At 39.6% G+C, this 279,561-nt stretch overlaps 1 protein-coding gene across 1 annotated transcript; it reads left to right on the forward strand.

Annotated features, from left to right (window-relative positions):
* The first annotated feature begins 40,026 nt into the window (after positions 1-40,026).
* On the forward strand, positions 40,027-171,315 carry SUCLG2 (succinate-CoA ligase GDP-forming subunit beta). Its single transcript, XM_086619001.1, has 11 exons — positions 40,027-40,125; positions 65,685-65,826; positions 99,088-99,187; positions 99,317-99,407; positions 105,808-105,960; positions 106,926-107,015; positions 109,364-109,460; positions 115,130-115,291; positions 116,747-116,889; positions 162,718-162,838; positions 171,034-171,315. The coding sequence occupies exons 1-11, from the start codon at positions 40,042-40,044 to the stop codon at positions 171,147-171,149; spliced, it is 1,299 nt and encodes a 432-aa protein (XP_086475127.1). The 5' UTR covers positions 40,027-40,041; the 3' UTR covers positions 171,150-171,315.
* Positions 171,316-279,561: the final 108,246 nt, after the last annotated feature.

Consider the following 279,561-nt stretch of genomic DNA (forward strand, 5'->3'; position numbering starts at 1 on the left):
AAACTGGATAATGGGAAAGGCAAAGTAGTCATTTGCTAATGCAAAAGGATAAACACAACAGAAATGGAAGGAGACCTCACAATTGTGTTCTTAAATATGAAGAAATATTTAGTGCATGAATATACCATAGGGATTTCTATATCTAATTTCTTTAGCTGCCATGCATAGCTGTGTGAGTATGGGGACCAATTACTCGTTTTATTTATAGAATCATAGAATGGTAGAATCGTTTAGATTGGAAGAGACCTTGAAGATCATTGAGTCCAACTGTTAACCTAACACTGTCAAGACCACCACTAAACCACATCCCTAACCACCACATCTACACATCTTTTAAATACCTGCAGGGATGGTGACTCAACCACTTCCCTGGGCAGCCTGTTCCAATGCTTGACAACCCTTTTGGTGAATAAATTTTTCCTAGTATCCAATCTAAACCTCCCTTGGTGCAACTTGAGGCCATTTCCTCTTGTTCCATCGCTTGTTACTTGGGAAGAGAGACTAACACCCACCTCACTACAATCTCCTTTCAGGTAGTTGTAGAGAGAGATAAGATCTCCACTCAGCCTCCTTTTCTCCAGGCTAAACAACCCAGTTCCCTCAGCCGCTCCTCATAAGACTTGTTCTATAAACCCTACACCAGCTTCGCTGCCCTTCTTTGGACATGCTCCAGCATCTCAATGTCTTTCTTGTAGTGAGGGTCTCAAATCTGAACACAGTATTCGAGGTGTGGCCTCACCAGTGCTGAGTACAGTACTAATCCTGTTGGCCACACTGTTTCTGATGCAAGCCAGGATGCTTTGGTTTAGTTCAATTTCTGTCTTTAGTTCACTAACAAGAGTGCCTGCTGCTGCCCACAGTCTATGGTCACTCATCTGCTGTTTAGCCCTCACTCCAGCCCCCTGTATGCTATCATGCTGTAGTACAAATCCAGCTACGGAGCTCAGTCCAGAATGCCCCTTCGGTGTGTTTGTTAGGAGCATGGAGCAAACTAAACGACTGATGCACCCACCTGCCTGTGTAACAAGGATTTGTGCTGTCAAACTCATCATGTGTTCTAACTGGTTGAATGAGCAGAACTCATTTTCTAAGGAGAAATGGGATTTCAACTAAATATTTTTCAGCTTTCTGGGAGCAATTTTCCATAGTAAAAATAGTTTTGCCCCAACCTGACAGATGCAGGCTGAAACTAGAATGTTTTTTGTCCCACCTTCACCATTCTTCTCCATGGGCGAAAGGACTGAGGAGGGCATGTTTCCCAGGAGACACACACGCATCACCGACTGCTGTGGTGCAGAGAAAAGGACCAGGTTCAGCCTCCAGCAACCCATTAGGTCTCCAGGATCAGCTATCTATAATACTCCTTTACCATCAATGAGTAAGCAGACGTGCACCACGCCACGTAGTCAGAATGATCTGCTGGAGGTCTGTTTGCCCACATTGCCCATTTCCCCTCCTAATTTCAGGGAAAACTGCTGCAGAGGGAAAAAAAAAAAATCAGATGAACTATTTTCATGATGCTACACCCTTTAATTAAAGATTCCTGGACTATAAATGGCACCTACACTCCTGTGCAATGCACATGGTGGTCTAGGTGCACGCTCTCACGTCAGCTACATATGTAGGTAGCATGCCATGTGACATCGGATGGATCATTGTCCTTCCCCTAAAACTGGAAGCGATAATAGCTTCTGACAAGTTATTTACATTACACTCCATGTTTTCTCTTTTGTAAAAACATATCCTCTGTGTCTGCATTTGCAACAGTCCATCAGCTCCTATCAGTTCCCTCTAAGGGTGCAGGACTACCAAAGAGGCTGCTCTGCCACTAGGAACTAACAGCACTGGGAGTCTTAAATTGTAAAAAAGGCATGTTTTCTGCAGGAAGACTTTGAACTTGTGGAAATGAAGTCTGAAAATTACAGTGGCATTAGTAATAATCAAAAAGCTAAAGTCTTTGCTAGGATAAATAAACATTGTTCTAATAACTTTATTTTAATTAGCCTACTCTAGCAAGGAATTTGGCTTATAATTTGTATTTGAATCCTCAACATCTTCTGATATTTATAATTGATTTTGGTACAAAATTCCTTTGGATCAAAGGCATGCAGAACAAAAATTGAACAGTTTCCTTAAAAAACATCAGCAGGTCTAAATTATATCATGAATATGAAAAAAAGCATAGCACATAGACAGCAGAAAATGAAAGGCAGACGGGTACAGTAAGAAGAGAGATCGAGGTGCAAAAATATCAATTCAAATATTCTAAACATGACTTAAATATTCACCAACTTGTTCTTCTGTAGTTTACAGTTCATTCATCTGTGACTTAAGGGTCACATGATAGCAGGCATGGATTGAATTAGGAAACCCATCTTTGCCAGCTTTAGACTCAGGTTTGCATGAGAAGAGGTAAATGGTATTTCCTTTTTCCCTGGGTTTCCCAAGCTATGCAATAGAAATAATGATAATTATCTTCCTTTTTAAGATGCTTTGAGATCTGTGATGAAAAACTGCTGTCAGAGATTAAGGTGATGTCGCAGGTAACTTTCTCCTTATTTCAATCTGTTTTTCTTTTTGCAGGCACAGCGTCAATCTATGTTAGATGCCCTTTTGAAAATTGTAAAAATTTCTACTTTAAACTCATGCTTCCTTTAAATGACCCCAGGTGTCTTTAAGGTCTGTGTCTTCATTCAGCCCCTCTGTGAGCACAGGTAGCCACTGGGCATGTTCCTGTGCACTCACGCTATCCCTGGCTGCCACTGAACTGATCAGGCTCTTGATGACCACCCTCTTCACACACTTGCTGGAGGGCGAGTCTTACATTTTGACCTGTGATAACGACCTGAGTTGTGCCATCAGACAGGGAAATGTGTTTGGTTTGTGATTCAGATTTAGTTCTGGAGCAGCTGAAAGACAGAAACTGCCAGGGCTGGAACCAGATTGTTTTTAGAGAAACCCAGTTCTGACAATACACTCTTTTTAAGCCAGGTAGACATCCTTCAGATTTGCTGGAGTCTGTGTACAGCCTTCCCACATTTGCACGGGTCTGAAACATAGTAAAACTCATTCCCATTGGCATGCTCCAGTCTAGACCACCTTCTGTACTTGGCACACATAATAACTATTTTCACTGCATCCTTGTCAGCTTGTTCTTTCAGGAAACGCATTCTATTTTCCATTAAGTCCTTCTTGCATAAAGTAATTCTTACATGAAGTAGTCTGCCAGGCTTTCTTTATCCTTGACTGACCTTTGCTAGGTTAGCCTGGCTAATGCCTTGCCTATCAGTTCCGTTACTCACAGTCTTTGTGCCATTCTTACTGAGAGCAGCGCTTTCCAGCAAGTACAGATATAGCACTACAAGCAGCTGCTTCGCTCAACTAATATCGTGATGAGATCTATACAGTGCCAAATCTTCAGGTTTGATCTTAATAAGAAGCTGCTTGCATATTTCCGTCCAAGTGCAACACTTCAGTTTTTAAGTCAGATTCTTGGTCCTCCCTGTGGATGGGAACAGCAGAATCCAGAGGCTGGGCACAGTTTTGCAGCAGAGTGAGGACCTGCACACCTCGCCATGCCAAAATGCCTTCATTCACACAGGGCAGAGAAGGCTCTATGGCACTATTCAGCACAAGAAAAGTCATCTGAATCCAGCCCTTAGGAATTGCATGCCAAATTTAAAAGCTCTGTTGCTTTGATGAATTAACTGAAATCCTGATTGCGCCAAATGAAGATCACACAGATTTTTGCTTTCTGCCAAGAAACAGCAGTCAGTTCATAGCTCTGTAGGATCTAAAAGACCTTTTTGTCTAGCACCTTGTGTCACATAGCTTTGTGAATTTTACCCAGCTATTCATGTACTGAGCCCGTTGCTATAATTGTGATGAAGGGTTAATATCTCAGGCTAGCAACGGCACTTGCAGGGTGTGTATATTGTTTTGAAATAAAAATCGTACAAAGACATCTAAAAGAATGTAAATTATATCACTGCTGAGAATCCAAAAAGCAAAGTAATGATTCCTCATCTTTGATCTGCCTTATTGTGTATTATTATATTTCTGAACTGACACAAAAGATGTTCATTTCAAGGCACCAAAATGTCTGAAATATTTAGGAATTGTCGCCTTGAATCAATTCTGGTTTCATATACTGTATCTTCACAGGCTTTATTTCTTCCAAATCAATTCCATCTCTAAAGTAATTGTTAAAAGCCATGACTTCATTCCCATGTTAGGGGAATATCTGTGGCACTCTCAATTAAAATAAAAATATTTACAGTAGGGTACACAATTTACACAGCAGTATTGACAACAGTAAAAGTTTCCAATGTAGATCTTTTGCCTTTGCACATACACAAAGCAGCTTTTTAAAGGCTGAAAGGCCTAGGTTAGAAAAACATACAGTACCTACTTCAGCACAAGAATCAGACATCATTTATAATTCATGTAAGTATATTGAAGTTTTCCACTGTCATCCAAGAAAGATGGTTTCAAATCTATGGAGTGCAATAAGCCAATATTCTGTGTAGCAACTTCTATATAGCTCACATAGATTTTACTCAGGAGATCATTTCTATACTGAGGTCTTTACATCTACAATGTGATACATTCAAAACCATCACTTTCTCTGCATATCTATCAGCATTAATTTGTCATTTGTACCCCACGTTATTTTCATAAATGCTTTAGGGACATGGATTTGTTGAACAGATAGAAGACAGAGTTAAATGTAATCCAAGAGCAATCAGAAGCAAAGGAATAGTTATCTCAATACTGCAACTATTTTTTTTTTCATATCCAATATAAAAACCAAAGAGAAATGAATGATAGCTCTGGTCAGTTCCTCCCACATTGATGGGCTGATGCAAAACTGCTACATATAATTCAGCTATTTCCTACAGCCACACGATTTAAAAACCCAAAAGGGAGCTGCTGAGCTAAGGGAAGTTCGTTACAGTTCAATCACAAACAGTTCAGCTCTGCTCAAAGACAGACTTAGATTATATTTGCCAGTATGAGAAATTTGGACTATGACTGCCTGCAAGGCATCTAACGTATCCAAGACATCTTTGGATCACAAGAGCAATTCCATTTTCAGCTCCTTCTCTTAATTCTCCAAAGCACGTAGTCTCTTAAATAATCCTCTGAAATTTTAGGACTTATATTAAATGATTGTGTCTAATGTATAAAATCCAGTTTTACACTTTGGTAAAAACTCTCAGAGAACTTGATTTCTAACAAAATTTTCCTCCCTCTCTGCAGCTGGTGATAGTATTTAGCACAGAGCAGAAAAGGCAAGAGACTATAATGCATCACAAACTACTTTATTGCTTGTGATACACGTAAAAAGGCTTTGTTCTGCACTTGATTAATTTGTGAAGTAGTTTATTTCAGATATCGAAGCTGCTTGTTCCGCATGATTATTGAAACTAAACAGAAGAAAGTATCCATTATTATCTAAAAATAATGAATGCAGAAGAGGCAGACACTTGGGACCCAAGGAGGTGACATTAATGTTCAACATCTCGAAAACAGCAGCATATCAAATTATTGATGCAAAGCATCTGACGACTGTCTTTAAGAGGCAGGGACATAGGCTGTCTAGACATAATCAGATATCAAAGTCTACGAGTTTTGCAATCTGATCATTTTGTTTCCCTTTTACTAAGGTAAAGAGGCGCCTGTCAGTATCTGACAGGCTGCAGACACAATGATTACAACAACAATAAAAATAACTGCTCTCTGTTGTACTATTATCCTCTGAATAACTTTGGAGGAACTCCGTTGGAGTTGGTTTGTTTGTTTGTTTGGTGATTTGTTTGGTTTTTATCTCTGATGGAGGGTAATGTCTGTATATTCTGTGACCCTTTGTTACAGCTCCCATTAGACGGGGATTTAGATACAGATCCCAAACTGATCTCCAGCCACAGTGGAGAGACTAAGTGGCAACATCTGTAGAAGCTGAATTGGAATATATTCCAAATTAGGCAAGTTGTTCTTTTTTGAACTGGACTTAGAGGATAAAATCTGACTTAACCCTTCACACGGACTAGAAAATTTCTGCAAGCTTCTTATCTCATTATTGTTTAACAGGCTGCACACACAACGATTATAACAATAACTGCTCTTTTCAGTAGCAGCCTATGATAATAGATTTCCAAGTGGTACGCCACATATTTAACATATGCCAACAGCAATTTTAGGAATTGCTGTGTATTTCTTTTATCATTGTAATTCAAAATATCTGCCAATGCTGCTTTTTTTCCCCCCAGACTTCATGGTTGTGCTTTTGTCAACAGAAAATGGCAATATTTTCCTCTAAGGGAAAATTCAAGGTCAAATGAAAGTTGAGATAGATAGAAAGCCTGTGGTAGCAGAAACTATGATTAGGGCATTTGGTTTAGTCTTTTCTTTGTATCAGAGTTTGTGGGCAGCCCCCGCTAACATATACGTAAGAACGAATTCCCAACTCAGTATTAGTATTTGATTTGATTTAGACAATGATGCTGATGTCACTTGGGTGAATACCTATAAGAAAAATAGGATAAGACAGCTACTTAATGGGAGATTAGCTGATTCAATGTGAAACGTCACAACTGTGCTTTAAAGAATTCGAATGTGTTCTGATTCCTTAAACTGAAACTGTCAAAAACGTACTCTATAATTTTATTTTATATTGTCATGTCCAAGCTTTCAAATGTCTCTTAAGTAATAATATCATACGGTGCTGCATTATGACATTTAAGCCTCTGGGTTAGAACACCAAGTCTGCATCAAGTCATGCTGTCTCATACCCTGATGTTAAGTCACATGCAGAGATTTTCAAAGGCTTTAAAACCAGGCTGTGCCCAACTGCTATTTATCATCACTAGGAACTGGGTTTCTAACTCCCACCTCTATGAAGGTTATTCACATCACACTAGTGAATCAATTTCCATATTGCAAAAATAATACTGTTGCCTGTTAGCAAGAGGACTTTAGACAGCTGGTCAGTAACCATTGTTCATAGCAGCCAGTGCAAACTTCTAGAACAACATCAGAAAACTAATAGGAATAGGCTTGTCATAGCTCACCTAGGAAAAATGTTTCCCATTTCTTGGCTTCAGAAGACTTTGGAGGTTAACAAGAGAGTTTGTGCTTTGCTTTGCAAAATCAGTACCCTGTTGTGTTAAGCATTAGATGCACACACAGTAGGAAAATGTTCTTGTCCTTACAAAGTTAACTACATAGATAGATCAGAAAACATCTTATTGTCCCATTTCAGAGCAAGGAAATCAAGGCCATTGTCTGAAAACTGCAGTAGAAGCAGGAAGTAAATCCACTTTTAAATGTGCACAAATCATCTTCATTTAGCATGAAGTCAGTGAGGGAAGGACAGGGAAAAGCGGTGAAGACTGCAATTACTTAGGCAACTGGGGTAGCATTGAGAATAAGGAGTAGGTGCCCTGTCAGAGATGTTAGCATTCAGGCCAGAGGCTGGCTGCTCCAAGGGCTGCATCCCCTAAACCCCATGACGGTTCCTTGGATCAGAGCTGAAGCCTGTGGCTTACAGTCTGAAATACAGTGTGGCCAGCAGTCCTGCTCTGCCAATGAACTGAATTCTTAAACCCCTGTGGTTGTCATTTCTCCTACACAGAGAATCCATACAGACATTCAGGTGCTCTAAGGTGCAATGGACTGTGTTTGATCCAGAGCAGTGGTGCATCCCCAACTCATCCACAGTTACTGCATCGTGGCCTGGTTCACACAGAAGCATGAGTGTCAATTGTGCTCCAGCTCCTGCTGGGACTTCAGAGTTTGAAGCAACAAAGCACACGAGTGCTGGGAAGGTTCAGGGAACTGAACTGAACCTTGTCCCAAGTAATGCCCCACCGCACACTGTGCAGGCAGAGGGGCTGCAGCACCAACTGCCTCAACCTGCCTCAACTGCTCAACTCTCATGATGCCAAATAACCCCTCCGATGCAGACACGACTACAGACATCCACACAGTCTGTAAAAACGCGGAAACCAGGGAGGGATGAAAGACAAAGTCTTGTGAATCTTGGTGTGTTTGTAGATTTTATTAAGCTTTTGTTTGCACATCTGAACTCTCAAATGCTTCCAAATTCTGCCCCTCGAAGTACAGTGCTGTTTCACAAGCCTTCAGGTAGCTGGGATTCCTACTTAACCAAAGGTCAGCCATGTCAGTGCCCAATCTACTTCTCCCCTTCTTACTCCACAGCCTCAATTCACTAAGGTTTTCTGATATCTCCTGAACTCTTGATCTGTATTGTGAATAATGACAAATGAGCAGATAACATTACCAGGCAGCCCTACATCCATCTCCAGAATCTGGTGAACTTTTGCTTATGTCAGTAGAAGCACTTAATGGAAAAAGAGCCTTTTGTCCCTGCAGAAGTCTTCGTCTATTAACCCCTTTTTACTAAAAAATGCATCTCTAACCTCAAAAGGGAAAGTCTATCGTACAAAGTTTACAAGACAAATGAGTTATTATTTTAAAAGTTAGTTAATAGCATTGCACACAACTGACCAGAAATGTCAATTACTAGAGAGAAGGGGCACAGGATACTACATGAAATCACAACTGTTGCTCCGGGGCACTTACATTTGAGTCTTTCTGACAACATCTACAACACTCTAATTGAACTGCCTGGGCATAGAGGAATTGCTTCTTGCTACTGTAAAATAGCAAGCAGAATTACAAAAATGGCGTATCAGAAAAATGTAGTGTATTTTCAAGCTTTTGAAATGTCACACTCCTGGGCACCAATTTATCTGAGTTACATTGCAACGTTACAAATAGCCAGCAAGTCTTACAGGGCCATTTTTCACAATAAAAATACTTTCCTAACTGCTATTTTAGTTCAGTAATGATTGTATAGACCTGTTTATTATGCATTTATATTTTTCCATAAATAATACCTTACTGCTGGCAACGTACTGAAAAAGAAAAAAGTGTGTAATATTAATGGGGCCAACCACTTGCTTCAGCATAAAAATATTTTTGACTTCAGGGGAAAAAGAGAGAGAGAAAAAAGAAAAACCTCATAAGAAATCCATAAAGAAAACAAAGAAATCCTTCAGCTATTTTTCTAATTTAATATCACTTCCACTTCTATCTGTTGTCTTGAGGATAATGGCCATTATGATCATAGTGAAAAGATTACATTGATTGCAGAGTGCCAGGGAAGTTATATTAAAGGTCAATAAGGAAAAGTGGTATATGTCTCTGCTGGAGCTATGATTCAGCCTCTTGAAACCACTTCTTAAGATATTTCCATTGTTTTCTGTTGCAGAAGTAGAAGCCACTTTTAGAAAAGCACAGCCAAAACCACAGGGAATCCAGCTTCTAAATGCTTTAATGCACCTGTGCTGTACAAGTTATACAGCATCAAAGAAACTATTAGGCATGGAAATCCCAGTTTTTGGAGACTTCCTTCATTAGCCCTAAGACAGCTGTTCTCACTGATATACGTCCTGCACCTGGCTAGTTTAGCTGGCTGTAAGGGTTGAACTTGGCATTCCTAGCTCAAATGCATAAGCTGTAGTGCTAGAGCAAAAATATGTTGCTATGTATCTGGCTAATTCTCAACTCTCTGTGGCTTATGCATCTCTTAGAGGCATGCAGCAGCATGTCTCATGAAATGTACACATCTGAATTTGATTTGAATATGTTCCCTGTGATTCCAGAGACTGCAGTAGTGAGTGAATTCCAGCCAAGAATGATACTGAACCATTTACACCCATGCATCTAGAGAACTATTTCTTCTTGCAGTTGTCCTGAAGTTATTGAATAACAATTATTAATAGTAAATTAACATGCAATTGGCAACAGCTAACTAATTAATTGTCTTAATAAACTGTCTGCATGCCCCTCTTACCACTCAGAAAACTGCAACTCTGGAAGGTCAGGACTTTATTTCAATGGAACCTCTACTATTCCAACTTCATCCTTTAATACATACACACACCTCACACAGGTAGTTTCCTGATGTCGGGACTTATAGACAGAGTTGACTGATTCTAATTCACTGGAAACAGCATATCTATCTACAAACACGTTTAAAGGTATACTTTCCTTAGTACTCACTGAAACGAGAAGCCAATTCCTAATTCTTGCTTAGAGTAGTTCCAACCTAATCAAGGAATAGGATAAATTTAGCCTATTATTTTCCTCAGACACACAGTGGAGCCTGCTTTTATCCCAGCTCAGCTCAGCATAAGCATCCACTCGAGGTGCCTGTGGTATAAGTAGAGTAATCCTACACAGCTTTTACAGTCCCTAGAAAAAAATCTGTATCTCCAGATGGTGGCTTAGTCTATTTCTGATCTGAATCATATCTGAAGAATTCAGCACCTCTCCATCACCTACAGGAGGAAACTAAATGAAAGCAACAAGTTAAACACTTAAAATTAGAGTGTATGAATACACACCCACTATGTCTACAAGCCCAATTTCTCTTACAATGGGAGGTTTGGGAAATCTCTCCATTGTGATTCTAAGTGCCGGTAACTTTCTAACAGAAGGAGTTGTTAAAGGAACAGCTCTGGCACTTGAAAAAATGGTTGTTTTTCAAAGAATTAATTGTCACCAGCTTGCTTGGCAGTGAGAGCAATGGAAAATAGTTGGTGTGTTTCATGTAACAGCAAATGGAAACGTTTTAGGACTCCTTAGCCTCCCCCCTGATGTCATGCAGAGGTGAGCAGAGACTAAAGATAAGTATTTTTTACACTGTAATAAAAAAAGTTTAAGTACTAATAACTATTGTTCATTCTGCTGGCAAGATTTTAGTACAGCACCCTTTGCCTTCGATTTTTAGAAGCATGATACTACAACCTGGGGAAAACAACATTTACACTTTATATGGACATAAAGCAATTCCATGCATATATTTTAAACATATGCCTCAGCACAGATTACTCCGCTGGGTGTGCATGTCTATAAACTGGACTCTTTAAAATAAACTCTGGGAAGCATCCAGATTAATTAGCAAATAAACCACATGGAAAGTAGTTCAGCCCACAGTTTCGTACATGAATAACATTCTCATAATAGTTTAATTTTACTTGTGCTTTTAAACTATATTTTAGGAACGGTTTGGCGAATTACAGTTGTTGCTACAGGGAACAGTGGGCTCAAGAGGAATCTTGGGATGAGCAAAGGCAGTCCAGAATCCACAAAAACAGAATCCTGGCTATTTTGAAGAGAAATATCCATGTGACTTCTACATCGTACAGAGGGGCTACCAGAGGTTACTAGTTTTCTAACATATCTTCCTAAACTAACTTCTCTGTATTTGTAACTTCTCCTTCCTGTTTTGCAAAGGAGGAATATCCCTGTGTAGCACAAGAGAAGGAGCTAAAGTGAGGATTAGGTGAGGAACATGCTGAGAAGCACTGACCTGCAAGATCATCTCATGGCTTTGAGGTTCAGAGCAGAAAGCTTAGATTATTCAGAGGGATGCTGAGATTGGTACTCAGCAGACACCAGCCTATTCACACTTGGGAATCTGACACTTGGGACAGTCAATAGGTATTGTTTGCAGTGTCTGCTCATCTCTAGGAACAAAGGCTCTTCCTTGAGTGGCAGAACCATGACTCTGCTTAAGGATCATCTAACCCACAGGAAAAGCTGTTTGAACAACTAAGTGCTACTGAAGAAGCCCAAAAGGAATTGCTTACAGTTCCTTGTCCTTTTACCTACTAGCATTGAGTATTAGTATATGTTTGTGAACACCAGCATGCTAATCCTTCCAGGAGAACTGATAGTTAACACCCAGTGATTTTTATCTCTTTGATCATAGAAGGCAGGTAAAAATTTCCTATCCTAATCCAAAACCTCAGCCTACAAAGGTAGATTCCTGAAGAAGGATAATGTATAATGGCACCTTGAAAAAATCTTTCTTTGTGATAAACAGACCAAGTTTGAACAGTGCAATTACCTGTGCCAGTTAAATCAGTGCCAACCAAACATCTAACACACCTTCTACAAAGCATTCTTCCAAGAATGTTACAGAACATTTGGTTCTATTTTCTTTTCAACACAAATTTGAACTTCTGCATTCTCATGTAACTCACAAAATCTAGAGGATAATCTAAGAAAATCAGTCAGGATAGAGACTGCAGACTTTACCTATCGTTTGATGAGAAAGACATTGTTTTATTAAACAGTGCATAATTAAAAGGTCAATATGCAAGGATGTAATAAAATCTCTGTAACGAGTCAATTTGTCTTCGATGCCAATGTCTAATTTATAGGAAATCAGTAATAAAATGTTTGTTTTCAATATTATCTGCAAAATGATTTGCATAAGATGAAAATAAATCCATATGGCTTTGGGTCAGCAGATAAACATTCATAGGTAAAGTTCTTGGGAAGGTGATCCAGCTTAGGCACTGAACTGAGAAGTGCTATTCAGGGAAGACAAATTATAGTTTACTTCTTCAGGTCTCTAGCATATTGTGCAGAAATGAGTTTAGTTCCTTTGAGAATATCTGTCATATCCAAGCAGGGAAGAATACCTTAATAGGCTGTGCCCATTTCATAATGCATACAAGATAGATGTCTCCAGAGGAGGGAGGGGAGGAGTCTTATGTTTAAAAGTTTCTGAGCACAAGCTTGTTAAAAAAGTTGGCAATCAATTATAGAAACTAATCTACTCAATTAATTACTAGTGTTTGTTAGTAAAGCGCCACTGGTGTAAAATAATCCTATTAACTATAACAATACACTTGCTACACCACGCCCTGGTCTTCATTTGCTCTAGCAAGCATAGCAGCCAGTTTTTTAAAGTCTGACATGAGTCAATGAGTGGCAACTATCTAAATCAAAGGAAACAAACCCAGTATTCCTAAGGATTTTACTGCCAAAGGAATTTAAAAAGAAATGGTACCTATTAGGGTAGGGCTTGACAGGGGCATGTATGAGAATAACAAAGGGAATCTACAGATTGAAACAGGAAACTTCCAAACAGTTCTTCGAAGTGCCTGGAAACATTTCCAAAAGGATTTGTTTATGCCAAGAAAAGCAGTCTTTTTTCCATTGTTGCTCAAGGTGCCAGGCATGGCACAAACTCACAGAAACAGGGCATGAAGCCAGACCCAACCAGCTCCTGTGTGGACTGGAAACAAGCTAAAAAGCCAAGCCCAATGTACAGAGCTCAAGCTGAGATCTTGATCTGAACTCTCCCACTGCATGGGTCAGTCTGAAATCAGACTCCTTGCTCTAGACCTCTCCTGAGCTTGTCTTGGTCGAATGAATTTTTTTTGTTGTTCTTCTGAGCAGAAATGAGGGAGTGATTTGACATGCAAACAGCACAGCTCTGCAGAAGCAAGCACATGAAAGATAAGAGACTTCTGCTGTAGAGCACCAGAGTTTGTTTGCATTTTGAGCAAGGACATAGCTACTGAGCTTGCAGTGCTACAGCACTGGGCTAATGGACCAGATCACCTGAGAAGGGGCTACAGAGATGGGAGAAACCATAGGGACTTGGTAGACAGATGGACTCCCTTTGATTCCATGATTCCTTCCATGTTCCTGTTTACTAGGCTACGGGACTGATGTGCTGATACTACAGCCTGCTGCAATAACGGCCATACCAATACTTAGAGCCTGAAGCACTTTCCAGACCTGCCCCAGTTTTCCCTAAGTGACACAACGAAATGCAAGTGTGCCAGTGCATTCAGGACAGGCAGTGTTTAAATTCTGTATCACAAATACCCTAACCCTACTCCAGACGAACACTTTCCCTCTGTGACTGTAGGTGGGCAGAATTAATTTCAGAGCCATGTTGAATCTACACATACTTGAGCTTTGAAAACCTGCTGCCTGGGGCTGAGGCATAAGGGGGGGTGGGGGTGGAGAGAGATAGGGTCAAAAGAGATGCCTGATGGCCTGCGCTTAGAGCAGTGGCAAAGCATCATCCTCAACATCTGTCCCCCCTTTTTAGCCTTCTGTATACCCTACAGAAGTTTACACTGAGTTGCAGTAAATTTCTCAGATCCTTCCCCTTCCCACCTCCCCACACACACTGGTTGCAGTTACACCATCTCTTGCAAAGACTTTGAAAATCTTCCAGTCATAAAAAAAGAGGAAGTAAGTTATTATTTCCCCAGCACATGAGCAGAAGCAGCACGCTGGTTTGCTCTGCGGGCAGTGCATATCTGTGCTCTCATTAAAGTTACAGTAGAAATTTCACCCTGCTGAAGTCATCAGGAGTTTGGCACTGGATTTCATCCTCTGCAAATGACTGTGCTACACCCCTTGAAAGCACTCGCTAATATCTCCGTGTCACCAGACTAGCAGAACCAGGAATTTCTAGTTTGGAGGAGATTATCTCACAGATGGATTAAGAGGTTTAATAAAACCCCCCGGTTACTTCAGCTAGGACACCTTAGCAAAGTATGTTCCATATTCCATAAACGAGAGCACACCTCCACATAGACGGTGACCACCCGTAGCCTATCACCCATAAAGAGTCTTCACAAGACTTGGAAAAGCTCAGAGGCAAAACGCTCACCACCTCTGCATCAGCAGGGAGTCCACTGCTGTGTCTGGCATGTCCCCTGCTCACCCAGCACGTCTGCCCAGTTGCACGCTGACTTTGGGCACACGTCCCCGGAAAGGCTGCACAGCCTTGCACCAGCCCCTGTCTGCACCGCAGGCTGCGCAGCCCCACAACGTGTGCGATAGAGAAGATCTGTCTCATCATGATATGTACTGACTGTTATTATTTTCCCATTGTATAGAGCCATCCGTTCAGCAACATTTGCAGAAAAATTCTTTGAAATAATTTTTAACTCTCTGAGCTTCTTTCAAAGTTTAATCTCTGTCTTAAAGGTCCCCACTCCTGGAAGCTCACCATTTTCTTATCCCATGTGTTTTGGAGACACCACATGTTTTAAAACACTGGGAAACATGGTGAATTTTTATTTTTCTTCTTATCTGCAAGCACTCAACTACTTAAAAGAAAATATATTTTTCAAATGTGTGCAGCAATGATTTGGCATCTTTATGTTAAAATTGACTAATTTTACGGTGTTACCTTCTGGCTGCTGCTCATGACAATTTAGAGTTTGCAGTTACAGCCCATTATAAAAGGGAAGGGCTGCAAGAGGGTGTTAACAGCCTATTTAGGATATAAAGCACCGTGCAGTACACAGATTTAAATTCAGGTGCAGTATAAGGTCAGCCTTGAATTGTATGTATAATATGTTTGTCAGGCACCCCATGTGTAAAACTGACAGCTCTAACCTAGTTGCCACAGGCTGTTTTATACAGTTGGGAATATTATGTCTCTTTGACTTCGGTGATGTACACTTGAAAAGAAAATTGTTTCATTTGGGGGAAACTTGGAAAGCCAGAGCCTACTGCAGTAATGAAATACAACATAAACTTTCTAGTTAAAAAGGCTATTTGGAATTAATTAACATCAGCTCATACCACAATTACATGCAATACATACACGTTAATAATAACAATAAAAGAATAATGAAGCTTACATAATTCAGTTTTCTTTTTGTATGAATTTGACACATGTAAAGTCTGGCTTTGCTCTGCTACATCGGGGATGTGAGCGGAATGCTTTGAGCACTCCGGGTCCCAGTGAGCGCTTGGTGCATGGCTCCAAGAGCAGTGCACAGAGCCAGCAGTGCCCACAGCTCTGTGCCTCCTGCAGTACTTGAAGCTCGTGTTTTCCCCACGATCCCGAAGTGCACACTGCACCAGGGTAAGGGGGCCAAGTTCCCACTGCAAACTTTGAGACACAAATTGTTTGCCCCCCACATACCACCATGCTGTGGAGCTGCGAAGCTGTGGCCCTACCTATCGCCAGCTGATTTGGTAATAAGTAAGTTTTGGTTTCCCTGTTTTACATTTAGTCTGTTCTGATATGGACAGAATAATCCAGTCGAGTGAAACATGAGCAATCCACGGCAGAGGTAATGCTCTAGCGTAAATTATCTGAATTTAAACACCAGACCACTTCTCACCTGCAGCAATCCTGCCTTTCAGAAAGAAAAGAACAGCGGAAAGAAAAAGGGTAGCTTAGAAGAAGCATGTTGATGAAGAAATTGAGGCACACAGTAGCACTGTAGCTTGCCTAAGTCATATAATGGATCTGGGACAGAACTGTTTCTCAATCTACCACCTCAGCAGAAAGTCCACTCTCTTACACCACATGCAATCACCAGACGAAATGGAGGAGGGAACATTTTACAACAATTGCAGAAATGACAAAGGTGTAGGCTCTGAAGAGATGAGGACTGACCAGTATTAGGATACCATCTCTTCATTATGCTCTATAGCTTTCTCCCAGAGAATGACAGTGCTGTTTCCAATCATTTCTCCCTCACTTTCTCAGAAGAAATGAGCAATGATTTATCAGGCCATTGCATGCTGATATAAAAAGTTCAGCTCTTCACAGAGTGGTTTGAAGATACCAAAGTTTTTTATGAGTGCTCTCGGGAGTTAGATTCTCAACTGGTGTAAAACAACACTCAGTAATGTCAAATGGAAACATGCCAATTTACATCGCCGATGGATTTTGAAGCTCTATTTCTTATATAAGTGTTCTCAATAACTTTCAGTCACCTCCCTAAAAGGTACAATTCTGATTGAATATTTATCATCCTTCCATATTTCTTATCTTCACTTTAAACTGGAAAAGAAAATAAGCTGTCTGCAGAGTAATCAATTGCTACAGTAAACATTACTTTAGCATACAATGCAGTACTTATCTCTGTTCTCTTTAATTAAATCTGTGGTGTATGCTGTCATTTGTCTACGTAGAATAAGTGTACTTTTCACCAACCAGAAACTTAACTCCACTAATTAACTCTTGGGTTTTATAACAAATTAGGAAAGAGGTTAAATTAAACTGATTTTCCTCAGGTGGTTTTCTCGTTTTCCATGTTACTGCAGAACAGTCATTTCCATCCCTCAGCACTTCTGATGTGTGCAGTCTGCGTGACTGCTCTGAACCAGCAAACTTCAGCACCCAGTTGTAATGATGGAAAAAATATTTATACTGTGCAAGAAAAGCCACTTTTACAGGCCTTATCTTCTAATGATAACGAATATCCCAAACCTAACACATGAATTTTTAAGTTGGGAGAATCACATGCAGGCGCTAAGTACCACTCATCAAGGGCAAAAGTATGAAGAAGATATTCATGAAATAGACGTAAGGCTGATGATTTCAAACACTTAGATAAACAAATATTTAGATCTGCATTGCTAATACATAAAACAAGTATCGGTGTTAAAGTTATAGGTCATTTGTTCAGCTGGTCCAAATGACCGAAAGGTCTTCCTACATCAGAGAAAATGGTCAGGCTTATGTGAGCAAAGTGTTTTGTCCCATGGTCTGAAGAGGAAAGCAGTATGCTGTCCTGGGAATGTATCAAAAAAAAAAAGTAACCAAAGGCAGGTTTTCCTTACATTGAGAAAGGACCTGGAAAGAAATTTTAACTGGAGGCTCTGGCTATTAAACCTAGGCATTGCTTAGAAGTGAGATGCCCAGGCAGCAGTGAGTAACAACTCTCTTCAGTAAAGTCGTTCTGCATCAGTTCAGAGAAGGAGCCCAAACAGCACAACGCTGTGTGCACAGCCCAGCAGCTGCACTGAAACCAGTGCAAACGAACGATGCCTTTAGCTATTATTCATATAGGTTTAGGACCCCCACTCTACCCCCAGATATGTGCCTTGGCTCAATATTTTACTTGAAACACAGTTTGTTTCTGAGCTCTTGGCTTCCAAATGCTGTGCTAGACCCCGAATAATCAAAAGTGGGACTATTAAAAGCAGTAACAACGCAGCGCTGGCTGTAAAATATTGCCTGAATTTTTTGTCAATGCACTTTGCAGATACGATGTTTTCCTCTTGTTTAACACTTAAAACAGCTCGGTCATTCCACAGAGTCAGTGCATATTCTTGGTACAGAGACATGGCAAACATTGTGTTGTTTCACATTTCTGTGGTAGGGCCCATGGGCACTGATCTAATTTCACTGCACCACAACAAGCCATCTGTAATAAATATTACAGCACAACCTACAACCAAGCCGAAGTTAGAGCAGCCACCGCGCTACTGGTGCAACCCTGTCATTTCAATTCTTTACGCTTCTTTCACCAGCCAAGTCTCATCTCCCCAGACTAATAATGCCAGCTAATAACCAATAACAGTCTCAGCAATGGAAAATCTACGGAAAGTGAAAGGAACAAACTGGAATGATGAAGCAGAAGTTCACGTTCTTGATTCTCAACCCTAAGTTGGGACAAGAAGAGTATAAAAGAGTCTTCTGATTTGTAATCTAAAGGAAAATCAGGAATCCATATTGTTCAGTCTTCATACTGGCATTGCTTAAAAATTACATCAGTGGGACTCAAAGTTTTAGGATGATAAAATCAAAACGAACCAGAGTGAAAATCTCTTTGGTTCAAAAGGTCACAGCTCAACTGAATTGACATTTGGATGTGCATTTTTTGGTTTCCATGAAAATAATGTTCCCTACAGAAAGCAGAAAATTTCAATAAACAAATAAATAACAATGAACCATCAGAAATACACGTTTTGACAGGACATTTTTCAATTTACTTAAACATAAATGGATTACGGTGTGCTTAAGTATTAGCTCAAATGGGTTTGCTAAGATATTACAAAAATGAACAGCAAAGCCACACAGTACACCAGGAATCTCTGCACATCTATTTTCCACATAAAATTGCACTGGTACTTTTATTTGTGCAAACCTATCATCTGTTCCTGGAGTAGTGTTCATGAGAAAAAAAGGTACCATAATTGATCAGTACAACGGACAATACAGTGGAATCTCCTTGGAAAAGTTTCATGTATTGAAGATCTCTTTCATTAAGCATCTCTCTCTGACCTGCCCTCTCCTTTTCTCCCCTTAGTAAGAAATTTTAAAGGAGAAAGAAAAAGATCAGCCCTGTGGAAACCACACAAATGAAGCAGTTTGCAGAAGGCTGTGCTGCTTGTGTGCACCAAATTGCATTTCCAAGCAATCTGCTTGGCCAGCAATGGAATGAAGCAGGGAATACAACCCTATATCATCTTTTCTTCAAGGACCTCAGTGTGCTACAGAAGCATAAATTAATTAAACCTCATAACACCTGGAAGAGGCAGGCAAAAGATCTGGGACTACTTTACCCATCCTAGAGCAGGAGCCGCTGCAGCTGTTTAACAGTAGATTGCAACAGCATACATCTGTGAAGGGAAGAGAGAAGAAAGATTTAAATGCCCCAAAAAATACTGAAGGAAATTTAATTCAGATTCATCCTTTACTCTTACAAAAATGGCCCCCAAACCTCTATTATTCATAGGTACTCAGGGCCTCTATTTTATCTCCCATCGGCTCCTCCAGAAGGCAATGCTGACTGCTCTACCGAGGCATAGCTTCTCCACCAGCTCATGGACAGGAACTGACAACTCTAAAATCAATTTGGCCTTCAGTTGGAAAAGCGTACTGCACCTGATGATTTTTTTAGTTATCTTACTCTGTAAGCTGCAAAACAGATTGTCATCTCAGCTACAGCACCTCTTTTTCAGTGCAACTACACTAGCTTTGCTCAATGGAAACGGCGATTAGTATCTGCCTGTTCAGATTATCACTTATTATATTATTACTATAATAATATTATTATATAATAATAATAATATTATATATAATAATATAATATATATAAAAATATATAATCACAGATTATTGTCCAAATAACTCTTACAGAGATTTACTTCAGTAGGTAAGATTTTACAATAATCTGGAAAAAAAGTAAACAAAATTAGGCTTCTTTATGAATATTTAGACTATCTTCACTATTCATTCCATGCTATGTAAGGTGAAAAACTATATGATTTCTTTCATAAAAACATTTAATTGTGAATTGTATTACATACATAAAAACCTGCTCTCCAGCTGCCAAAATTATTCTCCAATGATGCTAAATAATATTCCTTGTCATTTTTACTTAGACAGTATATTAAACTAATAAATTTGTTGATGAAATATTGCATAATGAAAAAGGAAGTATGTTTATTTTTCTAATAACTTTCATGTTTTTTAATCAGTTCAATGTGAATTCAATACAGCCAATCTTCTCTTGGTACTGCTTCCCTTATTGAAATCAATTCTTCAAAAGGAAAGGCAATAAAAAAAAAATATGTAAATGTCTGAATTACAATCAATGGAAATAATTCCATAGACCACTTCAGTTTTGGGAAACAAACTGACTGAGGGCTCTGCCTTCACATTTCTGCAACGGTAAAAGTTCTCTCCCAAACAAAGCATTCGGAAGTGATGCATCTTTGGCACCCATGTGTGCAATTCAGAATCTGGCCAGTTATCAAATCTGTGTCTTCTGCTTTTAGCATAATGAGCTACACAACTTTCCTCTGGGTGTGAAAACGAGTATACAGTGGCTGCCTAAAGCACTTCTGATGATTTCTTTGTCCCCCATGGCAGCCTCATAAGTAAACGCAAAATTCTTACCAAAGTCCATAATCAAAGTACTTCTGTTTATGATTTAATAGAAAACTATATAAAACAGTGTCATAAAATGTACAGAATAATTAAACAGCTTTCACAGTTCCCTATTGTTGGAAAAAACAGTCAGTTGTTGGTAATTTGGTACGATGATGATGCACTACAATTTTCAATGACCAAGTAGCAACAGATCCACTCAGCTAACTGCAGGACTTGGTGTAACGACTGTTCGATCACGAGTGATGAGAGAAGGTGTACCGCCAAACTTCGTGTCTGTCCACTTACATCCCCTTTATTTTTACAGAATGATTTACACATAGCCACAGCCGTTATTATAAAGATAATCCCACTCCACAGCAAAGAAATTAAAATGAAAAATTCTGTGTGGGGCGGTACCAAACACTGTGACTGATGCTTTAAACATGCAATTGTAACAAATATTCTGGGACAACATGACTGTTTAGCTTGCCATAAGATTAATTCTGGGGACTTTTGACATTGTCCATGCAGACAGCCGGTTTCATGCTCTACTATTTACTTCAAGACCTGAGAATGGTAGAGAGAAACTTTATTCAAGCTATGGGCCAAATATTATTTTACACAATTTCAAGTTCAGGATCTTGTTCTTTTGGTTCAGGATTTTGTCATTTTGGAAACATCTTGTTTGAAGGTTTATTTTTAAACATTCTCAAAAGGAAAATAATTGCATGCGTAGGAATTTAAAAAGTAAGGGTTATCTAAAGAAAGCAGTTTACCTTGTGATAAACTATCCTGTCAACACTTTAGCTGAACTTCATAATTTTTCATTCCTGTGATGAATATGATATTCTGGATCTCTCTCTGACAGGATTTTTTTTTTTTTTTATAAGAGTGGAGGCATTAGTATTTGCCTTTCTACAGAAGAAATCTGCCTTCTCATCTTCTTCTCAGTGCCTGGATCTCAAACAGAACTTGGTAGTTTACATCATCAGTTTGAGTTATGTCATTTCCACCTGGGAAAGCACATTAGCTCTTCCTTGCACTGAAGAAAATGTGGCTGTTCTTTGCAATAATTAAGAAAAACTGAAGTATCAAATGGACGAGATGTATCACAACATTCATGGTTCAGATGTGATCAGCAGAGGAGTAATATGAGGAGGATCTGCATGGCTCTGGAGCTGTAGTATACTAAGTGTAAGTCCGTGTGCTCTTGTCTGCTTCTTTTGCTAATCAAGGATGAGGCATAGCAGAAGAGTATTGATTCTCTTTCAACTCTTCCTTCCTCCCCTATTGTTTCAGCCTGTTCCAAATCATCCAGAAAATGTAACTCCAGCAGCAGAAACTTCACGTGTCAGATCCAAAGCAAGAGAGAATAGAATTAGCTGCATCAACTTTACACAGACAAAGATGCCCTCTAGCACAAGGTCTATTCTCCAGGTGTCAATCTGGCCAGTTAAGGCCATTTTGTACTGACTGAACTTAATGGACTGTAAAATATATTTCATTATAAGCAATTCTTATTCAAACCTAGAAGGTAAAAATAATTTCTTCTACCTTTTTGAAGCCAACACCAAAAGCCCCATGAGTTTCCTTGCAAACTGGCCACACTCTTTTCTTTCCCAGTGTGACGCCACCTTCTCCACTTGAGAGAATGATATATAAACAATTTCTGAAACATAGTATAAAAATATTATTATAAACAAACACACTCCTGCTTCCTCTCCAGGATTATCTCTGCAGTCAGGAAAGGGCATTTATAGACTTTCTTCTCCTTCCTTCATGGAGACCTGAACTTGATTTCTTCTTGTTCTCTTCAAATCCATTAGCAAACCAATAGTCAACCATGCTGCTACGTTAATCTATGATTTGCTGCTTGAAAGCATCTGAAGCCCAGAATAAAAGCCCTGGATCAAAGATATTTGGCTGAAGTAATTTGGCTGCAGAACAAGCCATCTTCCTTGGGAAAGATTTCCCATCATAATGGGAAGGATAAAGTGAACAAAAACTTGATCCTTAGCAGTGGTCACTATTAGGAAAGAGTGAAAACCACCATGAAGAGACAGGAAGAAACATCCATGCACTGGCCTAGAAACATTCAGCTGCTGCAAGGTTTAGCCACTGTTTTCAATACCCTTTGGCAGGCAGGCTGCAGTAAGCACTCCAAAACAGTTGCCAGGGACAGGTATACAAAAAAAACCATGCAGAAACACAGATGCCTGTGCTATATTGGCTTCATGCGATTAGCACTGATACTGGCCTGAAATATCACCTTTCATAAAGGTAATATGCATAAAAGAATTTGTTTTCAGAATCCCTGCTTGCTGATCAGCATTTGATTTTTTTAACGCATCGCAGGCATTTCCGACATTTCTCACAATCTTCTCTTGAAGGCATCTTCACCACTGAGAGTTTTTCTGAGAAATGGCAACCTCTCCCCTCATCCAGAGGTGTGATTTTTGAATGGAGTGCAGTTAGACGATTTCAGTGAATGGGTGTCTTCCAGAGGTAGACTCTCACATCTCTTATCCTGAGTCCTTACTTTCATTCTGTGATAGCGAAGGCCTGAGTCTATTTATTCAATTACCGTGTGTTTGAGCCTACAGGCTTTGTAAGCTTCTGCCTGGCTAAAATAACTTGCTGCACTGCTGAAATCTAATTGAAAGAATTCTGTGCAGTCCCATTATGAATTATTCTGTGTTATGCTAGGAAGGCTAGAGGTTGTGAAACTAGTTATATCAGCAAAGCTGGCATCTGATTTCATTAGCTTACACTGTAATTGCCTTACATTTGATGGGCCTGATACTACCACTCCTGCTCAAAGAAAATTTCCACTGTCTTTGTTTCAGAGCTGTCAGTTCCACTTTGGGAGCTTATGGCTCTGTGATCCCGCTCTTCGTACTACATAGAGCATCTGGCTGCCAAAAATATCCTAAGCTGTCAGGGTAGGAAAAGGAACATGGAAATGCCATATGTATGTTTTATAGGAAAATGCTTCTATTCGTCTAGCCAACTGTAGAATTAGCCCAGTCCATTTTAGTCCACTCCTAATCATTACAGTCCTTTCATTTCTTCCATGACAGGAAGCTAGGTATTCAACGCAGGCACGGTTAGAAAGAGTTTGCCCAGCAGAAACAATTCATTACAAGACCTGTCTGCATTGTGCAACAGTGCTCCAGGTAAAGCCAGACTGGTATGTCTCCACAACAACGCATAGTGCCAGATAACAATGACAGTTCTGAAAGCAGAACACATGGGTCAGTGATGGTATACAAGGAGTGACAAGGTACAAGTGTTTCCAATGCCATCTTCTTCTAGAAACCTTGACCAATGTGGAGTTTTCCAGTAGGATTTTGGGAAGTGATAAGGCCAGTATTAATGTCTCTTTCCCCTAGTGTTTTTTTGAGTATTGATATCAATCACTGTAGTATCCAAATAGTTGATCAAGTTTTGTCTCTCCTCCAGTGGGAAAAGCAAGTAGAATTGGGATCCTCTGTCTCTGCCATATAGAGAAGGATGCCATATACCAGTTATTAAGCTTAACCTAGATTTATGGGATGTGTTTGCCATGCAAGATGAAGACATTATCTACAAAGATTCTATGATTTATTACCTGGAGAGGTGATGCATCACTGAAGAAAAGGAAACTGTGAAGGAATAATAAAAGAGAGAGATAAGCACAGGCAGCAGTAAGGTGGCCAAGGTTTTCTTCCTTTGCCTACAGGAATTATGCTTCCTAATCCATGCACTTGTTTTAGCTCAAGTAAAGGAATTGGAATTCACAAGGATTTCTGCAGGCAACTTCAAATTGCAGCTAGAAGGCACACTCTTCTATCAGTTTCTTATCACTGTTCTCCAGTTCAGTGTAATATTTTCAACTGCCTTTTCCTCCTTTTAAATTCCCTAAGCCTCTTCAGCAACTATACAATGAAAAATAATAAATCCACCATTTCTGGAAAAGTTGTGAACTTTAGTCTGCCATTTTCTGCCACAGTTAAGGAGATCATGGCATTCCTTCTTCTGGAGCTTTGAAAGATCTGCACTTCGGCTCTTCATGTGCCCCTGACTGAAGCAGGCAGAGCTCCTGGGGATCTAGACTGCTACACCATAGCACCACTACTAAGAATCACAGTGAGAATCACTATCAAACATCTCCCAGCAAGCCAAATTCAATCCTCTCAAACTCCTGGAATAAGAACACTACCACTGTCCAAAATACATCACATTCTGTATGAGCTCTCCAGCTCCTTTTAAGTCTTTTCTTTGAAACTATACATGAAAGTATAAAGTTACTGGAACCTTTAGTAGAATGTCACTCAGTTTCCTCTGCCTGCTATTGAATGCTTATGAGCTATTTTGATGTAGTAAAAATATAATGGTTTCAGTAAAAAAAAAAAAAAAAAAGTAAATCATGAATGGTTTTTAGAGAAAAGCTATGAAACCGTTTGTCATAAACCAGCTACCTTGCTGCAGAACATAGGGTGTTTACAATACAAACTCTACAAAAAGGTCAAATGACTGAAGCGCTGGAATAGTTTAATACAGTTTTTGCCATTGTTTCTGTTGCAGGGGTAGAAGATACCAATACAGCAAGGGTACATTTTACTTGATGCTACGTACTGTTGGAACACTAGTTTAATTTATATGAAGTTTCCAGCTAGTCTTGGATTATTCAGCTTTTTTAATGCTTTGCCATGCAATTTTATGATAGCAAATTCTTCTGGAACGCATAGAATAATTAAGCTGGTCAAGCAACCATGATTTTCTATAGAAACATGTTCTAATGGGGTATAAATTATTGAGTGATCTTGAGGAAGAAAGTGTAATTACATACACAATGCAGTATTTTCAATGAAATCTCAGACTAGGCTTGAGAAAATGAATTTTCGAAGCATTTGATCATGAAGTCTAGAATGTGGAAGAATGAACCTGAAAAAAACAATCCAAACAGAGCTCCACAGAAAAAAAAAAAAATAAATCCAGCATTCATACCTGTGCAGATGGAACATAACTAAAGAAACGAGTGCATGTGCTCAGATCACATGGAAAGTAGCTGAAAATAATCAGGCTGGGGTACATCTGAGAAGAACAGCCACCCAGAAGGACTTCTTGCTGTAGAGCAGATATTGATGGCAATACTATCAACTACACTAAAATCAGAATCTAGCAGAATATTGATCTGCAGGATCTGAAAGCACTCTTAAGAAAGCCAGCATCTAAATATCAAGCAGTAGTAAACTACAAAATAGGTTCATTGCTTCTAAGTTCACCTGGCTATCAAAAGTTTCCACATCCCAGAAAATTTTTCCTAAGCTTATATAGTTTATTGTGGGAGTAATAGAACAAGTGAGTAAAATAAAAGTAATCTATCTTCTGTGTCATTCAAACACAATTAGATTCACTCAAAGAAAGAGTACCATAACAGTTTCCATCCCCAGTGTTAACATTCAGGACTTCCTCCCAGGTTTGCTTATCCGATAAAAGCCTCTCCATCTGGAATACGATATTAATTCATAAATCCCAGAAATGTATATAGAAAAGTTCACACTATTCAACTTAAAAAATAATAAACAGAACGTGAAGGAAGGATAAAACCATTTGGGGATAAAATATGATTTCTATATTTCCTTTGGAAAGAGTAACAATAGACCACAATCTCAAGGGAAATAGTAAATTCTCCAAGGAACAAACAAAATAGCTGAAAACTTTAGAGATTAATGATATTTGAATTAAAAAAAAATTAACAAATTAAATATTCACAACAACTCCACTGTTTATTTAGGCCTCAATATTGTAACGATGTTAGGCTGCAGCACGGAGATAAACAAGCAATGAACTGGAGACCTTTGGACCTAAATATATCAGCTATTTCTGCTTGAGTTTAATGACCAGCCCTGGAGCTAAAAGTGGTAACAGCATATCATATGTGGATTGAGACCTGAGAGGATAAGGAAAAGGTACTGACTGCTGGCCAATAAACACTTAATCATGTCTATCCATCTCTCTTAGGGTTTTATACTGCCGTCCCTCACTGTACCATCTGAGTGCCTTCATGTAAAATCAATAACAATAGTGAAATCGCTGGAGGATGTCACAGGAACTCTAGCACATCTCCTCTTCTGGGTCAAACTCTTGTGTTTGCATAGCCATATAGTCATGCTCTTTGATTTTAATGAGACTATTAATGAATGCTATGTTAAGGAAAATTCCCATAATGATACAAACATTACATTATTCCTCCAAATATTGTTGTTAACAAGAAGGACCAGGTTCAGATACTATGATTTTTTTCCTTAAAACTTGCAAAAATTATCTCAAAATACAACCCATAAACACATAAAAAACCTAAAACATTTTCTCCAAGCTCACCAAGAAGTATTAATTCTTTCTAGAGAGCTTTGTCTGATTCTGAAACTAGCAAATGAAGATGAAATGGATTTCAGCACTGGTTCACATCAGCTACTTAGCAATGTTTCTACAAAATCTTGATATTTAAAGTATTTCTGTTGCAGTTCCGAAGACAAGTGTAGCATCTTCGGATACACTGTATAACTGAACATTTGACAAACAAATTATTTCAGTGATTACTCATTAGCTGCATCCTTTTAATTATTTACTGTCAAAAAAGGGAATAGACAAATCCACAAATACTCTCAAGAAGGGCTGCCTCATTTCATAGAGAAAGCAATTTACTATCTCCCCCGTTTACTTCCTTTGTCAATGCTCATGCTGTATCATTGTACCTGAATGATGCTACTGTCATCTTCTGTCCTGCTCATGTCTCCACACCATTTTTCAGCACACTCAACACATCAGATCTGTTAGGAATAGATGTACCTACATATTCATATGGACTCAGTTTCATATACCACCCCATGAAAGACTGAGGTTCAGTTATAAGTCCTAAATACAGTTCTGGTTTTCTTCACCATACAAGTATAATGTTATTTCATTTCTCTGGTTCTCCAAATGTTAACGATTCCTTAGTGAACCAGTAAAAACGTCCCTCAGGAAGAAAGTGGGCAAATAAATACGCCCAAACATTTGCATACACATCTTTCTCTCTTCTCAGTTCAGTGAGAGATGGCAGCAAAGAGCTCCTTTCCCAAGTTTCAGAGCTGCCACAGCTTCATACACGTATTTTGTGAACACATGAGCTGGGTTTCTTTACAGATGGAGAACTGAAAGCTTCACAAACAACTGTGAGTTTTCTTCAAGAGATGGAGTTTGTCTCTTACTGTTGCCACATTCAAGGAGCAGATTAATATGACCATTGATATATCAAAAAAACCCCCATGAGCTGTGCAATCATATGTGGCCTGTTGGAGTGGCATACTGAGGGCAGGCCAATGTTGGTGTTATGGTTCCCCAAGGAGAATTATAGCATCATATGGAGCTGCCTTTGACATCCTGACCTGTAGAACAAGTTATAATGTAGAGGTGGGCTGGCCAGTGAATCACTCCAGATCTTAGAAGAACAGCCACAAACCCAACCTCACTCTGAATATTCTCTATACACGCTACCATACACTGGATATTTATACAGGGGAACTGCACTTTCAGAGATAACAAACAAAAAAGGCTTGAGACAAGAAATAGGCCAGAGTATAGGGAATCCAAGCTTCCTACTGCCCACTTTGAAAACATATGCCAGCCCAGAAGGTTGAACAAAATTAATTTCTCCAATTCTGCCTGATTGTACAGTTCAGAATTGAAGTAACAGTTGCTTGAGTACACAAATATTTTGTTAACATGTTCCTTTTTTTTTTTTATATAGACTATTTGACTGTTGTTTTCTTGCCATTGAATGTCCAGACTCAAAATAAACTAGATTTAATTGCCAATTACACCAGGAAGAAAAAAAATAATGGAATGTCAGTGTATTGCCATGAATCTTAGATTTTCATTAACAATAAAAAAGTGGAATATGTATGTCACTAAGGCAGTACAAAGCTCATAGCTGAAAGAAGCATACTGTGAATAGCTACAGTTACACACACTATTTCAAGAACAATCTAATAAAGCCTAATTGGTTGAATAAGACTAGAAGACGGAACAGTAACTACTTTAAACTCACTGTCCCCAAGCAAAAAGTCCACGTTCTCGATAAAGCTTAGAACAAAAGCTCCCAGATACAGCTTTGGAGCTATCAAGCTATTTCATCAAACCTGCCCAATATCCAAGATCTCCCTCTTTCATAGATCCTCCTCAGCTATTTGCAGAGACCTAGTCCTTCTGTTATCCTCTCTGTTATCCTGTTGAAATCATAGGATACTGGGAAAAAAAAAAAAGGCTTGAGGTTTCTCCCACTGCAGCGTCTGCAAAGGCAGATGGGATTTACACGCAGGCTGAGTTCAGACGGCCTACAAAGACTAAGTATGGGCACAAAGATACTCAGCATCTGTCATTCCCAAGGCTGGTCAGTGAAGTTACCCAGCAGACATGAACAATATTCTTGCATTGCTGCGCTGAAGCAGAGAGAAGCTTTTTCTTAGTGCTCGTTTCATTCATTAAAATAAATGCTGCTAGTCAGTTACTGGATGGGAATTGAGTTCTTAAACCACACAGACTTAGTGTTGCTAGTTTTATGGTATGTACAATAGTATGGGTATTGTTTCTCTAATCAAATATTTTATAGGTTTGTATTACAGATATTTTCTGGATGCTTGCAAGGGAAACTGGCATCTTACATTTTAATTTGCTAGGCATACAGGAATGCTGGATATGGACGGATGAATCTTTACTAGGTTTGTCTCTTAAAATTGCCACTAATATATAGCAATATTGTCCCGCCCTGTTCTTCCCTTCCTTTGGGAAAAATGGTACCTCAAAAGTTCCTCCTTTTCTGCAATGGTCTCTAAGCCTCCTCTCCCACAACTCCACACTCCCAAAATAGTCTGCCCCGTTTTTGTCTCTGCTAACCACCAAACTTCTTCCTAGAAAGGTTTTAGCAAATTTTTCTTTACAGAATGTTTCAAAACGGCAGAAGGAATGATAGAAAACAGTAAAAACATTACAGCATATCATTTTCTTCCCCACCCTATAATCTCTGTAATTAGAAAGCAATCTCATTGCTTTTTGTTTTTCTCAGGCTTTCCAGAATAATTCAACTTTCAGCAAAGGAAATGCATTTCTGTTCTAAGCATAGAAATAAAAATGTTCTAATGAAAGTTAAGTTGCACTCTTACCTACAGCATTCCCTACTGTGAAGGTTACTGTTTAAAAAGTCTGGTTATAATGCACCATCTGCTTGGCTTCTTTACACTCGCTTTATTCTTTATGGTGTGCTGTAATTCATGAGACTTTCTGTATTATTACCATAATAGCCGATGTTTTTCTTTACAAATGAGAAGCAATAGCTCCCTGATGAAAATTTCAGTTTACTCCAAGAAATGAGGGAAATTGCCTTAAGGTAGGTCCGTCGTTTAGGTGTCATTGCAGTATCTGAGCAGAAGTCTCAGCAATACTGCAGACCACTTGCCTTGAGACACCATGAGAATTCAGTTATAGATGAGCTGGTTGAAGTTAGGGTGGCAACCTTGTCTGCAGAGGGGAGCTGTTGGATGTCTCTACCTCACTCTTCAGCATGTTACAAAGGGAACAGGACAAAACAAGTTAACACCACACCTCTCTATGAGCTTTTGCATCTACTTTGTTTGGTTGCTTCAAAACACATCACAACGATAATGCCACTAATGTCTTTTTGACTAGGAGGACAGTTTCTGCATGTTCTTGCTGCTTTTTTTTTTCTTTTTATTAAATTGCAGATCATCTTATCTTCCTGGGGAATGACTGAGTATTTTAGAGATACAAAACCAGCTTTCTTTGTAAAAAGAGCAGAAATTGCATAACATGCACCCTGGTTTGGTTTCACGTAGACAAGGGAGCAAAAGTGTCACACAACATGAAACGGTCCCTGGCTTTCAGTTCACCGATAAGCACACTGTCCTAAAAGGAAGGACTCTCTTTTTCATGGACTTTGACTTTATCTCTTTTCTTCAACTTTTGCCTATGACAAACACCCTTCATTCTGCAGACCACACCTGTACACATGAGACTTTTGAACTTGCCATTTAGTCTTAGCTGAAGTCTAAGAGATAATCAACAGAGGCTAAAATGGCCTTTGATAGTTGCTTTTCAGAAACTTAACAGCCTACCTTCAAAAACACATTTCTCCATCTGCCCATCAAGAAAAATGATTTCTGATGGTCTGTACTCACCGTTCATCAAGGACTGATTTTCTCATTTGGGTGGAGTTTTATGGAGCTGATTCTCACTCTCTCAGCCTTTCGGGTTATTAAAACAGACCTGTTCAATCTGACAGCACAGGTGCAACAGGGCAGGACCGGGCTACATTAACAATTCTATGCAATTTGATCTGTGTTATATGCAATTACATGCTTGCTAGCATCTCTGGAATATTAGGTGTACTGAAATTTCCTCAAAATTTTGAATAAGCAGGAAGAAACTAGAGGAATTAGGAAGGAAAATACTGCAGAATTCCTAACATCACAAAAAACAGCAGAAGAAAGATCCTATATAATATTTTAGTGTATATTTTAATATCAATATTTTGCGAGTAAATGTCTCCATTATATATGAACCTACACATACACACACAGAGAGAGACACACACATCTCTTCCCTGCTTTCTGTGATGCCAGAAATCTTTGACTTATTACTCCCACTGGTCTGAAAAAAATGAGTGACTTCTGCAGGATATACTGGTAACAAGTTTGTATAAAGTGCAGTGCTACTGCTTAAGTGTGTGCTTCTCATATAAGACAGCATGAACCTAACTGCTCCTTGCATTGAGAGCTGAGGGTTAAAATAAAGACTCATTGCTATTCTCCAGGAACTCTCAACAAGAGACAAATCCCTTCTCAAGCCTGTTCATTGTCTGTTTATTGACTGGAGCTCATATTTATACGCTGTATCACAAGATCATACTTAGCATTAAAGCTAAGTGATTAATTCATAACAATTATTGCCTAACAAATTCTTCTTCACAGAACATTGATGCAAATTCCTCGGTTATTTGTTGCTCTGAAGTAACAAATTAATTGTAATAATTTTCAGTTTTAGAAGGTGGTAATAGCTGTGTTTTCATTTGAAATGTGGCAGGCAGTTGCACACGTCGTACAAGTCATACAGTATCGTTTTTCTGTCATGGATGGCAATATTATATGCAATTAGTGAAGGAAACACTCATAAACTCTTACATACATATAATTCCAGCAGAATTTGGGGGAGTATGCAGGGGAAATATTAAAATTCTTTCAATAAAAATAACACTTCATGACTTGGGTATTCCTACTGTCAAAACCACTTTATACACTTGCATTAATATCTGCAGGTTGATTAGTTTTAGTAAGTTCAGTATTTTGTATAGAACTGAACCATGAGCCACAAACACTGTAATAACTATGTTCCCAGAAACCAGCAGAGATAAGAAAGTTTACTTTTGGCATTTATCTCTTCCAACTCTGTTGTTTGTCAGGAATCCTACTCTGAATTCCATCAAGCAAGCCACATGTAGCCTTGAGTAACAAACTGATTCATTTCACTATATAGCTCAATGCTCATTAAAAATACGTTAAAAGTCTAAAGAAGCTAAATCTAAAGTGAATAAAAGAGTGATTTTCTCACAGTGCTACACTTTAGATGCATATTACCTTAATTTTAAACTTAAAATCATCACAGCCTTTCAATGAGCTGTCCGTGTAGATTTTCTATTGTTTGTTTCCCTGAATTTTTATTACAGTACGCATTTTGAGCCTAAATGACTCTCAAAACAAACCACATACCTCCTACGGCAGTTGTTTTTAATGAATTGGTCTTCACTGGTTTTCTACTTAAGACAAAATTCAGCATTTTCTGAAGCACAGACTGATAGCACAAAAATACCCATTGGGGTAGAATTTTGATTGTAGACTTGCTTGTATGCAACAAAACATTCCCAACTTTCCTAGAGAAACAAAACCATCAAGATACACTTATTAAGGACAAACAATATACACAGCAGAAGCTATACCTGATAGTGTTAAATTTAACAGCTAAGCTTGCAAATGTTACTTTACTAAATCAGATGGATACTAAAACTATCAGTTGCTTGGAGAAATTTTATTCCAACTTCCTTTTTGACACAGAATGTAAAAGAGGACTTTTTAGGCTCTGCTACAGCCAAGCTGATGGCTAAAGCATTCCCATTTTGATCTGTTTAACAAATGCACATTAATTAAAATATGGTAATTCCTACATACTTTTGAAGAAGCTATTAAAAAGACAAGCCATGGGGAAGATCTTTTTGATTTCTCCTAGCTCTACTAGTAGAAAAAAAACTTTTTATTAGTATTTCCTGAAGCATGAAAAACCCGTAGTGTATATGTGTATATGCACATAAGATTTGAAGGTGTCATTATTTGTGTTTGTCTATATCTAGGAGTTCATAAAATTAGTGGAATGTATATTTTTTATTATAGATTATAACAATCTTCATAAGCAAAACATTTTGGGGTTCTTCTGCTTACAGGCTAAAAAATGTTTTACCCAAATGAAGTTGTTCCTTAGTCTGTAAATGACATGGCTTCTTTTACTGAATAAAATGCAGCCATGTAGAAAGCAACCATGAGTCTGTACCCTCCCTGCTAACCTGTTCATAAAGGTATTGTCCCATGAGGATGCAGCCTTTGCTTTTTGCCAGGCTTCCCGTTTTCTCTTTGACTTTCCATAGAATTTGCAAACACCATTCAAACAGTAAATACTCGTGCAGCTTACTTACAATCCTCTTTGTGCAGGGGAGGTGACGCAAATGTAGTAGGAATTCTGATCAACTATTTAGGCTATATGGTCAGGAAAATATTTACAGTCTACCGTGGGCATGGTCATTTCTTATTCGATTCTATTTTATGCTCTCATCAGGCTCCTAAAGGCTTCCTGCATGTAATTTGAAGGGACCTCCAGAAACATTCATAGCCTGTTTTTCCTACTCCAGAAACTAATATTTTCACTGCCCTTTCGCTTTCAAACAATTGATACTTAGCTGGTAATTGATACATTAACTAGCAAAAGAGACACCTGAAAGCACTCCTTACCAGCACTACGTGTAGGAAGATTGCTGTTCATCGATAGTTTCTACTCCAATTAAAAAAATAAATCACTACAATCTCATCTGTGTGGTTCCATTTGTAGATATTCTCCTTCTCATCACAGCTGGTCTCAGAGCTGAGCCCAGACAACACACCAAAAATGGAAAGAAATTTGCAAACTTTGGCCTTTTTATACAGAAGCACTTTGGGGGAATTAATGTTTAACATTTACATTCTCTCACTGCAAGCCCTTCAAGGCTTGACGATGACACTGTCCACTAACGAATGACACAAAGTCAGTACAGGAAAAAGTAAAAATGAAATGATCTAATGTCTAGAATACAAAGAGTAAGAAATACTGAAACGCTGTCTGAAGAAATGGAAGGAGGTGTAAACTGGAAGGGAGTAAGTGCAGTGAGGCAGTGAGACAATAAATTGTTCAATCGCAAATTGATGCAGGACACCCAGTAGGCCAGAACAGTCTGTACTGGTCTGATATCAGCACATGTAACATTCCGTGTACAGTATCACCCAGTGGATAGTCCATACCAGATCCCTGAAGTGTATGTGGTACAAGCCAGAGAGTTAAAGTTTTAAAAACAAGTTTTAAACCAGTTTTAAACTTTCTTTTTTTAATTTTTTTTTTAAACCAGTTTTAAAAACAAGTGCTATTCCAAGATCTCATCAAGGCATTAGGATCTTTTCAAATTACTGGTGATCCAGTTCACCTACAGTTGTGACTCCAGATAACACAGTTCCTTTAGGCCTAACTACTCTTGTCACCAGCTAAGGTGAAAAATCCTCCTTTATTTTACATACTTGCAAACGTCCAAATGCGCAGTCCATACAACAAAAGCACCAGCATGTGCACCAAACACAACAGTAACTGTTGTTATCCTGCTTTATGTCCAGGGAGTTTAGTTTTCTCCAGTGGTGCATTCAGGTTTTGCTATAAGATTTTTTACACAGCGCTGCACTTCTTCGTTAGGCTGTTCAGAAAGGTTGTGGTTTTCATGAACTTCCATGATCACTGAACCACTTGCTGCTGTCCAACCAATCGTAAGGAAAGTGAAACCTGCATCCATGCCAAAAGATTTGATTGAAATAGGAAAACACAGCAAGCAATCTACAAAATCCACTGAAATAGTATCCCATGACCCCAAACTAGGTAGCATAGAAAGCTACTTTTAAATCAATACTTAATTCGGCAGAAAAATCAATTTCTCTCCCTCTGCAATCCATAAAATTCATCAGGAAAAAATTACCCATCACATATTAGCAGCCCTTTCACCCTACAGGTTTAGAAATTAATTACAATAGACAATTTCAAGCCCTGTAACAGGTTGGGATGACATGCTATAAGGTATTTTGCAACCTGTGAACTAAAACATGGATTAGACGTGATGTGAACACCTACAGCTTTCTTAATTTCCCTAGTCTCCCTTTGGGAAAGGCAAACACTGCTTTTTTAGCTACAGCTGTCCACAGTCTCAAGCAGTGTCCAGGCGTCATTCCGGGAAAACACTCACCTTTCTGCAGATCCTGTGCACGACACAAACAATCCTCTGTAACAAAGCCTGTTCTGTCCGCATCCAAATAATTTCTCTTAAGGCAGCAATACCTCGTCTTTGTTCTTCTACACGGGTGTTCCCGCCCTGCTGTGAAATAGTTAAAGAGCTTTACTGCACGGCACACACAGAGTCGCAGATTCCTATCGGTAGGCATGTGCCCTTGGGTATGGATGTTCCACATTTGACTGTCTGGGCAATCTCTTCATCTGTGAACTTTCCTTCACACTCTAGATAGCTTGCTGTTAAATATGTTTTTAAACATAATGGCATGCTGTTAAGTATGTTTTTAAATACAATGTGCAGAATAGTATTGATCTAGCCAAGATTCTGCTTCATATTTCATAAACCTTGAAGTGTTTCTTTTTGGAATGTTTGCCCGCGTAACAGACTGAAGGGCTTAGCACACACATGACAGAGCCTGCCTTTTCATTACATCACTGTTTCGCTGCTTTTCCAACCTCCATTCCCTTCCCCCATGTAACTCTACCTTTTTTTTTTTCAGGCTGTTAGACATTTCTTTTCTGAATTTAGATTGTCTATACTTTTTAAAGGCTTCAAAGTCTTTGTGAGGATACAGTCACATCTCATCAAAGAGGTCCAGCCTCTGAGAAGTTGTTTTCTTCCGCCGTATCCTGCAGCTCAGATCTTTACACTTTTTGTATTCACAGTCCCATATTGTCTCTGACAGAAGTTCAATAAAATTGTCTTTCTACCTACAATATCAGGGTTCTCAGTGTTGTTGGAACTGAACGTTATAGACCTACAGTCTATCTGCTGAGAAACCCGCACTCCCAGGTCTGCCTTATTCTACAGTAGGCCGCTGGCAAAAGGTAGCAGCACATTTCTTGTAAATTGATGCTTCACTTCTACTGTTTTCAGCCAATTAATTTATGTCATAATTCCTGAATGTTTCCCTTTTACACAGAGTCAAATAGTGAGATATCAAAAAGGTGGAGCATTACTGCTACTATTGCTCCCCTCAGTATTGCCTCTCTTGCTATAAATCTTTTTAAAGTGGGTTGTTTCACTACTTTTTCTCTTTATTCTTGTGTTATTATTTTAAGTCCTCCCTGGTTTAGACACTTCTTTTCAGTTTCTAGCTTTAACTACACGTCAAAGTTGTCAGTTAGTGTTAAAATGCAGCACCCTGGCTTCCCACAGTATCAAACAGAAGATGCAAAGACTGGTTTAAGGCTTCACTTTATTCTTTTGCTCCCAGCCACATGCAAGTTCCACTACGTACAGCAGAGGTGCACACAATTTGAAAACGAAAAAGGTAAACATATTTACATAGATCGATGATGCAGGAATAGACAGAGCTCATAAATCTGCTGAAAACAAACAAAATTTGATCCCACCTAGTCAAAAACCACCCACCCCGCTTGCTTCCAGGATCCCTCCCATTATATTAATTTTTTTAACGAATGGAAATCTCGTGGCTGTACAGAATGACTGAACTCGGTGACCTAGGAGGTCATTTACAATTCTAATATGCTATTTTTCATTATTTTCATCCTTTGTTTTCTAGACTTGAATATTGTTTAATTTTATTTTAATCTTTCATTACCCTTCTGGTATTCATTGGTATATTTACCACTTATCATAAATTTTTCTTTCAGGTTTTACATTTGGAGACAAGCAGACACGACCAGAGAAAAGGAATGAGTTACAGTGAAGGACTAAGACAGCATCATAGACTGAGAGGGACTTGTGCATCAGGATTCACACTCTGTCGTGACACTGTAAGACTCAGTCTATGAGCTTCTTTCCAATTCTTCAGTCACCTACAGTGGGACTATTTTAGAGAGATTGTTGCAGTTTTACCACCCTCTTGCATTATTGCTGGGGATGGGGGGGGGTGTGGTGTATCTTTCATGTACAGATGAAGTAATTCTCTAGGAAATGTATGTGGATATCACATTCACGTTCTACAGTTGCCACAGGAATACTTACAAGGTAATATGCACATGATGAAATGTCTTTCAGTCCACTGTTCACGGTTTTCTGAGAAAGAGGCTACAACCCATCAAAAATACACTACAGCAACCATATTATCAGTGAGCAAAAGTGAAAGTGAGGGCTCACCTGACTCACAGGTACTCTACTGAAGTTGTAATACTAACTGTGTGATTAAGAAAACAGGTATTTGTCCCCATTCTATTTCAGTATAAATTAGAAGAGTGTCCTATTCATGAAAATGTAAATGCTCTCTGTTTCATTGCTGTAATAGTGGTTTTATTCCTGGCATGTATCAGCATGAGCTCTGATATGTTACTCAGGAAAAATATTAAGAAAAAACCCTCCATTCGGCTCTGCTAGCTATAACGAGTTTGTATTTGTCAAAAGGTTTTATGTTAAATGAAAGTTAATGATAAACAACCTTTCTGAACGGCTGGATACACCATCCATGTGCTGGGTGTGACATCAGTGAGTAACGGTTTGGGAGGTAATCTGTGTGGACGAGAAAACAAATAGATTATTTCACTGTTAACAAGTACTGTTGCACTGAAGAAGAAATGCAAAACCACTTAAAATTATGCTTTACCTGTCATAAAGTAACTTTTCTGTTTTTTAAATGTTTTCTCGTGAACGCTATCAACTATTTAGGCTTAAGGATAAGTTCTTAAGAGTTATTCTTTATGTGATTTTTTTTAAACTTAATTGGAAAAACATTACTGGTTGTTTTGCCTTAAGTAGACCACTGCTAAAAAGCTTAGCTACCATCTAGCTTTTTGCTAATCCTCTGGAAGATATGAGAAAGGCAGCACCCTCAAATGCTGCATACCCATGACAGCTACAGGGAGGAACGTTTGGAAGCCTAGAAGGAATGTACTTTGAAATCAGCCTCTCTCTCTCCTCTTTTTTATTTTGCAGTTCACTTCCCTTCCCTCCTTATTTGTCAGGATAGTGTGTTGGGACTACTCCTTAGCTGTTCCCAAATTCCTGCATCCCAGGTCAGTTTCCTAACAATAATTCATAACATGTACCTCTTCTCTCACACATCCACACACATGTCCTTGTACCCCAATCTCTAACAACACTGGCTCTTGATTGCTCTGCTAATTGCTTCAGAGACCTGTTTGATCTAAATTTTCTTTGGTTTGCACATACATAAAAGGAAACCGAATACGAAGACAATGAATCTCTATACCTTTTCTCCTCATACTTTAAAGATCAGGTATCTTCTACCCTAGAGACAATAACAAAAAAATCATGTCTTGGTGACTAACTTAGAATGTGCATTTGCACAGTTTTTTTCAATTTACTAAATCTAAGCAATAAAAATATAGTAAAGAAGGTTGTCCATTCTTTATATTATGCAGTGAAAGTGCTCCTCATAGCATTAAATGACAGTGTTTTATGCAAACCACACAATCCAAAAGCTTATATACCTGTTATATACCTAACGCAGACAGCCATAATAGTTTGTATGACTAGGAAACACTGTGCCTACTGAATCACAGTCATGAAACTAAAAATGAAATTATATTTCCTCCATCATAATACCAAAGTCAGTATATAATATTCTGAAAGAATAAAGACACAGTAATACCTAGGTTAATATTGGGTACTATATATTATTGCTCAATGCTATCAAAAAGCTGCATCTTCAGACTCTTTATTGAAACATATTACATTACTTAAATTGTCATGACAAAGACAAAAGTGTTCAATTTCAGATTTTCCTAGCACCTCAATTTTATGAAATTGCAGATTTCTGCTAATAGAAGTATAAATTATTTGCTGATTAAATTCCAATAAAGGAGTTGTTCAATCCCGATTTTTTTAAAAACACGTTTAGAAGAAGTGTAAGTCCTAACACGTTTAGAAGTGTAAGTCCTAAGCACTGACAGGAGCATTACCCTTTGTTCTCATTCACATCTTGGACTAGAAGATGGGGATTTGACTTTTGTTTATCCAACTATTTCATCACAAACCACTGAATAAATAATGTTCAGCACAACTAATGCCTGCATATAATGCTAAACTCTGCATGCTTCAATATAGGTGTATTTAAGATGAACTGTTGTGAAATTGCAAGTGTATCTCATTTGCTGCTCAATTTTCACAAATTTTGGTTTTCAAACCATCATTGTTAACCGGTAATTTGTGTGAACTATTTAAAGTCAACTCTCCATTACTCATAGGTGGATTATCCAGAGACAGATGCAGAAATGCTCAGCAGGCTCACATAAAGACGGTAGCAGCAAAGGTCATTGGACTCTTGAGCTTGCTTCAGATTGTAGACACCCTACACCTGTGTGCACACCCGCCCCTAATCACTACTGATGGATGGATGGATGGAACGAGGTATTTTCACAAATCTAGCTTCTAGAACTCACTTTCATGAAGTCACAGCTGAGACTGGGAACTCTTATGTTAGATTTTCTATCCACACGATGAGCCATGAGCTACCAGGGCTCTGGTCTGAAGCACCGTCCCCCAGGTGGCCCTGAATTCAGTGTCAGTTTTGGCGTTAAGCAACAGGTGTCACCTGTGGATGGAGAACAAACAGAGGAGTTTTGTGGAATTCAGACTAAAAGCTGAGTCCTAGCAGGACTCACTAGGGTTTATTAGCTTAGGTTATTTTACTATTTCCAATTTATATTCATTGCTGAGATCCACTGCATCTGAAGCTGTTTCGAAAACACGGCATTCTCCCACGCGCCTTCCCCGCACCCCGGCCTCACCCACGCACCCAGCCCCAAGATGTCGCCCCACACAGCCTCCCACCGCCGCCAGCCCCTCGCACCCTGCCCTGCGCCCGCCGGGGGCCGCTCCGGAGGCTGCTCCCGTCCCCTCTCCGCCCCTCCGCAGCGGTGGGCGCCGCAGGGCCGCGCCGAGCTTCCGCCCGCGGAGCGGGGCAGGGCGGAGACAGCGGCCGGCGGGAGGGCGCGCTAAGATGGCGGCTGCCCTGGCTGCGCAGGCGGGGGCTGTGCTGCGGGACCTGGCGCTGAGATCCGCCCGCCTGCGGGGCGGCTTCCCGGTGAGTGAGCCCGGCCCCGGCCGCCGTGTCCTGCCGGCTCTGCCCGCGGCCCAGGCGCTCAGGGGAGCCGCTCCTCAGGAGCTGCTCCCCGTCCTCTCGCCCGCCGCCTCCCGCCCGCTGGAGCCGCCTCTCCCCCGCGGCCGGCGGGGCGCCCCGCTCGCAGCCTCCCGCTGTACGCGCCCGGCGCTCGCAGCGTGAGGGAGACCGTTCGCTTTCGGGCTGCTGCGCGGGTTGTGGCGCCTGGAGCCGCGCGGTGCCTTTGGCGGTAGGAACGAGCGGAGCAAGCGGCCTCGCTCCATCGCGCCCGGCGTTTTGCGGCGCCGGGGCGAAGGGCGGGTAGCGGCGCCGCGGTCCGGGTCAGGGCTGAACCGACCGGAACGTGACCTGAAGCACAAGCTCTGAAAACCTCCCAGCCCCTAAAACTGACAGTTCTTCTAATGATTTTAATAGCAGAAACAGGCAACACCTTGCATGCAGTGGTATCGATCACCTAAACACGTGTCGAGTGGCAGCACCGAGTTGGCTTTGCGCTGGTGGCCGAGGTCAGGCTGGAGCGAGGATGCTCAGTTGCGCTCACCTGGAAAGGCCGGTGGTTGCTCCGGCTTCCCAGTGGTCTTGAACTTCGGAAGCGTGATGGGAGAGTAAATGGGCCTCCTTGGAGGGCTCATGTTCAGGAGCTCTCTTGAGGAGCAGCGGGAGTTCTTTATTCACCTCCACAGCAGAAATGCTGAAGGTAAAATGAGATGCATACATTTGGACAGCTCTGGTGCCTTTGGCAACCAGCCTCTTTATTTTGTCTTTTTATCACATCAGCAGCTGCATGGGAATCTACTTTGGTCCGCGCTTCTGAGCATAAGTATTTTCTCAGAAGCAAAAGCCTCCAGAGCAAACAAAGCTCGTTTCTGGCTGCTTCTGCTTGGCAGGTGCCGCTGCTGGGGTACGGCTGCGTGGGACGGCTGTGGGATAGAGCGTGGTGTTGGTGCTGAACGGAACCTGCATTGTGCATCTGCTTTTGTGTGGTTCATCACGAGGGATGTGAGCTAGCTCAGTTTTAAATCTGAGATCTTTTGTGCCCAACTTTCCTTTTTTAATGGTGGGAATAGTATTTGGCAATTCAGTGCATTTGATGGGTTGGTTTAGTGTATGTCCATTTTGTATATACACACAGGGAGAGTGTTTATGTCTGTGAATATATACATAAATGTGTGTGTACGTATATTTATCCTTGTACATACATACGTATTTAAATATTTTTGTGTCGATGAGCAATCCTGTCAGTCCCAGCAGCGTTTGGTGTGCACGCCTTGTGTGGTTGAACATGTGTTCCTGCCATCATGACTTACTTGACGCTACAATAAGAAACTCAGAGGTAACCTCCCCGTTTTTGTGCGCATCCCTGCTGTTTCTGTAGGGCTCTGAGATGGAGGGCTTTTGTAGGGCTTCAGTATGGAGTGCTGCCTGGACAGTCATCTCGGAGTGAAGTGTAGACGGTGCTTTGGTTGAGCTCGGTTTCAAGCCCTGTCTTTATCTGGCGCGGCAGCGGAGATTTGAGGTAGAGGTGGAAAGTAGGAGTGTGTGCTCTGTTCTGTCATCTCGCAAGGCATGAGGTGATCCTGTAACTTGGGATTCTTAAGAGTGTTCTTGGGATATTAAGGTGGCCAACTTTTTAAAAAACATTTAAAATTATTTTCTGTGTGTTACTTATGAAACAGAGACATTAAACTCGTATTATAAATCATATTTTATTACTCGGTTTCTGAACTCTGACAGATATGGAGAGCATCAGGCAAGATCTGTGCTTTCCAAGTAGCCTATTTTCAAGAACCACATCAATACTGGATAACAACAAATCAAGTTCGTAATTTCATAGTAAAACACTTTCCTGTGGAAAGGTTGTCATTTTTGCAATGTTACGTTATAGAATTCCTGTCAAAACAATCTCCTAACCTTTCACTGTCTCAGGCTTCAAACTACAAATAAATTCATCAGCCAGCCTGGATTCTGTGCTACAAGGATACAGCATCTGAGAATGAGAGTCCTTCCATTGAAAGAGTTTTTCTTATTTGTATCATTCCCTACTTAGCTCAGGCCAGAAGTTACACCCTTTTCTTTGTTTACCATAAACTGGCAAAACCTGACCTCTTCTCAAAGCCTGTCCCATTTTTCTTCTCACAGATAAGGGTCTTCCACGTGGTAAGGATCTAATCAAGAAATAGCAGACTTAAACTTTGTTGTTCTGTTAAGCCTGTGTGAATAGATACTTGGTGAGATTTAAAGTCTTTCTTCATAACCTTCATGGCTTACTGTTGGAGTGGTGTTTGTAAGCTTTGTATTCGTTGCAAAATTTCCTCTTATTTTGAAACTATCAGTGTTGTTCATAGCTGTGTCGAAAGAAGCTTTTTGAGAAGTTTGGTTGTATACTGGTGTTACAGTCTACACACAAACATTTTTCTGTGTAGGATCATTTTAAGGGTGGAATAAATGATACTTGATCCTATCACATGAAAATGTTTTATCATTCTTCTGCTTTTCCTTTGGCTCTTTACCTTTTTATAACTGTTGAACATTTTTTACTCTTTTTACTTTTTATATTCTTGATAGTTTCAGATAGATTCAGTTCCTTGTGCTTTTAGAGTTTAAATCTGACAGAGTGTTTCAAGAAGATAAAAGATAGATTTCAGTTGTCTGCAGTGCATGTGGACAAGGGTATTTAGACCTGCTCTTACAGGAGCAATATTTGTAAAGAGCTGTGACAAACGCTCCAGGGACCACTCTGCAGCAGAATTCAATCTTGTTGGCTAGCAACAAATAGGCTCCATTGAAGGCTGTTTATTTGAATGGGAGTTGGATTGGGCCCTTTGGGAGAATGCTGTGTTTTCGGAATAGCTTCAGATGCAGTGGATTTCGGCAATGAATATAAATAAGGAACAATTAAATCAGAATAATAATAAAAAAAAATGCTTAAGGTAACTCTCCAGTTTCCCAGTACAGGGAGCAGATTGGCTGGTGCGATACAACCCTGTCCTGGGGCTTCCAAACGGTCCTCGGTCCTGCCGTGATGTTTCCAAATTTCACGCGTGTTGAAAATATTTTTTTAAAAAATAGGGAAGGAAAAAAGATGGAATTAAACAGTATACCTGTTAGAAAATCTGCTGAGTGCTCTATATGTTAAAAGTAGGGAACTGCACAAGGTTGCTCGCTACGGATGCCTTCAGTTCCTAGAATTAAATACCTGTAAAGCCTCATTAATGCTGAACAGAGAAAGTGCATTGTTAAGAAGCTATCAGCTGTGAGCTTAATGATCTTCCATGCAACAGAAAACGTTACTGAAAATAACTTTCAATTCATGACTTCAGAAGCTACTTCAATGCCAAATTCTGACTTTTTTTTAATTTTTTTTGGTTTTATGTTAAGTTCTTGAAAGTTTCTTGAAGGTTCGCACTGTTTCCCTATTTGGCTTTTCCTGCTTACTAGTTTTGCTATAATTTTTAAGGTTTTAAAAACTGTAACCGGGAGGCAGGAAGTACATGAGCCTACAGACTTTCACAAACATTTTTTTTCTGTAGATACCTAAACCAAATGACTGCAAAGCCCCCTTCAAACTCCAGACAAAACTGAAATGCCAAAGTGGAGCAGATGTTTGCCCCACTCTTCCCTGGTAGTTCCATTGAACACATGGTTATCAAAATCTTTTTAGAAAGGAAATGAACACATAAATATAACATTAGGCTGTGGGGTTTTTTTAGTTGTTTTTTTTTTTTTTAATTATTTTTCATGTTGTTTTATACTGGTGGGACTTCTGTCTTAGGAGCAATCTGTCTCTGGCATAGACATTTGCAGCTTTTTCTTGAAGTGAAAAGCTTCACTTTGCTACTGTTATTTATCTTTCTCTGTACCTCGTTTAGGTGTAATCAGGGGATAGGGCTAATTAGATAAGAAGAGGCAGCCTTCATGAATATGACATTAGGTTGAGAATTAGCTGAGACACCTGTGGTCTTAAACCTGTCTGTGGGTAAGTAAACCCTTCCTCTTGGCTCTCCAACTGAACTCCCAACCAGTTTACCGAGAGACTCCTTGCCTTGCTTGGGTATGTTTAGGATTCATTGAAATTTTTGCTATAAAAGCAAGTGTTTTTTCATTGATCTGCCTCCTGAGGTACCAGGTGAAGTGTCAGTAGACAAACTCTGTGTTTTCTTTACAGGTATCTGAGAGAGTGTTTGTTTCCTTCTGTTTTTCTCTGGAATATTGTCAGTGTGTGGCATTTTTCCAGTTATTTTATTTTTTTCTAAAACTTTCATTTGGTCTTTCTGGGTAATGTCTGCCAACAAAGATACTATGAAGAATGTGTGAAGCTGAGATTCTTTTAGGAATACAGAAAAGTGAGATGAACGTTTAGTAAGACTTGGAGTTTGTTTCTTAGAAGTAGATAATTTCTCTGCTGTATTTTCCCCTCTCTTTTTTGGAAGGTTAATTTTCAGCGAAAATTGAAAATGTGTTCATTTAGTGCTTAGAGATATGATTTTCCCCATTTTGGGGACTCACAGGTACAGTTCCAGAATTACTTAGTGCTGACTGATAAATTATTTTTCTGTCATTGCTCTTGACCACACCTGTAGCAAGTAGTTCGGCTTATTCTTGCCTCAGCCAGTCCAATCGTTCTGTGCATGTCTGAGACTATAATCTGCAGCTTTGAGCATGTACTCTAAGGATTTTCTCCAGAAAATTTCCTCCTTTAACACGCTCTGCTGAGAAAGCCCATTTCCAGCCTTCTGCGAATCAGCTGTGTACTCCATAGCGTTTTCATAAAACACGGGGCACAGAATGTGTTATCTGTGCCACTGATGATGACAGTAACTTTGGAACTGGTAATTAAACATAGATCCATTATTAATAGCTGGTTATGGATCTTATTTTAACTAGGTAACACAGCAGGAGTAGGCATGAAACTAAGAGAAATTAAGATTGACTGTTGTGAAAAATTCCTTAATAGTGGAGGTGTGCTGTGCTGTTGAAGTCTCTGTTGTGTGAATGGTAGTTAAAGCAGATTCTAAACTGTAAGCTGAAGCCCTCCTTTCATATGGCAATTGAAATAAGAAAATAAGAACCCAAGAGTGGTGAGTTTTTTGTGGTGTGTGTTTTTTTTTTTTGTGATGTTATGCTGATGGCGATGATCTTGTATAATTGGTGGCTAAATATTGACTGTGAAGGAATTGAAAAACAGCAAGTATTTACACTTATTTATTGGAACACTTTCTACAATCATCAGTTAAAATTTTATACTGATAGCACAAAATATATTCAGTAAATAAAAGTTTTTGAGTTTCACTTGTTTTGTTTGTTTAAAAGGTGCTGGTTTGTGTAGCAGATTTACCCGTGAGCTTTTTTTCTTCCTGGTCTCTGGTCTCTTTCTGCTTGCTCATAAGTTTCCTAAACTATGAGAATGTATCCCAAACCTGAATTACCTTTTGTTTTATTTCTGTGATGAGCCCATGGTGTATAAGCTTAGAATCCAAACTCATAAAGCTCTGGGCGCTGTGCCTGTTGGGCATGAAATACAGGTTGGGCTGTTTCACTCAAAGACTCTTTCGTTGAAGAAAATCACCTTTCAAATATTTTGTGAGTGACACATTATTATTCATATGAATTTATTTACCTTGCACATTGGTAGTACTTGGTGGCAGATCAATTTCGGTCCACCATGTTTGTCTTTAATTTGTGCAGTAGTGCTTTATTGATTGGCCCTAGAGAGCAAAGTAGATTAAATTGGCCTCTATCATTTGTATCTTTGTATAATTAATGATTTGGATTTTAATTTTCTGCTTTTCCTAATAAAAAGGTATAGATTCTTCATGTTTACAAGTGAAGGACCAAAGGTTCTATGCACGTCCTTATCAGCTAAATTAGTTTGTACAAAAGGTGTTATAAATGTTGAAACTTTGCAGTGTGCTTTCTGCATCTGTAGAGTGAAGATGCGACTCTTTATACAGAGCATCTAGGTGTTTTAAGTTAATAAATTTGATGGCTTGTCTTAAGGAAGGTGGAGCAGGCAAAATACTGACCTTCAGGATTCAGTGAGCAGTAATTCAGTTTGTAACAAAAAGGTTATTTTATTTTTTTTTTTTAATAATTAAACTGTAAATGGAAGAGTTTTATTTGTCTGAAAATTGATAGATATTTTGAGAGTTTAGGTAGCAGCAACTTTAAACACCCATTTGTACAGTGTGCTTTTAGAATAATTCTGGAGCAATAAGCAAGCTCAGGGGAACAATAACTGGGAAAGATGAAAATTGTCAAGGTATTACAGGAGTAGATAGACTCTGAGGAGTATCAGCAATGAGCAATAGTCTAAATTTTTAGTCTCTACTTTTACTGTAGTTACTTCAGCTTTGGCGTCTAACTCTTGTCCACCCAAATCCTTCGTGAGATGCAAAAGTTTTGTAGGAATTGTCAGGAATGGAGAACTAAGGCAGATTTTTGATTGTTTGGTAGGTTTGTCTGCCTATCCAAGACTTTTGACTAAAGTATGAACCTGCAAATTAAACAGTCACAAATTACTAGTGGAACACTTCATCATTCTTTTGAGATCTTCCTCTGAGGAATCCGTGGACAAAACAACAGTTAAATTTGAAATCTGCTGATTTAGTGGCAGCCAAGAAAGTTTCTCCCTTGGGAGTGCAGGGGGGAAAGGTGGTCATACACAATATTGGTATAAAAGTGTCTGAGAAATTCTAGTTATGGGAAAAATTTTGTGTGCAAATTATAGGTAACAATGATAGGTGAAGGTAAAAGATACAGATAGATATTTATAAAAATCGTAGATGAAAGGGCTATTGAAAACAACAGAAAACTTTTTATTGTCGACAGATCAGTTGCTTAACTTTTTAAGGTCTGAAGATGGCATGAGAAATTTATTTTCCCTTACATTTGCTAGCTTCTTCAACTCTGCCACTCCAAACACATTGGAGACAGTGACTTTATTTAATTGAATTCTTTCATGCAGAGTTTCAGTCTGGATTTGTTTTTCAGTTAAATGACTGAAATTAAAATAGTCTTAAGTAATGCCATAAATTTTGGGAATTGAGGAACTGATTTTTAGAGCTTGCTTTAAACATGATGTGAAATATGATGTGAGAGAGCAGCTGGAATGGGTGGAGCTCCATCTAGGGAGAGTTGATGACCCAGCTGTCGGCCTGTGGGTCAGGATTAGGGGACAGACCAACATTGCTGACGATGCTGTTGTACGTGTCTGCTATAGACAGCTCAATCAGCAAGAATCAGGTGAAGCTTCAGACAACTGGAGGAAGCCTTGTGTTAGCAGGCCCTGGGCCTCGTGGGAGACTTCATTCACTCCAGTAGCTGCTGGAGTGACAGTGCAGCAGGACGCAATTAATCAGGTAATCCAGGAGGTTTCTGGAGAGCGTTGATAGCAGCTTCCTGATGGAGATGACTGAAGAGCCAACGACGGGAGACACTACTGGACCTCATGCATACAAACAAGGAGGAACTGGTTGGGGATGTGAAGATCAGGGCAGCCTGGATTTATGAAGGAGGATTGCTTGGCCAACTTGATAGCCTTCTCTGGTGAGATGGCTGGTTTTGTCAGTCTTTGAGGGAAGAGCAATGGATGTTATTTCTTTTGGTGGATACAGCATGGGCTGTAATAAGGTGCTGGGAATATTCCCAATTTCCTTAATCAGTGAAGTAATGCCATCATCCTGTGGGCTTGGAAGATCTGTTCCATTGGATTAAAACCCTTTTCCTTCCTCTCCCTCCGTGTAGTCAGACCATGTGTTTTAGTAAGTTTATCAGTGCCAGTCAGAGCTATGCATACTCTGGCTGGAGTTCGTTTAAGGCTACAGTTAGTTTACCTGTGAGCTTTGTCGTGACTATTATACATTTGGGTTTTAGGAGCTGCATAGATCTTTTTATGTCAAGCATCCACCAAGGGTAGAAAAACTCTAGTGCATAACCTGTCTATCTGGGATTTTTCCCATGTCCTCTCAGTTATTACTTCTCTGTGTAGTGCTAATGGAGAGCTTATTTTGGTCAGTCCATTTTCAAAATCTTCTAGCTGCTCGATAGTCTATCCAAGGTGAGAAAAATGTGGCAGATAAAGGTGTCAGTCTGTCAGACGGGGAAGCGAGGAGTTTCGAGTTCTCTGCAGACTTGCAGCCTGCGGATTTTGGATTGTAATGCCTGGTCACTTTTCAGTATTTTCTTCCACTGATGCAGAGATGTCTCATCCCATGCCACATTGGTGGCACCTGTTAAGAGTGAAATAAAAAGAGGTTTTGAGTGAGAAACAAAATACGTGTTTTTAAGTCCCTGACCACAGTAATACGTCTTATTCCTTTGAAGCTCTAGTAATGGATATTCTGAAAAAAACATTCATCATAGGCAGTTTGTCTAAGGGCTCTTTTAGACCATCCCTATAGCAGTGGGAGATTTGAGGTGGAGATGGGAAGTCCCACTTGGTGTTTGTCACAGAGGAGCCCAGGGCTGGGAGGAGCACTTGGGAGTTTCTGACTCTGCAGAGTTGGCACTTCCTTCCTCATCCCCCTCGTGTGGGAGGTTGGCTGGGGGGTTTCTGGCTGGTTACAGATTGGATTTCTGCCGGTGACCGAACGCTTTGTTCATGACTTTGCGTTTCGGGTCAGCATTGGCTTTGCTGGTGAGCTCAGTGGTGTAGCGCCCGATTGGTGTTATCAGGGGGTGGGTAGGCAGTGGTTTTAAAGAGCTGCTCAGCCAACGTGCTGCTGCTGAGGGATTGCTCTCCCCTACTCTCTTTGCTCACCCATTAGCTTTTACTGTCCACCCAGCTTCCAGTGTCTGCCAGTCTCAGTCATTTGGAATGGCTGAGCACAGGTGGGAACACGCCTTTGTTTCCAGGAAGCAAGAAATCAGATTGCTTTGTTTTAGGGATGACTTGAAACAGACTTTCATTTGCCTGGAGTGGAGCCAGAAATACAGAAGTTCACTCCGAGGTCACAGTCTTTGATGATGAAGAAACGATGTTGCTCTAGTGTCCTAGGCTTGCTTTGGGATTTGAGAATGGCAGCAGGGTGAATTTCTGGCGTGAATAATGGAGAAATATTAATAAAGAAATGACCTGCAAAGGAAGGAAAAGCGTTCGTAACTTCTGGCTTCCCATCAAAAGCATACTTTCATCGTTGTTCTGTGGCAGCTTCTGGTTTCACCCCAACTCTGCCCAAGCAGCCGGAAGGCTGCCTTCCTCTTGTGTGTTTGTTTGTTTGAGTTTGCTTCATGTCAGTCTAAGCCAAATGGTCTAATTAAAACCAAGATTTATTAACAGTAAAAGTTATGAAGCGTTCAGATTTAAACAAAAATTGTGTCATTTTTTTTGGTGCTTCCAGGCTAGAAGCTGTTCCAGTCCATTCTGGACTAGTTTGGTAAACCAGCCATGACTTAGGTATGCAGTAGGACTGTTTCTGTAGATACTTTTCTATATTTCTTTATGCTACTGCTGTGGGCATTTGCATCTTTATTGCTTGGGAGTGCTGTGCTGCTTAGTGCCTAAAGTCATAATCTTCTGTGATGACATAATTAGGTAGCATGGAAATTATCATGATTTGACTTAAAGTATTAAAGAGCTGGAACAAAAAACTGATTATGTTTCATATTTGCTTCTCTGTGATCAAAAATGGAACTCAAACTGTCTAAATAGGCATTTTATTGTTGCTTTTCTTAAAACGTCAGTGACTCTTAACACTTGAAAAAGTATTCTTCCAGGGTATGATAGGCGTGGAACACTTCTTTGATAGATGTGATTACTTGAGTCAGGAATTCAGAGATGTTTCTGATCAAGCCATTGACATGCTTTGAATTTCCTAATGATTCAGGAAGCTTAATTAGGATGAAGTGTACAAAAAATTAATAGTGGGGATACTCTGAAAAGCATACTCTTTATATCTCGTGGTTTGTGGTAAAATAGTTTTAGAATTATTTTTCCTGGTTATTTAATATTTAAATCATTTCTTCATAGTTGCATAAAAGTATAATTTTAATCTTGTAAAAAATAATAAACACTTAATATTTTTGTTCTTATCTTATAAAGTTTCCCCTCAAGATATTTAAAATAAAAGAATATTTCAGATTTATGTGGAGGAGATAGCTCATTTCACTTTTTGAATGCGAGGCATATCACCAACAATCTTCTTTCATTTGCAAAGGCAGGGAAAGTATTATGGTATTTTCTGCAACTGATTACGCAGTTGTGTATGGTAGCAAGTTTATTTTCATTAGATACTTCAAAGCCCTTACTTTTTAGGTCAGGAAAGTATTTTTTTCCTAAAGCTTTGAAGTTTTAAATAAGCAAAATGAACATAATTTGACTAAAATTAATTACTAATGCAAAGCAGTGCTACTGGTGGCTAGCACATTGACAAAAGCAGAAATTTCATCTATGAATTCATATTCTTGTTTCCTTTAGCCAAGCAAAGGCTCTGAAAATCGATTCCAGAAGCATAAAGCTTCTGTAGGCGTGCTTGTTTCTTGGGCACCTGTGGCTGTACAATAAGTATTTTTGGTACTGTTTTATTCTGCTGAAGTTTGGATAAAGAATGCAAGAAAAAAAATGTTTTGCAAATGTTTTCTGAAGTAAGCAAGGAGGGCCTGTTCCCTACCAGCACAAAATTGTTCGCCCCTTTCAGTGGGCTAGCAGCTTTGTGTTTGGGCAGGCTGCTTTGGTTTGCTGAAATCCTGTTTGGTACGTCACCTTAGGCGTGGTGTTCAAACCAGAAGGTTTTCACAGAATCTCCCAGAATAAGGAGACTGCTGTTTCAGCTGGATTTTCCAGAGTTGCTAATGATTCACTACTGAGGTGAACTTTGGTGGGATTTGAGCGCTCAGCTCTGCTCAGTCAGCCTTTAAATGCTAAGCAGAATGCATCAGAGAGCTTGCCAGTGTCAAACATGTGCTGTCACTTAATTTGCAGCAATTTCTATTTTGGTGTTTGCATGTAAATAGAGGGCTCAATATTCCCCTGGGTGGAGGTGCAGGATGCAGGTTGTTAGGGATTTGGCTATGTGCTGCTTAATTTGGACGTCAGTCTGTAGCAGCCTGACTGAAACAACTGCTGAACAATAGGCTGGCAAGGTATGGGAAATGGAGTAGAGAGGTCAGGGTCTTACTGTCCAGGAGGACATTCTTCCCACCATCTCCTCTTCTACTTTTGAGGACTGCAGTCCTACCACAAAACTGTAACCACAGACACCCAGAAAGATATCCACGTGGTAGCTGCTAGGATATGCCTTGTGGTGCACAAGCATGTGGACTCAGGTTCTGGTTTTCCAAGATAAGGAGAATAAGGGTGACAGAAGGAGCTCAAGTCTGACCCTGTGCTTGTTCCTGGTAGTTTACAATGGAGCTTAGTGGGTGGGAGAGTGTATTTACAGAATAGCTGTCAAAATCCCTGTGTGTAAGCAAGCTGTAAATAAGTCTATAAAGTATAATCATTACTGGAGTCTTTAAATCTACAATGAGTGAAGGACTTGCTTCAAGTTCATTCTTGTCTCTGCTTCCTTGCGTGAGAAGTAAACAGAAGGGTAAATCAGAAAGGTGAGTTTATAAATGTGATTTAAAGGCACACTGGAATGGAATTGTGTAGTTTCCTTTTTTTTTTCTCTCTTGAGCTAATGACCCAAATGAGTTCTGCAGTGCAAGAACATGACGCCACGCTGCATCATTTCCAGAAGAGTGCAGAGGTTAAGCTTGGGATCAATCAGTTTGCAATCAGACTGATTATAAAAGGTCAAGGAGGAGTACAAGATAAAATCAAAAGAACATAATAGGTCAGAAAGGTATAGAGGGAGACGTTCAGGAACCCTTGAAGTAAAAAGGTTTCTTGCAGTAGACAGCTAGCAGGAACATTCAGGAGAACTGCTAATGGAAGCGTTATGGTTTTGTTAAAATAACAGTTCAAGATTTTCAGCCCCACTTCCACTCTGAGTACATTTACTAAGAGACTGGCAAAGCTTAAATAATCCTTACCGTTTTATCTGCAAAACTGTGAAATGTCCGAGACATAACGGAGATGCTTCTAAAAGTTTATATTTTTCATGTGCATATTGCTATGACATAGGTGAAAGGGAAGGGTTCCAAAATACTGTTCCATTTTTTTTAATTCAATCTATATGGCTTTGTAAATCTAAGTTTCAGAATTGTGAATAATATGTGAATGAGTTTGGTGCTGTCTCGAGGAGTTCTCTTCTGTTTCTGTGGCATTCATTCGTTAGAGTGCAGCGAAATTATACTGTCTCATGTTGGAGCTGCTGTGGAAAGATTTAGAAGGTGAGTTTTAATGAAAGAGATAAATAAAGCAAAAAAAGCCACAACAGCATCCAGCCACTCCAGAACTGATGGACATACTCCATTCCCAGCCGAGGCATTCCACCATTGAGAGAGGAAAGAAAATGCTGAAACAAAAATAAAGAGGGATGTTGAAGTATCATTATGTATTTCCAAACAGAATATTGATTAGTATGTCATTACAGTTAAATATATATTTTTAGTGGCAGGTAGTGTTGGTTTAGAAGTGGAAGAGGTAAATACTCATGAGTATTTTATGTATTTATTAATGAATTAATTTTGAGGTAGTGAGTAATGAATGAAATGTTCAGTCCCTCCCAGTCCTGATGACATTTGAGTTTTAATCTTAAAAAGCTCAAATAGAGCCACATATTTTCAGATTCAATTACTTTGCAAAGTTGGCATTTCAGCTGGTGAGTATGTTTTGGGAAAGTTTACCCACTTCATTGAGGAAGTCAGGGGAGAGTGATGGAGTTCGATCCATTACTTTGCTTTGGGGTCAAATCCAGTAGGCTTATTCCTTTAGTTGAATTGTTCCCTCTCCCAGGTTAATTTTGACATTCAGGGATGGCTGTTCTGGTTGAGGCTGAAACTGTTCTTTTTCTAAATGGTTGCTGCAGGATCTTGCTGCTTTGAACTGTCCTGTATGGCACATAAATGTCAGACCTCCTCCCTCTGGCTGAAAGTGCACCCTGCTGCAGTCTCTTGTGTCTGTCTCTTGTATTTTCTCTTTAAAAAGCAGAAGTATGACTTATGTGGCCATATCATTTAGAGAGTATTTTACAGATGTTTATTTGATATCAATTGGTGTTTATTTCTAAGATATTATTGAAATGAAACTCCTTTGTCAAGACCTGAATTTTGAACGAGAAAGTAATATTCTCATTTAAATTGTGTATAAATAAATGGTTACAAATCGACAGATATTGCTTATAGTGATTCTTTTCTTGAATGAAAAAACAATTTCTATTTCCTTCTTAATTTAGGAAGTTAAAATTTTTAAGTGATAAAAAGAGAAACTAGACGCAGCCTCAACACAAGCAAAGAGAAATTAGGAGTTGAAGGATTAATAGCTGCTTTTTGTTTCCAAGGCCATGTTGCACAGCACTAAATCTGCAGATGGATAGTCTTTTACAACTCTATTGCTGTAGATAGGTTAGAATTTATTAGTGACAACAAGATGCAATAGGTGGCTGGGTGGAAAATGCTATGTGCCACGTTCTTCAGCATCTCTTATCTTAGTCCTTCAGCCTCTGCCCTGGTGAGCTCCAGATGGTGTATCATCTCCTGGTGATACAGCTGGTGTATCGTCTCATACCCAGTTTCTCAGACCCTCTCTACCTGTTAGAGCAGGTGTGTGTTAGCACATGCCTGATTCAGCATGTGCCTCTGCAAGGATTTATAAAGCACTGGCACTTGTATGCCAGCTGGGCACATCTTCTCATCTGTGTTCAGGAGGGTCAGGATTCTGGGCTGTAAGTTCCCGTGCACGTAGGTGTGAAGTTTTCTGCTGCAGCAGTAGGTTTTTAGTTCTATACAGTTCTGAAAACTTGTGCCTTTTTCAGAGAGCTCATCCTGAGGAGTCACTGACTACCAGGCTTTTATTATTCCTTTAAATAGTGTACAATATGTTTTGGTTTAATTTGTTTTGAAATAATTTAGCCATACTTTATAATGCCTTATGGAACCCATCAATACTGCCTGTATATCTGTCTAATAAGAGTTCAGTAAATTAGCATAATCATTAAACAAACAAACTCTCATTCTGTTAGTAATTGGTGACTGCCTGTTTCTCGACACACAAGTGGTGTCAACTGGCATTTATTAGTTTTTAGCACTCTTTGTTGTCCACAGGTAGGTAATGTGTAGTTTATAGCCTTACTTTATTATGATGCATTAGATTAATCACTGCTGCCTGCCGATGGAAGAGAAGGTAGTGTCTCTAAACTGAAGAGGATGGGATGACTAAATATACTGTCTTTAGCTTTTCAGTTGAAATAGCTTCCTTTTCTAAAATTGGCATATTACTGGTTCGAGAAGGCTCTTTCCTTTATTTCTTTGATGTTTGTCACCATCTTGATGTTTCCTGCTGTGATGCACTCTGATTCCTGCCTTCCTATCTCTGTTTTGCAGTGGCTCCTATTAAAAGAACCTTGCAACATGACAAGAGAAATTGGCTTTTCCTTGAACTGTGGGAAAGTCTTCAGGGGAGGATTTAACTAAGCGCTTGTTTTGATTGCATGAGCTAGAATTAAAATGGTGACACAAACATCTAATGTAGTAAGAAAAAAAGTAAAATCCTTTGACTATTTTAAACTGTAGACTTCTGAACTATATCTTTTCTGGAGTGTTATTGTCTCTACAGTGAACTCCAGTGGATTTGAATAATTGCTTCAGGAGGAGATGTGCAGTTGAGTCGTTCGCATGTAGTTCCCTGTTGTCTTCCTCAGGCTGGGTTTGCATCAGGCAGTGCTGTCTCGTGTCTGTGCTACTCTGGGGTAAGGGCAGGTTGTTGTTGGAAGGGGTGGTCCTGCCCTCACTGCTCTCTTGCACTGGCTCTCATCTTCACCTGGTCCTCTGGTGGGTTGGGTCGCAGCAGCAAAAGAAGCTTTCTGCTGGGATAGCTCCACTTCTGGCTCTGGGGACACGAGGGAGGGTGTAGGAATGAGCAGCCGAGGAGCCGTGGTGGCAACTTGCTGCCAGGGCATCTGAGCAGAAATGGGAAACCAGCCCTAAAGTAATGACTTCGTGCGGAACCTGGGCTTCTTGGCTTCAAGTAATACAAAGCACTTGGCTGTTAGAGGGGCTGTAGAGCTGTGTGAGGGTGCATCAGCGGTATGTGGGAGAGTGGTGGTGAAGTCTAAACTGGTGCCAGCTTTGGTTGGAAAACTGCGTAAGGCAGATAGGCGTAAAACAGCACTAGTTTTCCTGGATTGCAAAGCACAAGGGGAGGGATTGGTTGGTTGCTCCAGTGTGCTGCTGTTTAAACGTCACTGTGCCTATGGATTGAGCTGAAATGCTTTTCCATCAGTCTAAGCATGACTTAAGGGTGGATTAGTGTTTTCAGAGGCTGCAAAGTGCTCAGTTTTGAATGCGCTCATTTGGGTAATTGAAAACAATATTAAGGCAATGCCAGGCAAAGATTTTTCCAAAATAGGATTCAACTTTGGGCTTTGCTGTCAAGATTTGCTCACTCAACATGATGGCTAGGTTTTCAGTAATGGACTTCTGAGCAGAAACGGTTGCCTGTTTCACTCTTGAAATTGTTAAAGTTTGCAGACTTAAACCAACTTGCGCTTTCCAAGCTCTTGGTCATCCTCTCAACCGTTTGTCTGAGTTTAATATTTGTAAACAATTTAACAGTAGAATGTAAACAATTTAACAGTAGAATTTGTATTCCTTTTATAACCAAGCTCCAATTTTTCTATTTTTTTGGGCACATGAAAAGAATCATTTAGTTATTTAACTTAGACATCTTATTTCAAAGTCTTATATAGCTGTTAGGAGTAGTAATAGTTATCCACCAGAACAGGCTGTCAAGCTTTAGTAAACAGCAATGTAGCGGCATATTTCATGTTTGTTTTTGTTTATGTATTTATTTATTTATTTTATATGAAGTTGAGAGTTATATAAGCCTTAACAATTGCAGTGACAGATCTCACTCATTCTGAAAAGTGAGTATACGGTTCAGTACTATAAAACAGTAAATTGCCCCTACAGTTTATTGATCAAAACGTCGTAGCCTTTAAAGAACTGGGAAGTATGATCTTTCCGCCCCCCCTCCCCCCCTTCGAGACATACTGCTTTTTACTGCTCAAGATATTTTGTGTGGTGTATTTCAAGTAATAAATTTAGAACTAAAAGACCTGTAACTATTAACTGGAGTTTGTGGGTTGCCTTTGTTTTTACTCAGTTAAAATGAATTGCCATTTATAGGAATAAATAATGGAACTTAGCTCTTAAAAAGTCTTCAGCCCTACCTGTGGAGGATTTTAAAAATCAAATGCTGATGTTTAAGGTCAAGATTGCTTACAGTGTTTTGATACACATTATAACAGAAAATAAGCAATTCCTAACTGCTGTGGACAAAAGTATGGAAACTCTGGTTTTGTTAGAAAAATATTCAAGACTTCTTCCTAAAGTAGTTCACAGAATCAGTTTTATCCTTTATAAATGTGTTACAGAAGTCTAGATTGAGACTTTGATCGAAATGCTCGGTGTTGGATGAAGCTGATGGTCTCTGCTGGTACCAAAGGGACTCACTGCCATATTGTGTCCAATCTAAAGTGAGCCATTTGAGATGCTGATGGGAGATGGTTTCCTCTGTGGCATTTAATCATCTCTGGAGAGAACGGGGTGTGTGGTTTGACTCAGCATGACAGATCTTCTAGCCAATCGCTCTTACCATGAGTCTGTCCATTCTCTTTTGTGCTCAAAATACTTGGTTTCATACAGAACAAAGTGTAGTAATCACAATATATTTGCTTTTTATGACTTACATTTGTGAGAAACTTTTTCTGTTTAGTGTAGTGCCTTTTTTCTCAATTTTTGTTTCTTGTCAGACTGACTCTACGGATGCTTATTCCTTGCGTCAGCACTGCCGGCAAACTGAAATAAGTGGTTTAGTTTTTCGGTGGCTTGTGTGGTATATTTCAAGTATATGACCTAATAAAATGTGCCTGTACCCGAGGTGGTTTATGTGAAGGTATGCCGTTTAGTTGTATTTCTGATGGTTCCTTTTTTTATAGGAACTTCTGCAACTTTGTCAATTACAGTAGCTGTATGTCAATAAATATAATAAAGGTTTGTTTCTCATATTGATGAATGGTATGCTGTTTCATTACTGTCATCTTTGTGTATCTGTTTTCTTTCATATGCGCTTGGAATTGTATTACAGGTCAGAGTGCACAAATCGAATAAACTGTAGAATGTCGAGTAAGCAAATAGATTTTATTTTTTTTTTGTTAGATGCTTTTATTTAAGATAAAATACGCTAAATGCACTTCCTTTTTTAATTTGGATACAGGATGCATTTGGAAGACTTCCTCATAGACACCACAGTTGTCTCCCCAAATGACTTATTTCCAGTATAACTGTTACAATATAGTCCATATTTATAAAACTTGATACTCTATACATTTGACATGTAATTTACATTCATGCAGAGATAATTTGCATCGATAGAGCTGTTTTATAGTGGCACAGGATCTATTAGCATAGTTATAGCTACATTACTTCAGCGGAGCAGCAGAGGTGGAAGAAAGTAGCATGCATTTATTTGACCAGCTCTACTATCAGGTGATTTTAGGAGATCCACCTTTGTTTCATTATGTTGATACTGGCTTCCATTCATATTATGAATGAAGAGGGAATGTTGGATGTCACGAAAGCGTGTCTTCCTTTTAACAGTCATGCAATAAAATGCATTAAGCTTGGTTAATGTAAACAGTAGAGCTGCTCAAATTATATAGCTGTGTTGAGGGATGTTCAATTATCCCAGAAATTTGCTTAGTGATGGTTTTGTTTTTGGTTGTGGTTTTGTTTTCCTTAATAGTGCTGATTATCACTGGATTCTCTTCCCCTAGATAGGATTATTTGACGTTTTCCAAAAGTACAGATTTAACCTGAAGAGACTTGGTAAGAGAAAATAAATGTTTAAAGTGAGGGGGTTTTAGTGAAATTGTCTAAACTCCATCACTGAACTTGATATGGCGAAATATTTTGTCAATGTGGATGCTTAGTAAAAGTAGTTCTAGGTGGAATTAGGCATGAAATTGAACACATTTTTTTAAAATTCATTTTCTTAAGACGGAAAGGTCTTGGTTGTAATAGAGATCATAATTTGAATCTTTGGTTGGTTGTCAGACTTGACCTTTCAGTTCTTCTTTTCAACAGCTTCTTGTTACAGAACAGAGTTAAGTGACACATGCATGTTTAAAGAAAATATGTTGTGCTTAAATTAAAATTCTACAGGTTAGGTAGTGAGGTCTGCCTGAAAGCTGCTCTCCAGCCCTTGTTGCTATTTTCAAAAATGGTTTTGTTTTATTTTGCTTTTTGGAAGAATGCTGTCTTGTAGTAGTAGCTTATCATTGAGTTGAAGGGCAAGTGCAAAGTTTCAGCAGTTGATAATACTGCTGGCCAAAAACGTTCCCAGCACAGCTTCAGTTGTTCTACTGACACAGCTACTTGCAAGGTTCTGCTCTGAGCTCATTCGGCTTCAAAAAGCCACTGACTTTTTTGCATGGCGTGCGTGTCATCGTAGTGTTTTCTGCTTGTTTGTTTATTGAAGCTTGTTTGCTTATCTTGTTTGCTTATCCAGTGCGACACTCTTTGGTACCTGCTGCAAACGTGCTATAGGTCAGTGTTTATGTGAAATCGTCATTCTTGGAGTCATCTTTAGTGGTTTTACCCAGGAGGTCGCAGAGTGAGAAAACATTATACTGAGCTAATACTGAGCATATAGGTTCAGATAAGAAATGATCAGTAGTCTAGTTTGAAGCTTGCGTTTAACGATGCTGCTTTTGTTTCGTGGTTATACGGAGTATTTATTCCTGAGCAGAGTTTTGCCGAGGTAGTTAACATGCGATTTGCAAACTTCTTGGCGAATACGTTAAGAGAGTTTCTCCTGGTTTTATGTGTGTGTGTTTTCTTTTTTTCAAAAGCAAGCACTCAAAAGATACCTCCTGGGTCATCTGAAAGATGTTGCACATCAAAGTAGTTAATGCTGCATATATATAAAAGGACAAAAAAGTCTTTGTTGCAATGTTTCCTAAATCTTTTTTTTATATATATTGAAGTTGATTCCTGCTATAAAATGTATTTGTAGTTCCACTCATGTTAAACTATATTGTTGTTATTTAGACTCTAATATTCAAATAATGCATATTATTTTTTGTTGCCATAGGACAGCTCAAGATTTGGCAAACTGAGTAGTGAAAGAATTTAATGCAACTGCTCTCCAAATACATTATCTGTGCAAAGTCCTTAGCGTTTTATATAAAAAAACAAATGAACAAAAAAAAGATGGGAAATAAGAGATTATGCAGGCTATGTGATCATTTTTTTTCTCTAACAGTAGTAAATAAACCACTGATACAGTTATGCAACTCCTGGCCTTGTTAAGATGGCTCAAGGCCAAGTTGGATGAGGCTTTGAGCAACCTGGTGTAGTGGAAGGTGTTGCAGCCCATGGCAAGGCGGTTGGAACTAGATGATCTTTGAGGTCCCTTCCAACCCAAACCATTCTATGATTCTAAGATGGTCGAGAAGACATGTTTGATTTCTTGATGCATATTCCACTCATTTTAATGCTGCTGTACATACGTTGGACCAAACATGGTATCTAGGTATATAAAGAAGTAACTTTGAATAGAAGGCTTGTTCAGAACAAGGTGTGCAATTACTAGTGGCAGTACTTTTCTGAAAAGTTCCACTTGCTTGAGTTTGGGGATTTTTTGATGCTATTGTCAGGCTCTAAGGAAATGTTATCAGTTGTAATAGTTGTATTTAAGTATAGTAATCTCTTTGATAAACACTTATGCTGTAAATTTTATCTTGAGAAATGTCTTATTAGGAAGAATTTAATTCCTCTTTAAAACTTTATTATTTTAAATAATAAATTATATAAAAACATGGATGTGTGCTATTAGCGATGTTTTTCTTAGTTTTATGAACCGATTTATTCTTAAAGCTTTTTTTGTGATTTAAAATAGAGGAAAAAAAACACCCTTTCATCTTATCTGGCATATCTGAATCTCACATAAGAGCTACTCTTCATCTGCAATGTGTGTATCAATACATAACACTCATAAAGAGCTCATATGAAAGCTATTTTTTTCTTGTAGTAATATCAAGTCTGTTGGAAGTCTTCAGCAGAGCCATGAATGATATTTATTTTAGCCTTTTAATAAGAACTTGCTTTCAAAAAACTAAATCCTTTGGTTTGGGTTTCTCTTTATTCTATTCCATGAAAACATGTTGTCTAGATTTTTGTTTAGGCTCACTGGAGTGATTTTAAGTTTTTCTTTGTTATAGAAACTGTAGGTAACATGCCAAGAAGTAAAATGCCACTTAAAAAAAAGGGTTTAGAAAGATGTATTTAAACCTACAGCCCTTCTTTGGGCTGTTCAGAGCTCGACAGAAGTTAATATTCAAGGTTAATGTGTTATTTACAGTAATTAAAATGTGTGTAAGTTTAGCAAGATGTTTTAAAACTTTTTTTGTTGTTAGAAAAAAATCTTAAGGATAGCAGAAAAATGCCACCAATGGAAAATTTTCTAGTTCTTGCCTGTCATCTCATGAAGATGAAACATAAGATGGCACATAGGGAGTCAGGTTTTAGTAAAGCCCACGTACTATTTCCAGTCTCTTCTTCACAGGCCGACGTGACGGAATGTGCGCCTTGTGCTCCAGTGCAACCTTGCAATAACGAAGCAGATGAAACACAGATGTATCTTAAACTGTTGGGACATATTGTGATTCAGTCTATAGGCAAAGCTGCACGGAAAGATCTGAGGGATACACGGTGTTTTCCAGTATGGTTTTCCGACTAGTACATGAGGAGAGATGATACAAGTATTCAAGCAGTGAATAAGGTGGGAACAGAAGGTGGCAAGAATGGCTAATCAAAATTCTTAAATGGTAGCCTCTGCTTTCCTGCACTTTAGTTTCCCTTTTACTTGCTTGCCCCCTGCCCCCTTTCAGATTGAAATTATTTTTCTGCTGGTAATTTACAACCTGGTTCCTCAGTCTGTCTTTTGTGAGAGACGGGGCTGCGCCGGTGAGTCTGGCAGTGCTGTTTAATGCTGCTGAGAGCAATTAAATTGCTGACGAGTAGAGGTGCAGCACGGGAAAATAAATAATACAAAGGTGTGTGACACTGGAGTTGTGCTCTGTGCCGTGTTAGAGTGTCTTCCTAATAAGCCTCAAGGGGAAGGGATGGGTTATGGCTGCCTGTAGAAGACTAGGTGTGGGAGATAGCTTACTTTCCAAACTTTATAGACTCTTGTCTAGGCTGTCCTAAGGCTGTAGCTTTGTGCAGTAGCACTGTTACGGTCAGTCTCAGGGGTATATTTATCTGTAGGATGCATGGAAATTTGTGATGCCCAAGAAACTTACCTATTTGAGGTCCATCTCGAATTCTTGTGAATCCTTTGTATAAATGTGTTTGGGAGAGTTGGGAACCTAATCTGGCAAGGATTTTGGAGATTCTTGTACTAATTGATTCTTCTTATTGCTGTCCCTTTAAAATCGTTCGGATACATATTTATTGCAAACAAAACGTCTTTGAGTTGGGAATTAGTTCATGGAATCATCTGTTTACTCACATTTCTAACAATTCATGATCACTTTTTTTTGGTGCCTTGAGCCTAAAATGTGTATGTTTGCAACTGTTTTGATTTTTCAAGATGGTCTTGAAAGAGAAGTTGTCTTCACAATTCAAAGCTTTTGCTTTATTTCATCTCTTGTAACTGCTTTATTTTGCCATATAGACATATGGTGTATATACTGCAAGTGCTTTAAAGCAAGTTTTTTGTATTCCTTGCTCTTCAGAGCTTCTAATACAGACATTGTCACAGTTAATTCCTTAAATTTATTGTACTCCCGTATACAGTGGTGGGCTCTACTAATTCTTTTTATTGAGTAGTTCATTCACAACCAGGAGTTTGTCTTTTGTGGAGAGTCTTGACTGAAAGTCTTCAGCTGGCACTCAGTAAGATGGTCTCTCTTAGAGTCGTATAATATAGGAGAGGGAAAAAAAGCGCATGCTTTTACTGACCTTAAGTTTGTAGGCTTTGCCTTTCTGTGCCAGCAGCGTGTGGCCAAATCTTTTTTTCATCACCCTTAGGACTGCTTTGACAGTTCTTTCAAATGAATTATTCTCTTATTTCATATGTGTTCCTCAGACATGTCTGGTTCATAATTTATGAAGAACATGTTAGCATAATATCTTAATATATTTTTTTATTTTTAGAAGAGAACAGACCTATGTCCATATGCTTATGTATATATGCACTATATGTATATGTAATATGATTTTTAACATCTCAGCAATGATTTGGAGTATCCCCATGGAACGTTTTGAGTTGTATTTTCAAGTTGTAAAACTGATGTATACCAAAAGCCTTTGTAACATGACAAGAGGGTGGTTGGAAACTGAGCTTTTTGCAGGTTCCCGTTGGAGCTGTTAGACTTGCTGTATTCATTAACTAGCTGGAGCTGAGTTGCACTGGAGTGAGGCACACCAGATGGGTGGCACTGGAGGTGGCCTTCATAAAGCAAACAGGGCTTTGGTTGCTTTTCTTATTGTCATCTCTTCCATATCTGTCACGTGTTGTGAGTTGTCCCTGGTGGCCTTTATTTAGGTGGTGGCCCTTTGCAGTCCATAGTATTTAAGAGAGTCCTTAAAAGATTTTACTACTTAAGCCTCCGTGGTTTGAACCAACAGTGGAGATGTCAGTTGACATTCCACGTTTTTTGCACTGAATTGCAAATTCCTTAACTACTTAATTCCTACCCAGACAGAAAATTTGAAAACAAGTTGTGTTGAAAGAGACTTTTGTCAAGCAACAGCAACAAAAGTCTGCCCCAGAATGAGGTTGTTTTCCTTTTTTTAATTTGGTTTAGATCAGCTTAGTAACACATGCATGTGAAACTGATTTATTGTTCTAAATGATGAATAAAAGCTGTTTTGAAGCCTTGTTCTTAAATTATAAACCCAGTGACCAAAATTTTATCAGCTGTATTACTGAGCTGTAGAAATCTTTACATAAACCATTTAATTGTAATTAAACGCACTTAAGCATAAGAGGAAAATAAATTGTAAATAAAGATACTTTTATGTTCTAAAAGAGAAATTCTTAGTAAAAAATAAACTTTTTTTTATTTAATACAGCAACTTTACTGTTTTTTTCTGTATTTATTTAATTCTATCCAAGATCACCTTGACTTTTCTCAAAGATCTTTTGACTCTTAGTAAAAACAAGATTTTTGTTTTTACAGATTACATAATTACATAATATAAAGAACTGTTTCTGTAAGATTTATAAATATAGAACAGATGAGCAAGAAGTGCTGTCAGACTTAGTGTAGACTTATTCTTTGTTTCAAATCACCTTCCAGCTAAGGAGAATTATCCTTTCTCCTGGAAAATACAGATCCAGAATTTGAGTATAATTGATTGTTTAAATCAAGATTTCTTCCTTTCGTATTTAAATTAAAATTTATGGTTTTGTTTGGTTTGATGTAAGTCAATCCGCTGTAACTAAAGGTGTGAGCTTGTTTTTCTGAAGCTTGGAAGTCAGATTGGTAAATTCCTTGTTGCTCCAGAGACATGGATTGAGAAATGTCTCTGTAGATGTTCTCTGGGCCTTGAGGAGGCAGCAGTTAGTCAGATGGATTTGTGTCTTGGTTTTTCCTCCTTCCTCCCCTCCCTCCCTCTGCAGATGTGGTTGGCTTCTCGTCACTGTTGGGGTGTTCTTTCTTTCACTGCTGCTTTCAGCTCAAAGAAGGGGCCTTTGGAAATGGAATTTAGTTTTATGGTGCTGGTCAAATAACACATTAGCAGGCTCCCGGCTGCCTGTGGAGATTCAGGTGATGCTTCTCTTCTGTGTGTATGTATGAATTATATGCATGTATCAATAATAAAGTATTCTGAAGTCCTTATAATAATAATTTTCTTATTATGAGGTAGTCTTTAGAGAAATAATGAGAAAGAGAAGGTTAATGATTGGTGGTGATAAAACTTGTGTTTTCTTCAGTCGCACTGAAAGTTCTTCTGTAGCTTGACAGAAACTATGGGCTTGTGACATCAGCATTTGGTTGAAGCTCCCTGGCCTTTTTTTATATGAGGCTAGAATTAACCTTCAGGGTCCCTCTTGGATCCTAGTGTTAATCTCCTTGTGGAAATGATTATGAATTAATAGCCGTTAGTGCCTAACAGAAAACTTACAGTAGGAAAACAAACTAAATGTTCACAATTATGAAAGCAACTTTAAACTTTGACCCTACATTTGAAGGCCTTGCATAAATGTAATGCCATATTGTCTGTGAATAACATGGAGGAATGTAAAACATACTGAGATGCCTGTATGATGCCTGGAATTAGAGATAGCCATAGAGCATGCTGACAATATGTCATTTTATTCTCCCAGAATATGTTAACCAGGTTGTGGTTAAAAGAATTTAAAATGTGTCGTTCTGAGCTATTTATAACTGTTTAAGTTCTGTGAGAGTCACTTTTACAGAAAATGTGGTTATATACTGTAAAGGATGGGTTTTGTATTTTCTTTATGCATCAGTCTTTTGTGCTATGTTTCAAAGAAAATAGGAACAGATGGAGGTTTGCTATTGATACAACACAGCGTTCAAAATTCTGGTTTGTGAAAAGGGTATGTATTATTGAAAGACTTCAGCATGGAGGTTTTTTGTTTTCAGTATGAAGTTGCATTAGAATAATATTTTTTTATCATGCTGGTAGAGATCAAAGTATTAGTATAGTAAATAATCCTCTTTGTCTAAAACATATCTAAATATATGCTGCCAGCTTGCATACTGTGCTCCTTATTCAGGAGAAACCAAGAATTGATTCTGGGCTGTTTGCCAGTAGAACAACAGTTCGTCTCTCCGTGTGGGAAGAACATCTTTTGCTGGCTCAAAATGGGATTACACCATTGCTAGGAGTCAGTGCCACCTTTGCCATTGTACCATTGCCGTTAGTCAGTGACAGCTCCTTAATTATTGCTTTTGTTTGTAACAATTTATCCTGTGTGGAGAATGTGTCCTTTCTTAAAATCATCCAGTAGTGATCTTGTGGCTTTTATAGTTTCTATAATCAGTGTTTACCACCAAGACAACCAAATGTGATGTGTGTGTGTGTGAGGTTGCCATATCTTTGTATCCATTTTAGATGTGTGTGTGTGTGTGTGTGTGTATATATATATATATATACACACACACATACAGACACAAGCATCTAAACTGCTTTTGTCTAGCCAAGATCACCCAATGAGCCTTCTGTAGCTTTTAAAAAATATCTGTAGCTTTCAGAGTAGTTTGGATGCCCAAATGTTAAGAAAAGGCACTTAGGTAAATCAATACGTATTTTACCTTTTGTCTGGAACAGTTTTGTGTAACTGCTGGTTTGAGGTACCCATAAGGTGGAGGAGCTCAGTTGGCTGTCTCATGAACTGTTCTTAATGACCATTATGTTGTTTCCCCCTCTCGTTTTTCTAGGCTGTTCAATTAACCCCTAGACGATGGCTGAACCTGCAGGAGTACCAAAGCAAAAAACTAATGGCAGACCATGGGGTTACGGTTCAGAGATTCTTTGTAGCTGATTCTGCAAATGATGCCCTGGAGGCTGCTCAGAGACTGAGTAAGTTGACTGATAATGGGAGGAATCTACTTCACCAGATAGCAATCTGGAAAATAAATTGCTTTCTAATAAGTTGTACACAATCTTCAAATTGATGCTTATTGAAAAGGTTTGATATATTATCCAGACCATAAAATACGTGAACAAGTTTATAGCAGTGATGTTTTTTCAGAACTTTATTTCTAAAATGTTTTGTATGCACCATGTAACATGAAGTCTTTAATTAACATTATTTATGTTATTTTGAAGAACTCAGAATAACTTCATGTATAGTTTCTGAGGAAGATAATTTGTTGTTGTATATTTGATAGAACGTAAGGAACTGAAGTAAATGAACTTGCACGAAAAGTTGTTTTCAAATGAAAATTTGCTGTATTAAAGAGCAAAGGAAGAAAAAGGTTATGGACTCTCCTTTTTTGAAGATATTCAGAACCCAGTTGGATACAGCCCAGTTTAGCTGACCCGTCTTTGAGCAGATAGGTTGGACTAGATGATTTCCAGAGGTCCTCTGCAACCTCAACTGTTCTATGATGCTATGAAGATATAAAATATGTAGCAGAGAATTATGTAAATATGTGTTTCTTCATGTGTATGTTTGCCCATATGGAGAGAAAAAAGGTCAGCTGAGTTACCTACCATCGCAAAAAGACTTGACAGTGGGTGGGAGAGGAAACCGTGTTTTTTGGAACTTCCTTTTGGTTCTCTGTAACATCCTCATTTTAGTGTGGTGAACATAAGATGATGGTGTGGGTCGGAAATGGATTTATGTAATACCTTTTCTCTCAAAAGAAAATACATTCAAATATGTTCATCACTGAATTCTAACTTTGAAAGAAGTTTTCTACTTTAAGTGAATAGTAGTTTGTGTAGTTTTCCTCTTTTCATTTAGCTTTTGTTAATATATCATACATCAAAATGCCAGAGGACAGACATTATTGTAGCCTAATTGTGTAGTAAGAAGTAGTTTTTTTTTTAATTTTATGTTTTATGTGATACACAAGCCACTTAGTTAAATACATTTCAGGTTTGCCCACTGGAAAGTAAATTAACACAACTTACTCATCTCAAAGATCTCATCAGACCTCAAGTAGCTGAATAGGATTAGCATAATGGCTTGCTAAATCTCTATAACTTTATTAAGGTAATAAATTTTTCAGTAATCAAAACCTTATGTCAAGCAGTACCTTTGAAAATGTATTTGAAACAAAAACATTGAATGCAACTGTTATGGTCGTTTGGCAGTGCGAACTGAAAAATACTGACAGAGCAAAGCTCATAGAATTGGAGGCTTTCCTCATGTCTGGATGTCTGAGAAAAACAGGAAAAGCTAACTGAAGCTGTGGCAGGTTTTTCACAAATGTTACAGCACTTAAACTCTCCTCTTCATGATTGAACCCACAAATGAATTGGTCTATCCAATAACTATTACTATTCTTGATCCCTGTAACTGTTTGGAGAAATAAATTACTCCATGAAAGGCAGTGAACCTTTTCTGGTTTATGATGCCAAATTTATTTTAAATAACTTCTGTAGCTTGCTTGCTTTGCAAAGCACAGAAATATTGGTCTATAAAAAGACCTGTTGAATTTTAAATAATCAAAAGTAAATTATAAAAACAAATTAATTACTTGCTAATTAAACTTTATCAGGTAAATTGTTTGTTTTTTTTAACTGGTTTGGCTTCTTAACACCTCAAAACACTATGAGTCAGTGGTACCATTCTTCATTTTATATAATTGCATTGCTGCATTACTGGACGTTAAAGAATTGTGGTTTATAGTGTGAGAGCTGTTTCATGTCGAAATGATTGACACTCTCCATTGATCCACTAAATAATTAACAACATCCTCGTTATCATTCTGAAAGTGTGCTGTCCTTGTGCTTCTAACATGCATTTTGAAAACTAAGCGTTAGGAACACACGTTTTGCTACCGTGGTCATTGTTGTTCCAAGATTTCATCAGATTTATCTTCTTTATGATCCTTCAGAGTAGCAGTATCTCTGTCACTCGGGTTTATCTGCACAATTTGATATGGGCTGCCATCTTCTGAATATGCAGCCACACAAAGTAAAAAGTTAAAGGAGAAACAAAAAACTTCAGCCAACTTCAGGAGGCACAAAATATTCCAAAATAAAATAACTAATGAAGGCAGCTTTGGGATCTTCTTGATAGACAGGCATTCTGCAGCAAAAGATGGTGAAAGGAGAGGCCAGTCACCCCTGCCAAGTCCTGCTGAAAAATCTGGTGGTTTAGATACTGTATGCCACATTGCAGCTGTCCTTAATTTTAGCTTCTGCAAACAAGAAAGGATGCTTGCCAATGTATTTATAAGATAAAGATAGAATGGAGTTATCAAAACGGGAAAGTCAGCGGTTCAGTATTTTTCTTGTAAAAGGAGGTTCTTTCTATAGACCTGTTGTCATCAGTACAAGAGAAACAATTATTTTCCTTTATAATCTTACAACATTACATCGCTCACATGGGTCCATGTGTGAGATAAAGGAGTACAGATAAAGGGATAGGAATTCCTGATGCGGAAGTCTTTACGAAGTGTGGTTTCACAAACTAATTTCACAATTTCACGAAATACTACAGGCTTGACAGAGCTCTCTGTACTGCTGCAGTGCCTGTGGTCACTAATTTTGCTATTGTTGGATTTCCTGTTGATGCAATGGAAAGAGGTGGGATGAGATCGCTTTTGCTGCTGTCTTCACTCGTCAGGAAGGTGTTAATGCATGTGTTCATGAAAGGGTTTGCCTTTATCCAGTATCAGCAGTTTGGTTACAGTTTGCTCATTTTCTCTGTTGCTCTCTCTATTTTTATTAATATGTACACTGAATATAGTGCATATTAATTTTCTCAGATAGATTTTCAAAACTTACCAACAGCACAAAAGGCAGTCTACAAGGAATTTTTAATGGAATTAAAGGATTGGATTTTTTTCTTCTAAGAAGAGAATGGCAGATGTGAAGAAAATTAGAATGACATCATTAATATTGACTTCAAAAGAAGTCGTGCACAATAAGGAATACGGAATTAGGCCCCAAGGAATTCATTGCCTTTTACGTGCTAAGCAATTTTCAGGTGTAACTCTTGTAGAGAAGGCAATATTTACAGAACACCAAGAAATGCAGTCACAAACGGTTTTGCCTTTCGTGTTAAAATTCCTAGGTTTTCCAGAGAGGAGAGAAAAAGGCATTGTACTGTTTTGCTACAACAGTATGGCGTTGCTTGATCTGCCATCTGAAGAAACACAACCTGTAAACGAGTTCTTACAGTTCTAGTGCAGCTATTTAACAGAACAAAGTGAAATATTTGGGAACTGAGTTTTTGTCTGAATCATAAGATCGTCTGGCTGTTCCTTCATTAACTCACAAGTCTTCTGATCTGATTCTCACTTAATGCAGTGGTACATTAAAGGCTTGTTTAGCCAAAGGCGGCATTTCCTTTCTTGCTATTTCTTTTCCTCATACTGTAGTACCGACATAAGGAAAAAAAATCCTTACGTATGCATACATATACCCAGACTGTTAGGGTGTGCATTTTCATGGCCTGTTTTGGGCATCATTTCAGGGTCCATCATTTTCTCTAGCCTTCCCCACCAGAGGCCCTTAAGTCTGATTCAGCTTGTGCACTTTCTTTACGTTCTGCCTGATGGAGAAGTTATTACAGGAACCATACTTTTAAACTAGTAGGTGGACAAAGCTGAGAGGGATTATAATTATGCTGGAGGGTGTTACTATGTGCTGTCAGTTGGCTCTTTGAATCAAGAGAGGACTCAGAGAGGTGGTTGGAAATGCCGACAATCTTAAATGGATGCTGGAAGCTTGGCACGTGTTTCTTTTTCTGATTTTTAACAAAAGCAATAGAGTGCTGCCCATTGCCACTTAGAGTGTTTCATTACGTTTAGGAATCAGTCAGGTGCAGTGTTCACACTCTATCACAGATAAATGCAATTGAATTGAGTGCAAGGCTTTTATTCACTCTTTAAAAAAAAAATGTATAACAAAATATAGTCTCTGCATATCCTATTTCTATTGCCTTATGCATGAGGGAACTCATAAAATCCAGCTTTGGACTAAAGGCATGCTTTTTATATCAGGCTGGAGAAGTAAACATGTATTTTATAAAGAACAGAAGAGGTTTATTGAAGCCTCTTTCCATGAGGTCATTTACCTGTCACCTATTATTCACCATTTTTTAGAATATTGAAAGAGTTCTCAGTCATGTGATTACCACTTTCCTATCTCAGCCTGCTGGGTTTTTTCCCTTGGCTATGTTTAATTTAGATGGAAGGCTGCATTTTTTAGATGCTGTTTTAGATCCAGTATCTGCAAGTTCATCTCTCCTGTAGAAGCTGGGAAAACGACTTGAAAGCAATGTATGTTTAGAAGGGATCAAAATTGATCTTTAGCTTGGTAATGTCCTTTTTTGCATAGATTATGAAGAAATTGTTGATAATAATGCTATCTTCATTTAATCTAAGCTTTTATGTTAGGAAAAATGGAAAAGATCCTTGAACCTGACGTTTCTGAGGATATTAGAAATGTGAATTTAGGTTCTTTTTTTGTTATACCAGGAAGAACTTTTCTATGAGTATCTTGAACAGACCAGCCCTCTGTTGTTAAAGTTATCTTTAAGTAACTTAATTTACTCCTCAGTCTGTGAGTTGGCTACTTAGCTGACCTTTCTTTACTGTCATCATGTGCTTTCCTTACATGATTTAATTCCTTGTCTTCTTCTCCCTGCTAGGATAAGTAGGAGAAGAATTGCCTTCTTCAGCATTTCTATGATTTCCATACTTTTTCCTGTTGCATGATTCACTGTGTAGTAATATTTTTTTCACCTGTGCATAATGAGCTATTTCTTAAAAAAACCTGTGTACTTAGTGGTTATAACTAGTTATTTTTTAGAACCCCTTGCATTATGCTTCTCTGCATACGTTGAAAAATCACGTGTTACTGAAATAGTGTTCCGTGGAGCTGCATGCAACGGACTTGCTAACTGGTAGGGAACAGCTCTCCCATAACTCCTCTTATTTTCTCTGACAGCTTTTATTAAAGTTCTTTCTACTTAAATTATGGCTTTCTGAAACTATCCTTTCAGGCAAAATAATGCTGTAAGTTATTGACTAATATGATTCTATTCTCAAATGGGTAAGTATTTAGAAAACCTTTTAAATTTAATAGAAAACTAGTGGTGGATGAGCTGCCTTTGGACCACTTTCAGCACTATTGAGCATGAGTATTTCTCTTTTCCCTTTAGTAGATTTTCAGTTAATGGATTTTGCCTTTTCTGAGTGGTCAAATCTAAGACTAGAGGGAATCTGCATTTTCCTGCAACTTCTCAGTGACAGGGAATACCTGTTAATACTCTTACTCCCAGTCTTCATAGGCACCTCTTGAATGCATCCATTTCAAAGCTCCACAGAATTTGCCATCATCCGTGGTTTTAGTCTCTTTCTGTCCCTTGTCCAATTTGCTATTTTCTCTTAGAGCCCTTTGCTCATTGTATCTGTTTCTCTTGTTTCTTCCTATTGTCATCTTCCACCTTATGAGTTCTGATTGAGAAAAGCCTCTTCCTTTTTTTGTGCTAAACAGTCAGTTATCTTGCCTTACTTAAAACAAATATTTAGTGGTTGTGTACCTCTAAAAGCCACTGTATGCTTGCGTGCATACTTTTTAATTTTGTTTGCTGAAGTGCTTTGCTTAGACCACCGATTTCTGTGACATGGCAGTCATAGAAATTAACGTTTCTGTGTATGATCAGAAAACAAACAATAATTGCTCGCAGTTTGAATAATATTTTTCTCTGTATTTGTCCACTTTGAAATGGTTTGATTTTTGGAAAAAATTGCTAAATTTAATTGTGCTAGCAATTTTAAAAATCTCACTAATTTCTGAAAATGATGAAAATAAACTAGAGTAAAAGTTATGAAGGCAATGCCTTGCATGTTACTGTTCTTTAAAGTAATTTTGTGTAGGAGGCTTAATAATCAATATGTCAGTGATCCAGTTTATTTACCCCATCTACTGGATGAAAAATCAGTCATGGAAAATCAGAGGAGTTAGGAAAGGTATTAAATGATTTTATTCACTGAAACCTGCTTTACTCTAAGGATTTTGTTAGAAAGTCGTGGTGAATTTGCTGTGATACAGCTATAGGGCAAAGCTGGAGTATAGTACTTATTTGATACTATTTTTTATGGCTATTCATTTGCTCTCAGATTGCTTTTAGGTGCTTTAACTTAATCTGTCTTGGAAGCTAAACTGCAAAAAAGGCATAATTAAGGTGGAATTAGGGTTTCCATTTGAGGATTTTGTACACAATGGCTGTTTGCACTGCTGTGTAGCAGGACCTTTCTCCCTGGACGTGAGCCCTAAAATTCTCCTGCTTTCTTCTCGTTGTGGACGTGATTTGTTTGGTTAGTTTTGAATCTCTCAATTCCTGCTTGTTCTCCCTCCCCCTTGCCTCCCCTCCTTCCTCTGGGTTTCGTGCTAAGAAACTATTTCACAGAGGCTGTTGAGAAGAGGTAAAATTTTAAGCACAACAGTATTTAAGCGGCGCATTATCCTTGGTAAACCCTGCAAGGGGTCTCTTGCTTGGCATTACTGCATGTCTCATTCCTCCTCTTCAGCTTAGCAATGTTTTTCCGCATAAGCCCTTGGCACCTGTGTGAAAAATGGGCAGCTGTCTAACCACACACGCGTTTGTTGGTAATGGCCACGTGTTGCGTCCTGCGTGCCAGAAAAACAGGCAGAAAAACTTCCAGCTTCCCTAACTGTGATTTTGAGTTTTACTCTTTTTGAAACAAAATGAATAAAAGATTTTGTCAAAGCTTACCACTGGGTATTGTGCTGTTTCAAGTTGAGCCTTTCTGTTTCAAGTTAAATTACAAATTGTTGCTTTTAAAATATTTTAGATATGCAAATTCTTCGAAGGACCCTTTGTCTGGTGAGGAATTACAGAAATAGTTAATTTCATATGCAATGTTATGAAAAACAAATCTGTTTTTTTCTTATCTGTTCCCTTTGTTAGAAAATTACATGCTGAGAGTGAGTCAGTAAATGCAAGCTTGAGACTGCTTACAATAGTTGGGTATTTTATAACCATTCTTCGTCACCAAATGTCTTCATATTCAATAGATTTATAGTAATATGAGTAATGGCTAGGGGGCTAACAAATCAAAATCTCATTTCAGATGTTTGACACTAATGTTGTGCTGACTTATTGTTCTCTGTGTTGGATTTCTGATCAAATTACCGAAATAACTACTTGGAAGTAACAACACAAAGTAAAAAATACTCTCGAAAGGAGGGACTGAATTTTATATTTAATGCGTGCCATAGAAAGCAGTCATTTACAAATTTCAGCTGTGTTAAATATATTAGTGGATTTTTGTTTATAAAAGAAGGAGGTGACAGAAGCCGTAGCTCTTGATTCAGGAATTTTAACAGGTGGTAAAAAATGCAACATTTCACAAAGAAGGTACAAGAGAACTGCTGGTATATATTCCAGGCTTGTCACACTGTATTTTAGAGTTCTTCAAGGTAGTTTTGCAGCTGCGAAACAATAACCAGATGCGTAATTGAGAAGCAGCTGCATGAAATTTTCATTTTTTATGGGTAAAATCAGAACCATTAGACACACTTTATGTGTAAGGTATGAAACACTAAACAACATTGTTTTCTGTGCATTGCTAGCAGCTGTGTGAAGGAGAGAAATCACACCTCTACGCTCTCTAGATGCCCATCTGCTTCTAAATATTTGGGGGCCGATTACTAAAACCAAACTTTTCTGGGTTTTTTTTGTTTGTTTGTTTTTCCTTGTTTGTTGCTCTGACTTGCTTTAGAAGCATTTATTTTGTTTTTAATTTGTAAAACCCTGTTGTAAAAAGGCACCTGTGACACTAAATAGTCTTTTTTGTTGTTGTTTTCTAATCACTGGTGTTTGTAGCTGCTGGTTTTATCTGAATACCATGGTGTATCTCCTTTTGGGAATGTCTGTTCCTGATGGAAGATAAATGAGTTGTGCTGATTTTTTAGGATTCTGCCATCACTGACTGCATGTGTTTCAAGGCAGAACTGAATCTGAAATTTGCATTTGATATACACCACAGCACTGTTGAAAGACATGGCAGCTTCTTTTAACAATCATTTAGTTGTCACTTGTATTTTAACAAGCTATATAAGACAAGGTGTAAAATAATGGTGATTGTCCAGAAGCCGTGTGCCACTTTGACTTTCTTGAGAATTCTTCTTTCAATTCCTGGGAAGCCTGATATATTTATTTGTTTAAAATAAATCTATCTGTTGATAGTTAGTACAGCTTAGCACATTTTTGGTAACAAATACTGCAAATATTATGGGTTTAACTTGTGATGGAAAAGATCAGGTTCTCAGTTGACAGTCTGTAGTTTTTCCTCCCTGGGCCTCGTTACTATGGCTGTATTGGTGACCTGATCTTTGGGCTGACTGTGATCAGAAGAATTGCACTTCTTTTCCTTACATGGTATAAACCCTCAGCAGACACATGGTTTAGGTATTAATTTTGAAATAGGGTTTATTAGTTAGAAACTTGAAATGAGACGACAAAGTTTCTTGAGACTGATGGATCTGCACTGTACAGTGCTGCATCTTCTCTGTGATCAGTCTGTCAGTATATAATCCCTCGTACAAGGGTGTCATAAAACATAATTGACACTTATGTCTGTAAAATGTGGGGTGTATAGGTTTTATTTTAAAATTTCTAATGGAAGTACTAGTAAAATCATGTTCAATTGGATTAACAGAAAATCTAAGAGCAGAGTAATGACAGTCTAGAGTCAAGGATAGTTTGTAATTAGCCCTTTTTGTAGGATTTCTTAGATCCTACTAGCAGAACTCTTTTGTATGGTCAGTAGTTTGGTAGTAATTTATTTGAAGAAATGTATAATCTGTTCCCTCCTCCATACTGTGGACACTTTTGTGCTTGAACCTGATTTTATTTGAGGCTGCGGTTTCATCAGGAAAGGGGACAAATATGACATTAGCTCTGATTACTGCCTCATTGCTCCTAGGTTTCTGGAGAGACTTTCGTTTTGTAGTCAGGCCCCAGATGAGTAGCCCGATGGAAAACAAGAGGAACTGGGCTAGTTTTAGAGCGAGAAAAACTGAGAAACTTTATAAACAGTCAAGTTTTGAGTAGTAATATGTTCCTTCAAATTAATAGTTAAACTTATGCCGAAAAAACAGCTCTTACTCAGATGCTTTTCTTCAACTGGATTCTGAATTATTGCTCCATCTTTTACCATTTCTTTTTTAGAGTGTTTAAGACAACAGTTCTGGTTATTGCTCTACTTTGATACTGTCGTAATTTCCCTGATCTCCACTAGTGTCCCCCAGGTGACACAAAGTATAGCAGGAATGTACTATTGTTAGATAACCACTTTCTGTATATAATTCAACTGAGGAAGTTGCATTTTTTTTTTAATCTGTCAATTGTTTCTGTTAAATTTGTTTTACCTTTGTCTTTATGGAATAGATGGTGGTTTAGGATGGACTGTGATTGATGTGTAAGGATATTAGCTTGTACATTTGCTGTAAAAGCACATGGTTTTGAACCAAGCCGGGAATCTTCTCTCACAGCTGGCCTTTCAACTTGTATGAAGCTCAGAGGACACGCAGCATACAGCCTCCAAACCGTGGTTCTCTTCCCCTCTTTTCCTCCCTCAGCCTCCTCCAGTCTATGAAGTAGTCTTACCCGGTATTTTGCAAAGGTTAGTACTACTTGCAAGAGCTTGTTTTATCTTTAAAGACGGGAGCTATTTACAAGCTGATATTCTGAGAACATCAGCAGTTGAGAAGTATGATCATAAGAGGTTGTGATATTTTTTTTTTTTTTGGTAGATAATCTCTACCTAAAATGGTAGAGCAGTTGTTGAAGCTGAGGATATTCTGACATTTTGTTAATCTGCTACTTCATATTTGAGAAAGTGCTGTGAATTTAAAATATGTTTATCTACATTTCTTCAAATATTTGCAGTTTAAGAAAAGAAAAATATTTCAACACACTTAGGAATATGAAATGTGTCATTGTAACCCTGCTGGATTCAATTGGGAGATACTATGTGCCTTCCTGCATCACAGTATATTTTAAATGAGGCTTTAAGCCTTGAGAATATCATAATGAAAAACATTTAGTGAGAATCATGTTCAGGTTAGTTCCAGGATTTAGCTATGCTCTTATTTTAAGTGATTTTTGTTTTGTTAAGAAGAATCTGAAGTTGACAGTTTTACGTATACGTGGTATACTCTACCCTGTCCCACAGCTAGTCAGCTATTGTTTCTTGCGTCATTGTGAAGGAGAACATTTTTCTTGTACTTCCCCTGGGCGTAGGTGGACTGCTCACCTGAGTAAGATAAATAGGGCCAAACTTCAGGCTATAAATCTTAAATATATTTATTGTTCTAGGTGCTTAAGAAGAGCCTCAGGATTTTTGCAGAAAGAGGAAAGAAAGGCAGCCTTGAAAAGTGTGCTGTATAAATAGTTAACAATATAAAGTCACTGGGAAGATTCACCATTACTGCACTGCACTTCCTTCTACTCCCTGCCAAGTCTTACCCCTCTCTTCCTCCAGTTATTCATCCGTGTATTTCAGTAGTAGTTTTCCTAATCTTATTGTGTGTGAGTATTGTGGTCCAGTGAAGATTATTGTCATAATAATCCTGATACTGTGTCTGCGTGTCCAACACCCCTCCTTGTTCTCGTTACCTCAGATAAATCTTTTACACAGGTTTTTGTTTTAGCTTGTTAAATGTTCAGTGTGGTTGATTTTCTTATTGGCCTTTCCGTGTCTTACTTTCAGTATAATACAGCTTTTGTTTTGGATGTGTTGGGATAAAAGTGGAACAAGAGAGGCTTGAGGTCAATTATTGCAAATTTAACTATCTTACAAAAAACTTCATATAAAATTTTTCCTCCAATAAATACAGGGTCATGTTTCATAAGACAAAGTAATCAGCCATTTAACTATGGTGATTAACATATGCTATAAATAAATTGCTTATTTTTATCTTTTGAATGACGTTCCTGTTTGAAGTGCACATGCAGTTAGCATTTCCTTAGTTTTTTCTTTGGTCCATAAGCTAAGTTAGATGCTTAAGAATGCTTTTGTACTCAAAAGTTATTTTACAATTCTGAAATGAAAAAAATTCCATGTATTTTCATATTTCATGTTTTGGTTTCCAAAATGAGACTCCTATCTCCTTTGAGTTTATTCAACTTTGTGTCTATTTTCACAATTTCAATGTTACAGTTTTCGATTTATGGCTATTTTTTTACGTTGAGTTTTTGACATTTAGTGTCTTGTAAATAGTGATATGTACACACTTCCATAGATTTTAGTAAGCATTCTTTCAGAAAACTCTAGGCTGATGAAGAAACTAAATAATCCAGTCAAATACTGGAAAGATTTGTAAGGACTAAGGTTCAGAGGTAATTTAACAGGAGTCGCATATCACTGAAGTTATCTATATGATGTGATACTTCTCAGTTGTGCAGAAAGGAATGCAATTAGTGCAGTTAACAGCAGGTAGGGCAACGTTAATTGTATGTTCTCATCTCTCTGTGAGTTGTTTTAGCTATGTAGATCCCTCTTCTTTTGCATTTTATTAGGTAAATTATACCACAGGAGACTTTCTGGGAGTTAACTGTGGCTGTTATTTGCACAGGTGTACTTTTTACTGCCTCAAATAAATTCTGAGCTTGACCTCAAAGTGAGAAGGTTGGAGTGGAAGAGACGATACAAGCGTGGACAAAACATCATGTGAAAATTTTGCCTTTTAAAGAAACATTGCCTTATTCTATACCTGACACTTCAGTAAAATCTGGAACTGTTTTCTGCAGAGTGGAAAAAAGTAATAATCTGCTGTAGCATTCTTTTCAGCGATTACCTGTTCTATTTGTAAACCAGGCAGACACAATTAAGTGACTCTGCACAGGACCTGAGAAGTGGGTTTTCTGATGTGGTTAAACAACTTGCTGACCTGAAGTTAATGAAATATTAACCAGTTCTTAACAGTTGTCAGGATGTCAGAGAGAGCATCTGTTTCTGAGGATTCATAAGAGGGGCCATTGGCACGGTGCTTAAGTCACATTTGTCATTTAAATAGCAGAGTAGCCTCACCTACAAACTCTCAGCTGGACCATGGTTATAAAGCTGGTGTTACAGATATGATCATCTGCTGCTGACAAGTTCAACACAGGTTTGATTCACAGTCCTGCTCATCTGAAGCAGAGAAGTTGTTGGACAGCACTGGGCATAAAGAATGTGAACATTTTGGATGTACTTGCTCACGTGTTATGTGAGTCCCTTTGTAGGTTCAACAAGGGTTCAAAACAAATCAGCTGCACATTCTCTTTCTTTGCAAACACGGTTGCTGCTTATTCCAATTTTACATTTTTGCTCAGAAAAATTCCCTTTATGTGTGAGTAATTGAGAAAGCTGCAGATTCCACAGTTTAATATGACTGCTCATTCATCGTGATGTTTAAACTGTGCAATTTCATTAAAATATGTAGAACTCAAGTTCCAAGCATAATACCTACCTGCAAAGTCCCCACAGAGCTCATCTTGCAGTAAGCCTAAATGAAACAGCTTTGCTGATTTCAACATCATATTGAGATGCATCTTTTCGTGTAAACGCTGACTGCCAAACCAAAGGCTAATGCCTCTCTATTGCTTTTTCATTCATTTTTCTAGGCTAATTTAGTGTTACGAAACCTGAAAAACATGAGGTCGAACCGTAATGTGTATAGTTATATTTTTGCTGCTGAGGTAGTGATTGGAACTTGAGACATAAATGCTAAGCTGTTAGAATTGGTGAATAGGGTGTTTGTATTCCCTCAAAGGACTAGGAAAGGTCTACATGGGACAGGCTATTGCGTGAGGAAGGCATGTAGGCTTCTAAATAACCAGGTCAGTGCTATTAATGATTGAGACTTGTGCCATGTGCCTACTGTAAGCATATGTAGTGCTCTCTGTCTTTTAACCAACTAAAAAGTGCCTTATTGGATACTAGAATTTGGTTGTCTTATGTACCCTCCCTCCTCTTTGCAAGTTCTAAAAAGGTAATTGTATATCTTAAGGAGAATCACAGTTTGTATTCCTTGGATTTAAACTTATCAGTGATTGGCCTCACTACAGACTGGTCATAATTATACAGAATTTGGTATGCTATCCAGCAAACTGCTCTGAATAAAATCCATGTGACAAGTCAAATGCTGAATTGATTCAAATGAAATGCTTGGGCAAAGATGTGTAAGCCTTTCCAAGTTCACAGAAAAAGAGATTGGAAAGACTGGAGCAGTCGAGGGAAGCTCTGCAAAGCCTGCAATGGGCAGGAGGTTCTTGTGTTTCTAAGTGGACATTTGTGAGGGTGCATGTCCTCAGCTTAACTGTGAGGTCTAAGAGCTCAGCAGTTTGTAAGCTAAGCTTTCTTCAAGGACTTAGTAAGAATTTATGCAGATACCAAAGGAAATCTGCAGTCCACATGTACCAATAATACCTGTAGGTGTTAGGGAACTTTTTTGTTTTCTGCCCATATCAACGCTTTGTTCTGAAATGCAAGTTGTAACCACAATCGAAGAAATGAATTATTAAATTCAATAATTTTGGTCACACAATGGGCTAAAGTATGTATTTAATAATCATAATTAGCCTATTATAGCACACAATATTTCTCATTTGATGATTAACCATTGTATTCAAATAAGATGACGGCATTATCACCTGATGAAAGATGTCTAAGAGACTCACTGACTGCATGGCGAGTATGGGAAAACTTCAAAACGTTTAAGTTACAAGGTATACCTTTGAGAATTATGTGAAAGCGTGAAATGGAATATAGTTTATTGTGCTCTAGAAGTCATGGCTTTCTCTAGTGACTCAAGATACTTCTTAAAATGTACCATACATAGTCTTCAGTGAGACAGGGGCAAGTCTCGTAGCATCTGAGATTTGCACAGCTGTTCTGTTGATTTTTACTTATGTCTTATTAGTACCGTATAACAGTGAGTAAAATCAGGAGCTTTTCTACCATCTAGTGCTTCTCACTGTAACCAGGTAGCCATGTAATATGGTGTTGCTATTGCTAGCATCAGACCCTAAGCTTTGTGCAGTTTGCAGCGCCTCAGGATTAAGGGTTGTCAGACTTCCTCTATCTGAACTTTTCTTGACCTTGCAACTTTGATTTACTTGGTTTTGCTGTAACAGCATTTTTTTTCCTGTTTGACCAGGTATCTGTGGCTAATTTGGCTTTCTTTTGTTTATCTTTGTATGATGCCACTGTGATTTTTGCGACTAATGTAGTGATGCAGTATGGAGAAATACAGACATGGTTCAATAAGAGGCTTTGAGGAGTGGAGACATAGGGTGTGGTGTAGCAGAGTATGGGTATGGAGTGATGAGAGACAGAGCACAGGCTTGATGCTGGAGATCCCACAGCTATGAATAACTCACTGATGGTCAGTTAAAGCAAAGCAGACCACGAGCAGGATAAAAGAGCTCTAGCATTAAACAAGGAGAACAAAGAACTGGTATGGAATATCTGTAAAAGGCACTGTATGTAGTAAATTCAGGTGACCATGGACCAGTGAAAAAAAGATTGAATTTTAAAAGTGTGTGGATCCTAGAGTGAGGAAGAAGAAATCATCAACATGAACGTCATATTCCTCCCAACAAAGGACTCCAGAAGGTGATGACTTGCTCTAACAGCCCTAGACCAGAATGAAACTGTCAGCCTTAGGACCCAGAAGAGCACTGGAAGGATGAGCGTAACACGAGGACAAGGAGTAGAAATTAAGAAAAAGTTGTATGACAATTTTAACTCCATTATTATTGAAACTTTTCAAATATAGGTATTGTTTCTTGTTTTATAACAAGTAAATCTGGAATAAAAATATTTCTTATTAGACTGTTAAGATTATGGTTATAGTTACGATATGTTCTTGGTTCTATATGTATCTAAATACGTAAACTGTGCTTTCTTTTTACCCATAACCAAGGTTTTGAGTGTAACGTTGCTAGTAGCATACGTTTATGCAAACACCTAACAGGTATGACTGCTGCTTCCCTGAAGCTTGGTTTCTGTAACTCTAGAAGGTTCATGAGTTGTGTGTGCTCCTCTGTAGGAAGCCAATTTTTTTGATTTTTAAACACATCCACCTCTTTTTTTGTTATGAAACCACAGTCAGGACACTGAGAGTGTTCCCCGCCTGAAAATATTTTTTTACAAGAACAAAAAGACAGTTTCTTTTGTGTATAAAGAAAGAAATAGGCTTATGTGCAGGAGTGAAGGATCTTAAATAAAACATTGTCCTTTTTCTGCTTTAGTTCAACTGGGAAAATCAATTTTCGGTTCTTCAGTTGCAAAGAAAGATCAAAAGGAAAAACTGACAATCTAAACAAAGGGCAAGGTGATATGGGCTGCTTGCACTCCTGCTCCCTGGTGTGCTTCATACAGGAACTTTTCCAAGCAGAATACGTTTACAGAAGAATCAAGGGTATTTTTTTTTTCCTCTGAATCAACGATGTTGGGAGTAAAAGTGACCTGAATATGAAAGTAAAAAAAATACTACTTTATATTAATTTTGTGGAGTTCTTTGGTGCTAATATAGGCAACAGTTCTCAGATGTGTCAGGTTCCTTATTGCAGAATACTTGTGTTTTAAAGAATTGTCATTGATTTTACTCTTCTAGAGCTGGCCAAAGCTATCTTTTTTTTTTAAGCACATTATGTGATGCAAGAGAAAAAATATTCAGTCCTGTGTGCAGTTAGACTAGTTTTATTCTTACTTGAATGTCTTGCCAGATACATATTTGAATCTTCATATAAAAACTAATTTCAGTCACTGTGGAGAGAAACTTTATGGAGATTGGCTTTTCTGCTTTGTATTGAATCATGTTTTAACCTTTAATAAGTAAAATGTGATTTATTCATATGGGCTTATTTACAAGAGGAGGAGATTAAAGTGTCAGCAGGAAAAACAGAACAGAGGAGTGCGAAAGTTTTCTTCAAAACACATAAACAAAACCAGCTTGGAAGACCTTTTACAAAGTGTATTCATTATATCCTGCATAAATGTAAAAAGTTGAAAATAATTACGAAGTATTTCACTTCAATGTATTTCCAGTTTTTGGAGAGAATTGGTGTGTAGGCATCACTGTTGTAACCATACTAAATGTTAACGGATACTAAAGCATAAAAAATAAACAGGCTGCATCTGACTTGAGGTGCATCTCTGCAGGAAAATATTTTTGTATGTGTGTTTTGTATCAGTATGTTTGGGTCTTTACCCATGCAGGCAGAATGCGTTTACGTTTGGGACTCTCTACTTTGGCATGTCTTGGCATGGTGGAGATGCAAATAACTATCTGCAGAATGCTCATTTCAAATACAGATGGTCTGAAGTTTCAAAAACAGCAATTGTAGCTGACAGCTCTGGGATATTTTGGAGAGTCTGGTATTTTCAGGGAAGGGTACTCTGCACTGCAGCGTTTGAAAAACAGAACCTTTAGAAAATGCTTCCAAATGATTGCCACAAATGACTAGTGATTTATGAAGTTTAGGCCTGTGATTTTTGATCAAGACTTCCTCAAGCACTGAGAAGCTCCAAGGCCTCCTCCTTCGAATCAGGTGTGTCCAATGAAAGCTTTGAAAGCAAATCCACTGGGCTTAGACCTTAAATTTGAGTGCCTGTGTAATAGTTTTGCAAGGCTGGTGTCAATATTACATGAGCAATAAAAATCTATCTGTGTGGATTTTGAGCCTCTTCAGACTACTTGCAGCTTGTTTATTGTGGAGTTACATCTTAACTTCTGATGACAAATAATGTTCTGAATTAGGTGAATGATAAGAAACCATGTAGAAAAATGGTGATAGTACTAATGAAATGTCCTTGATTTTCTGACTGTGCTCATTTGCAAGTTTTGTCTTTCTTTATCTGTTCACTTAATTGATTGTGTAACAGGATGGTTCCTGGGAGATGTTGATAGAAGCTGCCAACTCTACTTGCTCAGTCTGCGATGTCATGGAAGTGGCGTTGTGGTATTTTGTCACTCCACTTCTTAGACAGTAGAGCAGAAGTTTGCTGTAGCTCTCTACTGAAAGTAATCCATTCTTAATTTTAAATTTTATTTGTTGTCCTGTTTCTACTTTCATTAGCTAGGACAGTTGAGAGCTTTATGAAAAGTTGATTGCATGGAGCACGCATGACTATATGAGTCGCCAAGGTTAGAGCCTCAGATGTCTTGTTCTCTCTATCAACACCTTTTCTACACTGCTGGCTGAAACTTTTCTCTAGAGCTGTACTGTACAGAGCTATGAAACAACCCATTCCTAGGGGAAATTACTTTATTTCGCAAGATGGTTCTGGTTCATCACCGATATTCTTCTCTTGCTGCCAGGTCCCTTGTCCCTCTGAGTTTTTCCTAGGTTACAAGCACATTGACAGTGCTTTGCCCTGGGGATGGTGGGCCTTTATGCTTTGTTCTGCCTTCTGGTTTGGCCTTTTGAGATACCATACAGGCTGCCTTGAAGGATGGAACATTTCATTTTACACAGGCCATTGTTCTGTGACATACTAGGGTTTGATTTAAATCTGTTTACCTTCTAATAATGTTCTGTATGCTGACAACCCAGGAAATTTTTGATACTTCAGCTTTGCTGCAGGCTGCAAGTGAGAAGGACCTAACCTCAATTTAGTTGCTGCTGCTTAAAAATTTGTTTAGCAAATCAGATTTGGTTCTGCAAAAGTTGGCTGAGATAGTGTTGGAAAAGCAGTTTGGTGTTAGTCAATTGAAAGAAAAGACATGATTGTAGATGTTCACTTTCAGATCAGCGGTAATAAAGTAAAAGAAAATTATTGTGTATGTTATCTGATTTCATTTCTCATGTATCCACTATGTTTGGCTTTAAAACTCTAGTCCAGAGGCTATGCATCTGATTTACTTTGAAGAAAAATTTATTGATATCAGAACAGCTGCATTTGTGACAAATTAAAAGGCAGTCTTCCCTTGTGACACAATAGGAATCTGTACATACAAAAAAGAAAAAAACATTATATTAAAAAAGAAACTGATGAAAAAGAAAATAAAGAACTCTTCAGATTGCTGTGGGTTTGTTTAGGACACGTACTAGAAATAACATTTCATGGGGGAAAAAATCGGAAAATTATGAGTCTGATAATTTTTTTAGCCTTAATTTAAATGAAATCAATGATTGCTCTTAGAAATGTCACTTTGGGATAAATGACTCTACACCAAGACATACAGTTTTAGCAGCAGTGTTTTGTCAGTAATTTAGCAGGTAAAATGTGGTTTTTCAGTATTTGTTGGAAGTGAAAACATTCATGAGGTTTATAATGTTATTAATATACAAAGAATAACCTTTATCTTCTTTTTAGTTACATTTAGATTTTTTTAAGGTATAACAGTTTTTTTTTATTTTTACTGTGGAATTGTTAAAAGTCAAACACTGGGATTGTATTACTCTTTTACGTTTGGGACTGTATTAACAGCCAAAAAGAGTTACTTATTCTGGCTTTGCACTGTAAACAGACAACACAGGATTTGAATTCTCCCTCTATCCCCAGTCAGATATCTCATTAAAGTACAACTCGTATGAGAAGAGAAAAGTGTGAAGGTGTTTCATAGATTTCATAGATTTCTAGGTTGGAAAAGACCTTAGAGATCATCCAGTCCAACTGTCCCTAATCCCCCATTAAACCATATCCCTAAGTAGATCATCCACCCTATTCTTAAACACATTCAGGGATGGGGACTCAACCACCTCCCTGGGCAGCCTATTCCAGTGGCTGACAACCCTTTCAGAGAAGAAATACTTCCTAACATCCAACCTGAATCTCCCCTGACTAAGCTTATACCCATTTCCTCTTGTTCTATCACCCATCACTAATGTAAAGAGCCCTTTCCCTACCTCCCCACCATCCCTTCTCAAGTATTTGTAGGCTGTAATCAGATCTCCCCTCAGCCTCCTCTTCTCCAGGCTAAACAGCCCCAACTCCCTCAGCCGCTCCTCATAAGTTTTATTTTCCAGCCCCTTGACCAGTTTAGTCGCCCTTCTTTGGACTCGCTCCAGGAGCTCAATATCTCTTTTAAAGCGAGGGGCCCAAAACTGGACACAATATTCCAGGTGCGGCCTCACCAGTGCCGAGTACAGGGGCAGGATCACTTCCCTATTCCTGCTGGTTACACTATTCTTGATACGCGCCAGGCTCTGTTTATCCAGAGTGAATCAGATCATAAATTGAAGTCTTAAAATTACCTTGTTTTATTGGATAGGTAAAACTTGAAATATGAAACGCATTTGTTTCTTTGTATAGCCTTAATCAGCCAATTAGTTACAGGCCTCTTAAGAAAAGGTCTTCAGGAAATACTTAAATCTATCTCCTGTTAATTGCTTAAAACGTGTGCTTATGTGGGGTTACTTAGAAAAGTGTTGTCTTCTTTCAGACTTCATCTATTTTCCCTAGCAAAACATGATATTTTAGTTTAAATACTCGGAGAACTTTAAAAAGCAATTCTGAAAGGGAAAATGGACAAATGGTTATGACTATCTTTGAGATTGTGTATCCTGCTAAAATGTTGGAGCTCTTTTCTTATGAGGAATCACCTGTGGAGAGCTGTTTTGCACCCAGATTGCTGCCAGATATTTTCGACTGTTGTGTGTGTGTGTCATGTCCTGGTTTGGTTTGAGTCGTGTAGTCCAGATTGCAGATTCTTGAAAATCTAAAGCAAATACCAGCATGAAATGCCCAATGGAATTCCAAGGAAATAAAATGTAAGCAGTGGACCACATGAGTTGACTCACCCTCTAATGCAGATGTGTCCTTTGATTGCACCAACTGTATCTGTATCTATATACGTGTGTATCCGTATCTATATCTGTAACTCTTTCAAGGAAGAAAGATCCCAGTGCCAGGGCTCACTTTCCTGTCTCTCCAACAATGTACCTACAAGATTAGCACTTTAAACCAGGCCGATTTTAATACAGAATTTCAGATATTCATAGTAATAGAAAGATCTACACATTGCTTAATAACAGGGAAGCTTTTTACCACAGGAACACTCCATTTCTTGCACTGTGACATACTGTCTAGATGTCCATATGGATTTGACGTTACCCCTTCATGACGGAGCCGTAAGGTACAGCAGGAACTCTGTCTGTTTGGCTTGAGGCAGGTTGGCGAGATATGTTAGATCTACTTACTTCTCATATGTTGTGGAACTGTAGATTTTTGGGAAAAGATCATTACACTCGGAAGCAATGTTGTTGAGCATTCTGTTCTCTTTTAATAGCTAAATTTATAAGGTGTGATATATGTGTGTACATATATATATTATTTTATAATATATATCTGAATTATTTTCTAATGTATATCTTAATAGTTCTTGGGTAGATATCCTTCTTGCTAAGTGCTTTTTGGTTATGTTAGCACTGACTGAAGTTACGGGCTTGGCACTAATGAGTATTTCTATATTTATTTATACAATCAGCAGTAAAATAGAGCTCTTTTTTAATAATAATAAAAAAAAACCAAAAGAGAGCAATTTTACTCCTCTTTTGTCCCTTCAATCACTGTAATTTTTATATTCTATAATTTAAAGAATGCATATTCCATTTGAAGTTTTTAGATTAATGAAATCTTTCTGTTAGTAGATCTGCATGTAGGTGTGTATAAATAGAAGTAGTACATAGATGTTAGCAGGAAGAAAATAGTCCCATGAATATGAATTTGAAAGGATGCTAGATTTTATTCTCTTTGGCTTATCTTCAGTATAGGCTAAAAATATCTTCCCATGAAAGATGAATTTGGCAAAATCACACTCTTGAGAATTGACAGAGATCATAGTATATGGTGTTTCTGAATGCAAAAAATTATGCAGATTTAAAGATGGGTATGTTTTGAAACGGATACAATCCTTATGACTTTAAAATAGTCCATTGATGCCTAAGTTAATAATATATTTTCTTTTTGTTTAGAAAAATCTCGTTAATGTTATTCCCAGGTGATGTGCAGATGATAAAAATAATTTTTATTGTGAGCGAATGTGTTGACATCTGACTGCGCTAGAGGTGAATATCTCTTTTCAGGTGCCCACGGCCGGTGCGTGTTCTGCACGTCTGGATTCTCATGCCAGATGATAAAATACCTCTGCCTATTAGTTTGACTGCCAGCAGCGGCCAGTAGTAAAAGCAGTTATCCAACGTGCTCCTGAGGAAACGTCTCCTCTTACGTATGTCTGATAATAGTCCAATGAGGCAGGTAACCTTGTTATTTCTGTTTCACAGTAAGAGACATGAAGAGTTTATCTGACTTCGAGTACTCCCAGATCTAGTTGCTCTACAGTCAACACATACACAAGGCATAATAAAGGGCAGGAGGGAAGAGGTGGCTGTTAGGGGATCGTATAGACCAGCAGCTTAAGTTTCATTTACTTAGATAGTTTCTCAATTGCAGTTGCATTTACATTGCCTGCGTTGGATAGTGTGAATCCTGACTTGCTGAAAAATGACAAGGTCCTATAGTAAGTTGTCAGGCTCCCAAATCCCAGTCTAGTCTCTTGACACACGGACATAGTTTCTTTGACTGGTGGAGCTCCGCAGGTACTTACGACTGGGTAGGAACAAACCTGTTAACAAATCCATGCAGTAGGTAAAGGTGAAGAGTATCACGACGCAAATTATGCGACACAGATCTTCATACAAGCTGTGATAACAAAGTTCCAGTTTTAGAAGAAAGATCTTAATTATGATCTTTGGGGCACACACTGTGATTAATTGTAACATCCAGAGGCTAGCGTGGACCAGAAATGTGTGAATGGGGAAAAGGCTGAGGAAGTGTTTGAAGCTTCCTGGACATCTGCAGAGATTCCAAAGCTTAATTTTCTTCACGTCATTGCAACCATATGTATTTTTATTGTTTTTTTTAGTGCCTAAAGATTAGAAAATAACTTCTAATTGTTATTTATGAAGTGCCATATGGCTCTCTGTAATTTTGGCTTCTCATGGAATGAGGAAAATGAAATTAATTGGAAATCACACTCAGAAATCTATTATTAAGTTAACGGAGCTAACAGCTTGTCCAGTGTCCTCATACAGAGCATGTTGTAGCTGTGTATAATAACGAGCGACTCTTTATAAATCCATAAAAATCCTAAGGGACAAAGAGAGACTGAGACAAGAAGAGAAGCTGTGTACGTTGGAACAGTGCATGGCCATGAACAGTGGTTCAGCTAACAAGCTACTGGTTAAAATCAAGGATACAACATGTGTTTTCACAACAGCTTTACAGCGTGATCTAAATCGTTAATATTTTCTTTTAGGTTCATGAATTAAAGGCGCGTCTCAGGGGATAAAAAGCTTTTGTCCCGTTTTTTACTTTCATGTTCCTTCATAATGCTAAGCGAGTAGAAACTTGTTTGGTTCACCCAAGTAAATTGTTGCAAGCTCGTGTCTCTTTTGTGGCTTATGTTCAATAAGTAGCGGTAACAAGTTAAACCTCGAGTTTTTTTCTCTTAACCTCTCCTCATGTACAGTGAGTCTTCAGAGCAGAATCTGTAAAGCTTGCCTTATCTTGCCTCCACCAAACAATCAAGATTGAAGACTTTTAATACAATGGTGTTAAAAAGAAATCACCAAGATGAAAAACCATAGAAATTATCAAGCTATGAAAAGCACAGTGGGACTTGTTTTTTTTAAATCTTATCTGAAACATTCCTTAAATTGCCTTTTCCAGTGTTTTTAAAAGTGTCTGCAGATGGTGTGGTATTAAGAAAAATATCACAGAACAAAAAAGAAGTATAGAAAAAATATCTGAAGGAAGTTATTTTTCTTAAAAGACTAATTAATATTGGCAGGGGTGTGTTGTTAGGGCTGCATTCTGAGTGGTTTTATGGTGAATGTTGTGGCTCACTGCATGCATGTGACGGAGCTGTACAGGTTGGTTAACTTCATGGACTGTAAAAAGAACATCAGTCAGATAATAAAGATTTGACACTTGATCTTCTAGCCAAAATTTTTTTGGCTTTGAACCTAAATTCACCAGTGTATCGTTGATCAGTGACATGCCCTTTTTATGGAATAATTAAGTCTGAAATATTGAATTAAATATTAAGAGATTATTATAATGGGTCTTGTCTTAACCTTTTTCCAATATTAGATTGTTTTGGCAATTGCTTCTGTTTTACATACATGATGAGTAAAGAAAACTAAGAGGAGGATGATAGTACATCCTCTCCCTTGTTAGTTGTGCTTGGTGTATTACTAGTATTATGTGACATGCAGTTATAAACGGTTGTGCTTACCGCAGACGAAACTACTTCTGCCTGTAGTAGTTAATATTTACAGTTGCCAGAGGGCTAAAATATTTCTTTTTGTGCTGCTTAATGCAATAGGGCTTTTTATGAATTGAAAAGCTAGATACCATGAAAACTAACATCAGTAATCCTTAGAAGGATTTTAAGCAAACTGAGCAGGAAAATATATCCAGGAATAAATATGCTTGTTGTTCTGGTTGTGGTGTTTCTATGTTTTCAATAGATATTTCTCCATTTATTTTTGTATTCTGTTGTCTCTTTTCATTTTTAAATGTTGATGTGGTGAGCTTTCTCTGTCTGTTTAAAATTTGGATAACTTTTTTCTAGATCTGGAGCTCTAGAAATGACCAACCTTTTGCCCAGAAGTCTCCATTTGATGGGAATGAAACATCAGAACCAATTCAGATAGTTTTCTTCTTCATGGTTTTTCTTGTCACTCTAGGTGAAATTCATTGCTCCTCCAGGTGGCCAGAGCCATACCTATTCATCACTTAAGTCTCACTTATATCTGCAAAAGAACTGAAATATCACACAGCCTTGTGCAAGCCCTCTGCCCAGCAGCTCTGTTACTTGATTTGACTGTATGGATTTTACACCTGCTATTGGATGTCTGTTAGAAGCCATGCTGGTAAAAAAGTACTTCTTTAAAATGAGATAGTATTTTCATTGTGAGATCTGATATTCTTTTCTTCTTCAAATAGAAAATACCTCAGTAAACGTGAGTACATTGAGTGGTAAATACAGTGGTCTTCAAAATGTCCTCTTTTAAGTATGTAATTCCTATCCATAAGCAGTTCTTTTTAATGTGCAGAGGATAAGGTGATGGTGGGATTTTTTGTTGCTGGTCGTTGGTTTTTTGGTTGGTGGGGTTTGTTTTTTGGTTTTTCTTTTTAAGGGGGGGTAAGTTGGGACTTTTGTTTTTGACAGTGGGTAGCAAATCAGTGCTGTCAAGTTTTGCTCTTGCTTCAAAATCAGGGCCAGGAATCAAGGGTAAATGTAGACTAGCAGCTCCAAAGTAACTCTTTCCAACTTTCTGTCTTTAGCACTACTGAGGCAGACATAAATTCTTGTATGTGATCATTTTCCCATCCAGATGTTTCCCAGATAATGACCAGTCTAGCATGAATTTCTTCAGAGACTCAATAAATTATTTCGGCAATACAGTGAGAACTCTGTACTTAACTCCGCCACATAAGTTGGATAATGAATTGGATGACTGAAGGAGTTTTTGATATTACTGGGCTTGATTCAGATCAAAATACTGTCAGATTTGCAGTTCTTTTGTATATTTCTAGTTTTGTTGTGGATTGATTTATTTATGGTCTGAACAGCAAAATATGTGGTACCTAATGCAGCCCTACACAATGAAACAAAAATTAAAGGATACAAGACTAAAAAGTAGAGCAGAATTGTTTAATGGTAACTGTCTCTGGAAGGGAAATGTTAATTTTGCTAAAAATGTAAATTTTCAGCTAAGAGCTGTTCCATATTTTCATTACTTTGGGTAAAAATGGAAACTGTAGAAGAGCCTTTAGATTTGGAGTTTCATTAAGAAATTCTTCATGAAACTTATCAAAGTCCTGCTCAGGGAAATACTTTATGCATGCACTCATATGCCAAGCTGGCATTAGTGTGTGCTTAAAATTAAGCAGATAACTACCTGTTTGATGCAGGCAGCAGTATTGTGTCGCTGTAAATTATCGTAAAGAGGAGCCTCACAGACCACTGGTGATGTGATGTCAAGTACCGTGGAAGCAGGAGGTCCCCTGAGGCTGGGCAGTGCCTGAACATGTTAAGCTTTCAGGTCAGTTTGTCCTGGTAATTACAAGGCAGTAAGGAATGATGAAACTCTTTGAAAGGGACCTGGTCTTGCCCTAGTATTGGCAAATTTGCAGAAATTTGATCTAAAGCTACTCCACCTCCAGATGCCTGCCTTTTAGTATGTGGCCTGTTTCTCGTGCTTTTGTAGGCTGTTGATTGTGCGCCCAGCCACCACTGTGTGATGTGCTCCAAACTTCTTTTAGCTTTACCTTCCATTTTAATGCTTATTTTTTTAAGGATCTTGCCAGGCATAGCAGGCCTGTATGTAAAGACTGTGCTTGGCAAAGGACTAACTATCAAGTCTGTACTTGAACAGGGTTCACCTGCCACGTATATTACATTACGAATTTGTTAACACTCTTTAAGTAATGGTGGTAACCTTACAGTTGGCTTTACTCTCTGCATATTTACTTGCTTCTTTACCATGGGAACGCCCTGGTTTCTTGCTTAGATTTCTTGTTTTATGCTCCATGTTTGAAAACTCTAGTCTTCGATTGCAACAAGTCTTTTATGCTTAAAAGTGAGTTATGAAAAACTAATATATGTTCCTCAGTTTTTATATTTTCTACACTATGTACAAATTTTTCAAAATCATCTCTACAGTTCAATAACGGATAAAAGAATTAGAATCAGTTGGAGAAGACTTTTTGTCTTTTATGCCTTACACATAATCACAAAGAATGAAATTTTGAAAGTGTTCCAGGGAAACAGGTGCGTGTATTGTTGCAGCTAGGGGCGAGAACAGTGTTTGTTCGTAATGACTGCTTGACTTCAACACTACAGATTGCATAAAGCCTGTTCTCTGAACTGCATTAAAACAAATGGTGTTATGGTATTCGATCAAGAATTTAGGACACAGTTGAACTGCTTGAGTCTGCTAACTTTAAAATATGTTTTACTTTTAAAAAAGGAAAACTTGAAATCCCTGTAAGCTTTAAAAGGCAAAGATGCAAAGAAAGCTGTCAGTAAATTCATTTCACTAACTTTCTTAACAGTTAGTGAAACAGTGAACAGTTTAGGGAAACAGTGAACAGTTTAGGGAAAAGGGAAAGAGCGCAGAGAAATTACTTACTAAAAATCTAGTAAAATATCAAATTTTTGAATGACAGTGGTTTTAGAAAGCAGGTCTTGTGATGTATCTATATAGTCTATAAAGAAAAGAGGTCTACTAAACCATGTTTTTGCATATCCAGATTTCTCAGGGCATAATACATTATCCCGAGAAGCTTCCATGATGGTGTCAGGTAATAGGGGTCACAACTAATACACAAAGAGGAATATTTTTTGCTTGCCTTTACAGCCTCTTAAAGTGAAATCATCAGAAGAGGAGAAAAATGATATCGACTTGGGCATAATATAAAGAATATTATGAAGTCTAAAAGTTGCAAGAATGAAACTGGTGGGTATAATGACAGAAGAACAGTTTATCGGTTTCCAGGAATTTTTCCGTTTTGTTCAGTATTTACTATGCAACATGATGCAGGATGCCAGGTTGGCATTGCAGGTTACAGAAAGGCGCCTTCTCTGTTTTACCCACAGGGTGGATGTCGCCTGAGAGCTGGCAGAAAAAGCTTTTGCTCGCTTGTCAGTAGACTTAAGTGTTCTTCCACCAAATGAAGAACTTGTTCCCCTCCTGATTGAGTTTTCAAATGAGGAGTTTTTAAACTCCTCTTGGATTTGTAAGCAAATGTGACAAATAGTAGTTTTTCTAAACTATTACAGTGGAAATCTACATAAAAAATAATGAGAACTTAGGCTGAAAAGAGAAACTGTTAAAGGCTAGAAAATACCAGAAATGAGATATCCCATGGAGTTTTAAACAAGCATATACAATGAACAATTTTAATGTGAGAACTATTTTTTTGGATCCTTGCCTTAATATGCTTATTTTTCCATGCATTATAATGGTGCTACTGGATCTAGTGAGGCTCCGTTTGCTGTGTAAGTAATTTATCAGGTTTAACTTAAATGTAGGATCTGTGAATACTTGATTACTTTTACTCTGAGAAAGTTTAAGAGTGCAATATTAAGAGTGAGCTTTAGCTTAGCTGATTTTATCTAGCTTTAAAATTTTTATCACCAGTGAAGTGTGTAGTAATGGTTATGAAAGCAATTAATAACAGTACCGACAGAATCAAGAGACTGACTAATTTATCATTATAGATTTTAATGAGGCTTATAATCTGGCAATAAATATACAATACATTCAAAAGTATGGAGTTATAAAAAGGGTGATTTATTTAACTTTAATTCTAAACTAGCCTGGAAACCAAAGGTTGTAGAAACTAGGCATGTAAGAACATAATTCTTTTTGGTGTTACAGAAGAGAAGAATGAAAATAAGAAAGGAAGCAAGTTTAAATTAATATTAAAGGGGAGGAAAGAATCAATTGTTTAACTTCATTCTAAAGACCTTTAAGCATACCAATAGTTTTGTAAGTGTGGGAGGTATCTTCTTGTGGACAGCTTCTTTTCCCCTTCTCAATCTGCCTACTTGGCAGAGCGTGGGAACTGTCTCAGATGTCGCATCCCCCAGTCCTCAGAAGATGGGGAGCAGTGGAAATGGTAGCAATACTTGCTCCTTGGGAAAAGGTGTCTCAGATTTCAGAGCAAGTTTGTGTAAAGAGCCCCAAATGTGAAAAGTTATTTCAGCAACTTTAAGATTTAGAGTTCAATTTGGGAATTAAGCAGTATTACGATTTTTTTATTACTGTATTATGTTTATTATGATCTTCCTTATAGCTTTTACTCTTCTCTCTTCTTTTCTTATGCTGAAGTAAGTATACCAGAGTGTCTCTGGACAAGAGTATTCTTAAAAAATAATAAGCACCTGACAGAATCTTGCCTGAGCAGTGTAACAGGATGGCTGAAATTTGGAAAATTAAATATTGCCAGTCTTTCCCAAAGGGAAGCTAGAAACCCAGGTGGTAGTAGCATTAACACAAGAAGGAAGCAAGCAACAACAATAGAATAGGACAGATGAGATCCCAAAAGGTAGGTTTCGTTACTATTGGATCAGCTAGAGGTTGGAAAACAAACAAACAAACAAACCAAACCGACTTGACCCTTTTAGGGCTTGTAAGGGGAACCGCATGTTTTGAAAGACAAGCTCGGAGCTGCAGAGATGCAGTTTGGCAAAGGTTATCTAAAACTCTTACAGGACACTTAAGTGTTTGCGGTTTTGTGTCAACAGTGGTGAGGAGACTGAAGTAGGAACAGCATGTAGGCATTCCGGGTTTTGTTGATATCTTTATAGTTCTTGTACTACCCAGAATGAAATGAAATTACTGTCAGAAAATGTCTTTAATGTCTGCCTTGTTTTCCTCAACTCTCATGTTATGAAACTAAATTATAAAGCAGAGTGGGGGGAAAAAAAAACCCTTGCTTTGGGAAGGGAAGCACTGAATTTACTGCTCTAGTTTAGGACGTCAGTGTCCAGCATAGGTGGTTGGGAGGTGGAATTGGTCATCCGGTGGGAGTCCCAGCCAGTCCTTAGTGGAGTAATACTCTAGACAACCGTGAAAAAGACGGTGACTAAAGCTTGGCTGGCCGAAGGGGAGCTTAAAGTTGCACATGTCCAAGCATAACAGTGATTTGTGTCCCTCAGAAGAGTTTTACCAGGTAAATACATCATTAGATTGGCCTCTGCCTCTTCGTAGAGGTGGAGAGTTTGGAGCTGGTTGCACATTCATGTACCCCATCTAGCTCTTTCAGGACTTTGGGAAGGAGGATGTGCTTAAAGAGTTCAGCTCATCAAACAGCTTAATGACTTTAGTTAAAGAAGGGTGACTAGCAGATTTCCTGAAACTGGTCAATATCTGCCTGACTACATGAGGCTGGTCCTCCTGTGCGTACCGAAGGGTGGAGGAATGTTGTTAAGCCCTGCTGCCTTTGTGGAAACAGCTCTTGTGTGTTTCTAAACTCAGTGCTTATGCTCACGTTTAGGTCAGTAAGGAGACAGTGCTTCTGAAAGATGTTGATTTGGCATGTCCTCAATTTGTCTTCATTGCGCTGCTCCCGTGAGCTGGGTTGCTTCCATCTTCTTTGCAATGCGTGCTAAGCTCATTGCGACAGGGATTGGGGCGTTTTCCCGGGACACTTTGCTGCTGCCGCAGGGTTTGGGGTCAGCCCTTCTGTGATCAGTTGCCTTACACTGGGGTAAAGTTACACTAATATAATATTCTGTCTGGTTCTGCGTTTTTCAAAGAGGTGTAGATGCTAATTGATTTTCACAGAGCCCCTGCAGATAGAGAAGCCAAACTGCTGAAAGTCGCATGGTGAGATAGGAATGTGATTAGGATTTCGTGAGAGGTCTCCTCCCTTTCAGTCCTGTGCTCTGATTCTGTGGTGTAGGATGCCTTGCCAAAGTAGTCCTGAGTATTCTCGGATAGAAAATCTTTTGTTCCTAAACAGGCAAGAGTGAGATCTGTCACCGTGCAGTCTTACATCATCTGTTCTTTACAGTAGTTTATTTTTGATAAGCTACAGCAAATTTCAATGTAATTGTTAACATGCCTAATTTGCAATCGCGCAGTCGTATCAATAACAATGAAAAGTTGTTCACAGGTAATAAATTAGCATACCATGTAACTAGCAGAGCCATGGTTCTCAGTATGTTGTTTCATGATCAAGAATTCAGTAGTTAAATATACACAGCAGTGGGCTGAGAACAAGCTGTTCATTTTTACTGCAAGCAGTACCAGTGGACCAGAGTAATCATAGCTCCCAAAAGCAGGACTGATTTTATTGATTTTAAATAGGCTTTCATTATAGAACTGAGGCTATTACAATTGCAAGGAGTATCATTGCCATTTGTATTCACAGCACTGGCTGAAGCCAAGGAGATGTATCGTTGAGTGCAATGCTGAGGATGTTTGTCCCTTGGAGTGTTATATTCTGTTCTGCTGAAACATCTGAATTTATTTAAAAGAAAAGTACTCCAGGCTTTTTTCCTATGTGGTTAGATTTAATTTTTTTAGAAATGTGGTTAGACCCAGCTACATTTGTGAAGTTAGAGTTTTTAAACTCTGAGGACTTCTCTGAGGAGTAAATGTCTTGCTTGGCATCTGGCTTAGGGACAAGCTGTATCGTGCTCCATTTTTTTAAAGGACTTTTTGGAAATGTTCATGTCTCTCTTTTTCTGTAGATTAATGTAAAAAAGACAAATATAAGATCCGGTGAATAAACTGTTAAGTCTGAGATATTAATGTATTCAAGTTATAATTAGTTAAGAACACATGCTGGTACCAGAAATGCGTCATTAAGCTGCATCGAGCAGTTTGGGGCTATTTGCTGCTAAATTAGTGACACTTGAAAGCAGTCTTTTTTATTGTTTTGAATGATAAAGAAAACTTTAAATCTTAAGAAGCAGTCTGTTTTGTTGTTTGGGTTTCTTTTTTAGGTTCTGGATGGATTTTTTTGAATTTACACAAAGGCTTGTCAGTCAATGGACATAAACAGAAGTTCATTGAAGCCTTAATTACCAAATGGAGTGCTGCTGAAAATGTTTCCCCATACTTCATGGTGGTGTAAAGACATATTGCTTGTGCTAGGTTCTCTTCAAATCCAGTGTTTATAATTATGCAGCCCTGGTTAAACATATTTCCAGTGTAACTACAGCAGGTTGGAAGGGTGCTTATGGAAATTAATTAAATCTTTTTGTTTTTTAATGGGTTCAATACTGACTTTGCATACTGCTTTTTAGATTATTTATTTATTTTTATTAGCACCTACAAGTGAAGGAGAGTCACTTCATATATTCCAGCTAAAACCACGTTTTTCTTCTGAGATAGCCTTTTCATAACACAATTTGGGAATTCAGGCAGGAGATGGCATAAAAATGTGTGCGCCTTTCTAGAAATCGGCTCTTTAAATAAAATGGTGATGTTAAGTAGTGAATCAACTTGGTAAGTACTGAATGATCAAGCCTAGTTACTCTAAAATAAGATCTGGCTGGTTTACTTCATTTTACAGAGCTTGGGCAAATAACTATTGAATTATATCGCTTCCTGTTGGTTTCCCCAGGGCAAGAAGAACCTGTGCAGTGCCGTGCTGCTGTATTGATTAGTTCTTCAGTCTAATCTTTACATGGTTATGCTTACTTTCTAGTATGTTTGTTTATGGGTATGATAGTTGTTTTTCTGAAGTTATTGTATTGCCTTGATAGTCCTCTAGTGGATTATAAAAATGTGCACGTTAATTCCTTTCTCTAACTTCATTTGTTGTAGCCAAATGAAGACAATCAGCACTCGTGTAGCGTGCTGGTTAGGAATGAGGGTAATGATCACTCACAGAATCGATATCGCGTATCGCTGACGATCAAAACTCACATTGTCGGGATGGCTGGCACCTAAAACTGATCTAATTAAATGCTTGCAGCATCTATTAACAATACTATATTATCACAGCAGCTATTGTGATTTTAGAGTTTGCTGCTCCAGATTGGAAAGTGATTTATATTTTTAATTCATCTTAATAATTTGTGTGCTTAGGAAGCACTTGATATAAAACTTTTTGTTGCATTTAAATTTCCTTGTTATCTGCCTTGCAATGGCATGAATAATAGGGAGCCCAGAACATGAATATATTGGAATGCATGAAGTATTTTCAAGGAGAGTGTTTATAAGGTTCAGAATGATGTATGTCAAATGTTACTGAATGGATAAACACGTGGAGGGATTTTACCTTGAGAAGCTTGGAAATCAGGCATCTCTTAGTACAGTGCCACCAATAGCTATATTGAAAATACATTTCTGTCTTAATATAGCAAATAGAATATTTCATAATATTTATTCTGTCCTAAGATCCAGCTTTTTTTCTAGTCACTGAGATTTATTATACTGGAACTTTGACATGACGCTGTGTCAGAGCTGGTCTGCACCAAAAATTGCCACACCCCCAAACTTATGTTTAATCATCTGTAGAATATTTTTATGTAATACGAGCCTAGAAAGCTTGTGTGTGTTTGAGTGAAATTGTCCATATCCTTTGTGCCACTTAAACAGTAAATCTGTCAATTTAACAACAAATTCTCATGTTTTCTTGCGTAGTTGCATAGAATATTGTGCTTCAAGGCATGACTTAATCCAGATATCATTGAAATCAGAGATTTCCACAAACTTCAGCGAGAATGGACTCAATCACAAAAGGATAACAAGGGTAGCCTTTTCTAGTTGCTGCTTAATGATATGTTAATATTAGGATCTCACACTTTGCAAAATACCAGGCAGTATTATGATAAATGTGCAAAGTGGCAGTATTCAGTATTAACTAAACATCTTTCAGGCACCTGGCAGGTCTTTATGGTTCAAGAAGCTGCTGTGGTCCATGGAGCTGTGTAGACCATCAGTGATGTTTTTATGTGTTTTTTTTTTTTTTCCTTTTTCCCCCCGTTTTACTCTGTAACTGTGTGAAGATAGCTTCTGTTTGGATCGTAGGTCTTGGTGCAATTACTTTTGTCACTGTGTCTTGCTGCAGTTTCTTGTTACTAAGACACTGACATTGCCAAAGATTCCACAGATGCCTTGAACAGGTGAATTGTGTTTTCACAGCTACTGCACTTGCTCTGCACTTACCTGCCCTTTGGAGATGGGGATTTCTTCTTTTAGGGCCACATCTGTAGATTTGCTTATGTGTTTTCAGAGGAAGGAATGGAATTTATTTTCCCTGATGAGCACTTGATTGTTGTGCATTCAAGACAAAATCCAATCTGATTCATGTTTTAAAAACCGTGCCAGAGTGTGAGCTGTCAAACTGTACACTGGTTATATGGTTTGTTGTGCAGACCATGTAGCATTAGTAGCATGGTTTTGATCTAAATAATGATACATTTATCCAGCTAATAAATAGTGTATATTTATCCTTTAACTTCCTTTAACAATTCTTTTTTTGCAAGGTTGCCTTATAAAAGTGCTGAATTGACTCTTGTTTTATTGCTCACTAGTTACAAACAACTTTTTGTTGTTTTTTTTAAAGAGTCTAACCTGGGAATGCTTTTTAAACTTACATTAACAAACTCAATAAATGACACACAGTAGAATAGTAACGTGTTTCTCTTTTGCAGAGGCAAAGGAAATTGTTTTAAAGGCACAGATTCTGGCTGGAGGGAGAGGAAAAGGTATTTTCAATAGTGGATTGAAAGGAGGAGTTCATCTCACTAAAGAGTAAGTCTTAAAAATTGAAAAAGCATGAATAAATTACTTCTGTTGTAATATTTAAGCTGTTTGCAGTAGCTATGTGACTGTTTCTTTTAATATCTTTCAATAAATTAACCTTTTTTCCTTTGTTTGTAGCCCTAAGATTGTTGAACAGCTTGCAAAACAGATGATTGGGTACAATCTGTCAACAAAGCAAACTCCAAAGGATGGTGTGACAGTTAGAAAGGTAAGATTTTTGCTTCTTGAAAGTTGAGGACTGTGTTCAGCTGTGATTTTGCATTAATATGCTGGGGTGCATGAAACAGGTGATTTTTTTTTTTTTTTTCATTCTTTTTTGAGTACCTGATTGATTGCATCTAGTTGATGAAAGAAAAAAATGTTACTTTTTCTTTATTTGTGTGTAAGTATTTTGGCTATCAATTTCAGCATCCCTAGTGGTAGAAAAATGAATTCAGTTTTGCTACCTGTGTGGAAGAGAATCTTTTCTCATAGCTTCATCCTTCATTAAATACATACTAAGTGCTAGCATAACTGTATATAGCATAAACTGTACATGCTTATTGATGTTCTACTTAGAGAAGTAATACATACATGATTACCTGTAGTAATAATATTATCCATATTTCATTCATCATCAGCTTTGGGCAGCTGTTATTAAAGATAGTGACAGATGACTTCGCATGAGAATGATCTCAATTTAAAAAAAAAACACAAAAGCAAAACCAAAACCACAAACACCAAAAACATGTCTAAAAGTAGATTCTTCCTAACTGCTTGCAGGTACAGAATGAAATGTAGTCATGGTAGTGGTTCAGCTAATGTGTGGTAATTCATGTACCTATGATGGTGCATACTGTGAGGTGTCAAGATTCACTTCAGCATGAAGATATTGCTCTGTATTGACCTAAATAAGAGAAGCATAGATGGCCCTTCAGCAAGATTTTCCTTTACCTTAGTAAAATTCTGTATGTCAGGAAGTCCTAGCAATTGCCTATCTACTAAATGTATTTTTATCTCTTGCTTTGTTTTACTGAGCAAGGATCTTCATATGCGTATGTAGTCAAGAGTCACGCTGTATTTGATGCCAGGAGATAATTTGGCATGAGCTGAAAAGAACTGCAGTTCACTTTTAATATATTATGAACAGCTTGGTATATTAGCATAGATGGGGAACACCTGTCTGGAAAGATACTGTCTAATGAGGGCTGTGGGAAGGTGCTCAAGCGGTTCTTCTCTTGGGGAGCAAGGAGAGCAGATTACCATCACTCCTCACAGTTGTTGTTAAAAAGAAATACTAGATATTAAAAAGAAGGAACGGTATTGCCATTAAGGCATATCTGTCAGAGATTGTGATAATACCAAGGATATAAAAAAGGATATACATTTCCCATATTAAGGCACTCTGCTTTGAAAAATCTGTACTGTAAAAGCAGCTTTCTTTTATAAATTCTTTAGTTTTATTCTTTTGTCCTAGTTGACCTACTATGAATACATTAGTATGGGAAATTTCACTCTTTTGTCTGAATGCAAATCTGTTTATTCATTTATGTATTCAGTTCTGAAAAAGAAATTTATAATTTTCCTTGAAATTGATGGAAATGAAAGAAAGGTATGGATGTTGGGTTTTTTTTTTAAATAGTTTATTTTAAGATGACTTTCGTACCATATATAGAATAGCTATAGAAGATTTAACTTGTCATTGCTTTACTCCCCATCCGCATGTTGCTTGTATGAATAAACAATGGTCAGGACTAAGCAGCTGGGGCATATGTCATGTTTAAGGTGAAGTTTGCACTCCTGAACTTCAGATATTTGGTTTCGGTGGTACAGGAAAGTATATATCCTTGATAGATTGTGTATTTTTCCTTTGCTGTAGAGTTACATGGAATCTTTTCGGGACACAGCTTGCAAGTATTTTAATATTGATGCGCGATAAATCAGTGTGATACTTTTCACTGGGAGAAGCTGATCGTCTATTGTCATAAACTTCCATTCTGATTATAGAGTTGGCTTTTAAAAGCCCTAGGCCAATTCATATCTTCATCACATACATATGTAACAAGGTAATAGTGTGTTTTATGGTATTTTTGGTGTTGAGATCTTGATTCTTGTTAATTTATGGTAAGAGCATACACCCTGCTTTAAATTAATTAATCATGTAACAGTTTGACCAACATTATGCTAATGTTTTCCCCATTGCTTCTTAGGTAGTGAAGAAAGCATGCTTAAAATGATGCATCTAGGTCATCAAAAGACCATCTCCCATAAAAATTAATGTCTTTTATAAGCGTTTATCTTTTCTAAAGTTAGTTCACTCTAGGATCTTCAAAGTAGTTAAAGGAGTTGAGGCATTCAGGTTCGTAGTATCAAGACTACAGTGTCAAACACTGAAATTTTAATCAAGGGGCAAACTACAGTAGTGTGATTGAAAGTATGAGTTTAGCTATGTCTAAGATGTCATTTAATGCAGTGGGTACTTAATGCACAGAAAATGCTGGACAGACTCTCTGTGCTTGCTAAGTACAGTGGGAAAGTGGAGAACTAATAGCAGGCATTTTTGTTCGATTTCAAGGCTTGTGCTCTCTGTGTGTACGTAAGAATACGTGTGTGTGCATGTACATAAAGGAAATTGCAGTTCACAAAGAAAAGAAAAGGCATGTTTTTAAGTTTTGTGGCTTTTAAACTTTGTTCTGGAAAGTTTGAGTGAACTCATGTTTATTTTAAAAAAGGTAGTAAACATCTTTCAGAAGGGAAATAGTTACTAAGTCACTTTCTGCGAGGCAAAAAATGAGCTAGTGTCAAGTCAGTCAAGTCAGGGAGTGGAAGACATGTACCTTTTACATGTATTTGTAGGGAAGGAATAAAAGATAGACATTTGCTACAATTAGAATAATTACGGAGCAGAAAATGGAGTTTTCAGCCTTCTTTCTCAACTTGTGCACCTACTACAGAATTTAAAGCATGTTTGTGCTTCGTTAGATTGATGTTTCTTAAATATATACCAATGTCCTCAGTTCCCTTGTAACTTGGAAGCTATTTTGTGAGTTTACATAAAATCCTCTTACGGCAGCTTGGAATTTGGAAAGCCTGGTTATCTGAGAAGACAGTCTTCTCTTATCATGACAACCTGAGAATTTGCTACCTGTGTTTTCTCTCCAAGCAATAACAGAATTAACATTTTGAATAATTGATTCAGTATAAAACAGCTGTTTTAGTAACCCTCATGAAGCTAGATATGTGACTTAAACTTTTAGGTAATGATTTGTTTTGAAGAAGGAAAGCTTGAAGTTATCAGGAAGTTTTAATGAAAACTAATTTTTTCCCCAGGACATTTTAAATATAAACCTGATGTGGTGAACAGATAATGATGCATCACATTCTTTATCATAAGCAAAACAGACAAAATGTGGGAAGAGTCAACATTTTGTAGATTCAATTTCATTACTCTTATCTCTTCATTAACGTGTTTGCGTTAGTTTTGTCATATGAACAACAGGTAGACTTTAACAAATAATATTTTAAGACCTTGAACACCAAGTTCCCTGGCTTTGCTCTGCATCAGACAGGGAGGATGGTGAAGGAAAGTAACTGGTTTTGGTTATTAGAAATGAGAGATGTTACACATTCTGACAATTTTTACTCTACAGTAGGCTTACCTACTACAAAGTAGATAGACTCTCAGTAATAGTTTTGTGAATTAAGACAGAGAAATATTTGATGTTGACATGGTTAATTAGCAATAGTGAAGGACAATCACTCAGGTTGGAAGTAGCACTTGAAAAGGTACCTGATTTAATAATGTAAGTTCCACCTGCCATGCTCGCAAATGTATTCCTTAAGACTTGTTGAGTGGATTCCCATCCTAAGTCTGGCCCTGATCCTGAGCACTCTGGAAACTGTCTGAACAACGCAGACAAGGTCCAGTAGGACCAGCTGGTTTTATTTGGCCAATGTCTAAAGCAATTGACTCACGTTTTTCAGATACATTGATGCAGGAGATGTAAGAAGGTGAAAACATGCATGCAGGTAAAAAGTCTAATAGTAGCAAATCAAGGATGCTTTTGATATCTTTGCTTCTTAATTTGACATCTTGGCAGGTAGCTGAGCTGTGTTTCTGAAGTTGGCTTTTAGCATCCCTTTATAGTAGCCTAAAATAGGCAGATGCTTTTCAGTAGTACGGTAGTTTTCTACATTCTTAGTTGTCTGCTTCACCCTAGTTTTCTTTAGTTTGCTTTTGAACAGTTGCTTACTTGAACTATTCCTTTGCATCACCCTATGTTCTATGAATAAAGCAAGGTAAAAGTAGGAGGAAACAAAATTACTGTAAAGAAAATTTCTTCCAAGTCAAAAAACCCGTAAAGAAACAGCATCTTTGCTTCCATTCTGAGCACAGAGGGCTTTATTTAATTCCTTGTCTCTTACTTTTTTTTTCTGTTCTGTTAAGACGTACAGCCTGGCAGAAGGTAAGTACATTCTTTGTTATGCACTCCGGAGTAGAATGTCAAAAAAGCGACTTGGGTGAAAGTATAGTGCATCTTTCTTGTTTATAGTCCTTGAACTATGAAAACCCCAGGAATACTTATTTGATGGAATACATCTTGCCGGGTAGCAGAGTTTTAAGACTGCAGGTGTATATATGCCTCTTGGATCTAAGGAGTTTGAACTGCTGACTGATAGAATGAATTTCACCTTTTGTTTCATTCAGAGTGATAACCTTTGTTTACAATCATGGTTCAAAACTGTCACTTTATAAACAGACCCCGTTAGAAAGACATTGCCACTTAATCCTTTTTAATCATACTAATCTTAGGGAAGTGATTGTCCTGATTTCTACTACTTCCATTGAAACACAGGTAATAGTAGCTCTGCCAAGGGAGAAGATAGTTGATTGTTGGAAGGAGACGCTATCATGCTAATTAAATTGCAGAGGTGGCTGCTCAGCTAACTTCCAGGTTGAAAAGCAAAACTGTAGTGCAGAGCAGAACAATCTTTGCACCTGAGATTATGGCACCTGTTATGATCATAAGGAACAATTAGTAATGATCATATGCTGATTGTTTTTTGTTCTTTTTTTTAATAAGATGAACAACATCTGGGGAAATTTAGTATTCTTGCATCAAAACAGTTTTGTGAGTCCTTTACCAGGCATAAAACTACTTAATCTCTGAAACTGCTTTAATAGCTATTGTTAAACTATTGCAAAAATTGACAGTTTGGATGAAGAGCAAGATACAGTTATTGTAATACTGAAATGGAAAGGACTTTGGCTTTGGCATATTTGTTGGAGGAGAGAAAAAATTGTAACAAAGAATTTGTACGGTCCATTTCCCCCCCAGTTTAGTGTGAGTATTTGTAGATTCCCAACATGTAGGATTTGAATCATCTTTTTTTCTTGCATGCTGAGGTGTCTGTCAGATATTGGTATGAAAGGACTCTGAGTTTATAGTAATAAATAGAAATGAGTAGCTCTTTGGAAAATAAATTTTTGTGTTTCTAGAACGTGCCAGTATCTGAAGGTGACACATCTGCTTGTCTCTCTAAATTGAAAGTAAAAAGCTGGATGACAGAATTATCTGTATACCCATTTCCTTAGGAAATATTTAGACAGGGCAGGAATTCAGTACGGAGGTTGTAAGTGTAGGATGGCCTTGTGTCTGAATGAAGGAGAGAATTTAAGCCGGAGGCTTTGCTGGTAAGGACCAGCGCCACTGATGCGATGCATCAGGAAGTCGATGTACCCTCTCTTGCACCTCTGTGATTTCATAGAATCAGAGAGTGGGCTGGGTTGGAAGGAACCTTAAAGATCACCTAGTTCCAGCCTCCCTGCAGGGACACCTTCGCCTACATCAGGTTGCCCAAAGCCTCATCCAACCTGGCCTTGAACACTTCCAGGGATGGGGCATCCACAGCTTTTCTGGGCAGCCTGTTCCAGTGCCTCACCACCCTCTGAGGGAAGAATTTTTTCCTTATATGTAATCTAAATCTTCCTGCTTTCAGTTTAAAGCCATTGCCCCTTGTCCTATCACTACATGCCCTTGTAAAAAAGCAAAATTGTAAATTTGCAAGACTGTAATCCCTTATAACTCAAGTTTTATCTGGGGCCAGCATGTTAAAGTGCTTGTTGGGAATAAAAAGGTAATATGGAGGTGCCCTTTACAGATACAGCAGCAGCTCCAATTCTCCTCTTGGAAAAAAAAAAAACAGTAATTAGGTGTTCCTGGTTTACACTGCTTGTTACATGCCCCAGTGAGGACAACAGCATCAGGGCAGTCTCCTATTTAGAGAAAGAGGATTTCTTGGGGAAAAAATCACCAGGTTGTACTATCTTGTAAAAGCAAGGAAAGAAACGTTTCTTTTCAGGACAGCAAGTATCAAACTGCTGCATTTCAAGGCAATGCAGAAAACATGAGCCACAGTGTTCTTTGCTTGATAACAGCAGGGGGAAATACTGTCCCTCGTTGGTTCTGTTAATTTTTAGTTGCTTTTTACATTGCAAAAGATGTCACAACATTCGCTACTCTTGACACCTCACGGAAGCAATGCTATGTTCAGATTAAGTGTCACCAGCTGGATGGACCAGGCAGAACTGTTGCTGTTTTTTCTTTCTTCCCTGTATTCCTTTTCAGGTGATGGTTGCAGAAGCACTGAATATTTCCAGGGAGACATACTTCGCAATTTTGATGGACAGAGCCTGCAATGGACCTGTTATGGTTGGCAGTCCACAGGGTGGTGTTGACATAGAAGAAGTTGCAGTTACTAGCCCAGAACTTATCTTTAAGGTATTAAAATAATATTTTAGACTAAAAATCTTCCTTGTCAGTTATCCAAAATAATATCTTTTTTTTTTCCCCTTTCTCCTTCCATTTTTCCTCCTATGTGTAGAAATAAGACAATAAGAACCATAAAAATTCTGTTTCACCAGACAGGGGATCAAACCTGTCATCCAGCAGATAAATGAAGCATGTTTAATATCTGATTTTGTTAGTGTCCTGCTTGATTTAGAAAAAGAGCTTAAATCTGACTGTTATAAGTTAAATTTAATATCTGAAATGTTTTAGGAGTGAGTTTCCCTTTCAGGAAGGTACACAGTTTTTTCATAAGTGGTCAGGGCCAATATGGTTATTGTTTCTGTGGTTGTTTTTTCTAATTGACAGAATTGTTAATTATTTCTTTGTATCTGGATGATTTTTACATTTGAATTCCAACTGTTGTAATTGTTTTCTTAACAAGGACTACATTTAAGTAATTTTTATGTTACTATGGCATGATAATGAGTAGATAAGCTATTCATCTGGGAAAATAATTGATACAATCAAGTATAATTATTCAAAAAATTGTAAAAATATTTAATGTGCATTTTAAAATTATATAAACTTCACAGTGTTACTGGGCAGTGACACCATTGCCTTGAAAAGATTCCAGAAGATGTCATAAAAATTAACAGACTAAATATTCGTCAACGCCATCTGTACAGTAATTAAAAGTGAAAACTGGTGTCACATTGTCTTGTCAGCATGCCACCCTGAAGAATTATATATTTTTTGGAAGGACTGTTTCATAGTTGGTGTGGTAATTATAACATACCCTATAGGCAGCTGCTATAGACTTAGTCTCCAAGAACTTTGGCAAACAGCCATACTTTAATTACTAATTTGCAAATGTATACCAAGTGTTTTCCTTTTGGAGTTATAAATCTCCATTCAGATTGAATATTTAGTTATATTTATGCACATTATTGTTACAGGAGGAAATAGATATTTTTGAAGGCATAAAGGATCATCAGGCATTGCAGATGGCAAAAAATTTGGGATTTGAAGGACCTTTGCAACAGCAGGTAACTTGACTCAACTCCCTTCGTTTATACTGAAGGCATTTCAGCTCAGCTATACAGTAAATGCTTTCCAAATAGACATGAAAGACTAAGTGTTCATTAGATCAGGACTGTTTTGATATTTTAAATACTAAATTGCACCTATATAATTGTCATCAGGCTTTAGTAATTTGAGTAAGGTCCTTAATGTTCCACAGGGAAAGTCCCTGGTCTTTGAAGCAGTTGATGGCAACATGCTGTTACACCACATGGGATTCTTTTGATTTCATTGGAATTCCATTTGAGCTCAGTGGATTACATGGATAGAGATTTTTTGTAAAATTTGGCCCTTAATATGAGAAGTGTATCTTTCTGCATAATTGAAGCCTTTTTTTTTTCTGATCTTCAACTCAAAACCAAAAGGCTGCCAGCTTGTTGTCTTTTCAGTATCTTTTTTTCTATATATATATTGGTGTTCCATATTGTACACAAATATGCAAGATATTTTGCCTTTATGAATAATTTTGCAGAAAAGAGAAGGCTTGTTTAAGCTACTCTTGCCTGGTTTTTTTCATAGTATCAAACTGTCATTTTTGTATAACTCCTTTATTTTTAATTCAGCAGTTTTAATTATTTTATATCCCAACTGTGCAATTAACAAATACATAATCATTAAGTTGATTAACACACGTTTGAAGATTTAGCTGTATATCTAATGAGGAGGAATGATTATGTAGAACCTTTCAACCTTTGAAGAGTTCTGGTACTTAATAATTAACAGCAATATATGGATTTTCAACAATACATTTAAATAATGCTGCAGTGAATGCATTTCTTTTCTTGTGCTATCAACTCAAAGGAATTTGCTGAAGCATAGAGACATAGTTCTTATTCAGACAAATCATAATATTTAGCTATACATTCACTATTTCTAGGTTGGGATTTTATGCTTTGTCTCGAAGTGGCTCAGTACTTGTAGACCTTGAGAGAGAGAAATGTTGACATTAAGCTCCGCGATTCAGAGAGGTGCTGAAAGATGGAGCAGCCCTTAAAAGTGAAGCAGTTCTGGTGATCTGTTAAAATTACAGCAGCGTACTAGGGCCACAGTAGCTTTTCAGGCTGCTCAGAATCAGTGTGGGGTTGCACATTGGAACTTCCTCCCTAGCGTTACTGTAGACTGTCCATGCCAAGGACCTGTTGCCTTTGGTAAGTGCAGATTTATAACTGATGATTTTTTTAAAGTCAAAACCACTGAGAATGCTTCAACTGAAGACTTTTGAGCAGAGAAAACTTCATAAGCAATTCATATGCTGCTTCCAAACTGTAACTCTTTCCAGAGCCTTAGACGTGTTGGTCCCACAACTGGACACTGCACTCCAGCTGCATCCTTGCCCGCACTGAGTACAGGGAGATGGGAATGCCCCTCACCATGTTTTTCATGACGTAGTGCAGAATTTGGGTCGAGACCCTCCAGTCGTAATGTTTTCTTTCTTATGAATGATGTTGTAGGAGAAAACTGACTTCTGTTTTTTTTTATTCTCATTTACTTTGCTTGTTAGCAGAGATCCCAAATGTTTTTGGTTTGTGCCCCTCAGTTAACTGATCAGGAATGAAGGAACACATTTGAATGGTTCTTTATTAGTGCACTTCTTCATCTGCAAACTTATTTCAGCCGATAGGTTGTCAGTGTGTAATGAACCAAAGAGGTTTTTTTAATGCACGTTCACGTTGCTGCTGTTTAAGTTTTTCTGTTAATAGAAGAATGTTACAAGAACAACAGACTTGGCAGTTAGTAGTTAGCCATAATACTTTTGGCCACAGAACCAGTGACAGACAGATGGTAAGGAACAATAAGGAACAAGCAAGAGCATCTTGTAAAGAGTAAACAAGCATGCTTCTGACATGATTTCTTCAAGAAAGCGTTTGAGACTGATGTAAGAAAGAGAAATGTATATTTTTTTCTAAAGTCACTAATGTGCACATACTGCTTTATGGTTTCTGGATTTAGGCTAATTAACGTGAATGCAACTTAGAGCTCAGCATACCGGAGAATGTGTCAGTATGAACTGTTAGGCACTTTTCAAATCAAACTTGTCATAGTAATCATGCTCTTTGTTTTGCAGAAAATCTCCGGTTCATGTAGTCTTTAAATGCACATTTACTAAATGTTATGCAGTATCATAATGCTACATTATAGCTATTTTAGATACTATATAAATATGATTAAAAAAACAGAAATAAAAGCAGTAATTATCTAGAGCTAGTGTGCAATTTAATACATTAAAAATAATCATTAATGGTTTACCTTTACCTTGAAAACATTGACTTTTATTTTTCCATGTGGTAATTGTAAATCACTTGATCAAATTTAGGCAGCAGATCAAATTAAGAAGCTGTATAATCTTTTCTTGAAAATTGATGCCACTCAGGTTGAAGTGAATCCCTTTGGTGAAACTCCAGAAGGGCAAGGTAAGAAATTGAAGGAAACAAATGAATGCATTATAATTCTTTATTTATGCAAGCTATAAATTAAATTGCTTAGAAGGCTGTAGCAGCAGCTTTGCATTAATTTCATTTTGTACTATAATTTAAGCAACATTTATAAATATTCCCATGGCAGATTTTACATTTCAATACCTTTTGTCATTTCATCCAAATACTGGAAGTATCAACTTCTACATGTTATGCTTGGTGATAAACAACAACATTTTCTGCTCTTCTGCTCTTTGTACAAAGTTGGGCTTTTCTTGGTTTTGTTTTGGGTTTTTTTAGGGGCATGGGTTTGTGTTTTTTTCATTAATGTTGCTATAATTACTGAGATTGTGCAGAAACCTGTTATTTTACATTTGTAAACATGTGGGTAAGTGAAAATTTTAAGTGCATGACTGCAGCCCACTAGAGCAGAGGAGAAATTCCAGCTGGAACTGACACTTAGCTACATCCTTTGGGAAGAAAAAGGTAATTGATCTGCTTCTACCATAAATACAGGGCTAAGAAAATATAGGGTAAAAATAAGGAGCTGGGTTAGCTTTCACGTCATTCTAGTAGTTGGTTTTCCAGCTGAAACCTTTCCTTCCACTTGTCATTTTTGTCCAACTAACTTGGACAAAGGCGAAGAGAGAAGAAACTACAAGTGGCTTTGGCATATTGAAATAGAGCAGGTCTGATTCAGATGGATCATAGTTACCACCTCGCTCTTTTGTTTAATGGCTTAACGTTTTTACCCATGCATTCATTCCAAATGCCAATATTTTACAGTATTCACGCCTTTTCACGCCACCTCCTTTTTTATTTCTTGTCTTTGATTTAAATGGATAAAGATGAGAAGCTGTAGAGCTCAGGAGGAGCTAGCTGAGACTTCAGTGTCAAAGGCTGTGGTTCACAAGCACTAGTGACTTTCTAGCAGAAGCCCCACCTACAGTATCATGTTGTGATTTGAGAGAAGTCTTTGACATTGGGAAGTGCTGGTGGGTGTTTCTTGAATATTCTTATATCAATGTTTGACAGGAAAGACAATTCCAGCTTTTCACCAACTTTGTAAGATGTGTCTACAGATTAAAGTGGAAAGTAGTAAATGGAAAGGGAAAACTTTTAACTGTTTTAACAGGCATTAGGAACGTGGCTATTTAATTGCTGTTCTGGAAACTTTTGGAAAAAGATCGCTGCTATATCACTGCTATTTCAGTTAAGAACATAAATTCCTCAAAGAGTCAGTACCAATTGAAAGAATTAGCATTTTTAAAATACTTTTTGTGTACCCACAACTAGCTTGTAAAATAAACAGCTTTTCACTAAAAATCCGTATTTTTGGCTCAGTTGGTCAGGAATTCAAAAGCTGAATTGTGGCTAGAAACTATGCAGTCTCTTCCAGTTGTCCAACCTCATTTTTCCCTTTTTACTAACAAACCAAATGCAAAAGAATTGGCAGAGAATTGTCTTCAGCTTAAAAGGAAAGTTCTGCTGATAGGGAACTCTGAAAAGCTCTAAAAGATGTAAAATAAATCCTGCCCCACCCTGTTTTGTTAATGCATCTTAAAAGGTGCTACTCTTTGTTATAAAATAGGCTCTGGGACACTAAAATGCCCTATTGGAAAGTGACATTTTAAAAACAAATACAAAAAGGAATACCTTTTCTAGTGAAGTCTATGAGGATAATTTAGACAGTGATAACAATGATCAAATGTGTGCTCAGTTTTTTTACATAACGAGCTGATTTTGGGTTAAACTAAGTTGGAAGAGCATATTTATAGCCTAAATGTATCAATCCTGCTTTCACAGCAGACCTCTTCTAATTCCTTCTTGATTGGTTTTGTTGTTTATTTTCTTGCCACCAGAATCCTTTAGCTCTCTGGACAGAGTTTACCTCGTGTGAATGGTTCCCACTAAATACTTTAACTCTTTTTATCAGAGAATCTTTCGCAGCGCTGTGTGCTCAAATTTCCAGCTCATTTGAAGGACCATAATAATGTGGGCATTGAATCAATAGTTCCTGCATTGTAAACCTCACTCAGCTTAATAACTGTAAGTCAAATTCTTAGCAAGTGACCCAAGCTCCATTGGTCCTCACACAATTTGTGAAATGTGTGCTGGGGGAGAGAAACAAAAAGCCCTGCTGTTGACCAGTGTAGTTCTATTGTAGGCTGTATTTTAAATGGAGATGGAAAATTTGCTTTCGGAACCCAAGACTGTTGTTTTTCCCCACCATTTAAATAGATCCATTGGCCTCATTAAAACCAGTTGACAATAAGCTGAGAAGGACGTTTTCATTTTGTGTTGCACAGTGAAGTTAAAGCAGAACAATGAAATAGGGCCTGAAATGAATGGTCTGGATTTTTCAAGTGCTAGGAATGTGCAACACATGACGCTTTTGACCTTTTGAAGATGAATGGGACCTTTTAAAATAGGTACAACAAAAACTGCTTGAACTTTCCTGCGGATTATGATGTTCCCTTCAAAACAAATTCATTGGTATGTTTGTCTGCTATGACCGATGTACTTACCAGGTTTATTTTGTTGGTTGAAGACCACTGATATTGTAAAAAGTAAATTTCCTTCCTTGAAACTTGTTGAAATAATTTTTTTAGTAGAATAATTGACCAAGATATCTTAACGTTACAGGGCGGTATGGAAGGTATCCATTAGTCCTTATGCTCAGTCAGATGTCAAAACTTAGGACACCTATGACATTTGCCTTCTATCAGGCAGAGAAATGAGCTTGAGGTGAGCTATTTGTGCCAGGACTGGGCTGTTCTGGTATTCACACTTACTGGTTCCAAACTAGCTCAGCTGACTAGTATAGAAGCATTTTTACTGTTCTGTTATTTTGGCAGAGGAAAGTACAAAATCCCCAGTTCAGTACCTGCGTCATCTCTGCTGCGTAATCCTGCAAGGAAGACCTTTAAGTATGTCTTGAGTATTAGTGAGTGGACATATTTTACCGGGTACCAACACAGAGGGGAAGCTGGTAGAGAAATGGGGGCAAGTGATGGAGATGACAGTTGGGAATGAGAGGAAACAAAACTGGTGGTCCTAAAGTCTCCTAAGGTACCATGGTGATACTAACTTTGCACCCTTGCTGGAGTAATATGAGGTGGCACTGTGGAAAAAAGGAACTGATTTGGATAAGTTGCTTTTCTGGAATATCTGTGCATATTTGGTGAGCAGGGCTTAATTTGAGGGATGGTAGGAGTTTTTATTCTGGTTTCTCTGAGGTTTTTCCCCATGTGTTTTGCATCCAGGAAGCTGAGGAGCAGAAACAGAGTGGGTTTCAAGCTGTGAAAGCCATCTTACTAGCAGACATACACAGAAGTCTTCCTGTGCTTATTTCTTTTTTTTTTCTGACAGTTTCTCCATCTGAAATCTCTTCGAGAAGAATAAAGATATAATAAATGAAGAACATTCGAGTAGCTTAATGCAGTTATTTCTAATGATAAAATATAAGTCTCTGCATGAAGACTATTGTTTCTGTCAAAGTAACAGTTAAGATGAATTTATTTCTTGCTGTGTTTTGTGCACAAAATTCACTTGTGTGAATTTCCATTAGAAAATACATTGTCGTATGCATTTCCTTTTGTTTAATTTGTAGCAAATTCTTTGCTAACACTGTTGGGTCAGAAGCCTGTAACTGCCAATTCCTTTGGGTTTTTTTGTTTTGTTTGCTCTTAGTGTAAGCTGTTGATTTGGCAGATGACAAAAGTCCTGTACTGCTAGCAAAAACAGCAGAAGCACTCCATGAGTATAGGTGTTGGAGGTTTCTTTGATATTTTTTTAGAAGAAAAATTCATTTGTATAATCTATCATGCATGTAACAATGTGCTTTTGATGGTGAAAATGGTTTGATAAATATTAATTGGTGTTTTTCCTGCTACGTGGTATAGCATGGCCTTTGTTAATGATGAATGTTCTGTAGAAATGAGATTCTATTAATGTGACACTGAGGATGTTCATGTCTAAGGTAAACAGAACTCTGAAATTGCAGCTTTACTCTAGCTTTGAGTTGTTTTAGCAACTTAAGGAATTGAAAGCTTGAAGAAGAAAAAATGGTACAGGTCTTAGTTCATTGTTAAAAAAATTAAAGCAGCTCTAGTGCAGTAGAAGCATATTATGAACTTCAGACGTTTCTCCTTTTGACAGATTCTCAGATGATGGTTGACCAGGTAAGATCTAGACTCTTCCAAGAGAGATTTCGTATACACAAACACTTATGAATGATTTCTGAAACTGCAGTCACTGAAACTAAATTTGATCCTGTTTAATTTAATCTGGTGTTTGTTTACAAATCAAATGTATTTAAAAAAAAACAACCACAAAACCCCAAGCAACATCAGAAAGCCAAAACAAGAAAAGCCAATGCAAATAAGGACATATAATTGAGACTCTCCTATTTGTGTAAATGTTTTGTTTGCTGTTTGCTTAGATATTTTCTCCTAAGTTAAGCAATTGTGTATTTTAAAAAAAAGTATTTGTCCACCAAAAAAGTTGTGTAATTATTTATTCTGAGTATCTATACTAAAGACTAAAAATTGTCTTTTTAATTGCAATTGGCCTGTAGTTGCGGAGACGTGTACGATGCTCATGAGCAGGTGCACACATACCAGGTATGTGTTTCAATGCCAATATGAATCACAACATAACAGAAAGAAAAACTGTTAGATTTTTGTGGATGCAACATTTAAAGGCAATTAAATCTGACTGATTTGTAGTGAGAAATCAATTATACTTCAGTCAGTAATTAGAATCTGGATATAGCACAGGTCGAGTTACTTAAATAGTGAATATATAAAAGAATATACTCTTACGTTTACTTAGAGCATTTTGATCTAATGAGGTGTTTGCCTACGCAAACCCATAGAAATAGTGAGTCAGGAAATAAGCAAATAACCAGTTTACTTTTAACATGCATCTCTGTTACTGATGGTTTTATGCAAATATTACATTTACTAGCTAGTATTTTGTATCTGTTATCTAAAAGAGTCGGGTTTATCTACTTCTCAAATTGTTTTACAACCATAGCGGATGTTGACATTGACAAGAAGTTTTGTATTTACTTTTTGAATTTTCTTTATTTAAAAGTCACCTTTTGATAATTTTTAACATACATTGACCTAAAGTTATTTTAATTCAGATCTTTAGGGAAATAATGCAGGTATAGATAATAACATTATAAATTAAAAATAGGACTGAGGAAAGCATTTTATGTTGCTCAACTATAAATGAGTGCGTTACCAAACATCGCTTTGGATTGCTAACCTGTTACCTGTTATATCTGTCATACTTTCAAAATATTGGAAGTAGACTCTCTTATGAAATGACTGCAGACCACCTGTCCAAATCATAAAAACTGCCTTCGTAACTTAGGAGAACTTTGTTTCAAGCAAATACAGAAGATCATCCTGTGCCAAGGGCACGTGGCTGTGTAGCATGGAGATGCTTCCTGTGCCTTTTCTCAATGCAGGATTTAAGGAAAACTTGCCCTTCTCTACTGGACTCAATGCCAGATCATCAGCAGATCTTATATTGGAAGCAGCATCGGTCCCTAAGCAACCTTCTCCCCGTCCTTGCTGTGGTAGTTGTAATATTTCAGAAGCTCTAACTGTCATCTCTAAATGCCTATATGTTGTTTTTTTTTTTTTCTTTAGTTGTTTGTTTTGATGCCAAGATAAACTTTGATGACAATGCAGAATTTAGGCAAAAAGAAATATTTGCCATGGATGACAAGTCTGAAAATGAACCTATAGAGAATGAAGCTGCCAAATATGACTTAAAATATATAGGACTGGATGGAAATATTGCTTGCTTTGGTAAGAACAAATAAATCCAAAAGACATTTGAAGACAAATTCGTACTTGTTCAGTGTATAGGCTTTGTTTACATTCTGACATTCAATCCGCTGTTGATAGTATTTCAGTCTGTTTTGCTGAGGTTTGTCCTTCTGCAGGTTCTTGCAAGAATGAAACTAAAATTGTGTTGAAACTGTGATGAAGACCACCGAGGACAAGCAGGGCATGTGTGGTGTCACAGAGGAGGCAGACTGATGGGGGAGCCTGTGGGGTTTCTACCTTCTGAATTTTTAAGCTGATGCAATTGGCCTTTCCAGTAATTAAATCAAAACAAGAAAAGTCATCAAAATTTGATCATCAGTTCTAAAAAATGAGGCTGTGTTACTTAAAAGACACTGCAAAAGTACGTGTGTTAAAACACTGACAATTGAATATTGAACTCCATTTCCCTTTAAGGAAAGCTGCTGAAGAAGCTGCTTGGTTGTTAAAAGGAAATTACCTTTTTTTTTTTTTATTTTCCTGAATCTTCTGTAGAACACAAATTACTCTTATGTTTAAAAGAGATAAGTAAAAAAAGTCAGCTAGGCTCTAAATACTTTTCATTTTGTACAAATTCTTTTAGCCAGTACAACATCTTATTATGAATCCAATTGAATTAGGCATTTTATCTCAGCTTAGCGAGATAATGTCCAGCATTTACATTGCTTAGATGTGTACTCCAACCATAAATCTAGAAGATACTAATAATGTGTTGTAGTTGATTCAGTAATGACAGTGAGACTTTAATCTCAATTTAAAACAAAACAAAACAAAAAAAAAAAAACCCACAATAATTGGCAGCACTACAGTATGTTCTATAGTATTAGGTATTGCTGTTGAATTACAGGTGACACAGAAGCCTTACTTTGTCCAGAAGAAAAAACTTACTGGGAACAAATAATTCTTATCTGCTTTTCCTAGCTTAGAGGATGTTTGTGCCCATGGGAATGCTTCTTGACGGGTGCAAATGCAAAATAAAAGGCAGTTTAAAGGAGCATCTGGTATCTGTCCCCAAAATTTAGTTGTGTCTTTTACAGTAATACAAAGCATCACCTGCTGCTATCAGAATGATGGAAGGGGAGCTTAAGGAGTCAATTTGTCCTTAGTGTCTCATATTCCCAGAAGTTTTTATGTGTCTTTTTTTTTTAATCAGAAGTTTTTGCATTTCTAGTGCTCATACATGCTTAAGGGAAGGTGCACATCTAAGTCCTAAAGTCGATACAGTCATAAAGAAACCTGAATGTTGGTGCGTATGCACCAGATTTTGAATTATTTGTTGCATTGGACATCCTTGAATAGGTACTCGCCTATTTAGAGATAGCTATTTATGTAACTTTTTGAGCCATGTTATGTGGTTGTGCTGGTATGTTTTAAGCCTTTTCACAAGTCTTATATACTTTTATGTGAAATTTAAGCACTTTATGTTTACAATTACAGTCAATGGAGCTGGACTTGCAATGGCAACATGTGATATAATATCCCTCAATGGTGGAAAGCCAGCCAACTTCTTGGATCTTGGTGGAGGTGTGAAAGAAGCACAAGTATATCAAGCATTCAAGCTGCTGACTGCTGATCCAAAGGTAAAAAAGTTGGTTTGGACCAGAAGCTTCCTCGTGCAGCAATGCAGCTGTGTTATAGGACTATGACTAGTGTGCTGAAAAAATACAGATGATGATGTGAACACTGAGGATGAGTTACTAAAGGGGCAATCTGGGAGGAAAATTATTTCACTCTGAACTACGGGACTGGCTTTTCAGTTCCTGATCCACACTCAGGTTTGCTGGTCAGTCTTGAGTGGGTGCTTTCTCAAGTCAGTTCCACTCAGAAATGCAGATGTGGTAATGCTGAGCATTGCCACGTTGAATTTTGAACATCTGGCTCCTAAAGTGAGATTCGTGAGGAGGCTTAGGTACCTAAAATATTATTCTTAATAGTTGTAGTGCCACAGTAGAGTGAGAAGGAAAACGGGGATTAAGCAAATAGCTAATTCTAAAGGCTGATTTGTACTCTTTTCAGCTTGAGTTTTCTAAAATATCTGATTCTGCTCCGCAGGATAGTCTGTGCTTAATTAACGTTCACAGGCTGGAATTGTAGCCTGGTATGCTCTAACACTTCCTTTTGCAGATGGAGGTGCAGTTGCTCTTTTCTTTTTGAACAACAGGAGAAGACATTAGTCTGTGTGTATTGAGTAGAAGTTATTTCTAGAGATGCATATTAGCATGCTGAGGTCATCGGTCCCCTTTGCAGACAGAAGTAGAATATCTACTGAGAGAATATCGATCAGGCGTGGGCATTGGAGCAGAGCCAGCTGACCATCCCTGCCTACGTGGAGTTATGCTTTTGTGTGTAGCCAGAACTTAACTTGCTGTCGATTTTTTATTTTTTTTTTTTCCCCTAATGAAAATCTGTTGAAGGGCTTTGATCATCTTTTCCATCTCCTGCACCTAAACATCTCTGCTGAAGTTCCAATTTCAACATTTTGCTTCTTTTTGTGGATCTGACTTTATCTTTTTCGTCTCTCTTTTTTCTGTGCTTCCATCCATTTTCCTCACGTTGGTTGTGTCTGTGATATTAGCTCCTCTAAATACCACCTCCCTGTGAAAATTGCATCACTATAATTGTATACCCTGTGCAGCAGTGAGAAAATGTTGTGACTTTTCAAATAGAGGAGGATATTGTATACAGGAAAATTTCAAGGCAAAATCAGGAGGAAAATTTACAGTACAAAATAAGTGCAGGTCGAATGCATATTGTAAGCTCTTTGCAGCATTGACTCTCCTTGCCTGTTCTTAAGGCTGGTAGTACCTTGACGGTTCAACTCTAGTAGAGACAGTCATCTGCAATATTTAAGACATTCTTCCTGGATCCTTTTGCACTCCCATAGACCTGGGACGTGCTGACCTTTTGTTTGTAGAGGTCTATGTTTATGTTCTTCCCAGGACCCATAGGAAGAGAACTGGTTGTCTCCTACTTAGTCATCTTATAAGCTTCAAGTTATTAACATGCCTAAAAGAACACAGACCTGGAGAAGCAGAGAAGCAAGATATCTTGCCTGGGGCAGAGGGAAACAGGATGGGACTTGAGATTCATGCTAGAAAACCTGATAGTTTCCTTCATTGTCTGATGCTATTAGATACTGTTAGGCTTGTCTTCATTTGTGTCTCAGGGCATTACACAAAGATTTGTTGGTGTGTGTTTGAGTTGTTCTGCAGTGCGTGCTTCGTATGATGATCAAGGTTTGGCTGAGATGTAATTTAGTTCTGAAGCTTGTGTTAGTGGTGGAGAAGCAGGTGCAGTAAAGTCTTAGATACACAACTTAGCTGATGATTATCACTACGCTAAACAGGTTCTTCTGTCTGGTACAGCACAAACAGCAGGTATTAATTTTGGTGATGAAACTTACTGAGTTTAAACAATTTTAAAACAAAAACGTATTTCAGTAGCTCTCAGCTATCTGCACACCTGACATTTGACTTGTAAATGTATCCTCCTTCTATCATATATTCTGCTCATATATTACTGCTTAACACTAGCTGCTTACACTAGGGCTAGTGAAGCTATGCTAATTGAGACAGTGGAGCAAAGTACAAGGTAGCATGGAAAGAACCTCAAATAGTTGTTTATGTGTCTGTGCTCAGCTGTAGCTGTGCCACTCCTGTCTTAGACTGGCTGAAAATGCAGAAGGCTTTAGCCTAAGTGCAGCACAACTCATTCCTCATTAGTTTGTTGCCTCAGCTTTTCCTTTTGAATGCCTTGTCCGATCTCTCCATTCGCAGGAAGAATTGCGTAACAGCTCCGTTGCATTTCTCTTTTGCCTGTTCTCTTTATTGCACTCCAGGAAAAAAAGGGAGGATGCCTGCTTAGAGTCCCACTAGACTCTGTTATTCAGTGTGGTGCAGGGGAAAGAGGGTGCTTCTGAAAGATGTCTGCGCCAGGGAATGTAGTCCCCAGCCGACTTGGATGCATGTGTGTACATGACAGCATTGTTGGCCACAGACATTGTGGTTTTGTTGAGCTTTAATGCTGTTGCCCGTTTTTAAGTTATTAACATAAGTTCTTTTGAGCCTAGCCCTGCACATGACCAGTCATACCACAGTTCTTATCCCTGAGAAGCTTGTGAGGCTTAAGTGAGTCCCTTCTGGGCTGTTTCTTGTCAGCCCTTTCCATTTGACTGTTTTTTCCCTTTGCTTTATGTCACTGTGACCATCAGCAATACTGTTTCAGTTCCACATGACATCAGGTGAAAAACTTCTCTTAATGGTAACTGATGAAGAATATGTATGAGATTAAATTAGGACTGAGGAACATATGCTGATATCCTGGTACATAATAGGAGATTGTAGCAGCCCTGGCAGTTATATCAGCCTAGTTATAACCTTCTTTTTCTTACTGCTCTGCAGTTGAATATTAATATGTTTACTAGCTATTAAAAAATAAACATTTCATAGTTTATTTCATTCTGTTCAGAAAAGATAGTGAATGTCTGGTTTTCCTCTCCTCATACACCATACCTGTTAGCTTACTAATACAGTAAAATAATTGAATGAATCCTCTCTTTTCTTAAGTAATAGTAGGCTTTCAATCCCAAGAGTCATTTTGGCTAATGCAGCATTCACAGTTTGTATCTGGTCAGTCATTTCTCTGTAACCTTTAACCTGATTCCCACCTCGTTTGAGAAGATAAAAATTTGCTCCTGGGAACTCGAGGGGCAATTAATTGTTGTAAATGTCTCCAAACAACACTGAGCCTCTGAGGAATGACCAAACGAACAAAACAAAGAAGTTTGCAAGGCTGTAATATGGAGAAGATCTGTCTTTTAGTTGTGCTGAAATATGGCACTGGCAGTGTTAAGGACATTGCAAGAGAAGAAATCTTCCAGAGAAAATGTTCAACTGCACTTTGAAATAGATCTCTTTCTTTCTCTTTAGTTGTCTTTAAAATGTCTGTTTTGTGTTAAAGCAAAAAAAAAAAAATACAGGTATGTCATGATTTGATTTAGTGAAGCTGGGGCTATTGTTTTTGAGAAAAATAAAGAAAATCAGGTTTGCTGCTGGTTTAATCTGGCTGTTGTCAGTGTCTATAATTCTTTTTTTTTAAAAAAGGGGGTTTTGTTGCAAAAGGTTACCCACTGGCTTTTGGATAGAAATGCTGTGTCTGGAGTCAGTGACCCTTTTATTCTCTGCTGGTCTTGTTTGCAGTCTGCCACATCCAATACTTCCTAGGTCAGACAGGTCATTGCAATGGCTCTGAATTCCTTTCTTTTCACTATCTAAATTCTAGACTTTTCTTTGCCTTTCTTTTTCTTCTTCCTGCCTGTCTTTTTTCTATGAGTTTGTGCTGTGCATCTGCTTTGGCAGAAAATGAACCGTCTTCCCTCTTTCCAGGTAGTAACGGGAAAGGGGAAGATGACTCAATTCTGTGTGTTCAAGCTGCTTCATTGCTCCTCTTTGTCTCACAGTCAAGTAGAAGAGGTTGTTTCCTTTGGTATTTCAGAGGTTCTGAGTAGTTCCTGGCTCTCTCCTGCATGTTTGAAGTGCTGTTTCAGCCGTCCTCACTGAAGTCCTCATCCTTGAGTACTCTTACATCCTTACCAAGCTCAACAGGTGCTCGTTTATTCATGCTGAAGACTTGGACTATTACATTTACTGCATGATGACTATTTGTAGATTCAACAAGGTTTTGGAAAGGCTAAAGCTGAAAAAAACAGTCTTGTCAATAAATCTGCTGTCTGGGGCACTGAAGCTTGGTTTCCATCTCTGCCCTCTGCTTTGGCCTGGAGTCATCTGAGATATCTGACACTCCTAAATTCCTGCAGGTTTTTCTCTCATCTTTTTTACACACATTGCAGAGAGTGTCAACATCGTTTCAGATGTCAGGCCAGCCGAATCATGTTTTTGAAGACCCTAGTGAGTATGATAACCTATACTGAGTAGGCTCTTGGTGAAATGTATTTAGTGACTACAATTAGACAAAGGCCAGAGGCATCTTATCTGCAACCTGAAGCAAGTCACATCTTGTACCTTTTTCTCTTATGGTGTCTTGATAGAATAAAAATAATATTCTATAGGTTACTGGTATAGGAGAGTTGCCTATTAATGCTGACATAGATGGTATGTGCACTTGAGATGTGACCCCGACACAGGACTACATGGTCTTTCCTCAGGCTTTTGGGTATACACCATCCCCTTCCCTTGTTCTGTCTTTCTTGTAGGAGCTAAAATACAAAAATATGACTGAATTGAACTAAGCTATAAGCAGGTTTGTTTTACCATTGACTGGCTCTGGTCCTGAACTGAACAATTGACTTCTATCAGGAAGTATCACTGAAACACAGGCAGAAAAAGGCCAAAATTGTTTGTTGTGCTTATTCTACTTTTCCCCCTAAATCTCCTTTGACAATGTGTTTTGAAGCCCATCATTGATGATACAACTAAAGACTTATCAAAGCTATTAATGCTAACAAGTGTTTGCTTGTCGTGTAAGCAAAATACTATTGACAATTGACAAACATCTCTCTGGAAGAAATATTCCATATTGACATTTGTTAACTTGTATCCAGGGAATAATTAATATCAAACACACACAAAACTTAACTTGTTTTTTATTTTTTTTTTTTCTTTAGCTATTCTTTAGTCCAAATTCAAATTATGATTTTATTAATATGGAATAGACATTCTTATTCCTATTACTTTGCTTTGCCTGTTTGCTTGTGTCAGATGAATCTCTCTGTCCACCTCAGCGATAGGAAAAGTGATGGTACTGATGTGTCTTGCCATTATGTTGTGTGTGAAGTAAGGGTCTTGGGGCTTTTATTTTCCAGGCGTCTGAGAGAGTGGACAGAATTCTGAAAGAGGGTATCATTAAATTATAATTTTGCAATTCACTTATTTTCCAGCTGTGCTTCGTGTGAAAGTAATACAGTTTACCCATCCTTATATGACATTTTAATTGCTAGTTTATCCTTTTGGATTGATGGATTTTTAGTATTAGTTTTCTTAACATTGCAGTCTGTTATGTGGCAACAGAAGGGATAACATTATACTAAGAGGAAAGATTTGGGATATTACTTTCTCAGATTTCAGAAATAAAAATAAGGCTGCCTGGTATAATTTATTTGGTCTTTATTTTGGGTGAATTAATTAAAAATTGAGTGGGCTAGTTCAGTTTAAGACAATTCAGAAAGTCTGCAAACATTCCGTCAGTTTGGAGTGTAGTAACTGTATCCACGTGTTATTGGATTGTTGACTCTCACTCTGCAACTTTAAACAAGGACCTGCTCCCAGTTTTAGGGGAAAAGACTCTTTTGAGTATGGTTTCTAACTAGACTTGACTACATAGCGAAGGATTTTGTCCTGGAAGTTTTGCAAAATCTGTCTTATTCAGTGAGTCTGTGCCTGGTGTTTGACTGTTGGGCTGCAAGCCTGAGCCAAAAAAGGGATTTTGGCAGATAAGCTTCATAGGAGTTGCCAGTTGCCCGTTCTGTTCCCAACCAATTATTTCCTGCATCCTGCCCATTGAGGCATCATTTCAAACAGTCTGGGAGAAAAGAGAGTGGAAGAAGAGGGGAATGTTGTCACATGTCGTTCCCGATCCAGGATTGGGCATTGAGCCATTATAATCACATCAAATAAAAATAAAAATAATGTCAGCTGCCAAGTTGTGAGTGCAGGCAGTTTGCACAGCTGTTTAATGTCATCTGTGGAATGTCTGTTGCAGTATTAGTCGTGCCAATCAGTCAAGACTATCAAGTCCGTCTTAACTAAGAGGAAGAGTTACAGCTTGGACATCAAAGGCAACATCCAGAAACAAAGAACCAACTCTTTTGATTTTCTCCTAGGGCTGCTTTTGCCCATTGATGAGAATGGTTATTGCTGTTAGCCCTGGAAATTTTGTGTAGAGTGAGAAGAGGGTGCTTTGGAGAGCGGGAGGGAACTATTAAGCTTTAAAAGTCATAAATAAAAAGTAGCGTGTGGAGGTTTTAAAAATATGAAAACGGCCACACTTGCTATGATAGTGTGTCTTATCCTGGTTAGAGCACAGGCTGGTTGTGGATAGTTTGTTGTGCACTTTCTACATTTAACTAATTTTCAGTAGTGGAGTTCTCAGTGTTACAGTAATGTGAAACCACAAAAAGTAGGTCAGATAACCTTCTCTATCACACTTGCAGCCTGTGTCAGTGTGTGTATAATGTTGAAGGAAAAATGAAATGTAAATAGCATTCAGTTATGGACATATAATAGTGTTAGCACTGGACTTGTTTAAATTGTCAGATTACATGCCATTTCAGATGCTGCAAAGGAACCTCATTCTTACACAGTCATTAGAAACCTTTTTGCTTTCTCATTCAAATATCATGCACCCTTTACACACTTCGTTACCCAGCTCTTCTTTACACAGCATGAAAAATCTTTGTTCTTTGTGTGTTTTTCTGATTCACGCAAGAGGGTGAACCATCACGTGCAGTTTTCAGTACTCTAAAAGCTGTAGCTGAAGAGTTACTGTAGTGGAAAATACCTGTGCGTTACAATATAGTGTTCATGAGTGCTCACTGCAATTCCAGTGTTCACACCTCTGCGTAGCCCTCCATAGCTCCACCTGAGTGTTTGAAAATGGTGGCACTTGGATTTCGTGGCTGCTTTTGAAAGTTCAGGCTTTGACCGCTCTGGTTTTCCCCTCTGTGTGAACTGTGGGTTATAATACTCGTCTACCATAGATGACTGCTCTCAACACTGATCAGAAATTATATAGTCTGTTAAAGAAATCAAGCACTATGGAAATTATCAAAGTTATCACTGTTCCTTTGCTGCTTATTACGTAGCCCTGTCCTGCTGGCGGTTTTGTACTCAGTGTTATTTTTGTAGAAGTCAAATATTACATTTTAAAGAAGGAAGTCATAATCAATAAACCCATTGCAACATAAAACCAATTTTGACATTTGTGTACATAGTTTTTGGAAGCTGGATCTTACTATGTCATCTTAATATTGTCTCCTAGTAGCATGTAGAGAACCCCTTTTGCATTGGGGGTGTGTGAAGACGTAGGGCGAGACCATCTTTTTCTCTTATTTAAAATATACAAGAGACTCAAGGGTTGAAAGAGGAACCAGACACAAAAAGGTGAAGGAAACCTTCAGTTAACCTAGGTAATCTCTCTGGTGCTGCAGGTCGATGTCTGCCTCAGCAAGGCAAGAAGTAGTGAGGTTTAAATGCAGCAAAGAAATTTAGGTTAGCGGTTCTGAAAATTGCAGAAAAGGTAGTTGAGTCCTGCAGCAGTTAATTTTAGGAACTTACAGACTATCCAGCACTGCAAGTTTTTAAGAAGTAGCTAAGCAAAACTGTACCCAGGGTGTCAGGAAGAGCTGATCCTGCCTTGGGGCCAATGAATGGACTGGAGATTTTTTCCTCTTTCAGAGACAGCCCTAAACCTAAAGCTGTGATTAGTAGTTTTATATGGCCAATAATGCCTTGGTTTCTGAAGCTTGTCAAAGTTTGATTACTATCAAAGGATGACAGTTTGTAGAGGTAGAAAAGACCTATTAGAGCACAGAAACATCTTGTAAAGCTGGGAGAAGTTGACAAAGGCATATTGTATTTTCTGCCTGAGAAATTTGTACAAATACTTTGCCTTTAACCATTGGAGCAGCTCGTAGTTCTTTTATAGATACTGTAGGACTTGAGTTTATAGGAGTAATTTAGGAGTTTCCCCACATTTTTAGGAGCGTTGCATTGGTGAGGAAATATAGACTAATACAACTTTAACAAGGATTTCTTCTAATGTGGCTGTAGTTTTGCAGGAATTAATGTGAAATGACTAGTCATCTTTTAGAGCACTTAAAGTATTGAAAAGGCATTCTTTCATTTCACTGAAGCATTTTTAGACACTGATAGCATATTGCCAATATTTATGAAAATGTGAGGACAATTATGCATTTAAAATGCATAATTGAATTGTCTTGATTTATAATCAAGAGTGATGTATTTTTCAAGAGCATGTGTAGTATTGAGTCCTAAGTAATTGATATGTAAATGTACTTTAGCATGAATCTGCTGTTATTTATAGGCACTGACAAGTTGAATGCCTTTTGGCATTTTGAAGTTGACTATAGTGAATCTTAAAAACTGATTATGAAAATAAACTTACTAAGCAAGAGGAAAACTTGCAGAGATATTGTAATCACCTCTTTGTGGCAGAATAAGGAGAAATCACAAATGTTTCCTTAGAAGGTTAGTGATGAAAAAATTGTGGAAGAACCACAACAAAATTGAGCTGTTAGGTTTGGGTGGAATTTGAAATGTTTGTGAGGCAGTTACCCTTTCTGCAGTGGTGTCCTTTCCAAAGTAGGGACAGAAGAGCAGATGTTTCCATTTCCTTGTAGACAGTCTTCCTCACCCTCTTAAGATAGCTGCTGTGTGCTCAAGGCTTGTTGTATTTTCCTGCTTGTTTGGAGGTACATTTGATTAATGATCAGAGTAGTAAAGGGTTTGTTTTTTTTTTTATTGGCTTCTTTGTTCATTAGAGCTTGGGACTGGAGAATCTGGACTTTTCTGAGGTAGCCACTGATGAGCCAGAATGGCTGAGCCTGTGGTGGGAAGTGTTTAAGAGAAGTACATGGTAATGGTTATGGCATTGTACATGTCTCTTGTAAGGTCGTAGCACAATATTACCCCTCTCACTCCAAACTGGGGCCTACAGCAAAGGGCAATGGAAGCAGGCAGTACATCTCCCATCTTGAAAACCTTGCCAGCATCACCTCTAACTGCCAAATGCCTGATGTCATATCCAGCATGTGCAATGTAATGTGCAGTTATGTTGTGTGTCTTAGTATTGCCTAGTAAAAGGAAATGCCGTGCATAATACATCAGAAAAGTGTTTAATCCTTCACTGTACTTTACAAATTGATGAAATTTTGAAAATTCATATGACTCATTTCACAATTAGTGAGGATGAAAAGGGAAGATATTTTAGGAATCTCAATTTGGTAATTCATCTTGGTGAGACGAGTAATTTATTATGGATCTATTTATAGATCATCTATCTAGCGTACTTACAGGAGAATGAAAGACATCATTTGATAATATAGGTAGGAAATAGTATATTAAAAAAAAAAGTCATAGGTGTCCTTATTTAAACTCTCCTGCTGAGAAAATTGCGTTTTAATACTCATTATTTTTAAGTGGTTTGAGGTGTTATGGCTGTCTAGGAAAGTGTTTGTTCATTCCATCAAAACGAAGAAATTTAATCACCTTACCTCCATCTGTTCCTGGTAGAAACAGGCCTGGATGATGAACTGCATATTTCAAGTAGGTGCTTTTAGCCATTTGTACTGGCTAAGGCATACTCTTCTTCTGACAGTGAAATGAATATCAACTGGTTTAACTTAAAATTTCAGAAGCACCCTTGATGAATGGAGCACAGGTAGACAGAGCATAGACTAGTTAAAGAAAAAGACTCAATTTTGGGAAAAACTGGTGAAACAGGACAAAATTAACAAGCATTTTCCCATCATAAAATTAATTTTTTAAAGACAGACAAATAAAGGACCTGATCTTTCTAAGATTTATAGTGCAGAGAGATGTCTATACTTAAAAAAAAACCAAACCAAAACAAAAAACAAACGTGGGAGAGGAGAAGCAGTTTTTTAAAACTTTTAAACTTTTTGTCTCTAAGCTGACAAAGTGACCTGATACTGCAGCATCAGGAACAGTGATGTGGTTGGGGAAGAGGGGAGAATTGCATGAATAAATACAGATGTTGTGCTCATCTCTGCTCTGACACTTGTGCTCTGGTTTGCATCCTAATATAGGAAATAGATTATGATAGGTGATCTTGTTCTAACCTATTATTAGTAATCCCATATGCCATCTGAAATGACTGGCACCATGACATGATCAAGAATAATGTGCAAGTCTGGCAAATATATAGCTTTTAAATTCATTGGCATCTTTTTAAGAAAAAGATCTCTTAGAACATCCACCCATTTCTGTGGAAATGGGATTTTGAGGTACCGTGTATCTGATGATATTTTTTGTATTCCACTGTATCCACAGTGTATCCCCTCCCCTTCCTCTTTTTTTTTTTTTTTTTTTAGTGTTGGGGTTGGTAATGTATTTTTCCATAGTGTGTAAACTTTGTTTTTGGAACAGGATACATGCTGTCTTCTCAGTCAGAAGAATGTATTTAATTTGTATTTGAATAAAAAAAAAAATGCCTTGGCCTGTGTTCATCCATTCATTTGCATAGCTGAGCACAGAAGATGAAAAGCTTTGGAAGAGACAAAAATTACTTGAAATATGGCTTAATGAAAGAAGGAATAGCTATTTCTTTCCCTTGAATCCCTGTTTTGTTTCAGGTAGGACTGAATTATTTCACAACTTCATTATTCATGCTCCAATTCAACAAGATATTCAAACCTGTTTCAAGTTTTAATATTTTATTATCTATTATTCTGAGTGGATGGATAAAGCTGAAATAAATGAGCCTATTCACTTTTAAAGCTTGTCGTGTGCTTAAGTACTTGGCAAATCAAGCCCACATCTACCACAAATGAGTAGTTCTTACTCTTGTTGCTAGAGGTTTAGTTTCATCATCGAATAGAAAAACTATCCTTTTATAGGAAGCTGAAAATTAGTCCTATTTCTCAAAATATGTTATCTGTGTTTTACCCTTCAATATTTTGCCTGTCTCTAAAATCAGGTGTTTTCTTCAGAGTAGTGCAAAAAGTGGAGAGCTTATCTCTTTTGGTGCTTATACTTTTGATAGCAATCTGAAAAAAAACATGAGTTATTCCATCTCCCATACATTCTTTTATGTATGTGGTCTGGAGGGGAGGGGAATAGGAGGAATATTCTAAACAGACTCTGTGGGCATCTAACCACGGTTCCTTCAGTTGCACAGAAGTTCAGCTGATTTAGATGGCTCCAGTATTCGTGTTACGAACTGTGAGTGAGGAATAGTGGTGTGTAGAGTCTGTGTAAAGCAGCATGAGGGTGTAGAGGACGAGGTCTGTGGAAGTAACCACTTCAATCAAGAGCTGGGCAAAACTGTCTCTGTGAATGTACTGGATTTTGTGATTATCGCACTGCTGTCTTCATACACCACGCTGTTGAACTATCCTTTAGAAAAAAACATGTTATTATGTGCTGTTTATATCAGGGACATCTTGTTCACTTGATCTTTCAGTTACTGGCTTGAATTAAGTATATAGTCCTGAGCTTAATTAACTTTTAAAATTTTCTTTAGGGTTCTAGCTAATATCGTCAGGAGGGGAAACGATTTCCCTGTGGGTTTTGTTTCGTTGTTTTTTAAACTTTTCCCTCCATCCTCAAAATCCATGTTTGTTTGTTTTGCACTTCTAAACATCATAGCAGATTCTGGCCTAATTCTGGTGAACAGAAGGCAGGAAATTTTCACTTCCCAATATTTTCCCTCTTTTTGTAACAACTTGGTGGATGTTACTTCTCTGTCTTTTTTATTCAACAGAATCCAGTCTTCGTTTTCTATGTGGTTACCTTCTAAAGCACTGAAGGGGAAAGTAATCTTAAATAACTCTACTTAAGAAACACATTCCCTCCCTATTATTAAAATGAATACATGGATTCCTTTCTAAAATGAGGACTTAAAGTCTAGTGAAAACTGAAATGAGTAATTCAACCTTCTACCAACACGGACTGATTCATTCATAGAATCATAGAATCATAGAATGGTTAGGGCTGGAAGGGACCTTCAAAGGTCATCTAGTCCAACTCCCCTGCAAGGAACAGGGATATCTCCAACTAGATCAGGTTGCTCAGGGCCTCGTCCAACCTGGCCTTGAACGTCTCCAGGGATGGAGCATCCACCACCTCTCTGGGCAACCTGTTCCTACAAATCTGTAAGCAAAATTAGATATTCTTTTTTTTTAACTTGGTAAAGTGTACTTACAAATCATCTGGGTAAGGTTATGTACCTCCTTCTGGTGCTGGTACTTCTCATTGAATTACAGGGGAGTTACCTCTGGTGCTGAATGCCCAAGAAAGGGATTGTGTATGGAAGAAGGCAACAGATAGTCACGGGGGCTAGAAGCTACAAACTGGGCTACTGCAAGAGAAAAGCGGTCCCAATTCTGCAGCATTTTCCCATGTCTCTGTTGTAAAGCAGAATAGAAACAGTAAGCTGTTTTTTTGCAATGGTAGTGCCTAAATGATAACAGAAACTGGCATTTTAACTGCAGGATTTTAATTAACATCTGAGATTTTTTTTTTAATAGAAACTCTTGATTTTTCTTTGGGTTGTTTGAAGACCCCACACTTCTTCAAGGGAGGACTGACTTAATGAAAAAAGTTGAAAACTTAGGTTTTAATCAAAAAAATGAAAAAATGTTCACCTATTTTGAGCCAAATGGCTTTGAAAGTTCAAGCTAAAAGACAATAAGTGCCTGTGTGTGGAAAGACAGGTGGATAATGTCTGAGCAAATAGATTTTAATGAAATTCTGAAAATTATTCAGAGGTGTTTTAGCAGAAAAAAAACCAAAAATTTTTAAGAAGTTTTTTTTAAAGTAATTAGAAGAGTTGATCAAGAATAAGGTAGCCTTGTTGCAAATCATTACATAATTTATTGCATTCGGCAGAGTGGAACAGGTACTGCACTATTTCAGATATTCCAAATGAAAAAAATACTCCTATTTATACAACACCATTTTCACCTTCAATGTTCTGCTGTGGCTTAAAAATATATTTTTCTATTCTTTTTCACTTATGTACACATCTTACTCATCAAATGAGTAGAGACAAAGACAAGCTAGATTATTTTTTTTCTTAATTTCATACGTGTAGTTTACTACAGTGAAGTGTAAATGGCAGCATGTATGTGTGAGTAGCTGCATACATATATATGATTGCTGCTCAACGTAAGTTGTGTGCACGGTTGCACTTTTTCTTATATGTATTGTTGAATGTTGCTGTACTTTAGAAACCATTTCTAATTATTTAAGGTTAAGCCCGAGCAACCAGAAGAGCTGCAGAGCACCAGATGTGCGTTCCCCATGAGCATGGGGGAGAAGGAGTGCTCTGTTGCTGCTAGCAAGCTGCTGGATGCAGAGGAGCTGCCAGCTGTAGTTGTCATGGCAGAGCTCTGCCTTCCTCCGACCAAGAACCTCTGAAGTGCCTCGGTGTAAGCAACACAGCAGTCCTGCCACCAGTGCCATAAAATTGCATTTCTGAGTGGATGACATTTGAGCTGGTCATGTAAGCCAGTATTCACTTTACCAGAAAAGGGAATGAAATCTCTCTTGTGCCATCTCGACCAGATTGAGCTGTATTTACAGACGGGCTCTGGCTGAGAAGGTCGTTAGGCAGAACCTAACATAAAGCTCTGTCCTTTGCCAGAGTAATGCCAACTTTGTGATTAAAGCAGAAGCCTCCATGTAAACTTTGGATGACTCTTGTGCATGGTAGATTTGGAATTAATAGTGATAATAGGGGAAAAGAATAAAAGCATCTCATAAGAAAATAGATTACATACATGCTTATGTGGTGTAGACAAGATTAAAACTTGAAAATGCTGAGGATCTCTTTTCTTCTTAACTAAATCTTGATTAAGTCACTCTCCCAGAATACTGTTACAGGCCTGTAACTGGCAAAAAAAAAAAAAAAAAAAATCAGTTATTGGGTGGAAATGAATGAATGTGCAGAGTCAATATTTTATAGTACATGGAGAAAGTTGAATGCCTGGTGCCCGGCAAATCATTTGATTTAAAGGTTTGGGACTGTAATGCTTGACTTCTCATTGAAGAAATATAAAAGAGCAAATTACTATTTGCTGGAAAGTCACAGAAACCTTATCAGAATTGTTTAGTTCCTGCTGCTCCCTGGAGGTTTTCCTTTTCAACCACTGACTATGTGCTCTCTGAATTGTGAAGGATTTGTCTTTAATCAAAACTTTCATGGGGCCCTATGCAGTTGTTTTGGTTTTTTTCTGTGTATTACTTAGAGAGAATCTCAAATACATTTTTGTTTTCACTTGGTCTTACAAACTATGGAAGTAATTGAACTGAAAAGATAAAATAAAAGCAATTTAAGCAGAGAGGGTGCCTACATTTCAGCCACCTTCACTTAACTTTTTTAATAATGGTAAAAGTCCGTTGCACTTCAGCAAGAAGAGCAGATGAGTTCAGCCTGCCCTCCTACCGGTGGAACAGATTTCCCCTTATTGACCACTGCAGTTTTTGGCTTTTTATCAATCTTCCTTCGCCCACTTGTAGTATTAGCAGTCAGCTCTGTCTCATTCTTCTCTGTCAAGGAATCAGGTCTGCGGCGTATCGGAGTTGGTACTTCCATGGTTGCACCCTCCTTCCCTCCGTTTGCACCCGCACTCATCCAACACCGTGGTGAGAAAGCTCAAGGAGCTACACTGGCAGAAGACTAAACCTGTAGAAACAGAAATAGATTGGCTGCCTGAACTGGCTCATTATGAGTTCGGATGAGTAGTTCCTGAGTTCCTGGAGGACAGTGCTGGTTTAGATAAGCTTCAGTCCTTTGCGCCTGCTGTTGGTCCCTTGTTCGTACCAGACTCACGGTCTTTCTTGCACAGCACGATGCTTCCATCTTTGCATGCTCCTGCTGAGTCCAGTGAAACTACTTTCTGGTCATACATTGTTCAGCATAATCCTCTCCAAAAGGAATCTGATCCATTAAGGAAAATTAATCATTTGATATTGTTGAAGGGGATGATGATTTGTATATAAAAATCATCTAGTGTTAAGCTGCCCAGCAAGAAAAACAAAATTATGCAGCCATTCCTGTCCTGTGACTAGATTTGAGCTCTGATTAGAACAGGCTTCCTTTCTTCATTTCATAAATCACAGGTAGTCTGTGTACTGGGAGTTTTGACTCAGATCCAAGAAAAAAATGAATTTTGTGTGTGTGAATATATTTACATATTTAATGTCCTCAAAAAAAACCCCAGAATTAAGCATTAAATCTAGAGAGAGATTTTCTGCAGTTCACTCTGATTAGTGATCAAATGTGCTGTACTTTTCCACCCTTTGTTGACACCTGACTTGATATTTCATTTATTTGTTAGTTTTGCTGAGTTCAATCAGCGTGTGTTCCATAATGCTCACCATCAAGAGGCAGCCACCAAACCTACATTATTCATAATTTGCCTTTTAAAACCAAAGGAGCAGTTTTGACACAAACTTGATCGCAATAGAACCTAGTGTTAGTGGCATGCTGGTGTTAGTGCTGCTCTTCTGTATGGTGAGAGGTCTCCTCTTGGTGTTAAGTTGAACAATATGAGATTATCTCAGCAAGCCAAGAAGAGCAACTCCACCGTGGAATTCTCGGGTGCAGCGTCTTGTTGTATAAATCAAACCTTGTCTAATTGTAGTGCCAACTTACTGGTCAAAATCTTAGCCCCAGTGTTGAATTTAATTACACAGTAGATAAAGAGCATGAAGTACTTTCATGTTATGTAGAAAATCGTGGTCATGACTACTAAATAGCTTGTATTATTCCCTGAATTTGGTACAGGGCTAATTGTTTATCACTCACAAAGTCCCTTGTTTTCCCACTTCTTACTGTCAATGGTGCTGTAAGACCCCAAGAGGAGTCACAGTACCACTCTCAACAGAGGATGACGATGTTCATCAGAAATAAGGGGAACCTGGAATCAAGCTAAAAGTGCTGTGAAGGTGAGGGTTTTTCCCTCTCAAGAGAAGGAAAACTTCTTAGTGAAAATGATTGCATTATCTCAGTTCCTTCTCTGTTTCTGATGTACTTCTATCAGCTGATTTGCTCTAAAGTAAAATGCCTGAAATGAATTACCGTAACATAAAGAAAATACTGGTTTGGTCTGTTCTTCTTTCCCCAGCTGCATTACATATACTAATGCAAATTTTTGGTAGCTTTGGGAACTGTATTTGCAGAAAGTAGGGAGTTGTTTTGGAAGCCAGATATTCCCCTCTCTTTGAACACTAGGAAAGAGGGGTTGATTGGGGGTTTTTTAAAAGCATTTGTCAGGACAGAACAGCTCTAGAGGCTTTAAGTAAAGCACTGATTGCCCTGTCACTCAGGGTGCTGAGGAACTGGGAACTTCACAGATTGATGCTTGACAGAATAATTAGAAAACTGTCACTTGAAGTAACCACTCTGGTGTTCCCTAAAGAAACGTGCCCGTGCCAAATGTGTGCTGTCCAAATCTAGAGGTTAAATGTTCAGTAAGACAAAACATAGCATGTCACCAGAGAAAATTACTTCCAACATGCTGTGGAAGTGATGTTCCTCAAGCCCCTAAACAGTGACTACACAGTATATTGAGCTTACCTGCTTTGATCTCACTTGTATATTCAAGAGCTTTTCAGCCCTGAACTAGGAGGTTTAACTTAGTAATACACTGAGGCATTATCTAACATTTTAGATAACAGAGGGTCTTGAAGGGTTTGAGGCAAAAGCACTTAAAGCTGTAACAATGTTTTCCAATTCCGGAAAGGTTTTACAGTAATTCTCCAAATGTTTTTGAGTACCTTTCCCTAAAGTAAAAGGCAGGTAGTATCACATGCTTGTTTCTTAATCCTTAGCCCATAAGGAAACCTGGATGTATTTTTCTGTTTTGAGTTGGTTTGAAGGTTGCTCAGAGGGGTGCGGGACAGGGGCTGTGACATTTGTGTGCTTTGGTTTTCATTTATGTTAGTGATAACATTGTCTGTGTGGGGGCTGGCATATCAAATAAATGAGATTTATGCTGGGAAAGGTTGCCCTTAGTTTGTTGGAGTCAGTTCTGGAATCTCAAACTGGGAAGGTCTCTCCAGGGAGGATTTTTTGTGGTAGAAAGCTGTATTTGTTCCTGGCAGTGGAGCTGCTGCTCCCAGCTCTGCTCCTATGGAGTTAGGAAAACCTGATGTCAAAGCAGTTTCTGTAGCTGAATCTACCTACGTACCTGTTGCCTTATAGCAGTGGGCCAGGATCTGAAAAGTGATCAAGTACAGTGTTTGTTTTCAGCATGAAGATGTCGGTTATGGTTTCTGTATGGGACAGTTCTCCAGAGTGAAGGTAATTGGTTTGTCTTATGCCAGCCAGGCTTGCATGGTCCTTGTGTTGAGGTTTGTGTGATTTGCAGCTTGGAATTTATGGTAAGGTATAATGGGCATTTTCAGAGTTAGTATTTTGCCTAAGCTGCTTATGGATTCTCTAAGTAGTAAACACAAAGGATAATTTGAGATTTGAATTGGAGGCACGCATTTTCTTATTGATTTGGAATATTATAGGGACATGTGCTTTATTTTGTCACTCTGATGCCTAAGATCACTTCATCCATGAGAGCAGTTTCCTGATTGCTTGATATCTGTAGGGCTGAATCTTGAATTGTGCAATACTCTCGACAGGAAAAACTGCTTGAATAAGTTAGAATGAGTGAGTTATGGACACTCAGGTTGCGCGTCTCGACATTCGCTCTGGAGCTGCTGAGACTGTGTTTGCAATGGATCTGTCAGTCAGAAATGGAAGTGTCTTTTCTTTCAACATTATAGATACTGAAGGTCAGTGCTTCTATGGATTTAACTGAGAATAATTTTCAAATTTCTTTCCTCAGAGTTATAGATGAAATTTCAAAACTGTCATAGGAAGAGAAAAGATTTATTTCCATGAGCAGTCAAGGTCTGGTTCTTCTCTCAGTGAAATATTTCTATTAGTTATAAATCTCCTGGTACTGGAGTGTTAGTGCTGTTTTGCATTAATCTAACTAGAATCAGATTGGGTCCTTAATACCTGCTCAGTTCTTTCTTGTGCAGCATGAACTAAATTGATTGTTTTTTTCCAGGTAATGCACGTATACAGTTGTGTACATGCACGTATACGGAGCCTTAAGCAGTGTTAACATAACTGTGGGCACTTGGAAGCCAAACGTTGCTTGCTGACATTGTGACAGTTTGGGAGCGTGGGGTTTGTTTTCATAAACTGTAGATTCCACTTTGGGTTTATTTTCCAAATAGCATTTGTGACTGTAATTTTATAGTGCTTTTACAGCCTCAGTTTTCCAGAAGGAAACAGGCCGTGGCAGGGACAATAAAGTAAGGCCGCCGAGAAGTTACTAAAACTGCCTCGCTGCCTTGGTGGAAAACTGGGGCTCCAGCTTGTTAACACAACAGGGTTTCTATGGTCACAACAGCTCCATAGCAGCACTTCTTGGAAAGATCTTAGCAGGAGGATAAGAAGAAGTTTCTCATGCCTTTCAAGAACAACTGGAGTAATTTCATTCAGATCAGAAAAACAAGCAGGAATAGATGAGACAAGGATGATCTGGTTCTTGAGACTTAGAATCAAAGGCAGATAACTCGTTGAATGCAGGACTACTCTCTTGGTTAAGGTGGGATGTAAGACAGAATTCTTCCTTGGGAGTGTGTCTTGAGAGGTCCAAATTCTGCTGGAGCTGGAAATTTTTGAAATACTGTTCCTTCTCAACAACTGCCTGCCTGCAGGGTGAAGGGAAAGGGTTTCTTCATGGGTTGGGTACAGGACGGTGAAGCACTGACTGCTGGCTGGGTAAAGGTAGTTGGTGCAGCCACAGATATAACAGACTTCAGTAGAGTTTGTTTGGGGTTTTTTTTGTTTTTTTTTAACCAAACCGCTCTTCAGATTTCAAAATAGTATGTAAACTTTTTACTGACAGCTTTTCACATGCTGTGTTAGTGACAGAATTGTTTCTATAGAAACTGATTTCTTCAAAAGATCAACATCAAAAAGCGGAAACCAAATAAATGGTATGAAATAAAATGTGATGGTGCATGTGCTATATCTTTATGATTATTGTCACTCATGGGGGAAAATCCACGTAGGACATTCATATCTCTGGCACCCATAAGAGATGTTGTCACTCCAAGCTCACAGCAGTGAAATCTTTAGAGGTTCCAACACCATCTCCTATTAATTTTTATTCTATTTTTTTCTGTCACGCATACCAGTTTTCCATGCATGTTCTATACACATTTTTATCGTAATAGTTTCAAGTAAACTTCTCTTATCTTGCTGTTTTTTCCCATCCAGAGTTTTTTAAGCTCTATCGTACCTTTCCTACACAGAGGTACAGTAAAATGTTCACTATCTTTTTTTTTTCTTGTTAATATTTTTTTAAAGAAGGTGGTGAATTTTGGTTGCCTTTGGTAAACATGTGAATAAGGCAAACTTTTATTTCCTACCCTATAAAATCATTCCCATGTAGGTTTTGATAAATTGGACCTGGCATAAATGCCTTCATTTTTTCTCTCTGTAAAACTTCTGTATCTGAATAAATCGGAGAGAACATCAAAAATAGTCGAGGCAGGGGGTGAAAGGGTTATAGGGAAGCGTTAAAAAATTATACTCCCTGGGAAGAGGGACATGCTGAGCATTTTGAAGTGTATAAAAGGTGTAAACATGAGAGGGAGTATAGTTATTTAATCTGAGTAAAACTGGAACTAAACATTTTTAAAAAACAAAGAGCAGTGAATATGATTAAAAAAAAATCCTAACAGCAAGAGCTCTAGTTTAAGACTTTGATCCTGAAATAAGCTTGGTGTTTGCCCTTCCTAATGCAGGTGAGGAATCTGCTGAGTAGGTTCTGCACTTACCCAGTCTGCATTTCTGTTTGCAAAATCCTTATCTAAAATAAAACGGAAGCTATATCTCTGGAAAACTTTCAAAGGAAGTAGGCTGAAAAAGGAAAGATATTTCATGGCCTGTCAAGAGAGTAATTGGAACTCCTCACAGGTACTTCTTTGTTTTTTAATTAGTGATCCTGTTGCACGCACAGAAGATGGCAGGGGGTAAGTGCTGTTTTTAGAGGCTGTGGCACAATTCCAGATGTGCATCTGGTAACAGGATCTGGCTTCAAACTTACTCCCAGTAAGTTCAAACTTTTACAGGAATTACCTCTACAGTTCCTCCCTCTTCCTCTGTGTCTTCATCCTTTCCCATATGGGAACCTGTATTTCTAACATCTTTTCGTTTCTCCTTTACCAATTCTCCTTTCAACCCCTGTGCTCCGGTTTGTGCGTCCAAATACGGAGCTTTATCCGTCTCCCTGGTAGGAAGAGCTATCGAGTGTATCTGCACGGTTCAACACCTCACTAGTGGAGGAAACAAGAGTTACTCTGAAAGAGTAGTAAGGAAACGGGCATGGTGTCATTTAATGCCAAGATGTGTCTGGGTGGGGGTTAACTGGTGTTCCAGGTTTGGGTTGTGGGGGAAAAAATTAGCGTCAAAAACCAAAGGGTCCCGAGATCAGGGTCTCACAGTGGTTTCTAGAAGGTCACAGAGCTTGTTGGTCACTGGGGCAGAACCATGGCATAGACTTGCCCACGCTGTTTGCCTCTGACTCATTTTTGATATTACCTTTTTTAGAGTTAATATTTTTCAGTTAATCTCCTTGTTTGTGGCTTTTATTGCAGAAAGGAAAAGATAAATTTCTGTCTGTGCTTATTAATTTTCTATCATTTTTTCCCAGTCAACACACATCATATTTCTGCCTTATCTTAAAAGCAAGCTTTTTCAATGCTGGAGTAAATTTTCTAATTGAATACATCCAGTTGGCATTCTAATAGCTTGTCAATTTGCACATGTTTGACAGCTAGCCCTGTTGCCTCCACAGCTAATGCTGGTTGAGTGTCGATATAAATGAGTACGATAATAGTCTGAGATTATGTCTAGGCTTTTTCCAAATGTGATGTCGACATTTTTCTGAATCTGCTGTGGTGTTTTCCTCAAAGAAAATGATTGAGAAATAATGAAATCTTGCTTTGCGTGTCATATCTGTGGACACTGGACCCTTCAAAGAATTTTTCTTTGTCTTTTGAATGTCAGAGAATTCGAGTTGTGAACGCTTTGTGAAACAGGTCTTATTAGCCGGAGTATGACAATAAGAAAAGAATGTAAAACTTGATTCCATTTAAAAAAATAAGAGACAGGGAAAGAGAAAGGGGAAGAAAAAGGCAAAGAAAGGCTGCCCTTTAAATGACTGATGGGCTGTCTAGATCAAGTACAGTCGAAATTAGACACATTTGGCTAATTGACCTTCTGAATGGGTATAGATTAAATGTGGTTGATGATGTCACTGTTTGAATAAAGACTATTTTTTGCCATTTTTGCTGCTTTATTTTGTTAGCATCCAGAGACAATTAAGTATGTACTTTACCATGTACTGTGACTTTCCAAAATGCTAATAAATAAATAGTTTAGAGGGAAGGTAATTTTTGCATGCTGTACCACTTTGGTGTGCGAAGAAGTACCTCCATGTGAACGTTGACTTTAATGAGCCCTTGGAAGAGGTTTGTTGTTGTAGTACTGAATAGAAACCTGCGCTGAAATCAAGGTCTCTTAGTCAGCATCATACATTGGAGCTCTTTCTTTCCTTAAGCAATTTGATCTAAACAGGTAAAGCATGAAAAGAAAAAGGTCTCCGGAGGTGACAAGACTTGGGAAACACTAACTTTCCCAAGGTTATCCAACAGTCAGTGGCAGAGTCTTGAGTTGTGCAATGCCACGTCCTCTTGTGTGGTCTCCTGCTGTAGGTGTCACTGGTGCTGAATTAGGGTGAGGAGTGCATGTATATGTATTTATATAGGTATCAAACATCCATGACATAGTGTGTGAGCAGACTATAGCAGAAGTGTGGAGTACTGGTAGTTCTTACGTGTTGTTTTTCCTGCAGCAGAAAGAAACTTAATAAAAATTGTTCTCATTATGATTTTTTTTTTCCCTTCTGCTGACATGCTGATTGAAGAAGGTTTGATATCAGCATTTTGTCAGGAAGTGTACTGAATTGACAAAAAAGGAGATGATTTTTATTAGTGTCCAGAACAAATAAATGCAAATAAACACAAATAAGTGCTATTGTTTTGTAAAGCTGAGGAGAATTCCTATAAAACAAAGTCATTTTCATTTCATCTCATCTGTCTGCTTTGTTGAAATAGTGGCCTATGAAGAGAGAAAGGTTACTTTTTGAGATTTAATGCCCTGAAAATTTACAGGTTTGATGCTTAAGCAGTAATAAGTGAAGCGTTAAGGCATTTCTTGGGGATTAATGACTGGCTGGGAGGAGTTGATGGCTCGAAGAACAGCTGAGGACCATTAACCTCCACTGGTCATTAATCTTCAAAGGCTGCCTTGAATACTGAGGTCATTATTGCTATTAGAAAATAAATATTTGAGGAGGGGGAGAGACGAAGGATCATACAGCTTTCTAAAATACATGGTTTGAATGGTTTAGTAGCTACCATATCATATGTCATGCTTGGTGAACAGTTGCTAATAATATTAATCTACAGGATTAATAGTTTTAAATTTCCACTGCTCAGGTTGCTTTTATTTTATACACTAATTTGGGCTGTAAAGTCCATTAACATCAGGACAAATACAGTTCCAGAAATGTGAATGTAAGATGTGTACAGCTGCATGGTTGGAGAACAGGCCATGTAACGGTGCTTCTAACTTTGATTTCATGTTTAAATGAGATATTGTGGCTGCCATTAAACACCTTTTGTTCTGCAGCCCCATTCCCTCTTTAGGCATGTGGTAGGTACGTGCTTGTGTCTCGTTTCCCTGTCAAGGGACGTACCTTTCTTTGTCTTCATTGTTGAGCAGTGGTGTTCTCCACAGTTCTTTGCAGAATAGCATGGTGTAGCATTTTATTTCCTGCTAATCAGACTTGCTCTGGGTATGAAAAGGTCCAGAAGTGGCCTTCTGTGCCTCAAATACAGGAGAAAATCAAGCTGGTAATACTGCTGCTGTTTGCAATTTCTGTCCTTCAGCAGCAAGACGGAGCACGGTGTCTCTGGAATAGTGGATGCGCTGTGTTAAATGGAAACAGGTGTTTCCAGCAACCTCCAAAATGCACTGCTTTTGTATGCTGTTTGTACAACATGAGGAGTATTTTGCATCTTTTCCACGGTTTGTGCTATTAAAGGGGGTGATGTCAGATAAAAATCAGCTTTGTCTTTATGTTAGGGTTACAATGCCCAGGGTTACAAAACTGAGCCAATTCATGAACAGAACATTTAGGGATTTATTTCTTCGTCTTTTTGTTCCATTCAGCATAGCTTGCTGTATCTGCTTGGTTTATTTTCTAGGTGGAACTGCTTGCCCTGCTCTCATCTCGTGTCCTGCAATGACAGTGAGCTGTCAGGGGGGCAGCTGATGGATATACTGATGATCAGTCACCTGATTTTTGTGTCTACAGGCTGCGGCTGCTTTTAGTGTTTATTAGGATGATGCTATGTCACTCTCCTACTCTCAGTACCTTAAATTACTCTTCTTAACTACTACGTCTTGTAAAGACGATCACTGAAAATATGTGTTCCTTTAGAGTAAATGCTACCTGTGGGACCATATCTCCAGCTTTCTAGGACTACTGAAGGCCAGTAGAAGAATTTGAAGGGATAACCTTTTGCTATGCACAGCTATGCTGTGGAAAAGTGGGTTAACCTTTGCTCACATCCAGTCCTCATTTCAGTCAGGGGAAGATTCTCTTTGGATTCTGGGAAGCTCTAGATGAGGTTTTGGAGTAGCAGGTGAAAGCTGCATGGCTCATTTTCTCCTTGTCGCATCCCAGGAAGCACCTGCTATGTGCTCAGGTCAGTAGGAGTTCACCCAGTAGGAATGTTTAGGGAAAGTAATGCACGATGCCGAAGGCATATAGGAAAAAGGATCACTGAGTTAAAACCTTTAGGGTGTTACCTCTATGTTTTGCAGAAGCTTAATGTAACTTATTTTTTTTCATTTCTAGAGCACAGAGACACAAATACTAGGGAATGTTTCGGATTTTTTTTTCAACTTTACATTATTCATAGTGCTCACTTTAGAAGCTTGAAATTAAAGCTTCTTTCCGTAGTGATTTTTGCCCTTTTTCTATTTGGCAAACACTGATTTCTTCCCCACCTTCTGTGTTTCTAATGAACCCTGAAATTACTGTAGCCTCTTCTGTTTCTTTCTTGTTGCACTGTCAGCATCAGCATTGCAGAAGATGCCCTAGTTGTTTCTCTTTCTATGACTTTGAATGTATATCCAGGGAAACGCTAGCTTTGATTTACTTTACCTGCTTGAGAATCTCTTTCAGTTATTGTTTTTGTTATTACGGTACATATTCTTTTTGCATCATGTCAAGCGTCTGCCGTTCCAGTTCAGTGTTTTTGAACTCAGTTTCCTTGTATACCTGGGGTGTTTTAATGACACAAGCTCATTTCAAAAACTGTGGGTCAGCTGTTCATCTGGTACAGCCTTACCAAAATACATGCAGGTGAGCAGGCTTGCATCTGCTGGTTCTACACCCGTAACTAGTTATGCAGGGCAAAGCCAAGTAAAAGCTACCCTTTTACTCTAGGGTAAACCCAAATTTCTGTCTGTAATATCCTCAATATGTTAAGGTAAATGGAGGTTATACAAAACCAAATCTGTATGCGCTCCTTGGGACAGATTTGAAGATTAGGAAAGACTTTTAATATCATCACTTCCTGCAAACTCTTGACAAAAAATTCCTGCCTTGAGTTCCAAGTCCTGTGATTGAATTACCATATGTCTTTTTTAGAAGAAATTCTCAATCTTCATATACATACTTCATTAGTTTACGCAGCTACCACGTATACACCTGTAAGATTTTCCGTAGTTAATCTTTTTTTGTGCTTGAGATTGCTTTTTATCCATTTGAATTTTCAGAGTTTATGCTTCCTATTGTAGTATGTTGTTACCTTCTAAAGTTTTGGATATCTCCTGCCAAAAGTTATTCTGTAATCTTCCATTCAGTAGTGTAATAGATTGAGTTTCTTAAGTCTGGTGAATTTTTGAGATTCTGAATAACTCTTCTAGTTGCTTTCTCTGACTCCGTTTTCTTGCCAAGAATGTGAGAATTAAACTGAAGTCTAAGAGGAGAAATGACGGAGAGAACCATTGCTTTGTAGTCCTCAGATTTTGCACAGGAGGGAGTGTCCCAGAACCAGAAACTTTTCATAGATAGCAACAGCAAAATTAAGTTAAAGACTTCCGTAACAGCTGTGCATTAATACCAAGTTTGAAAGTGTGACAAAGATGCTGAAAGTCCTCTTTCTACTTCGGTTTGTAAAATCTGCCTCTTCCTACTAAAACATTTTAAATGGAAGACTTTACCACAAGTGAAAGATGAATTAATCAATTCAAGCCTAAGGCAAGACAAGGTATATGTCAAGTTACAGGTTTTTGGTGAAAAGCTGTCTGCTGCTGGGGTTGATGTGTGCAAGTTGCATAGCAAGCTATGCAGTGAAATTGAAAACTTAAGAATAAATACGTGTCTTGTGTTGAAAAGTGAATGAAACAGACTTGCACTGCCACTGAGTGCTCCCAGAAAAGACTTTTTCTTGTAGAAATGAAAAATTAATGAGAAACAGGCAACAACTTCAGCATCATGTTATACTGAAGGAAACTGCCACCTGTAGCTTTTTCATAATTGGAAAACCAAAAGAGCTATCCAGAAATCAATAAAATGGTTCTTGTTTCTTTGGAGATGTGTATGTAAGTCTTAAGATTTGCAGTTGTGTGCAGCCTTCAGCTGTGTCCATGCTTATTTTTTTGACATATGTATGGACCAACATGCTTTTAGAAGAATGCTTACAAATGCATGCCATACAAGTAAGGACTGCAGAATAACCAGTGAGTGAACTGAGAATCCGAACATCCTGGTGGTATCCATATTCAGTAATATATGAGGTGAACTGTTGCGGAATTCTGTGTTTTGAAAGAGCTTTTTTTTTTTCTCTTGCCGGTGATACAACCAATACTTGTAGCTGAATGTAGATCCTGACCAGGGCAGTTGTCTGATTTTGTGAGCTGACAATAAGCAGGTTTTTAGTTGTTTGGCTGTAAAATATTTGAAAGAATTTCAGTGCCTCCTTCATGTGAACTGTTATTAACTGGGAGCGTTCATAGCTTTGCCATTAGATGGGTTTGTGGAATTCGTGTGTCAAATAATAAATGTGGGGCATAAAGGAGGGTTGCAATTCCACAATGTTGGGTATGGTAGAAGAGTTCAAACAGATACAAGAAGGACTTGCAAGGGCTTGCTGGGTTTTGATTTCAAAGCCTGAGAGTGAAAAATTATTTCAAAAGTAGCTTTGTAACTCACGCATGAATTTTATACCAAAGGGAAAGCAGTGAGCTCTCGGTGTACAACTACTTTAACATTTTCTGCCAGTTCCAGTGTTTTCTAGAAGTCATCATCACAGCTGCCGCTGTAAGAGGGAATCGGTGATATTGGATTTGCTGAGGTCCTGGTAATCAAAGCCTAGCAGGTAATAATAGAGGCAGGTGATGGTGGTGATTAACTGGACCACAGTTGTTTTGTAGGAAGGGAAATTGTATGTGAACTTGAAGTCCACACCAGATAATAACTGAGATGGTGACACTGAGTGCTCGTTGTAAATAAGTGCAGAAAACAATGGCCAGTTTGAGGCATAACTGTTTAGACTAAGAATCCAAACATCCTGGTGACAGCGATATGTCACATCCTTGGTCTTGCCTTGGCAATTTGCATTAAAAGATAATGTCGAATAAGCCTCCTTTGAAATACCAATACGGTGAGCTTTCTGTACCCCCAGTAGCCTTTCCTTCATGGAAAAGAATACAGAATCAATAAACACAAGACCTGAGCAAAAGCTTTACCCATTTGGATCAGAATTGTCATCTCCGCTGGTTATTATCTCTCTGACGGTAACCTTTAACAGGTGGCTACTTAGAAGAATGAAAGAAACCCTGTAAGAGGCAATTACAAACCTGAAATAAAAAGTCTTATTCAGACTTCCTGAATTTTTAATTTTTTTAAATTTACGAAAACTTTGTATTGACTTTTCAACGATAAAGTCCATATACGTGGACTATATTTGTAAAGGTAGGTATGAGAATACAATTTCAATAGCAGTGACTTGTTTTAAATTGGTTTATATATTCTCGGTACTTCTGATAGGGGTGACTGTAAAAGAAAATTGTCTTTCTATGAACAAGTAAATATATTCATTGCAGAAGGATTAATGAAATGGAAGTGTAGCTATGTTGTTTGGTCTGTGAAGTACCACGCTTGTTTGCATTTGAATCCATTGCAAAACAGTTCTGCATGATATTTTTCTGAGTATTTGAAAACATATAGAAAAATTAAGAATTTTGTACATGAATTTAGGTGCTGTGTTATCCAAACTTGATTATTTGGACTTAGAGCAGGTGTAGATTTTTTGACAGGAAGAATAAAACACTACCAAGTACAATAATCTTACTATTCTACTTGAGCAGAGGAATACATGCACAGGTGAAAGATTGCAGGAACTGATAAATTGCATCATTTCAATATTGCTGTATTGTTGTTCCTTCTGATTTTCATCGACTCTAGCCAGTTAATTTGCTTTCTTTGGACCACTGACTGTTTGACTTCTCACCTTTTTAGAGAACTTGTACATATTCTAAATGAAACCTTGAGACATTCACTGCTAGATATCTGCCAAAATGAACACTGACCCTTTCATTCTGCTTTTTATTTTCTGAATCCGACCTATATTTTTCTTCGACCATGACAACGCTTTTTCTTCCACATCAACTCACTATGATAATCTCTTGCAAAGGAACCTTTACAAATGCTTGTGTGTTTTAATTATAACATAAGAGTGGCCATAACTTGCTGACACAGTTCATTCTTTCTTTAATTCTGATTCCAAAGCCTCCTGATACATTTTTAATCAAATATTTGGGGATCATCATCTGGCTAGTTGAAAAATCAAACAATGACTGTAAAGTATTTGGGTATTTATGAGAGAAAAAAACCGTACTGGTTGTTTCAACTAGAACGTATCACACTTTTCCAGTGCTTCTCATTTCTGATTTGCATCAGTTTTGTCTGCAGCAGGGTGTTGCCTGGAGTTGCGATTGGTAATCATCGCATTTCTGAGGTAACTTCCATCATGTGCTCATAGAGAATTTTGTGAACAATCTGTCTAATTCTGTATGATCAGAATAATCCCAAATGAAAGGAGTGATACAGTAATCACTGTACCGTTTACCTTGACTTTAATTTGTTGAATTTTTTTAAAAGTATGTATTCTTGTTTATGCCGTTTCAATAGTATTTCAGTCATGGTTTTGAAACAAAGAGAGTTTGTAACTTTAAAAAGGACAATATTTTTCTTCATTGATGTGAACAGTAAGTTTCAGGCATTTATAGTAAAATGGAATTATATAGGCAGTGGAACGAATTTAAAAACAAAGACTTTTTTTTTGGACTCTACTTAATGAAAATCTTTAGAGATTTAGATATGCTTCTAATTTGGATCAAAATTGGAACTGTTCAGAAGTTTTTAGAGCAAAGATATTTTCTTGATACTTTACTTCTGATATTTCTGAAATTTTTCATCCAGGTTGTGTTTAATTCTGAAGAGAATCAGCATTCCAGCAAACACAAGGGAACAGCCTGTTCGTTTTTCTGTTAGGTACGATATAGGGCTTTTTGGGTGTTTTGAAGCAAGGTTTTGAAACATTGCCCAGTTGTTTCTGGAAAGAATTAAATTCATAGGCTGAAGTCGAGGGACTAATTCAAAAGTGTTTGCCAGTCTGCAACTGGCAAAGGATTATAAATGAGTATATCTGTCAGCTGCAGACACCGAAGACAAACGACAAAGTGAAACTTTGATAATGAATGTATTATTATCTGTTGTTATTCAAGAATCATTCAGCCTACTTCATGGATTATAAAGTTAAATTGTTTCCCCTCCTTTCCCACTCCTCTTTCCATCACACCACTGAAAACTGGTTTGCAACACTATACGTGCGTTACAGGTTTCTAAACAAAGTCGTTGGCTTTTCAAGTACCTGTATTTGACTTCTGGAGCAATCTTGTGTTAAGTCCGTAAGGAATTAGTGTCTTGTTAGTTCAAGGGTTATCTATAATGGAAAAGAGGATATAGAAATAAGTGACATCACGCTATTCTAGCCTAGGTCTAGGCACATCTTTTCTGTCCTTGTTTGTGTTGTGCTTGTTTTGTTTCTTTCACCAAAAGAAGTTTTTTGTCTGTCAAAGGTATCGCTTGTTCAATATGCTTGCATATTAATTTTATTCTATTTGTATGTAATGAGCTTGTAAAAATCTTGTAAATTTACCTTTCCCATTTAAGTGGAGGGAAAAAGAAAGCATAAAAACGCTGCCATTGTATGCAAAATCGTATTCAAGCAGACAATTACATTTCTGGTCTATTTTGGATCAATATAACATTCCTGCAAAGAGTTTAATCTTTTAACATAAGCAGCATAGTTTACTCTGTCTTCATATTGACTCCTAATTGTTACATTTCAGAAGACGAAAATAAGGTTTTACAGGAAGTGTAATCATACAGTCTTTCAGATCTAAACATCTGTTGATACGGAAAGCAAACTATTCTTGCAATTTATTTAAGCCTGTGAAATTAAATAAGTGCTAATGAATATTTTTTGTATCTAATACTCAGCCTTTGTATTTTCAAAATAAAACAGGATTCCAAGCAGTTAATTCCAGTGACAACTTTTCACAGCTTAAGAGTTCCGTTAGTTTTACAGAATTAGACTTAACCCATGGCCTTTAACATTTTACCCACTCATGCAGGCATTTTTCAATTAATAAGAGGGCTGGCATCTTGGCAATGAATATAGATAGGGAAGCCTGCAATTAATAGATAACCTGAAACAATAATTTTAATAGCCCGTGATTGAGCTTATTGAATATGTAAGGAGATTTTCTCACTTAAAACAAAGAACGAGTGAACGTGTGTGAGATTACCAGCGTGCATCAGGGGTATGCCATTGTCTGGACTGAAAAGAGCCGCGCATCTGTAGATAGTTGATAATTCAGATAATTATTCATTTATGTGTAACTGACTATTTCATAATAAGAGAGGGGTACGTGTTTGGGTTTTTATTTTGTCTGAATTAGATAGGGAAATGATTAATTACAGAGCTGTATTTCGTGTCAAGTTGTGAATAAATATGTTTAGCATTCGTATGGTTGTTTACAAACAGGAAACCCACACCGCTTGCCAACAGTTGATTAAAAAAAAAAATAATCATTCAATTCATCACTAATTCTCTGTAGGAAAGATCTCTACATTTGTGTGGTTTGGCATATTGTAATTAAATTCTTTTAAAACGTTTTAATTAGGCAGAAGTAAACCAGAGTCCTTTCCTTTGCTCTTTGTAAGCACTCTGAGGTGTCACCGAGGTGAGAGCTGTTCAGAGTGCCGCGGGGTATCTTGGCTTTTGAAAAGTGCTCAGATCGAGTTTTTTAGTGTGTGCCTACACTAAATTGATAGAAGGCCTTATCAAATCAAATCGTAAATTCAAGAAACAGTCTTCAACCATGTGTTGGTGCCTAAAGAGCAAATGTGGTGGAGTAGTTTGGACTGACATCACACAGAAACGTGAATATTTGCGATGTTTTGCACCCGAAAAAGAGGAGCCTTCTGGAACAGGGACTTGTTGCGAAGGTGTTCTGTTTGTGCATCGTCGTCTTCGCAAGCACCACTGAGAACCAGAGTTCCCGTTCCTTTCAGAGGACCTGGATACCTCCATGTCACCTGCTCGCTTCACAGAGCTGTGGAGATGTTCAAAACATGCCTGGACGTGTTCCTGTGTGATCTAATCTAGGTGGTCCTGCTCAGGCAGGGAGATTGGACTAGATGATCCTTTGAGGTCCCTTCCAATCCCTAACATTCTGTGATTCTGTGTTTATGGCCAGCCCTGGTGAGCGTATCGCCACGCATCGCTGCAGTGGGTGGCTGCAAGTGCCAGCGTTCGTTTGAAGTGCTTTCCCGTGGAGGTGAATCGCAGCGCTGAAACGGCAACTCCAGTGAATTAAAAGCCAATTGCCTGTGGATTTGCTTTCAGGGCCAGTACATTAGTTCACAGTGGAAGCGCCGTCGTTTTGCAGCTGCTGGATTGGGTTAATTGCTGTGACAGTGCAGTGTCATTGCTGGTGTTGTTACTGGTAGTATTTCTTCTCTTGTATTGGCTCTTCATGGACCAGGACTTCATTGTGCCAGACAATATATCAATGCAGCATAAAAACCAAGTCTCTCATTCAAAGGCTTGACAGCCCTAGGATATGACTGTGTTACAGCTAAGTCATATTAGGTGAAAAGGCAAGATCTGGCACCTCTTTCCTTCCATTCATGCTTTATTTGGATTAAAGCCGTTAAAGGAACCTGTGCCCAGAGGTTCCAGTAGGGACCAACATCGAAGATGGAGATGGAGAGCTACAATCACAGTGGTTTCAGGTTGCTGAGAGCCTTACCTTTGTCCTCCTGTGAGGTTTTTGGGAGGTTGTAGACATCATGATTAAAAGGTGTCAGTGGAGTGGCATGGAGGAATCTTAATGCAAAGATTAAGATGACTGTTTAGTTTAGCATCACCCTGTTGATGCTTGAAAAGAGAGAGTGGAAAGGAGATTATGGTGGGCCATTAAGGGCCTTGAAGGAGAAGGCAAGGCTTTCCTGATTAATCAGCACTGCTATGGCAGACTGTGGCTCAGCGGGAAACACCCACTTGGAAATGTTTTTATGTAATCTCTCTTTCAAATTCTCTTTAGCTACTACTGTGCTTAAGTACTTAAAAAGTAATTAACAAAAACTACACGCAATACATGCATTAAATTGTTTCTGCCTGCATTAATTTCCTTGCTTATAACCATTTGTATTGTTTTCTTTTGAAATATAGACTTTGAATTCACTTTTATTTTTACAGCTTAGCCGAGATCATGATTGATTCTCAGTACTGTGTGAATCTGAGAACAAGGTGTGTTTCTCAGGTAATGAAATAGATTCTGACAATGGGAAATTTTTCCTTTCTGTGTATCATCCAGCAGTGAAATAAAAAGAAGTTGCCAGACGAAGATATAAACCTGTAATTTCACTTTTATACTACCAAATTGTAGAATAAGTAATCTGCTTTGGAGGTACTTGCTTATCTGCTTTTGAGATCAAAAGGTATGAGATGTGCTGGACTTGGCTGTTTGCTTAGCATTAAATACTACTATTGAGTTTCGCACTATAGTAAGGTTCTGAAGCAGTTTTTACTTGGGAGTTGGCTCTTTATTTGTATCTTTGGATTCCTCCACCAAGGAACTGCTCTTAAGTTGCCAATATAGTACAGTATTGATCACTGCAGAAAATCTGAATTTAGACAAAGTCTGCTACTGATGCCAAGTGACAACTTTTGGCTGTGTGATAGATGGTCAGTTTTATAACTGAATATTTGCTGGCTATTTGTTTTCATCGTGCATAGTTACAAGTGTTATGACTGCATACATTTGAGGCTCATTCTGATTTTTTTTTCAGTTTAATATGGGAGTTTTAAAACCTTGTAAGATTTTCTAATTCTCGCTGAAGTTAACAGGTATCTAGATTTTTTTAAGTAGGCTTGGAAAACTCAAAAAATGGCTCTCCTAGATACATTTTCCTTGACCATACTCAAAAAGACTTGCAAAGCAGGCGAGTATGGTTAGCACAGACAGTTACAATTCCATGTGTTGCTCTGTACAGAACTGGGTTGAGATATAAGAAGCAGGCTGTGATTCACATGCGTCTCCTATTAATTTTCATGTGTATGACTCCCCATGGCTGCCCAGAGCATCTCAACCTTGATTAATCTAAAGTTAAGTTCCTTTATGCTGGCTTATCTGTGATTGTTTTATGCTCGCTCCATCTGTTTCTTAATGTAGCTCTATAACTTCTTTCACAGTTCAGATTTGCTGATTATATCACTTTGGGGTTGTGGTTAAAACATTCAGCTCTGGTTTTATTATAAGATGCTTCGATAAATTTGGGAAAAGTGACTGGTAGATCATTATCAAATAATTATTTCTGTGAAGGTGATTCCCTTTTTTAATGCAGAAAATAGGTGAAAAAAGTGTACTGAAAGTGAAGATGATAGGTTAAATTATTAGGAGGAGTAAAGTGACATCACTGATTTGTACTTGTCAAAGAGTCAGGCCAATCTTCTTCCCCCTTGTTATAAGGAAAAAAATAAGTTGCATTTTATGATTTTGCAAGTAGCAAGACGATCCAAAAAGTATGTAGAACCACTTTGTAAACTCCTGAGTCATCTCATTTTGCAATAATACAGTTCTTAGCTTAGCATCCTATTTGTGGGAATGTTATTACTGGTCATTAATTTTTAAACTGTCATTTTTTTTTTTTTTTTAGTTTAAATTACTTTATATAAACCTTGCAGAAGATAAAGATCATTATCCATCTTTCAGCAGTCCTGTTCTGAGCTGAATGTCTTTAATATATAATGCTGGAACAGCCAGTCTTTGGAAGAGATGTTTCTGGGACAGAAATTTTCACTAACATTTGTTTAGGTGTTACCAAGTCCTGATGGTCACCTGGTGCAGACTGGGAAAGAGTCTGAGCTGATGGGTAGTGATCTGCCCCACATCTCTGCAGGCTCAGTTTAGCAAGGTGGGAGGAAAGTGTCCTAATTCTACTTGTGCCATCTTCCACTTGGGGCTTGGTACCTCCCAGGGAACTAGATTTGGGTCTGTCTTAATCTAATCTTCTGTCTCCAGTAGCAGCCAAAGGCAGCTTCCTAGAGAAGAACACAGGAAGCAGGCAGGTGTGTGAGTATATTCCTGATATATTCACTGCTTTCCAGTGATCTGTGATATCCTTGTATTTACCAGTCTTTGGTGGCATTCCTTCCATGAATTTTTTACTATATATTCTCAATTCATGTAAGCTTTTGACGTGCTCAATATCCTGAGGTGATGAGTTTCACACAATAACTACATGTTGTATTTAAAAACAACTGTAAAAGGACCCATTTTGTATTTTCACCATCTCTGACATTACATGAACTAAGGACTAAGCAACAAAATTACCTGGAGGCAGGTACAAAATGGCTGTACCTTGTTCCTTCTTCTCTTGCTACTTGCAATCTTTGCTCTATATCCTTCTTCAGCTTTCCTTTTCTAAGATGGAAAGTCCCAGGTTATTTAATCTTTCTGTATACAAAGCTTGTTCAGTATCTTTGTCATTCTTCTTTGGACCTTTCTCAGTTTTACTATTTCTATTTTGATTTACTAATGTGTTAATAGTTAGATGATTTTTGTACGGTAGTCATTTGGAACCAAACGAGCACAGTAATTCAGGTTTTTGATGACTACAATGTTACCATAAAAGAACAAGTTTTAATTATTTGGAGATTTCGGATGTGTATATGCAGTTCAGTACCCATGACAATGCATTTTTATACTTTAATTAAGCTTTTTGAAGTACAGAATTCTTTTTTAAAAGTTTCCATTGTCTCAATAAGAAAAACACTGTGACCTAGATAGGAGCTTCTATAGCGTTTCTTTATCTTCTGCGTGGGAAATACGTCAGAGATGTTTCTCCGGTGACCAAATAGGAAGATCCCAAGTTTTTCTTGAGCAGAAGAATAACTGTTCTTCATCTCTTTTCCAACCTAGAAATCTATGAATCTATGAATCTTTTCTCCCTTGTGATGAGTACGATTACTTAGTATTTTGATACTCCAGATAAATATAGTATTTATATTTCTAAGGATATTTCTAAAGAGGGAATAAAGATGACTGTTGGTTTCAGGAGATAAATCCTTTGCCATGATGGCTTGAAAAGTGGTAGTTGGGCCTGTCTGTTACCCAAAACAAGGTGTAGAGCTGAACATGTAATGATAGGAAAAAGAAATGACAGATGACTGTGGTGCCGTGAAGTCTTACAGTGTCAATCTTTCAACATGTGGAGTCTCTCTTAAAATTCCAGCTCCTGGATTCCTGTGCTTTCTTTAAACAGAAGATGAAATCTTCATGTAAAGAGAGTTCCTAGGTTTCAATATGGGGAGAAAATTGAAGTCTATGTTAAAGTTATTTTTTTCTTGCTCTCCTCAGCAGAAATGCGAAGGCACGATGATTGACTTGCCTTTCTTTTTTTTTTTTTTTTGTCTTCCTAGGAATTACTGATATTCATCAGACTCTTTGATTGCTAACTATATGTGGCCATTCCTTTAAGACCTCATTTTTCTGTCTGTGGCAGCTGGTTCTGATGCTTCATTTGCAAATCATTTTCAAGGTTATGTACTATTTTTGACCCCTGTTTTTGTTTTGGGGCTTTTTTTTTTTTTCATAATAGAAGAAAGGTGTAGGCATCAAGCATGTTCACAGAAAGATATTTGAATTTCCTACTTGATATTTTTATGGGCACAATTCTTACTGTCCAGACTGGGAGGTCTAAAAATTGTCAGACTAGAACAGACCTGACAAAACTTGTTTTGCTTTAGTCATTGCTTTCAAAGTAGCCGTTGCCAAATACTTTAGAGAAAGGTATAGTAATGTTGCCATGAACAATTAGCATTTCAATAGCTTGCAGGGAAAAATAGTTTTTACTGTTTCCAGATAGTGGATGACAGATATCTGAGAGCACAAGCATGAGATTTTGATACCTAGTAGACCTGTGGGTGTTCTTGTCAGCCATAGATGTGCCTTCTTTTGCAGAGCAGCTGTATTCACACAAATCTTGCCGTCTCCCCAGACCACTCCTGTTACATAGGCTACTTTGTTAGGATTCCATGTGCCTTTTGAAGGCTACGTATCAGATATGAAGGGACTCCAGAAACAAATACAAAAATGAATGTTTTAAAATAGTTTGAGTGACATGTTGAAGTGTGCTTTGGAAATTTCACTGGTGGCCCTCAAACATTATTCACACCAAGATTTGAGATCTTAGTGTGGTGAGTTTTTCTGTTTTTTTTTTTATTCCTTGAATTATAACGTAACTCTGTTTACAGTAAGGCACGTTCTGGCTGGACTTATGTCAAAGTCAAATCAATGGCCAACAGGTAGAGAGAAGGCACACCTTTAAGATGTTTCCAAATGTATAATACATATGTTTTTAATTAGTCATCAAATCAACAATTCTACTCAGTCAGGCCCTTCTGTGGATATTTGTCATTGTGTCATTTAATAGGATTGGTTTTAGTAATTTGCCAAGTGTCTTAACACACCGCAACACACTGACCAGTATAAGTTACTGTTTGACCAATTGATCCAACAGCAACCCATAACCCATGCTGTGGATTGTGTACTGCACCAGTTCCATTTTTATCACATATCCATGTTCTCCAGATACTCACTCTTTTAAGGAATGTTGCATTTTTTGAGTTCAAATGATTTGAAATAGTTTGGCCTCTTGCCTTCGAACACATCACAAAGGATGATGAAACTGTACACAGATGCACCCCAGGGCACAGCATGTTGCTGAAATAACAGGAGCACATGCTACCTGTTGTATCACATTGCTTAAACCATGATCGCATTGCTATGTTATTTTTCAGAAAGTTGATTATTGTTTAGCAAAAATCTAGTTTGAACTCCAGACACTGAGTGTTAGAGAAACTGTACTATGTCCCTTTGATTGAGAAATTAATCTGAAGTGCAGAGGCATAATTCAGCAAATATTGGATCAATTTTAATAGACTTTGCTATTGTGGAAGGACTGCTCACAGTCATGTTACTGGGTGAACTAACTTGAATGAGTGGATTTGGAGGGTATCTGTAACTGATCATGCTACTATGGTACAGTCAAATAACATGAATTCCATAAGTACTTAATGACCAGTGTTTATTGCATATGCCTACAAGAGGGGTGGCTTTGGGTGTATCTTGTTTTTGCTACAATAAAATCCCCCAAATCAGACCTAAACATGCAACTACCTTAGTTCTGAGTGCACAAAGAGGAAACTAAAAGAAATCTGAAATATCGCACTCTCCTCTGACACACAAGAACTGATCATGTGTGGGTTTTCCATCTTGCAATATATGGTCACGTAGGTAGTCTTCATCCCTTAGTTTTCTGTTGGTCTGTGTTCTGGTCTGCTCATCCAGGGGCTTGATCTCCCCCAAGCTCAGATATTTAAACGATAGTCAGAACTAATTCCTGTACTTTTATTCCTTGTACCCATGATTTGATAGAATAGTTATCCTCCCATATTGGCACCAAAAATGCAATTGTTCTAGCAACTACCAGCTACATTTTGTCCCCAAAACAATACTAAAAGCTGTTGTCCTGATTCTCAAATATACTTTGAAATAGTGCTTTGTGGTCTCAACATTTTGCTTTCCTTCTCTTTCCTTATTCTCATCCCTTATTATCATAATTAAGGATTACATTAGGAGGTGGTTGTGCTTCCTATCAGTGAACAAACATGCCTGCATGGTTGCAGGCACTCACTTGCCTGCTCTGCCTGTGTTCTGAAGTAGGATTAATTAGCTCACGCTCTGGACTGTATTAACACGGTGTATATGGTTTCTGGACATGACAGTTTGCATCTTCATAAACAAATCTGAAGTGTGATCACATATTGAAATGAAGGTTCTCAAGGTCATGTTGCTGCCTGCCATGATGTTTTGGAATTTGAAGGAGTCTGTGCGCCTGGAGTTGGAATATTTCTGTTTCCAAAACACAGGGCTCTCGTGACTGGGCAAAGGAAGGTCTCTGGGGACTGTTTCCAGTACCATACTGCTGTGCATAATCTACCAGCCCTCATTTCATCTCATACCATTAATTTAATGAGCTCTGATTCCTTAATTTTTTTCTTACATCATTGCCACAGAGGAGTAACACAAAATCCCAGGATGGAGATGTTCCTGGTGGTCCATTCTGGGAGATAGCTTTGGTATCAGAGGGCACCAAAGTTCTCCCTGCTACAGAAACCTGCTTACCTGCATGCTTTTCTTACCCCATCGAAGGGCAGCAACCTGATCTGGTCAATGAGCAGAGGATTGTTGCTGGATCATTTTCAAAGCAGCAAAAGCCAATAAAATTGTGTCCTGTTCTAGATTCCGAATTTGCTATAAGCAACAAAGACTGAAGACCGTGGTCTGACTGGTTCAGCACACCCGAAACCAGAGCCACAACGTTGTGATTTTACAAAAATGAGGTATCTGGGACTCGGTGTTGGCACCGAAGGAGTCGTGTTGCTGAAAGTCCTTCCTCCAGCGCTGGGCTGGTACGCAGGCCAGATACTGCCATCTCACCAGCCGTTCAAGAAAGGAGATTAACATTCAACAACTGGATGCAGCAGAAACAGGGCGTTCGCTCTTGGTGAGACTGGCATTCCTCACGAACCTCTTGAATACAGGCCAAAAATTAGCATTGGAGAAAATACTTAATCTGCTTTTCCAACCTGTCAGCCTCAGACAGAAAAATCTGAATTTTGTTTTGAGGATTCGTCAGAGTTCATTTCCTGCTATGACATAAGGGTGCATTAATAGTGAGTTTTAAACCTTGTCCAATTTTATAGTAGTATAAAACATTCAAAATTGCATTGTGTCTGTATTTCTCTACCTGATTGCAAGCTTTCTTGCTTTGCTTTTTGTTGATTCAACCTTCTTAAATTTATCACCTTCAGACTTTCAAAATTCCATCCCAAAGAGGCAAAATAATATTTTGCGTCATTTTTATAAAGTAAAATGAGATAGTTTGGCTTTAAGTAGAAAAAATAACCCTGCTCTTCTCTCTAAGGAGATTTTTCATATTCCTTTTCCACATTGAATTGCACTGTCCTCTAGTGGATATTTTAAGCAATTGTTTTGTGTTTTTAAATCTTTCATACTGCTCTGATACAGTAGATTAAATCTTTATTTTCAAATGAACCATAAATGTTTGATGTAAAAATCTAGAGGATTAGAGTAATATTTCAAAACTGGATAAGAAAAGCTTGCATTTGACCTGTAGTCCAAGTTATAATAATATAGAGACATTTAAAAATGTTTGTATCCGACTTATCAGTCGGAGCGGAAAGATACAGAGTGGAGACACGAGTGTATGGCATCCGTGTTTTATTACGTTGTATTGAGAGTTGGAGATAATCTGCTTCTTTCACATTGAAACAAATTCTGTAAACTGTGAATGAATGAATAATAAAGACCAATGGAATAACAGGAATGCATGTTATTAGAGTCAGAGTGAAGAACTCTGTATCCCATTTTACCCAGTGTTTTGTTGGGGTTTTTTTCTTAGTAGTGCTACCTACCTCTTAAAAGGCGTAGGGATATCTTTGTCTGGGACACAAGAATGTTTCACTTGTAATCCAGATAAACTCAGTCATCTCCAAAGGGTTTGGAAAATGTGCTCACCTCTCTGCCTCAGGGTCTGTGTCTCCCTAACAGATAACAAGGAGATTCGCTTTCTCTTCACCATGCGGAAAATTTCTTTCTTAATGAAAACAAGGTGTAGCCACAACAAAGTTGAATGAGAGAATGTTCCTTGATAACCTATACCTAATTAAATATATCTTCCTGAGATTCTCTAATCCTGGCGAAGTTATCTTCATGTAAGTGTGTCTTCCCTTGCGTGTCTCTAAACTGCAGCAGTCCTTGATGCTTTGCTGTTGGTAGAGGTTCCCACAATCTTCCAGCTCTGTGAGAAAGAAACTCTTACCTTTCACTGTTATGAAGGCGAAGAGATCTTTGCGAGGCCAAACTGCATCCTGGATATCCGATTTTAGGAGTGGTGAATACCTTTCTTTTTAACTGGGATTCCCTGGGACTTGAGGTGCTAAGCATCTCTGAAGATCAGGTTGATAATACGGAACTCTTAAGTGTCAGTGCTTGTCAGGCTTGTGTATGTTTGCAGTACTGGATCCAGCTGTAGGTTACAGCCCCTTGACTTTCCTTCCATGAGCTGGGAATACATCTGCACCTTCAGCACTTGTATCCCAACATCCTGCAAAGTGAATTTCCCCACGTTCTTTGATATGCTTGATTTGAGATATTGTCGTTCCACTGGTGTTTATTCTGTTGAAGGAAGAAGAAACGAATGCCTGGCAGTGTGCTGCTGGCTTGCTTTTCTTATTTGTTTTCTATCAACTTAATGATTTACTTCAGTAAAAGAATGTGTTTTTGCAGACACAAAACTAGACCCTGCTAACCAGAAGGACAGGGAGATATGAGACATGTTTTAACCTCAAAAAATGCCAGAAGCCTCCATGCAGGAACAAGTTTGCCAGCTGTACCATGCAAACCTGCTGTCTTCCATGTAGATGGGACCTGTGGCATCCTGGAGAAGAAAACTTGACACATATAGACTGGGTACACTTTTAGCTGATGAAAGAGTTAGGGGTGGTCAATAACTGAATTCAATTAGCTTGAAATGTAAAGGCGTTTTTTTCAGATTTCAATCAAAGCAAACTGTAAGCGAGTTCTCTGCTAGTGTAGCTTTTAATTTGCTGCAGATGTGGTTTTACTGACAGTTGCTGAATAGCTTGTTTTCAACTAAAATAAATGGATTGAGCTTCAGAGCAACAATTTACAGCAAGGTCAGAGATTGTATTGGTGATTTTTATAATCATATTTATAATTCACTGTGTGAGTGTTCATGCGTCTGTGCGTGCATGTAAGGGAAAAGATGCATACCAAAGTCAGGAGGTGTGCATCTGACACTGCTGGTGGTTGGAAAACTGTTGCAAGTCTTTCCTGCTGCCATCAGATGAGAACATAGAGGGAAGGTTGAAAGAGTTTCTCATAAAAAAGACACTAGCAGAAACTTCGATTAAAGGGATCTGAATGTTGGAGTAATTATGTTTTTGAGCTATCTTTGTGTCAGCCATCCTGAAATATTTTGTTAAAACACATGTTTTAAAACACATATTTAAAAAAAACCACCAGGCTTATTTTCAGTAGTATTCAGAAGAGATCTGTGCTGTACAGTCATGGTCTTGGTGATTTGGGGTTTGACTTTTGTTGGACAGTTCTCTTGTATTTCTGGCCTCGCATTTTTGTACACATCTAATACTCATTCTCATCCTGAAAGGCAATAGCTAAGAAAGTGGTTTCACAATTGGTTTACACATTCCCACCTTATCCCGGGTCCTAACAGCACGTTAGGAGTTCTTCCTCACTTCAAGGCCAGTGTTCGTGTGTCTGCAGGGTCAGTCGGATCCAGGAGCTGCTTTGGCATCCGCGTGGCTCAGATGCCGATACGAGCACAGGAGAGGGGTGTTTGTGTGCAGGGGGAGGGAGGGGGAAAGCAAGACTGATTCTTTGGGGCTGCCCATACTGAGATCATCTCCAAATGACTATGAAACCTCAGCCTGAGTTAATTTGCATTTGTGTTTTGATTCCTGGTTTGTGTGTGGTTCAGAGCTTTACCTTGTAGGAGGTATCTGCCGTTGTTCAGTGCTGCGGCACATTGTTATCCTAAGCCTGTTGTAATTGTGCTGTGGGGATAACGAAGGTGGGAGATGAGAGATAAGTAACAACTGCAAGTGTCAAGTTTTTGTCCTCTCTACTTTTGTGTGCAGAATTTGTGGTGTTTGCGTGGACTCTGAAGGATATTCAGCAGACTGGGATGCGGCGGCTGCAGACAGCGAGACGTCCTGTGTATAGATTTATAAATGGGCTGTAGGGGAGGTGGAATGCTTTATAGGGGCTGCCCCTATTAGTCCTTAAGTGTATGATGATCAGATGTCACTGTGCATTTCGTTAAGGCTAAGAATGTTTTAGAGAAAAAAAAAAAAGAAATGAGATAAAAATATAATAAATGCGTACACACTCTATGTATTTTTTGGAGTGCAGGAAAAAATGCTAAAGCTGCTTCTGCTGTACCTACAGTGCCCTTAGTTGCATGGAATCTGACAGCCTTGTGGAGTGTGTCTGTGATCCAATACAATTCTACCAGTAATCTCCTAGCACCACTACTTCAGTTAGTGTACAGTTACACTTACCTGGGGTGGGTTTATTTGGGGCCTGACATTCAAAGCGTAATTGCAGCTTTTGTCAAGGCTCACTCTAACAAAAAGTCACTGTAAATTAAAACTGTTAGTTTTATTAATAAAGCCACATGGTTTTAGATAGATACAGCTATACATAAATAAATAAACATAAATTTCTTATATGAAGAGAGAAAAGGCTATCTGTGTGTCTGCATATATGTTCATACAGCATTTAGGAGCTGTGGGATTAATGGGTATTGCAGTATTTGCAAAGATTCAATACCATATCTAGCACAAAGACAGTGTTAACGCAGCACTCGCTTAGTTTCTATCATTTTCGCTTCCCAGCGCTGATGCTTAGAGCTGGCAGACTGTGGGTTGTTACCACTGCTGGTGGTGATGTCTTCATGCTGTTGTGGGTTCCCTTATCTCTCCAGAGGAGTCCATAATCGGTTGCGAGTACGTTTGATGGTGATTCCACATCTGTCAATGGTTTTGGTGGATGGAAAGAGCCTAACCTGTGGATATACTGCTGTCTTCACTTTCCCTAATAATGTTGCTGAAATACAAAGTCGTTTTAGAAGGCACACTGTTAGGTACAAGTGGTAGTTATAATAATAATGCTATCAACTAACCTGTCTTATATGTAGACTGTTTGCCCTCTTCTTAATATGTCTAATGTTCCATATGCATTAGATACCGAACCTGTTAATATGTAGTGGTTCTGTTATACAAGGGGCGATTTATTTTTCTTGTAGACTTAAATAACACAGAGATTGTGCATTCTCTGTGCACATGAAATACTGAAAACCTTTTCATCCATGTACTGGGTCTGAATGTTAAAGTTCTTTCAGCTGGAAATGGAAGACCTAGTCAGGCCACAGAAGCATATATAAACAATGTTCACAAATTTCGGTGGAGTTAAAGTGAATCTCAGCATCATTTGGACCGATCTTTTGGCTTATTTGGAAGATTACAGTAAAACCCAGGATTGAATTCTCTACTTGATTCAGTTTCTTATTGATTGAATCCTTTTAGACTCCTCTCTAATTTAACAGTGTATTTTTATTAAAGCCGAGCATACAAACATCAATTATCCAAGCTGCATCTAATTTCCTTCAACGGTTTTTTTTTTTCCTTTTGCTGCCAATGGATTAGAAGACCTGATTAGAATTCAGCTTGAAAGCTGAAAAGCAGATCCTTAAATGAGAATGTCTGCATTAGGAATTAAAATATCTGTACTGGGCATAAAATCCTCCTCCTTATCTCTAATAATGTAAACACACTTGGTTAAGTTGGTCTGTCACATGCCTGGTGCACTGTCCCTAAATTAAGAACATGTATTAGAAAGGGTGGAATGGTGTCTGTGGCTTGTCCTGCTGCTAGAAGACATCACTAGTATATCATCACTAGTATATTTTAACATCAAAGTGCTTTGCATAAACGTCTCTCTACTATGAGAGTTAATGTGATAAGTGTTTGAAGGGCTGAATTTTTTCTTTATGAGTTTTTCCCTCCTAACACCAAGAATGAGCACAAGCAGTGTGAGCAAGACAGAGGAGGGACCTTCTAAGGTTTCACTGTTGGTATCTCCTACAGAGTTAAGGATTTTGTAACAATGCAAAGGTGAAATAAATAATTGCAATGGCATCACCAATTTAATATCCAGAAAACCCTAAACTGGTAAATGCATGCATTTAACATGAATTTAAATTGTTAGCCCATGTCTAAACTATAAGAAAGAGTTATAAAATCAATGAAATTGTATGTTGTTATTTGAGTGGTTTATTAATTTCCTTCTGATACCTGGTGTGCTCTGTCTGTGATGAGGAAGCCATATCATGACCCCTATGCAAGCTGTTACTGTGCAGGCTTTATGAACTGAAGCAGTTGGTGTCACGTGTTACCGAATCATTGTACCTGATTTCAGAGGGAGAAATTTGGATATTGAGATTTTTAAGGGAGTTTATTATTAATTACTGCTCTATTTATATAGCATTAGAGTTGTTTCGTGCTTTGAGAAGGCACACGAGAATTCTGTTTATAGTCTCAGGATGCCCAGAAGAGTGAGCAAACCTTAACTGGATGACTCCACTGCAAGTAGTAAGAGGAGACAAGTAGCAGGGGTAGGCAGCATCCTTGCACATCAGCACTAGATGAAAGAGTTGGTGTCTAATAAGCTTGAGAGGAGAAAATGGAGCTATGTCCCATATTGTCAGATGGGAACTGTTCTGGCTACTTTTGGGTGGCATCTGAGAGATGTCTTGGGGCTGGAAGGAGCAGTAGGTGATGAGGGAGATGTCAACGAGGTGGTCCCATTGCTGTTTTTATTTTACGACTGTTGTGTTAGCATTGGAGTTTGATAGTGCAGTGTAAACACTGCACCTGCTTATAGTAAGTAATGTTTTTCCAGTCTAGGGTACTGCTTAAGGAGTGAGCCAATTTCTTGTGGGGAGTAAAGTATTTGTTGAGATTTTTATTGCCTTTTTTCTTGCTGCATTGTGGATGGCAGTATTACTAACAGTGGTGAGCTTTCAATCTGTGTGTGTGACTGCACATCCCAGGAGTTAATTGTCACGTTGTGTCCGCAGAGAAATATTAAACCTGATTGTGCAGAGCTATAAACGTGTGTGACTGCAGGGAATTTTCTTGGTGCTGGTATGAGTCTGGCTACCTGGAGGTGGGCAAAGTGAATCTGTTCATCTTGTGCAATGAGTTAAGCATAATTGTGGTTGACATCATGCACAAGTGAAATCCAGTGATATTTCATTCCTTCAAACCTAATCCCCTCTTTATCTTGTCTTCTTTCGAGTCAACATGATTCTGGCAAAGCTTGTTTGTGATGCCCAGTGAAGCTTATTGTAGAGTACCCTGAATGTTGTGGATTAGCCCCACTGTGGAATGGGAAACAGCATAGCTGCGTCTGTCCCCCTTGACTTAATAAGCCGTGGTGGGAAGCCTGGTGTGTGAACTTGGGTTCACTGTTATACTGCCTTACCAAGGAGAAGGAAACCATGTTAATACCTTAAATGTATTAATGTCTTGTATGTTGCGAAAGGTAATTTAATTGTGAATTAGGTGCAGGAATTTCAGTTTCCAGAAACTGATGAATAGCATTTTTTTGAGGTTATCAGTTAACCTGTTGTAATGCATATTCTTCATTACATGCCTCTCCTTGTTAATTAGAAGGGATTTTTTTTACTCCTCTTTATCAAGTCAGGACAGGTATATTACCTTTTCCTCTGTATGGCTTATGATAAAGTGCATATCCAGATTGTTCTGTGAAGTTTTCACTTGAATATTTCATTTCATGTGCATCTGCGCATTCATACACTGTTTTCTGAGCTCCAACCTCTGATGATTATTCAATACATTAAAAAAAGTCCAAAAATATAGATTGTTTCATCTCCTTTTTATTTATACTTATCAGTAGAAATTCCCCTTTTCTGTGTAATAGTGTGTTCATTACATTAATTACCATGCCAGTTTAGACCAAGGCCATTAATCACTGCTACACACTACACAAACAATAGACTCAGGTCAAGTTCCCCAAGTACAGAGGTGAAGCTTGTACCTTCCATAAATGAGAGCCTGCTTGACAAAGGGGAGTCCATACCTTGGTTTGGATTGTTTACCTGTGTTTGTTTAAAAAACAAAGCCAAAACACAAACAAAAAGCCCACTTGATTCCTGTTCTATTTCTTTCCTACAGGTTGAAGCAATACTTGTAAACATTTTTGGTGGGATCGTGAACTGTGCCATTATAGCCAATGGTATTACCAAAGCCTGCCGGGAGCTTGAGCTGAAAGTACCTTTGGTGGTCAGACTGGAAGGTGAGTGCTAATGGTTTGAGACAAAAATCCTCCCTCAGGTGCACAGTAATCCACCTTGGCTTTCTTCGATCTCTAAGATCTAAACAGGTTAGTCCCACACAATGAGACTACGTCCAATTCTTCATCCACAGCATGACCTGAAGTCAATAAACTCTTTCCTTACATATTTCTGTATCTCTGGTCCCTGGTGGTACTTGAAGCAATGAAGTTTTGCAATGAAAGCATTACGGTTTTGCTTGTAGCATTTGCATTGCAAATAGAAATTATTTTGATGCAAGTTTCTGTTTACTGCAAGGTATTTCTTTTTGAAATTATTTTTGCTGAATGCAATTCCATTATTGCTAAACCTGCAGCAACATAAAGTTTTCTTAAATTTACTCCAATATCATAATTAAAAGAAAGATGTTAGAAACAGTATTTGTGAGAGGGCAATTACTGTAATATGTTCTGCTCAAATATCCAGTCCAGCTAAAATCCATTTAAAAACAGAGGATTTGGCAACGGTAAGGAATATATTTTTTTAGTACATCCAGCATTGTTAAACTGGAAGAAAAAAAGTAATAGGTAAGGAAGAGCACTCTTCGGCAGTTACTGGCTTTAATATAATGACAGTGGATGTGGAGTTCTAGCTCTAATTTCTGAGAAGTACTCTGAAGGAGGAAGAGAGGTTCTTCTGCCATTGAATCAAAGAGTGCTTTCATTTAAATTAGCACACACCTCTGGTAAGCTTAAAATATTCTTTTTTGCTAAGTTGGTTTGGAAAAATAGATGTTTTTCTGTTGTTTGGGGTTTTTTTTAAGGCCTGTTCCTCAAAAACATCAATATTCATGTTTGGATGTGTGTAAAGGGGGTAAAATGTCCTATCACTCAGCATTGGTGGTGAAAGGAGGACATGCATCCCTTTATGTACTTGAGATACAAACCAGTAAGGTCTTTTTTTAACACTATGATAGAAAGGGGAGGAAAAAATGGTCTGAATACAGCAGACTTTTTCCTTTTCAAAAAATATAGTCACCAGGACTCACGAAGGTGCAGATTACCCATGAAGCCCTTTGGTTATGAGGTTACTTGTTTTTCCTTTCATGAGAAAGCAGTTTCCCCGTCCCTCGTTCTCATGCTACATTGCACGTGATCCATAGTTCAGGTCAGGGGAGACCGCAGTCTGTGACATGGAATTTTGTCCTGTAGAAGTTCTGCTGTGCGTTTCACTGCAGGGTTTGAATGCTTTCCAGAGTGCATTCTTGGTTTAACATAGGTTGCCTTTTGCTGTAGTAAGTGCAGGAAAAATTTAATACTCTAAAGTGGGTTTTAGAAATAAATAGTGAAAATTTTCTTTGGATGATGCAGCACCACTAAACACCTTAAAAGAGTAAGCAGATAGTTTAATATGGATGAAGGAGAGCCTGATGGATGTTGGTTAGAAGCAGGAAAGTTTCATAATATAAAATCTCATTGTTTATCAGCTCTAGGCAATGTTGTTTAGCTTTTTGTCATAGTAGAAAACTTTTCCTGTCCATCATAGCTAGGAAAAAGTTTGTCAGCTCTGTAAGACTTCTCATCTATTGTAGCTGTTGTTTTTTAAGTAAAGATATTGGAAAAGCCGTTAGTCTTCCTTATGAACAAGATGATTGCAAGTTGTTTCTGTTGCAATATTTGAAACTGGTATAAGAGAAACAAGAAAATTGGCTTGCTCATTTTAAACTGCAGTCTGCTAGGTCTACCGCTGGGTTTTCTTGACCTTTCTCCAGTACTCTTGATACTTCCATGATTGTACACAGCTAAGGGTGACTTTTTTTTTAAATGTGACTGCTAGAAGATTGCAAAAGGCAAAGCAGTCCCTGGGCTGGATGAGGAGGGTCCCAGTGCTACTGCACTGTGGAGTTTGTCTGGAAGAGAAGGTGCAGAGAAGGAGAGCTTCTACCTGGGTGTTGCACAAAGCCTTGCAGAGGTGACTGCGTGGTGCCTGTTCTTCTTGTGCCTGCAGCCTTTGAGAGTCGTCTGGTGCTTGATCCACAGAGGTTGAAGCTGAATCTTCAGCCTGTCGAAGACAGATTTTTAATGCAAACATCTTTTGTGGATCATCTTCCTATGTTTCCTCACTCGTTTGTAATAATGCTTCTCCTAGGCTAGTTGCTGACTCCAGAGACAGCGATACCACATTTTCATAGAATCATGGAATCATAGAATGGTTAGGGCTGGAAGGGACCTTCAAAGGTCATCTAGTCCAACCCCCCTGCAAGGAACAGGGATATCTCCAACTAGATCAGGTTGCTCAGGGCCTCATCCAACCTGGCCTTGAATGTCTCCAGGGATGGAGCATCCACCACCTCTCTGGGCAACCTGTTCCAGTGTTCTACCACTCTCATGGTAAAAAATTTTTTCCTAATATCCAACCTGAATCTACCTCCCTCTATTTTAAAACCATTACCCCTTGTCCTATCAGAACAGGCCCTCCTGAACAGCCTCTCCCCATCTTTCTTGTAGGCCCCCTTGAGGTACTGGAAGACCGCTATCAGGTCACCCCGGAGCCTCCTCTTCTCCAGGCTGAACAGCCCCAACTCTTTCAGCCTGTCCTCATAGGAAAGGTGCTCCAGCCCTCTTATCATCTTCGTGGCCCTCCTCTGGACCCTCTCCAGCTGGTCCATGTCCCTCTTGTGTTGGGGACTCCAGAACTGGACGCAATACTCCAAGTGAGGTCTCACGAGGGCAGAGTAGAGGGGGAGAATCACCTCTCTCGACCTGCTGGCCACGCTCCTCTTGATGCAGCCCAAGATGCGGTTGGCCTTCTGGGCCGCAAGAGCACATTGCCGGCTCATATTGAGCTTCTCGTCCACCTTCTTCTTTTTCTTTAGGAAACTCTGTCCTGGTATAATACAGCAAACTCTCACTTTTGGATAATATTTATCTCAGAAGTTTTTTTTAATTCCTTCTCTTATTCCTAGTGTTACCCATCAATTCACCCTAAACAAAGAGCTACGATGTTTACAGCCTTCAGATGTTGTACTTAGAAACTGTTAGCATTTAACTCTTGCTTTCTCTGCCTCCTTAATCACCCAGCCAAGATATAGATTGATAGATAGATAGATAGATATATTTGGTTCTTTTAATCTTTCCTCAGAAATCAATTCCTCTGGATCCGTTATCATCTTCGTTTTTCTTCTTTGAACTCACACCAGGTTATCCAAACATAAAAAGGTTTTGAATTAATAATGAGTACTGTGGAAGTAATAAGGGTGCCCAAGACTTTTCAAAACATCCCTGATAACATTTTACACTTTCAAAAGAAGAAAAAGGGACAATTACATTTTAGATTTCCATTTTGAACATTTTTTCAACAGAAGGTTCATGATTATTCCCACAAATCTGACAGATTTGTGACCTGCACTTTAAAGACTCTTTGCCCGCATGGACTGTGTTACAAATGTCTTGATGACTAGAGTTTTAATCAGTCAAATCTGTCTTGATTTAGCAGGATTCTGTGGACAAATCTTTGTTCTCAGTTGTATAATAATTACAAGCTGTTTTACCAGTGGATAAAGAAAGGATTACTCTCCTCTTTGAAAATGGTAACTTTATAATTACATGTATTTACTTGCCTTATCAGTAAAGAACTCACCAGCTGAGACACAGGATTATTGTTGTTTAAAAGGCTCATGGACAAATGGAGAAACCACATATTCCAAATTTTATCTTTTACAGTAGAAAACTTCTGCTGGTTTTGTGCAGAATTTTTTTTTGCCTTTAATATGTAATGTATTTCAATTAAGTTTTGTGAAAACTAACTAGGAGCTCTGAATGGAAGCCAAACCTTGTTTCTCCTTTGTGTAGCTTAGTTAGATGAAAAGAGGAAAGAATTAAAATAGCACTGTGAATTAGATGTCCTCTTCCTATGTTGGAAACTTTACATTCTTTCCCTTTCCACAAATGAATTCTCTGCTTCTCTCATCAGAGGGCAAGAAGAATTGGGAGGAATTAGAACTACTTAATACACAGCTAAAAGAAAATTGGCTTTTATTCAAATGTCTGAATCCAAAATTTTCTGTTATATTTTCAGCCATATGATTCGTGACATTCCATGTTCCTCAGAATCTAAAGATTTTTTTAAATATATTCAGAAATCTTTTAGATACAAGTGCAATTTTGCTCCAATTTGTATATCTTGCTCAAAAATATGGTTTAGTGTGTATGCCTGTGATTTTTAGTATCCCAAATTGCCAATCAAGAGAGAAGAATGGGATATTGCAAAGTCACATTTAGAAATTTATTCGTATCAACCTCTTCAGACATCTTTCGTTCAACACAAATTTAAAGGTGCTTTAGTCTTTCCCAGTTTGAATGTAAATGTGGGGCAGAGGAAATGATGAAAATACTCTTTGGGAAAAGTTTAACATAGGAAAAGACAAATGTGGTGGACAGAATAGAAAGGGTTTAATTGTCTCTTATAAGTAGGCAGGGAAAGTTGGTTTGTTCTTGACTGGAGAGCTAACAGCTACAAGATGTGTGAGCCACCAAAACATTGTAGGTTCCCTAGCTAAAGATCATTACTGAAAGCTTATCACTAGCCAAACCTCAAATCAAATGTTGACTGAAGGTTAGCTAGCGATGAACTTAAAACCTTATCCCTTATTCTCCAGTACCTCTGTCTCTGAGACCTGGCAGGCTATGAGTTTCCAGTTTGTGGGCTAGCAGAAGTGATACAGGCTGGATCCAAGCCAGGGGGAGAAATTAGGCCCTTAATTCACTCCTCAGTGTAGCGTATCAAAGCTGAACCATTGCTATTGATAATGTAACGTGGTCACAATGCGTTCACATCGATAATAATTTTCAGACGCTGCATATTGTGAAATATTTTGTTGTAGCAGAATGTTTTGAGTAGATCCGATTATTTTTTAAGTTAGTCTTCTATTTCTTAGAATATACCAAATGTGTATAACTGTGTCTTCTCCCCTTATATCTTATTTACCTGAAAAGCTAGAAATGGCATTGCAGTCTTGCATCTTCCCAGCCATCAGCATTAAACAGTGGCAATTTAGCCTGTTCCTGATGGGTTTATGACAATGCAAGTGAGTAAATGAACATTATCGAAATCCTATTGGGATATGATTGGGGATGTTTTATTTGTTTTCATTCCACCTATGCAGTCCTCGTGACTCGCTTGTAACAATGTGTGCTGGTATAATCTTGCAATTTGTAGAAACATGCTTCAATAGAATATTTATTACTAGGATTTTTAAGTAATGGGTTGAACAGATTCGTTTTCCTAGTGATAGTGGAGATTTCAAGGTAATAGAAGTGTAAACGTGAGAAATTGCATGTACACAGACACAGAGGTTATTTCGGAACTCAAGTTTCAGAAGGAGGATATTTAGATTAAAAAGCCTAAAAGTATATGCTGATAAAATTATATCTTTCCTGTTTTTCCCTTGAGTGTCATTGACAGTTATATGCGTCAGAAGGAAAAAATATTTTTCTCATCAGAGAGCCATTGCCTTAATAGGAGTCAAATTTAAAATAACAGAACAAAAAAACCCACAACCCGAAGAAACTCCCCCAGCAACAACAGCAGAAGCCCCATAGCCTTCAGTCCTGTGAATTTTCACCGTTTCTCAGTTGGCTGCAGTGTAGGTGAAGGGCAGGTTATTTTGATAGCCTCTGCCTGGGATTCTGTTTACAGTTCTCTGACACCATCCAGTGGCAGCAGGTTAACGGTAGAATAGTGGGATTATTTATTTGTTTATTTGAATGTCTGCTGCAATAAGATGATACCCTTTGAAGATTCTTCAATGTTTCCAATGTTTTCAGACCATTTAATTTTAAAACTCTTACCTCTGCTTTCAGTAGGATCTCATTATAATTTGTGTATTCTCCATATATCTAAAGTACTTACCACAATGGGATAAAAAGCTTCTATTAAAAAAAGAAAATTTCAGCAAAGGAAATGCTTGCTTAAAAATACGTTTAGTTGTGTGGTCTGCCTATGAAACAGTATTTTATTTAATAAATAAAAAGAGTACCCTTACTCTTTTGACTGCAGTGAGATTTTTTTGCAGCTTTCATATTTTCATTTGTCTGCATAAACTCCCCCTCCCTTCTTAGTGGACTGTGTTTTGTATTGATTTTGTAATGCATGTTAGACAAGTGGTGTGTAGAGCAATCGATGCCTTGCAGAATAGATCCAATGTGTTGTTCCGACTCTGACCTGTTAGTAAATTAATATTGGCCACTTAGCGAAGAGTAAAAGTTAGTTTTAAATACTATGTGGCTATCACAAACAGCATAATACTTTTCTCTGTGGGAAAATTTTCCCCGCTTTCCGCTTTTTTTTCTCCTCATAATACTTTTGTCTTGTAGAATCCTAGTTGAGAGATTGGTACAATCTTGACTGTTTTAAATGTTTATCACACTTATATCTAAATAACAGATAAAACCTTCAAGACGTGATGAGAATCTCTATACAAATGTGAGGAACATGACAGAGGAAAGAACCTTTGTAATGCCTTCTGGCTTCCCTGTACGCTTCTGCACTGGCAATTAACAGCTTCCACATTACATTATACGGGATAGTTAAAAAAAAAAACCCAAATATTATGCTCTTTTTGCCCATAACATTCTTTTTTCTGTAGGAAAAGTCCTGTACAGTTCTGGATGTTACTATGCAACCAAATCCCTGTTCTGTCGGAGATTTCAGATGTCTTTGACCTTCCTGCACAGGTCCGCAGTGTGTCCTCTGCATGTCGATGGGAAGCATGACCTCTTCTGCCAGTGCTTTTAAACAGCTAGCAGATGGGGTCGCGCGTTCCTCTTCCAGACACCTGCCTCTCCTATCACAAAGTACCGGGGCCTGCTGCGACAGGGATGTCTTTGGTCTCTTTCAGTGCCGGGAGTGGGAATCCTGACTTGGGCACAATCATGAAACAGACTTTTGAATTTCTCTACTTCTGCTGTACGATTTCAGGTGTTTTGTAAAGTCTGCCAAAAAAACCCAAAATCACTCTTTAAAATGAGCATTCTGGAAGTTGCACAGTAGAGAGTATGTTCCTTGCTTGGTTAATAATTAAGGATGTAATTAGTGTATAGCTCCAAATATAATTAAAATTCATTTTGCTAGGTCTAGGAATTACAAAGTAATTAAGCATTTTGACATGGCAAATGAACAAAGAACTTGATGTGGAGGAGGGGAGGTAGAGTTGATCCTAAAGAGGATCAGCTCAGGGTTGTTCCTGTGCTAGTGGTGTGATCCCAAAGTGTGGATTCCACTTCCTCGGTAGAATATCTGGCTCCCAAGTTCTTCTGTGGTGCAGAGCATAGCAGTGATCAGAAGTGTCACTTGGCTTTGCTGGAGAAAGCTCTGGAGAATTCAGTTTTTCTGTTTGTTTTCCAAAAAGAATGAGCTACGGTAAATGGGAAGGCAGTGCACTTGTCTCTTATACAAATGTGAACAGTGGGGAAAATGTACTTTCCTGAAATATCTTTTTTAATTTGGTTGCTTGTTGTTGTTTGGTTTTGTTTTCCTTTACTGTGCATGTAGTCTGTTGACTAAATTTGAGCTCTTTATGTACAAAATGGAGCACTTGTACTGTATAACTGTACAGTCTCCTTCAGCATGGGATGATTTAGTGCAGCTGCAGAGGAGGGAATGATGTCAGGTGGAATGCTTCAGAGATCCCACTTTTTAGCAGAAGTGCAAAAAACCATATTCAAGAGCAGCTCAAAGCCAGTTAGATTTTTCAGGATTACCCAAATATTTGTCACTCAGCAGCGCATTTTGCAGCTTTCAGTTAACACTGGTGAGTTTTGGTTATTGTTGATGCACTGACTGCTGATTAGCTGTGGCTGATTGTTGCTAATAAATGCATTAAATCTTCTGAGTGCCTTAAAGGCCTGATACAGGGCCCATTATCCATTGCTCTTGCTGGGTGTCCCTACTGACTGGTGGATGTTGGACTGACCCTCTAATCTTCACAAAGCCGCTCTTGTGGATGCCAGTGCTGTTATCCGATTGCATTGTCTGTCAAAATTGTCATTGCAATTAAGAGTTCCTTCTTCTCCTCTCAGTCTAAACCACTCATTGAATCTGTTTTTAAACTGAACTGATGTGTAGTTTGAAGCATTAACTACTTTTATAGAGATTTAATAGAAGATGTTCATTTCTTCATTAATATTAATTACTAATTATAGTTAATGTTCTTTTTTAGGAACAAATGTCCATGAAGCTCAGCGTATTCTGAATGAAAGTGGACTCCCCATCACGTCTGCAAATGACCTTGAGGATGCAGCAAAGAAGGCAGTGGCTAGTGTGGTCAAAAAATAACATCTTGAAGATGTTCTTATGGAAAGTGTGTGTTTTACAAGACGTCATTCCTGTTGTAATTTCAGAGAGGATTAATGGAGATTTTCTAAGTAGTCAGCAGTGTTGGTGGACTTAATTTGTGATAATGGCAAACTCAGGCCATAGGTGTGCAAGTTAGGCTTCAGAAATTTTGCAGCTACGTTCTTGAAAGGTTTGTATGTCTTATCTAATTTTGGTAATTTTGTTTTTCTGAATTGTCTACTTTCCTCCCAAAATTGTCACTGATAAACTCATGATAAGATACAATAATTAACAATTGACTTCTATCAACAAGATTGTTCTTTAATCAAACACATGTAGTTCACCTATTTAACAATGTTTTCATGCATTTTTTTAATATTGTAAAGAATCAGCAAACTAATAATGGGTTTCTATTTTTTATGGACTTTTACAATAATGTAAAAAAAAGTGCTTACAATATCTATTTTTATTCAAATGAATAATGTTTATTTTCTTTTTTAGAAATCACACATTTTGCCTTAAGATTGTTTTCTTTTGTAGATGCCGAAGTATACCTCACAATAGGAAAAGAGATTGAATAGTTGGTAGTGAAAAGACCTTCCATTCTTACACTGTGCCTATAAACCAGCAAAATGTGATTAATTTTATTTTCTAGTTTTTGGAAATGAGGTGCAGTATTTCTAGGTGTATCAGTGCCATACAGAGAGCTCTAGGATGATGTGTCTGCCAGTAAGAAAATGGCTGCTAACTTTTAAAAATAACCTTCTTTCATAAGTATGTCACTGCTGTGAGGTTTTAAAATAAGATGAGAACCTGAAACAGTTTTCTGTCAGGAGCATGGAGTATTCTTCAATTGATTTACCTTCCAAAAGCCATTTCCGATTTTTTGAGAATAAAACACAAATGAACTTTTCCATTTTTAAAGTATTTGATTTCTCAGGCATCAGTAATAATATTAACAAGAAAAAAAAAAGTTTCAGTACTCAGATATTGACCGAGATTTATTTTGATTTTATATTCTTTTGTAACAGTCAAAATTCAAGCTGTTGGTTACACAAATCATTCTTTCAGGGAACAGGAGATGATACCAAATGGCTTGTGTAACTAAAGAACTCAGTGCAAATCTCACTCAGCCCGGGAATTGCATGCTGAAAATCATCAATAAATTTCAGTATTGAACAAATGAGTGGATATTATGATCTGGTCTTGTAAATGGGCAGAGAGGTAAAAATTTGTCTAATAAATTCTTAATTGTGATTTTTTGAGCGGCTCTAATCAATACCGTGTTCTACTTAGAAAAATGTAAATAAATTTTTTTGACATTTCCATTAAAACTGTTACATTCAAAATAAATTACCTGCACTAATCTCTGGCTCTTGACACAAATAGCATAGATAGGTTGTGGTCATCAATTACTGTAGGTTTTTTCTTCTCCATTCCTTTCTCTACATATTGCTCAAGGGAAAAATGTATGACCATTGGAATAGCAGTAAATATGCCACTAGGTATGTACTTAGTGATTGAATGAAGGAGAGGGGTATCGTCAGCAGATCTTGTGAAGGTGCATAGAAGCACGCTGCTTGGAAGGAAGAAATGTTTACCTCACCACGATAAATAAAAAAAGACACACTCTATTTTATATATTTTAATACTGGAAATGGAAGCCTTCTGTAGAAGAACTGTTTATGCAATGTTGTCGCACACTGGTCTCAAAATCATTCATTGTGTGTGTATGTGATTATTGTTCTGCAAAGATTAACACTATGTACACCGTTTTGTCAAATAAATGTAAAAATGAACCCCTTTAATAACTTTGTCCTTTCTATAAAACAGAAAATTGTTTTATTGTTGTCTCTGTTCTTCCATCCAGCATTTTGTTACAGGTGGGTGAAATCAAATGCTAGTTTGATTGGCAATCCGTTGGGTAATATTGGCATACTCTTATATACGTGCTTTTTATCTAAAAAAATAAATCTTTTTATATATATTTTTTCTTACATGTAGGCTAATGACAGCACATACAAGTTTTATTCCTCTTAAGCCATGTGCAGAATAGAACAGTATCATTTTTAATTTTCAGATGTAATAATATGGGAAATTTCATAAGCTCAGGGTTTGTATTTTCGAACGTTTGGCATTTCACTTGCACCAAGGCATGTTCACTTTCTGTAACGAGAGACTCTCTTTCTCTGGACTGGTTTGGTTTTGGTTACATGAGTCATTTCTCTGTGTATGGAAATGTGTAAAGTTAGTTTTGGTCTCCCCTGGAAAAGCATTTTAGTTACATTTCCTGTGATTTTTATAAATTGCAAATAAACGCAATGCCTAGAAGGGATGCTCTTGTCTTTGCTCAAGCATGCAGAGCCACAACCTGGCAAGAGTGTGGTTTGCTGTCCTCAGGAGCTGTCTGCCTGATTGCTGCCCCCCCACCTCCGCGGGGCTGGATGCGAGCTCCGCTCCAGCCAGCATGTTACAGCTTAAACCCAGAGGCACCTACATGAGAATTGCCCCTCCAGCAGAAAGCCAACAGCAGTGTAAGCAGCGGGTAAGTTCCAGTAAATCCCCAGTGTGAAAGTTTTGAGTGGGATTTAGTTAGCCTTTAAATCTTGAAATTTCAGCCTGTATTAATAAAACTCTGTGGGATAGGGCATTTAGAAGGGAAAACAGGAGGAAACTGTTAATGCTGACATTGTGTTACATCTTTAACAAGATACCTTTAAATTCTCACAGTGGAAGTGTAACAGCTGGGAGTTCTGGAGTAACGTCCTTAACGTGCGTTTACTATCCTATTTGTCAGGCCTGTTCTTCCCTACATCCGGAAAAGCAGCTGGTATCATGCAAAATTGCTGTGATTGGAACAGCATGTGAGTGCAGATCAGTCACCAGAGGAGATCCCGAGCAGGGCTGTGCCTTCGCTGCAGAGTCTGGAGCAGTGCACTGCCAGTTGCCTTGCCCTCCAAGGTGAGCCTCACTTGGTGACTGTGGGCATTTTCAGACCTGGGCACCTACAATAACCTCTGGTTGTGGCGTGGCACGTTGGCCTGGATGGTTCACTTGTGCTGGGTGCTGAACAATACTTGTGGAGTGTACTAAGAGTGGCCCAAAACGTGGGACTGAGCACCCTCACTGGGCTAGAAGAGCCAGGAGGTCTGTGTGCACAAGGCTGGGTGCTGGCAAAACCATGCCCTGTCGTTAAAGATGTCAACTTAGTTACACAAATAAAAAAAAAAACTCCTAGGCTTAGTGCTTTGTTACATGACATGTAAAATGCTAGTGCTAGACGCCGCTGTAAGCCTCTGAACTGATTGTGGGATTTCAGGCTTTGTTTTTCTTTCTGCCAACTTTTGGAAAATTGGAGTTTCTTTTGCAGTCAAGGTTAGCTGTAGCAAGGGGCAAGTGGAGGAAAGCAGGTCATTGCATGTTTTGATTTATCGTCTCAGATGCTTTTCCCTTCTTCTACTAAACTTCCTGTTTCCTTTTTCCACACTTCTCCACCCACGCAGCTCACTCCCTGTGCTTCCTCACTACTTACGGTGTCTCCCTCAGTGATGGCAGAGTCCACACCGCTGGGCTTCGCTAAGCTGGTGTGGTTGGGCTGTCTGATCTGGATGTGTTGTGTGAGGATCCAGCTGCCTGCCTGGGAACTGGGTGTGCTCTGGTCAGCCCGTCTGCCAGTGCCACCAGCAGATACCAGCGACCGGCTGCGGCTGGTGTACACCAGCCTAAAAGCCATCCTAGTGTCCTCTCAATGCCTCTTCCCTGCCGGTCCATTGCTGACCTGGGAGGCCAAGACCTTGACCTCCTGCCTTCTCCACTCACTTCTAGACATCAGGAACAGACGCGGGAGCAGAAGTGGGCTGAGGAGCAGTTTGACTTGCCTGTTAGGAGCGCTGGGCTCTGAAAAGGGGCTGTGTTTCAGAAAAGTTGTAGACAGGTATGTTCGTAAAAGAGAAAAAAGGAGTGAAAAGCATAGGAAAGCTTGACATGCACGTAAAGGACTGTTTTAAAGAGAAACAAAATACTCTTCTTCAAGGAGAAATAGTCTTCCTCAAGTCCAGTTGGGCAGGACATGCAGTGAAGAGCTTACCACTGACTATGGTAAGGGACATTTAGGTCAAGCTTGTAGCCATGAGGTGAGCCAAGGAGCGGGCTGTGAAATCGTCAGTGGGTGTAGATGAGCATCTGTCAGGGATGAGAGTTGATTAAGAAGAGTTGATTTTTGCTTCAGGGCAGAGGGCTGGATGAGGTGACCTTCCAGCTTGATTTGATAGGATTTAATGCTTGTTGGTAAGGTTTTGTTTTGTTATTTTCTTCCTAACTTGTAGGTACAGGGAGGAAAAAGGAGGACAGATCTGGTGGATTCTTGAAAGAGACTGGTTTTAATTTAGTCACCAAGAGTGATGTGCAGCTGCCAGGGAAATGAAAAGCAGATTATGCAAACTGAAGACTTTTGCTAACAATGGGAGCAGTGTTACTGCAATGCATAAAAGGCTGAGCAGAGAATTAGGGGTATCTATCAAGTTTAATATGTTTAATTTAAAAAGGAACAGGTTGCAACAACAATTTTTTTCTACTTAATGAGACCCATTCATAAGTAGAGTAACAGGATTTGCCTGTCACCCAGAGGAAATTGTGGTACCTGTGTTTGTACTTTGGTGCAAAACTTGTGTTGATCGCAGTGATTTAAAACTTTTTCTAGCCCAGCTGCAGTCAGTTTGATGTCAAGATCCTTTCATCTGGAGACAGATGCACCCTTGGTAGAATCCTGAATGCGTTTGTGTCTTTGTTCAGCCTCACAGAGAACCAGCTATAGATTAAAAATAAAAGTATACATGGATTATTGCATGTTATTCCTTGGAGATAACCACTATGAGATAAGATTTGACTTATCGAAGACCTGGTAGCCTCCTCCTGTGGATTGCAGAAAGATCATTAGTGCATACATCAATTTAGCCTTTTGCATTTCCTTATTCTCCCCGTATTTGTGGGTGCTGAGTGGGGTAGAGACAGTAATGGTAGAGCATGGTATAGCATATGATGCTCCCCACTCCTTGGGGCCATCACTTTTCTATAGGACATAGAGCATTGAAGAGGGAAAAAATTTTCTGCATACGTTGGAACACAGTGCCAGGCTGGAGACAGGAGTCACCTCCATTCTGGTGTGTGGAGAAAAGCAGGCTGTTTCCAATGAGCTACGCGTTCCATGTGCTGTTTGCTGAAGCACAAAGTGACCTTGATGGGTAGGCAGATGGCAAAAAAAATAGGGGGAACCCACAGGACTGGATGGGGATGGCAGGTGGATCCTCACTGGGCCTCAGGGAAGGCTCTGTTCCATAAGTCTTCTGTATCTCACACTGCTTGCAAGGAAGAAGCTCCGCATTGGATTTGTGATAGTTTCCCACATCTGCCCTCCTTGTGTCCTTGGAGTGCTCCCACATCATCAAGAAGGAGAAGGCAAGAGTAATGCCACGAGGACAGTATTCCCTTCTCCCATCGTCTTGGATCAGGAGATGCATCGCTCTGGACCTCCTTGTGTCTGTATGACGGTGAAATAGTCTGGACCTCGATTCCCAATTAAATCCAGGCTAATTTGTAGTGAAATCTAACAGAGATAGCCAAGCGTGGAGAGAAGGAAGCAGCTGACAGAAATAGGTTATTCCATAAATTAAGTGCTGTTGGGATGTGCAGCATGATGGGATTTGGAAATGGAGTCCTTTGTATTTACCAGAGCAACTCTTCTGAACCCACACTTGCTTACAAGCAGGCCATCGTCAAGGAGGTGACAGTGACAAAGTATCGGTAAGTGAATGTGGGAAAGGAGAGATCAAGTGTAGGAGTTTTTTGCATTTCTCTAGATGCAGAGATGGGAAAATGAGAAATTTGATCTTTCTATTATAATCGACATAAAGAATTACGGGGCAGCAAAAGGCCACACAGCTAAACAAAGCTGTTCTCTTTAAGTTTATTTCAAATGTCTCTGCTTCGGCACCGTGTCCTTCAAGACTTTCTCTCTGTAATTGCATGTGGCAGCCTCTTTACAGCGAGATGCCGATTGCTGCTCTCCAGCCGCTCCAAAACAGAAATAAAAAATAACAGGCAAGAAAGGGCATTGCAGCAAGTACTTAGGAGAGACGTTCCTCCTTTGTTTCACAGATGGGTCAGTAGAGGGGTTTAGAAAATAACATTTTGTTCACAAGCTCTGCTCTGTTTGGCTCCGTGACCCAACGCTGGCCAATACTCAGCAGCTCAGTCCCCATAACAACTCTCCCTTTTGCTTCCATTGAAAGACTTTACCCTGCGAGGCAGTGCAGTTCAGGAAATAAATGGTATTTGGTGCCCTGCTTTACCTGGGCTGCTTGTTTAGCAAAACTGACCTTTTGCCCCAGCTATGTAGGACTAGAGGCTTCATTCAAAGGATATTGGCAGCAGTGTGGTGTTAATCTCCTACAGCTGTAATATCCTGGTCTGTAGGGGAGCCAGGCTTGTGAAAACAGTCAACCTGCGGCTTTGGAGGGATTCATGCTGTGTTTCAATAGGAGAGCAGCAGCACTACCGTTGAACATCAAAGGGTTCATCCTCTCTCTGCCACCAAGCAATGGGTGAGATGAGGTTTGCCTAGCAAACGCAGACCAACACAGGTCCTGCTCTTTTGCACCTCTCCACCATGGACAGAGAAGCTCAAACTTTACTATGAAGGTATAAATCCTTTCTTTAGCATTAGAAGATATCAAGTGTAAAATTCTCGGCTCCTGCGTAGGTCGTCAGGATGTGCTTGACTTGCCTCTGAAAAGGGTGCTGAGCAAGCCGGTCGGTGTTGGCAGCTCTGTGCAGGGAGCTCCTGGAGATGCTTGGGCAAGCTGAGCCGTGAACTTGTCCTCTTTTTCCTCACCCTGAGTTCAGTGGGTACTTTTTGCTCTGCCTCTTTCATTTTTCCATTTTACTGAGGCAAACGTGAAAAGGGCTTTTTAGGAATTCTAGCTGCAGCGTTCCTAGGAGGCTTACCTGACTGATGCCAACAAAAATTGCCAGGGATGGCCCAAAGAAACCAGTATTAATAGGAAGTCAGAGAAATTCCCGGTATTCTTCTTGGCCCTTCTTAACCCGGCCATTCACTGAAGTTCAGCTTCATTGATTAGCACTGCTCAGCCAGAACCCCGAGTTCCTGAGGCACGGAAAGGCCCTTAGTGCCAGCAGCTTTTTCTACTGTTTTGCCAACTGCTTTTCCCATATTGCACAGCAGGAGGAACAACTCTTCAGATGTGAAGATGTTAAACTCCTTTGAGTTGTGCTCTAAACAAGCACGTGCAAAACACGGGGAAAAATGAAGTAATGCATTATTTTGCGTTTAATTTTCCATAGCTATTGTCTTGTAGCCCTTGTGAAATGTTTGACATAACACACCTCTGCAGCTTGTCTGCTGAACATCTGGTAATCAGTCCTTAAATTTGCTTCAGAGAATACTCAGAGCAGAAAGTGGATTTTCTCAGACATGCAAGAGAATAAATCCTTTTTCCATTATCACCACGATGATGGCAGGATACTGTTCTTCTCATGCCGATGTCCAGAATGCCAAGTGTTTCCTCATCAAGACAAAACTTTTGAGGACAACAGCAGACTAGTGTCAGTGTCAGTTCTCCATGTGTGCAACTCAGCCTTAGAGCTTCAATCCCATTGATTTCCTTAACATTATCCATCTATTGATTTTTCCACTATTCTCTGGATTACACCCATTGTAGAAATTGCTGCTCGCAAGCCTGAAGAATTCTTGCTGTCATGCTCCATCTGCTGCAGCCAGCCTGTTCTTGCATGACAGGTGCATTGGCTTTTCTAGTTGGGAAATTCCCATCTCCATCCTCATGAGGCTGGCCTTTGAAAACGGCTTGCTTTCAAAAGACACGGAGCGGTCTACCGGAGCTGTGCCTCCTTCTCACGATTGATTTCCAGGTTTCAACATTAAGCTTGAGCTTTTTGACGTGACAGCTTGATTTCCTCCCTAGTGTTTCCAGATCTTGCGAAGATCTGAAAATGTAGCAACACCAGCAGAAGCAAAGCCCATGTTTGTAGCCTGTATGGTAGGACTTTAATGTGTGGTTCCTTTTGTTCTGCTGTCTGTTGCTGGTGTAACAGAACCACCCACACGCTGTGTTTGAGTCTCTTCTAAGATGGGTATCAAAAGCGGGTAATTCAGAAAGTGCCTGTGTCACTCCCAGCCTTCAGAACCAGCTGTGAGTGTCTCTACAGGTGTCCCAGGCCCCCCTCTCTCTAACACGGTGTGTGTTGTTCACAGTGAAACATTAGTTTGACAACTCAAGAGTAGGTGCTACTTCAGTGCAATAACTCCCGTTCCTCTCCTAGCACAGCAGTACCGTGTCTGCTCTAACACTAGGCAGAGGTGGCTGAGACCCACCATGACTGTAAATCCCTCCTATTTCAGTGAAGCTGAGCTGCCTTTAAGCTGGAAATGTGCTCGCCAGGTCTTTCTACCTGATATTTTTACAGAGTGGGTGATGGAGACTGTGGAAAGATGCCTTTTGATTGTGTCCTCTGGTTGCATGTCTCAAATCCAGTCGCTGGAATATCTCTGCTGTAGAAAACCAGGGTTAAAATTGTGTGGTTTTGAACGGACATAACAGGTCTTTCAGCTGTGGAGGTTGAACAGCAGAGTTTACTTTGAACGGGTAAATCTTAGCTAAGTCTTGATATGTTCGCAGCACTCCATCAGGGGCAGCAGTAGGATTGCTTGAAGGATTTTGTGACCTACAAAGAGATGAAAGAGAATTTGATGTATTTGTTGATGGCAATGTTTGAAAGCTTTTACCAGAAGTTTTCATTCTTGGTAAAATGAAAATTCGAAGTGTGAAAATTTTGCCAACATTTAGATTTGTTCATAACCAAACTGTCGAAACTGATTTTTGGAGCCAAAAGATGGCAGGAAGATTCTTGCTTTTCCTTGTAGTATGCATAAATGCAATACTGTCATGAAAACCTTAATGGGTAGGATTTTTCCACCACACTTTCTTTCCCCCTTCAATTTTCATCAGTTCTGTCTTTCCCTAGAACAGACAAAAGAAACCAGATTGGTAAAAACAAACCAACTCTCTAACAAAATTCTACTCATTATTTAGTCACAGTAAATACATCCATAACAGTGTAATGTTTCGTTTCTCAGGCCTAAGCTATGGGTGGGAGTGCAGGGTGAGGGCCCTCACAGCCATTCCTGTTCCACTGGTCGTGGGGGCACTCCATGGTGGGAGCAGCTACTGCGGCCCCTCGGCTCCCGTCCCTTCCCCTCCTCTCCAGACTGGCTGGATACCAGCAATTAGAATCTAATTGAGAAGCTTTATAAATACGTCTCCTCCCCATTTCTTCTGCTCTGTTTAATCCTCTAATGATTCCCAGCAGAATTCTTCACCAGTGATTTGCACTGCCTTACTGTTTGCTGGGTGTTTGGAGTTAAAGCTGGTGTCTCAGCAGAGCCCGGCTGTCTGGGGACCCAGGAGAGACTCACTTTGCTGTCTTCTCTGCTGCTCTGTACTCTTGGGCAGTCCCTAGTTTTGCAGAAACTGGGATGCCACCTGGTTGCGCAAGCATGTCCACATCTCAGAGCTGGTGCACTTACTGAAACCAGTGTGGTGCCTGCAGGGACTTTGGTGGTGTGGAGATCAGGACACGGCTGTCTGTGTGAGAGCAGGTAATGCTGGCGGGTATTTCTGTGCTTTTCCCTTATCTCAGTTTAAAAATAAAATCTGCCACTATTGATAGCCTGAGAATTTCCCAGAAGTGGGAAGAAAGCAGCTTCATCTCCTCCTCACTGGCTTCTGGCCATTTCTGGACACATGATAAATGTATTACTGCATTCTTTGCCTGGCAGTGAGGAGCCCCAATCAGTGGCCGTTGTACCTGGCATTATTCAAACCAGCAACACTGAAGCCATGCAGTGCCTTGGAAAGCCAGCGATCCTTTTCTGGTTTGTAAGTCTTCCCCTGACTTGTAAGCCATTCCCTCTCCCTGTTAGTCCTCAGTGATAGATGTTTATTTCCCACATACAGCACAGAGGGAAGACAGTTATCCTTCCCCTTCCTACAGCTTCTACCCTGGCTCTGCACTTCCTTCCTGCTCCCTCCATCTCCTGGTACTACCCTGCTGTTTGTTTTCTAGTCTCCAGGCAATCCAGAATACTATGGTCAGGAGTGTGTAAGACCTTCATTTTCATCCTTAGGCTATGCTGACTCCAGGGAGTGTGGATCAGACACTGGAGAGCCACTTCCTGGCTTGGACCAAGCTGCTCACTAGCAGGGGGAAGATGTTGGGAGCACGTCTTGAATGCACAGAGCAAGCATGGCCACCCTCATCCTTCCTCCCCTGCCTAGGGTGTCTGCACAGAAGTGCCCGGGGATATGACAGAGCGGCTTTAAGTCACTTTACTTTTCCCCCTACTTGTTCCAATTCCCCAGCCCATTTACCAGAGGAGGACCTGCTTCCACAGGTTTAGTGCTCGCCTCTGACAAAGCCCATCAAGAGATTTATGAAAGTAACGTATTAAGATCGTGGTCTGTCAAATGTCAATAAGCAGAATAAAGAGCTCAGCACTGCAGTTATAGAGATCCAGCAATTAAAGCATTTGATGAAAGTATTTTATTGGAGTATATATTACCATTTGGTCCAATTATTCTGCCATTAAACATTAAGAATAATTGAACCAAATGGTGCCCAGTAGAAGGAATACATCTGCTCTGATGAATTCCTGCCAAAAGGCACTGGGAGTCTTAGTACAAGCATTTTGTCAACCAAGATAACAGTATTTTTCTCTCCAGCTGATAAAGCAGGGCTTTTGAATCTTATTTATGACGTATAAATTGGCTAATTTGTTACCAATATCAAACAGCCCATAAGAATCAGGCAGTGTAATAGCTAACAAAATACTGACAGCTTCATCACTTGCTGACTGCATGGAGTACAATATATGCTCAATTAATAAAAACTGCAATTATCACAGAAACTGTGAGCAGGAACTAATTATACAGAAGCCAATCAAAACCAGCCCAAAGCAAGGCGGGATGTATTCTCAAGAAACTTGAGAGCGATTTATTTTTTTCAATTCCTTTTTTTTCTTTTTTTTTTTCCCCCTTATCTCCATGTTTGCCTTACCTCCACGAGAGAGAAAGGGATGTGGCATCAACAGGAAGAATAAATCAGCCAAGAGCCTGGCCAAAATATTATGCATGAGCTCTAGCACAGGTCCTAATTTCTGTATGAAACAGAAAATCACAGTGTTTTTCTGTTTAAACAGATGCAATCATAGTATAACTAGGGATAACCAAAACACAGCTATAGCAGTCCTTTCCCTAAGGTATAAGAGACTTGCAGACAGTGACAGATGGGAACATTTTTGAAGGAAATTTAAGGACAGAATAACATCTCGATATGTATTTTGAAAAAAATGGTGCACTCAAGGAAGAATGTTTTAAACCCCTAGGAAGGGCAGCTTTTAATATTTGGATAAATACAGCACTGGCTTGTTAAATTCCTCATGGTCTCTTAAATACTCAGAAGTTGCTAAAGTAAGAGGTCATTCTGTTTTTTTTCACTTGAGTTGAAGAAAACAAATATATCTCTGTGAAAAATATTGATTTAAGCTATTTTCCTTGGCCTTCCTTTCCTGTAGCTCTCACGCCTTGGGTAATGTTGGTCAGTCTTGGAAATAAGTTTAAGAATACAGAAACCTGGAGGAAAAAAATAGAAAAATCCTACCAGAGGTAAATCCTGTGAAGGGCCAAGAAATTTCCAGTGTTTCAGATACTGAGAATTTTGAATGATCCTGGTTATCTTAAGTGAATAGCCCCTGGAATTGTTTAAATCTCTATTAATGGAGGTTTTAATTAGAAATGCTAATACCTTTTACACACCACCACACTTAGAAGCCACAAAAATAAATATAGTACAAAGCAAAAAAAACACCGACCATAAAGCACCTCAAATCCGTAACCTGGCAGTCACAGATAAACTTCTGCTCAGAAAATTCCTACCTAGAATTAGGAAACAAAGTGTTTTACTCACAAGTGGCTGGAAAATGATGTGGGTTTTTCTTCTATGAGAGCAATAATCTTTGTTTGAAGTACTGTGGTTCAAGATTTCTTTGTGCACTTGAAGATAGATGGCCATTTGGAACGAGTGGGTTTTTTCTGAGAGTTAGGAAATAACAGTTTATACTGAAACTAAAGGAATGTTCTGTTGGTTTTGATTGATTCAGGTGACAAATCCTGAGCTTTCCCACGGCAGAGACAAAGTCTGTTTTTTTCCTGGATGTTTTCTGATTTTGATAAGAAAACTTTGGATGCATGAGTTGTACTCTGCCTGTGATGTTACATTTTGGAAGCTGCTCTGTGTCCTTTATTGGAAAAGAAGCTGTTGGTCTCCAAGGGATGTCAGAGGGAGAGGAAGTCCAAACTTTTCTTTTTTCTTTTTCTTTTTTTTTTTTTAATTAGGCCAAAGTTATTCCCTGAGATTCTGGGCTTACTGCAAAACCTTTTAGTCCACTGCCTGCATTTTTGCATCCGTGTGTTCTCTGCTTGGTGAAAAACAAGGTTGTTTACCAGTGGAAATGATCAATGGCTCCTGCAGGCCTTGGTTCAGCACAGACATCCCGCTGCAGGAAACCACTTAAGCATGTGCTTTGCTGTAAGCAAAGATGGAAGACAGAAGTTGTGTTCCCTGACAAACGATGGATGGATGCTGATGGCTCTGTTAGTCCGTTTTGTCCTCTGAGGGGTTTATTAGACTTCCACCTACTTCCAGCTGTATTGCAACCGAGACCTGCAGAGGAGTTGATTGCTTGCGTCCCCTCAGAAGAGAGTGCCTTGTCCCGCTGCGTCCAGCTCCAAGTGCTGTCAGCCAACGCTGCTGCTTTAAGATTCAGCCCCAGGGCTTTTTTTTCTGCAGAACTGATGTTGATAAGCTACACCCACGGTTTAGTACTTGGTGACCTGCCCTGGTGGGAAGTCCCCTTTGTGATATAGAGTCCTCCATGGTGTGGTACTCCATATATTCGGGCAAACCTCAAAGCGCATCCACAGGGCTTGGTGATTCTCCCAGTGAGCTGAAAAATCTGGTACAGGTCCTGAGACGTCTGGGATTTGGAAGACAGAATTAGTGCTGCCCCGTGGCTGAGAATTAGCAATTGTCAGCGCTTGAACGGCTTAGCCTGCACGCTTGCTCCAAAGAGAGAGGAGTGCCAGCTGGCATGAAACCAGGGCTCGTGGGCTCGCCCTGCTGCAACGGCAACGAAGGAGCTCAGAACCTTGCAGAACTGAGCTCTGCTGTATTAGCATCAGCAGCAGTAGACACAAAGCTGTGAGGATGGGCAGCACTGAAATGCTGAGCAGGAGACCTGCCTTTTTGTTCATGACTCCCAGCTGGTCTCTTGGGGGATCAGGAGAAAGATCTTTTTGTTTCTTTGGACCTCAGTTTGCTATCTGCCAAAGGACATTGGTTTCTTTTGTAAAACCTGGGCTGAAGAGTGATATTCCTATTTACTGCTGTATGAAATTCACCATTGTTAGCTTATTCAATGTCATTTGTCCATGATTTAAAAAATACTCTGAGTGGTTGCATTTATTTTCTCCAAACCTTTGGAGTTGTGAAACCTTTTCAGTTTTTCTGACAGCTATTTAAATCCTGCTTTTTTTGATTTCTGGTATAAACTTCCAACATGGAGAAATGCTGGCACGCTAGGTTAAATAGTTATTTGATGCTCAATATCTTTGCACTTACAAGTTCTCCAAGAGCAGCCAATAGCACTCTGAACTCCAAAATGAGTTTTCCTCGGTCCATTTATGACTAATCACATTAATCTTCTTCTCTAGGTCTGATATTGATAATACAGTGTACCTGTGCTCTTCATGAGAAGCAGATTATCAGAGCAGCAGGGAATATCATATACATTAATGTTCCAAAGCGTCTCCCTCTGCCAACAGAAATTCCAGGGTTGCTACACTCCACATGGACTGTGAGGCTTGCAGAGTGGAGAGGATTTGGAAACCATAGTTAAACTTTCAGCAAAATGAAAAAAAGGTTTTCATAGACATTTCTTACTTTGCCTGACTCCTAGACACAGCTGTCCACGTTACATTCAGCACACAGAAGTCCCCAGGGCTGGCTCAAGGCTCCTCTGCAAACAAAACCAAAGGAGAGGTGGGACCATGGCTGGGTTGCTTGGGCGTAGGAAGGGGAGAAGTGCACAGAGGAGAGCTGCCATCAGGGAGGAGAAGGCAACGAGTGTTGTAGGGGGATGCTGTAACTGTTCTTTTATTCCCAGTGCAGCTCAGAGCTGTTCGCAGCTCGGAATTTGCAAAGGAGGGACTGGACTCTCTTTTCTGACTTGAAAATAGTATTTGACTGGCATGTTTGTTGGGTGCTCGCCCTTCCAGCTGGGAAGAGCCAGGCAGGGCATTTTCCTGCCCAAACCCCAGTTCATTTATCTACCTGCACGTGAGTGCTGCCCTCGCAGTCAGTGAGCCTCACGATAAACAGGTGTTAATGCTTTACTGGGTCAGTGCTAATGTGGATCTGTAAGTGCTTTCAATCAAAAAGGAGTCCAGACGCTCATTAGCACTGCCACCATTTGTCAAGAACATCTTGCAGTTCTCTCTGTTTCGCGATACGCTCCGTGCATATTTGATATTCATGTTTCCACATATGTGTCATTTGTTCTGTGGACAAACCTCTCCCAAGGTTCAGGGCCTCGGCTGTGGGCAGCTAATTCTTTGGGTTGTCTTCTCCTATTGGGACATGGAGATGTATGCTTGATCTATTCAAGTACTAATCAAGGCTTGAATGACTCCCAGTATCACTCCTGTTCATTTTGAGTTGGGAATACATCAACCGCGGAGCAAAACGGTGTTTCTCAGCAATGTGTCATAATGATTGGTGATACGGGTGTCACAACGCTGCAAGAAATACAGTAAGTTCAGTTCTGTTGTCAGGAGTGCTGCCTCGCGGGGAGGCATTTGTAACTAAAACTGTTGTTCATTTGCAGAATCTGTAAGAAGAATGAAGCCTTGACTGGAAATATGCTGAAAAGCTGCCGTAATAAATTTGACATAATATGCATGACGTGGATGGATAGATCCTTGTTCGCCAGGCCTGACAAATAAAACTGGTGTTGTGGAGCCAGAATTACAGGGAGAGAGAAACATTGTTCTACAAGGCATGCTTCAGATAGGAACCAAATTTGAAACAGCTATATATTTTAGTTGTGCTTAAATTGAATAATAAAGAAGGCTTGCTCAGAAAACTTACTGTGCCTTGGAACACACATTGATTTTTTTTGTTCTTGCGAACTTCTAAGAAAGTTTCTGAGTCATAAATAGAAGCACCTGCATGTTTTTTATTCCTTTTTAATGTTATTAAAAGATATTTAAGAAGCAAATACAAGATACCCAAGAAAGAAAGCAGAGAAACAGATGTGGAGTGATGTACTAGGGAGAGTTTTAGGACAAGCACTTTAAATTTCACTTGGGAGATCTTGCTCCTGTACTTGGTGCTCTCACAGATTCCCTGTATGTCTTTGGCAAATTACTCATTCTCTTTGGCCTGTGTTTTCAAAATTGATTTCCAGGTCTGATGTCTGGATTTCCAGCTGTAGCTGCTGTAGGACCTATATGAACTATATAAACATACTATATGAAGTATATAAACTCTATATAACAGTTCCACTTTGGAGTTTTGTACCATTACAAACCCATTTATCTCTGCATCTTTCAAATGGGATTCAGACATTTAGATGATACATAGTATTAAGAAATATAAAAGCTCTCAGTGAAATGCAATAGCAATGGGTAAAAGGCAAGAATTCGAATAGGTTGGAATTTCAGCTTGCAAAAAGAGGCTAGAAAGAGGTGGATAGAATTTAGAGTTTTATGGTAGAAAATAGCTAATTTTTGTTCTGGAGATTTTAGCAAGCTCTCCCTGGGAATGCAATACCACTTCTTGCATGTATAGGGCTTGATTCTGAAGCATGCTGTGGTGTGTTACACTCTGCTTGAAAGAGGAGCTGTGGGGCCATCCCAGCCACGTCCTGCTTCCATCCATGACTTCTAGCTACGACATTTAGGGTAACAGTTTTCAAAAGTTTAGAAGTGAACTAGACTTCGAAGACATCTTTAAACTGTCTGTGTCTTTACTGGGAACAACTGCATCTTACATGGAGGTGAGAAATTTCAGCAGACAGCACTACCTGAACAGGGGCAGCTGGAGGACAGAAGGTATTCTTGCTAAAGGAAGGGCTGATTAATTTTGTCCCCGAGAGTAGGAGAGGCAAAATCTAAGCAAGCATGGAAGTTGCTCTCATTAAACAGCAAAGCAATTTGCTGAGAACCAACTGCTACCGATGACATTCAGGGAGAAGTAAGTCACTCTTGGACTTTTGAAGGAAGGAATACACCTACAAAAATGCTCAGTGAGCACGAGCAGACACAAACCTATTCCCTCTCCCCTCCTGGCATTTGATGCACATGTTGATAAGGGGCCCTGGGGCTGTGCAGCACTGCCCAGCCCAGACAGAGCATCATTAATATTCCTGACTTGTGGCTCTGTGCTGCTTTGACACTGAGGAAAATGAATCAGTAAAAGAGAAGCTTGTTTTTCCTGTTTATTTCTACATTTGGGAGTGCAGTGTGGAAAGCAGTTTTTTATCTTGGAGTGAAATTTCATAGAAACGTCCTGACAACGAGGTTCTGTGCGATTTCCTCTGTATATTGCAGCTGTTGGCTTACCTGAGGCTGTGTGATAGGGCGAGCGGTGCCGGCACGGGGCAGGCGGGAGGGATGGCTTCCCCTGGGCGTTCCACCCGCATCCGAACAATGCTGGGAAATCAGGTGCACCCAGCTTCCCCTTCCACGCCGTGCCCCAGCGCGTCTCCCCAGGGCCAGGCGGTGACCGCCGTGCCGCAGCGGGCGGTGGGAAGCGGAGCCCTCCGTGTCGATGCCAGTGTTTGTCTTTGCGTGGCTGCCAGGGGGAAGGCTGAGCCTCCGGCACAGCGCGCAGGCACCGAGTGTTTCCGTGTTATTAATGTCCTGCCTCACCTCTAATTTAATTATAATCAGTTAATGGCCAGTCCAGGGCTTACTTAATTGCAGTAAATCATACCTTTGAAAGGGGCGGCAGGCACGAGCCAGGCTTTCTGGGGAGTGAGGGACAGGGCAAAGCTGTGCAGGATTGCACCTCTGAAAGCCTCAGCTCCTGCTCTTTGGGGAAAAATGAGCGGTGTTGGCCCTTAGCACCTGTTTCTCTGTGCCTGGATGCCCAGGTACGTGCCCAGGAGCAGGAGGAGGCTGACAGGAGAGGTGAGTTTACACTTTTGGGAGGTTTCGTGCTGCAGGACTGTTTCTGCTAACAAACCAAAATTTTTGGTCTTACCAAGGAGACTATAAAACATCACAGACAGTAACTGTTTGGGAAGTCTGAGGACAGCTACCCTTCTGCTTGTATAAAGGCTACTGTCTAACCTACCTGCACAGCAGCCACAGGGTCATTGATGGTTTTTCAGCAGCATTTATGGTCTCTTACGTGCCCATGGAAAATGGGGAGAGATAAATGTTTTTGCACTCTCACCAATAAGCTGTCTGTGTGAGGATGAAGGTCACCTTGCAACAACTCAGAGCAATTATCTGAAGGAGGTTAGATCTCTGTCCTCTGTCTTTATATTATTCTCATAAGCTGCATTTTTGGCATCACTTAGAAGCCAGGAACATATCAAACCCGCATATGTCAAATGCTATTGACATCAAATACCTTTCATCGAGCCCCAAGCCTCTTGGCGTCTTTTGAGCTCTGCACCCAGGAAAGTGGCTTGTCAGAGATGATTTTTCCAACTGAGGAAGCAAGTGGCATAATGAGACAGTGTAGCTTCAGCATACACCTTCCAACTAGTTTCCCAACTGCTCGGAAACCATACATGAGCCTGCATAGTAATTAGCCCATAAAAAAAGCTGGAGATACAATGAATATACAAACCGTATTAGCAAACTCTTTACGGCCCCTCATTACCCTTCTCCAAATGCATTTCTGTCTGCATTTCCCGTTTTCGCTAGCCAAGATCAGCTAGAAAAACAAAACAAAAATCAGAGCGTATCAAGCGGCACAAGCATGGTTGCAGCAGGAAATACACCACCCAGATGTGCCAGGTGCTGTACAGATGTGCTCAGCGCTCAGGAAAGCTCCCGAGCTGCCTACAGATCTCTTGCTTCTGGACTTCACAGAAATCAAAGTGTTTTGTTCCACCCAGGATGTCACACTGTGGTCTAAGGGAAATGCCCATCAGTTTCAGCACAATTTGGATTTGGTCCTAAATAACTTTGTTGTTGTTGTTTTTATTTCCTCTCTAGAGCAATAGAGGGTGAGCACTGACCTGGGAAGCTGGTGCCATCAAACACCTCTGTCAGCAAAGGACCTTGTAATGAGGTACCTTTTCTCATGCCGGCTTTTAGTTCTCCAGGTGATGGGAAGTGGTCAGCTGAACTGACTTTTTAAGTGTTACCTGAGCAGGTGAGATACTGTTACAAAATCTAAACTCACACAAAGAGACAGTCTGAAGAGATGGATGCATGCTGTAATAGACACCATGGGTTAACTGAAATCAGTCACACTTCATGCTCTGGACAGCCATAGGTCCTGCAGCATCTGAACAGCATATCTCACAGGTCTTTTCTTTTTTTCCTTTTCCTTTCTTTTCTTTTTTTTTTTCTCCTGAATTCACATACTTTAGATATGCCACACTTTAGTTTCATTCCTTCTCTTCGTAGGTGCTCAAATTAAAATATCAGAGGAAGAGTTTTCACCTTTTTTTCATGGTCATTTTCAAGGTTCCTTTAGTTTGGGCTTTTTTCTTACTGAGGCCATGACTCAATTCTGCAAGAGGGAAAAAATGCTTTTTGGGACTTATCTTACCTTCCTCATCTCATCTATGTGGTGTTGCATTCCACAATCATTGTTATTTTCTCTACAAATACAGAGTTTTTAAAAAGCTTTTCTTTTCAAAGCTGAAGAATAATATGTATATTCACAAAAGCTATTGACAGTGATGGAGGATACAGTTGGGAAAGGGAACGATAATTGACACATTTTTCTGGAAGCATTTTCACAGTCATTCCTGAAGACATTCATTTATTTGAGTATCCAGAAGAACTTGGCTTGGAAGAGTGTTTTGGTAAGTGACAAATATCAGCAAAAGTTTTTAGTAAAGTAATGGCATGGAAATGAATATGAAAACAGCTTAACAAGTAATCCAATTCATCAGCTACTTGTGTGCAACTTGTGTAGAGCTGGTATAAATATTTTGAAGTGACTTAACCCTTTGCTTGAAGATGAACTGGGTGAACCCTAGGTGATGTAAGATTTCACTGTGAACTCTCTTGTTCTCAGATTTGGAAGTAGGACAGGTTGCAACTAAAATATTACCTGCTTGAAGGTTTTGTAGACTGGTTTATAAGATCTTTCTCTGGCAGAGGTGGGTTTGCGTGTTGTGCTGAGTGTGGTGATCTACTGGACACCTTCATAATGTCTTTGAGGAATATATTGTGTATGGAAGGCCTGGGAGGAAGTGTGCTTTGGGGCAGTGTATGAATAAAGAGTGTCCAAGTGCTGCTGGAGAGGATGACGCAGGGTGCGAGGGCTCAGCTGTCCCTCCCTTGGCCTTAATGCCTCTGGCAGCACTGCGGAGGGGGAAAGGCAGATGGGCAAGGGCAGACAGTACCTGTCCCATGCTCTCTCCCTCCTTGCACTCAGAAAGCCCATCTCATGGCTCTTCTCTCTCCAGGGTGCACCTTCCACATCTCTCCTCCTCCCTCATTCATACTTGTGCTGAGAAATCAACCTGGCTGCATTGCCCCCAGCAGCAAAAGTCCTGTTGAACCTTTACCCAAGGCCAATTATTTTTACCACATCCTCAGGCCTTCTATATTGCCACAGCTATAAAATTATCCCCATGATCCACTTGTTTAATAGCAGAGGGCAGTTTCTTTTAAGTCCATGTCTTTGCTTTGCTATTTGATATAGACTGGAGAGTGATTCATGGACCAAGATTTAAAAAAGATGCCTCAGTTCTGAGTAAAGAGAGACAACATCATCAGATTCAAATCTAGAGATAGATGAATCTTTGCTAGCAGAAGTGTGCACATCAGCAAATCCACCGGCTTCTAAATCCTGCAGAGGAACAGTGTGGTGGCTGTGGGATGAAAGGCAGAAAGCTGGGAGACTCCTGTAGCTTCATCTAATGAGCTGTGTGTCTACTACCAGCTCTTCTTACCAGAAAGTAATGACAAGCAGTAATCAGGAATGGAGCAGTTTTGTATGATGTTGAATTCCAAGTGCACTCCAAAAACAGAAGAACATTTGCAGATGAGGAAGCACAGGAGTAAGGGATATCTATCCCTGCCTCCTAACCTTCCTTCCATTTCTGTAGTACCTGCCACTTCACACTGCCTCTGTGAGTTATTACTGATATTACACAATGGATACTATTCCTATATTTGCAAGCAGGACTATGCAGTATGGAGAGTGTAAGCAGCATGCCTTATGTTTCACAGGAGGTCATGGCAGAGCAAAGGCTGGAAGTTGGGTTTCCTAAAAAGCAGATTTAGCAATTAGCACAGAAATTTGTGGATAGATTGTCTTTCAAACTGCCCAAGCCTTAGGCAAAGTCCAAAATGGCTCTGGCTTGCTTCAACCTCTACAATTGCTCACAGAAACACCCTTTTCATCAGCTAGAACAGAAATCCTTGCTTTCCCTCTGCTGCTGTGACCTGTTCATTCATCAAGCTACTAGTAAACACTTTGCCCTTGCCTTTCCCCAGCCATCAAAGGTTCTTTCTTCTTTGCCCTCCTCAAAGCCTAAAACCATAAAGAAATTATACATTCTCCCTAATTAATATGGTGTTTTTCACAGAAATAATTTGTGGCTCTGTGTCCTTTACAGCTGTGAGGCTTGTATGCTCATTACCTTACTCCTTCCCTTTCTGAAGTTTGACTGCTGGTTCCAGTGGTGGCCAGGACTCCCCTCAGCAGAAAAGTGCTATTAACTCCCAACAGTGGGATGCTGAGTCGATGCTGAGCAGTGTCGAGCACTGTAGGATTTTGAGTCTCTGCTGGAGCTCTTATGCAGTGCTGGATGAAGAGGAATAGGTAAGCAAAAAAACAGCCCTATTGAGTGCTCAGGGTCACTCAGCACCCTAAACACCAATATCAGTGACTAAGGTGCCTCCCAGGTCCCTGGCAATTATTTAAAAGATTCATTTTGTATAAAAATAACTTACCTTGAAAGATTTGGTTTCAAGTAAGAGTTCTAATAACATGTATAAAGAGCAATAGTTTAATAGTTTGACACATTAGAAATGGTTGTTGTCTCTACTTCATGCTGTTACCGATGATTCATCAAGGTGTGTGGCGGTGGAGATGTAGGTCCTTTTCAGGGTTCCTCAGACTACCTTTTCCCTGGGGACGTGAGGTTTGTACCTTGACCGAAAACAAAATCTTCACCTGCAGTTGCCATACATTTCCTGTATCAGCCATTAAATGAGCAATGCTATTTAAAAACTAGTTTTGTTCTGAAACCCTCCTTCAAGGACTTGTTGGATTAGTTATTATTAAAATTATAGAACAATAGTTCTATGTAATAGACTTCTGCTGGGAGAGTAAGTTGCTCTACTTAATGTATTCATAGAAAGCTGCAGTTGTAGGTTTCTCTTTTATACAGGTCAAGCAGGGGGAATCACTGCTGAATCAATGTATCTGACTCCTTCAACGTCCAAATTTACAAAGAATACATCCCTGCTAAGATTTCTATCTGCTTTTTTTGATTGTGTCTCATCAAAGCAAATTCATATAAGGTGAGCCTTTAAAAGGAGTGATTTTCTGCTCCTCTTGACTACACGAAACATTCAAAAATTAATGAAAAAAAGCGACACCCATCTGGCTTCTAGGGCATCACATTTATTTCTGCATAAATTCTCCCAGGTCAACTCAAAAACAGTTCAGGGTCAAAATCTCATCTAGTCACCTAGATTAAAAACTAATTTCTCTAAAGTATAGCCTGTACTGAAGCCTTTTCATGCAAATAAATAGCCAAGGGCCTCATTCTCTCCTTCTCTATTAGTTGTGCATGTCATGAATTTGAACAGAACGTTTTGTCCTGTACTCTAATTACATGCATTATAAAGAAAAATCTATTCCTTGCATACATATTATTAGGAGCAGTTCAGAAGCGCCATTCCATCAGGGCAGTCGTCATGGTGGCTCATCCTAATATTGACAGTTTAATCTTTTTGTTTCATAGGAGATTAAAAGTCATATGATGGCCGTTCCTCTGTGGAGCAGACGGAGAAGCCAATTGGAGTCAATCCGTGTCTAAGTGCCGTTTCTGCTCTGAAAATGGACTTGCAGTTTACGAAATGTATTAGGTAATTATCAGTGGTTATGGAAGAATGATAAAAAAATATTGGGTAGATGACAGAGTAAATAGAGCTGCTGTTAAAAAAAAAAATTATGCTCATTTTGCTCACAGCTGTGCTGCAGTACATGCACGTGAGAACTAACTTAGTTGCTGTCTAATGTATTCATATGCATGATCATTAGCAATTTCCAGTCCCTTCGCTTTATCTCACTGGAGCGGGAGAGAGCAACCGATACACCAGGTGGCCACCTACACCCATTGCAATTAAAGTCGTCTTTTATCAAAGGAGAGTATAACCTCCTTGAAAAGACGCTGAGACTTTTAATTAGACAGCAAAATATTAGACCTCTACCCTTGTTTATTTTTGTTTAAAACATCCTGAATTCACTTTCAGAGGCAACATCTGATTTAGCCTCTGCCTTTCAAAACGCAGACCAGGGAATAAGCAGTGGTTCAGCTGGATCCATTTTTGGCTGCTCCGTGTGAGACACGATACAAGGGTATGATTTTTCTCGGAGGAGGATAATGTTCTCTAAAGATCAGTCTCCTCCAAACCAGCACACATGGGACACCCTGGATCACCTGTCACCTGCACAAATGTTGACTAGAATAAATTCCCAACGGATCCTTCACCTTACTGAGGCCAGGAAAGTATCTAGCAAGCTAAGAAGTCAGAGGTTGAAATTCAGTGTGAATCTCAGGTGAATATATCTCCAGTGTGAACGTGAATAGCTCTGTCCCTACAGCATGTAATATGGGAGTGCTGCCAATGCCTGTGTATGTATATATCTATCTGTCTAGATGGCTGCTGATTCAACTTATTTCTAGTCTGGGATAGCACAAGAACTTGGGTACTGTATTTTACTTTAAATCACTCAATTTATTTTTTTTATCTAGCGTGTTTCAGACATGATAGATACTCTGCAATTTCCAGTGATGTCCTTAAAAATTTAGAAAGATCAATGACTGTACATCAAGAAATTTGGAACTTGGCTCCCTTGAGTGCTTTCCTTTGGATGGACCATCTTGAAGAGTTTAAGCTAGTATGCAGTAACTACCTTGTTATCGTGAGAGCTCTGCATTTGGAGTCACAGCTAAAAAAAAAAAAAAAGGCAATAATTGATAAAATGTCTTGTATCTGGCTGCAATTCCTCTTGGGGTGGATAAAACAATTATTTTTATCTTAAATCACTTTTGGTGGAGTGTCAGAGAGGTACAGTTCAGCACAAAAAGGGGCTTCAGAATTGTTGAGGGTTTTCACTGTGCAAGTTCATAGGCTTTTTGTTGTGCAATGTCAAGGTATGCATGGTGCAAGCAAGCTAATGGCCCTGTGCTTCAGCATTTGCTTTCTCTTTGAAGCCGTGTTTAGCAAGAACCCAGCACAAGGGCTGAACTGTAACCAGGGAGAAGGTTTTATTGCACACTGAATGCCTTGCTGCTGGAAGAAATATTCTGGCTGCAGTTACCGGGCATTAACCTTTCGCTTGGCTAAATCAGCCAAAATTGCCTGTGTGCTGTCAATGTTTGCACATAGGAGCAATAATTATGAAAGCAGGATCATTTCTACTCTCTAGCAGAGTGCAGTCCTTGAGTAAATGAATTGTGATTGGGAAACAATTGGATGGTGGAGATGCTTCTAAGGAGAGCACCTTATTGACATTATTTTCAAACTAACAGGACACATCCTTGCAGTGCAAATATTGCTTTCTTTTGCAAATGTGAAAGAGTTATTACTTACTGCTCTGTAAGAGGACAGACCTGCCATCGAGATAATGGCAACTTAGTATTTTATTGTGAATCTTTCCACACAGTTTCTGTGATGTTTATCATAGCAATTGCATAGACAACCCATTCTTCATTTCCAGTCTAACTAGATTACAAGTGACAGCAATATAAAGCATGATGTTTAATTGCCTCAATGAACATTGACTTCCTTGAGCACATAGTATGTAGTCTCTGGCTGATGTTCTTTAGAGGTATGTGTCATTCTGAGGATCTGCATTTTGGGGTTCCCAGGTTGAGTCACTTGAGAGGGTCCTGATAGTCTGAAAACGCCTATAGTAAAAGACTTGTTAAATGGCTTGACAATGAAACCTTTTGCAGGTTCTCTGCTGAGGTCATGGCACAAGGAGTTTTTGGATGCTGCTGTTGATTCACATCTCCTAGGCTGTCTTCAGTCAGTGTAACTGTGACAGGTACTAGGAAGAGGAAAGAGGCAGCATCTTTCAAACAGATGAACTGTATTACTTTGGCAAGAATTCTCCCATTCAGTGGTGCACATCCATGTGCACACTTGTGATGACATCTCAGAGTAGCCTGCAAATATGTAAACCAAAACCAAACCAAACTGAAAAAAAATGTTCTTTCTGCTGTCGTAATAAGAAGCCTTGGCTTATCAGTGCTAGGTAAGTTGATACTAGGGAAAGTCTTCTCACAAAGACAGGATGAACATCAGACTTGATTGCTTAGGGAAGATGGCAGACTCTGTTATGGGAGGTTTTCAAGATCAAATTAGCCAAGCGTCTACCACTGAGTCAGTGACAGGATGATAGGTTCCCTTCCCAGGGCCATTGATTTGGGCTCTATGGAAGACCACACTGTTTAAGGCTCCTTCAAGGATTCCCTTCACTGAGAGCAATTCCAAGTAGCCAAAAGCATGCATAAGTGGTAAGAAATACATTTAGAAATTGGCTCAAACCTTTTTTAACCTGAAGGCTTGGGGATGCCTCTGAGAATAGTGATGTATCTGCCTGACATGCCTGCAATCAGTGCAGTCGCTTGTGCTAGGCAGCCATTCTGGGTCTCTGGCTGGTTATTACCGCTCCTAATGACCGTGCTCCTGATTCCACATTACGCACACTCCTTTCCAAACTCTGTGATAATAATGTCTTCTTTTTTCTTTTTCCTTTTCTTTCTCTCTCTCTCTCTCTTTTTTTTTTTTTTTTTTTTTTTTTTTTTATGTAGGAAAGATCAATGATGAAGGAGATGGAGGACTTCTTCCTCTGCCTGGATTTGGATTGAAACAGTATTTCTCTCTTTTTCTTACTCTATCTCCCAAGCTGTCCAATCATATCTTAAGATTCATGGAATGGTTGTCAAATGCCAACTTCCTTTTACAAATACCCCTTTAAGTCAATGAATCAAACATATCTCTTATTCAACCCAGACCCTTTAAGTCCTTCTGCTAGGAAAAATTCTGAGTATTTGGGAGCCTAAAGTGTAATAAAGCTTTCAACTTTTTTTTTAATGAATTAGAAATTACTGGAGCTATAACTTTTAAGAGCACTGAAGTTTAAACTGATGTCCTAAATTATTTAAAATCATATAAAGTATAGTACCAGTAATTATTCTGAAATTAAAAATGACACTTTTAAAGAATGTTTTGATGATATCTTATGTTCAGACTCTGCATGGCATGCATATAACACTGTGCAGTTATAAAACTCTTAATGGTATCATTTAATAAATTCCAGGGTGTGTGTTTCTGTATATATCTATAGCTGATCCCTATATATCTAGATATCTATATCAGATATAGATACCATAAATATTTTAATTGGAAAATATTCTTATACCAGCTTGTCTACTAAGACCTCATTAACTCTAGATACATGGTAGCCCATTTTAGAATGTGGATATACAAACTGATTTTATTTCAAGAGCAGAGAGTTCTGTAAATGTCCTCTAAGATTTATCCGCCCTGGATACTGAGTTAGTTTTTGATTGGTTTCCAGAATTCCTGAATTAAAGACACTTTAAACTGATAAACCCAGTTTGCGCAAACACTTGGAGATTATGAGATCCTATTAGACACAGAAGCAAAACACAAGTAATTCTAAACTGACTATTTTGATTTTACTGTTTACAGATTTCTACATGGAAAGGATTTGCCCTTCTCTGCTGCATATGTGCTTGTTTCAGAGAAAAACAATTTATTTCTGAGAAAATTGCTGTAAAACTTTTGGTTATGTTACTGTTACGAAATCCAATCTGAGAACAGGTTAAGTGCCCAGCACTCACCATTTTACTTACACAGTTTATCAGTGAATTGAAATAATATTGGATGATGTTAGGATTGCACATTTTTTGTCAGGAAAATAAGGCATCAAAGATCTCATGTATTGCATACAATGTTCTGTTCTTAATGATGCCTAGCAGTTTTCTGACTTATTTCGCTGTTTTGTAGTTCAATTGATTGTCTATTGTGTTCTCTTCTTGGCTTCAAAATGAAAAGGTTAGGAAGTGGGTGGCAATTGCAAGCAGTCTGTGGGAAGAAAAACGTAGAACTTCTCAGTTGGATGTAGATCCATTGAGTTGTTGGATTCCTTTGGTTTAGTCAAGGTTGGACATGTCTGCTGAGGACATGTTGCTAGAATGCAATCCAAATTCCCACTAGAGAGATTAGTATGTAAGTAGATATAGTCTGAGAGTGTGTCTGTGATAAATGTTGTCATGGGGAGGAGAAACAGAAGGAATTTCACTGTGCCCGAGTTCCATGAGTCTTTAACCAAATTTTGACCTCAGTGCTTTTTTCTTCTCTCTCTTTTTTTTTTTTTTTTTTTTTTTTCTTCTTCAGAGAACTTCATGTTTCTGGAACAAATAATCCTGGAAAGATGGATGGCCCCAACTTTCTGCTGAGTTTGTCATCATCAGATTCTGCAGAGCAAAGGTAATGCCCAACTGCTGCTTAGGGATGTTTCCCAGATGTAAAAGTTGGATGGCTAAACCTGTGTGTGATATACCGTGGCAGGGTTTCATCTGCAGCATTTCGCCTGTGCTTAGAGTGTGGCCGCCTGTGCTTAGAGTGTGGCTGCCTTAGTCTATGGATTTAACCATCTCTTGCCAGCTGTGTCCTTCACGCTTCACTTGACTCAGATGTCAGAGAGCATAGCATGGTGTAACGCCTGGTAGAGAGATATTGGTGGATTCATTCTTCCTTCTTCCTTCAAATCGATCAGGGTGATAAAAGATCCAAATTTTTATGACTATCATTGCCATGAAACTTCACAGCAATAACATATTAATATTGTAAATAAGCTGTGCACTGTGGACCAGAGATGCAGTCAGGTTGTTTTGCACAGCAAAGCAACCTTAATTCTAGTTAAGTGAATGCCTGAGCTGGGTTTGAGTGTCCTTAGGACATTACGGAGCAGCAGTGTTTGGTGGCAGACTCTGATTCTGTGTATTTAGAGCCTTGATTTCAGAGAGTTCAATCTAGAGGTTCCTAGCAATTCCAACTCTGGGAAACCTCTCCCATTTTTCTTCAAGATACCAGTAAATTCAAGCAGAGCAAGGTATTCAGATTGAAAAATGCTGCTCATGGAATGATCCTGCACTATGTATTATTTTCTTATTGAGAAGAAAGGCCTATATCTTGGTGCTGGCTAAAACTGCTTTAAATGGACAGCAAAGGTTTCTCTTGACATGGAGGGACATTTAGTTGATGCAGAATCACATTTGAGGGCTTGTTGTGTGCTGCAAGGGATACTTTGGGGAAATTCTCGAGGAGACAGAGAGATGGCATCTTCACTTTCCCTGACCAGTGTAATAAATCTCAGTGTAATAAAAGTTGCCCACAGAGATGGGTCCCACTGCTGATCTCAGTGGTTCTCATCCAGTGGCTGAGTTACAAAGTGGCAGTGAAGAATTTTATCGTCATTGTGATAGTTCTGTTCGCCATGGCTCATTTCCTTCAAGTTTTATAAAGGCTTTGCTCTAGACAGACACTCAACCCTGGCTGTAGCTAGAATGGCTGGTGTAATTTGGCATTTATTTCTCAACATGTAGTCTGGTTGAGGACTCAAAACACTAAAAGGACTTGCTCTTTGGATGTGTGAAGCACTGACAGACTCAGTCATGAAATCATGACACACAGCATAAATTCTCTCTGCATGCCATTGTCAGTACAGTCTGTTCTGCAGGTTATGTTCTGTAAAGCTGCATCTTGAGAATGTGTTAATATCATAATCAGAACTAGTTCATATTCTGGAGTTTTAGGTATTGTTGGTTGGTTGGTTCGGTTTTTTTGGTAGTTTTTATAACCCTCTGAAAAGGCTGGTGTTCCATTGTGGTGAAGCAACATACAAAGACTTACTGCCTGCAGTTTCCTATCTAAAAGGCCAAACAGGAGAGCAGAGCACAGGTACAATGAGCTCATGGGCCTTAATCAAATGAAAGCAGCAGAGCAATAGCAGGCACGTAAGAAAATCCCTCTCTTCTACGCCACTGTATTACCTACTGAGTGGCACATCATCTCATGACTGTACTGCCAAACGTAGCCTTCGTTTCTCTGTTTTTCCCCCCAAACAGCACATAGAAAGCTCTTTCGATATGTCAACCAAAAGAAAACTTTCTCTTATTCACCCTATTTTTCTGTTAGCCTCAGTGAAAAATCACATCACACAGTGATTCCTTTTGTTCGTATCCTCTTTTTGTTTGCAGAAGAGCTAATTTTCCATCTTAATGGAATTAATATTTCTGCTGATGTGTTTTGGAGCAAAAGCGCTGACAAAACTAATTTCTTCATGTAGACTGTGAGTATAAGCTTAACGCGCTACGGCACTGTAGGATGCAGCAATAGGTTTGATTCTTAGCATTTCGCAACATTAGTGTCCAATTATGCCTTTTTTTTTTTTTCTTCCGGGAAAAAAAAAAGTAAAGTAACAGATACACAGTTACAATGAATAGGAAATCCAGTTCAGGGACTACAACTGTTACTGAAGTTCTCATAGGAGGTCCTTGAGGCAGGTGTTTTGATTCTTCATGTTTATCTCTCCTAAAGCTTACAGGTCTGGGTGTTGAAGCTGGACTCGTGGAGGCTCCAGTGCAAAGACTGTAAAGAGAAGGTGAAGTGCATAAGAAAAAAGGAACAGGTGTGACCTGAAACCGTGGGGATTAAGAACAATGGCAGCATATTTGCTTCATTGGACAGGATGCTAGAAATGAAAAGACTAAAAATCCTTACTTTTTGTTTTTCTGTTTGTTTGTTTTACTGGAGGGAACTTAGATAAGCCAGTGGGAATTGTTCTAAGTAACAGCCAGCAGCCGTAGTCTTACTGCTGTCTCCTCTGCACTGCATCACTGTCTTTGCTCTCAGGGCTCTCAGAGGAAACAGGTTTTGCTGGCCACTTGGTCATTTTGATGTGGTACACCTCAGCCAGGATCTCAATTTCAGCTCACAGAAGTGAGAAAGAAATTTTTAAAAGGTGGTGTGTGAGCAGATTTTTTGGCCTTTAAATATGCATGTGGTTTCTACAGGGCTTTGGAAACTTTTACTGTAGCTTACAAATGTTATAACTCTAAAATGCCAACCTGATTGTAATTATAATGCCCCTTTCTCGTGTAACCTGCAGAGGAAAATAAATCAATTTAATAAAATCACTCACTGTTTAAACAAATGGGGGAGCAATTAAATATACAAGAATATGCATTCTCTTAACAAAATCTACAACTCCATCGTGAATAAATGACAGATTAAAAATAAAAGAAAAAAGAAAAGAACAATAGTAATTACTTTTGTGATCTTCAACAAGAATGTGCTCTGCTCTATCTGCTAGTTCTGCAGCTGTGGTTAACTAATAAACAGTATTCCCAGTCCTGTACTAACTCCATTTGATGTGGCTGGTACACAAACAAAGATGTCTTGGCAGAACAAGGTGCTACCTGAGTTGTAAAAGAAGAGCAGCCTTGTCAATTTTAGATCCGATGGAAGCAAAGAGGAAAGCTTTGCCTTTGCCATACAGAAAAATAAACAAGCCAAAAACATTTTACCCACCATTTTCTGAAACTGTAAAACAGGTAATGTAGAGTAATAATAGGAATGTGCTTGAAGCTATGGAGGACTAACGGTTTTAAAAGCACTTACAAGCTGTGATTTTCTTTTCCCTCTCTGTCTCCAGTGGCTCTATCAGGTACAACCAGAGGAAAGACCCTCCTGAAATGCTTCAACAAATTTTTCAGCTTACTCCAAAACCTTCATCTTGGGTCTCTTATTGCTCTGGGTAAGAAGGCAGCTTGCACAGGAGAATTCTGTGATCTGAATGAAACAGAGCTGCCTTTGGCCTCTTCCCTCCTAGCTCCACACTCACAGCCTCAATGGAGCTCCCAACATTGGGAAGCTTGTGTCCAAGAGCCTTGCCAAAAGATAACTTAGACACATCTGAGGCCCACTGAAAGCAAGACTTCAAAAGGTATTATCTCTGCTATGGTGCTTCTCACAGTGCCCAGATTTCTAAGCAAGTTGATTATTTTTGAGAGCTTTTCCCTCCCACAGGCTTAAACAGGAATTGCAGGTAACAGATACCACTTGTAAGCAGAATCTCTTTTCCATTTGCTCAGCTGTGGACTCTGTAGTTTCACTTTAATTCATAAAGTTTAAAATTATTTGACCTGAATGCCTTGGTTCGGGGATATACCAGACTTGCAGGTGGAAGGTTTCTCTCACTCTTGGATTGAAACAGTCGGCTTCAAAAGTTAATTACTCTGTTGCTGTCACACAGTTGTGCCTGAAGCATCATTGAGATTTTCTCTTCTAATCACTGGCAAATATTGTTATGCCAAAGTAGCTATGAGTCATGCTGGCAGCTACAGTATTGGTTCAAAACTGGCACAAGGCTTTGATACGCTGCTCTTCCAAATGAAAAGGAAAATGCTTCTCATAGAAAACTTTGCTTTATGAAATATTGCAGTCTTAGCCATAGGAAAACAAGGAGATGTAATTCTTTTGTCCCTTGCATTTGTTCTGCAACCATACAAAACCAGAGAGAGAGAATATACATAAGACCTTGTCTAAATGGAGGTTTTAGTATTTCTTTTGGGAAAGAATGATCATTACCATCATTAGAAACTAAAGTACATACACAGATACAGCTACATAATGAGCTTTCAACAAATGTTTCTTAGTAGCTGATACAAATGAAGCGAGGGGTCTTTACTGCTTTTATTGCTCTAAGTATGTGCAGAAGAGGTTTAAAAGAAAACAGTGAGCGAAGCAGGTAAAGGAGGAGAAGGCTGCAGCGTTCCTGTGTGTGCTGCCATTGCTGCCAGTGGCAATAGCAACTGGAGGGTATTTGTGCCTGTCCCCAGTTCTCCAGGGCAGGACTGCCTCAAAAGCACTCTGCTGTTTTCCCTCCCGAATGCTTCATTAATCTTCTAGCCTTCAGCTGCTTACACCTGATTTTCTTTGCCTTTATGAATAGCTTCATTCGGCTCAGTGAGCCAAGACATATTTAGGACCCAGACCTCAGCTTTCGGGCTCTCTCTGGGTGCACAGTGTGCAGAGTTCCCCACCGAGCAGCACCCTGCCCGAGGCTGGGAGCTGGCATCTACATCATGAGGGACGACAGGGCCTTAACACATACAGATGACATTTAAATTCTGAAATTAGGAGGCAGCTAGGGACAGCTGTGTCTATGGGAAATATAGGCAAGCTGAGACGTGTGTGTATATATATATGCAGCACATGCCCACACGTACAGCCATGTCAGGCCTCAGTTAGTTTCTAAATTGTGAGTGAACCTCGGGAGGGCTCAGGTCCTTGGTGATGTAAATCCAGCAAATTTACATCAGCTGAACACACAGCCCTGGGCCTTTCCTGGGACACAAAATGGAAAGGCAGAGAAAAGGAGATTGGTCTTTCTTCCCTTATGAGTTTCTCTTATTTGATCTCTCAAATGTAAAATTACAGCTCCTTCAATACACTAAAATCTACCATACAGATGAGGTCATGTTTTCGGTCCATGTGTAGCTCCTCTACAGCTATCTCCGGTGCCACACCAGTTTCCACCGCAGAGGATCCAGCCTTGTGTTTGTAAACAACACAATGATATAGCTAATCTAGAGGAGTGCACAAATGAACTGTATTCTGTACAGCCAGTTGCTTGCTAATAACTTTCTAAAAATTGTTCTCCAGCATTAATTGAAATCATAAATCCCAATCACATTCAAAGCATAACTACTGTATGCCATTGGCTCACTTCAGTTCTTAATCATAGTCTTCTCGGGAATTTTCTTGCTGCTTCTTCCTTCCCTCTGGAGCAGCCATATTTATTATTGCAGTTCAAATACCTGGAGATATTTCAGTTGAAAAGCCATATAACATCTCTCTAAGCATGTCAATACGTGTTCAGCTTAATATGAATGTCTGTGCCATTCCCACTGGAGAAAAGTAAAAAATGTCGAGGAAATATATTTAACTTGTTTCTGCGCAGATGCCTGCAGATATCTTGTATCTAAAGAATATTTAAATTCTGTTTTGTTAAGACAGGATACTTACATTATACAGTGGAGCAGCCAGGAGGTTATAGTCTCCACTAGACAATTTGCCAGACAAGAAAGATGGCTTAGTTGCAATGTTGACAGCTTTATTCTTGTGGCTTTGGCAGAAAAATAGGCAAAAAGATTGCAGAGGCGGCAGGATAGAATACAACACGAAAGTTCAGAAAAATATTAACTGGTTGTAAAATGAGTGGGTGGATGCACTAAAGGAGATGGCATTTCAGTTATATAACAACACTTATTGCAACATTTTTATGGCCAAATTATGCTCTTTTTCTGTGCTGTATTTTTGCATCTGCTGCCCAGCTCCAATGGTGAGGAACGAAATGTTTATTTGGCAGGAGAACAGGGCAGTAGCCATTCATCATTTTCAGCTGACTCATCCCATTGGTCTCAGTGAAGATTCCCCTGAGAATTTTATTGTATTTCTAATATATCATACACTGTGATTTTACAGATCTGCTTTTATTTTCTAAACCAGCCACTTGCATAAGCCCTCTACAGACATCTTTGATCTAAATGTGGGTTTAGAAGCTATACTGTGCAAGCTGGATGTAGGGTTCAGCAGGGGAGTGGGGATGCCAATGTAGTCCTCATAGGGAAAAAGCTCCACATTTACTATTACCACCTTTCCACCTGATGCATCTCCACAGTTACGTCCTTGGGCCATCCAGAGTGACGTGCTGCTGAGCATGACAGAGACAATTCAATTCTTCCCCGATAGACTTGTTAGCCAGAGCAAATTCAAAGGGGCTTCCAGGAGCGTGTAGTGACAGTTGCATTGAAGTTTCTTTGGACTTTCATTGTACATACAACTCTAAACCAGCTTTTCTTAGCTACATACCCCTTGCACACATCATGAGGAATCTCACTGGCAGTACAGTCTCTATTCTAAAGAGCATTAGGCATGAATAAGGGGAAAAAAATATAGGTAAGATTTCTCCCACTTCAGGAATGGGAAGTAACACAGTGAGGCATGCTTTCTTTTTCTTTTCCCTTTCACAAGTGTGGAGGCTTTTAGTGGAGGACCCTTGGAGCAATTGTAAAACTTTTTGGGGAAAATTGGTTTGTCTGTGCTTCAGGTGAGGCCTCAAGCGGTGAGTTTTATATGCTGAATAAACAGAAGGGGAGTTTGGAGTGCTCCATAGCCCTGCCCATTGTACTGTGCAGCACCCAGAAGAATAATCTCTGCAGCCTTGGAACTAGTATAAGTTGTTACTGCAAGCCCAGGGTTTCTAGAGCCACCAGTTCAGTCCCCTGTGCCTCCCTTGGTCCACTTGAACTTACTCTTTAGCTTCCCAATGCTACATAGTGCATCTATTCTGATTCTCTCAAGATCTGCTGCCTTGCTTTCCTGGGCTAGAATAAAAAGGAAATGTTTTCAAAACAAGAAGAAGTATTTACATGGTTTGGAGGGAGATAACGAAAAACCCTACCCAGTGAGATCAGAGTTTTGTAAATCACTGTTAAGGATTCCTTTAAAACTGGGGCACGGGGTAAGGGTGGCAAACTTGAAGACCTTAGGAAACAGTAGGAAATTTAATCACTTGGTTACACACATGCCTAAACTCAAAAGGTGACAGCTTAGACAATCTTCTCAAAGATGCTGAGTTTTTCTGTCTCAAGGATTCAAAGGTTATACGGGAATTTACTAGAGTAGAAAGGCGTAAGATAAGAAATAATGGAAGAGCCAAGGTTCAGTGACCAACACAGGGAGAAACAAGATAACAACCACCATGGGAAAAAGTGAACAAAATAAAAACTAAAAGACCAGGGACAACATACACTAAAAAGAATTGAATACTGGTGAAGAAAGAAACTCAAATAGCAGATAGAAAATTGGCAACAGAGTGATAGAAGATTCCAAAACCTGTTCCTACAACTAGAGAGAAGAGTCTGTCTGCTTTGATGACTTCCCTATAGCCCGATTTTCAGGGATCTGGGAGGCTTGATAAGGAGACAGCTGATAGGGAGAACTGGCTAGAAAATGGGTTTGATTTTTCCTGTGGAAAACATGGTGCTTTTTCTCTAAAACTAAAACATTTTTACATTTCAAACAGACAGCCAAAATATTTCCAGGTTACTCTCAGTGGCAAAATTTTGGTGAGTTAAGTATTAATTTTTATTAAGAGAAGTCATGCAAAAATGTTGTTCTCAAAGTACCAGCATAGATCCTCTGGATGCTGAGCTGCTGACAGAGTAAATAGTGAGAAGGGAGCACAGTTTTCAAGGAGCAAACACACCAAACATCCTTTTCCTGGTGCCAGGCTCTCTGATATCGTTCTAACCAACCACCTAAACCAGGCATTTCTTGATTACCACCAGCTTTTTATAGCCAGGATCAAACTTATTTACTGAGCTCTTCTCTATGTTTTCTACAATATTGTTTACTGGTTCAGACACATTTTCATCGCATGAACATTTTATTTCACATTTTTACAAGTATGCTGTGTGCAGTTTGGCTTACAGAAACTTATTTTTTTTTGATAGAACATCTATAGAATGTTATTACCAGATATTTAATAGAACATTTTTACAATGATGGAGTTTTGTCAGAAAAGCAACAATTGATTGTGTCTGTGCGTAAAACTGATGTGTGTGAATACTTCTGCCCTAGCACAAAATAAAAAGAGCATTTGAAGTTCTCTGAGAGGTAAACTAACCTCAATATTAGATATTTTAACAGATACAGTGCTTAAATTCCTCCATAAAAAACTCAGAAAACTTTCAGGGAATGTTAGACGGTTTTTTCTCCCCATTCGTCTTCATGCAGCTCAAGTGTTTGCTGTGCAGCTGGTGTAATTTTTAAGAAGTGCAGAACACCAATTTCCGTAGGACCATTTTTTCCCCAATTATTCTTTAGGTTTCCAAAACAAAAGAAAAGAAAGGCTTCTAGAACTAGTGAAGGAAAATATGACCTCTCCAGGTGTGACTGGGCTACCTTTCCTTCAGAGAGATTTCATTTTTTCACTTCTGTGCCTTACAAAGACTTGTTCCTTTACTTGTACATGAGATAGTTGTACATTACACCTCAAATAGGTACAGTAATAGGACATGAAGATCAAATGAAATAATAAAGTTTGCTTGTGGAAGTAATTTACCTACCTATGTTGTAATATAAAGGAGGTTAACTGGATCTTACATGACTTTACAGCTATTCTGAAATTGGGAATTCTGAAGGGGGATGCTGAGATACTCAGGAAACAGTAAATCAAACCAAAAATCTCTGGAAACCTCCATGGAGTTCAGAAGCTCAGACTGGTTCCTCATTCATTAAATAATTTGGTATTTAATTTCCATGTTGTAAAATGACATGAAATAAGCAGATGAACTACACTGTAGTCCTTGCTGAGTATTTCCCTATATACAATGATACAGCACATCAGTGGAAACTGTGCCTCCATGGCTTGTTCTGTAGGATGGTCAGTTCCTCCCACAGGACACTGCAGTGGTTTTAAATCCTAGACTTGGTTTCAGGAAACTTTCAATTCAATGTCTTGCAGAGAAATCTTTTACATGCATCCTACCCACTGGAAGCGCTGTGCTCAAAATGTCTCTGGGTTTACCTATCTGTCTCCTGCTTTTATCTGCCCTTCTAGCATGTTGTCAGCCATTCCTGACATGGGTAAAACTAGGGTTATCATGAAAAAAGAGTATTGGTTAAGGAGTATTGTAAGCAAAGTGGAAAGTAGTGCAGGAGACCAAAAAAAAGGGATAAAAATATTTCCTGTGTAATTCTTTCAAGAATTTTTGAAATCCCAGGATGTTATTGCAACGTTTGTTGCATTTTTATAGACAAAAGGGATATTTGCTCTGTGAGCACTACAGCAATGGGAAGATGAAGAGCTTTGGTTACTGGGCTGTTTGTGATCTCAGCTCACGACTCAGGGGAGACATTTTTGCTCCAATGACCTCTAAGCTGCCTTTAGTTTATTGATTGGCTAATAGGGAAAATTGATTTTTAACTAACTCACCAGTTTTGAGACCTGAACACAGTTGTCACTTCCAGTAAGTGTACTTTTACTCAATCATATAAGTTGTCTCAGTCATCAATTCGTTCTGGATGTAGCAAAAGGTAAGGATGTGCCAAAAGTTTTGGCAAGGATCCCAGACACAAAAGACACAGTCCAGGACAATCCATAGATAAAATGTGGTTAATATTATGTTATGCCTGTCATACATGCTCTGGTCTTGGCAGAAAACAGCTGCCTATGCCTAAGGAGTAATGGGCTGAAAATAAGAAAAGGCAAATTCAGGGAATATCAGGGAATACTAGTCAGAATTCCAGGGAGAGATTTCTGAAGTGAGGACTCTCACTTGTAGGTCAGCCTGTCTTGCTCTGAGACCTTTAAAGCTAGAGTAAAGAAGTAGCTGAAGTTGTAATGTATAGGAATATTGGCCTGAACTGATCAAGTAAGAAATGGAATCTCCCAAGGGACCTTTTCCAGTTCTAATATCCGTAATCCGAACTGCAAGATTTCACAGGTAGAATTGGCGCATCATACTTTGTAAGTGTCCTCCTGCAAGATCCGAGTTCAGGGTTTCCAAGTCTCATGTTCTCACCTGTTTTCAGCTCCCCTGTATCCTTGACAAATGCCAGCCAAGCTGAAAACCAGGCTGGGGCTATAATCTGGAGGTAATTGAGCTAGAAGAGGCTAGGGTTTGTTATTATTTTGATTTTTACAAACAACAAAAAAAGGAAATCTAAAAGAAAGGTCGTTTGGGGTTCATCTGAAATATTCAGTTTGCCCAAAGCAGTGTATTTTTATTTTCAGACTGTTTAATCAAAACCAGTTGCATTAAATTTTACAGAAAAAAATCAAGGAGCACAGGTTAGAAATGTCAAAATGAAACATGAGAAGACTAAAGTGAAATGCATTCCATTTTTTAAGAAGAAAAACACTGGAATTAAAGATTTCAGAATTTTTAGAAAAATCTTTGTGAAATTGAAAATACTTTGCTGTGTCCAACCAAACTGGTGAGTAGCTCTCTGCCCCTTCTTCCAAACTCTTATTCTCTAAGTTGGTTTACTATTTGTAATTCTGTATCTGATTCTGGGTTCAGTGTGTAAACGTTGATGTTTATTAATTAATGTAATCACATGAATGACTTCACTGACTTGACTGAAGTTGCTTATGATCATGGCAGTGTTTGCTGGGAAAGCTGTCACTAGCCTGGTAAGCTAAGTCTGTGAATCTGGAGAATTTGTGCCCACAGCAGCTGTGCAAACAAGCCATTTGGAAATCTCTTAGTTTGTAGGGTCTCATCTCATATATGAGGATTAAAATTTTGCAATCTGTAGGTGACCTGTAGTATACAATCCTATCACCAGATGCAGGTATGGAAATATAGGCTAAATTCTACAAACAGTTCCCTGAAATGAACTGTAAAATATGCGTGGATGGACCAGGGTCAGGAACTAAAAAAAGAACTGCTGATTTGGGACAAGGAAGTTTAACTTATCTGGTGTGGTACCCCTAAAATTCATGCTCATAAAAATTCCTGGGCCATCCATTGCAGTTCAGATCATAGAATCACAGAATGGTTTGGGTTGGAAGGAACCTCAAAGATCATCTAGTTCCAACTCCCCTGCCCTGGGCAGGGAAACCCTCCACTACAGCAGGTTGCCCAAAGCCTCATCGAGCCTGGCCTTGAACACTTCCAGGGATGGGGCATCTACAACTTCTCTAGGCAACCTGTTCCAGTGCCTCACCACCCTCGAGCAAAGAATTTCCTCCTTAGATCTAATCTAAATCTCCCCTCTTTCAGTTTAAATCCATTACCCCTCGTCCTGTCACTACAAGTCCTTGTAAAAAGTCCCTCTCCAGCTTTCCTGTAGGCCCCCTTTAAGTACTGGAAGGCTGCAATAAGATCACCCCGGAGCCTTCTCTTCTCCAGGCTGAACAGCCCCAACTCTCTCAGCCTGTCTTCATAGCAGAGGTGCTCCAGTCCTCGGATCATCTTCATGGCCCTGGATACTTTTGTTCCAAGCACAGACGTTTCCTGACAAATTTCTTTGGACAGATTTATTCCTCAGTACATCTGAGCTGCGTTTCCTCTTATGACAAACAAGACTGCAAACTGATAAAAGCCAATCTGATGCAGTGCAACCTGCTGCCACAGATGAAAAGCAGCAGATGAAAACATCTGAATTTGATGAAAATCCTTCAGCAGGATAACTAGATGTAGCAAACATGCTGCTGGAAAAGATGGAATGTTTGAGTCTCGGTTCAGAGTGGCAAAACCAGCGGGTTAGGAAGATCATGATCTAGAGAAAGAGTCGTGTTGCCTTTTTATTTATACATTGGCACATACTGAAATTTTCATTCTTATGGGTTTTTTCCTCTTTCTTGGCCTGTAAGCTACACAGAATTCAAATTTAAACATCTTTTTGAGCTCACAGCTAGACTACTGCTCTTCAAGAGATGGAAGGTAAAGAAAGTAGCAAAGCTCTAAAGCATTTTCCTGAATTTGGACAACATCTTAGCCCATAATTTATGAACACGGGGACTTGCAAATGGGGTGAAATCATATTGCAAATGCATACAGGCAGGATGTGGTTCTATATTTACTAATAGCTATTCTAAAATGTACATGCCAGTCTCCATCGTGTAAAGTGTGTAGCTAAGTGTAGCTGGCAGCATGGCAGATTTTAAAGGATACTTTTAATTGAATGCTGCAGATTTTGATTATATATCGTAAGATTTACTGTTGTTGTGTACTCCACAGTATTCTCCGGAGGGTGAGTGGGACTGCAAATGTGTTACAAGAACATTAAAAAGTAATGTTTTAAAATTGTGTCACACAAAGGAAAACTCTAATACATTTGTTGATTATTTTTGAGGAAATGTTACCTCTGAAATTGGACATAAATGCACCTGCAACCTGCACGCACTGAGTGCTCCCTTACTTTGCAGTAATCTCACTAATTTCTATGGAATTATTTGAGAACAACGACACTGATCTCTGGGTAAGGAGAAGAGTCTTCTTTTTACTGTTAAATACAAATCTTGACCTCATCACTCCTAGACCATGCTGTAGCTAGATCCTAGTTTATTAGAAAAACAGGAGCTGGCATCCAGCCTAAGATGTTCTTTTTAATCTCTTATCTGCATTTCTTTCTTGCATTTCACTGATGTTTATGGGTGTTTTAGGCTTTTTATGTCTGTGCTGAAGTGTTGCCCTCTGTCAGAAGCAATCAGACATGTAATGGACTGTGGGCAACTTAGCTTAGGCTGAAGCAGCTCATTTCTCAAGCCTCCAAAAGGCATCAAAAGCTTGCTTTTTAAAAGACATGCTGTATACATGCTGGTTTAGATTGTTCTCAATAATTTATTACCTACTAATTTTTTTTTTTCCAGTTTTGCTTATTCTCAGTGGAAACAGTGGGATTTTATCTGAAGACATGGTTATTGTGAGGCTGTGGAGTAAAGAACCCTTAATGGTTTATCTGTCAAGGCCTAGAGTTTCACAGACTGGGGGTTTCACAGAATATTTTCTTCTCTTCAATGAGGAATGTATTAAATCCATTTAAATAGGCAAATGTGGAAATAGCCAACTTTTTGAAACATTTATAACTGTTAGGCAAATATAGCTGATATCTGATGTTTATTGCTTTTTTGGTGTTGAATTTTGATTTGCAACTTCATTTAGAGGCACTAAATGATAGCACTGTCTGAGGCAGTACCTGTGCTGCTCCTGCTGGAGGATCACCACTGTTTATTAGATCGTGTCATGCAGAAGCATTTTAAAATTGCGTTTTACAAAATCCCATTGAACAATTTTAAACAGGATCACTGATTAACTGGATGGTCTGCTCTTCTGAGCTCTTGTTAGCACTGCTTGAAGTTCATACAGTTTTACTCACTGAATGAGTACGCAGAATTCAAACAGATTTACAACTCATTCACCTAATCATGTTTATTTTACAGTAGCCTACAGAAGTCTCAACTCCAGACTACGTTCCTAGTGAGTGCCCTGCCTTTCTCCCTCCTTGGCCATAGTGTATCAGAGATACATTACTAGAATCATTTATGTCATTCTGATCTCACCCATTTGATAAATTACATATTGCAATGACTAGTGTGAAACGTAGCTGAATTAACAGCAGATGCTGTCCTTATATTCGTATTGCATATATGTATGAGTGTGTACACATGTATATATAGGGTTTTTTTTCTGTGTTCTATTTATACTTTCTGGTTTTCTCATATTTTGCTTGCTCCTTTTCGTTAATTATACGGCTGTTGCATTACACTGAACTTGTGTTTTGGCATCTTTTACAGGAACACATTTTCCTACTGTGCAGTCGGTTGTCCAAAGGCTAGAACTCCTAAATCTTATTTTTTTTGTGTCCAGTGTTCTGAATTCAGATGTACAGAAAAACACGTCTTTGTTGGAGAAACCTTTTAGCCGTGATTTTCAGTTTCCACCTTTCTGTTATTTGTATGTTTTCATCGACACCCAGAGACACGGCTGGAATAGTTAGCGTATACTAAACAGTAGCGCCCCTGAAGTCTTTATCTTTGTTGTCTCCTTCTACCTTCAGCATTTTGATCGAGCCAGTTTATGCATCTTGAAGCCAGAAATCCCTTATGGAAACATTTCAGTTCAGCTCATTCATAATAGGTATTGATAAAACCTCTCTTTGCCTCTCTCAGGATTCAAAAAGCCCCTGCCTTTACCCTGGCAGCATCTGCCTTAGTTCCCCTCTCCACCCACATCTGGTGAGAGTGATGAGGATCATGCATAATGCAAAAGCCGAGCTGCGCTTGGGACGTGGCTTTCAAGGCAGTGTTTGTACAGAGATCTCACAGGTGGACGTGCTGGCCTGAAGAGAGCAGCCCTGGGAATCCATTAGGCAGCTGTTTGAGTTATCACTTTAGAAACATTTTAGGAAGTTTTAATAACCTGAAATTCAAACTGTGTGGCTGCTCGCTGCATTTTGTTTCCCCAAGAAACTCAACCTCAGTGGAAAATCCAAATAAGTCAGGTTGCAGGAATCTCTTTTCACTTAAGAAGAGATTCCTGTACATCTCTGGAGAGCTTTGTGGGCTCAGTTTTACTGGTGCTACATCAGCAGTCCACAGTTTCAGCTGTTCCAGTCTGATATTCAAGTACTTCCTCCAGCAGATTAATTACACAGGATTTATCAAAGAGATTCCTCTAAATCCAAATCTAAAGTGAATACATAATATGCCTGCTGTGGTACTTTCCGTACACTTGCGCTTCCTCCTCAGAAGAATTTTAATAGGTATACTTCATATTTATCAAGTCAGTGCAAAGTTTTGATTTGGCAAAGTATATTTAGACCTTCAAGTCCAAGTTCTTCGTTGAGATAAACAGAGTATGTATTAACATCAAAGCAGCTTACACCAGAAGCACTTCATTGGACTTCTGTCTGGAGGACAGAGGATGTCAAGAAGAGGTTTCATTCTCATTTAGTGAAAGGTCGTACTTGCTCTTTTCTGACAGACAGAGATGAGAGCCCAAGAGACAGAAAATTAGCTCTACTGATAGCGTTAAAAATTCCTTGTGTGTGGAGATGTCTTGAAATCTGAATAAAAACATGGTCCACCCAAGACTGGAGCTGCAAATTGAAACATCTGCTAGAACTGAAGAACTGTTCCCAGCACTGTGTCTGCAAAACCCTCTTTACTTCATTGTCTCCTTTTTTCCTAAGCAGCCATACTGGTACCTCAAAAGTAAGTGTCGCACAATTCCATCCAAAGAGAAGGTGTCTCTATTTGAAGGCTGGCACATTTTGGCTATCTAAAACCGATGACAGCGAACTCATAGGCTCCCGTTCCAACTTCTTTCTCTACCATGCTCCTGCAAATTATGGCTCTTGTTCAAAGCACTATTGATTTTGGTTTGATTCGACACAGACTTAAGGGGAAGCCAGAACAGATCAGACAATACCATCAGGACTGTAATAGCTTCATAATTAATTAAATCCCAGCTGTGTGCCAGTTTTGGCTAAATCTGCTTATCCCTTTACTGAGTAGTTATAATGGAGTGTGTCTGGGGCTAACAAGAGCACAGTCCTCATGCCAAATTCTTTCTGCTTCACATGGCACTTTCTGTCATACTTTATTCTTGCAGCATATGAATGCGTCTTTGTATTCGTTAAACAGCTGTATTGATGGTGAAAGGAATGATTTCTCTGACACTCTCTCTACACTGCTGAAGTTCCAGTGATATAACTAGAGGTCTTCCTGATTAACCATGCTGTACATAAGAAGAAAACCTGCAGGAACTAAGGTTTTGTTTCTGGCTTGCATAAGTCACATTCTTAAAAAAATGAAAATTATTCTTGCCAGACAACCTCTAGATGGCTCTTGAGGCTAGCTTTGTCCCTTAGTAGGCACCTGAAACACATCTGCATCATGCTGTATCAAGAAGTTTTCCTATGACTCTATTACTTCTTCATATGAGAGATGAAACCTTGGAGCCTTTTGCATGCCGCAGGAAGGCTTCCCTTCCCTTTTTGTAAAAAGCACCGAGAACTCTTCAGTTGAAGAGAGGAAAACTGTTTGTCTTCTTTCTAGCCATAAAGTCCTGATTGTCAGTTCCACCTGTGCATATTTTGCTATAGTTACTACATATTTATTCACTCAGGTGTGGAAATTACCACTCTTGATTGTAGCTTCTCAGGAAAAAAGCACAACTGTGTATTCCCCTAAATAAGCAGAACTGCTTGCAAACATCTGATTTATCCAGGGAAATCCCAATGCTTGGTCCTTTTAGAAAGTCTTCTTACTGAAGTACATCCCTTTTTCATATCACAAAGGGTTTATTCCTGATTCACAAAGTGAGGAAGTAGGGGCAGGAGGGAAGGAAGAAAAACATATTCCTAGATTTAATGCGAATCACTTCATATCAATCCATGCTTCATCCTAAACAGTTCCTGTGAATTACTTGCTGCTCAAACTATTACTGAGCAGATCATAGTGAAGATTATTATAATCCAAAAGGAAACTGACAAATAAAATGGCTAAAATCTGTTAGTAACTTAAATCTGTCAGACAAAGTATCTATACTGGTAAGTGCAGTACATTGCCTTGTTCCCAGTGAAGAGCTCACATGAATCCTATAGTGTTTCCTCCAGCACAGTAACTACATCCTTCAGTGCCTAAACCAGGCATTGTATGAGCTAGATACTTAACTTCATTACTAACTGCTTGAAATGAATTTTTTTTTTTTCTGGATAAAAATTTCATCATTGCAGAGAAAATATTTCTTCCTTCCTTAACCAGATAAATGGTCAAAATATTTTAAAAATACTCTTACACAAATTTGTAACATTTAATTGGAAAACTTAGTAATGCTTCCAAGACAATGAAAAGTTCAAAGATGCTGCCTGCAAGGAAAATATGTGTACATCTTCCCTTATGTAGTAAGAAATTACACACTGTTTAATAACACACTGAGATCCTCCACAATTAAAGAAAACCCAATGAGCTGATTTAACATTAATCAAGTACCATGCAGCAAAGATTAATTCAACACATTCTTTGTTGCAAAGGTTAATATCTTTGTGGGTTGTAAATTAAGAAAACTCGGAAGATATTTATACAGTTAAATGTAATACAGAACTGGCCATCAGCAACAGCTACTGTAACTCCCTATACTTTTTTTTTTTTTAAAAAAAGACATCTTTATACTTCAAATACTCCATCTCAGAGAGACAGATCTTTAGCATCTCCCCACAGCGATGGAGATGTGCCTCTGTACAGTAGTGAGGGATATAGTTCTCCCCCATGAATACATTCACACACTGTGTTTGACACAAATTCCAAATATAAGTCTCTTCTTTCTGGAGAAGTTCGATGAAAGGACTATTCTTGAACAAAGCAGGATGTAGAACTTGACCATTTGTCTGTGCTTGTACTTTAGCTCTCAGTCACCAAACAGTCTGTGCTTTTTGCTATTTATGGCTGAATATGCTGAATGAAAGGAAACATCACAAAAGATACTGATAAAAGAAATCAAATTCATGATCTGAATGTATCTTTTGAGATAAGCCTGTTCTGGATTATCTCCATCAGGGAATACTATCCAAACTGAACTGGGAGCAGCTATCAGTACTTAAAACTGAAACTCACATTGGCAACAATATGAATTCTTTCTTAAATTCTTTCTTAAATACATGCCCTTGTCCCATGAGTTTAACATAAAGTAATCAACTGTAGTATCTGCTTTGGCTTTATAGAAAAAGCATTGTGGCTTGCTAAGGCATTAGTAGGTGTTCCATTCTTAAGACAGCATACAGATTTAGCCAGCAGAAGCTCACTGAGAGCAGAATCTCATTTTTTCAGATACTGAAAGAACAGTATACGTGGGATCAATTTAGAAAAATCCATTCCAATGTCACTTTCTTTTATAGGCTACATAAATAGGTATATGAAAAAAAGCATGTAACCACAAAGTAATAACACGACCTGCAGATTACAAGGTAATTAAACTTGAAGCTACCAAGTACAATGCTCCAGGAATAATTTACCTTGTGGTGTGGGAAGCGGAGATATTCTGATGTTTCTTCCTAATGCAAGATGAATAAGGATTGAGAGTTCCAGCCTGCCAGAGCTAAGGAATTAACAGGTTCCCTACCTGTATCTTTCACTTCTTCACACTCATGATGACAATCTAATTTGGAAAGCAGCAATAACCATGTGGTAACTGTCTTTAAAAGCCACTTACCGTGTAATTTTATGGTCAGTGTTTGAAAAGATAGTGTAAGGGGCTGAGAGCACTGATTTGAAACACCACCTTCATTAGCTGGCCGTCACCTCGACAGAGACCTAGCATATTTTGCTGACACATTGGTACACTTGGTTCCTGGGTTGAGCCAGGTGCAAAGGAAATGCAAGAGCTATTGATAAATGATTTAGATGTGCCGTTAATTTCTAGGTGAGTAATCCAATCTCCTCCTCTCCTTGTCCTAGGAAAAAACGGGTACTAGAAGTGAGCTTTTTGGAACACAAAGGTGTGCTTCCCCAAAAGGAGGACCTTCAGCAACATAGATACATAACTCCATTTGGCAAAATACACTTCCAGTTTTTCACTTCTGACTTGCATCTGGTCATGGGAAGAATTGAGAGGTGAGTCCAGTTAAATTTAAAAGATGAAGGTGATTGCACTGATTTGCTGTGATGTACTGCTAGCTCAAATAGATTTCATTGATTAACTGACAATTTAAATAAACAACAGCGCAGGCAGATGGCATTTAAATAGGAAGTGGTTTTTTAACTTAAAAATGTAGAGTCTTTTTTTGTTTGTTTGTTTTAAATTGCTAATACGATGTGTTTGCTCAGGCTTCAGTACTTGGTGTTGAAGTCATTGCTTTATGCCCACACCACACGTGGTCTTTTACAACTTGATTCAAGAACAGCCAGTGGACATGTTCTTAACTCTCACCCAACTCAATGAGACTTAAATGAGTTTAAAGTGCTCTGCTGGCTGCAGGTGTTTTCTGTAACTGGGGCAATGGATATTTTTAGCATTTTCATTGTTTATGTCTTTGTCAGTGTGTCCCTGAGAGCTGATGATAGCATTCAGCCCAGTGCTTCCCTCTATGCAATTCAAAGGACACATTTAAGGTAGGGCTCACGAACCCCTCCCCAAAGATGTAGTGGGGCCTCTGTACATTACAATTATTAATCTTCCACAGCTGGATGATTTCTCCTCTTTCAGCCCTGCCCTAGCTTCGAACTATCACTCAGCTGTGCTGGTGGAGGCTGAGTGCCTTTCCATAAACCTTGCTGCTGTAAATGTCAGGAACATATAAAACTAGACTGTAGTCTGCAGTCACTGGACAGCTCTTACATTAAAACTCAAAATAATTTTGACACAGGTGTATCAGAAGATCTTAACCTGAATGAGATGACTCATATTAGTAAAATCATGCAGTCTGCATTTTGAAACACGTTACTAGACTCTATTTAAACATTACCTCTTCCACTCCTATCGAGTTCAATGGTAGCTGGACACAAGCGTGTGTGAATTCCTCCGTGACATTATGAAAGACAATACAGAGAATTTAACAAGATAAAGCTAAGCCTCATTAACTGTGTGTAAAATACACAGAAGCACTCAAAACCTCAAAATGCTCAGTGAATTGTTGCAATGATGGGTCTCTCTTAGTTTCCTTAAATCTAGAACAAAGTGAACACTGCTACAAGAAAAAAAACAGTATTTCAAGAGGCACTAAGCTGTTCCTCTTTGCCCAATGACATAAATTTGACACTTATTTCAATAAATCACACATTTTTATAGTGCTAATCGAAATATAAAGGACTTTCTTTTGTAGTGCTGCTAGAAAAATCCAGAAGCTGGCCAGTTTTTTTCTCTTCAATGTGCTAAAGATCCCAAGCTGCTAATGACAAGGTAGGAGAAAGGGAAGATAAAGCAATGTGAAACTCAGCATTACATCCCACTGTTTCTTGCTGATTTCTGTTTGAGGCCAGTCATTGAAAAAAAAAGTACTGTTGTCTTCCTTTCCTGGCATGGGAAATTTTTCTGATTTACTGCTTATGGCCAGAGGTGAGAGCTGGAGCAACTCTCCTCATTAATGTTTATAAATATGTAAAGAGTGACTGTCATGAGGATGGAACCAGGCTCTTCTAACTGGCATCCAATGATAGGACAAGGGGAAACGGATATAAGCTGGAACATAGGAGGTTCCACTTAAACATGAGGAAGAACTTCTTCACAGTAAGGGTAACAGAACACTGGAACAGGCTGCCCAGAGAGGTTGTGGAGTCTTCTTCTCTGGAGATGTTCAAAACCTGCCTGGACGCGTTCTTGTGTGATCTGATCTAGGTGGCCCTGCTCCGGCAGGGGGATTGGACTAGATGATCCTTTGAGGTCCTTTCCAATCCCTAACATTCTGTGATTCCTCATTAGAGGAGTTCCATAGATGAGCCTGGGAAGCTGGTATCAGAAATCGGTCCCAGCAAGGGGGACAGATTCTGCATTAGCCAGAGGTATTTGCTTCATTTTGTTAGACTTCTGGGTAAGTAAAAGTGAATTTGGTCTGCTGGACAAGGAAAGACAGTGCTATAGCAAGGGACGAAATACTAGTTTCCTCCCCAATAACACCAGATCTCAACATAATGTCAGGAACATAGTGGCAATGTTCAGCAAGGACAGCAGAGGACTGCGGTGGGCCGTAGCAGCAGACAAAGGTAAGAGAGAGGCTCTCTTGAGCAGGGTAAACTGGACAATTTCTCTCCGCTGCAGGTCTGCTCTGTGGGCTGAAATTTCCACCTCTACTTTCTTTTCCTACCACCATCCTCAAATACAGCTGGCAGGCGCTGGCAGCATGCCAGAGGACCGGTTCTTCTCTCATTGAGGTCAACAGAAAATGCTCCCTCAACACAAACAAGGGCAGGTCCAGCCTTCCGAAGGTAGCCTGCTCCCCACAGCTGGCATTGCAAACCGCTCCCTGCAGAGCTAATCCCCTCTCGGAGCTGTGCGTGCCACGCGAAGGCAGTGCTACCATGCACATCTCCCTTCCTCCTCATTTTTCTTTTGAAAAATGACAATGAATGCACACAAAGCCTCAATTACAAAAGATTATGGGCTTCAATTTAGTGTGTGCTGTAAAGTTGTATTAAACGATCAAATGCTAATGAGGAGAAAGGCTCTTCTAGAGAAAGAAGGAATTAGCATAAATTAATAGAGTTCCATATGTGCAAGTTTTACGGAGTAACAAAGTATCTCATCACAGAAGTATAAATATTTAATTTCATTCTTGCTGGGGCCAGTACACAGCATTACAGTCAGCACAGAAATATGAATTAAAGTGTGGGAGGGAGCAAGGCGCTACCCAATGCAGGTTCACAGAGAGGTCAGTGTGATGGCTCTGCTGTTCTTGTTCTCTGTTTTCCAGCTCACACGGTTTGAAGCCAAGTCCAAATGGCAAAGCAATATATGCATGGCCTCATCTGCAGTCTGGGGAGTCTGGCTTCACTCAGTGTGTTATCAAGTTCCTTAGCTCTGCCCAAGAGTATACTTGCTTGTTAGCATAGGATCTTCCTGCTTCTATGCCAGAGAGAAAAGGCTTCAGAGGCATTTTGGTGGTGATTTTACAGCACTTTCCCCAACCATGTGGAAAAGAGCTGCTGCACGTATAAATTCAGTTGAATTTGTAATTTACGTTCAGCCTTGCAGTGTTTTTCACATTAATGTTGTGAATGAGTTACTACAATTAAGATTAATTTTACTGAGGTGAAAAGCAAGCTCAGTTCTCTCTGTTACTTTCCTGAACAGCTGTGGCACCGATGAGCGTGGTCTGCTCCAAACAGTGCTCTGCACACTTAGTGCCACTGTAATAAACATATGGAACTCTTGGGCTGCCTTTTTCTTGTTTGTGGGACTCAGGAGAAAACCATGGACCAATACTGCTGGACCTCTATGTTCTAGCATTGCATTGCTGGAAGCAGCTGTCTTCAAGGATGTACATGTGTTCACATACGCATGGTGTGTGTTTAGTGTATTTAGTTTCTGTCCTGCAATTATGTAAGCATGTAGGTGTGTGAAAGAGTAAGTTTATTTCTACCTCCAAATAAGTATAGCTGTTGGATGTACTTTGCTGTGTTCTATAATTAGAAGAGACTATAATTCTAATCTGAAATTATATGTGTGAGGTACTTGCATGCTTGACACTTGGGATCTATAATTTTGTTTTTGAGAGGATTTTCATTTGATTATTGTCTTACATTTTGCAGCAGAAATATGCAGCAAACTGTTTAAATCCATGACCACAGAGGAATATGTCACCTTCCAAGTCCTTTTGGTCATTATATAGAGTCATTTTGTTAATACACTGTTTACCAGTTTCCTGTATGCTGGGCTTCAGGAAATAAGGCTTTTTACTAACTGTTCCATTTTCAATTCACCTTCTTCACTAGTGTGATATACAGCTGCTTGAAAACAAGGGAGAAATCCTGTAGTAAGAAGAAAACAATGCCTAAGAAGTCTGAAACATCAGCGTGTTTCTTCTAGCTGAACAAATACCCTGAAGACTGCAGCCATAGTCATAAGGTTTCCCATTGGTCCCTGCTCCATCTCATTCTTAGGCAGAAAATGGGACAAACAGCTTCACGGGGTACCACTTACTGAATTATCCTTCTCTTGGCTGAAATTTGCAAAAGGAATTTATTTGTGGAAAATCAAGTTCTACGTGAAAGCACTGGATTTGGTTTGTGGAGCCTTGGGATCATTACTCTAGCTCCAGCACTGACTTCTTTTGACTTTGGCCAATTCCTTTCATGACCAATGTCTCTGCTTGTCACCAGTAAAGCTTCTCTTTCCCTTTCCTCTCCTGTTCATCCTGTCTGTTTAGACTGTCATGTCCCCAAGACATGGACTACTCACTCTGGATTTTCTCTGCACATAGCTCAGTGGAGTCTAGAATTTTCTATTAAAATAGTTTTGAAAGGAGTATGCACTGTGGTGCTCCAAGGCAGGAGCCCCATCAGCATGAAGGGAAGCTGGTAACTGGTGCAGCAGGAAGATAGGGCAATTGCTTGCAGAGTATAGAGCTGCTGATGTATAACTGGCAGATACAGAACTAAAACCCCTCAAACCTCTTTGTTCTGGTGCGTATTACATCAAGGATAGTTGTTTTTCAACGGTTGTAGAGAGCAGAACTGATATTTCTGGTAGTAACACAAAAAACACAACTTCTGTCTGATGATATTTTGATTGACTTGAGTTGCTCTGCTTGGCTTTGAAAGAGGTACTGGTTTTGACTTGGCAGAAGAGAAACCAGGTCTGATATTAATGCCAATTAGACCATGTGTACCTGGTGACTATCCAGCGGTTTTCTGCTTTGATCTTGGCTTTTTCAAACTGATCCGCAACCAGGAACGTCAGTGCTGTGTCAGTGACACCATGGTGATCTCGTCATGGCCTGAACACACACAGGTCTTGGAGAGCACGTTTCCCCTTGGCAACTGAAGATGAACCTTGCTGCTGACAGACTGCGCATGCTTTGCATCTTCGCTTCGCATCAGCTGAAACTATTTCAGATTAGTCACTTTTGAGAATCATGATGTCAGAAGATCTGTCTTGATCGCAGAGCCTCTCTGGGCATAGAAAATGTCAGTCCTGTTCAGAGCACGCTCCTGACACTCGGTGACTTTCTGCCAGGTTACATGTTTGACAGCTGTTCTGGGGTGTGTGTTCCCAGTCACTGGCCTGACAACCATCATGAAGCCAATTACAGTCACAGGCAATTAATGTTCCCCTCCTCAGGTTCTCATGGAAATGATAACATAATGCAGACGATCAGCATGAAATCTGTGACCTTTGGAAATATAAGCTTGAGACGGGAGCTGGGCTTGTGTCTACAGCAACTGTGTCCAATTAAGCTCTTAAGGCATGGCAAGGGAGATGGAAAATTACATGTTTCATAAAAGCAATATGAACAATTTTTTCCTCTCATTTCCAAACACAATAGCTTCTAGTTGACCTGAAAATACCAGCTCTTCCCCCACGCTCTCCCTGCATCAGTTACTCAAACCTCATGCTTAGTATCCTCTCGCAAGAGCTGTAATTTTATACAGATTTTCTGTATTGCTATTGTACACAGGCCTGATTCCACCATGTTTCTTCTGTTCTGAGCCATATGCAGGCAACAAGCCTACAGGGTCTGCTCCTCCAGTGGTGTAAACCAATGTAACGCCACTGAAATGAAGAGACATATTGTTATCTGCATCCTTTGACCTCTTTCCCCAACAGATTTCAGTCTAACAGGAGAAAAGAAGATCCTTTCCAGGGTGACAAGGCCAATTAGCATGTATACAACTATGCCAGGGGTGTTTTTTGTTGCTATGTCCTCTGGCAAGAGACTGCGAGCAAGCAATGAGAAATTTCATTTCAATTACTGGATGACATAACTTTGATTTTTCTTTTCCCCTCCTTGCTGGCTGCACCGAAGTCAGGGATGTTGTTCTAGTTCGAGCTAGAAGTACAGGCACCTTTTTCTATAGTTGTCACAGTAGACAACGGTTTTCCTATTTTGCCACTGTATATGTACGTGAAATGCCCATTTCTGGGATTTATTGCTTACCAGTGGAAAGGAGCAGAGGTACTGTTTACCATGTAGAAAGCCAACAGAGACAGGTTTCAGTAAATGGTTTGGAATTTGGGGAATTTATTGCAAGGAAATTGTGTGAGAGCAACACCTAGAGTCTAGATGTTTCATCTGCTTTATTCCAGATTAAAATAGATTGTTCATCTGCTTTCAGAAGAGCAGGAAGTTGCCATGAAGCATATTGGGGTTTTAGGCCAGAATATTTTCAGGATAATTGGTCTAAAATCCTGTTGTCTGGGTAAAGCAGCCTGGAGCCTGGCCTGTCTAGCTGTTAGGTTTTTTCCACCGCATTTCACAATAAAATGTGCAGACTGAGAAAACATCTATTTTGACATATTTTTTAAATTTCATGGCTCTCAGTTCAGCTCTAGAATTCTTAAGAATCATGGTTTTAATTGGTTTAGTTTAGTTTTGGGTTTTTTGGTTTAGTATTTGCCTTTAGAAATATTGGTCTGATTGAGTCTGTTCCTAAAATAACTTCTGGATTACCACGATATAAAGTCGCAGGATGAGATCTGCAAAGTAGACAGTCCTGAATAATTATCCTTAGCATTACTGTCTTCTCAGTCATGACTGTTTGCTATGTTCTAAAGAACTCCAACATCAGAAGTATTGGGCATAATTTGAAAGAACTCTGTTCCCCCAAACAATGAAATTTGAAAATGCTGATTGTATTCTTCCATATCCAGCACACAAACTGAAAATAAATATTCACACTGGAAAATAGGATGAAGAGCACCAGACGCTGATACCACCAGCTATATATCATACACGGATGTGTGCATGCATGTCTGAGAAAGAAAGGAAGTGGCTGGAAAAGGAACAGGCAGAAAGTATTTCCGAGTGTCAAAATAGGTCATCTTATCTTTTTTTTTTTTTTAAAAAAAAAAGCACCACAAACGTGAATGTGTATTTCTGGGGGAAAGTTCTGAGGTTACCTTGCGTGGCCCTCCCAAAAGCTTTTGCGGTGGAGGGTGATGCTCTGCCTGCCTGGTGCAGCAGGTTTGCAGTACTTCAGGCCTCTGCACGAGTTAATTAGGACCAGCCTGTTTTAAGCCAAGTGCAAAGCTGGTTGACTGCTTCTAGTGCAGCCTCATGTTGAAATATTTTTCCTCTTTAATAATGAAAATACTTTCATGAGAAGGAGCCTGAACTACAAGAAAGGGATCCACAAATGCCATGCATATGGAGACCAACTGCACAGTGATGCATGACACAAGAGACTGTGCAAAGCTTTGTATGCACACCACAAAGGAAAACAATTTCAGGGTGCAGTAAAACATCTTCACTTAAAACCAGGCTCATCCTAATTTGGCAAGCCAGTTTTGTCTTGATGTTAACGAAGAGGGAAGGGGAGTGTGTAGGGAAGGGGAGTTTGGTTTTGTGTGCCCATAATGTTTAGGTCAGTGAGGTTGCAGAGATTTGAAGCACAGATGTTCCCACTGGTATGACACTGGTGGCTGCCCGGTGTCCTTGGGCTACAGATGTTTGGTCCTGGTGTTGATGTCCGATACGTCCAGCTATTGAGGCAGATGGTGAGCAGCAAAATATTTCTGAACATTTAGAAATATACCACCCTGGAGCCCAACGAGGGAGATAGCTGAAATTGGAAAATAATGTAATAGAATATTTTATTTTTCACAAAAGACTTTAAGGCTGGGAAGATTGCCATTTCTGAAAGGGCAGTTTGGCTGACTTCCCCATACTCTGCACAGCTTTACAACGACCCTCCATTTGCACCCCTTTCCTCTTTTAGGCTGAAACAGAGGTTTGTACTTCATTTTATACACATATACACACACACTCACAAGATAACAGCAAGCAATATTGAATTTGTAGACTCGTTTGAAAAAAGAAAAAAAAAAAACCACACAAAGAAGCCAGACTTTAGTTCAGTCTTTCTGCAGCAAAGAACAGAAATAACTTTTTGCATTGTGTGTGACATACTGAAATATCCAGCCTCTTTGAAGATGTGTACATTCAGCCATGAGTCTATCTGTCCTCTCTCCAGCAGGAGAGGAGAAGAAAGGCAAAGGAAGAACAATAAGAATTTTGATTTAACACAGACTTGAACATTTGTTTAAGGTCATGCAACTATATGGATATCAACAGGAAGGTTCACTTATTGATAGGATCCTTGATATCTGTGGATTACTAGTAGACTTAATATTAAACTTGTGCCTGACAGTTTTTTCAGGGCAAAAATAATTGCATTTCAATACTTTTATTTATTTTGTAAGTAGCAGCTTTTTCAAAGCATTACGTTTTTCTTTGGCTTGCAGGAGTTTCACTTCTTTTTCGCCCCGAAGGCTGTAATTATAATGCTATTGGGAGAAACTGAATTGCTTGCAGGCTTTTTCCATAAGAACAACTTTTCCGTTTTCAGTATTATAAATCCACTTTGAGGCAAATTCTTTCTTGAAAGAAGAGGCCAGATCTTTGTCTTCTGAGTAGTGAATAATGGAGAACGAATCATTGTTCCTGTTAATTTCTACTTGTTTTGGATTCATGAAATTCGGTAGTCAGACAGGATGGAAAGGGAGCTCCAAGCAAAACAATTATGATAAACAGACTCGATGGACTTGATATGCTTGGCAGGGGCATTTGCTGAGGCCCATCCAGGGATACCGCTAAGGGGAGGTTGAGGATAAGTAGCACCAAAGAAGTAACACGAAGTTGATGTGCAAAATATATTTACCAATTCTGCTTCCAAGACAAGTCATAGAAAAGCATTCTACATGCTTTCTATTTCTATGGTTTGTATTTTCTGAGTTCACTTTGGGCATAGTTTTAATACTGAATTTTGCGTGAATTCTACACATTAGTTTAATTCATCCTAGTGTTGCAAAATTCTGCAGTACAGTGAGTGGTAACTAAATCCCATTTGCAACAAAAAGTTTTAGAATGAGGAAATGAGGAAAATATGTAATTTTATTAGGGCAATTCTAGATGCATGAAGACTATGAAACAATCTGCTCTGAACAGATGTTTAAATATTTTTTCTCCAGAGTGTCAATTTGTTAATATTCTCAGCAGAATACACTGACTTCTCTGAGAATGGGAACCATTGCCTGAGGGCATAGCATGGGTTCAGCATGGGTTTGTGAAGCCATAGACAACAGCAAAAGGAAGCACAGTCAATCCACAGATCCATTTGCGGGCCAAATGACTGTGTAAGCCGAGTATCAGTGCAGTAACCAGAGATTGGTGTCAAGAACGTTTTTCCTATCAGTATGGCCACCATGGCTAGAGTAACATCTTATATATATTACTGAGTTTCTCCTCCCAAGATATTAGTGCAGCATAGAAATACCAGAATCTCTTCTTAATAAAAATTATTAACCAAGTATTTCACTCCATGCAGGATCATGCTTGAAATACCTAAGTATCTCCAGGAGGCATACAAGATTGCTTTCAGGGAATGATGTTATGGGTCCAAGAGGTTAGCATAAGTCTCAGAATCTATTCAGCTACTTTAAGACCATGCTAATAGTAATTGACCTTACCTCTGGGGAGGGCTATAGCACTGAGCACTTTTGGTGACAAATTTTTAGCATTAGGCTGGGAATCTGTTACAGCAGATTTTTACTAAAGGCAAGTGCTCAGGGCTTTTGCAACTGGGACTGCAGTGATGTTCCTTAAGGTTTACAGACCCTTTTCTTTTTTTTAATCTACTGTAGTAAATATAAGCACACACATACTCGAGATGTTAGTATGCATATGAACTATGTTTAAGCAGACCAATCTCTTTTTGCAGTATATCCTGAATATTAAATTTTTTTCTGGAGCTCATTGACATACATGTAACTGGATTTTCCTGCTATTTGTGTCTGTGAAGGTGTTGCTGACATGAAAGGTGCTGTTTAAATAAAAGATATAATTTCTAAAATTCCTGCTTTATGTTCAAGGTGCCAGCAGGCCAAATAAATTTTTGGTTTAATTGCAATGACTATTAGCTATTCATGATACTTATTGTAATGGATATAGTGCTTTGGATTAAAGGATATTCTCATTCCAATACAGAGGGATTTACATGTGTACGAAAACTTCCAATAACAGTTAATATGCAATTGTAGAAATCTCTCTGCATAGAGATCAGACCATACTCTGAGCCTTCACCATCTGTTCTGTCCTCTAATGATGAATCCAGCATCATAATATTCACTGTTCACTTGTTTAAAAAGCAAGGTACAAGTCATTCAAATGCATGTCTACCGTTTCTTTTTTTTTGTAGAGGAACTTGCCTCTGCCTTGTTTACTGAGAGAAAGATACACTGAACAGCACACAGGGCTGTTATTTTTCCTTGGTGCTCTGGTCCCAGAAGGCCCAAGAACTGACAATGCAACCAAAATTTCCAAACCTGAGCTTAGTGTTCCTCAAAAATAGAGTATGAATATTCACAGAGCTGTGTGTTTAAGAGTGTTATGAGCAGGGCTCTGTTAATGATGTGATTTTTTTTCTGATGCTGTCGGCCTCATTTCCACATAGAATTATAGAAACTGCTCTGTTTGGTTGTGATTCTGATGACAATAGAAGTTTAATGGCCAGTATAAAATGGGAAGAAAGAGGAGATTTGTTCAGCTTCTGAAACCTTATAGCCTAATATTACCACCTGACGCCATGCAAGAAGCAAGGAACTAAGCGGCGTCGTTAAAGTGCCTGCAACTCTAACGTATAGTGACAGAAATGCTTAAATATGTATGCACGCGTCAGAAAAGACTCATTTCATTTTTACCTCTCGCTAGGGTTTTTATCAAGGGTGGCAAAATTGTCAGGAAGGAACAATAGTGAAAAATAGAGCTGAAGCAGACGCAGATGTTTGTACAGCTCTCCCAGAGGTACAGCCTTCTTTGCTTCTCCACAGTGAGACGGCGCTGCACCGATGTGTGATTGCTCAGAGATGGAAGTACATTTTTAATGTGTTCATAGCTGTCTGGAGGCTGTTATCTGTCATGCTGACAGAGACAGAGTAGTCTACCAAAGCTGCAGTGAGCACCTTTCGAAGCACATCAGTCCTGTCCTACATAGCGGTGTGGCATTTACAATAAGTCTGGTGCTGTTCCTCCTCCCTTGCACTGGGTTTAAGAAATTTGGAGATGAGAAATGGAGAGTAGGTGGCTCTGAGTTGCTTTAAATTTCCCGTTTCCTGGATCCACCGTGGGTCCTCACCGACCCTTGCTGAAAGCAAGAGCAGCACTGCGTGCTCTCAGGAGCACAATTTCAGGCTGGAGCAGTGCGGGCAGAAGAGGTAGATGGCATATTGCATGCAAGGAAGGTGCTATTTCTCCTTTTTAATCTTCCTTTCTTCTCCCTATCTTCAGAATCCAGAGGAAGCAAAAGTCACCCAGCTCTGTCCCCTGTAGGCATGTAGTGATCGATTCCCAGGCTTCACACAGGACCACGGCGGAGCAAAGGCAATCGGGTGACCAGTAAAGCTGCTCAGGTGGGTAAGAGCTCTGCACCCAAGTACACCCATTACTCCTCCTAATTTCTACCCCAGTATCTGCTGGATACGGAGACCACCCTGCTGGTTCCCTAGCTTGGAAAATAAATATTCAAGCTAAGAATTTTCTGAGCGCGCCAAGGGATTTAGATGCATCCTTTGCATTAATTTTAATGGACAATACATCTAAATTACCTGCTGTGCTTGGGAAAGTCTCAGCCTGAGGTTTTATTTATTATTTATTGAATATTCCCTGAGTAAACAGAACTTATTAGCGCGAAGATGATCTGGCAGGAAGAACAGTCTTAAAAGGTACCCTATTATTCATGCAATTATGCTGCGTCGCTCATCCTTTTTTATTATTGTTTGTATTACTGTAGCACCTTGAGCCTCACAACAGCGATGAAGGTCTCTCCATTTCAGCTTCTGTTTGAACACACATTAGGAGCCAAAATCCATCCTAAGAGCTTCCAATTTAAATGGATAAAGCGAAACAAACTGAGAGAAGCAAACGTGGAGAGAAAAAGTGTGCTTGCCCAAGGTCATACAACAGATTGTCAGTAGAACCAGACCTAAACCCCATGTATCTTGAACTCTTTGGCCAGTTAAACTCCACTGCTCCTCTTCTTCCTCAAATAGTACAGCACACTGTGCTAATTCCTGCTCTTTGATATTTATCTGATGAATTTCACTAGTTCTAGTAGAATTATTATCCTTTTTGGCTCCTCAGCAGACTCGTTTCCAACCTATCAGTTTCATTTTGATAGGCCTAACATTACAGGGGAAGAAATATATATATGTTCACAACACAAAACTCCCGTGTTATTGGATTTCCTTAACTGGACACGAGGAAACACAGTGGAGCCTGATGCTTTTAAAAATCATAAATCTTTAACAACCTCTGCAAAGAACTAAACAAAGAATGAAAGCCCAAAATACAGCATAACAAATACGAAAATTATATACAATTTGGATCTAGTTCGCAATTTAATCGATTCATTGTCACTCCATGATGCTGATGCGGTGAGACTGGGTGTCATCCCTTCCTTCCTCATAAAACTGGTCGTTCTCACAGCATCCCTGTACAAACAATGTTGTCCTCAATCAGGCAACGAAACTCTTGGGGAAGAGACCATTAACTGAGGCAGGAGGAATTGTTCCCTGTGTTCTCTTACAGGGCAGGCAAGAAAGAAAAATAGTCCTTCCTGAGGCTCCTGCCTACTGGTTCCTACCAAGAGAGCCCTAACCTCTTTACGGCTATGTGGATATATGCTGCACGTCAAGGTTTACTGCACCTCCAGTGCTCTGTGCAGAATACATGCCCTGCCACGTTGTTGGCCTCTTTTTGCAAATGGAGCCCTGCTGAGGATGCGGAGGCTTGTCTTGCCTTGTCTCGCCTCTCATAGCACTGCCAGACGTGGGCTTCATTCCCTTGCCACGCAGCTGAGCGACACAGCAATCCGTCACAACCCCCTGCCGCAGAGGAGGGCACGGGCTGGGCACATCTGTGAGCACAACTTGGGTAAGGAGCAAAGCCAAAAAGCGAGCTCGGTGTATCTAAGTGTCCAGGAATTTTTTTTTCTCATTTACTTTTGGGCAACCTGGTGTAGTGGAGGGTTTCCTTGCCCATGGCAGGGGGGTTGGAACTAGATGATCTTTGAGGTTCCTTCAAACCCAAACCATTCTATGATTCTATGATTCAATGATTCAACAGTGGAAATTTGACTGTATTCACACAGCGATATGCGTCAGCAGGATGGTTATTTAGCTGCTGAAGTGCCAATTGAATAACGTTACCACATGGGTCAGGAGCCTTATGCACCTCTCATGTAAGGATGAGTGCTCTCTTCTCTACAATACCCCTGTATAAATAAGGGTTGCACATGGGCTTTTGCCTACTCACTGCATAATGTACTCCATGGAATAGAGAGGATCTAATCTCTCTCTATAGTTTCTGGTATGGTACTGGTCTTTCCAAGGTCCTCAAGGAGGCAATTTTCTATAAGCTCTGTCCAAGCCTTTCTCATGGTCACAAAGGAAATCTGTACATGGGATGGAACTGAGTATTACATTCCAGGTCCAACACAGTGGCCTTTAGCCCATTGTTTTGCTAAAGAGTTGAATGACAATTAGAAAGGACATACTCAAAGCCTTCCTCCCATCAGCCAGCTTGAAGTATATTGAGTTTTCAGTGCTTTGTTGTGCTTTCTGATTTTATCCATCAGGAATCATGAATAATTGCCTGTTGGAGAGGACAGATGTAGTTCTTTTCACATTCTGATGCCAGAGACAAGTGTACATCAACACTTTCATTGTTTTATATGGCCTTGTCTGCACATTTTGGCTGGATGGTTGAACACATAATGCTTTGCACATCTAGGCAATGTGTATGTGTGCTAGTATAAGATTTGGCACCTGGAATTATTTTGTTCTATGCACACTTCCCCACACATCCTCCTGTTTGAACACACAGTTGTGGAATGGCACCGCACACCCTTTTGCACATTCGCTGTGGGCATGTTGCATCTCTAAATGAATGAAATGGGTGAGACGCAGTTCTCCTGCCTCCTGTCTTGGGTGTTTATTTCTGAGAAGACAATGCATTCTTACTTTCGTTTAATTTTAAGACAGGGCAATGGTTTAGAAAAAGCCTTTTTATACATCAGTGTGGAGTTGCACTGAGGAGTTAAGTAGAAAGGCTGGAAAAGAAGGTAGGAGGAAAGAGGTTGCTGGAGGAAAATGTAGCTTCAAGAGGCAAAGGCCCAGGCTCTTCCACCTCTCAGAAACGCAGAGCATAACCCTACTAAACCGTTTCTGAAGCCCCCTTTATATTTAGCAGTAGATGGGTGCATCTGAGCTGACCTCTAATGTCTCTACTCTGCAACAGACACAAGAGCATAGGATGCTATTTCTTTTCCTGAGGACACTGGGAAATCTCAGTGCCGCACTGCAGAAACTTAATAATATATTTCCAAATATCAGTCACTGAGGTCTCATTAAAGTCATTCTTTCCCAGGTCTCCACCCCATTTTCTATCACATAGTTTATTCCCTGAATTGAATAATTAATAAGGAATGGTCAGATCTGTACCGATCTCATAATACTCTGTAAACTTTTAAAGACTATTTCAATATATATTTCAACAGGCCCATTTGGGAAGTTTAGTCCTGCACAGAGACAGCCTTTGGATTTGAGCAGAGTCTCATCAGCGGGCAGTTAAATCAGGTTGCCAATGGCAGGCAGGAAAAGGACAGGGACTGACGCAGGTAACAATGGATCAAATCAACTGAAGTCTATGTGAGCCCTTTGCAGGAAAGTTGCTGGATGAACCAGGGATCTGTCCCCTACAGACACCAGAGATTTGACAGAGCTGTAAGTGTTTAAAAAAGACTTCAGTACCTGTCCCTGGTCAAAGTCAGAGGAGACGCAGAAACAGTTTAGAATAGATGTTTTCTGAAAGGGAGAAGTCCATGAGCTGCTTAAATACTCAGAACTGTTCCTCTGCCTTATCCTACAATGGCCCAGCCATAGCAGGGATAACCTGAAGACCAAAGATGCAGCTCTGGGCTCTTGCCCTCCTCTCTATCTTGCCCTCTAGCCTATGGATCAGAGGCAGCCTGACTTTTAGCTGTACTGCCAATCCCCCTGCTTGGTGACTCCAACAATGCACGAAAGCAGCCCCTAATCCTTAAACTCCCAAGTTTACATATATTGCTTTTCCCAGCTATGCAAAATAAGTTCCCATTCCTCCCAGGATGTTTCCATTCCCTAAGACTGTGGCTGAATCCCACAGCTGAGCCCCTTCCAGGTTAGGCTCAGGGACATTAGGGAAGGAATCCTGAGCCAAAGCATCCTGTGTGCACCTATTGCCTCACCAGTCTTTCTGCTCAGGTTTGCACAGGGAGAGATGCAAAATAATTACATTAATAGGCTTGCTCAACTTCTTCCTCTCCAAACAACATCTCAGTAAACAGGGAACCATCGGCATGAGGAACAGACAGCTTTTTCCTGCTGTCAGGTTTCTTAGCTATCCCCAGGAAGCACCCATGTCGCGGGGATAATCTCTCTCTCTCTTGATAAGAGAATAATGTTCAGTGTCATTCCTCTTATATGCCATGCACGAAGCAAGAGCAGGATTTGACTCAGATAAAAGACTCAAATGACCCTTGTAAAAGCAGGAAACCATGGTAGCTTTCAGAGTAACAGAAGGATGGATAAAGCACACGTCAATACACCGTGTCCATGTATTTCACTATTTCTGTCTGACTTACAAATCACTTTTCAGGTAGTCTCAGCACTCTAGTATAGGGCAGAAATCACAGTAGGGTCATGTAAGTCACCAATTACAAAACCTATCTGAAGTTCTGGGAGGAAAAACCTCCTCCTTTTGAAATGTGCATGCTCAGAGTGCCCTGAGTGAAAGTCCTGCTTCACTTCACTGCTCTGAAACACACAGAAGGCAAAATACTGCTTTGTGTAAAATGTTTATTTCGGAGACTGTGTGTACAGGGAGATGACAATCCCTATATTCTCTGGTTTTGAAAATTAACCTGTCCTGGTTTGTGCATGTATATGGTTGCTGTTTCTGCCTTTTAAATGAAACAGAGAGGTGTCTGTGCTTAATCCCAATGTCACATCAAGCCTGACAGCAGGAGGCACATTTGAGTGACAAAGGAGCCAAAATAAATGGAGTTCTAGGGAGAATAGGCTGAGATTCGAGTGGGAGTGGGACAAAGCTCACTGCTGGAATGGCTGGCCCACAGCATAAATTATGAAAGCAGTGCTCTTCCTCTACCATGCACCAGATCTTTCATCCCGTCTATTGTGTCCATTGTTGTTCTCTTTATATCTTGTCTTGCCCTATATTTGTTCCCTTTTTCTAAAGCCCTGCTAAAATATATTCACAATTTTATAAGGGAAAGCAATGTATGACAGTTCCACTCAAATCGTTATCTCCTGAAATAAATTAGAAAAAAATCCCTCCCTTCTGCCACACAGCAACTTCCAAACTGTTACTAACAGCAGACAAAGTCCATAAATCATTCCTAAATTGCCTATCAGGCCGCAGTTGGGCTTTTATCTACAAAATAAAGTAGGGCAAATATAGAAGGTCTATAAAGTTTAAGAACATACTATTTACCATTGGTAATTAACACCCAAGTGCGCTACAATAGGCACACTATTACAGTGGACTCCAGGCTTGGGTAAATAGGCACAGCCCCATTAGCCACAACGAGGCAAATCACATTAATTTCAGCTGAAAATTTGTTCCTTACACATCTTATTTTGCTACCAAAAGACCAGGTGGTGCTTTCCTTACTTGCATTATACAACCCCAAATTGATTTCAATGGGACTATTTGAGTTGCAAGATATTACTTAGCTTGAGTAGGGATGGTTGTACGTGGCCTTTGGTGTGCAATAGATTATTTTTATTTAAAGCCTATAAAACCAGATATTTTTTTACATTCTCTTTTCAAGGACTATAATGTAAGTAGTTATAACTCTTCACATAATTTGTCTTTCTCTTATTTTAATGGTATTACAACAGATGGAAATAGTTCTAATTATGGAATTAGCTGGTGCAATTGGCTTCCGCACCATCAAAGGGGTTAAGACAATGGAGCGATCCCTGTCCCTTCCCGGGACGTATAGCGTGCTAATGTCAGATTTCTGAAGTCACACTGCTCTGTCAGCTCTCTCCCTGTCAAGCAGGTGGCGAGTGAAAAGTTATTCAAGGATGGTGTTATGTACCCTTCATGAATTATGCATCTTAAACAAACTTACATGATCTGAAGCACTCAAGTGGAAGCCTTTTAGCTAGAAGCAGGCCGCTGGAGAGCTTAGCTACAGATCTCCGATAATGGTTTAAAATAGCTCGCTGTAGTGTGTCTGCTCTCGTTCCCTCTTTGACTCGGTGGCCCACGCTTCGCTTCGTTTGCTTGCTGCGGCTGCAATGGAGCTTCCGAAATCCCTGTAGGAAAAGCCCATCTTAAAACATCTTCAATGGTTAAAAAGGCTGTCCTTCTTTCTGCTGGGGCTTTGTCTTTTGATGGGCTTGGCAGGGAAGTGCTGCTTTGGTTTGGTTTTGTTTTGAAAGAGGGAGAAGGAGAGACAGAAATGCTGCCAAGGTCACTGTTTTTTTCCCTTTCATGAAAAGATAATGAACGTTGTTTTAATATTTACTTTCAGTGAAAGAGAATCTTGCTGTGTCTTCATTGCAGCTACGAGCTGGTTGAGGAAATGTGTTAGTCACTGTGTCACCTAATCAGCCTGTGACAATATTACCTGGTGCTAATTAATTGTTTCCTCTTCAGAATACATTACTTGGGTGCAAGATATGGCATTTAATTTCTGATTCTCTGATGATGTTAATCTGGTGGGAAGATGGTTGGAGTGCTTACTTGCACTCCATAGAACGAGTTCTTTCAGCACCTGAAGTTCCTCAAGCACAGAAAAATGAACTTTTATTTATTTAACTTAATTTAACTCATCACTCTGTACAGTCATGCTGGAAGAAGGCTGTTTTCTCTAGACACTAAGCTGTGGTTTCATTATAGATACACACCAAACTTGCATTGATATAGGGCTTTAGTCCACTAAAAGGTTCCTCAGCCTGATAAAAAGCATTTCAGACAGAGCAGTAGCACAGGGAGGAGGACATTATAGTACAGCTTCTTACAGACTGATTTCAGGAGCACCAGTCATGTGGGATTCAGGCTGTGCTGGTGGTGTTAGTACTACATCTGGCTTTTCCTTTGGGTCTTATGTATCTCTTTGTCCCTCTGTGCAAAGAACACCAACACTTAATAACCAAGGACACTGTTTTTCCAAGCTTGTCCTGATCCTATACAACCATAGGAAATGGGAACTTCACTATTGATTTCTTTGAGGTAGAAACAAGCCCATACTCATTAACCACACTGTAGTGGGTTACACATCCTCCTCGCACATTGGCATCAGATGGTGGAGATCTGGGGAGCAACTTGTAACCTGACCAATCCCAAGTGGCCAACTCACCCTGCTCCTGACCAGTCCTCTGTGGCCAAATCATCCTGCTAATGACCAATCAGCTCCTGACCCTCCTCTGCTATTTAAAGGCTGAAAGGGGATATGGCTGCCTCTCCTCTGCTCCCACGTGTCTCCCCTGGCCTGGTGCCTGTGCTTCTTGCTTGTGTCTTCTGGCCCTGCTTTTTCCAGCTTGTGATGGAGCAAGATACACGCTTGGGAGATGCAAGTTCTAATGTAAAAGGTCAGATTTTAATTTAGTTTAATAGTGCTGTGATCGAAATTGCTTGGACTCCATGTGGCTTTTGGTGTGGGCAATCAATAAGCCTTGAGAGATGGCTTACTCGTGGGAGCAACCTTGTGGGGACCGTGAGCGAGTAAAGACTGCAAGTCAGAGATAAGAGACTTTGTGCAAACAGCATTGCCTGTGCACGGGAATGGTTATACTCTTCAAAATAGTTCTGCTCTTGCATCAGTACGTTTGGGGAACTGGCATGACTAGGTCAAACTGTTCTGCAGACATTTGAAGAAGCATCATTTTCATCTCGTCAAGCATTTTGTGAACAAAATCTTCATGGGGTATTTTGAAACTAACATGTAGCTTAAAAAATTCTCTCTCCAGCTAGTGTCAATACTTTTTTGTAAAACCACAGAGGGAACGTACTCCATTTTCTTTAATGGTTTGTAACAGGGTGGGGTAATGGGGCCTTTCCACAATTCATGTTGTCAAAGATGTAGTTTGCATAAGTCTGCCAAAAAAGCAAGAAAAGAAAATCTGAGATGCCTCAGTGGAAAAATAAAGAATTGCTTGGTTAAAGATTGCAAAACATGTTGATAAAACTTAGAAAATACTGAAATTTTAGTGTGTCTGTTTGTAGGGACTTAGGCTGGTAATGTGCCCTGTACCAGGACTTCTGAGTGAATAAGCAAAGCTTGTCAACTCCTGTAAGAAAGGCTTACATTTGGAAAATCTGGTAAAGAATGTGGGGTTTTGTGTGAGCTTCTGTATCCTACATCTGAGTGCTTGGGTCACCACTGAAGGGCCAGTGAGGTGGAGTGGGGCAGCTGAAGTGAGAGCTGACTGTCCTCTGAGGTGGGCTCTGGTTAGGTGATTTGTTTCAAAGGATGTTGCTACAGCTGAGCAAGGTTTTAAGGTTCTGGTTTGAGAAACAAAGGTTTTGGAAAACCAAATTCACTTCTTGTGGTGCAAAGTTGCTGGACTGGGTTTGGGCCCTTTCCCTTTCATCCTCAAGGTGATGTAGTAGTCAAATGATGAAGACTGCACTTTAAAATTCACATTTCCTATGAAAATCACAACTCATTCCCCGCCTGTGCACAGATTACCAGGCCTATTTTTGTCTTTAGATGTTGTGAAAATATTTTTGCTACAGGTAAAGATTTCTTGAAGTCAAGTTTCTTGGGGTTGCCACAACCTCAAACTTAACAGGACTGCTGTATTTATGATGTAATTAGCTGCTTTTATTACTGCAGTTTTGACTGAAGGACATATAGAATTTTTTAAGATGTTTATCTGAGTGTGCTGAGTGGGTGAGGAAATCCATCCTTTCACTAGCTTAACTGACTCTCCAGCCTTTTTGCAAATATATTTTTGGAAATACAGCTTAATATGCAACTTCAACAGCTTGAGCAAACGTGAATGACATGGAGAGAATTCAGATGACAAGATTCTAGATGTGCAGCTTTCCTCCATATTTCTAAACCGAGTCTGAGGCAGTCTAGCTAGCCAAGCAAGGGTTTAATTGCTGATGCGTCCTCAAGAGAAGAGCTGGCTTTATTGAGTGCAAATGCTTTTTTAAAAAAAAAAACCAACAGAAGAACAAAGGAGCTCACTTTGACCCTGCAAGATCCCCCTTTAATCACTACTTTGATCAGCCTTTTCCCCATGGAGCTCCCTCAGCACTGGAAAATATTCTCCCTGGCACGCAAGCAGGCTCCTTTTGGACTGGAGCACAGCGACCTGCCAGACACCCAGCAAAGTAGCATGTTCTCAAGGGTTCATACTGCACCAGCTCTGCCCTTTGCTCACCCTTATTGCCATTTCTGGACAATTCTCATCCTCAGACAAGGACATTAAATCCATAAAATCTGCATAAATCAAAACAATTTGGTTAATGTGTCTGTAAGTAAACTCCAGAAGACTTCTGAAAATGGATTTTAAAAATCTGATTTTCTCAACTGCAGGTGTAGTAAAAATACAAATTAGAAATTTGGAAAGCAATTACTGCAATTATTTAAGAGTGCTAAGTTGGCAAGTCTTTGCCTTCTTTGAGACCCACATTATTGCATAGCATGTTTATTTGGGGAAGGGAGAGAGGAGGAAATGGCAGCATTTGTCTCTTTGAGCATAAATTGCCCTTGATTTCCTTCACTGACTTGCCCACTGTTCACAGTTGTTCTGCTGTGACGTTTTGTCTTGGAAATTGTTCACATCTGCTCAGCGCTGGACACTTACTAAAAGGTTAAAGTAATTTCTCCGGTTGTACTTTGACCAAATTCTGTTTGGGGACTCCATGAGCCAGGCTGTGGCCAGAGTTCCTGATGGGAAGTTTGCACCCAGGTGGGAACCTCAGAGACCAATGACTTTGCTGAGACCAGCATTTGACCTTCTAGCTGAGCATGTCTCATTCATTCATATTTCAGCCTGCTTTTTTTTTTCCAGACCCTGCTAAGATGACGTTAGAAAACCAACCTACAGCTAACTAATCACAGTGAATAAAGGGAAATTATAGTTATATGATGAAATTAAGTCCCAGTCCCTAGTTACTTGAATAATCCCATGGAATAGAGTGGGTCTGTTACTTCTGTTTCCCTTGGGCATTACTGAGAGTAATATTCTTCTGAGTTTTTAATTGAGGATTTTCTTTCAGATAGAATTTTAACTTAAAACCAACTATTCCAGTTTTGTATGGTAAGTAAAAAAAAAAAAAAAAAAAAAAAAAAAACCAAACCACAAAATAAAACCAAAGTTTATCCATAAGATCAAAAAAATGATCCTTAATTGTCACAAAAATGTTCAACTAAATTTTTAAGCATGTGTAAGGTCCCTGATTTAGCTTGGAGGCAGTCTGTCAAACCATTCCAAAATATCTTTTAAAACGAACTGTCTGAACTGCATTAAATCTCTGAAAAGACAATCTTATAGAGTCAGACTGGATTTAATTGTGCTTACCTTAATTTACTTCAGAAAAAAAAAATCAAATTATTGCTCTTTTAATCATGAATAACCATGCCTATGAAAAGGTAAATATGATTCAATAAATTCATTTTACACTGGTGTGTAGTTTTAATTTGGATAAGTTTCCCTAGTTTTGCTATGTAGACAAGTTCTACACCAAGGTAAATTTGGAATAAATGAAAAGTTATTCCAGGATTTCAAAATTCAGCAAGACAGCTGACCTGAGCAAGCGTTGGCTCTTGTGTGGAGCAGGAGGTTGCTCTAGATGACCTTTAAAAATCCCTCCCTCTCCAAATTACTGATGTGCAGTAGTGCAACTGAGCGCACTGAGCCTAGTTGTCCTCATTGTCAACTTATTTTTAGAGCTGAATTTTTATAATGGGGCTCTTTAAATATTTCAATAGAAATCCTGCTGTATTTTTCAAGCTTCCAGATATATTTTTTTTAAGAGATGGGAAAGAGATGACTGTGTGGGCAAAGTGGCATTCTATCATATGATAATATCTTAGCTAGGTTTTAAAGCCCCAAACTTTGTTTTAAATGTAATCAAACTTAACAAGGAAGATTTATTCTGATAGTCTATTTATAGGGATAATGTTAAGGCCCTTGCTTCGGCATATACAAACAAAACTGGAAAAATATATTGATAAGAAGTTTAAAATGCTCCGGGGATAACACAGAGTCCGTTTAAATCAATAGGAAAAAAGTCACAAAATCTGGTTTTTAGAGGTTTTGGATTTACAAGAACCCTTAGGGAAGAATTTTTGGTAGCACTTGTGTTGTTGAATTACACAGGCGCTTTATAAATCTCACCCTTTATCTCCAGTAAAGTCTCACAAATGCAGTCTGCTGGGTTTGATTTACTCAGACGGGCAGGGTTTTACACAGCTTTTTCAGACAGGCATTTATTAGAAAAGAGGCAGAGCCCTCCCTTGCGTTTCACATGGTCTTCTGAAAGGTGATGACTTGTAGTTGCTGCATCTCAGCCAGACTGCCTTCATTTAGTCTAAAAGCTTTATGCCTCTTCAGAGTAGCACCTGCTTACCTTTATCAGTCAGCAAAATGTTTCTGATTACTTGAGGTAGAAGCCTGGTTCCCCTTCACACGAACACAGAGATGACCTTTAGTGTCAGTCCTGGTCAACTTTCATCTCTACAGAGACCTTACAGTGCCTTCAAACTCACCAGTGCCACAGGACTTGCTAGTTAAATGTGAAATTATTTTGGTCACAAAGCTGAACAGAATCATTAGTGTTTCGCTGAAACGCTTCATGTGATCTTGAGAAAAATAACTAGATTGACTTTCAGATCTTTTAATCCTGTCTGCAAAATGCTTTGAGTTCAAGTGTCAGATATTGGTTAGAATCAGAATGAGTAAGGAAAAATAAAACACAAAAAGAACAAGGAAATACCTTGTTTTAAAACGATAGATGAAGTTATTCATCTCTTCGCTCCTATGACTTTGCAGCTGGCTGCAACAAGAAGTTTGGGACCATGCGAGTGCTTGCTGAGGGTGCACAGCCCAGGACTCAAAGCAACCAGAACAAACTTTCCATTGTAACCTTTTGTCCCATCCTGTAACCAGGACAATTCCTATTTCGTGACCTCAGAGAAATGATCCATCTAAAACAGTACTTGGAACAACTAACCAAGAAACCAAAGAGTGTGTAACTTCCTTTACTCCACTGAAAATTACCTTATGTGCATCCTCAGAGGATCTGGCTTGTTTTGAACCAAGTCTTTCCCAATCTTCCCCTAGAAATATTGTTAAATGGTGGCTGACCTGACTGAAATAGAACACCTGATTTTTACCAGCTGAGAAATCTTTAGGTTAAGGAGAAATCTGTACTTATAATAGTCTTCCCAACAGACTTCATTTATTCCTGTCAGGTCATACAGCACCCATTTTTAGATGCATTGAGCTGATTGCCTATTTTTTAATTGCATCAGTAATATTTTATATGTGCTGAAGTGGTATTAAAATTTAAATTATTTCAACAAGCTAATAATTTATTTTCTACCTGGCAGACAGACAGTCTCTCATGCATAAGAGTAGACAAGAAGAGTGAGAGATGGTGTATTAGTTGTACTTTAAGACCAAAGCACCTTCTGCAGTCTTGGAGGGTGAAGAATAGACACTTTGATATAGTCATTGCGGTTTATTGACCCTATTAACATTATCTTGTGGTAAAATCAATGCTGGAGTTTCAGTCTTGCAGGAGACATGTAAATGAGAAGATGAAGAAATATGCCAAGGCAGATGGTTTCCTGATGGAAAAAAGGATATGAAAAAAAACAATGGGAGGAAGATATGTGCTAAGCAAACGTAGTACTTAATGAAAAGAGACTGAGTGCAGGACCTTGCCAAAAGTCTTCCTCAGTGTTTGATGCAGAACATGGTCTTCTGAAGAATCTCTTCACTAGATGGGACATGGCCTTGAAAGGCACAAAGTGCTGACAGCTCCTGTTACTTGGACAAACCATGGACCCATGTGGTCCCTCCTTGTCTCAGATCCTGCACAAATGGGGCTTTTCTTCAAGTCTTGCCCATCCTTCCATCAGTAATTCAAAACTAAATACAAATGGCTGTCACATGTCTGTAGGGCTTTAACCGGTTCCCTGGTCTTAAGAGAGGTTTTTTTCCCACTTCAGTTCCTTTTACACACTTATCTAGAGAACCAGACTGTCACCCTAAGCTCTTCTGCTGCACCTGCAGCCCCATGTTTAGGGTGATCTTAGCTCAGATCTAATGGCAAGAGCAGAAGGGAGACTGCTCAACCAGCCATCTCGCGTTGGATGTGCACCTTGCAACTGAAGTGTTCTGCGTGCCTCCCTCTCCTGTGTCTTTGGTGAATGCTGCAGACACAGAGTATTGGGAAAACCCACAGGTGTTGAACAGGAAAGACAATAACACGAAAGGAAAATCTTAGGAAAACCTTGCACTCCTTTTCAAGTGTTTTAAAGGATTTTTAGAAATTTTCAAGTAACTGAAACCAGCTCTAAGGCATTCACTTAAATCACAGCACTAACCTAGAGTGAAATAGTTCTTGCTCTTTCCCATTGCAGTTACTGAATATTTTATTTTTAACCTGACCAACTCGTTAAAAGCATCGCGAATTTGTGCAGCCATTTGGCTGAAGGAAGCTGCATTTTTAAAGGGAACTACGGAGGATGCGGTCAAGAAATAAAATCCTGCTCAATGCATAGGTTTCACTGGATGCTGAAATCCGTAGGTAGCTCCAAGAGCATCTTCACCCTTGTGCATTGCTGCAGTAGGGCAGCATCGCTCACAGATGTCAGTGAAGGCTCAGGTCTGCAGGCAGCGATGCACCCAAGCTGACAGGGCCAAAATAAATCTATGTTCTGCTATAGCTGGGCCTGAACATAATGAAACATCCATGTCCTCTAGATTTGTTTGGAGCAAATGGTGGTTTCTTTCTTTTGGAGTCTTGGGCTTTTTTGTTCTTCTCATGTCAAGTAGTCCACCTTTATAACAATGTATTCTTAATGATCAATTAGTGAGTTTCCGAGCCACAGTCCGTATTGCAGAATGACAAATCAGAAGTTTCTTGTCAGCTCATTTTCTGCCTGTAGTACACTTAAATTAGTATGGCTTCATTTGCTGGGCAGCTTGATCAGAGGAGCTGTCTGTGCATGAGTGTATGTATAGCTACATTGCCGTTTTTTAAAGTTCATTTGATGCGTAAAATTTCAACTTCCCTAGTTTCCAGCACTACCAGTTCAACCAGGAGATTAATGAAAGGAAAAGTAAAATTTTTGGTAGAAATTGCTGTGAGGACACATAAGTTGCACATTAAATCCTAATCTCCCAAAACCCCTTTCCTCAATACTTGCAAAACCATCACCTAAAAAAGAACAGAAGATGAGAGCAGCCATACAGGGTGTGATAAGTGTCCTGTCCCTGACAGCAACCAGCTGCAGGTGGTTAAGTACCCAAGGATGGGCAGGTCTAAGTGGTCGTTCTCCAACACCTTGGGCCATGTCTGTATTAGGGGCTTCACCAAACTGGCATCTGAACCATTAGGAGAAAACCTTCCAACCAGTGAGTGTCTCTTCCCTGTTCCACTTGTGAATCAATTTATATTTTTGGCTTTTACAGTATTTTTTTGACAGGAACTTTTGCAGGGATGTTGTTGCAGATTTTATTTCCTTTGGTTTGTTTCATGCCTGCTCCCTGGCACTTTCATTGGGTTCTCCAGAGCTCCTGCTCTTGTGAGAAACAGGGAACAACTGTTTCCTGTTCAGCTTCGATTCACCATTCATTGTAGATCTGTATCATGTTCTCCTTCAGTTATTTTATTTTTAATTTTAGGTACATAAATAATGCTATTGGCCTCTGCGCACTTAAAATTAAGCACAATTGTAAAGTGCTTGTCTGAGTGAGGGCCAAGGCTTTTGTGCCAGTTAGCTTCCTGTTCACCATCAGCCAGAGAAGTGTTTGGATGTGCAGGTGCAGCACAGGACTCTGTGCTCCCTTTTCCCCGCAAAAAGGCCTTTGCCATGCCTTGGGTCAAGGTGTAAGTAAAGGCACAGCAGAAAGTGTTTATGCTCAGTCCTGTTGATTCTGGAGCAAATCTTGTTCACTCTGTGCTCTGAAATTGTATTCAGGCAATATGAGGCCATAGACACATCTCAATGTTAAAGCATCTTTCCAATTAAAAAAAAACAAACCAAACAACCCAAACCCCATAGCTCAAAAAACCCCACAATGACTAAACAAATAGATCAAGACTCATTAATAACTGCAGACTCCATTGCCAGTTTAACATGAGGAGCAATTTAATTGGGACCTAGACTATTTTGTGTAGCTTCATTAATGTAATTGAGTAATGCATATTGATTTTTCATGGGGCTCAAATCTTTTTTCTTCATCTCGTATAAGAAAGCCTGTTAAGGAATTATTAATCACAGCATAATTGCTTTAAGATCTACGCTCTAATTAAAACCATAAATTCTTTATTACATCTTTATTTTAATTAGACATCCAGAAAGACAATAATTTTTACAAGAAAACTCGTACAATAAAATTACCTCACTTAGCAATGCTTCAAAGAGCCTCTGCTTAGGACACACAGACTCCAACAGGACTTCCTAAATGAAGATATGCGTGATTCTAGTCATAATCAGAATTAAAGATGCCCTCTGAATGTAATGAAGTAACTTTACAATAAGATCTTCTCCGTGTGACAAAACTAGGTTCATCCACAGGAGTAAGACTTTATTTCTCTTCTTGTTTTTCTTTTGTCTTTTAAAAATCTAGGATTGACGAAGCATGTTCTGAAATTTTAAGAGTCTAATCAAAGGTTTAAAATATAATCCTACTGTAATGAAAATCAGCTTATTATCATAACCACCTTCTGGTATATTCTTTTGGGTGTCTTTTTCCCTGCTGTGATAGGTACTTTTTACCTGCCAGAAGGAATTAAAAATAAGTATATTTCCTCATCTGTGTTGAAGGACCTGATACTTCTCTCATTTAACCTATTGGGAAACTAGGTCTTGGAGAACAGAGTCTAGCCTATAGTTTGTGTGGGTGGTTTTTAGTTTTTTGAACTGAGTGTCCAATGGTTCTTTGTCACTAGAATTTGAAGATGCTTTAAAAGCACAGTTTCACTACTTTTTTTAAAGATTAAAATTATTTCTGTAATGTGAAATAACATCCTGGTTTGGAATGTTAGCTAATCCACAATTTGCTCAGTTTTAAGTCCAAAACTTAATTAGAATGATCAATGACTAGCTGACTCAGATCGAAAACTTCTTAGTATTTGAGCATAATTGAGAGTTCACCTTACCCTTGATCAGGATAAAACATCTCATAGTGCTCAAAGTGTTCACAGAGAAAACTCATAGGTTCTCCACTTGAAGATGGGGTGCAGAAATGCTTAAATGATTCTGCAACCTGTTCTTGTTATGTATACTTTGTTTATGGCCATAGTCTCATTGCAGCCAGGTAAGGAACCTGGGCCAAACAAAACATGCTTTTATCCGTATTTATTTTGTGGGAGAAATGTACCAGTTCATTCCTCAGTCCAAAGCAGTTTGTAAACTGTGGTTGTGCGCCAAGCACCAGGTGTAAAATGCAGTGATATGCTTGTAACAGAAATGAATGCCTGTATCCCATTTTCCTTTAAGAATCTGCAGTGTGTCTCCTTTCAAATCCCAGAGCACCACTTCAGAGTGATGTGTTACTATTCAGACCGACAAGGTCTGATAGAAAAGCCAGCTCAGAGCCTGGCAGCTGGTAAATGGTACAAAGATGGCTTTATTTGCCACTGACTCCTCCGCCCATCACCAAAGGAAGCCGGTACACAGCCAGTGCATTGCCTAGACACATCACTTGTCAGATAATGTCTTGATGGTCACTTGGTGCTCATTCAAAAATAAATGAAATAAGGTGTTGCTGGAGGGTTTGTTATAGTGGCAATTAGATTTATATCTCTGACTCAGCTGTGATCCATACCTGTGCTAAGCAGTGACTGCTCATCTGAGTGATGCTGCAGAGATATCCAGGGGCTGCAGCCTCAAGCTGCTCTGTTGTGGGCTGAAACACAGAAAGAGGAACTTGTAAACATCCTGGTACTTTCTCTCCTCTTTTCTGCCTTTTTTTTTTTTCACACCTGCCATGATTTTCCAGCATTTTTATGCTTCTGTTCTTCTGTGGCTATTGCTTTAATTTAACCTCTGCTTATTTGTGGACTAGATTACTGATGGTTTCACCATCTCCAAGGCATGGCAGATACTGACACAGTACACAAGCTCAGGGCTTAGGTGCCTCATTCTCAAAACATTGCCTCTACCTGGGACTTGTAGCCAAATCCACTGGCCTGATCCAGACCAGATCATGGGCAGCCTTTCTGTTGGTTTCAGAGGGCTTTGAATCAGGATAAGTTGATACAGTGGAGGAAACAAATGAGGTAAGTGTGAATGGAAGTGTTTGAAACATGTGGATGTACTCCCTAGAAGAGTCTGCCTTGGCAATGCGTAGCAGCTGGTCAGAAGGATGATGGTACCAGCTTTCATCTAAGTGTTAATGGAATTATGGAGTAGGGGGATGCAGGAAAACCTATGCTTGAGATGCAGTGGGCTGCCTGCCACAGATAGATTAGCAAATAGATCAAACAGCATTGCCAGCCGTGCACTCCTCTGCCTCAAACGTTTCACTTATTCGGCAGTCCTTGTGAAGTGTGCAAGATGTATCTGCCCTGGCTCCCACTTTACAGAGTGGGAACATGATGGTTTTTTCAGGCTTGAGTTCTGAGGCTTTGCTTTCTTGATCTGTCTGAAAACAACTCAGCAGGTCTTCTGTGGGAATTAAGCAAACAGACTACAAGGCTGGGAGTACGTTTTGAATATTTGAGTTGAGCAGCTGAAGCAGGGAGTGAAGGAATGTGCATCAGCAAGAGCTCAATTTAAGATACATTCCCTTCTGTGAAGGAGGGTTGGCTGCATTTCTGGTTTTATTGTTGCTATGTAGGTAAGCTGGAGTAAAGCAGAATATGGTGTTATTCATAGCTTGACTAGTCCCCTCCAGCACGATCTAGCTTCAGTTGTACTAGTAGGGCTATTACAATTTATGAACCTGGGTTTTACTGATATTTTCTTGCAGAAAATTGACAAAGAAAGCCAGGATTTACCTTAGAGATTGCTAGCAAGCAGAGCCAGAAGGCTGTGGATGGAAAATATTAACTGTCATTAATTTATAGGTATATTTAAAGTTATTAAATAAATAACAGTTAATTTGTAGAGATGAAAGAACAGTGAGCCACTCAGGAGAATTAAGGTAATCAGTCTCTCTGAAAAGCATCCTCAAAAATGGGAAACTTTTAGACACCTCTATCAAGAGAGCAGATAACTATTTTGTCTTCTTGCTACCCAAATAAGAATCAAAACAATAAATAAGCTTCCCATCATATAGGAAATTACATTATTTAAACTGTCAATACATTTCAGCAATAAATCAAAAGGGGTTTTTGACATCTCTAGCATTTGAGCTCCACTAAATGCTTAAGACTTACTATTCATTTCGTGGGAATCCCTGGGTGAATATCACTCTCAAAGATTCAATATCTATTTCTTTAAGAATCAAACAACATACATTAAGCAATTATTTACTCAGATAATTTGTATGTATTTAGTATCCCTAAATCACTGATCTTATTATAGACATAAACCATTTTCCCCCTTTGAGAAGCAAATAACCTTTTTTTCTATTGCAAATGTCAGGAAATGGTTATTCTCAATTTCTCGTGAATTGAGGGAGGGAAATATCACATGGCACTATTGAGCAGAAATATAAATATATAAAAAGGGAAATTCATAATGAAATTGTGGAACTCATGGCTGCAGAATACTGTAGGACCAAGGGAATAAAAAACAGTGAGAAACTAATTGAAGGAAAGTACATTGGAGGCCATTAGATAATGTCTAGCTTTCAGATTTTCAGCAACTGGGGACGCTGGATAATTTAAAACCAAGCAGTAGTTGTAAGAAATAGGACATCTGTTACTGGACACTTTGGAGGGAGGATACTAGGCTAGAAAGGATCTTGCTCTGATCTATTTTGCATGTGTTTAAATGGTAGGAGAAGTAAATGAGGAACTTATAAATGATTACTTGTATGCAGCTATTTACCCTCAGAAGATGCTCTAACCAGCCTTGTGTGTCCAGCTGTGGGCAGGATTGCAGCTCTTCAGCTGCTGAGCAAGCCCTGATGCTACGGCTCAGGGGTGCTCAGCTGGGGCCGGAAGCAGCACCCCTTCAGCCCCGCTTTCGCTCAGGACATCAAGACACAGGTGCTTGCCAATTGCTCCGGCTTCCAAATGGGCTCGTTTTGGTGCCAACTCAAAGCCATTTCATGAGCAGTTCTTGTAAATGAGCAGCAAAGCACGAAATGTCCAGAGCAATAACTCTTATTTAAGCAAAGCCAGCAGAGCTGAGAACAGCAAGCCTAGCCAGCTGTGTTCAGCACAGGTCGATGAAGAGCAAGGTCTTTTTTTCCCCTCCACTCCTGACTCTGCCATAGGTGATGGGAGTAGAGTTTTTTTAAGAAAATGGATGATATTGAGGCCATTTTGTAATACTTTGCATTTTAAAGTGTTCATGGCATGAAACTAACTCCAAATTCCTGATTCCTAAGTAGTTCCTCTGCTCTGGATGCATGGGGTGACTCTGTCTCATATCCACTCAGCTTGCCCCCAGCCTTGGGGAATAAGTAGAGACACAGTCTTTCTACAGCTTTATCCATCTCCCCTTTGATCCTGTAGAGCTGATCCTTCAAACTGGGTAATTCCAGACCCCTCCCTTGGATTTAGATTTTAGGGTGATATAAAATGCATCTTTCCGTTCCCAGAGGGTTACATTGGTTTCCAAACTCCTAACCTGGCACATGTGCCAAAACACCTCTTCTCCCCTCCTGTTTTCTTCCAACAGGAACTGACTTTGTCATCCTAGCTGAGTAAGCCTGGAGCCTACAGGGACATGAACCACGTATTTGCCCATATTTCTTGGGGACAGTGTGACAGAGCTGCAACAAGAATAGACTGAAGACATTTTCCTCTATTATTACAGTTCCTGTCTGCACTATGGATCTTTATTGCACAATCCTGAACTTGTTCTGCATTCAAAATGTCTCCACAAATGTGGATGCAAATTCCACACATTAGTACACTGACAGGTATTTAATATGAACAGAGAAAGCCAAGTGAAGATTGAAATCTTTAATCCTTCAGACATCCATATGAGCAGTGAAACCGCTAACTGTTATGAATGCCTGTTGACAGTGCAGCTGAACTCTCAGTTTATAGCAGGAAAGGAATTTTATTGCTTCTGAGGTCTGAGAACACCTCCAAAGGCTGCTTGTGGTGGCACAGCTTGGCTAAAACAGATTAGGAAAATTGGGGAGCCTGTGCTCCAATCAGCTGCTGTTGGCAGCTCTGGCTCAGGTCCTGCCTGCCGGCCCTCGTTTGGGGATGAGTATAGATCATGGTGGCAACTGTTCACACAGGGAAACTGGAGATAATTTTACCTGCCTGATGATTGTGATGAGCTCTGATGATAGAAGACAATTAGTGTGGTAACCAGCAATTAAGTTGTATGGAAAGATGCATTTCTTACCTCCATGCTATCGGGAGCCAAATTATGCCAGAGAGCTTTACTCCTCTCTTCCTTCAACCATGACATCTCTGCCTCTCTTCCCTCACTCCTACCTGGCTGTGTGCTTTTTGCTTGACCTGCTGTCTGATCAGAGACAGAATCTGCCCTAATCCTCTGTTTGCCCCTCCTGTGAGAGCAGATGGAAGAGCTATTTTTAGCTGTGAAACCCCAGAAATGAGCGTTTTGCTTGTGGCCAAGCCCTCAGCTGTCAGTTTTGTGGTACCTGAGACCCAGAACTAACCTCCAGCCCTACCACTGCTGAGGATGGACCACTCTATGGAGCTTGTGCCATAGCAGAAGGAATAACACCCAGTAAAGGCAACGAGAGGGAGAGGCAGCTACAGTGCAGAAAGTGTTTTGTCCATCAATTACCCTCAATTCTTCATCCTGAAAGATTAAAGGCTGTTTATTTGCAGTTATGTGTAACGTCATGCTCTGTTTGTCATCTTAATAGCTCTCTTGGGATCATAAGACATGCCTAAATGCTACAGTGCCACCTTTCAGAAAACAGCCTACTAAAACTAATTAATAGTGCACCCTAGTTAACACATGCAAACTTGGCATTATTAGTCTAATTAAAAGGATTTTAACAATCTGAGTTCCCTTCCCTCTCCCCCTCACAGATTTCAACATATGCAAGTCAAGTAAATTAAACCCATTAATCACCATTGGTGCAAATGATATAGGTGCCTGTAACACGGGCTCATCTCTGACGAGAGACACTAACAGGCCTCATTATGTTTAATTTTGCTCCTTAGCAAAGGATAATAAATACAAATTGTAACATCACAATAAAATATTTAATTATTCACGAGTTTGGTAAGAAACATAATTAGCTTACTGGTATGTGTCTTCATTTGGGTGATAATGGATCCAATTTAGGAGCTTAACCATTTCTGGATAAAGGTTGAAAATGAGTTTTTTCCGGAACTTTATTGCTTAACCTTAAAGAGAATGAGCCCATTTCCACAATCTCGATTATCTCCCGTGGAGAAAGCTGTGTGGACATCCCATCCCCTACAGTCTAACAACGTGCTCTGTGTACCTGGAGCTCTCCTCCTCACTTACAGGCTCGGGCCGATCTCGTCGGTCTTGCAGAGGTACGGCAAACTGAGGGCTGATGGTGTCTCCAGAGGTGATACTAGAGCAATGCCAAAGAACAAGATGTTAATATTTTAACCTTAATACTGGTGGATTTTTCATTTGCTGCCTAAAGACTCTGCTTTGGGTTTTGCAGCTGATGTGAAATTTAGGGTTTTCCGTTCAGCTACATGAAAGCTGAACCACAGCTGGAGAAGACATGCCAGAGCATGAGGTTTAGGCCAGGTCCCATTTGCTAAGAGGAGTGAACTGGATGGAGAGCAGGTTTACCCATCCCACCTCCCTCCCTCCAGCCCATCTACATCCCTGAACACAAGCCTGGCCATAACGGAAGCATCCCAGGAGGTGCTGGTGGACAGGCCTGTGGCTTGCAGAAGCAGTGTTGGTGCAGCTCAGGGGTGCAGGGGTTAATCTGGAGCACCGCTGGGTGCAGGAGGCAACTGTGCTGGCAATTTAGCGACTGCTGTTTGCTTTTATGGGATCCTAATTTTACTTATTTTATGTTCTCCTTATTGCACGTATTTAGGTGACAGATGTGTACGTTCCTTAATCTCTTCCTCATTTCCCTATGAAATAGTAGCTGCGTTTTGACAGCTTTCAGGCAAAGATAAAAGAGTAGAGGAAAACTTCAAACATATGGAAATTTGCAGAGACCCTGGACTGATTCCTGGTGGGGAGATCACTGAACACGTAGTTAGAGGAATTAGTTGAGACCGGTGGCCTTTGAGTTCATGGTGTCTGAATGCAGATGCAAGGGAAAGCATTGCTCAAGCAGCCATGATCCCAGCTTTTGATTATGAATCATACAGGAGTGAAGGGAGCTTAGGAGTGGATTAAAGCTCTTAATAGATTAATTCAAAATTGTATTTCCAATGCACTTCTGCACTGTAACCTTTGCTTGAGGGGGGGAAAAAATACCAGGAAACCTAGGATGTCTGAGCACCTGCATGATGCAAATAGTACATTTCAAACTTGCTTTGCAAGAAAATTAAGAGTGGGGAGATTGATTGGTTTGGCAGAATACAGTGTCTTACCACAAAAGGAATGGGAGCTTTATGCCAAGATTAAGGAAAATAAGGCACTGTATTTTTGCTTAGTTAGAATTATTTTGCATTATTTACCTTGCCCATTTTATTTACCCTATCATGATGTCCCCTTTGCCACTTCCCATTTCTAAAAAGATTTTCAAAGAATCCCCTAAAACGTGAGTTATGTCGTCTTTCTAAAGAAGCCATTCGAATTAGTGCAAGAGAGTGTGAATATAAATTTGCAATCAACATTATAAATGTGGTGTGAGTGTTATTTCTTCCTCCACTAATTCTTCTGAGCAAGATTTACTGTCTCGGGGAGGTTTTTTTTTAAATAAATTAAATATAACATGAACTAGATAGTTGTTCACATGGAGCTAGAGCTGGAAAGGCTCATTAATCACTAGTTTAAATCCCAGAGTATCCAGTCATCCTAATTAATGATTCAGTGCTGAACTTTACTCCAGCAGTGGCAGCAGAACCAAGCTATTACCCATCTCGGCTGATAGGAACAGAGCGAGTCGGAGGAAATGAAACAGAGATTGGGGATGGTGCAGCAGGGCTGCTGCTACCCAGGCAGCTCTGCAATGACCTGCACCCATGGCATGGGCCATGCTGGTGCTCGTTAATGCCTAATAGCCCTGTTGGCAGCATTTGGCTGGCATAGGGTTCAATTGGAACATATTTATAGTGTATGAGGGTTTCCAACTCGCTGGAGTCCTGGTAAGGAGCTCCTTTTAGCAGAGACACAGGACCCCAGGAAGGGGAGCATTTTGAAGCCGTGTCTATGCACAATGCCCAAGGTCGTCTCTGAATCCTGTCTGGGGTCCTGACGCTTCATGCACGGAAAGAGCAGCTTTTGTGCAAGTGAGTGCATAATTAAAGGCTGCAGAATTGATATTTGTTCCTGTAATAGGAAAATCATAAATCATAATCCTATTATTCAAGTGAATTTACCTGCTCTTTAGGGCTACATTAGTTCTGTATTTCATTTATCTGTGTTTCCAAGCAAATAATTCACACTATTTCAGTGCTTTTTTGCTCTAATGTTTTAACATGTAAATGCTTTACATTCCTCACAAATGCCAAGGAAAGGATATTGTCTTTTGGGTTTGTTGTAGGTGCTTTGTTTATTATATATAGGCAGGAAGCTCCACTGGACAAGTGTTTCATCACGCCTTAGGGAACAAGGGACACACTCAGGCCCTGGATTAACAAAGCACCAAATTACAAACTTCTTTGCCTTGCTACAGTCCTGCTGTCTGGACATTAATTAATTAGGTGGTCTTGAAGAGTTGAACTTTGCTGATTGTGGGGACAGTAGGCTTTTTGTTTCTTTTTTGTTTTGTTACAGGCAGATTCTTACAGGAGAAAGTTAGCTTGAACGCAGTCTCAGTGCACGGAAAATCCGCTGAGAATGGGTTTTTGCTGTTGCGTTGTTGTTTTGGAGTTAAAGTTTTTGTCAGCTGTTGTTATAATTAACTGTGAGAGCTCTTAGGACTCTACTCTCCTGATTCTTAATGCAGAATCAGGGCCTTTGTAGCAGAAAATAATTTTTATTCTTGTTGATTTTTAGCCTGGCTAGTGGGAGCTGGAAAATGTTAGCATATGTAATTCAAATTATTTCATGAAACATTTAACAAGGCCCTATTTCATTCTTCACTAAGGCAAGTTGATATAAGAAGGATGATGTTATGGTTAATGTAAATCATAATTATTACCAGGTGCATCACTGAACTGGGAAATTGTGCTAAAAATGTAAGTTTTGCTCCATTTCATCTTGAAAAATTACTTTGCAACCTGACAGCCATTAATCTCTGTTAGAGGAATGTTATTCTTTATTTTGGTAAATTACAGCGCTAAGACATAACAAGGCATAAATTATCAGGCTGCAGGAGTCCACTTCGCTGAGCTACACTGGGCTCAGACAACCCCTGATGGTGAGAAGAAACAAGCCCCCTTACACCCCATGCCCCCACCCCAGTGCTGTCCACCCTCAGGGGGACTTCATCTCCCCAAGCCTTCAGCAACCCTCTTCCCTGAAACTTATGTCTTCTGGACATAACTGGAACGGTTTTTCCTAGCAGCGCTCCATCTTTGTAGCTCCCATGAGGCTGTACTTTGGACAGATTTGTGCCCTTGGTGCTCTTCATCTGTTGGCATTGCTAAATCCTCTCTAAAAATGGGTTTTATCATAAAACAGGTCTCCAGGAAGAGTTCCCTCTTTATCCAACAGCTTCATTCATAAAGCAGGGTGAGATATCTGTGTTTCGCATCCAGCTCTGAAGGCGGTACGCAAAACCGTATTCCTTGATTTATCCCCAGGGGATGAATTGGCTATTCCAAGGCAGAAGCTTGAGAAACTTTCTGACTTGTAATAAAGATGCTTTTCCAGAAGTTATTAGTTCTGTGTTGGGCTTGGTGAATGGGGAAGTGCCATGGCAAGTAAGACTCGAATAGTATTGTGTGTAGTAAGATCTCTTCTAAGAAATATTTATTACAAAATACCTAAACTTCCTCGGAGCAAGGTGCTGCTTTTCTCACTTTATGCCATAACATCAGAGGTATGGAGTCCGAGTAGTTTTTGCTTCATAAGCAGAAACAGCAATGAAATAAGTTTCCAATCACTGAATTATTCAATAAAAGGGCGTAGGTTTTTGAGATGATTCTCTGTTAGGTTTTTCATATACTTCCAGAGAAGTAGTTTTGGTTGGTGCTACTTAATTTACTGTGAATCCAGCTACTGACTCCATGAATGGTATGAAATTCAGAGTACTCTTTACTTTTGATAGATATATCTTTCTGCATATAAATGATACCTCCTCTCTTCCTTTTAAACACTTTTGGCAGCTATTCCAAATCAGTGTAATCATTGTAACTCTTCACAATAATGTTTTCAAAAAACCATAGGCTTGTTCATTAGCACGCCATCACCTGCCATGCAAAGCTTAAGTCTAAGTAGGTGAGGCTCAGGTGCTCTTTATGAAGTTCCTGTGTCTTCCATTTTGTTGAAGCTCAGCTCTTTCTACTCACATCAGTGTCCAAAAGTCCTGAGGGCCCTTCCAAAGCTTTTTATTTATTGTGCAAGCAATACTTCTCAGAACACTCTTTATTAAATCCACCCTCACATTTGTTCTGCACACTTCATCTTTGACAACTTCCCAAGACAGGATGAACAGTTTTGACAACACAACTGAGGGATAGACCAGAGAGAAGTCTGTCCGCCTTTAGTGACCATTTTTAATTTTCATTATGTCATCTTCAGGCTGTCGGGGAAAGGGGCTGGGGCGGATATGTCTGCGTCTTGGCATCTCTGGTCTCTTCACTTGCAAAAAGCAATATTGAAAGTGTTAGAAGTGCACAGCGAAGCTGAAGTGTAGCCTGTGAAAATGATGATAACAGCAAATGGGAAACCATTTAATACTGGATGTGTTGGTTAGCTTGACAGCACTGCAAAAATTTTGCCAAACCTGAAATGTATGCCTCGATAGTGCAGCGTCGGCAGAATGAGCCAGCTGAATCGCCGTGCTTGCATTCAAAGAAATTGCAGCAACAGATGCAAGTCAGGTGGCACTTCAGGGTTTGTTAGAAGCATGTGAGAGCAATATTGAGCTGCCCTTTACCTAAGCAAGGCAAGGAGGGAAATCAAATATATTTCCCTGAATTTGGCGACTCAGCCCAAATGGTGCTCACAGGCTCATTAGTAACTTACCTGATCAAATTTGATTTGCATAGGGATGCAATTATGTGCAGCTACCTTCAAATGATTCCTAAAAAATTATTGGCATTTCCCATACTTTAGCATCTGGCATATTATAATATAGAAGGCTTATTCCTCCTGGAAAAGTGTTGAAGTGAAAGGGGTTTTAGTAGGACCATTACCATTGGATAGCAGGGAATTCTGCACTGCAAACATTTCTCTATGTGCCATTTTCTGGGCCCTTAAAAGAAATCTTGTGTCTCAGCCAGAAAGAACAGATGTGAGAAAATGGCAAAATGGTTGCCAGGCATTATGAATTAACTCTGCTGGTCAGATGTTCGATACCCCCGGCTGGTTGTGTGCTAATCTCAGAGTAGAGTAAATCAATCATTACCCAGGCTCAGGATATCTAGGTAGACCATAGGAAGCCTCTTGATTAATACGCACATCCTCACCTAGATGATGGTTAGCTCTGCAATTCATGGTTAAACTGAAGGTGGAAAGAATTGCTTTTTAATAACCTTGGTAATAACCCTTCCGATAGCTCCATTTAGGCATCATTATTGAATAATAGCCTGTTCATGTCATCAAGTCCCTCTGACATTAGAAGAGAAAATACACAAATATCCTGGTCATGCCTCTGATCAAAACAAGACACAATTCCTCTTCTGGGGTAGATTAACATAGTTCCCTTGATATTAACAAAATGGAGTAGAATTTCTAAACAGACACCAAACCAAAGTGATGTTTAAAATTTTGATGCGGTATGTAAAAGATTTTATATGTATAAGATTCCTTAAAAAGCCTTAACTGCCTCTGTGCTGTCATTCTGGCATTGTGCAGCATCTAAACTCTTGCTCAGTGGATTTGTGAATCAGACGGTGAAGCAGATGGATGGACACCATAGCCAGGAGGGACCTGAGCCGTTGCAGACCACATAGGTGTGGGAAGACGATCAGGACTGTTACAGGGTGGCGAACCAAAATTGTAGATCTCAAAGGTTTACGGTCATTCATCACAGCTGCTGTTGTGGCAGAGGAAAGCAAGTCTGGAGGCTTGGAGAGACTGTTGGTACACACAGACCAAGAGAAAAACAAAATGTGGAATATTTCTGCACTGCTCAGAACACCTTACAGAGGGAGATGTGCTCATTACCAGAATACACTACTGTCAGCTCAGCAGGGCCAGCAACAGTAAAACCACAGTGAATTACATCAATTGATTACTCTCTGGTCCATGACATACTGCATCTGAGCTTGCTCCCAACACTGGAATATCTCTGCTGATTCAAGTGGGAACAAGACTGTGTCCAGCATGAAGTAGCTGGTGGTCTTTGCACAGTTAGCATAACTTCAGCCATGCATGGCATGTGAAATACCCATTTCATGGAGGCTTTTGTTTATTTTTTCCTCCATTAAACCAATTAGTAGCTAATCATTTTGTATAAAATAACACAATATGACATTATTAGATCTGATCCGTGCAAACCCTTTATGTATAACAGCTTTGGTTTAATTTCATTTGTAGGATTAACAAACAAATCTAATAGCAAAACTGACATTAATGAAAGCAAAAGAGAAGGAAAATAAATGTCACCCATGTTCAAGGCAATGTTAAATGATGTAAGTTTTACTTAAATTTTCAGCTCTGATGACATGAAGTTAGGAGGAATGTTCATGCCATATAGTCAGCAAAGAGAACTCAAATTATACGTTTGCATTGCATGAAGCATTTACTGGCGGGCCAGAGCGATGAGGCCTGGGTGAACAGCACAAATCAAAGGCAGAAGAGGAGAACAAAGAAGAAAATACAACTATCCAGGTAGATGGATGTGACAGCATGCCCACTGTTGCCTTCAGGCTGTGGGCCCTAAGTCTTGCTGACAATGGAGGAGCTTGAGAAAAGCCAGCTCAGAAGACAGAGCTGCAAGAGGTGCCACAGAGCTCTGCAAGAAGGTGGGATAAACCCTATCATTCACCATTGGGTACTGCTATGCCCTGGGGACAGTTTACCCTCACCCTTTCTGATTCATAAGCCATCATTTGTTTGATTTGCTGCTTTAAAATTCGTATCAGCCATCGATCCCAAAGACTTTTCCAAGGAGATCAATATTGTCCTCCAGTTCCAAACGGGCAAGCTGAGGGATGAGGAGGAGAGGCAGTGTGTCGAGGTTGCTCAGCATCTGCAAACCAAGACCTTTCTCTTGAGTCTCCCATACACCAATGGACCGCTCTGCCCCACAGCAAAGGCTGGGGAAGTCAAGGAGGTGGTAATGGGAAAAGAGGTAAATATTCAAATTGTGTCACCTGTTCCAGATGTGTTTAACCCAGGCAAATCTTCCCGATTCAGGAAACAAAATACATATTTGCTCCAAGTTTTATCCCCTGATTTGTTCCTCATAAGCACGCTGTAAAGATAAGAAGACAAAGCAATACTGCAGAAGAACCAGCCTTTTTGAAGGAGGATTTGAAAGAGCATTTGCAGGGTAAACATTTCTTATTGGCCTCACTCAGAGAGCTCTGGCTCTGTTAGGGATGTACAATTTTTCTCGAGCTTCTAAGTACTTCACAACTTGCTTTAGTCTGGTGCTGTGCAAATGCCAGTGAAAAACTTCCTAACAAATCAAATCCTAACCCAGCGAAATCGGAGATGTAAACTGAAAGGTGCCTATAAATCACAGGATGCTTTATAGCTCCGTTCATATGTGAACAATATGCTAGAGCCCCTATGTTAAGCAATGGAGCTGTGCTGAACAGCTCCGTGGACAATTCTGTATTAGCTGCCAAGAAAATACAATTTATCCTAAAGCTTTGCAAACAGAAAAACTTACACTGACTCCCAGGTGGCTTTTTTTCACCACCCCTACTAGTTATGGCAGAAAGGAATATTTTGAGCTGACAAGCCAATTAGCTGTCAATTAGCTGATTGATGTGCTCAACACTAAACACCATGCAGCAGAACAAATTGTCACAGTCCTGGAAACAGGAGCTGAGTTTTAGCACAAACCTTTCTGTCCTGCTTCTGAGTGAGTCTCAGGGTCCATCCGGGAGTAGAAACAAATTTTGATAAAATGTCCCCCTGGGCTGTGCTCTTGCACTGACCCCTCAGCTTTGTGTTTCGTTGGAGTTAGAAGGTTTTTGTGCCTCAAAGTTTTGACTTTGCCAAACTTCAGAACCCATGGTAGCAAGAGTGACTACAATGCCAGCATAAAATCATTGCTGCTTACTGGTTTGGGGTTTTTTTGTTCTATTTACATTACCTCTAGTAATCCTTATTTACAATTACATTTATTCCCAAGACTTTTGAGACAAACTGACACACTTAGTAAGGATTTTGGTTTTTTAAGTATAGTACCTTGAGTTCTTTATTTGCCTTCTCCTTCTGTGAATATGTAACATGCAGTCAGATCTTCTTATGCCTTGTTTACACATTACAGATTTCTTATTCCCTATATCAATGGCTGTTTATTCAGTTACACTGTAGAAGGAAAAGGAATGTAAACCTGCTAATATTTGTATCATAGGACCTAAATATACTCCTTTCTTGCTCTGTCTCTTGATGGAAGCTGACTTCTAGTTTCTAAGCTTCATGCCTTCAGAAAGCCATGTGATACTCTATATGTTGGCATCATTCAATAGCTGGAATAGTTTTTCTCCTTCTCTAGGATTTGTTACCCTTATATAATGAGATTTAAAATTTTCCAGTGATTTAAATCAGTATTTGCTGCAGTAATATTTTTTTTTACGTTTCTTTAGGTTTTTCTTTAAAGATAAAGACAAAAATCAATCCTTCTCTACAGCGAGTGGGTCTCTTCTCTCATTTATTAGTGTGATGGTTTTGTGGTGCTGATAGAGGACATTTAATCCTGAAGGACAGGAGTGTGACAGGAGAGGGAGATACTCATTTCACAGCCATATTTCCTGGGCACGTCCCTGGATCTGTGTCTCAGCTTTCCCTCCCTTTCTGTAGTGTTTGATGGGACTCTTCAGCAAAGCAGTTGTGTAGTGCCTAAAGTAACTGTGTATCCTGTCAGAGCACATGGGAGCTTGGGGAACATCCTGAATTTCTCTTTCTGATGGATGCTTGGAAGCACTTCTTGGCTATAACTGCAATACAGCAGAAGCAACTGTCTGGCAGTTTAGCAGGGCAAGGTTAATGGAGGTGGTGTGCACAAGTGGAGGAGTCTTTGATGTAGTTCAAGTGGGACGTTGTTTTCTATCAGAGTGGAGTGCCATTTTCATTTGAAGAGCAATGCAGGTTGGAGAGGATATGAAGTAGGAGAGCATGTTTGATTTCCTGAGCTGAACATGATCCGCAGTGCGGTCATTGCTTTCCATGCCCATTTGTGTACAAACCTGCCCACTTCTCCTTTCCACCTTAATGTGACAACTGTGAAACTCTTCCATTTGAGAAGGTAGAGGGACCCTGAACTTGCCTGCACTGGTGTCACAGGGAAGCAAAGGAGGGTGGAAATGTGCTGCACCTGGACAGTAAAAGCGGGGACAAAAGGAGCTACTGTACATGCAGGATGTCTTCCTCCTTTTCCAGCTGTGACATGATGTAAAGAAAACAGGGTGCTCAGGATGAATAATTTAAGGGGAAATGAGGATTATAAAATCAGTGAGCTGTGAATATGCAGCCAAGATAGCGACTTGAAGCTGTGTCTATGCATTGTTTCAAGGCAATATTGTATTTTAAACTCTTATCTCCAGATGTTAATCCTTAATGGGAGCAAAGCTGGAGCTTGGCTTCCACAACTCAATTTATGAAGTAGCAGCCGCATGTTCCCTTCATCCCTCCATTGTTTTTATCACATAAAATGCAAAATTGCAATTCCCTTGCTTAATTTTTCTCCTATAGAGTCTTCCCATTTAAAAGAGTTATCATCCAAAAACCCATTAAGCAATGTTTTTGTCTCTTATTACGGGAATATGCAGTTTTACTGCAAAGGGTTACGATTTTCAGAGAGTTGAGCTGGCCTCTGATTCTGCACCAGTTCATTCTGAGTCCAAATTATTGATCCACTTTGCATTCTAGAGGCCAGATCCTTACCTGGTAGGGACTAGTCCCAATCCTCAGCACACAGTGAGGATGCCATGGTACACACCAGCCATCCATATGTTCTGCCCTGCTGTTGCGGGCAACAGAAGATAACTGTCCTCCTTGTAGTCATTACAACTGATTTTGCATATAGTTGGCTGCACAAAGTGAAAATCCCTTTTATTTCCATGCTTCCATTTTTGAATGAGGATGTTTCAGTTGGTCTGTGGAATGAGAGATGAGCACTGATGCATATACAGGCTTATCCCTACAAGGAGGCATATCTAAAGTTCAGCCCCTTGGGTTTTTGTGTACCTGGGAGAAAATTGCTTCTCTGTCACAGTAGCAGTTGTTGAACTGGAGTGAAAGAGGATTAATAAGTGGTAGGTGAGAAATTTCGAGAGGATGGACAAAGCCATGCAATGTTCACGGGGAAATTGTTCAGAACTGATCTGGAGTCTCAAGCTTTGGGGCTGCAGGAAAGAGCAGTTGGAAGAAGCTGGTAAATAGTTAATACATTTTCCCTCCGAGGGGCTGACAATATCAGTGTCAGGATAACAGCAGCGTGACGGGAGCTTTGCCATACATGAGCTTGCTGCTCGCCATGTGCCAGACGGGACATCTGCTCTGGTTAGAGGGGAGGCAGAAACCCCTCACTCCTGTGCTTTGTGCTCGAGTTTCCTTTAGGTAAGATCTGCCTTCCTCCAGTTCCTCCAGGCCAGAATAAACTACAGGGAAAAGAGAGTGAGGCACATCTGGAGCAATGCAGCAGCTGGGAAATGCCTAATGCTGCAGGGGACGGTGGTATCGTGCAGATGGCTGTGACCTTTTCAGTATTCCAGATTTTGATTGATTGGCCATTTCCCCTCTTTCCCAAGCTGTAAACAGGGGAGCAGTGAAATAGGTGGCCAAAATAAACACGGAGTTACATAGGCTCAGGCAAATTTATATTGAATTTATGAGAGATAAAATTTTGCTACCTCGTTCCACCCATAAAAATTAAAAAGAGAACAGAAAGTGACATAAAATCAATCCATTTCAATGACAAAGCTCATTATGAGAAGAGAAAATATAGCCCCATATTAACTTGTTCTCATTACTGTTCTAAGATTTATCATGTCAGGTGCAATGTGCAAGAGAGGAAAGAAAAACCTTCCTTGCCCTTATCTTAAAAAAAAAAAAAACCAACAAACAGTCAAAATAAGCCAAATTATCCTCATCATGTTCAGTGAGCATCTATTTTGCCAAACCTCACAAGGGGCACAATTAGCTCAGAAGGTATGACTTTGAGGAGCCCTTCCAGGCTGGGGCTGTCACTTCCAAACCAGCTCTTCCCCTGACGACAGTGAAAACTGGCTCTCTGGGAGGGAGATGCTACTTGAAGACCTGACAAGATGAAGGAAACCACTTGGAGTCTATAACATCTTACCTCTTCTGAAGGGTGGCAGGAAGTGTGTCACAGATATTAAAATGCATGAAATTTTTTAATACTTATGAGAAAGTAACATTAAAGCAGACGTGTTTCCTTCTTTGTGCTGCTGCATTTATTCTGAAATGCTTGTTGAATGTAGCGTTTACTTGTTCTCTAGCAATTTACTGTAAATGCAGAAGTTGGGAATCTATAGAGGGCCATGGATATCTAAGGGTGATAATTATTTGGCTTGCAAATATACTAGAAAAGTTTTAATTGGAGGAGCTGCTTGGCAAAGCACAGAGCTTCGTAGCTCCAGCTAAAACCCTGGTCCTGCTCCCCTTGACATCGTTGCAGTCAGCTCAGATCTTGATTGAAACAGCCATGAAATGATGTGTATACAAGGTTCTTCACACTGCAGAAACCAGCCCGGACTCCCACATACAAATAACAGGGTAGCCCAAGCACTCCTTCAACCAGCTGAGCTCAAATACATCACAGACCAAGATCCTCTGGATTGCTTATCAGTGCTGGATGAGTTAGGACTGTTCTTTCCACCTTGTTTCCAGTAGCCTGTTAGGAAAGAGCCATCTTCCTTCTGGAGAAGGACTATGGGGACAAGCAGCTGAGCTGGAAAGGCTTATGCACACTGCGTCTCTGAACTTCAGCTAAACTTGATCACCCGCCGATGTGACATGAGGTACCTGTGCAATAGGTGGAAAGCTTGAGTGGATAAACCCTGCTTATCCCAAAAAGCCCAGCAAAGGAGTCATCTGCTCCAGCCAACTGGTAGAGCAAGGGGCTGCTGTAGATGTAACATGGAGTGTTTCGTAACAACACCTAGCTGGTGGGGAGTGGCATTTGGAGCAGGAAACGGTTGATGGAAAAATGAGAGCAGACATGAGCTGCTCAGCGCAGGGAAAGGGAATTGCCATGCTCAGGCCAGCCCCAAGGTCGGTTATTTTGTCTGACTGCTGTATTTTACCTGCAGTGCTCACCCTCCGCTCAGCTTAGGCAGAGCAACAAGTCCTGGGAGAGAATCCCAAACCTGTCTTTGCAGATAGACTCATCGCTGCATTTGCAATGCAAGTCCACAGCCCTGGCTCTGAGGGGCCATTCGCGAGTCTGGTCTCATCCTCGCATGCATTGCTCCTTGTGTGCTGCTGAACAGATGCAGTTCATTTTGGAGCTGACATCTGGTGCTGTCAGAGTACATAACTGGTGCTGATTTGCAATGCAAGCCGAATACTCTGACCTTTTTGGTGCGTTCATAAGAGATGATAGGCTGCACGCGCTGTATAGATAAACTAGTCAGTGTGTGGCACGTGCCTTCGTCTGCGAGGATGACAAGGAAAAAGTAAACGCGCAAAATGAAGCCTGCCAAACGTGGCCAATGTAAAACCTCGCTGGTCAGCTGAAGAAGGGAAGAGATGACAGACAAACGGAGGGTATAATGCCTGATAAACACAGGCATTTCCTCAAATCAGGATTACAAATGCTGCTGCTCAATTCAATCAGCCTCCTCCCTACCCGTGCAAATAACGTTCCCAGCCCTCTCCCCTGACTGCAGAAGGTAGCACAGAAACACTGAGATGCTTTAATAGGATGGTTGCCTTCATCATTCCAAAATCTGGGAGAGCAATGTGAGGTCTCACTGAGGCTGGGACAAAGGGGACCATGTCAGAGATAAGCATAAAACCAGCATAAAACAGCTGACCTATCCATGAAACCTAACCTGGCGCTGACTTGAATGGGAGCTTTCATACGGGGCAATGCAACATCCTGAAGAGTTTTGGTCTGGAAGTGGGGTCTGTGATTCTCTGAGGACAGGCTAGGCTTGATTTCTCGTACATGGCTCTGGGATTTATGTTGTTGTATGGCTGAAATTTCTTGAGGTCTTTGGTCTACCTATTTTGTCCCTGCTTTGTGGTGTGGTCTTTGAATATCTCAGTCTTTCATGCATTTACCCCACCGAGTCAGTCCAGGACCGGGGGAATGGAGAGAGAGGCTCTTTAGGGAGAGGCTTTGTTTTACTTGGCTGTTAGCATCCAACTCTTGCTCACCCCAAAGCCTGTTAGCACAGGGAAATGTAGGGTCACACAGCAGAGACCCTGAGCTATCAGCTAAGAAGGGCACTTTGTGCACTTGTGAAGTGTGAAATGAAGAAGGGATGGTCAAAGCGGCAGAGAGAGGGGCCAGGACCTCTCAGCTTCTTCTGCAGACTCTCAGGAAGTCACACCCCACTGGGGAGGCGACACGCATCCCCAGCTGCGCTTTGAACTTGCCCTGCATTTTGAATTGCATCAAGTGGTGGAAAGCTGAGGGATCACAGAGCTTGGCTGTAACGGCAGAGTAGCTTCAATAGTGTCAGTGCAGATAAAAGTGAGATACAAATGTTTATCTGCTGAGAAGCTTGGGCACTAAGTGGCATGTTTAAGGGAGAACTGAAAAGAGCTATCCAAAGCCACAGGTTAGAGCCTCCTTCCTCCATCCAAAATTAGTCTCATGCCCATCTAAAGACCAACGCATGCCCAATGAAGGGCAAGACGTGGTGCTGCCAAAAGAGAGTTGCTTGGGTCCTCAAGCCTAGAAGAGATGCAGTACACTGACGCCCAGCTTAGTACATTATAGGATTTCCCTCGGCTCCACCAAAGGTTTGTACTGTTACAGAGATCAAGCATCTAGCTCAAAATCTTCCACACCTTTAGAATAGAGGGCAATAATCTTGTCATTTTTCTGAAGGCACCATGGGGCCATCCTGGGTTCCCAAATTCATGGTAGCAGAGGGACTGCAGCTGTCCCTGGGGCCACTCTCCCTGTGAGCTCAGGGGGTGAAACACCTCCCTGGGATCCACGAGTTACGGAAAAGGTTTCACTGCCTGTATCTCTCCCACCGTGCCCTCCGCAGATCTGACTTCCAGCAATGAGCAGCCTAACAGATTATTGCAATGGCCTTGAGATCTGTGAGTAAACATCAAAAGTTAAAAGTTTTCTCCTCACAAAATTTGCTCAGAAAAGTCAAATTTTAAATGAGTCATTCCTACAGCAGTGAGACTAACGAACGCTGATTTCTTACAGTTTTATACTCTGTAGTTTGATTTTCTGATAGCCAGGAAGGGGCAGACTCCAGGTGAACATTTTCCTGTGTTTGAGGTGACGATAACACGTTTCCCCACATGGATTCTTCCATGTCTGCCTGGGGACAAGATCTGGTTGCAGACTTTCCACCAGCGGGAATAGCAGTGCCTGTTCTCATGACAGCCACAGGATCTCAGTTGCCTTTGAAACTGCTGTTCTCTTTCAAATTTGGTGCAGACAGCCCATGGATTCAAAAATTACTCAGGGAGAACAGACATAGACACATAGTGGTACACGGGGTATGATTGTGTGAACCTCGCTTGCTTGGGAAAAGAGGCTAAAAAATAATAAAATGCAGAAGCCTTGTTATTATCACAGCTGAACAGCTCTTTCTGACATATTCTATTAAGTCACTTCTGTTTCACTCAAATTTTGCATTACTGGCTCTCCTTTCCACGAATGACCTTTTCCATGCCAGGCTTTGTAAAACTATTGCCATTCTTCATTTAGAAATTTGCTAAAGTGTGTTTGCAGAAATCATGGATTTACTTTTTTTTTTTCTGATGAATCTTCCCTTTTTGGAGAAAGGAACAAAGAATTATGTTGCTGACCTTTCTTTATATTTAACAGGATCTTTTTGCAAGTTGAAAATCATACCATTGACTCTAAGTAGGGATAGTTCTTCCTATTCTGCATCAGTGTGTTTATTCGACCGTTTCTTAAGTACATTTGTAATGATACTTATAGCATATGTTTTGTGGGGAAACCTCACTTCCTCATTCCACATAAAATGTAATGAGAAACTGAAAGAATATTATTAAAATAGGATGCAAGGATAGGTTAATAGAGTGAAGCACTTGATGTCTTATATTTTGATGAAAGAGAGCGAAGTCTATCATTTATTAAGCCATATTTCAGTTTTTTCACAGCTTTTGGGGTATATCAGGCTTTCTATCTTGTGCACAGCATCACCACCTCCCCACAGAGCAGGGAGGGAGCAGGGCTCCCATGGCAGTGGTGAATTAATTGAATGTCTTGCTGCTATATTGCGTTGCGCCCTGATGGGTGCCCACACCAGCATGGCCCTACGAGAGAACAGGAGGTAAACAAGATTTAGCTTGACCTCCCCAGTTGTACAAAACGTTTGTTCGATGGCTGCATGTACACAAAATACTCGTTCTGTGCAGTCTTATTGCCTGCTCTGGTAGTGTTACTTATTACTTAGGTCATGTGGACTTTGTGGGTGTAGGATTTTATTTGCTGCATGAAAAAGCTACTGAACATTCACCTTTAACACTAAACTAGTTATTTCAGCCACTCTGTCACTTATCTGAGACATGTTACCCTTGCAATGTTACCTTAGCCTTGGTAATATATAATATCAACTGGTCCACTGAGCAATGATGCTCATTAGTGATCTGTGATCTCATGGTATGTGTTAAAGGTAGATGAATGAAATCATGCAGCTCCAAAGAGCTCATCCAACAGCTCCTGCTCAACCCAAGCACATCCCTTTTGTGCACCTGTCAGGGCTCTACGAGAGCAAAGCTATGGGTTAGTGACTTGGGTCTTCCTGAGATGTCATCTAGCGAGCAGCTCATGCCCAATTATAATTTGCTTCATCCTTTAAAACCTGGCTCCTGGAAGTCTCCCCAACTTACATCTTGTGTCATGATCATGCCGGCCATCTCAGGGATTCACCACTCCTGGTAGCTGCGCGCGGGGTTTGGAAAGATTGCTGGCTGTCCCTGTAAATCACCGCTTTCCGTTCTGTCTGGCTATATCCGTAATGGGTTTTCATTGTCTGAACATCTGGCTCGTGTCTCACAGCACTAAGCAGACATCTGAGCCAGGGGACCCTGAGGCATCGGGTTCAGCTTTTCAACCTCATACTCTGCTGTTAAATGTGTTTAGGACAGGCATACCTCATGCTGCAGCCCCTTCCCATGCCACGGTTCCCACCGATTGCCAGGGCTGACTTGCAAAGCTGCCATTGTTGGTGCTACAATTAACTGAGGGCTTCTTCCCAGCCAAGGAGTGGAGAAGTGGCACCGAGAAGTCCTGTTAACTTCAGCAGCATGTAGGTGCACAGAAGGACCAGCTCAGCCTGGGCTGCCAAGCTTCCCAGCTCATTCGAAACAAATCTCTTGTTCTCTCTCCTCGTTTCATGCAGTAAGTAAAAATGAATCTCCCAAGGACCAGAGCATTTAGGCTTAGCGTATTTTCGTTTGTTCAGACCACATCAGTCTGTTGTTCTTCCTGGCTAATCAGATAGAGCGGAAGCTAAAACAATCTCAATTTGTTGTTCCATTTTATTCTATACATAATCACTGCTTCTCGTTTGCCTCTAAATAGCTGCATAAATACACATTAAATGCAGTGACATCTCTTTTGGGACTCACTCCAGTATTTCCTGGTTATTTTCTCTCTTTGAAAGAGATTAGGTTCTCAGATAATCACTATTTTTTTTTTGTAAAATCCTCTCTACTGTGCACATGCAGGAATGGATATTATAATGCCGGCCCCGTTCTTGTCCCCTGCAGTCATAAGGGTTGTGGTGACACTAAATGAATGCAGAAGAATAACATGTGCCCAGATACCATGTGTGAAAGCAGAAAAAAACTCTCAATTTGGATAGCCATGATGGTTATTTTGCACTGACACTTCTTGCACTGCTCCCTCTTCTCTCAGCTTTCTCTCCTCCCACTCTGGCTCTGACTTTCAAGTGCCTGTCCCAGTTTGCGGGGGTCATTTTAGGTTAGCGGCTTATGGTTCCCGCAGAATGGCTGGCTCCCCTTTTGGTCTGGTTTCCATTACCAGACATGTGCTGTCACTTTTGGCTTTTCCAAAGAGCAACTTTCAACTCATCACAGGTCTAATGGGTGGCTATTAGCACTTTAGGCTTTCAAGATCGAGGTAGATACAGATGCCAGAATCTGAATTTCTGGCCAGCTGAACTGTCCTTCTAGTATGAAAAGAGTCATTTGATGCTGTATACACAAACCATCAGTTCTAGAAAACTGTGAGCACTCTGCAGAATTCATAAATTAATTTTGGCCATCTTCCTGTGCTTTCTGAACTCAGTTCCCAGACAGAAGCAGGGGGAGGAAAGTTCTCAGCACCTGGAGAGAGCAGCTTTCAAACTCACCCACTCAGGTATTTGCACAGCATTGTTTCCAGAGAGGAGTGACCTCAGGTGGGCATGTTCCTCGGGGGCTGCCACATCCAGCCAGCTCAGAGCAGGAGGCTGAGCCCACATCTGTCCTCAGTGTACCATACAGTCACACCAGTTTGTTCATTTTAACTGGAGAATCAGGAGAATAGCCTCATAAGTTTATGTCAATCCATAGGCAGGTCTTTGCAGTCTGGATTAATGAGAACTGTAGGGTAGTCCTGGGCTTGTCATGTCGCCTGCTGCCTCCGATCTTGGAGAGCAGGCAGCGGATTGGGATGGGAGTACCCTTGTAGAAAAGCAAAATATCCTTTTCCTTTGTCTGTTTTTATCCTTCCTCCCAGATTTGCATGTATTTAGAAAAGGAAAATGTCAGGCATGGCACTAACACAGTCATCTGACAGCAGATAGTAGTTGAGGCAGGGAGAAAAAGAGGAGAAACAAAACTCTAAAAATTAATAACAGTATAGTATATATTAAAAAAAAAAAGTTAAGACAAAGCAAACAGCCTGGGAAAGAGATGGAGTTCTGCCTTTCTGCTGCAGAGAAATGCAAAAAATCTCTCTGCAAGAAAACATATCTATCGTGGTGTCGGCCAATTAATGACACCCAAGCTGAAAGTGATGGGGAAAAGCACAGAACAATCTGAAAAAAAAAAAAAAAGCCGGATGTGAAAAGCCAAAGGTCGGGTGGGAACGGAACAAGCCAACGGCAACCAAAGGGTTTCAGTGCAGCGCCAAGAGCGGGGCAAGGCTGATCTCTAGCGGCTGCGGCAACGCAGCTGCTGTCGGCGGCTGCTCGAACGCTCCGGCACCTCTGCTTTGTGCAGGTGAGGGGTATCTTTTGGGGGTGTCACTCCCAGCACCGCGACCCAGAGCAGGGTGAAAATTTGTCCGTTTTTTAAATTTTTTTTTCCACCTTTAATTGACACACCAGGATGTGTTTTCTCTCGCGAAGAAGCTGTTTCTGTAGCAGCACTGTCGTGGGTCTTTTGGAGCAGAGCTCTGTCTCGAGTATTGGGCTTCTTAATAAGAATTGTTTGGATAAAAAAAGAAAACATTGATTTTAGGTCTTTCTAGAATTTTTCAGATTCTGGTTCAAAGCAATTGTTTCTTTTTTATTCTCTGTCAAATACTTGGTTTCTTCTTACTTTGTTGTGTCCAATCTTGTTCCTCCTGTGACTAATGGAAAGAGAAAAGGTGGAAAAAGGAGAGGTAAAAGCCAAATGTCAAGTATTTTTCATTTGTTTGAAATAGTTTTCTTCCTAGCTCGAACAAAGAAAAAGAAAAATTATGACCTTTCATGCATAAAATTTGCAGTGCTATTAACAAGAAAATAATAAAACCCCCCACGTTATTTCTTTGGAAGGAAAAAAGATAGTTCCTCTCCAATAGGAAAATGCAACTCCTCACTAAGCAAAGCGCATGCTCGTGCCATCAGCCAGGCAGCAAAGCGGTTCTTGCTCAAACGAGCAACAGTTGATTAGTGTCTGGTTCACGTTTTCTGGTTTCTCAGTCAGAGCCTTTGAAAGGGCAATTGGGAAAATCAGCCACCTTCTAGCCACCACTCACAGGAACCAGAAGGAAAGAATGAACCCAAAACACATTTCGAAATAGATAAAAATGATGAGTACTATGTACTTTGAAGGGCTATATAGTACTGGATTTGCCAGGAGAAGTCATTTCCCTCTGGATTGTGCTGTCCCACCTAAAACCACCGATTTGTTCTCAAGCTGCAAGACTAATAGTAACGATACTGTTGCTTTTTTCCCTGTATGTATTTGTGTGCTACGTAATGCTGACAAGTCACTGAAACAGAAACCACACATTCAGAGCATCACTGGTGTGATTGGATATGCTCACACATCCTTAATCTAAAGACTTTCTTTTATTAGCTGACAAAACATACAGCACTGCTGTATATTTCTGGATGTTTCATTAGCAATCATTGCTTAATAACATTTGTTGATGAACGTTGCACAAGTCTAGAGAGAAAAGCCTACAAACTTCAGGAAATTATTTCATCCATTGCTGTCCTTTGAAATGGGCCATTTTTTTTCCTGATGAAATATTACTTTTCCTTAATTAAAGAATATATGATTAAGAATACTTCAAATTGATCTAGCACAGATCATTCAAGGGTGCTTTGCCTCTCACATCCTTCCCATCCCGAGTGGTTTTCATTCTGCCCATACAGGCAAGTTTGTTTTCTTCTTTAAGTGTCCAACATTGGTCTAACTCTCTGTCCTAACAGGGCAGGTCGGGTCTCAGCCTTTCCGTATGATGTCCATATGTCCTTAATGTCTATAATGAAAAGATTTACTACATGGCTGTTCAGGTTTTAATGTCACTTTGGTGTTAAAGGGAGGAAAGTGTGCATGTCTTGCACAACGTAGTAGTTCATGCCATGAGCTGGTCAGGGCTGGGCTATGTAGGGGCTTCTGGAGGCCCTCCCAGGAGGGCACAACAAATAGTCATGCTCATGCCAGCATAAACTGGGAGTGCAAACCCGTGCAGAGGAAGCTCCCCAATTTTGGCACCTTTCCTGTAGCTCCTTGGAGAGCAGTTAGGGTTCTGGTGAGGCAGACACTTTCCCAGGCTCTTTCCATGGAAGCAGGTATTCAGGGCTCGCATCCCAGCGTTTCAAAGCAACCCTGCATGCTTTTTGTTGGCTTCAGAGCTGTTCTTTATGTTTTGCCACTGGCTGTCCCTCTCCCAGCTCCAGCAGCCGGCGCTGAAAGCGTTTGTCACCCTGTGATGAGGAGCAGCGTGACAGCCAACGGCAATAAAAGTCCTGCAGCAACCCACTGCTGTCTGCACAGATCCTGCGGCTGATCCATGCCTCTCTCCAGCAGCACAGGCCTGACACATCTGATCTTTCTGGCGTTAAGGAGAAGCCAGTCAACAGCTTCGCGCTCGGAGGCAGCAGCCTGTAGAAAACTCCTCTGGCTGAGTCAAGGAATCCTCCTCGTCCTGCCGTGCTTGCCGTGAGCAGCCCCAGCTGTGGAGGCCACATGTCCATTAGGTGGGCAGTTCTGCACAGGCAGATGCAGGGGAATGAAAGAACTGCCCTAATTCCATGCTCTTTGAGGCTCTTCCATAGGAGGAGTGATGTTTCCTTCATCAGGACAGGCCATGGTCCACCTTGGGGAGGTCACCAAAGGGAGTGGTGGCTCTTCGTCCTCTGACCCCCATCCTGATAAGGCTATTGTACTCCCTTGTTTGGAGGTCACAGCGATGGAAGACACACTTAAAATCCTTCTTACTTATTTATATACGTATTTATATGGCTGTTACGAGAGCATTGAAGTATTCTTTGTTATAGGCTTCTTCTTTTCTAGGTTTTCAAGCTCTTGTTAATGTCATAGTGTCATGACCTGCATTTCAAAGTAGGGTCTCTGGGGAGTGCAGATCATAGTCTGTAGATAAGTGTATGAGTTGCTATCAGCCTGACAATACCAAGCAGTGCGTTGCTGCTCTAGGAGTGTAGGGGCACTGGGACGGTAGGAGCCACCAGCGCAGCTGAATGTGGGGCGTGTGGATGTGCAGAAAAGTCATAGCTGGTGAAATGATACTGGCTAACAGACAGGGACCCAGTGAAATTTGAGCAACTCCAGAATACTTTTAAGCCACTTGGAAGCCCTAGACACAGCCTGCACACACATAGGACTCTCCATCACATGCATATGGTATCTGCTCCCTGCGTGCAGTGTGTGCACAGATAACAGTGTGTGTGGTGCACAGAATGCCCAGACACATCTGCACATCTGGATGTCCTGCACATTGGCCAGAGTTGTCCTTCCGACCAGGCGCCTGGGGCCTGGGCTTGTAGCTTAAAACGGCACTGGACCAACAGCCACGAGCTGGTGCAATTCACGCCCATGGTGCTACCTCGAGCAGTCCAGCAGCTTTGTCCCCTTCTGCCCAGCCTCTCTGAACCTATGCTTACATTTCTGTTTGCTTTATGCAAAACAGGAGCCCACTCCAGGAGCGAAGACCTGCTGCTCTCATCAGTGCTTGCAAACCACGTGTGTCGAGGGGAAAGCCCTGCTCGGCTTGGGCACTCGCCATCATTTCTCACAGGTAATGGCTCCTGCTAAATGAGCTCCACAACATTTCTTCAAACAGTGCTTAACTGCTTACATGCCTAGAACTAAACTACATTTAGCTGCCTGTATCGCTTTTCCATCTCTATTTTTACGCATTAAGATCAATTTCATGAGCTTGCCTAGGTAAGATGATTGCCATCAGCAGAAAGAATGTAGTAAATTAATTATAGATGTGTGTTAAATTACTTTCATTACCCCCCTCAGTTCTGGGAGGGAATCGTGTGAGCAGGATGACTGATGAAACAGTGTTTTTACATATTCCCCTGGTAATGGATATTTTTACTTGGCCGCCAGTGTTGTTTCTCAATTCAGAGAAGCTGGAATTACGCATTTCAGAAAATGGAGGTTCAGTCTAAAATTAACCTCCAAACATTGCCAGACAACAGCGACTGAGATAGACTTGCTGGAATACAAGCTGTCTGTTCAGGATCTTCTACTGCCGTTTCTCAGTGATGTGCAGAGGTGAACTTAGGGAGGATTCATTCTGTCTAACATTAAGCACATCCCAATGCAAGAGAGAGGGAGTCGTTGGCGTTTGGAGTGTTGTTTCTACACACTGTCAAAGACATAACAGCTTAGACAAAAGTCAACATGTGTGGAAAGTTATTTTCCATATTCACCTTATAACAACCTTGGTGCAGGGTATTTTCTAGGGATTAATGACCAGGCCAGTTTAATAGCTCTCTGCTGAACTTCAGGCTATCAACTTTTCACAGCCTATCATTAATCCCTGGAAAATATCTAGGTTCATGATAGATAGGAGTGAAAAATAATACACTGTGTGAAGGTAAGTATATTGCTAGTGCTTCATCATGTACTGGCCCTAATTACTAACTTCAGATACACTTCAGAATACAAGTAAATTAGCAACAGCTTAGTTACGCTGTAATTACAAAGCTGCTTCACTGCACTTCTGTTGTAATTACAATCTCCTCTAGCTGAAAGCTGAAATCATGATATAATTGTCCCTCATGTTTCATACTGGAAGGTACTACACAATAGTGCGTTTTGAAGGATATCTGTAACAGGCCAGTCAGAGACAAATACCTATTGGGTAAATGAATTCAGTATATTTCTAGCCACTGCACTCGTGATCTTTTCTATTAAAAAAGAAAAAAAAAATAGTTTGGCAGTGGTTTGCTAACAGAAAGAGAGGAAGAGAAAGGCAAACAGTCAGGCTGTTTTCCAAAATGTTGAGCTTAGTGAGGAGGACAGCAGCCTTCTGGATGTTTGGGATATTCTAAGCCAATTCAGTGACAGAAGTCTCCAAATGGAGGCTTATCTCCACAGAGGTGATGATTCCTCCTTGTAGAGGAGGAAATATCTGTTTAAACATTGTAATACAGATGACGTGTTTGCATTCCATGCAGGAGAAGACCCACATGGCTGTAGCCCACCCTTTGAGCAGCAGAGAGGTTTTACTTCTGGCCTTAATTTATCAGCATAGCCATCTTTATTAAGTACTTAGATGAGATATGAGGGCTCATTCATCTTCTCCATATAAACTCACTAGCAGTTATCTGACAGACTTTCTAGAGAACACATCATCTCATGAAGGAGCATGTGCGCTCAAAAAATCTTTCCACGTAAATACTCACAATCTTACAGTTAAGTTGACTTTTGGGAGTCAAAACAAAAAAAAGTCCAAGGAAGTAAGAAATATGATTCATCATACATCATGTCCCATATCTTGAGCTGGGAACAAACTTTATTATGTGGATTGTCCTGGCTGGAAGAGCAGAGAGGAGAGCCCAGCCATGTAGAGCAAGTTGTGCTGCCTCCTCAGTCGCTGGCTGTGGTCTGGGGCGGGGAGTCAGCATTGGAGGGGGCTCCCCCCTTGCTTCATATTGCAACTTGCACCTGGCTAGGACCCACCCGGCACCATCAAAGATGCTTTGAGGACCCCTCTTGCCACCATATTTGAGTGACTTGCAGTCTTTTGGCACATCAATCCTGACATCACTGGGGAAGGCAGCACCTGTGTGCAAGGCTTTATCTTGGGGATTTTCCTTCCGATCTGTTGGAGCGAGGCTGGGCCGTGAGTGCATGCATGTGCACACAAGGTAGGGACAATCTCGGAAGTCTGAAGCACATCAGAGAGATTTCCTTCCCCACACGGCCTCTGCAGGACCAGACCTGCTGTGGTTTCCATTAGACTTGTAGGAGTGCCAAAACCCCCTGTAGACTGCTGGGAGAGCAATTAGACTTGGCAGGTTTGTTCAACAAGCACTTATTATACCTAGTATTAATGGCTGATAGGTAGAGTCTGTGGTTATTTCACTTAATAATGCATGGATCCTCCTAGATATCCTAAGGATCTCTCTCTGGAGTTGTGTTTTGTGATCAGATGGCATAACTAATGGCCAGGGCTGATTACACACTGATTAAAAACTACTTAAGAATCTCATCTGTCCAGGAAGGGAATGTCAAACCCTGCAGTACGAGGGAAGTGCTTGTCCCTATTTCATCTCAGTTGCACCAGTTCATCTGTCTCTAGCAACAGGCAGTGAACAACTCTGCTTTGCAGGTCAAAGGGAGTTCAGGATACATAAGGAATCCAATGAGTTTGAGTTTAGTGAGAATTAGATCTTGAAGCTGACGTCTTTGATGAATGGATATCTTTCTCTCCTCGGAAGCCAGTGGCTTTGACCAAGAAAGCATAGAAGCATATTTTTGTTTGGTGCCTGCTCGAAGCAGCAACGTTTCCACAGAAGGTGGGAATTTCTTCAGGTGACACATTTTGATGGGACATCTTTGCACTGAGCAGACAAAAGTCTAAAAAACTTTAGAGAGCCTGTGGGAAGCCTGTGTTGCTCTGCTTTTCTCTTCCCATGGATTTAGTTTGGCATGAAAAATGACAAACTCATGGTCTGGGGAGTTGGTAGTGAAAAATGGACTGTTCGGAGATGATCATAGTGTGAATATGGGCAGTAGCAGCTGAGGTGTTTGCACCATTAGGAATATCAGATAGATAGTTTGAAGTAGATCCGGACTTTGACTCCGTTATCTATGGACAAAGTGCAGGACCCTTCCCTGTGTGTGCATGGAGAGGCACTCCCATCCTTTCCAGCGGAAGATACTTCTTAGCTGCTTTTGTAGCAATAGCCATATTTCTTCTTATCCCTCCTAAAATCTGCTGGGCACGTTTGCCTTAATAGGTAAGACATAAAACAGAGCTGCATTCGCCAAAAGGCTATAAACTACATGCTGGCCTGCTGGGACTGCCTCTAGCCTTTCCCACAGCATTGGCTGGGAAACACTCATTCAGCTAAATGCAAGCTTCTGGAGTGAGTTGAAAAAGCCCTTGCAGAGAAGTAGTTTCTGCAGTGCTGGACATGCAGTCTCTGAAGAAAGGTCCTTTGCAGTGTTCAGTTTACTAAAGATAGCTGACCATGACAGCCTTGGACACTTATGGCCAAATATCTGTCACTGAGTTACCTGTGAATTCAGAGAAATCAAAATGTAAATGCATCTTTTGAAGACTGGGAGGGACTGTTATATTTGGAGGATACAAACCTTGGTGCCTGTGCTAGATTCTCCATGAATTGCCCGATCCCTGCTGCAAGAGGCATGGCATTGCTCTTCTGAAGCTTTCCCTGCCTGGCTTGTACTATATCAGGTTTCTTAGGCTATCCAGCAAAAATGCATCTTGAATTTCTGACTGAAATATGATCTACAACTCTTAAACAACTAGTTTTTCAAAAATGTTGGAATAAGGGGAAAACATGCTTTTAGAAAGTATAGAAACAGCATGCTATGACAGCCAAGTTCAGTGTAAAGTTAGCGTGTCCCAATAACGTAGTTTTAAAAGAGAATAGAAAGGGAAGTCATTAGAGGAAGCATTTTCAGTCCCAATTCATCAGTAATATTAAAATTGAAAAGACGTGAAGTATGTTTTAGAAAGTAGTAACATATAAACAAAAAAATAAATAAATGCTAAAAAAAGAAAGGTTATTTTTAAATATCATCCAAGTTTACACCTTTTGGGAGGGAATGGACATACAGTTTTTCCCTTGCATAAATATCCTAACAGTCTGACGGTCAGGCTGAGGGCTTGGGTATCTCAAGCCATGTAGGGCTGTGTTTGTCTAAGCCTCTAGACATCTCACTGTCGAACATGTTGAAAGTTCACCTTCTGCAGACACACCAAAGTTGCAGGCACAAATGTCATAGCAGGGTCACACCCTGACAGGTGCTCGGCTCTGCAGGACAATGGGTTGTATGGTTTTTAACAGGGAATTCTATGATGCCATCACCTGTGATAACAGAGTCTTGACCGTGGTGACATAGAAGATCCCATTTACTTATATATGTTCGTTTTTTTGGTGTCAGCATGTAAATAAGCCTCTTTCCAAATACGAATGAAAGCACAGTAGGACTTCAGTGAGTGCCGAAGCAGACGGCAAATCAAGCCTTCGTTTCTGAGCTGCGCTGCCGTCATGGGAAGCTTTGCTGACGGTTATGAATGTCACTCATCGAAACACCCTCCCGTGGTCCTGATAAGTCTAAATAGTGCTATTTTATAGTCAATGTCACTGTCGCCGCAGAGGGCACGAAAGTCGTCTTTTAAATTCATTCCTCAGTGTAATCTGAACGCACCTGTATTGTCTACTAGGTGCTTTCTGAACACGGCCAAATAAATTTGGCATCAACTGCCATAGGAACTGTCCTTCTGAATAATCTCTTGTGTCATCTAAAATGATGGCGTGTTTCAAATATATAGGTTGGCACTTCATGTTTTTTGTTTGTTTGCTTGCTTGTTTTTAACACAGTTACTACCAAGTTACCTCTACTCATTCATGACTCCAGACTTCCCCGGTCTCCTCATGTGTTTTGCACTTTCTGGACATGGTTCATTCTTTTTGTTAACAAGAGAACAATTATGTTTTTCTCTATCGCTGCACATATTGCCAGTGAACATCCTTTCCTTCTGTGGCCATGAGCTCCTCTGTGTGCCCAATGTGGAGGACTGCCCAGAGCAGCATAAACACACACCAGTGATTATATTTAAGATACTAAGATATTTAAGACTGAAAACTGCAGCCTCCTGTGCTCACTTAACAAGACAGCCTGGTTTTACACTCTATTCTTTAAGTGCTGGGTACTGGCATCCTCTTGGCTATCAACCCACCAAAGAAGGTTTTCATTAGCAGTATAAAATAAAAAGCACTGAAGCTTCTTTGTGATGAGCTGAAATCTACAGCTGACCTTGCAGAGCTGTGTCCCCCAGCCTTGCTCATCAGTCCTGCTCTCAGGCAGTCCGTGTTGCCCTTTTCCCAGGCCAAGACAATGCTACATGTGGCAAAGCAGCATCTGGCACAACGTATGATGGCAGAAAAATGTCCCCTTCTAGTAGCGTGACACTCTACCACGTGGCACAGTCGCTGCTTTTTCATTCTGTTAAAAAGGGAGGTGGGAAGGTGTACGAATTTTACCACTTCAGAGTAAGTGTTGAAATATTTATATTGCTCCTTCATGCCTTTAAATTTGGAAACTATAAATAAGAAATGAGTATGGGGATAAATCTAAATCAAATCCATGGTACTTGTCACATCTCCCCATCAAACTCCCCTTGTGCCTCATCAGGAGGACATGGCTGCAGGAGCTGCCTTGTTACTGCATGGTCTGTTGGCTTCTTTTGTGGTTGTTGGGAACGATGGGTCAGCATCGAAATCAGGCTCTTGTAGACATTCGAGCAACCCTGGAAACAATGGGCAACCACTCCTAATAAGGTCACAAGCTAATGAAATATAAAAGACATCTAATAACTGCACTCCAATGAAAGTGTTAGCAATCATCCTTGCACGTCTGATACCCCAAACATGCCCCCTGTGCCTAGTACAGGTGTTTATGGTACAACGCTCACACCTCTTGACTTCCCTACCCAGGTGCTTTCCAGACTTAAGCATGCATGTATGAATGTATGCTTAAATATTCAAATACGAATACTGTGTTCAATTTGCCACACAAATCGCTAAATTAGATGCACAGGCAGCTTCTGCTCCTTCACAAGAGCTTTCTCTAATGGATATTTCATATTGTAGCAGTTATTTTTAATAACCGAAAATGTTCTTAGGAAAGTTTGAGAGTTTTCCAAGCCTGGATTACAGCTTGAGCCTGAAAGGTGTTGAATTCACGGGATTTGATTCAGTGAAGCATTTCTAGGGCTTTAAAGTACAGTTATTTGGCATTGCTTTGGGGCATTGATTAGCGAGATGATGTGATCAAAAGTTTGAAGCTGCAGTGGGGGCAGGAGGCAGGGTAATCGGGAAGAGACAGGCCACCCACCGCTGACAGCCAGCCAAATCTCCAAAACTGTACTAAAACAGCCTGGCTTCCTGCGTGATAGAAATAGTGCCAGAATCTTAAAGACAATATCTGTTTCTGTGACAGGAGGCTTGAGTAGGTTAAATGAAGTAGCTGCTTAATGTTAAAAGACTTCTGAAGCCATAAAGAACTACTTCGTCAACGTAGCATTTTTTGCCCTCAGGGAAAGGTTAACAAAGGTGTCTCTTCTCCAGAGGATTTTCATAGACAGCTGAACAAAAATACTTTTTATTGAAAATGTTATCTGTATTAACAAATTTTATGACCTGAAACGCTTGCTTCAGGTTTCTGCTAGACCAAGAGCCTTAGCATCAGCTCCTGCAGTATGGACAGCTGGGGATCTGGGTCATTGTTCCTAGAATTAATCGATACTACCCGGTGGGAAGGTATGAAAATTATCTTGTCAGATCCTTGCCAGGTCATTCTTGGCTAGTTTCAGGCTCATTATGGGCCCACACAACTAGAGGTCTGAGTTGGGCTGGCCCAAATCCCTGAAAATGTCAAAGAAACTGTGTGGCAAGGAGCTCCCAGTGGAATAAGAGGCTACGACCATGAGCTGCACTACCATGTACATGGAACCAGGACTAGAAATCTTATGAGGATAAATTCCTTGCTGAATAGAAAGGCAGCAGTACCCTACAGATCACAACAAGCAAACGTAAACTCATTTCAGTTTTTTAAGAGAGTTTTATTAAGTATATTAAAGCTTCCAGAAGGCATATTGGAAAATGTTCAGGACCTTCTATCAATGCCTTTTTTACTGAAATACCATAGATACATTTGACAGAAATAAAGAATATTAAAAACACAGCAACAAACGCCTAAGTGTATTGTATAGATTTTGTTTTTCAGAGGAAATGCAAGATACTATATAAGGATAAAATTTAAGTCCTACTGAAGTCAATGGCCAAAGACCATTATTCTTTAGTGGAACAAAAGATTTCAAAGAAAATGTTTTTTTGTACAAAAAGATATGTGATGTACATTTAAGAGCATAGTGTATCTATGAAAGCATTTTTACAAGGCATTCTTCATAGTGTGTATACAAGTGATAATTAAATACAGTTCTTCGGTGATGAAGTCATGTAAAAAACTTCATCTGATCACACAAGGGTGCCACTGAAGCAAAGAAAGAGGAGAGTCAGCCTACAGGCTGGTGTTAGCTTCGGATTTGGGTGACCTGCCTCAAAAGTCCTCATTTTTACCCAATCACTTGGAGATAAATGCACAAAAGGCTGATGATTCAACTACATGATGCCACGCTCAGCATCCACAGTTCCTGGGCAACAGCTGCTTGTTACAAAATACATCAGTGCTTGCTGTCAGAATCCAGATCTTCCAAGCTCAAAATTGTCACCACTGGATGAGAGGCTCCTACCTGACCTCAGCCTCAGCTCTGCATCACTGACCTGGAAAAACTTTATTTCATGAAACTGGATGGCATGAGGCCACCAGGTGCTGCAGTGTTAGCAACAGGGAGGTGCCTAACCCAGCCCAAAGAAGGGGAAGCAGCTGCATTTGGATTTCCTCCAGGACGGATCCAACTTAACCAGGTTAAAAAAATATGACACAAGGTCGCAGCTATAAGACAGTGTTTAAAATCATAATCCTGAGTAGTATGAAGCACAAAGTAAGAAGGCTGCATGGCAGAGAAGGTGTGGTTTAATGCACAATTATCCATGATATTTCCTATTTTCTAGCAGGGTGATACCTGTGCTCAACAGGCAGGCTTTCAGCTCCCCATCTCAGCTGTTTTCCTTCACACTTGAAGGTGGCCAAGGTGCCCCACTTAGGGCAGTGGATC

Source organism: Tauraco erythrolophus, chromosome 12 (assembly GCF_009769465.1).
Source record: "Tauraco erythrolophus isolate bTauEry1 chromosome 12, bTauEry1.pri, whole genome shotgun sequence".
NCBI lineage: Eukaryota > Metazoa > Chordata > Aves > Musophagiformes > Musophagidae > Tauraco > Tauraco erythrolophus.

Coding starts and splice junctions, on each gene's coding strand:
- SUCLG2 (XM_086619001.1), top strand. CDS start 40,042: ATGGCGGCTGCCCTGGCTGCGCAGGCGGGGGCTGTGCTGCGGGACCTG. Junction 116,890..162,717: donor TGCTGACTGCTGATCCAAAG/GTAAAAAAGTTG, acceptor TCTTTCCTACAG/GTTGAAGCAATACTTGTAAA. Junction 162,839..171,033: donor TTTGGTGGTCAGACTGGAAG/GTGAGTGCTAAT, acceptor GTTCTTTTTTAG/GAACAAATGTCCATGAAGCT.